Genomic DNA, 231005 nt, shown 5'->3' on the forward strand with positions numbered 1-231005 from the left:
CCTCTATCTCCCTCTCTCTCTGCCCCTCTCTCACTCTCTCTCTCTCTCTCAAAAATAAACTTAAAAAAAAATAGAACTGACCAACAGGAAATCACAGAAGGTGGTTTGAGGACATCCATCTGTCCTAAATGTGATGCTGGCAATGAGCAGGATGGCAGTGGGAGCTCAAGTTTGAAAAACACCTCGGGAGGCAACTGGGGGCCCACGGAGACAGGGACACGGTGGTCACAGCCACATCCTAGGAGGCTCATTCCAGGGTCGGGTGAAGGACAGACAGTAGCTGGGCAAGAGTGGCAGCCAGGAGACCCTTTGGCCACTACAGCCATGTCCCCATGCACAAGGGCTGGTTTACAGTCCGGGTGGTGGTAGAGATGGGTGATAAAGTTGGGGGTTAGATCTTCCTTCACCCAGGCAACTTCTCTTTGTCTTTAGCTGTCAACTGACTTGCGTTAAGTATTTGATGGCAGCCACAGAGTGAGGTCTCCAGAGGCAGGGGCAAAGTGTCAGATTTATGGCCCACTTATTTATGAGCTGCCTGGCAAGCATTTGTCTAAATGAATGAAGGAATGGCCTGTGGTGGGGTGAGGTGAAGAGGGGACAGGAGGGGTCCTGGAAGGGGAGCCTGAAGAGCACTACAGCCCAGCTGAGGAGTCTGAACATGGTCCTGGGGGAAGGATGCATTTAGATTTGCACAGAGGTGGCAGGATTTCCCTGGGCATCAGTGCTCTCTGCCTCCAGCTGGGCTGCTGGCTGTTTCTAGACAGGGGCAGGGGTGGGGGTTGGCAGGCTAAAGGGACGCCAGCACCGAGCTTCAGCAGGGCCGCTGATCTGAGCTCAGCAAGGCTAGGCCTGGTCTATGTCCTCTTGCTGGGCACAGCCATGGCCTATTTGTCCTGGTCAGTGGTGCCAGGTGGTCCCATACTGGTGGTGTGCGTGCATTTCTGGTGGCGAGTTTGCATGCGTGTACATGCACACACACACACACACACACACACACACACACACACATTCACTCCAGTCTCCATCAGGATGTATCTTCAGGCTGTGGCTTCGGGATGTTTGACATTTTCTGCTTCCTCCTGCTCTTCCCTGAATAAGCCTGGACACTCTCCAAAGGAAGCTCTTTTTTATTCAGAGTTTTGTGGGCAATTTACAAAAAAACAAAAAAAAACCCCCAAAAATAGGTTATTTATTGCCACAGTTGTGTTGAGTCACCCTTGAATTCTGGAATAAACCGTACAATGTTGGATTCAGTTAGCATCTCTGAAAAGGGCACATAATCTTGATCTTTTTCCAGTTTTCGAATCAAGATTATACCAACCTCCTAAATTGAGTTGGGTGGTTTGAAAATTTTGGATAAGATAGGGTTTTTCTGTTTTTGTGGAAGTTTAGTAAAAATCGACCTGTAAGACTGATTGGTCCTGGAGGGATTTAGGGGTGTAGGGGTGGGCTTTGGTTGCCATTTCCCTTTCTCTGATGATTACTGGTCCATTGGAGATTTCTGGAGGCCATCCAGAGCATACTTGTCCAGCCTCAGACCCTGTCTGGGCACACACTGGTGTGGGAACTCATGCAGTCTTCCTGCCTACGTTTCCCCAACTTTACAATGGAGAAAATAATATTGACCTCACAGGAACTGTTGAGATTAAATAAATTCATGTGTATGATGTACTTAGTGTTATCGTTGTTTTTTTCTCTCTTAACAATTTTTTTTTTAATTTTTACTCTTGAGAAAGAGAGAGAGAGAGAGAGAGAGAGAGAGAGAGAGCAAGTGGGGGAGGGGCAGAGAGAGAGGGAGACACAGAATCCAGGTTCTGAGCTGTCAGTACAGAGTCCGACGTGGGCTCTAACTCATGAACTGAGAGATCACGACCTGAGCCAAAGTCAGACGCTTAACTGACTGAGCCACCCAGGTGTCCCCATAGTGTTACCATTCTTGAGACAATTTCAATCCCTTCTATTTCTATGGAAAATGGTCTGCTTCTCTTCACCACAAGCATTAGAACGTTGTAAATATTACTTCTACTGGATCCTGGCTGGATATACCAGGAAAAGACTTTGGGGATACTGGGGAAACCCCAAGGCCTAGGTATTAGGCCAGATGAGAACTTATGGATGTGGATGGTTGGAGATCGGTAAAGGAGGAATGCAGGTTATAAAAAGCACATATGGCATGACTTCATTTGGGCAAAAAAACCAAAACCAAAAAAAAAAAAGTCCTCCAAACAAAAAAGAAAACCATCTAGATGTTCACATGTCCATAGAAAACCATGTGAAAAATACACAAATAAGGTTATTAACAGTGGTCATCTCTGAATGGGGGAATATGGTAGTTTCTCATTCTTTTTTCTTGTTAAGTTTATTTATTTATTTTGAGAGAGAGAGAGAAAGTACATGCTTGGGGGAGGGGCAGAGAGAGAGGATCCCAAGCAGGCTCCACGCTGTCAGTGCAGAGCCTGACTCAGGGCTCAAACGCATGAATCGTGATATCATGACTTGAGCCAAAACCAAGAGGCGGACACTTAACTGACTGAGCCACACAGGTGCTTCCTAAGTTTCTCATTCTTGATTGTATTTTCTAACATATGTATACATGGAATATACATATTTTGAATTAAAAAAATTTTTTAATGTTTATTTTTGAGACAGAGAGAAGCAGAGCACGAATGGGGGAGGGGCAGAGAGAGGTGGAGACACAGAATCAGAAGCAGGCTCCAGGCTTTGAGCTGTCAGCACAGAGCCCGACACAGGGCTCGAACTCATGAACCACGAGATCGTGACCTGAGCCAAAGTCGGATGCTTAACTGACTGAGCCACCCAGGAGCCCCTTTGCATTTTTTGAAATAGGGAGCAGATGGGAGGAGAGGAGGTGAAGAAAGGGAATATAGACTTCTAGTGCAAAGAGGAGCAATTGAGGGTGATATTAGGTGCTGAGCTCACTCTCTCTAACTTGGCTGAACTGAAGTTGGGATACGGAGGAGAGGGACAGAGAGATATCACACAGCACAGAGACTCCGGTAGGAGTGAGGGTTCTGCAGAGGGCTGGGTGCAGGAGCGGGTGAGGGCAGGGGGGCAGGCCGTGCTGGTCCCTAGCACTTCCCCTAGCCACCACCACTGAGAAGATGTGAGAATAAACACGTACAGGTGAGTGTTGCTGCTCAAATATTTATTTCTTATAGCTTCTTTTTTTAAAATTTATGTTTATGTATTTTTGAGAGAGAGAGAACATGAACAGGGGAGAGGCAGAGAGGGAAGGAGGCAGACGATCAAGACAGAGGATCTGAATGAAGCGGGCTCTATATGGACGGCAGAGAGCCTGATGCGGGCTTGAACCCACGATCCATGAGATCATGACCCGAGCAGAAGTCAGACACTTCCAGGCACCCCATCTTATAGCTTCTTTGGTCTGTCAACTGACTGCTTGAAAGTACTGAAGAGATCTACTTTGAAACAGAGAGCTGTCCAAATGTACCTCTGAGGGTCTGTATGGAGCTCTAGGCTGGATTAAAATCAGATGAAAACGAAGTAGCATGAATATTTTTAGTTGAAAAGGAAAGCAAACAGGCGAAGCCTCAGAAGAGGTTACTCAAGGTGCTAAACCTCTGAGGTCACACACACACACACGGCTTGAGCCTGGCTCTGCCCCACGAGAATGCTGTCATCAGCAGGCCCCTGCGGAATCACGGTTACAGACTTCCAAACACACCCTGCCTTCATTCACCCGGAAACAAAATAAGGCCACCACATGCTACCACCCTGCTCCCCTCCCCAATTCACTTAACTGGGGACATGGGGACAACTGGCTGTGTTTTCTAAGTGGCCACAGGACATCAAGAATGTAGATATAGAAGGGGAAGCTGGCACTCACCGCCCAAGAGAAAACAAAAGAATGAATTCGGAGCACCAGCACGTGGTGACAAACTGATTTCTCTTCTTGAAACGTGACTAGGAAGTAGATCAGAGTGTGCTGCCAAAGTGCCTTCGTGATTTTGGTGTGGGTCCAAGACCCTTCTTCCTGACCTCGTGGCAAGATAAGACTCCACATGGGCTGCACGACGTTGCCGTTGAGGCCCTCCTCCCCCAGAAGGTGACAAAACACTGGCCATGTGGGTCCCTCTCTGTGACTGCTGGGGTCTGCCCTTGGGCTCTGTCCTGCTGCTCAAGGCTGTTAATCACCACTTGGATGAATTTTCAGAAGACCCGCTCGTGCTCATAAAACTGACAGAGGTCACAAGCTAGCAGAGAGAACCCTTATGAAGAATGACAGACCCTGGATTAAGTGCAATGTCACAAAGCCCGGCGGTTCTGATGGACTACAGGTGTTGGGTGTAACTGGCTGTTAAAGCTAAGGCCAGTTAATGTGCTAATTAGCTGGGGAGGCCCTGGATGCAGAGCACGCCCCTCGGGCTGCATCTGGAATATTACACGTTCCCTTCGGGGCCCATATTTGCAGGGTGAGCCAAGGTGGTGAGGCTCTGGGGGCTTTTTCATGTGAGAGAGACGTGGATGACCTTTGGGTTCAAGCTGGAGAAAGGAAGATGTGGAGCTTACTCTTTCGACTAACGTAGTCAATCCTGTCTCATGGGATGGATCACACCCCCTCTGTTTCACCCAAGGGGAGGGCCTGGGGTCCAGCGGTGGAAGCTTGGGAGTCAGGGTGTGGTTCTGATTAAAGAAGAACTTTCTAATGGTCAAAACTACAAAAAACTCCATGGGAAGGGGGCCCTTCCCTTCACTAAAGCCATGTGAGCACAGGCTTGGCGGCCATCTCTGGTGGATTCCGGCCGTGAACGAGGTGTTGACTGGAGGGCCTCTCCATCCATCGTCATGTTTTATGAAAGCCAAGTGAATGAATGAAATGAAGTTTAAAGCATGCTTATAAAGATTGTAAGAAGGTCACAGGGATGCTTTAGGAGAATGGGAGAAAATATTACTGGAGAATCAACAATTTAAAGTAGGGATTTCAGGGGCGTCTGGGTGGCTCAGTCGGTTGAGTGTCTGACTTTAGCTCAGGTCAGGATCTCACGGTTTGTGAGTTTGAGTCCTGCATCGGGCTCGCTGCTGTCAGCAAGAAGCCTGCTTTGGATTCTCTGTCTCCCTCTCTCTCTGCCCCTCCCCCGCTCACACACTGTCTCTCAAAAATAAACATTAAAAAAATAAAGTAGGGATTGAAGCGCAAGTTCAGTTTATCTCAAAGCTCAGCATGAACTTCTTTAAAATGAAGAGTTGGATTTCATTTTATCCGCATCTCCACAAAGTCTGTATAAGCTTGTAGCTCCTTTCAATCTTGCACCTAAATTCCACATGGAAGGAATTGAAATGACCCATTTCACTGGACCTGGACCCTTATATTCTCTTTTTGACACCAAATAAGCCCTACTGAGTAGTGCTGGGGCTCAGAGTGAAGATATCCCTGGTTATGTCCCACGTCACCCCACGTGCAAGTGTCAGGGCCAGTAAGAGCAAAACAGGCTTCTACAGTCTCTGCTTCCCTCGATGGACACAAAGCATCTAGAAGCTGCTCCGGGGATGGGAGCTTTTAACACGGTTACCTACCAGGGGCAGTACCCCTCGGAAAGTGTGGGAGAATTTTGTGCTCATGGCATTTTTCTTGGGAGAGGGGCCCTGTCTGCTTCAGACCACCAAAGGGGCTTATGAATAAAAGAAGCCTGAGCTCTGCACCTGCAGGAACATAAGGCAGTGCGTAGAGGCTCTGCACTCTCTCTTGACTCCGCCAGGGCTACAGCCTTGGGGTTGTGCGGGGCTGGGACTGTGTTAGAGAACTTCCTTCCCACTTTAAAGTGCCAGCAGAGGAGGTGCCTGAGCGTTAAGCATCTGACTCTTGATTTCGGCTCAGGTCATGATCTGATGATTTGTGGGCTGAAGCCCCACATCAGGCTCTGCACTGACAGTACCGAGCCTGCTTGGGATTCTCTCTCTCCCTCTCTTTCTGCCCCTCCCCTGCTCATGTACTCTTTTTTTTTTTTTTTTTTTTTTTTTTTTTTGGTCTCTTTCTCTCAAAATAAATAAATAAACTTAAAAAAAAAAAAAAAGCGCCAGCAGAGAAAGGGTAGTGGCAAACACTCTTGCTCACAAGAACCCTAGGCCCCCAAAACCTTGGTCTTTCCAACTGTGAAGGAGCGTGTGGCCAAAGGCCTTGAGGACTCGGTTAATGAATAGTTCCCAATGGCCATGATGGGCACGTCCCTTCTAAATCCTGGTCACATGGTCTCAGCAATACGTGACTGGCCACTCTGTCTGTTTGTTACCAGTTCTCCTGATTAAAAACAAAATATTGAGTAACTGCCTTATTGCCAAAGGTAACCTTATGCTTAAATTCATATAAGGCACCATAGCATCTTTAGGACATTAGGTTGTTTTGAACGATTACCCTCCCCCCTACCAAAAAGCCCCACCCCAATACAGTCACCATTCCATTCAATAACTAAAAAGTATTTTAGTACCATCTGTACTGAAGGGGGTATGCTACAGAAATGGAACCCAGACCTATATGAGGGACATGTGTTCCTTCTTTACAGAACTTTAAAAATAAGACTGATGAACTCATCTATCTGGAATGATTCTAGCCCTTTTATTATCTGTATTATTTTTTATTTTAAAAATCTTTTTCTGTTTATTTTTTTGAGAGAAAGAAAGAGAGAGCAAGCAGGGGAGGGGCAGACAGAGAGACAGAAAGAATCCCAACCAGGCTCTGAGCTGTCTGTGCAGAGCCAGATGTGGGGCTTGAATTTACAAATACTGAGATCATGACCTGAGCAGAAACCAAGAGTTGGACGCTTAACCGATGGAGCCACCCAGGCACCCCTGATTCTAGCTAGCCCTCTTAAAAAGCAGAGAAAAGAAAGTGAGCTGTGAAGGACACTTCTAGTCCTGTGGTTTTTTTTTTTTTTTTTTTAACGTTTAGTTATTTTTTTGTGAGACAGAGCATGAACAGGGGAGGGTCAGAGAGAGAGGGAGACACAGAATCTGAAACAGGCTCCAGGCTCTGAGCTGTCAGCACAGAGCCCGACGCGGGTCTCGAACTCACGGACCGTGGGATCATGACCTGAGCCAAAGTCAGACGCTTAACCGACTGAGCCACCCAGGCCCCCCTAGTCCTGTGGTTTTTAAGTCCTGAACATCTTAAAGTGTCTCCGAAACAGAAGCAAAGTCAAGGTGGCTCATCCCGTGCACAAACCCACAAGCACACAGGCACCATTAATGATTTAGGATTTTATGTAATATGAGGAAAGACTGATGAGCCATGCCTTGTGAGAAAAACAATTACACCAATACTGGGAATACTCAATTTTGTACTTGCCTAGTTTTGAAAACCGAGATTCAGAAATTTGCAAAATATTTTCAGGGAGAGAAGTCCAAGACATGTTTTGACTTTCAATTAAAAATATCTGTTAATATTGCTGGAAATGATGACACTCCGACATTGACCGTGTTCACGTTAAATCTGTAATCGGAGATGGTGACGTAGAAATATAGTCAATTGTCACTTAAAAACACACAAAAATTGGACATGCTATACACTTGTCTTTTAAAATGTATCTATATTATTTTCACCAATCAAAACACACAGAATATATTTTATTATAAAACATTAGGCAATGTTACTTTTGAGATATGCAGTCTGAAAGGTCACACCTGTATTTACTACCAGTATGAAACACCAGTGGAGTACATTAGAAATCAACCAGACAAACTCGTACATCATTACCATGACTCACACGGTATCGAATCTGGATTAAACCGGGATCCCATCCAGGGATGTCAGCAAGGGGCCCCGCTAAGAGTTTTTTCCTTTCAGCACTGAGGCTCTGAGTTCTGTGTCCCGAAGAGAAAAATAGAGCCCCACTTCCGTTTCCACGACCACAACTGATCAATATTGAGCAGTCTGTGTTTCCACAATGTTCTCCTACTCTGATAGACTCTACCTGCTCTTGAGGTCAAGACCCGACGTAGGGGGAGGCAGTCATTTCCTTTTTGACCAAAAAATAAGCCAACAAATAAAATAAACCTAGTCCAAATTCCAGGCTAATAATAAATTACCTGGTTTATAAAAATATGTGTCCAAAATAGTTACTTCCAGGGTTGTGTACAATATAAATTACAAAAATAAAATAGAAAAGATGAAAAAGTTGAGCACGTTTTAGTTCTTTATCTAACGTCAGCATTCACCCATGGAGAGCGGTTTGAAACCATCTGCATTGCACCAGGACTCTGGTGCATCTCGGCTCAGGAGGGAGGACCCTGAAGTGGGGTGAGGTATTTCTGCGGAGCTCTGCTGTCTGCAGCCCTGTGGCCTGTCTTCGGTGCCCTCGCTGCTACCTGGTAGAAGGTGGGCTCGGCAGGAAACCCATCTGCACCAATACAGGCTCCCCCCATGAACGCACGGAGGAATGAGTAAGCAGGAAGCCAGTCTGCGGGGGCACCCAGCTCCGCTTACAAATGGTGCCCAGCGAGGAGCTGAATGTGCCCACGGCATCCCCGTGCTGGGTTCACGTAAGCCTAGGGCAGATAAAGCATTTGAAAGATTCTCCTCTTTCTTTGCTTTTCTTTTTAAAGATAGATTTAGTAAAGTCTTTTTGAAGAATGCGTATTAGTGAGAAGGCTATTGTAAATGTTTGTATGTGTATGATGATAACTCTCTTCACTATACCATCAGGCCTCCGAAACCAGAACCACCCTAAGCCATCTAATAGGTGTTTCTGCTTCAGTCCAAGTTAGTATTTCCATCTTGTACTTGAATGTGTCTAAACCTCACAATATAAAACTATTTCTTACTTCAGTATGATTTTTTTTCATCAAGGGTTCCAGTTTCCAGTGATAAGACCAACCAATAAGATACGCAACTGGTACAGACAGAATTGTATATTTTAGGTAATATTTGTGATAGACTTTCTTATCAAAGTTCCTCTTCAGAACACATTCTATAGAATGTTAACCCAGTCGATAGCTTCTGCAACAGTGAAACACAAGATATGAATCTGTAACACAATAAGCTCAAGGGACAAGCATCAAGAGCACAGGTGGCCAAAATGTGACCATTGTAACTCCATTTCTGCAGTGATGCTTCAATACTCAGTATGTTAGTGAACTCTGAATGATTTCCATATCAGAAAGTCTGAAAGCATCAATTTCAGGTGAGCAGTTTTAAATCAGAAAAGACTCAATAGTTAATCACTACTCTTGAGGGTGCTTCCTCCATATCCCCGTGAGGAGTTTTTCCCAGAAAATTCATGGGTTTCCCTCAGGAAAAGGAAATGCTCCATAAGTGGAAAACACCACCACCACACAGGCCTTCCAAATCACCTTGCTTCCTAAAACAGACCCAAGGGAGGGGGGGCATTTAATGTGGTTTCTTTCAGCAAAGAAAGAAAATCGAATATGAACGAACGTTAGATTAGAAACCGGAAACGCTGCCTTGGGAGATGGTGCGTCTCACCTTGAATGAGGGAAGGTAAGAGAGGACCCTGAGCAGTCTCGGGCAAAGCAAGCACTTGGAAAGTGACTGCGGTCGCCTTCAGTGACCATTTCACAAAATTCTACCCTTGCCGCTGATGGATTCAAGAATCTGTCGGCCATCATGTCATTGATGTGGAGTGTTAGGTGCCTGATAAAGAAGGTGAAGTTTTAGGTAGCATTTTAAACTAATACGTCCAGAAGACCAGGAAAACAGAGCAAGGGTAGATAGGATTTTAAAGGTATATATGGCCTAAGCAGCACAAAACTTAAAATTTTATCATGCATTAAAGCTGAATGCACAGTCATCCCAGACTAAGACAATTTAGAGGAAATAAAGTGTCCCTATAAGTGTCTTGGTTTTAGCAGTGATAATTCTCAGCCCAAAACATGACAAATTTAAGAAAAGTTGTATTTTTTATTTATTAAATAGATTTAATTATATTCTTTCTGAAATACAAAAGATAGAATAAATCATACCATAAAAGAAGGTAAGATATGATAATATGATGGTGGCCAATTAATACACATAAATCTATTTTTTCTGGACAGACACCAAATCACTTCAGAGGATTAAGAGATCATTCTAGAAGCAGCACTACCTGGAAGATTATTTGGCATTTAGATACTGATTTCCAAAGTGCTAGATGGCAAGAGCAAGCACATGTGGTCACATGCATAGAAGTCCCAACAGTTACTGAGGATGAGAAATTGTCACCACTATTACCGTACAACTTAAAAAAAAAATCACCTATTCTAATTGCTCACCTGAAATGACCTTGAACATAATCTCTAAGAGTGTGGCTTGCACTTGTTTCCTTCAGACATGATCTGCTTCATTTTATAATCTAGGCAGGCAATCCTATTAGAACTGAGTAGGGGCAAGGCATTGTGTTTCTTACATGCAGAACATGGAGTTTTTTCTATTTGGTTCCATCAACCCCCCCAAGCATTTCAGGCCCATGGAAGCGAGAATTCCTTCACTGATGACAAGCTCTGCTGCTCATAACTTATCATCGACAACCTTCCAGGGGTCCCGTCGAGGCATCGAGGCTGCTGTCTGTGTCTGAGGCCAACGTCTGCTCGGTTGACATGGATGAGATGTCGTTGATGGAGGACGACTCGGAAGGAGTGGCGTTGCTACTTACTGGTGCATCTGTGCTAAGAAAACCAAATATAATAAAATCTGAGGCACGACATTGCTGCAGGTTCGGGCAGTGAGACTTTAGGCCATCCCTCAGCTCCGTGCTCGTGCGGTTCCCTGGCCCACCTGCAACATTCTTCTTTTCTTCCTAGTGGCAAAACGTCACATATGTGCATGTATATAATCATCTTAAAAAATACCTGCTGCTTTAGGGGTGCCTGGGTGGCTCATTTGGTTAGGCGTCCGACTTTGGCTCAGGTCATGATCTCACGGTTCGTGAGTTTAAGCCCATGTTGGGCTCTGTGCTGACAGCTCAGAGCCTGGAGCCTCTGCTTCGGATTCTGTGTCTCCCTTTCTCTCTGCCCCTCCCTGCTCACGCTCTGTCTCTGTCTCTCAAAAATAAACATTAAAAAAAAAGTAAAAAAAAAAAAACCTGCTGCTTTAAAAAAGATTTTTAATAGAAAAACTACTGAACCTGTCCTACAACGATCAGTGTCACAAAAAGGCTGAAGCCCAAATAGAGTTCAGGTGTCCATCAACACTTTGTCCAAGGAGAAAAGCAGTAATCTTTGAAGAATTCTTTTCTAATAAAAACACCTGCTAGCAGAAACAAAGACTGTATACAAACAAAACAACAAAAAAAAAAAAAAAAAAAAAAGGAAAAAATTTAGCGGCCTCTTGTTCATTTTATTTTATACATCCCCAAAACTGACATTTTGAATTTTTAAGGTATGTGAAACTATCCTATTTCCTACCGTCCATATTTTAGTCTGGTTTGAGCAAAAATAAAACATCCAAGCTCTCAGAGGTCAGTGCTTGCAGTCTGAAATTTGTGCTTAGTTAACCACAAGCACCTAAAGTGTGGAAGTTATATAATCTCTAGATGCTTGACACATAGATCATGCTGAATACAAAATTCAAGAAAAGTAAGCAGTGCAATCTGCACTTCTCTGTGTGTGTGCACGTGTGCTTTTGGGGAGGGGGGTGTGAGGTGAGGAAGTAAATATAACTTGCAGGATTTCATTTAGGAAGCAGGTGGGATCCTACGGACCTAAATTAACACCACATATGTCTCTAGCAGTCATACAATGAATCTACCACTAGGTAGATCAAATAGAAATATGGGAGAATTATATGAACAGTTTTTCTCAAAGAAAACCAAATTCCATTTTTCTTAGATTTGCACTGATTTTCTTTTTAAACTGGGTGGGGCCAATATGAAGAGGGTCATGCACATAAGAAATGTTTAAAAAAATTTTTTTTTAATATTTAGTAATTTTTAAGAGACAGAGAGAGAGAGCGAGCGAGCAGGGGAGTGGCAGAGAGAGAGGGAGACACATAATCTGAAGCAGGCTCCAGGTTCTGAGCCATCAGCACACAGCCTGACCCGGGGCTCGAACTCGTCAACCGTGAGATCATGACCTGAGCAGAAGTTGGACGCTTAACTGACTGAGCCACCCAGGCACTCATTAAATTAAAACATTGGAAGTGTTTTAAATTCAACTCCCTCGTCTGTAAATGGAGCTGATGGCAGCAGTTGCAAGCATGAGACGAGACTGTCTATAATGCAGTTAGCTTAGTGCCTGGCCTGTCAGTAATATGTTAGTTGTCACAGCCAAGACAAACCCAAACAGGAAGACTACCTCACACAAGGAGCTTCCAGATCCAGGGCCGGTCGAGCTGGCATTTAATGCATCACTGCCATTTGGATAAGTTGTACAGGGAAAAGGAAAACATCAACTATTAAAGCAATCACTAACCTGAAGGCTGATCTTTCACAACACCATTCTTGCTTCTTTCTTCCCAGTCCAGTACTTCTTTGTAAATCAGCTCTTCAAACAGAAATGCAAGTTAAAAGGCTCCATCAGTTTCTCTGCATCTCTGAACCCTGCTTCCAAATCAACTGAAACCCCTCCAAGGGCACTGTGGTGTCTTATTTTTAATTGTGATATACAGTTAATTCAATAATATCTTTTGCCTAGATCACAACATCCACACTTTGTTGATCCATTACATCTTTCAGCCCAATTGTTAAGGCAGCCAAAAATGCAGGCAGTTGTAAATTTACATGTGGGTTTTACGAGGGGCAGGGGACTAGTAAAGTGACTCTCACAGAACATTTTAAAGGATTGGATGCTTTTGTACTGTTTGCACATGTTTCTCTCCATCGTTACTTGGGATTCTCCAAATGGAACCAGTATCCATATGTCGGCCAGAAGCCCCTCCAGAGTGGCCAGAAATTAATCCAAATTCCTCAGTCATTTCTTGGCTTCAACTTCACTTTCTTCCATCCTCCCTGGTGAGAAAAGCTAACAACCTACTAAAGATGCATTAGGGGTTTCTACAATTTTGGTGTTTGTGAACCAGGATGAGCACCTTGCAAACATTTCCTGAGGCTCACAAGGCCGCTCTTGGCCAGAGTGTGGCCATGTGTGTCACCCTGTTGAGTGTTCATGAAGGTCACGGCATCCCCGATACCCTGGGGAAAGCAGACATAATCTGCTTGGGCAAGACCTGTTGCCACTTCTGACCTGCACTGACCAGGGTTCTTTCTCAATGACCCCTGATTCTTCTTTTTAATGAAAAATTATTAGTTCAACCTCCTGATTACTGGCTGAATTTGCAGTGGGTTTTTGGTCAATCTTACAATCTTTGGAAGCAAATGGTATGCAGTTCCAATGTGCTCCTCTCTAATTCTGTTATCTTCAAGTTCCTTCTCTACCAGGGAGGGGCAAGAGATGGGCCAAGAGAGACTCTGCCCCTTCCCTAGGAAGGCTACTGCAACAAGTGAAAAGCCGCCCCTTTACAGAACTTGAAGAAGTGCCATGAGTAAGGGGCAAAATCAGCCCTTACCTTTCCACTCCTCGATTGCATGCTCTCTTTCTTCCAACTGGGCATCATAAATCTGAGGTGGTGGCTGAAAATTAAATCACAGTTAAAGTCAACGGTTAAAACAGGAATGAGGCATGAATAAGACCATAACATCACTGTGAAGATTCTAATCTATTTGTCATGTGGCTTTCATGCAATATATGGCTTCTTAGAGATTTCCTCCTAAGTGTGATATTACATCAGTTTTGGAATCAAAATAATTAGGGAAAAAATTAACCAAAAAAATATGGTCCTCTTAACAATCACATGACCTCCACTCTAATGACATCTGCCCAACTGGAACTAAAAAAGTGGTAATCAAAGGCTGTTTTCTGGAGACCCGCCCCAGACAAGGGAAGGGCTAGGAAATCCAGAAGGTACAGAATAGAGCTCAGGTTTGCAGTGCTTCATGGTAGAGCCCCCAAACCCAATCCTCAACTCAAATGGGCTGTTCCCAAAACCTGCTTAAAAATCACATGCTTATAACTAGGATTCCTTGCACACAAAACAGTGTTTCATGTGATGGTTAAATCCATAGGCCAAGTCATAAAAATGTGTTCTACGGTGGCATAAAGTGAGCCTGCCACTATGTGGTTACTTTGCTCGTAGTCAGAGGTTATCCACACCAGTGCCACTAAGGAAAAATGCACCTGGGCACCAAACTCGGAAGCGGGACTCCCCTGGCAGGTGCCTCGAGGGAAGGATAAATAAACCTGTGATTTTCAGCGAGTTTCTTAGCCTCTCTGATGGGGTGGCCTGAAGAAGGTGTTCTAAGCAAGGCGCACATGGCACAGTGCCAGGCAAACAATGGAAGCTTAGCAAATGGCAATGTTAGTACAATCACACATGAGCATCTGCGTAAAGGAATAGTATCTCCACCGCAGAAGCATGTTCCCTCCCGAGCTACACTGAGCTGCAGCCCCCGCAGCAAGTGTCCCCAAAGGGAACCAGGTCCCAGACGACTGTAGGCCCCTTTGTATTCAGGGGTCCTTTGAAATCTAGAACTTACTATCCTTATGTGGCCACTCTGGACTAACAGACGGAAGACCCGAGGGAATGTTGAGCCCTGCCTTTACACACAAGCCTTGGAAAACAGGTGCTTACCGCTTCTGCTTCAGCAGGGTCATACCAAACAGTAATGTAAGGGTGACGCAGAGCCTCGTCTACAGAGATGCGCTTGTCAGGGTCTATCACTAACATGTTCGATAACAGATCTCTGGCTTGATTTGCTGGGGTGAAAACAAACATTAGATTAATAAACTAATGCTCAGACACAGGAAATTGTATAAAGACAACATGACAGTACAGAGAGAACAAAGATGTGTGATCTTTGAGAAATTTGTGACAGGTTCCTGATCAATCGAGCCTTTTTCTTTAAGAATGAGCCGAGCAGCCACTTTCACTACACATCACTACACTACACTTTCACTACACAGATTTTCAAATGTGGTTTCTTGCCTCTGGATCTGGGAGGAGAGGAGGGGTGGCAGGGCCTGGGGAAAGGGTACCAGGTGGACACAGGCCAACCGGAGGCTGAAGGGGGGGTCCGGGGGGGGGGGTAGAACCCACCAGGGAAGGCACAGGATGCAGCTAAGGGCGGCACTGCCCGAAGTGCAGGCATAAAACACGGGCAGGCTTTTTTTCCTGCCTGATGTCCATCAAAATGAAATTAGAGCAGACCTTTTAAGCCATACAAATAATCTCACGTTTGCACACTAGACAACACTTCGCAGATATCTCTGCTATGCTGACCTGTATAGAATGTTGGCAACAGACACTTGAAAAAAAATCTAGAGATCAGTTGTTAGGAAAAAACCCAACAAGTTCAATAACTCAGTCAAATATAAGGCTCACCTAGGTTTCAGCAATTAAAGCTCACATGGGTGGGCAAAGGACAGATGGGGTTTTTCTGACTGAGGCACAGTTTTGCCCTGATGTGGAGAGAAATCTGTTCTTTGCCTTAAATCACATTTTTAGAGGTGGGCACAGGTGGAAGGGAGGAGAAACTTTTTAAATTGAACTGTAATACAGTTTCTGACTCTTCAATTGGGCGAGAATCGTAATTCAAGTATTCCTTATTCCTTATGCCTGAAAACTGTGTGAATTCCAATTGCTGTAATTAACATCAGAGTCTTTCAGACTGACGTGAACCTTTTTATTTGGACCAAAGGCTCAGTGAGGCCATTTTATCTAGGATAGAACTTTTAGGTCTTTTAGGCTTTCTCTCCACCAAGCCTTCATTCTAGTAAATAACTTTGAGACTTTCAACTATGTTATCTCCTAACGTTCGTAGCTGTCAGAATGCAAACCTGAAAAGGTGAAAGCGGCCCCTGGATTGAGAAAACCGATATGGGGGGGGGGGGGGGAAGGGGAAGGGCATCTTACTTTTTATTTTGTCTCGTTCAGATTCTGATGGGAATATCCAATCTGGGAAGAGTTCTTCAAATTTGATTCCAGGGTACTTTGGTCTGTTTTCTACATAATTTCTCACGGTCGGCTGAAGTTTCTTCATAAAATCCGCAGACGGCGTTCCTAGCTGCTCAATGACTTTATTCCACTGATCAATATCTAAGGAGTCTCTTGAGGAAAATACAACTGAAGGGGCTTACAGTCACGTTACACGGAGTAGCATTATTCAAAGAAACACTTAAATCCTATTTTCACCTACTGACAGGTAATTAACTAGGCTGTCCCACTGGGGCAGCCGAGGTATTCTAAAATAATATTCACATGGTGGTTGGGGTCTCCAAAGTTGACACTACTTTTAAAAACTCTGCTCCTTTATAAACTCTGATCATGGTTTATTAAACCAACACACTGAGGAACGTATGCCTTCCCTTCTAGATCAAAATACAGTTAATCTTGTAACTGAAGAATACTTATGACAGAAGTGATTAAAGATGAAATTAGATATTACTTAGGCAGACTGAAGTCAATTTTCACATCAAAGTTACTTAGATTGGAAAGCTCCTTAAAGTGGACAGATCTGAGTCCTCGGTCTAAGGTGGGGTGCGGCACGTGAGCTGGGGCTTTCTGAGCCTTGTCCTCTCTCACAGGACCACATGCCTTCCTGTAACTGGGCTTAGACAGCTTTGGGAGGTCATTGTGTTTTACTTGGCACTGACCATGCCCATCACTGCAGTACCTTGGAGCACATTTTATCTCCTTTCAAAGTACATGACCCGGGTTCCAGACTCCACTGTGCACTAGACATGCATCAGGTGCCGGGCAGTCAGTCTCCCTTGGGTCTCAACTCCCTCGTTTGTAAAACGCAGAAAATACCAGCTTTGGCTGTTTCACAGGGGGCTTGGAATAATGAGGTGGAGAGGGATTCTGAAACTGTTAACAATTATATGAGAGAACGTAGGACAGAAAAAAATCATGTAGGCAGCAATGTTTAAAAAGCAGTTTTTAAAAGTTTTTAGAAAAATCTAATAGAGGTTTGTTTCAGAAAAATCCAATTACATCATTATGGAAGAACCCAGGCGGCAGAAATGCTCTTAGAAGAACAAAGAAGACAACTCCGTTCTTCCAGAATGTTGGCCATCTGCAGTCCTGCTTGGGAGAGGAGTCCTGGCCATTCGAGTCACTAGTGTATTCTCTTCCCTCACTCTTTTGTTCCTATGTGATGCCGAAGCAGAATTGTGCGGCATTCAAGCCCTTCTCACCGAACAACTGAAACAGCCCCTCATCTCCCTGCTTCTGCTCATGCCCTTGACAGTCTGGCTTCGGCTCAGCAGCTGCAACAACTGTTCCCAATGTGAGTCAGACAGGAGCCTAGAAATGGGTGGGCGCTCAATAAATGTCTAGCGTGTTCATGATAAAGGGTCGTTTTTGTAGACTAAAGGGTGGTGGGAAAGGAAAAGACCATCCCAAGAAGCCTGGCTGATCTTCCAGGTGTGTTCGTGCATTACCGTCCCTTAGCTACCATGGGCTTCTCATTATACCCAAGAGGAACCAAGGCTCAGAGAGGCCCTGACTCATCCAGCATGCACAGCCACCGTGTGCACCCAAGGTGGTCTGGCTGAGGCTGTCTTTTCCTTGTGGGCTACTGTGGGGACAGACATTCCTGTTCTATCCCAGATCACACATCTGAAAGCAAATCTCAGAGAACTGCAGTCTGCTTTCCAGAATCTTTTTCCATGCTTACAATTTTTAATCTAATGTTTGAAGGTGTGGGCAAAACTGTCTTTGGAGAATGACGTTAATCTCGGTGTGTATTTTGAGAATGACATTAGGTGGCCTTATATATAAAACTATTAATTATTGACACTGCAAGATGGTAATATGTAAAGTAGGAATTTTAAATTACTTAATAATGCTCCAAAAAGTATTCACAGTTTTCTTTTTTGTACTTTCTGAAGAAAACATTCAATTAAAAAAGGAAAGGCATAAAATGAATAAGAATTGAGACAAACGAGATGTTAAATAGATACTTCTAAATTATTTATCTTTAGAATTTATCAAGTTTTCCTTTTTAAACTGAGTCTGTTTGCAGACTTATTTATAGTTTGGAACAAGCAAATCAAAGGAAAGGCTATGGAAAACTGCTGGAAAATTTATTAGAACAAAATAAAATGTTGTATTTAACTCCACATAAAATCTGTGATGTGAAAAATGTCAAGGAAGGCAAATAAAATGACAGAACAAAATCTTTTCATTCCATGTTTGTGTTGTAAAGAATTTATATTACAAGAAAATCACCCTTATAAAATTATAAAAAATGAAAGCAACTTTAATAAAATACATACAAAACACTGACTACACAGCTTGGTTTCCTTTAAAATTAACCATCAATCTGCCAATGGACAGAGACCACTTTAAGCTTTCATAACGAAAAAACAAAATCAAAGACTAATGAAAATAGTAAGTGGAACACAAATGAAAAAGGGAATATGTGAAGAACCATGTTAGAGTAAAAAATATTAATGATGGAGGAATATGAGGAAAGAAAGCTATTATAAGTATTACATTATCTCTTCTCTTTTATGGTTGATGTCATTAATGTGATTTGCTAACCACAGTATAAATTAATCTTTTGCATTTTATATTTATTAAGACTTCTCCAGGTGTGTCACAAAAGAACCTTCTAGATGGATCTTTTAAAAATTTCTACAAAATGTCAGCAGAGTAATAGGCAAGAAAATTAACATATCCTGTTCCTCACAAACTTTTCCTTTTATTCTCTTTTACTTTGGTCTTATGTAGTGTGCTTCAGTTCTTACTTTGGGGGCAAAATATTTTAATCCATACTGGTAACTAACAAAATGGTATGCTAATTAAATGACACAAGGGTATTGGCTTATTAAATTTAGATAGGAACTTTCCTTGTTAAATTAACTGAATGGTCTAATAAATGGTATTTTCACTTAAATATCAGAATACATCTGTCAAAGAGTAAATTTCTAAGCTATTTTTGATAAAATTAAAAACTAATATAATTGGTTTAATAAAACCATTACAGGTAGTCAAGTAAAAAAGAAAACGTAAAGTTGAACCACTTGGTTTGTGACACTACTTTAACAAACATAATATAGACCCCCTTAGAACACAGTCTAGAATTATAACATTTTCCTTTTGAGCTCCTGCTGCCTTTGGCATTTATGGAAAGCATGGCCGGGAAGGTCCCGGGAAGGATACGATCAGTGCCTTGGAATATCACACAACCTTTCACCAGCTCTCCCATGATGCACCCCACTGACCAGATATCAACTGAAAACAAAATGAAATGACAAAATTATGAAGTGCCATGAACAAAACAAAGGTGAGGAAAAGGAATTCTAACAGTGTACTAAACACACAAATATGGAAAAATAAATTGCTGGCTAAGGGTGAACTTTTTACACAATGCGAATGAGTGCTGGCCTCTCCTCTGGCTTTCAGTAAGCGGCAATCTGGGCTTTAGCGCCAAAGATTCCCGGACTTCCCAGCTTGAGAAGCAAACAAAACCCCAGAAAGGAGAGGTGGCTGTCCCCGCAAAGCTGTGTGGCCATGTGCCCACCCCCATCGCTACCCCCACCCCCGTGGCCAGTGCTGGGTCTCTCCCTGTGAAGGATACAGTCTCTTCCTGGGAACAGGACTTTATGGAGGACCATTTCTGCCATGATGCACCCGACAGACCAGATGTCCACTACCAAACACCAGGTGATTAAAACCAGCCGGAGACCCCCACACATCTTTCTCAAACCCCCTCCCAACAGAGACAGACCCAGCTTGTCAATGGGAACTTTTGTAACATATGGACATGACACCCGCCGAACGGTCCTCGCTAAACTGCCGTGTCGGTGGGAACTCACAGAGGCAGATTGCTCGTGTGGGCTCCAGGTGAGGACCCGCCAGAGGTGCCCTGACTTCCGGCCTTTCCCCCTCTTCCATGGGGCCCAGCTGAACCCCAGGCCTCAGCCAGGCAGAGGGCTATTTACTGCAGGTGGGGGTGGGGCGGGAGGAGCCAGCAGGGAGCCATAGGGCTATGTCCCTCATCTGTCAGAGTCAGAACACTGCTTACAGAGCATCTAAAACTTGAAGCACAGCTCATTCCCCGATGACTTGTGCAAACTTTCAGACTCTTAGCAAGGAAATGTGATTGAGTTCTTTTCGACAAATTTGTCAAGGTCTAAGTTACAAAGAGCTCTGATATTGCTAGAGTAAGTTAAGTTTGGGTGTTAAAAAACCCATTTTACACAAAAGAGAACATGTATTATTCCATTTATACCAAGTTCACCAATAAGTAAAAGTAAGCTTTGGTGCTGGAAATTAGGATAGTGGCTTCCTTTGGGGGTTGAGACCCAGAGGTGGGCTGGGGAGGTCTTGGGTACCACTGCTGTTATAGATTTGCATACTTCTCTATAATAAATATGTTATACTTTGATAGATGTTCACAGATACTCATTTTGGAAGTGAATTTGTAACAGTGGGTGATTTCTGCCAGTAGAGATGGGCCACAATGACTTGTGTATAACGCAGCCCCCACATTGTGCTTCCTTTGGCTCACGGGACAAGGCTGGTGGTGACCAGCAGCCATGTGTCACCCACACTCACCATTCTCTTTGTAGCCCATGCCCAGGATGACTTCGGGTGCCCGGTAATACCGCGTCACCACGTACGGGGTCATCATGAAGTTGGTGCATGCTGTCCGGGCCAGGCCAAAGTCAAGGATCTTAAGCGTGCAGTCTGATTTTACTACAATGTTGCTAGGTTTCAAATCCTAGGGCAGAAATGGTTTAAATGAACACAATGAACAGGAGTGGACAACACTGTGTGGGTAGGGATTTGTGAAGCTGGGGGTTGCTGATGTACCTGAGTCCTGGGGGAAATGGGGGGGGGGGGAGCGGGCAGAGTTAGAACTGAACACTAGGATTTTGGAAAATGTTTCTCTCTTAAGTTGAAACGAATACAGATCAGCCTAAAGGAGTCAGATGGTCACCCTCAGGCCCATGTGGGAAGCTTCGTGACATCCTTTTGCTTAAAACCTCCTCAGTACTTCCCTAGAGCCCACCCATCCCTCCTCCTGTTCATCCCGCTGCCCACAGAAATATAATGTAAGCCACATACTGAACTTACATTTGCTAGTAGCCACACCAGGAAGAATGAACACAAATGGGTGGAATGAATTTTAATACTCTACCTTATTTAACCCAATATATCCACAATATTATCATGTTATTTTTGTTTTGTTTTTGTTTTATTTTAGAAAGAAAGAGAGAGAGCATGAGCGGGGTTGAGGGACAGAAGCACAGAAGCACAGAGAATCTCAAGCAGGCTCCACACTCAGCATGGAGCCCAATGTGGAGTGCACAAGTGAGATCATGACCTGAGCCGAAATCAAGAGTCAGATGCTCATCCAATGGAGCCACCCAGGCGCCCCCATAGTGTTATCATTTTAAAATGTAAGCAATATATACAAATTACTAATGACATACTTTACATTCTGTTTTTGGTACTGTCTTTGACATCTGTGTATTTACAATAACAGCCACATTCTGAGCGCTCAACAACCTTATGTGGCTAGTGGCCGCCATGCTGCACAGCACAGAGCTAGAATTCTCTGACTCTGCAACCTTCGGATGGCTCTTTCTTCTTTCAGAAAAAGAATTCCACAATCACTTCCTTATCTCCAAAAAGAAAGCCCACCCCACCCTTGAGGCATCTTAGTCTTCCCCTGCCAGCACCAGTTCTGTGACAGGAGATGCAGGACCCAGGTTGACGTAGCAGAAGCTCAGAAAATGCTTGCTGTGTGAACACACAGGTCACACTCGCCTATACCCCATACCCTGAACACATGAACACAATTTCTGCAGTTTCTTCCCCCACAACCCCAGGCCTTTTTTCATGGTGACCCCACCTTCCACCCCCGATCCCAGAACCTTCCTCAGGCCACAGGAATCCAACTTCTGCCTGAGACAGCAGCCTGAAAACTCACCCTAGACACTGCCTTCCAAACTATCCCCATCTATTCTTTTCCCAAGTCACATCACACAGGAGGACCTGGGAGGGCTTTAGGTGTGAGGTTTCAGGCCCAGTACCTACCTGACTAATGCTTTCCAAGTGATGTGTCACAGATGAGCACACACAGGTGTGTGTGATGGCTACAATGCATTAGCAGGATAAGCAGGAAACCACTTAAAAATAACATCAGCTGAAATTATGTTCCATTACTGTTAAATGTTCTCCTTCCAAACTTCCTGGATTTGGTTTAAATATCTAATGTGTGAAAATTGCAATGAAAATTCCGACCAATTCCCATGCAGATGCTCTGGCCCCTCATCGGCCCCAGAGCACCATGTGACCACCTTCTCCGTGTGTCTTGATGTGGGAAAGACTTGGGGGAGCACCACCACCCCACACCCACAATTCTGCAGGCACTGAATCAGCCCCTCACGCAAACCAGTGACTCTTCCCTGTGAGGAGGCAGTAATACGCTAAGGCAAAATAAACCAACCTGTTCCTAGTTTCTTTTTTTTAAACCCAAAGACTGTGGCAAGAAGAGGCAACTGAGAATACAAATTGCTAACAAACGAAATAATGCTCAACTTTGTGAAAAAAAAATTATTATTATTATAATTTTTTTAAATTTCCAAATGACAAGGAGTTATTTTTGGTCTCTCCCGTGGCAATGAGGAAAATCATGATAATATCCAGGGCTGGCAGGAGAAGCCAACACAGAACCTTCCTTACACTGTTGGTGGGGATGTCAATAGGTGCTTTCTTTTTAGGAGGCTGATTTTTGAAAAATTTGTAATGTCTATACTTTGCCACCCAGCAGCCCCTGAAATACACTCTGGCCTTGGATCTAAAGCACAGCCACAGGGAGAAGGGTTACTACAGCTGCACCACTGGCCAGTTCAATGAACTGCAGAGTGACTTAGAAAACATGCCCACACTCAGCACCCAAAAACAGTCCAGTGAATAAATGGGCAGAAGATGTGAATAGACACTTCTCCAAAGGAGACATCCAGATGGCCAACAGGCCCATGAAAAGATGCTCAACATCACTCGTTAGGGAAATACAAATCAAAACCACAATGAGATATCATCTCACACCAGTCAGAATGGCTAAAATTAACAACTCAGGACACAATAGATATTGGTGAGGATGTGGAGAAAGGGGAACACTTTTGCACTGTTGGTGGGAATGCAAACTGGTGCAGCCACTCTGGAAAACAGTGTGGAGGTTCCTCAAAAATTAAAAATAGAACTACCCTACAACCAAGAAATTGCACTACTAGGTATTTATCCATAGGATACAAAAATTCTGATTTGCAGGGGCACATGCACCCCAATGTTTATAGCAGTGCTATTACAATAGCCAAATTATGGAAAGAGTCCAAATGTCCATTGACTGATGAATGGATAAAGAAGATATGGTGTATATACACAATGGAATACTACTTGGTGATGAAAAAGAATGAAATCTTGCCATTTGCAACTACGTAGCTGGAACTAGAGGGTATTATGCTAAGTGAAATCAGTCAGTTAGAGAAAGACAGATACCATATGATTTCACTCATATGTGGAATTTACGAAACTCAATGGATGAATATAGGGGAAAGGAAGGAAAAATAAGATAAAAATAAAGAGGGAGACAGACCATAAGAGACTCTTAAATACAGAGAACAAACTGAGGGTTGCTGGAGGGGAGGTGGGTAGGGGGATGGGTTAAATGGGTGATGGACATTAAGGAGGGCACTTGTTGGGATGAGTACTGGGTGTCATATGTAAGAGATGAAATCACTGGGTCCTACTCCTGAAGCCAAGACTACATTGTATGTTAACTAACCTGAATTTAAATTTGGAAAAAAGAAAGAAAAGAAAACATGCCCCTTTCACCTGTCAGAAAATTCTTGTCGGCTACTGATTTGGTTGGAACATACTTTACTGCCATCTGCTGGAAAACTGATAATAAAATGCAAATCAGGCTGTCCGGTGTAGACAGTGGTCTTGGCAGGCTTTGGGGAAAGTGGCCAACCTCTGGATGCCTGCTAATGGGAGGCTCCCCACTTCTGTGCCGCTCACTCATCAGCCTTCACACAAAACCAGGTGCAGCTTTCCAAAACCAACTGGACTTAGAGCTTCAAGGCAGCAGAGTCAAGATAGTTCTGTCCCTTTAAATCTTGAAAACCACCCCAAACAAGGAAAATAAGAAACACACATTAAAATAGGAAGGACACCTGAACTTGGGGCTTGACCCACAGGGTGTGGGGATAGTGAACAGAGTGAGGCATCCCTGGGACAGCCAACAAGAGTGCACAAAGCATGTGTAACCGAAGAAGGGCGAGGGCAGCAGAAGAGGAGGAGGCCGAGGGCATCACCCCACAAAGCACCACAAGGCCTGGTCACTTCTCAGATCAGAACCCACTGACTGAAGGGGTATCCTAGGAAGGAGGACTCTGCACATGGGGACAAACATCCACTGCCTTGATATCCCCAATTCTTCCCCACAGGTACCATAGCCACTCGCCTGGGTGACCGAACCTTGGCATGGGAGGCTAAGCAGTTATCTGGAGGACTACTGGACAAAAGCTCTGCATGGACCTTGCAACTCGAAGACCCACTTAGAAGGGGGTTGGGAGGCCGGGTAAAACATGGAGACTGGTCCAGACCTCTTCCAGCTATGTTATGATCCTCTTTTCCAATCCGTGTAGATGAATGCATTTGTGCAATCAATGGCTTCACGCCGTCCCTGGGGCCTTATTAATCGTTCCAGCAACTCTACCACATCGTGCACAGTAGCTGCAACCAGGACTATGAGCTGGTTATGTCGCAGAGGTCTACACTCTCTAGGACCACCTAGTTTCTTCCGGGCTGGACTAGTGAGTCAAACTGAGATATGACAGAACCGCTATCCCCGCATTCCTTAAGTTGCAATGGTGGCGCTAATCTCCTCTATCCCTCCCAACCCCCCGAGATCAATATTTTTGACTTGAGGGGACAGTCTCATGTTTCCACTTGGCCTTCCCCATCGTGATACTTCTTACCTCACAGGCTAAGGAACCAATGCAGAGGTCACTCCAACTGCCAAGTGTATCCTTTCCAATCATACCCTTGCAGGGCTGGGGAGGTGACTGCCGGGTGGATCCACGGACCCAGTGGCCCACCGTGAGCCACCAGAGTCAGACCCCTCAGATCTGAAGGTTTGGGTCACATGTAGGCAAGCCATAGTGACCTGCCAAGGTGGTGGCTGAAGGTAGGGAGAATGGAGAAGGGAGAGAATGAACATCTGTTGGGGCCCAGAGAGCAGCTGCAATGACAGGAGCTATAGTTTGTCCCAGTGGCCTACCTCCTCTCAGTTCCCCTCAGGAAGAGAAGCCCATGGGGAGCATCGGGGAGCTTCTCTTGACCTGTGTGGCTCTTGACCAGTGACTGTGCGTGGCAGAAGCCCCTTCTTGTGAGACACCAGACTTCCCTGGCGGGTGGCTCATGGACTCCAGGGCGGGCAAAGCTTTCTGAGAGCTGTTCTGCAGCTCTGCCCTCAACCCCTCCAAAGGGTCAGGCCTGTGCTGCCTCCTTCTGGCCTCTCCACCTGCTCCAGCTGCTCCAGCCCACTCCCCAGTTCTTCCTCACAGGCCTTCTCCCAAAATGTATCCTGCAGATCCAAGCCTATCCTGGCATGCCAATGCTGTCAGTGAAAAACCCCATGCGCTCTATGGGGACAAAGAGCAGCAGAGGGGCAGGAAATGACTTGACTGAGTACAGCACATTCCAACCTCAGTGAGTGGCCCAAGCAAGACAAGGGGGACCACAAATCCAGGAGACACTCAGGAAGTGAACGACAGGTGTTCTAGAAGGCAGCGTGCAGCAGGGATGGGACACTGAGGGAGGTTTTGGAAAGATCTGTATAAAGGTAATGGTAGACCTTCCAGATCCCCCCAGCTTCACCCCAGAAGAGAGGCCTGGGCTCCTTCTTCACTCGTACTGGCCCATAATTGAGAAAAACTGAAATCAAATTTCCAGACTAGGGCCTCAGGCATAATACCAACAGATGTGCTGGTATGTGGCCCAGGGAGGGCATGGGTGAGGGGTGCAAGCCTGAAGACAGGGCTCTGTGGTGGAGGCCTGCATCCCACCTGGTGAGAACCTGGCCCCACCCCAATTCTCACTGCTCTATGGCATGGCCTTCCAGACTGAAGGGGCCACAAAGTGCCCACCACAATTAAAAATTTCCACATCAAGGCATATCATCATAACATTTTAGAATGCAAGAAATAAAAGAATATTTTTAGAAGATTCCAGAGATGTAACCCAACAGGGCACTTGCAAAAGATCAGGAAGAAGAATGGTATTAGAAAGCTCAAAAGCCAAATCATACCACACTACAACGGGGTGCTGCATTTACAACCTGGAGGGCGACTGATGTGTAGCGGAGAATTCTATGTCCAACCATACTATGACTCATGTGGCAGGGCAGAGTAAAGAGTTTCAGGCATATGAGGCCTCAGAAAATTTACCTCCCATGCACCACTTCTGGGGAAGCTACTGGAGGATGTGTTCCACCGAAACAAGGGAGTAATCCGAGAATGATGGGACAGGGGTCCAGAAGCAGGGGGTCCAACACCAGGAAAAGGCAAAGAGAACCACCAGGAAAAGGCGAAGAGAACCACCAGGAAAATGCTGGGCCAGGTCCAGGACAATCCCTCCGCATCAGGTATGGGGGCAGCCCATCCATCTGGGAGCAGCACTGAAGCTCCAAGAGCGATATCTCACAGGTGATGCAACAGCATATCATCTGGGTGAACTGAGAGAAAACCTAGATGCCCCGCAGAAGGCTTAGCGTTAACTTAGCAAGTAGAGAATAGAAAACCACCCCATCCTTGAAAAACAAAACAATGAAAACAGAAATGCAAACAAATCAAAAAACAAGTACTGTTAACTTCAGGGACAAAATGTTGAAAGGAAAAGAAATACAATCATGGTATAAATAGGAGGCTGTGCAGCGGAGAGCATGTAGGGGGTCACGATGATGTAAAACACACTATCGATACTGGCCCAAACTTGAGATTTACAGGTTTACAATTCACAACAGTGTAAATACCTGGGAAAGCAGGGGACAGGAAAGGTGGCAGGGAGTGGGTCTGGGTGGGTAAAATGGAGCTAAATTGGTACCTTACGTCCCCAACTGAAAAAAGGCCAATGGATAGAGATCCACTATTATTTCAATATACAGACAGAAACACCAATGTGACAGCTAAAAGAACAGGGTTTGCTTCTGGGGAGTGAGAAATGAGAAGGAGAGAGTGGGGACCCTCTTTTCAAATAAATATTAGAACTATTTGATCCTTAATTAAAATAAGGAACAAATCAACCGACTTGCTCAGCAAATTGCAGAACAATTACATAAAAGTTGATCCCCTTTCTGAAAAATATAAATTCAAAAGGACATAAGTACATGCGGATATTTTGGTATCAGCACAAATAAGGAGAGAGTGTCACTGTAAAGTTAGTAAGGAAACACACCTAACTGCTATCACTGGCCACCTCCAGGCAGCAACGGAGAGCTGGGGGCCTTTTACCTCTTTTAAATTTTGAATCATAGAAGTGATTCTAAAAAGTGGTAGGACCGTGGGTGTTTTATTTTTCAAATAATTAAATTTTACGTGTAGTATGAAAGCACTTTAATAAGCCAAACCGAAAGCGTGTATCTTGTGTATGGATCTGTGTATAGGAGAAAGGACTGGAGAGGCTCACGGACAACTGTTAACCCACTAAAGGACTCTTGCAGTTCACCTCTTGGGTCTTGGAGGGGTCCCAACAGGGCCTCTCACTCTTTGCTTTCTCTCTCATTCCCACAACGAACATACATGACTTTTCATGAGCAAACATAAAGCCTGGCAGGCACACAAATGTGTGAACAGATACAAGAATGGCAAGGCCTGTGGGGTGGTGACAGGATGGAGAAGTGGTCCGTGGAATCATTTGCTCAGGTGTCCTCAGGTTTCAAAACATTGTGCTGGGCAATGCAGACACCTCTTTGGACTTTGGACTCTTTTTGACTTTGTGGTCAGCAGGAGTGGGACCAACCTTCAGGGATGGAACATTCTGTAACATGGGCATGTGTGTGCCTCAGCCCTGAAAAGGTCCCCAGGAATGTGAAGGTATTGCTTCCCCATGAATCTCCTGCTCCAAGAAGGGAGAAACAAGTGAGGCAAAGCATTTCCCTTTACAAAACTGATAAGGCTGAACATTACGAGGCCTAGTAATAATAAGGCTGGAAATTTATTCTAAAACGTGAATTTAACACAAAATGTGTTCAAGAGTGTCTTCGTTTATATAAAGGCCTATGAAAATTTTAGGAAGAGAAATAGAATGGTATGTTGGGAAGTCTTTATTTTTAATTAAAAAATTAATATTACTTATAATGTTAAGTGAAAGAAGGCAGAGACAAACACCATATTTCACTCATATGTGGAATTTAAGAAACAAAACAAACAAACAAAAAAAAGCAAAGGGATAAAAAAGAGAGAGAGAGAGAGAGAGAGAGAGAGAGAGAGACAGGCAAACCAAGAAACAGACGCTTAACTCTAGAGAACAAACTGATGGTTACCAGAGGGGAAGTGAGTAAGGAACGGGTTAAATAGGTGATGGGGATTAAGGAGGGCACATGTTGTGATGAGCACTGGGTGATGTATAGAACTGTTGAATCACTATACTGTACACCTGAGACTAATATTATACTATATGTCAACTAACTGGAATTTAAATAAAAACTTAAGGGGCGCCTGGGTGGCTCAGTCGGTTAAGCGTCCGACTTCAGCTCAGGTCACGATCTTGCGGTCCGTGAGTTCGAGCCCCGCGTCGGGCTCTGGGCTGATGGCTCAGAGCCTGGAGCCTGCTTCCGATTCTGTGTCTCCCTCTCTCTCTGCCCCTGCCCCGTTCATGCTCTCTCTGTCTCAAAAATAAAATTAAAAAAAAAAAATAATAAATAAATAAAAACTTAAAAAAGAGAAATAATGCTATTTTTAAACCAAATTTGTATTATTCGAACTGAACACTTGGTGGCAGCAAAGGCCACATTTTAAGAAACAGCACCCAGTCAGGAGGACGTCTCAGTGTGTGATGCGCCAGACAGGCCCTGGGAGGACCAGGTACGCTGCCCACGCATGCTGGCTTTGGGGTCACAGACCTGAGGCCCAGGACGAGGATGAGGGGCGAGGGCAGATTAGTCCTCTCAGAATGGGTGGGCTGTGCCACTGTGGCCAACATTTCCTGGCACCTAAATGATCTACTCTGCACCACTGAAAATCTCTCTATTCTTTTCTATGTGAATAGGCTTCATTGTTCCTGTCTCACTATCTTTCTCCCTGCACAGATTTTCGTTCAGAGAAATTACAACTTCTTGATGTTGGAAGGGAATATCTAACAACAGTCTGTCAACAAAATTAGTATGGTAATAACGTAGGGAATGCTAAGAATGTTTCCAACAAAATTATATTATCTCTGCCTATAGCCTCACACAACATTTTAGTTGTTAAAGAAAAATCTATCATGATGGTCTGCTTACACAGTGCTACAAGTCAAAAAATAAACAAGAACTCCTAAAACCAGCTTACAGAATTACACTGTATCTCACTGGTTTTTAAATATTACTTCCTGATAGTCCAGGCAGCTGTCGTTCAAATCCCAGGAGAGCCCAGTCAAGAGGCCCACCCAAGGCCATTCCCAGAGTTCCCAACAGTGGGGCTGGGATGCTGGAGTGGCAAAATTTTACAACATAAGAAATGGATATTTGGTCCATAATTTAGGTAAGATTTCTCAAGCAATGGTATAATTTACTACTTAGCCTCTAACCATTCCCAACCCCAAACCTAAATTCCTGGCTCTTTAAAAATGCCATTTCAAATATGGTGAATATATTAATAGATGAGTCTGGGTAAATAGTTTGGGATAATTTGGTAGTTCTCTGTCCTGTTCTTGTAATTTTTAAGTCACTTCAAAATTAAAGGTTAAAATTTCATTTTTTTCTTTTGCAGCATCAAATGGAGCAGCTCAAGCCTACATCCAGGGTGGCTCAAGCGGGCTGGGGAGAACCAGGCACTTCACAAAAACATCTTCTACTCTCAACAGGATTTGGAAACTCGACACGATCCCACGGTTTCTTTGGATTCTCAATGCTGACAACTTTTAAAAAAAATTGGGGTGCCTGGGTGGTCGGTTAAGTGTCCAACTTTGGCTCAGGTTAAGATCTCATGATTAGTGGGTTTGACTCCTGCATCAGGCTCTGTGCTGACAGCTTAGAGCCTGGAGCTTGCCTCGGATTCTGTGTCTCCCTCTCTCTGCCCCTCCCCTACTTGCCCTCTCTCTGTCTCTGTCTCTCTCTAAAATAAACAAATATCAAAGAATTTTTTTTTTGAAAATATTAAATTCTTTTGTACCTTGAGAATCATGGTAACAAAATGGTTGTGATTTTAAAAACAAAACTGACACGGCATCACTACTTACTCTATGAATTATACCAGCTGAATGCAGATGTTTAATACCACAGAGCATCTGGTAGAGAAGGTAGGACATTCTTTCATGGTCCAACTCCATATGAATAACCTGACATAAGTTAGCATCCATTAATTCCATGACCAAATACCTGAGGAAAAAAAAGATCAGCCATGTACACATAAAAATTACCCCAAATTCCTTCATGGTTACTAAACTGTATTTATAGGAAACAGTAATAACTTACTACCTAGTTATTGCACTGGCTAAAGCAAAAAAAGAAAAGAAAAGGAAAAGAAAATAAAAGAAAGATAACTTTCCTCCAAACATTTATAAGGTATCCTGTCAAGAAGTAAACATATAATGGAACTTAGTAGAAGCTTAGGAAAAAACTGCCACTGTGATGTATTTCAAGTTAAAGACAAAACAATTTTATATCATAGTAAATAGAATCTCAAAATTCAAATTCTCCTAAATCTTTATTTTTATTTATTTATTTATTTTTTGCTACTGGATCATACTTACCAGGATAGAAACCATGCTGTTACTTGCTTCACCTTAAGAAAATTTCTGACCTTGGGGCACCTGGGTAGCTCAGTCGGTTAAGGGTCCGAGTTCGGCTCAGGTCATGATCTCATGGTTCATGAGTTCGAGCCCCGTGTCAGGCTCTGTGCTGACAGCTTGGAGCCTGGAGTCTGCTTCAGATTCTGTGTCTCCCTCTCTCTCTGCCCCGACCCCACTCACACTGTCTCTCTCTCAAAAAATAAAGGTTAAAAAATTCTTTTTAAAAATTAAAAAAAAAAAAGAAAATTTCTGACCTTCTTCTCCCACCAGCTGTGCTCCATATTCTTATTCTGTCTGCAAGCAAAACTCCCCAAAGAGGTCTGTATACTTGGCATCTCCAATTCTTCTCCCATTTTCTTTTACTCCCATTTTGAGTAAGTGGGGCATAAGCCCCACCCCTCTGCTGACACTGTCCTCCTCAAGGCTCCTGATGACTTACTGCCGTGTCACAAAATGTCCCTGGCTGATCGTGCCCTGCTCCTTTCCCCAACTTCTTACCGTTGGGGCTGCCAACCCTTGGTCCTTGGCCTCCTCCTCTTCTCTATCACAAGTCTTGGTCATCTACTCTGATCTCTGATCTCAATGCTTTAAGTACCATTCACAGACCATCAACTCTCAAGTTCCTACCCTCCACCCAGGCCCCTCTCCCAAACGCCCAGTTCCCAGGCCGACTTGGGCATCCAAGAGATGTCTCGAGGCCCATGTCCAACACTGATCCCGGCTTCTACCTTGCCCTCCAGTCTGCTCAGCCTGCAGCCCACCTCATTTCAGCTGGGAGCACCTTTAACCTAGAAGGGGCTCGGGCCAGCGCCAGGCTCTGCTCTCGACTCCCCTACCCTCACACTGCAGTCCTCCACAGAGGAGTCCTCCACATTACAATCCTCACACTACCGTCCTCACACCACAATCCTCCACGGTGGAGTCCTCCACACTGCAGTCCTCCGCACCGCATTCCTCATACTGCAGTCCTCACACTGCGGTCCTCCATGGTGGAGTCCTCACACTGCAGTCCTCCATGCCACAGTCCTCCACACTGCAGTCCTGCACACTGCAGTCCTCCATGCCGCAGTGCTCACACTACAGTCCTCACACTATAGTCCTCCACACTGCAGTCCTCCACACTGCAGCCCTCACACTGCAGTCTTCCACACTGCAGTCCTCACACTACAGTCCTCCACACCGCAGTCCTCACGCCGCAGTCCTCACACCACAGTCCTCACACCACAGTCCTCCACACTGCAGTCCTCATACTGAAGTCCTCCACACCGCAGTCCTCACACTACAGTCCTCCACACTGCAGTCCTCACGCCGCAGTCCTCACACCACAGTCCTCACACCACAGTCCTCCACACTGCAGTCCTCATACTGAAGTCCTCCACACCGCAATCCTCACACTACAGTCCTCACACTACAGTTCTCCACGCCGCAGTCCTCCACACCACAGTCCTCATGCTACAGTCCTTCACACTGCAGTCCTCACACTGTAGTCCTCCACAGTGAGGTCCTCCACACCGCAGTCCTCACACTACAGTCCTCCACACCGCAGTCCTCACACTACAGTCCTCCACACTGTAGTCCTCCACACTGTAGTCCTCCACGCTGTAGTCCTCCACACTGCAGTCCTCACACCGCAGTCCTCCACACCGCAGTCCTCACACCGCAGTCCTCTATGCCACAGTCCTCACACTACAGTCCTCACACTACAGTTCTCCACGCCGCAGTCCTCACACTACAGTCCTCACACCACAATCCTCACACCACAATCCTCCATGGTGGAGTTCTCCACACCGCAGTCCTCCACACCACAGTCCTCATGCTACAGTCCTTCACACTGCAGTCCTCACACTGTAGTCCTCCACAGTGAGGTCTCCACACCGCAGTCCTCACACTACAGTCCTCCACACCGCAGTCCTCACACTACAGTCCTCCACACTGTAGTCCTCCACGCTGTAGTCCTCCACACCGCAGTCCTCACACCGCAGTTCTCACACTGCAGTCCTCACACCGCAGTCCTCTATGCCACAGTCCTCCATGCCGCAGTTCTCACACTGCAGTCCTCACACCACAGTCCTCCACACTGCAGTCCTCATACCGCAGTCCTCCACGCCGCAGTCCTCACACTACAGTCCTCACACCACAATCCTCACACTACAATCCTCACACCACAATCCTCCATGGTGGAGTCCTCCACACTGAAGTCCTCACATTGCAGTCGTCACATTGCAGTCCTCACATTGTAGTACTCACACCACAGTCCTCCATGCCACAGTCCTGCACACTGCAGTCCTTGCACCACAGTCCCCACACTGCAGTCCTCCACACCCCAGTCCTCCACACCGCAACCCAGAAACCAAAGTTATTCTTTGAAAATATAAATGTAAGTCAGAGAAGCTCATGCCTCTGCTCAAGCCTCACTGCCTTGTCTTAGAGTAGAAGGAAGTCCTTACAATAGCCCAGAGGCCTGGCAGTGTCTGGCCCCATCACTTCTCTGAGCGTCCCCCACTTCTCTCCTCTGCTGCCCAACTCCAGCCACACCGGCCACTTGCAACTCAGAGCCCACCAGGAATGGCCCCACTTCCACACCTTCTGCCGTTCCTTCTATCTTGATACCATCTTCCCTCAAATACCTGTAGGACTAACCCCTCACCTCTTTCAAGGCTTTCTTTAAATGTCACCAATCCAGTGATGTCTTTCTCCTACCACCCTGCTTACGATTGCAGCCTGACTCTTAACTGCCAGCACTACTGACCCCTACACCATGCCCCACTTCTTCCAGAGCACTTGCCACATTCTTATGATGGCATCATTGCCCTGCTTGTGCTGATTGCTTATCTTCTCTGGCCTCCTCAAAAGCTCTCAGAAGGACTATGACCACCCGCAATTTTTTTTTTTTTTTAAGTAGGCTCCAAGCCCAGCACAGAACCTAATATGGGGCTTGAACTCACAACTCTGATCAAGACCTGAGGGGAGATCAATCAAGAGTCAGATGCTTAAGGGGCACCTGGGTGGCTCAGTCGGTTAAGTGTCTGACTTTGGCTCAGGTCATGACCTCGTGGTTTGTGGGTTCAAGCTCTGGGTCGGGCTCTGTGCTGACAGCTCAGAGCCTGGAGAATTCTTTGGATTCTGTGTCTCCCTCTCTCTCTGCCCCTCCCCTGCTTGCGCTGTCTCTATCTCTCAAGAATAAATAAACATTAAAAAAAGAATTAAAAAAGAAAAGAGTCAGATGCTTAAGAAACTGAGCCACCCAGATGCCCCTCACCTGCAATTTTAAATAATAAAAGGGATTTTTGCCTGCTTTGGGTCACTAAAGTATGCCAGGTCCAAGAGAGTGCTTAGCACACAAATGGCAATCAAATATTTTTTCAATGAATACACCAGTAAATTTAGGATGAATTGGGCATTTCAATATGATAAATTAACATTTTATTCTAAGATAATTCTATTTCAGATTGTGGAAACATACAATATTTAACAACATAATAATTTCAAATAATAATTATAAACACTCAAACCCTACAATCCTGGGTTTTGGGGGAGTGGAGAAAAACATTTTGTATTTCAGCAAAGTGAATTGGCAGCATTAATGGTCACTGTCTCCTCTGAAGAATTATTTTCGGTCATCCTTTACCTGTTATGGAGATGATAATATCTAGGCACAAATACTGAATATTATTATCGATCTTTCTTAACATTTCTCCAGAGAAAAAAGTGTCTATCATTAAAACTATACTGCTACTTGGGGCGCCTGGTTGGCTCAGTCGATTAAACGTCCAACTCTGGATTTCGGCTCAGGTCACGATCTCAGTTTGAGGGATTGAGACCAGCGTTTGGCTCCATGCTGGCAGCGCAGAGCCTGCTTGGGATTCTCTCTCTCCCTCTCTCTGACCCTCCACTGCTCACATGTGCCCTCTCTCTCTCTCTCTCTCTCTTAAATAAATAAACAAACAAACAAATAAATAAATGTATAGCTACTACCTACATTTCCTAAGTAAAACAAGCAGTTATTTTTCTAAGTTTTCAGTCTTTGATACACAGTGCATCACTGAGTAAAAATGATACTTACACATCTTGAAATTCTTCTAGAGTCTTCTGTGGTGTAAACACATTTAACAAACTAATTATCTGAAAAGAAAATTTATTTTACCTCAGCATGTCATAACTTTAACTATAAAAATTAAGTTTAATGTTAAAATGTACTAAAACTGAAAAATCACAGCAGAACTCAGTATATATTATTGTTATTAGCTTTACCAAAAATATCCTATTACGTGGCATTTGAGAAAAGTAAAATGATTAGGGTTCTCACCTTGGAAATAAGATGTACTTTTAATCAAATCACATTTTATGTGTTTCTAGTAACTTATTATGACAGAATTTTAACATATAATGTCTTTCAGGCTCTGAACATAAAAGAATAGAAATTGTGGGTAGAAAAAGACTAAACAAAGCAATATGTTAACTGTGAAAACTTAAATACTATCTACAAATTTCTAAAGCTTTGAAATATGAAGGTGAAACTTGTATCTTTAGTATGACGAAGATGAACCCCTCACAGTGTTATGTATTTACTTAAAGAGGGTTCTAGAAAGGCCTCTACCACAGGCCTTGGTCCTGGCACCCCAACAGTTAAGTGATGAGTCCCACTGCTTGAGCATCAAACACACATCCTCAGTCATTTCAAATGACCAAGGGAAAGAGGAATGATTCAGTATATAGGACCGGGGTGGCTGGTTAACCGAGGGAAAAATAAAATCGGATCCATACTTCAATCTTCACATCAACTCCAAATGGAACAAAGATTTAAACGTAAATCATGAAATCATAAAACATTAAAACATGGATAAACATTTATGTAATTCTAATGTAGAAAAGCCTTTTTCTAAGCATGACAGGAAACCTACAAAATTTTACTACATTAAACCCAAACTGAGATTAAAAAAAAAAAAGCATGGCAAAAACAACTTAATTGGGGTCAAATGGAAAAGAAGTGAGAGTTGGTAGCTTTAGCATCCAAAGATCCTCTCTAAATGCATAAGAAAGACACCAACAGCCCAAGAGAAAAATGGACAAAGGCCACAGAAAACAAATTCTTTAAAAATAAATGGCTAATAGAAATATGGAAAAGAACTCAACTTCACAAGTAAGAATAAGATATCATTTGTCATCTCTTAGATTGGTAAAGTACAACAAAAATCTCAGATAGTCTTTTATAAATATACATATACACACACACACACACACGTATATGTATACATATGTATATGTGTGTATGTGTGTGTGTTTGTGTGTGTGTGTGTGTGTGTGTGTGTATAAATGTTTATTCATTTTTGAGAGGTGGGGAAGGGCAGGGAGAGAAGGAGACAGAAGCTCCGAAGCAGGCTCTGTGCTGACAGCAGTAAGCCTGATGCGGGGCTCAAACTCAGGAACCATGAGATCATGACCTGAGCTGAAGTTGGACACACAACCGACTGAGCCATCCAGGCACCCCATTCTCAGATACTCTTAATGGAAGTGTAAAATTGATGGTCTTTCTTGAGGTCAATGTGTCAGCATATATTAAAACCAGAAGTGCGCAGAGTACGCTTTGGCCAAGAAGTTGACCTGGACAAGCGTGCGAAGTACATGTTAAGGATGTTTGTGGCAGTATTGATTATAATAGCAAAAACTGGAAACAATCTAAATATCCAGGAACAGGTGACTAGTTAAATAAATACTGTGCATCTGTACCATTTAAAAAATGGTTTCCATGTATGTTCATTAATATACCTGAGGTCCAGAAACATTCCATGAGGGAAAAAGCAGTATTTACAATAACACAGAAGGTCGAGTTCATGTGTGTATGTACATACGTATGTAAGAATGCTCACCAAAATGTTAATGATAATGAACTGTGGGATTCAAGGATTTTTGCCCCTTTGTTTATATTGTTTGAATTAAAAAAATAATAACCATACTTTTGTATAATCTGAAAAAAATTTTTAAATATAAAAGTAAAATAAAGCATACACTGGAGAAGTTAAAAACAAACTCAAAAGAATAAACTTATCTTAGTTTTGTATGTGATGTCCCTATACCAGAAAGATCCAGCATTTATGCTAAAACAAAGGGAGCAGCATGAAATTGAGTGTAGTATTAAATACTCATCAACAAAAAAAGGGGTCACAAGGGGTGATCTCCAAAGACCCTTCCAGACATAACATGTGATGATTTTTTTTATAACAAGGCAAGGTTATCAAAATCATGCTTACAATAATGCTTAGAGACTAGTGGTGGACATCCAATGTGCCTGAGTACCTCATTTTCTGGAAACTTACAATTTCTCCTTAAAATTTACAGTGCTTTGATTTCTGTGGAGATGCCAAGTACAGCTATCTTGAATATCACACTATCTACTGACATATTTAAACCTGAAATGTCCACAGTACAAGGTAAAAAGCTACTTCTAGAACAATGTTTTTCTAAAAAGAATATGTAGTGTCTCAGTTTGTTAGGTTCATACTATTGCCATTTTGTAGAAATAGAAATACTGAAACTCAAATGGTTACAGGGTTAATTGATATTGCTAACCCTCTTCAGTGACCCAAACTGGACCATGCTGCTTCTGGCTGACTTCAATTTCCCCAAGGTTAATTAAGAATTTTATCAACAGGGGTGCCTGGGTGGCTCAGTCGGTTAAGCGTCTGACTCTCGGTTTCAGCTCAGGTCATGATCTCACGGTCTCATGGGTTCAAGCCCCACATGGGGCTCTGTGTTGACAATGCAGAGCCTGCTTGGGATTCTCTCTCTTCCTCTCCTTCTGGCCCTCCCCAGACTCATGCTGTCTCTCTCAAAACAAATAAACTTAAAAAAGTTATTTAAAAAAAGAATTTTATAAATAAAATATAATCATTTAAATGGTTACTGTTATTAGCAGTTTACCCTAAGTCTAAACCCAATATATATCCAAAGACCCAGAAGATTATCCCATTATGGACAACATTATATGGAGAAAACATAGACATAACTTACATTTTTATGATTGACACATTTTAAGAGGACGAGTTCACGATAAGCTCTCTTTGCATGGGTTTGATTCTGAAAAGGACGGCTTAGTTTCTTGACTGCAACATTTATCCCAAGAACTGTATCAAAAGCAGCACTATAATTAGGAAATATAATAAGGAGCCCATTAGGATGATTCTGGAAATACTGCAATGTAGAATGTACATTCAAGGCATTATCTTTTTAAATAAGTAACAAATAAGGAAATCTCTTTCTGCTTGTTTCTACTCAAGGTACTTCTACACGTCAAGACCAAGGTAAGTTGTCTGAGAATGTGGGACGGACTCACTGCTCTGCAGAGGTACAGACAGGGCAGCTACAGTTAGGATGGGATTCAACGATTCTTTGCACACTGACTTCTCATCATATTAGTTGATATCATTATATTCAGAACCAAGTAATTCAATACACAGGATGTAAGACTAGTCAAGAAACGAAGTCTTCAGTTTAAATATGCCAATAAGTTGGGGCGGGGGGGGGGTCACTGGTTATCACAGAATAAAATAGAAGTATATTCTGGAGTATAATGGTGGAGGAAATGGTTGAGATCATGAGAAGAATATAATAAATATAAGTTTGATTGTGTTTTTCCCAGACAAAAAAATCTAAAGAGAAAACAGAAGCCAAGATCTCAGCTCATGGTAAATCCTCAAGATACAAAACCGCTAACGTAAGCAATTACTATATATAAAATTCTACTAGAAATAACTCCTTGTACTGTTATAGTAAGAATAAAATCCTGCAGAGGCTGTGTTTCTGGCATCTCAAGTTCCCAGTTGAAATTTATAGTTCCTTTTCCTCCAGAAAATAGGGAGAATTGAGTAGCCTGATGGTACATTTTGTACAAATTAGTACTAATAGTACATCAGAGGTTAAAGGCTGCCAAAGACCACCTCAGAACTGAAGCACCATTTAAAACAGTTTCTATTTATTCTATTCAGTTTGTAACATTGTTTCCACTTATACACTTCTATTAATGTTGTTTGTTTTTTTTTTTTGTTTTTTTTTTTTTTGCCAACAGCCCTAACTTAATTGAATGGGTTTTAAATTGAAGGCTGTCCTGGTAGCATTTGGTTAATGATTAGAAACTTCACGTGGCTTTGTAATTGTTTCTCTTTTAATTCAGTTCACATTATGTGTACACGTATACACATACGTAAATCCACATGCCCATATGGAAATGCATCATTCATATGAATTATAAAATGTTAAAGATAAATCTATTGTGCAACAGATAATTAATGTACATATATACATGTGCATTTGTACCTACATATATTTTTCAGTGTTAAGAACTTGAAAACAGACACACCTTTCTTGATCTCAAAAGTTTTTGTCCCAAATGAGCCAAATGGACTAATTCTGAGCTTCTGAGCAGACACCTACTTCCCCACTAGTAGTTTGAACTGCAGGAGCAACCACCTTCGATTTTTCCTGGTTTTAATTCTTGTGGTCACTTCTCAACTCCAGATGAATATACTTTTATTACCGTTTCCTCATGTATCAACTTCAGAAATTGTCTGTCTACTCCGCCAAACTGAAGATTTAACTACTTACTTGAAACCCCCAACTCTTCCCAGCTTTTTGCTCTCACGTCATTTTGAACTTTTCCCTTGTTTACCTTTGTAACTTGAAACAACGTGCCTAAATTTCTTGTTCCATCAACCTTCAAGGGAGCCTCTGGACTCCCAGTATGTAAGATAAGACCATCACCTTCCATCTCTTTTGCCTTCAGGGCTCTACTCTCTTTCCCCTCCTCCAAACTTCTGTCTCGAATGGTCAAGCTAGAGAACGTATCTGTTCGGTCTCTACAACCACGTCTTCCGTGTGTCTTCTTTCGGATGTGTCTACAAGTTGAAAGCCAAGACACACAGAGTATGTATGCATGCACACGCAAATGTCTCTAACAGCAGAGCCAGGATGACAGTTCATTTTCCAAGGATCACATGACCCTTCTTGTCACTCACAAGGGAATGAGATTGTTTCTGGCATCAAAGTCAGATGGATTTTCTTTTCTTACATCCCATCAGTTGCTCAAACATCATGTCTTTTTAAAGCTGTTTGACACTTTAGGCCATGACTTCTTCTAGCTGTTCCACCATAAGATTCCAATAAGCATTTTTTCTTTTTTTAAAATATTTATTTATTTTTGAGAGAGAGAGAGATGGAGCATGAGAGGGGGAGGGGCAGAGAGAGAGGAAGACACAGAATCCGAAGCAGGTTCTAGGCTCTGAGCCATCAGTACAGAGCCCGACGTGGGGTTCGAACCCATGAACTATGAGATCATGACCTAAGCCCAAGTTGGATGCTTACCTGACTAAGCCACCCAGGCACCCCAGCATTTTTTCTTTTTAAGAGAAGAAAAATATCCTTTTCTAAAGTCTATCCCCCGTGCTTCCCACCTTCTCGCTCACATGAGCTATTGTTTAAAGTCTATTCCATTTTTTTGAAGATATGTTTTCTTGGAGTTTCTTTCACGGCCTGCTGTAAAGCCACCACCTTGGGACTTCTTTTCACTGGTCTCCATGCTTCTGGTCATATATGTTCCTGTATTCTCTTTCTTGGTGGAGTACATCCTCAAGGAATTGCTTCAGAAAGAGTCCATGGAAGATAAATGATCTTGTTCTGCCCTCAGCCTTGACTGATAGTTTGTCTTCTGACTTCAAAATCAGCTTTCTCTTGGAACTCCACGGATTTCCAACGTTGCTTGTCTGATTTTCATCCCTTTGCTTCTCTTCCTGTTCCTCAGTTCAATGATGTGTCACAAAGAATCATGTTTCTTCAGCATCCCCAAAGCCTCCCCTTACTAGTCACTATCCCTCCTGTCTCCAAAGATAACTAATTCTGATTTTCATGATCATCACCTCCTTGCTTTTACCAGCTAAACATGCATCTTCAAGCTCCCTCCCCCTCCCACCCCATGGCTTATTTTTGTCTGGTTTTTTAAACTGTGTCTGACTTCTTTCACTCAACATTACATCTGGGACACTCACCTATTGTTGTGTGTAGCTAGAATTCATTGTGTGTCATTGCTATAATATTCCTTTGCATGACTACATGATATAATGTTGATGTATACTTCAGTTATTTTCAGTTTGCTAGCAATTATAAGAAACATGGTCATAAACATTCTCACACATGGCTCTGGGTTCCTTATACACGCATTTCTGATGAGTAGATAGCTAAGAGTAGGAACACTGAAGCACTGTCAAAGTGTTTCCCTGTACCAATTTCTAGGCATTTGGTTTTTATGTATGCTGACCCTGTGTTCTATAAATGGGGCTAAGCATACTCATTAACAAATGGGAGATGGGGTCTAATCTAATCACAACAGACACCCCCCCTTTTTTAATGTTTATTTATCTTTGAGAGAGACCGAGATAGAGCATGAGTGGAGGAGGGGCAGAGAGAGAGGGAGACACAGAATCCGAAGCAGGCTCCAAGCTCCTAGCTGTCAGTGCATAGCCTGATGTGGGGCTCGAACTCACAAACCATGAGATCATGACCTTCACTGAAGTCAGATGCTAACCAAGCCATCCAGGTGTCCCACAACAGCTCTTTAGAAGCAGAGTTTGCTCTGGCTGGTGGGAAGAGGGGAAAGTCTGAGAGATTTTTATCCTGAGAAGGATTAGACGTGCCACTGCTGTCTTTAAGGTGGAGGGGGCCATGTGAGAAGGAATGCAGGAGTCCCTACGAGCACAATGGCCTTTGGCTGACAGACAGTGAGGGATGGGGACCTCAGACCTACGGCTGCAAGCAACTGGGTCCTGCGAATGTGCTTGGAAGCACATTCTTTCCTGGAGCCTCCAGATAAGAGCACAGTCCAGCCATCATCTTGATTTCAGCCTCATGAGATGTTGGGCAAGAACCCGGGCAAGCCCATGCAGATTTCTGACCTACGAGAAGTATGAAATCATAAATGAGTGTTGCTTTAAAACACCAAGTTTGCGGTAACTTATTATGCAGCCATAGAAAATGAAAACATCCTCTCTTCTGTATTTTTCTACCCTTTTGTCTCTCCAGGCTTCATTCTGAAATTTTTTTTAATGTTTATTTAGTTTTTTGGAGAGACAGGAGTGTGAGCCGGAGGAGGGGCAGAGAGAGAAGGAGACATAGAATCCAAAACAGGCTCAGCTCAGAGCCTGACGCAGGGCTTGAACTCATGAGCCATGAGATCACGACCTGAGCTGAAGTCGGACGCTCAACCAACTGAGCTACCCAGGTGCCCCACTGAATTTTTTTTTTTTTCCTGACCCACCTTTCAGATCACTAAATCTCTCTTTGGTTATATCTAATATGCCATCAAACCCATCCATTAACTTCATAATTTAATTTCTATATCTTACAGTTCTAGAATTTCAATTTAGTTTTTTTTTTTAAGTCTTCACTTTTCTACCAAAAATTTTTCATCTTGCCTTTTACCATCCTGAACACAACGCCATAGCTATTTAAAGTTTGGATCCAATAACACTAATATCCCCTGTGGATCTGTTTCTTTTCTGTTTGTGCTGGGTCACATGCATGTTGTCTATTCTCCTGTGTGACAAGTCATTTGTGATGGTGTGTGGGGCCTTGCACTTGCAGAACTGCTTGCTATCTAGAAATAGCTTGATATCTAGAATTTAAATTCACTTCTGCTGGGCACCTGGTGGGGGGCACTAGCAATTTGGGTTCACTTCAAGTTCAGCAAATGAGGTGATTTGAGGCTGAGTGGCAGTGCCTGCAAGGGTCCATTTCTTTCAGGTTCATTCTTTTTTTTTTTTTAATTTTTTTTTTTAACATTTATTCATTTTTGAGGGACAGAGAGAGACAGAGCGGGAGTGGGGGAGGGGCACAGAGAGAGGGAGACACAGAATCCGAAGCAGGCTCCAGGCTCTGAGCTGCCGGCACAGAGCCTGACGCAGGGCTCAAACCCACGAACTGTGAGATCATGACCTGAGCCAAAGCTGTCACCCAGGCGCCCCCCCCCCCACCCCGCTTTAAAAAAAATTTTTTTTTAACATTTTCTTTCGGGCTCATTTTTAACTTCTTGGGTGCAGTCTTTTTTTGGTCAAGGCAAAAAGTTCACCTGGCCCCTTATAGGACCCTGGGCTCCAATCTGCTGGTCACCCAAGGCAATCCAAAGTATTACTCAATCTCTCAGCTATGCACTCTAGAATTCTCAAATGTCCTCAGAGGAAAGAGCCACAAATTTGGGCTTCCCCTACTAGGATTCTGTCCATCCTCAGATCCTAGCCTAGTAATTCTTCACTCACCTACTTGCTCTCTAGGCGCAAATGCTGAGCACGGGGATGGCGGGCGGATGTGGGTAGCCAACTAGCACAACTGTTTCATAGACACACTTTTAATTAACACCCCTATTTCTGGGCACTTGTTTCACCTTCGTTTTCTGTCTCTGTCATCCCTACACCTACAGCCTCTTTGGGGTTTTACTCTAGATAGGTTCTCTTCCTCACTGCAAATGTCTCAGCTACTTATTCTCACTTCCCCTGCTCTGTTTATCTGCATCAAGTTTCCAATTACTTCTTACATTTCAGAAATGTGTTAAAAGCTCTCATCCCACTGACTACTGTCAGTGCCCTCCTGCTCTCTTTGTTGGGTATCTGATCAATCATTCTAATACAGAAGCTCTAAAACTGCTCACTTTAGAGGTGAGACTGTTAAGACATACAAAGACCCAAGGATTTGTCCAAGGTCACAAAGAACTACCAGTGTGTGGATCAGAGCCGGCCTTGGAGCTCAGTTTTCCTACATCACAGGCTTCCTGTGCTTTACACTATAAATCTTCTTTATCGCAGAAATTTTGTTACAGACATTATATGTTTATTTACTCATACTAGTGGAGAGAAAATAAAACAGTGTAAGAAGAGGCTGACATTCATGGGTGAACAGAGCTAGAAAGATAAAGGAGTAAAAGCCAGACTAACCATTTAATGCTCAGGTTGTAACTGTGACTTCTAGGGTCTGCCAGATCTAACATTAAACTTTTTTTTTTAAGTTAAAAACTTCATGCAAGTGTTCCATAAAACAGATAATTCTCACTATTTTGGCTGAACAACTTGAGATTTTAGGAGAAAGAAAAACTGAACAGATAAGAAAGAAATGTACACACTTTTCCCCCGCTACAGCTTCAACAAAATCTTGCAGTTACTTAATTTTACAAAATAATATAGTTGATATTTATGAATGATTCAAAGTGATAAAGATTTCAAAACTTACTTCCTAATTTATTTCATTAACATTTTTAAAATGTTTATTTATTTTGACAGAGAGAGAGAAAGCAGGGCAGGGGCAGAGAGACAGAGAGGGAAAGAGAGAATATACCAAGCAGGCTCTACGCTTGACAGTGTGGAGTCCAACGTGGGGCTCGATCTCATAAACTGTGAGATCACGACCCTAGCTGAAGTCAAGAGTCGGATGCTTAACCAACTGAGCCACCCAGGCACCCCTATTTCACTAACATTTTTAATGAACAAAAATATGGAAACAAGAGGCAATTGCAAAAGCTATTCAAAATTAAGAGGCAGAATATTTTCCTCTGGTCCCAGCTCTTCCACTTAATCCCAGACCAGTACCTGCACTTTGGTTTCGCTGCACCCTAGTCCCTAGGTCTTCATAAAGCTCTAGTTTACACAGATGATTAACAAGTTTTGTAAACCATGCACTATTGCTACTACATTTTATTTTCAAAAATGTAAGAACACATATGCCTCTGTTAGTTTCCTATTGCTGTTGTAACAAATTACCACAAATTTGATTTAAAACACAAATCTATTATCTTCTAGTTCTGAAGTGTGTGTGTGTGTGTGTGTGCGCGCGCGCGCACGCTCACGTGGTGTGCACATCAATGAAGCATTTGGTTCAATCAGAGAGGAGACTTTATTCTAAATGTGAGCTGAGATTAGCTGGGGATGTTTCATAGATGAGATTAGTCTTGAAAGACCAGTGACAGTGTCTTAAAGACTGGTGGGCTTCTGAGGACAATCCAATCCCCACATGCAGTGGGGACAAAAGTAATGGTCATGTTTGCAGGGAAAGAACGGCTGCAGAGAACCAGTTATCTAGAAGTTAGGGCTTGATGGTGGGGGACACTCGGGCCCTTCTGTCACTGGAGGAAAAAAAGGGGCCTGACTGGTACCGTTAGTAGTTTATAACTAACGGTAGTTAGTAGTTTCTAGGAGAGGGTGAAAGACCCTCTCCTTGCACCGCATACTGAACACTTTTCTTTTGAGGCCCTCAAAGCAGAATGCCAATACCCACGATGCTGTGCAAAACAGATCTGGGAAAAAATCCTCAGAAGATGGGGTGGAGCGGGTATCACAGGGGAAGTACTCTCTCATTCTGAGGATCACCATTGCTGTGGCTCAAGGGGACCCCAAAGCCTCAAGCCCACCGGCAAGGCGAGGAGCAGTCAGTCACCCACCCGCCTGGCCAACAGCAAGGCCACACAGACTCTGGGAGAAAGGAGCAATGACGTGATAACAGAAGGCAGGTCTCCAACTATATAGGCCCAGCTCCCAGAATAGCACTTCATCTGAAGGCCAACAGATGAAACATCCCAGAAGCCCAAGAAAGATTTTCACAGCTGTACACACATCTCTACCAGAAGACATCAGTCATCTGAATCAAGTTAACTAACCCCTTTTCCATGCATCCTGTGAAGTTAGCCCAACAGGCTTTGGTTTGGTAACAAGTAACTGGGTTACAAAGCTAAGTGAATAGTGACATCGAAGATTGTGAAATAAACTGTTAGCTGCGCATGGGCTCATCAAGTTTTAATTAATTAATTAAGCTTAATTAGTTCCAAGTAATGACTTCTCACTTGAGCAGAAAACAACAAAAACCCAGCCTTTGATCTTGCCTTAGAATCAAAACTCAGGCTAACGGAAATGGGGATTTGCAAGAGATGAGATTTAGAACAGCGTCAGGGTTTTAGCCCTCATGTACTTCTTTCTGCCTACCTTTCTGCATGTGGGATAAAAAGCTGCTCCCACAAGTATTAACAAAATTGTCATGAAATCATGTAAAGGAAAACATTAAGATTTAAGTGACTTTACTATTAAGATTCTGTCAATATAGAAGTCAAGCTACTACAGGGAAATGACAACATATTTTACACACTGTACAATGTAAAAATACCATTACATACAATACTTTAGTATCAGGAGTTAAATATCCAAATGACAAAATGATAAAATAGCCTTGCTGTAAGGCACCTTCTGGTTTGCTTTTTTTTTTTTAAAGTAGACTTCACGCCAATGTGGGGCTTGAACTCACAACGCTGAGATCAAGGCTGAGTGACCCAGGCATCCCTCCAGTTTGCTTTCTTTTTTTTAAAGAAAATATTTGAGGTGAGATTCACAGACACACAAAATTAACCAGTTGAAAATGAATGATTCAGTGGCGTTCAGTCTATTCATGATGTTGTGCGGACACCAGCTCTGTATCATTCCAAAAGATTTCCGTCAACACAAAGGGAAAGCCCATACCCTGTAAGCAGCTGTGTCCCATCCCCCCGTCCCCCCTGCCTCTGCTAACCACCAGTCTGCATTTGCCTCCAGGCACCCACCTACTCTAGACATCTCATATAAACGTCTGGCTTCTTTCACTTAGCGTGCTCTTGAGGATCATCCATGTTGTAGCACGTGTCAGGGCTTTGGTCCTTTTATGAATCAAACCCTATGTGTGCACAGAACACAATTTGTGCATCTATTCATCATCTCCTGATGGACATTTGGGCTACCTTCTGGCTATTGCGAATACTGCTGCTACAAGCATCTGTGTACACCTTTGTTACAGTGTACAAAGCATCTGTGTAAGTTTTTGTTGGTACGATGGCTTTTAATTCTTTGGGGTATATACCTAGGAGTAGTTACTGGGTCACGTGGTAATTCTGCGTTGAGGATCCGTCAAACTGTTCTCCACAAGAGGCCGCAGCATCTTACATTCTCACCAGCGATGCATGAGGCTTCTAACTTCTTCACATCCTTGCCAACATTTTTTATTTTCTGTTGTGTTGATCATGGCCATTCTAGTGGGTATGAAGTTGTAACTCACTGTGGTTTTGATTTCATTTCCCAAATGACTAATGATGAGCACCTCTGCATGTGCTTATTATCTATTTATATATCCCCTCTGGGGAAATTCTATTCAAGTCCTTCGGCTGTGTTTTGTTTTTTTTTTTTTTTTTTTTTTTTTTTTTTTTTTTTTTTTTTAATTGGGTTGTCTTTTTAAAGTTGTAAGAGTTCTTTATACATTCCGGATACTAGACGCTTACCAGATATATGATTTGCAAACATTTCCCCATTTTGTGGGTGGTTTCTTCACTCTGTTGACAGTGTCCTTTGATGCACCAAAGTTTTAAATTTTGATGGAGTCCAATTTGTTCTTTTGTTGCTCATGTTTTTGGTGTCATTTCTAAGAATCCAAAGTCATGAAGCTTCCCTGGTTTTCTTTTAGGAGTTTATGCTTCCAGCACTTACATTTAGGTCAATGATTTATTTTGAGTTAACCTTTTACACAATGTGAAGCAAGGGTCCAACACATGACGTGCCTTCTGCATGTGGACATACACTTGCCCCAGCACTATCTGTTGAAGAGACTGCTCTTTCCCCAATGGATGACTGTGGCGAACTTTTCCAAAATCAACTGGCCATAAATGTATGGGTTTATTTCTGGGCTCTGAGTTAAAAAAATTTTTTTTTAATTCAGAACTTTCCATACTATAATTCTGCCACTGCTTTTCTCAGATGAGGTTTAGCTTATGATGGCATATTAGGAACTTTTGTTTAAAAACTAAAAAATTTTTAATAAAAAATACACATCTGTGATGAATAATTTCATTATTAAACATGTCTGTAAAAATTAAAGATGAAAAGTAGCGTATACAACCTGGAAGTCAAAACCAATCTCTGCAAAATGGTATTTTATAAAGTAACATGTGATTTTACTGTTATTTACATGCTGCAATGAAGTCATTAATTTTAACTGCCTCCCATTTACAAAACCTTCCATTTTGCAATTACTTATGAACTTTTTTTACTCATGAACTTTATTTAGAATTACTTATGAACCATATTGAGAGGTTGACTCTCAATGTGGTTATTACATTAAATGTTGTTAATATCAGCCTTGCCAAATTACCTGTATCAAACTACTGTGCAATTCCAAGTAAGAGATGGATTATAAATCAAAAGAATGTTTTATTGTCTAGAACTTTTTATACATTTCAAAGTGTCCTCACTTGAACCATCCAATGACTTTAAAACTTCTCTTGGCACAATGGATTTAAATAGCAATACAGTGTGTTATCTTTTGGAAATTAAGATCACCCTTATTTTAGACCCAGACTGGGCATTCCTCCCAAACAGCCCCTTCTCCTACATTAGTTTTTCTGTGAAGTTCTGAATGTCATTTCCTCTTAGCTCCCAGGGCTCCAACCACCTAGGCTAAAGGGAACAACGGGAAGGATTTCCCGGATCTCAGGTCTCCATAACCGAGGATCAGTTACAAAGCGCTGGGTCTCTAGACTCAAAATCTCTAATGACAACATTAAGCCCCCCTACCAGAACATCTGGAAGAGTTAGTTCTCTTTTATCTTGAATCCCCTCTGCCTACAAGTTGTAAACAGTGGATATTTAGCTCCATCACAGTTTATTTTAGATGCAAAGACAACCTTGTTTTTATTGACCCAAAAAAGAAAAAAGAAAAAAAAAAAAAAAAAAGAAAAGAAAAGAAAAGAAAAGAAAAGCCCTGCCCAGAAAACTATGGGTTGAAAAGTTTGGGAAGCGCTGATAACTGTAGTCTAGAAAACACGTGAAAGACTTTACCTTTAGCTGGCCGGTGATGTCGCGGCAGCTGACTGTCTTACCATGCAAGAGACTAAGGTTCAGGGTCAGACCAACGGTTCTGACGGGCTGGACACATGGTTGAAGTGAGACACCAAGGAAGAGACGGCCAGCCCAACCCCTCACACAGCAGCCCTTCCTGGTTAATCCATGGGGTGATAATGACACTGACTGGCCTCATCCTGCCAATGAAGGGCAAGGCACTGCAGTGACGGCGCCTAGAAATGAATAGGAGTGATTGGGGATAAAAGGGGGAGAGGGGAAAGGTGGCCAGGATGAAGAAATGAATAAAACTCCAAATTTCTGTTACAACTCACTGTCATACCTATTAGTCTAGTATCTAATGACAGGGAAATGGAAAAAAAAAAAAAAAAAAGAAAAGAAAAGAAAAAAAAACAAAGGGAAAAAAAGAAAAATCGCAAACTATAAATTTATGCAGCATTCTAAGAATTGAGGTCTGTATCCTACAATATGACTACATATAACTAGAGCAAGAGCTTGATCTGATATAGTTCAAAAACCTATTGCAAAGAAAAGAGTATTTTTTTAATCATCAGCGTTTCTAAGTTCTGACAACTTCATTTTATTGGGTTTTTATTATGACAAAAACTCAGTCCATGCTATTGAAACAGAGCATACTTACCAAACAATCCCTTGGGCTCCAGAGCCAATTGGTTTCAACTGCTGGTAACGTTTCAGGACAGTGAAAGTTGAGTCTGCCACTTGCACACTGTAAAACTGACTATCACATTTACTGTCACTCATGATGTAGTATCATAGAATATTCCAAAGAGCTGGTACAGTGGTCAGGTTCCTTAAAAGAGAAACAGAATGAACATGCACTCTTTCTGAGATGATACAGGCACAGCTCACTTCATAGGGTTGCAAGTTTATTGGCATGTAAGACAACGTGGCTGTAAGTTGATAAAGTTGGTTGGACCAAGTTCTGAACTTAAGCAAAGTGCAAAACAAACAAAAAAATGCAATGACATTTCAGAGGCACAAGACCATCATGAAAGGAAGGAACATTGAGGCCCCACATGACCATGTTTTAAGGGAGCAGACTAGAAACTAACAGCCCTTCTTTTATTTGTCCATTTTTGCTAGCCATGACAGGATTATGTCACTGAGTGATTCTCATCAGTTCGCCTCCTTTGGAACTAGCTTATGCCGGGCTGCCTCAACCAGGGATGAAGGCACTGGGGAGAGGTTTCCAAGGGATTCTGTCTACAGTTCCTGCAGAAAACACAAGTGGACCAGTCTTCTTCTAAGTCCACAAATTCAGGTGAAATGATGGAGCAGAAAGCAAGTCCTACTACATATCTAGATTGTAAAAGGAGGAAGTGATGGAACATTGGGGTGCTGGGCCTGGAGACATGGGTGTGTGGGCCCACTGGGCACGTTGAGGCCCCACATTCCCCAAACCCCACATCACTGGTGGGCTCAATACAGACAGTTGTAGATAGAGAACCATTGTAACCTATAGTCATTAACATGGATGCTCTGACAATTATTCATGATAAACTAGTATAAACTGGTGGTTTAGGCAGCCACCTTTTGGTGGCTTAGGCAGTAGGCTGAGATCCCCGCCATGCAAGAGCCTATGTGATTTATATAGAAAACAACCAAACACAAATCAGCAGTTACACTGATTTGGATCCCTGGCTCTTTTCTGAAGATGTTTATTTAGAAGTCATAAACTATTTCTTTTGCTCTTTTTAAAAAAATTAAAAAGCCAACAATAAAATCATAGGAGTAAACATTATATACTATTTAAAAACATGGAATTTAAATTTTATTCTACAGCTTCAGCAAATTCCTGTTTGTTCTACCATCTAATATTTAATGCCTACCTGCTAAGTTCTCTGGAGTGATGATTTGTATTTCAATACAGTGATGCCTAGAATTTCCATTAAACATGGAAATAAATTCATGAATAACAAGCTTAAACAAAGAATTTAAATCAAATGAATAGCTTCTCCCACTGACCACTGCTTCACCCCCGCTCCCCCCCTCATCTTTTTAAAGTTTATTTTTATTAATTTTGGGAAAGATACAGAGAGCAAGTAAGGGAGGGGCAGAGAGAGAGAGAATCCCAAGCAGGCTCCATGCTCAGCATGGAGCTCGACTAGGGGCTCAAACCCATGAACCCACAAGATCATGACCTGAGCCAAAATCAAGAGTCGGATGCCCAACTGACTGAGCCATCCAGGCGCCCCTCCCCCTCTTTTAACCATTCTCAGGGCAGTGGCTGAGGCACAGCTCTTAGTACCACCAGCGACTGTGACTGAATGTGCTGTACACAGGCTGGGGAGTGCCTCCGGGAGGCCAGCACTGCATTAGATGAACCAACACACTGCTCATGACAACCTACAGTGGGATGATCAGCCCCTGCTACACTGTGAGCTAAACAGCCTGGCTGAGCCACGCTGCAGTGAGGAGGGGGCCCTAAGCTCCAGGGCGGTGAGGGCAGGTCTGTGTTGCTTACTGTGGCATCTCACACTGCTGGGGACAGGACCACAATAGAAGCATTCAATAAACTTTTGCCGCTCTGACCCATAATTCAGTACCTAATGATTCCCTGAGGAGGCTGCTTCATTTTACTGACATCTGAAGGAATATCTATTTCTAGAGATGATTTTTTTTTACAGTTTTTATGGGGCTGAGACAATTCAACTCAACGTTTATGGGGTGCTTTTGTATAAGAAGTGGTAAGTAACATAGGTGATAAAGCAAGATCAGGTCGTCTTAAAGCAGCTAGTTGGGGGAATACTGTAACACAAGTTGTAACACAAGTTATAATAACATAAGGGCATAAGCAAAAAGTAAACCAAGGCAAAAGAGGCCCTACCCTTTGGCAGGGGTGCAGAAGACAAGGAGAGCTTCATGGAGGAGGTTGCATCTGATCTGCCAGAGACAGACAGCAGAGGTACAGAGCTCGAGCTGACTGTGCTCAGACATGGTGAATTGCTCAAACTGGCTCTTGGGGTACAAGTGCAAAGGTTCAGAGATGGACTAGGTGAAAAGGCAGGTAGCCACTACAACCTGCTGTTTCTTTGCCTTACTGGAATACACCTGCACTGCCAGTCATTCAAAAAGCACTTCCTGACACCACTGTGGACAAAGTCCTGTGCAGGAACAGCCAGTGTGCCTGCCCTTGGTGAGCTCACAGAGAGTGCATACTGCGGGCACGTTCAGGAAGAGCCCCGATGCAAGGAGACCCCTAAACCAAGAAGGACAGAGAAGGCTCTGAGCTGTGGGGAAGAGAGAGAGCATGTGCAGAGAGGTGGAGGTGCGTTCTGAGTGTGAGAAGTCATTTAAGAGTTAGTTTTGCTGGGCAGTGGGGGAAAGAAGCTGGAGAGAGGAAACCAGGCCAGATCACCATGGGCCCTGGAAGCTGCTGGGAGCCATCTGGACCTGGGCCCGAGGGCTGTGGAGCCATCAAAGCAGAGAGGCATGTGCTCTGGCTTGCTTTGCTGAGGGGTCATTCAGGAAGCTGTGAAAGGGATGGACTGGGGTGGGCAGGACTGAAGGCAGGGAGGCCCAGCAAAACACGGCAGGGTTGTGGCAGATGGGGAAAAGAAGTAAATGCACGGCATGGAGGAAGAATGTGCATGACCTGTGCTGCCCAGGAGAAGATGAGGAGGAACGCGGGTGAAGCAGCTGGAGGTGGGCAGGAGACGCATGCAGTCTGCAAATCTGGCTTCAGACAGGTAAGTCTGCAGTGCCTGAGAGACAGGCAGCATGACAGCCACAGGCTGCTGACATCCTCCAGATCCTCCCTCCTTTGTTTCAGGAACAGAAGCCTCCCTATGCGAGCTGGACAAATGGCTGCCCAACTAGAGAGGACATCTGGCTGCTTTTTGGCAGCCAGGTGTGGCCAGATGACCAACTTTTGGCTGATGAGATGTAAGCAGAGTGATGTGTGCCATTTCAACATCCATCCATCCATCCATCCATCCACCCATCCATCCATCTTGTTATCTTCCTTCCTTCCTTCCTTCCTTCCTTCCTTCCTTCCTTCCTTCCTTCCTCTCTCTCTCTTTCAAAAGCTGCTTGCTGTCCAACTTATCTTTCTCCCTTGCTGCTGGCTGGGGGAACAGCTGTCACAGACCCAGAGACGGCAGTCACATGTTGAAGCTGGTAGAGCTGCCCACTGGCCAGAGTCCTGAATGACCTTGTGGCCCAGAGCTGCCCCCCATTCTGGTCCACCTGCCCACACTCAGGCTGGTACAAACTAATCTCAACCTTGTTGAGCAACTCTGGAACTCTCTCTGCTACAGCTGTTGTAACCTGTACTTTGACTGGCACACGATTAGGTTAGCTTTTGTGAATTTGGGGAGAATGTCACATCATTAGGTTAGAGAATTAACATATTTTCATCTCAAGATTTAAAGTAATTTTTATTTAATTTTTTTAAAGTTTATTTATTTATTTTGAGAGAGAGAGAGAGAGAGAGAGAGAGAGAGAAGAGAAGACAAGAGAGAGGCAGAGGGAGAGACAGGGAATCCCAAGTAGGCTCTGCACTGTCAGTGAGGAGCCTGATGTGGGGCTCAAACTCACCAACCGTGAGATCATGACCTGAGCCAAAGTCAGACTCTTAACCGACTGAGCCACCCAGGCGCCCCTAAAGTAATTTTTAAATTAAAATAAGTTGCCCTTAGTAGGCAGAAAAAGCTACCTAAGTGAGAAGCTGTCAAAGCCATCTTCTCTGTCAAACTTGGGCTTTGTGAACATGAGAAAGCACGCAAGAAAGCCAAGTAATTTAGCTATTAATGAAATCAACTGTTGAGATTATATTTCAACAGAATGGATGTCAGCTGGGTTTTAGAAAACAGTTTACAAATTGGGAAGTCCTATATAAGAATTCTTCGTACAACCACATCATCAACACACTGAGGTGCAGGCACTGCCTTCACTTCCCTCACCAGTGGGTGCTGGTTCCGCACCTCGGCTCCGAGCAGTGGGACCCTGTCTCCACCCACGCTGCTTCTGTGCTGTGCAGCCCCTGTCAGGCTGTGCTGTTACTCAGTTTCTGCAGGTCTGCCCATGTCTCCCTCCCCCAAGGCTGGTAGCACCTCAAAGGCAGGGAGGGGCTTTCTTCCCTCTCACATGTCGATAAACTTAAGGAAATGTCCAATGCCCACCAATGATCCACTGAGAAAGCTTCTAGGGGGACACACTCTGCTCCTTGGGTTCTTCAGATCTGAGGGTGGTGGGCAGAGCCCAGGGGGAAGGAGTCAGCACAGCCTTTGATGAAGCCATCTGGCTCAAGTCCATACCCTTCCCACTTTACCATGCTGCTTCAATGAATCCTGGTTGAATGAAAGGCTCTAATCTAAAATCCCTATTTGTCTGGGGGTACCTGGGTAGCTCAGTTGGTTGAATATTCAGCTTTTGGTTCCTGTTTAGGTCATGATCTCATGGTTCCTGAGTTTGAGCCCCGCATTGGGCTTTGTGCTGACAGCATGGAGCCTGCTTGGGATTTTCTCTCTCCCTCTCTCCTTGCATCTCCCTCTCTCTCTCTCAAAATAAATAAAAATTTTAAAAAACTTACTAAAATCCCTATTTGTCTAAGACTGAAGACCCTTATAGAATCCCCTCCAGGATTCTAGAGTAAAATCTACCCACTCTACAGATAAACATTGGGTAGGAGGGATGTTCCTACTTTGTTTGGAGTTTAGAATAAGAAATGCCTTTAAAAAAAATTCTCTAGGGGTGCCTGGCTGGCTCAGTCAGTAGAGCACGTGACTCTTGATCTCAGGGTGGTTTAAGCCCCACATTGGGCATGGAGCCAACTTAAAATAAAAAAATAAATAAAAATTTCAAAACAGCTTTATATTAAAAAAATTCTCTAACTCTAGAATCCTTTAAATATAAGCAGTTCAACTACTGTAAATATACTATTTACGTCCAAGTCTTGTGGGGACATCGGCTACCATTCACTGAGATCTCCCAATATCTCATGAGGGCCTCCTACGCACCAAGCACAAGGTAGGGATTGTTGAGAGAGCACTAACTAGACAGTCCATTCCCTCAAACCGTCAAGAGCATACTGGGAAGTGTGTCGTAGGGGCAGACGTAGAAGTGGGCCCAAGGGCGGTGTGGGGATAGCAGCCAGTGAGCGAGCAGAGGGAGTGTGTGAGTGGGACATGGATATAAAGGAAGGTTTCCAGGACGAGTCAAGACCTGAGTGCAAGTTTGTGCACAGTATCAACCCAGGTGTGAGGGAACAGGCATTCTCATACATGCTGGTGAGCCCTGTAAGTTGGCAAAACATTTCTAGGGAGGAAAATATGTAACATCTAATGAAAATTTTAAATGCACATGACTCCTAACCTGGCCACTACAATTCTATAAATGTACCTGATAAATATATATGTACAAATGTTCAAAGACATTTGTGCAAGAATGTTTGTAGCACTTTTTATAACAGGCCAAAACAAACAAACAAAAAAAACAAAAAAAAAACCCAAAAAAACCAAGAAATAACCTAAAACATACACTTGGAATGAGTAAACTATGGCATAAAAGCACAAAAAAGCCATTAAAAATAATGCAGGGACTTTGTGTACTGATGAGGAATGATGTTTAAGATGAAACAAAGGAAATGAAGCAAGTTAAAGAGTGTGTATGGTAGGGGCACCTGGGTGGCTCAGTCGGTTAAGGGTCTGACTTTGGCTCAGGTCATGATCTCATGGTTCATGAGTTTGAGCCCTGCATCAGGCTCTGTGCTGACAGCTCGGAGCCTGGATGGAGCCTACTTCCAATTCTTTGTCTCCCTCTCTCTGCCCCTCCCATGCTTGAGCTCTGCCTCTCTCTTGCTCTCTTAAAAAATAAACATTAAAAAAAATTTTTTTAAATTAAAAAAGTGCCTGTAGTGAATGTGAATATTCACAGCCCCACACACATGCACACACACACACGAGTATACTAGCAAGTACAGAGACACAGTGGGAAATGAGACTTTGACTCTTCCCATTACAACTTTCTGTTGTTTTTTATTTTTATTTTTTTTAGTCACACACACATTTCACATTAAAAAAAAAAATAATAAATGAAACCTTTGAAATGGAAAGCCAAGACCTAAAAGTCGGGAAGGTTGGGGGCAGACGAGACTGGAGGCAGAAGAGTAGGCCAGACTCTGAGCTCCACAGTTATAAACATCCCCCTAACAGCCTGTCAGGTGAGCAGTGCTGTCCCCCCTCTGCAGACAAGGAAGAGAGCTAGAAGACAGTGAGGAAGTTGCCCAAATTCCCAGCTGGGAAGTGGCGCAGCCTGGATCTGAATTTAGGTGTGTCTGACTACAATCTTCTTGTTCTTCCCAATACTCCATTCTAATTAACATCCCTAACTGCATTTAGAAACTGAAGTGATGTGTCCAAGGGCTGGTCAGGACCAGGCCAGGAGAAAACACAGGACTGGATGCTTCATCCTGCTGGCTTTACTCCACCAAGACAATTTTTCTTCTGATAATGTATCAGTCATCCACAGCCTCAAGACAATCTTTAACTACACTAATGGTACAGAATATCCAGGACATGCAATAGTTAAATTAATTGACTGCTCTGGTTAAAAGCAGAGTTTCACAATCCTTCTCTTAGCTTCAATACTTGTTGAAATTTTTAATCAAATTGTTCTTTTTCCTTGCCTTTTTTTTTTTTTTTTGAGATAGAGATAGGGTGAATGAGCTTGTGAGTATGGGAGGGGCAGAGGAGAAGAGGAAGAGAGAGGATCCTATGCAGGCTCCACACTCAGTGCAGAGCCTGACACAGGGCTTGATCTTATGACCCTGAGATCACGACCTGAGCTGAAATCAAGAGTCGGACGCTCAACAAACAGAGCAATCCAGGCGCCTCCCCCCTTCTTTAGTTCTTAATAAAAATGGCAGAGCGCCGCAACTCAATCTTTCTTTGATAATGAAGAACCTTACAACATCTCAGAGCCATCCTTCTGAACATCAGTCCTTCAACTACACTGCTTACTATGATAAAGAACAGCCACTAGTGTTTGGTAATCACATCATCCATGGGTGGATCCTAAGGAAGGATCTGTCGAGGATTCCAACCCATGGGCCCCTTGGAGGCACTGGGCCTGTCTGTTCCTCCTCCCCAGCCCCGACTCCCAGTGCTCTGGTTGGGGTGTTCTAAGTGTTCCCTTGATGGGGCAACCGCCCAAGTGTTCTCCCAGCCTCCATTCCTGCTACCTCCAAACCACTATTCACACGGCATTTCCCCAGGAAAACCTTTACATGAATGCTCACAGCAGTGACATTTTCTACAGTTCAAAACTGGAAACAATCCAGGTGTCCTTCAGTGGGTTAGCAGTTAGGCAAAGTGCTGTACATCCATACCATGGAATACGGGGCAGTAGTAGAAATGAACCAACTACTGATACATGCAACAGCTTGGGTGGATCTTCAGGGCATTATCCTTAAGTAAAAAAGCCAATCTCAAAGGGTCCATACAGTATAATTCCATTCACACAACATTCTTTTTTTTTTTTTTTCAGTTTATTTATTTTGAGAGAGAGCGAGAGTGCGTGAGTGCTTGTGTGCATGCATGCTTGAGAGGGGGAGGGGCAGAGAGATGGAGAGAGAGAATCCCAAGCAGGCTCCGCACTGTCAGCGCAGAGCCTGACGCAGGACTTGAGCCCAAAGACCGTGAGATCATGACCTGAGCCGAAACCAGGAGTCAGACACTTATGCAACTAAGCCACCCAGGCGCCCATACACAACATTTTTGAAATGACAAAATTATAGAGCTGTGGAACAGATTAGTGGTTGCCAGGGTTTATGAATGGTGGGCAGTGGGGGCGGGGTGTGGTTATAAAGGGTAGCACAAGGGAGAACTTTGGGACAATGAAATAGTTCTGTATCTTGACTGTGGTAGTGGTGTTTGTACAAATCTCTCCATGTGATAAAAGGACACAGATTTGTACCCATACGCTGCACCAATGCCACTTCCCTGGCTTTGATACTATACTGTGGGTATGTAAATGACAACCAATGGGGGAAACTGGGTGAAGGGTGCATGGGACCTCTCTGTACTATTTTTACAATTTCTTATGAATGGAGAATTATTTCCAAATAAGGAATTAAAAAAGAGATTTGTTGAACATATGCAGTGATCATACTGCTCTTCTGTTTAAATTCCTTGGATAGTGACCAACTGCTTTGAGAGTAAAACTCTGATCTTTAGCAGGCAGAGGGGTTCACAGGACTTCTGGCCCACTCTTGGGCAATACTGAATCACCTGACACCAGCTGACACACCAGATACTGCCTCTTCTACGCCTCTTCCCGAGCTGTCCCATCTGCCTGAAATGACTTTCCTCCCCATTTTGTTCTCCTGGCCAACCTTCATCTTCCTTCAAAATCTAGTGCATGCACCTGCTTCTCTTGAAAGTTTTCCTCTACAGGAAACTTCAAGCTGTGCTGGGCATGCCCCCGTTTTTGGCACCACAACCTATATTCGTTTTATTGCAAGTCTACCTCTACTTCTACTCTGTGAGGTCCCTGAGGGCAGAAAATGCGTCTGATTCATTTCCTAATCCTCTACTAATTACATAGTGGGTGCCCAGTAAATATTTGTTATAGGCAAAACTAAGCAGAAGAATAAATGTAGGGCAGTGTGGTACAGTGGTTAGCATGAGGACTCTCAAGTGGGAGGGCAGGCTCCTGGGCAGACTCCATCAAAAATTGTTAGAATAAACAAATTCATAATGGTTCAGGATACAAACTTAATGCACAAAAATATTTTGTGTTTCTATATGCTGATGAACTGTCAGAGAAATTAAATGATGTTCTCACAATTGTATCAAAAAGAATAAACTACTCAGGAATAAATTTAAACATGGAGGTAAAAGACCTTTACATTGAAAACCAAAAGACGTTAATGAAAAAAGTTAAAGACGCAAATAAATGGAAAGATATTCTGTGTTCATGGATTGGAAAAATCAATATTGTTAAAACGTCCACACTACCTAAGGCAATTTAAAGATTCAATGCAATCCCTATCAAAATTCCAGTGGCATTTTTCACCGAAATAGAACAAATAATTCTAAAACTTGTGTGCAACTACAGAAGACTCTGAATGGCCAAAGCAATTTTAAGAAAGAACACAGCTGGAGGCATCATGCTTCCTGATCTCAAAGGTATAGTAATTAAGTATTACAAAGCTATAGTAATTAAGACACTATGGTATTGGCATAAAAACAGACATACAGAGGCACCTGGGTGGCTCAGTCAGCTGGGTGACCAACTTCGGCTCAGGTCACAATCTCACAGTTTGTAAGTTTGAGCCCCGCGTCGGGCTCTGTGCTGACAGCTTGGAGCCTGGAGCCTGCTTCAGATTCTGTGTCTCCCTCTCTCTCTGCCCCTCCCCTGCTTGCGTTCTGTCTCTCTCTCTCTCAAAAAAAAATAAACATTAAAAAAAATATTTTTTAAAGAATATTAAAAAAAACAGACATATAGATCAATGGAACAGAACAGAGGGCCCAGAATAAACCCACATATATATGGTTGATTAATTTGTGACAAAGGAGCCAATAATATACAATGGGGAAAGGACAGTCTCTTCCATAAATGGTGTGGGAAAGCTGGACAGCCAAATGCAAAAGAATAAAACTCAACCACTCTTACACTATACACAAAAACTAAGTTAAAACGGATTAAAGACTTGAACATAAGACTTGAAACCACAAAACTCCTAGAATGAAGCATTGGTGGTAAGTTTCTTGACATAGGTCTTGACGAGGATTTTTGTAATCTGGCACCAAAAGTAAAAGCAACAAAAACAAAAATACAAAAAGCAACAAAAGCAAAAAAACAAGAGGGGCTACATCAAAGTAGAAAGCTTCTGCACAGCAAAGGAAACCATTAACAAAATAAAAGGCAAACTATGGAATTGGAAAAAAATATTTGCAAATCAGGTATCTGATAAGGGACTAATATCCAAAATATGTAAGAAACTCATACAGCTCAATGGCAAAAGAAACAAACAATCTGATATTAAAAAATGGGCAGAAGATCTGAATAGACAGTTTTCCAAAGAAGACATACAGATGGCCAGCAGGTACATAAGATGTTCAGTATCATTAATCATTAGGGAAACACAAATCAAAGCCACAAGATTATCACCTCACGCCTGTTACAATGGCTAAAATCAAAAAGGCAAGAGATAGCAAGTGTTGGTGAGGATGTGGAGAAAGGGGCACTTGGGCACTGTCAGTGGGAATGCAAACTGATGCAGCTACTAAGGAAAACAGTATGGAGGTTCCTCAGAAAGTTAAAAACAGAACTACCATATGGTCCAGTAATTCCACTTCTGGATATTTATCCAAAGCAAACAAAAACTAACTTGAAAAGATAGTTGCACCCGCATGCTCACTGCAGGATTAGTTACAGTAGCTAAGACGTGGAAACAACCTAAGTGTCCATCAGTGGGTGAGTGGATAAAGAAGAGGTGGTCTACATACACAATGGAATATTAATCAGCCTAAAAGAGAAGGAAATCTTACCATCTGTGACAATATGGACAGACCTCAAGGGTGTTATGCTAAGTGAAGTAAGTCGGATAGAGAAAGACAAATATCGTGTGATCTCTCTTATATGTGGGATATAAAAAACAAAACAAAATGAAACTGCCAACCTTATAAATCCAGAGAACAGATTAGTGGTTGCCAAAGGTGGGATTAGGTGTAGGAAAGAAATGGATGAAGGAAGCGAAAAGGAAAAAGAAAAAAATGTGTATTACTCTCTTCTAAATTACAGTATACAGACTTAAGATTCAGAGTGTATATTTTTACAAGAATTGTCAAAATAGCTGTCTAGATTAGGATTTCTGTATTTTCTTTTTAGATATTTAATTGTGACACATAATAGCATAGTAAAAGATATCTGTTTTAAAAAAACACAGATTAGGACTCTGGGGTCAGAGGGCAAAGAGCCTACCACTTATCTGGATGATCTCAGACCAGCGATTACACACATCTGTAAAACAGGGATAAGCATAGAATCACCCTCAGGGGACAGTGAGCACAGTGCCCAGCACAGGGCAAGGTCTCAATGTCAGGTGACATTAGGACAGGTATTACCACACCCATTCTGTTTCCTGCTCCCCCAAATAAACGTTTGCATTCTGAAAGTGTGAACTAAAATCTGGGAAATGCAAAAGTTGATGACATGGCCAATGGTGGGTGAGCATCTCGGTCAAACTGCACAGAATTTACTTTTCATTTTAGGCTGTGACCGGCAGATGATGTTTCAGGACATTTTTTGAAGACATCTGCTTCATAGGATGTGTGTGCTATGTTTCTGAGAGCATAGTTAAGAGTTGATGAAACAGAATCAGAGCTTGTGGATTTATTACGTGGGCTGCATGTTCAGGCCTAGATATGCTAAAATCAAACTAGTGACAGCATTGGTTAAGATATACAAATACTTAAATAGTCTAACAAATTAAATCACAGTTCTGTACAACTATACATATACACACACACTGACATAATTTTTAAAGGAAGTTATTTTAAAAGCCAGTCATTCTTCCTCAATTATTCTTTCTCTTAGCATCACTGTGGGGGAGGGGAGATAAAAATATTTTTTAAACAAATCCCCAAGTTTCTCCTATCCTGGCCTATGGAAAGACAAACTTTTGGCATACCACTAAAATGTGTTCACACTGTCCATTCTCCTAATAGCCAAAAAATTCACTTATAAAAATACTTCAAATTCTAATTTCAGAATAGGCAAGAACCTATTTAACATAAAGGGAATTAATATTAATGCCTCATTTTTAAGAAAGAAATAACAACTATCCTGTTTGTAACTACATATCTTTAGAATCTAGTTTTACTATTTCTGAAAAGTTTCAGAGTATATAGTCCTTGCTGTCTTTTACTTTAATGTAAAGTTAGCTGGGGGCAGGGAGGGAGAGCACACTATTTTATGAGACCAAAAAACAAACAAACAAAAAAACAACAAACAAAAAAGCCCAAATGAATTAAATAAAATCGAATTTGTTGAATTTCACCTTCAAATGTTGAGCAAACTTCCTTAGTTATGGGAAAGTCCTATGTTAAAACACTGACTACTCTTGCTCATTATTTTTATATCTATTAATTTATACACCAACGTTTTCCAAAGAGGATTTGAGGTGTCAATTAAAAATATTTTAACTGGCAATTCAAAGGCCAATATAAGGGGCACCTGGGTCGCTCAGGCTGTTAAGCGTGGACTTCAGCTCAGGTTGATCTCACGGTTCATTATTTTGAGCCCCAAATCCAGCCTAGCACTGATAGGGCGAAGCCTTCTTCGGATCTTCTGTCTCCCTCTCTCTGTCCCTCCCCTGCTCGCCTGCTCTCGCTCTCTCTCCAAAATAAATAAACATTAAAAAAATAATAAACCACAAATGCCTAAAAAAAATGAGCTCTTGTTGTGCAAAGGATATATAAACTTGCCTCCCAAATAATAGAACCCCTAATGAATCAATGGGTCTAGACACTGAGCCTCAATAGCTGCTAACATTGCAGCATGAGCCAGCCAGCTTTAACTGCTTCTAGATGGAAGATGGGGGTGTCTGGGTGGCTCAGGTCATGATCACGTGGTTTGTGAATTCGAGCCCTGAGTTGGGCTCTGTGCTGACAGCTAGGAGCCTGGAGCCTGGAGCCTGCTTTGGATTCTGTGTCTCTCTCTCTGCCCCTTCTTCTCTCACTCTCTCTTTCTCAAAAATGAATAGTAAACAGTAAAAATAAAATTTTTTTTAATGAGATGGAAGACAGTACCCCACCCAGGGCATTCTGATTCTAGGGCATTAAGCCTCATCTTAATCCCACTGTGAATTTTCAGGAGATACAGAGAAACACATTAAATTACACTGCAGAGATGCAGCCAGTAAAATCCCAACTATGGAAATGGTATAGAACAACCAACTGCTTCAACAAATACACTACAAGGAAGACAAAAGAAGAGAAATAAAGGGGGAATCTATAGATTAAAAGAAACTTAAAAGATGTATCAACCAATCATAATGTATGGAACTTATCTAGATCCTGATTCCTATAAACAAACTGTTAAAGAACTATAAAACTTATAGGACGTCTGGAAATTTGAATATTGACTGTTATTTGATTATACTGAGGAATTATTGCATTTCCAAGTTTAAAAGAGTCCTTATCTTTTAGATATATATATCGAAATATTCATGGATTGAATGACATGACATTTAGGATTTGCTTGAAAATAACATGGGTGGGGGGTGTGAGGGTGTAAGTAGATGAAGTTGGGGTGAAACAAGATGGGCCAGGAGCTGATAACTGTGGAAGCTGGATACTATTGTTTAATTTTGCATATGTTTGAAAGTTTTCATAATAAACAGTAAAAATAAAGACTGACCTTGAAACTAGCTCAATCACAAAAGGTCAAGTATGAGTTTAATTATTCTTAAAGAAAATTATGTTAAAAAGTCACCTTTTTTTATACATTAAAAAAAATTTATTTTAATGTTTAGTTATTTTTGAGAGAGAGTCAGGGTGCGAGTGGGGGAGGTGCAGAGAGGAGACAGAGAATCCGAAGCAGGTTCCAGGCTCTGAGCTGTCAGCACAGAGCCTGATGCAGGGCTTGAACTCACGAACCATGAGATCATGACCTGAGCCGAAGACGGATGCTTAACTGACTGAGTCACCCAGGCACCCCAAAAATGTCACATTCTTAACTAGTAGTGAAGTATAGCTACATATGTATATAACAAATATGTGTCCTGCTGCCAAATGTGGTTTCTGTTTTACCTTATGCATCACAAAAACGACTGCTTTACTGTTAATTGCTTCATCTGGCCTTTGTCTTTATCCATAAAATTAAGAACCCTTTATTTAAAAAAATTTTTTTTAATGTTTTTATTTTTGAGAAAGAGAGAGAGAGAGAGAGGGACAGAGCATGAGTGGGGAGGAGCAGAGAGAGAGAGAGAGAGAGAGAGAGAGAGAGACAGAGCATGAGTGGGGAGGGGCAGAGCGAGAGAGGGAAACACAGAACCTGAAGCAGGCTCCAGGCTCAGAGCTTGAACCCACAGACCGTGAGGTCATGACCTGAGCTGAAGTTGGACGCTCAACTAACTGACTGAGCCACCCAGGGCACCCCAAGAACTCTTTATTTTAAATCGACAAATTGAATATGCCCTCTAACACTTATTTGAAACACATTTTCATCTGTCCTGGCATCCCCAAAATTAAATCCTTAGGAAAATCAAAGCTCTCCAGAGAAGACTATGCCACAATAGGATTCTTTTTAACCCCACAGGATCCTTTTGAAAGAAAAAAAAAGGGTTAAGTGAAGGAAAACTTCTAGATTGGATGTTTTGCTTTCAGAACAAATTAAAAGCCAAAAGAGAACCATCAGAGTTGAGGCACCCAGGAAAGGACACTTAGCTGGGGGAAACCTGGGTTCAAATTTCACTTTCCAGCTACCTGCCTTGAAGCTGATTGCTGGAACTCTGTGAGTCTCCATGTACTCCTCTGAAGAAACGGGTGTCACAGCTGCCACTTACAGGACTCCAGCGAAAATTAAGTGGAACTACATGGACAAACAGGGCCTACCTTCGCTGGCCTGGGGCTACCTTTCCAGCTTACTGCGGCTGTTGCCTCCTATGTAACCTGCCCTGGAGATCGACAATCCTGCAACCGAACTAAATGAATTTTACATGGTTCAGAGCATTAGTTATTACAGCTAATAATTAATTGCCAGCATTTAAAAATCAGGAGAGCAGAAATGCAATGTAGAGTTCTGACCTCGTTTTTAAAATTGCTGGGTGAGGTTTGGTTTTCCAAGGTCCCCACCACTCCATGCTCTTTTACACCTGGTCCTGCAGGCTGATTCCTGACCCCACACTGGGCTGATGTCCTTCCTTCACCCTGCCCTTTCCCTTTCGGTGCCTCTCCCTGCCTGGCAAATTTCTCACAACCCTTCTTGGCCCAACTCCAGCGCCACCTGTCACCTCCACCTTTCCATGCCATGGCACAGCACCTCCACTACAACAAGCATCATCACACTGTCCTGGCACTAACCTGTCTGCATGTCTGCCTCCTCTACTGGGACTCTCAGGAGGAAGGGACCCTGTTGCTATTGCCTTTGTGTCCCCAAGGCCGAGCAGAAAGCCTGACCTAGATAATGTAGAATTCAGCAAATGCCTCCTGAATGTGTGGAAGGAAATGAGAGCTAAAATATTACAAAAATGTCAAAATTTATATTACAGCTTGTTCTGACAGTTACCAAATAAAGGGGTCAAGGACTTTTAAATGAGAACAAGCTTCCATCTGCTTACAGGTTTCACAAGTTAGTTAGAAGTCATTAAATAAACTGACAAAACAGAAGGAACAGCAGGTAGGGTCATTCATTCATTCATTGAACTGATATCACTGAGTACTTACTGTGTGCTTTCTAAGTACTGGGGACGAAGCAGTGGACAAATCCAACAACTACCTGTTTTCATAAAGCTACTTCCTTGTAGAGGAAACAAAGTAAACATAAATAGAATCGTTTCAAACCAGAGTGAACACTAAGAAGAAAATTAAATTAATGAGATAGAATGACTAAGGGGAGAAAGAGAGTAGTCAAGGAAGGCCTTGTTGAAAAAGACACATCTGACCAGAGGAAAGACCAGAAGGAGCCAGCTGTGCAAAGCCGCTGGAGACAGCTCCAAGCATTGGAAACGAAAGTGCAAAGGTCCTGAGGCAAACGGGGCTGCGCGGTGAGAAGATGGGTGGGACAGGAGAGCAGAGCTCTGGGTGGTGGGAGTGGTAGGGGAGGTGGGCAGGGCCGCTCTGGCACTGCTAGGCACTGAATGTGCAATGACTAGGCACTGGAGAAGCATGGGGATGGGGGTCTCTGCGTTGATGGGGAGGGGGTTCGTGCCCTACTCACATCAGCATGGGCAGTATCCCGCCCAATTTTCCACCTATCAGCCTGGGCTCGTGCCCAGGCACTTTCACACACATTCACATAGCCTGACAACAATCCTGTCCAAAAGGGTAGACATTTCCCCACTTTCCCTGGGGGAAAACAGAGGGTCAGTGCCTTGGCCAAGGTCGCGGAAACCAGACTCCGGGATCCTTAACATCCCGACGCGGGTATGCAACTGCGTGCCCCCCAATCTGGGGGGTGGCGTCCACAGATCCCCCACGACACGTCTGCCAGGGCCAGGCCAGGGAGCGGGGCCCGCAAGCCCCTGGCGGCTGACAGCCGGGCAGGAGGAGGCGACTGCGGCAGCCCGGAGGGCAGGGGCGGCGGCCGGGGCCGTCTGCGCCCCACAGAGTCCGGCCCACTCCGTAGCCCCCAGCCCGGCGACCCCGCGCCCCCTGGCCCTGCAGACCGCGGCCGCGCGGCCCTCCTGCCGCCCCTCCCCGGCGGGGCCCCGCTCGAGCAGCCCCCGCCAGGCCTCGCCCGCCCGCCCGCCCTGCTCACCTCGCCTCCCAGCCGCCGCGCCAGGGGGAGAGGGCGGGCGGGCGGACTGGCGGCGCTGCGCACTGGCGGCTCGCGGCTCCGTTGCCCCGGGCTCGGCCGGCCGCCCCGCCCCACTCCGCTCCGCCCCGCCGCCGCCGCTGCAGTGGGTGTGAGGGGCGCCGGGGCGCTTCGACCCTTCCGGTCCGGCTCCCTTCTCCTCCTCCGCCGCCGCCACCGCCGCCGCGGCGCCCGGCCTGAACGACCTTCGCGCCGACCAATCAGCGTCCGGAGAGCCGGGCAGGCGCGGCCAATCGCGCCGGGGGGCGGGTCGTGACGGGCGGGGCGGGCGGAGCCGGGATAACCGTGCGGGGTTCGATGGGGCTCGGTGTCCCTCAGCAGCCCAGCTCCTCCGGCTTGTGCGGAGCATGCCCGGGGCTGGGGACGCAGGTCCGGCTCAGTACGCGCGCTGATCCTCCATCCCCCCACGGGGACCTCGAAGCAGAGGCCCGACGCGGAGCCAGGAAGCTGTGGAGAGGGCCGACCGGCGGGGAGAGCCGGGCCCTCTGGGCTGCAGGTGCAAGGTGGCAGCGGCGAGGCGGCCTGTAGGGGAACGGACCGGCCCGTCTTGGGGAGAGTCCCGGGCGAGGACGAGGGAAGACCGGGGTGTTGGCATCCGGCGTCCAGGAACCCGGCACGGTGTGGCCCCTGGAAGGACGAGGAGACCGACGCGGCAGGGGAGCGGGAAGGAGAGGCAGGGGTCTTGGACTCTGCGGCTTGCTAACGGCTAGAAATCGGGTGGTGGGGAGGGCGGAGTGCGAGGAGATGGCCACGTGCAGACTAGTGTCCCCGGCGGGTCCGTGACAGAAGGGAGGAGGGGAAAGGCTGGCGTATTCGGGCCAGGGGTCAAACCTCTGGCTCAGAGAAAGTCAAGGTCGTAAATGGGGAGAAGGGAATGCAGTGCTGAGGGTCCCCTAGGTCCTGGGGTCCCTTGACACCGACCTTCTTTTGAGCCAACTCCTGCAGCCCTCTGGCCCCTCGGTCGGGTTCCAGCAGGCCTGGGGTCATATGAAACGATGGGAGAGGCCAGGATATTTCGTGTTGCCAGATTTGCGTTTAAATAAGCAAAGCTGGAAGGGAGGGAGGGAGTCTGGACACACTGAAAAAAGGATAGGGATAGGGTGGGGGGAGGTGCACACTTTGAGGACAGGGAGAGGGGGGACTGTGGAGGAGGAGCAGCTTTCGCAGGATGCAGGAGCCCAGCATGCCAGAGCCCAGCGAGTGATCAGGGCAGGGGCCAAATTGGGAGGAAGGAGCAGGATCCTAACGAGGAGGAGGTCAAGGGGCTGGGAGGCATGGAGGGTGGTGGCAGAATTTGGGGAGGATGGAAAGCCAGTGATGCAGGGCCAGCTGAGGGCACCAGGGCCTCAGAGGAGGAGGGTAGAGGAAGGGATCCAGGCATGGTGTCCTTCCTTAGGCCACCCCCTACCTTGGCCACCAGAGGGAGTTTTCTAAAATTGAGTATGGCCCATCCTTGCTTGAAATTGTAGCTCCTGAATGTGATCTGCGTTGAGGAGGGCCCCCTGGTGGGTTCCTGCCCATACTGGTCCTCACATCAGCCTCATCTGCCACCTGCTCCAGGTGCACAGGAGAAAACGGAGCCAAAAATGGCCATCATCAAGGATTATGGGAGGCTAGTAAAGCCTGGCTGTCAGAGCTGTAGCTTCACTAAGGAGCACTAGTGGGTGCTTCCCCTTGGATTAGGAAGGGGCACCCATTCCTGCACTCTCCAGTCAAGTTTACAACACTCATCCCATGAAAAGTGAGTACCAAAAAATCACTGTGCACACATACACACCTATACATATTTCGTGCTGAGTTTTCTAAAAGGATTCTGCCTTTTCTGGTTTATGAAATAACAGCGAACACTTACAGACACAAAGCTGAGGTGACAAGGTAGGGAAGGGTCTAGTCCATGCTTTGAAGAGTGCACAGAATTTTGGTGGAGACCAAGGGAGATGAGAAGCGGGGGCATGTGGGGGGGGGGGTATACACATGAGCATGACTGACAGCTGACCTAGCCTGCTAGCTGGAGAGGAATAGTTGAGGAAGACCTCTGGATAAGAGGAAGCCTGAGCCGAGGCTATAAGGCTAGCAAGAATGTGTTAGGCCAATGGTTTAGGCAGAAAGGGCACTGGGACCCAAAGATTCAGAAGTCAGGACCTGCATGCTGTGTTCAGGAAACCAAGGGTCACCTGGTCTTGTTGGCGATGGGGAAATATGGCCTTGAGGTGGATGGGTACTGCTGACCACAGTCCCATGGACTTGCTTCAAGTCACTGATACGCTTGTTTAGCCCAGTATGGCTTTTTTTTTTTTTTAAATTAGTTGACAACATTTGAAAATTGGGAGCTTTCACTTGAAAAATCTCAACTGGCAGTTTCTCTTGGATAGTTAGAAGCTCTGACAACATGGGGTCTGCATTCCCAGAAGGTAGTGGTCAGCTGGAGCTGAGTGGCAGCTGCCCCTTTAGGGGAGGCCCTTACATCACCACATCCCCTACCACTCCCTATCACCCCACTCTGGCCATGACTTCACCATCCCTTACCTGCTGGCCCTTGAGGCATTGCAGGGTAGGGGCTCCATCTCTGGAGGTCAAGGGCAGCTGCTGAGGGGTGTTAAGAAAGGAAGTGAATGATGCGATTAGGTATTTATTTTGGAAGGATCACTAGAGCACATGAAGTTTCTAGGATGAGGGGCTTATATTCACAAGACCGGTTAGGGAGCTGTTGCAAAGGCCTGTGTAGGAGAAGGTGAGGCCTGGCCTGGGGCCAGGTGTAAGGAAAGAACTGATTTTAAAACTGCTTCAAGACTTGAGGGAAATGAAAATTAAAGTCACAGTGAGCTAGCACTACACACCCATTGTGATAAAAAAGACGGACAATATCAAGTGGTGATGACTGATGTGGAGCAGTCAGAACCCTCATCCACCGCTGGCGGAAAAACAAAATGGCTTGTCCACTTTGGAAGACAGTTTGGCAATTTCTGGTAACATTAAACATACACCTGTCGTATCACCCATCAATCCTATTCCTGGATATGGAACTGAGAAAAATAAAGACATGTCCACACAAAGAGCTGTACGTAAATGTTTATGGCAACTTTATTCAAAACCGTCAAAAACTAGAAGCAGCCTATGTCTGTAGATAATCCAGCAGATGGGTAAATAAACTGAGGTACATCCATACAGTGGGATATTACCTGGCACCAAAAAGGACTGACTGACAAACGCACAACATAGATAAATACAAAAACATCATGCTTGGCCTTTGGGTGGCTCAGTCAGTTAAGTGTCTGACTTCCACTCAGGTCATGACCTCACGGTTCGTGAGTTCAAGCCCTGCATCAGGCTCTCCGCTTTCACCACAGAGCCCACTTCAGATCCTCTGACCCCCTCTCTCTCTGTCCCTCTTCTGCTTTTGCTCTCTCTCAAAAATAAATAGACATTAAAAAAAAATCATGCTAAGTGAAAGAAGCTAAACAAGGCTACATCCTCTATGATTCTGTTTACAGGACATTCTGGAAGAAGCAAAATCAGATCAGTGGTTGCCAAAGTCAAGTGGAGGAAGTGGGGAATGATAACCAGGGGCCAGGAGGGAATATTTTGAGATGATGGGTATACTCTATTTTAATTATGGCGGTGGTCATATCACTATATGTTTATCAAATTTCAGAACTGAGCACCTAAAAGAAGGTGACTTTTCATGTATGTAATTTATACTAAAAAACTTGATGTAAGGAAAAGATGTCCATTTAAGAGACAGAATTGTCCTGGGGCGCCTGGGTGGCTCAGATGGTTAAGCATCCGACTTCGGGTTAGGTCATGATTTCACAGTTCATGAGTTCGAGCCCCGCATTGGGCTTCGTGCTGACAGCTCAGAGCCTGGAGCCTGCTTTGGATTCTGTGTCTCTCTTTCCCTCTGTGCCTCCCCTGCTCATGCTCTCTCTCTCTCTCTCTCTCAAAAATAAATAAACATTAAAAAAAAAGAGGCAGAATTGTCCATCCTAGAGGTAGGATGTAGGGATGAGTCAGGAGGAGGAGTCAGGGAGGTTCCTGACTTGATTTTTGGGGTGGGGACCTCTGGCCTTGGCCTGCTCACCCACCTGTGGAGAGGAAGGACTTATTGAATGTGCATCCCAGCTGCCCACCTGCTTTCTATCACCTCCCCCTTTCCTGTCACCTTTAACCTTGCAGCTCTGGCTATGTGCCCTCTGAGATGAAGGCCACTGGCCATTCCTTTTTCCTGAGACCTCACTGCTCCCTGCTCCTCCCTTCCCTGCCTTGCACTTGGTTCCTTGATGGCACAGCTGATACCACCCATCTGGCAGACACTGTCCACTTCCCTGCCCCACAGGGGAGAAGAGAACACAGGAGGGAAGGAAGAGCTCAAGCTCCACTCCCTGGCCTGAGGCTGGCCCAGGGGTCACAGTGCTGACAGATTTCCTTGGCTCCAATCTCATCATCCACTCTTGACTTGCCTTGACTGGGTTCCGACTGGGCTTTCCACTTTGTTGTGCTCTTGTGGGCAGGAGGTTGCTTCTCTGAAGCTCAGTTCCATGGGGAGTGGGCATGGGTGGTGACCCCCACCTGATGGGGCTGCTGTGAGGTCTCAGGGAGAGAAGTACCAAGCTCGGGGAATAGACTGCACACAGGGACAATGAGTGTCTTCGTGCTGGCCTCCTCTGCTCCCCTCTCCCCCGACCTTGACTGCTCTCCTCCCACTTCCCCATTCCCTCCCCACCTCCTCCCCACCCCTGACCAGGACCCGATGTGCCAGGGGATGCAAGCCAGGACTGTTCAGGTTGTGTGTTCAAGAAAGCCAAGCCGCACTGAACCCAATGGGGACAACTATTGGGAGGTTCCTGCATTGTTGCACCTGGGAGATCAATGGGTGGAGCCGGCCCTGGGACCACAGCCTAGGAACCTGGCCAGAGCCTTGGAAGCTATGGGCAAACGCTTCATCACATTCCTTTCTCCTCTGTGTCAGCTTCCTCCTCCCCATATCAGCTGCTACTCTTCCACCACCCAAGGAGGGGCAGGCCCTCTGTGCCACATTAAGTTTGAAAATCCCCAGAAGAGGAGTCTGATGGGCTCCTCGGGCAGGGCTTGCATCTGTGGGCTGGGCGGTCAGACTCATGTGAAGACATGGCAGGAGAAAGGGCAGAAACAGCTGGGAAAGGCAGAAGCCAGGGGATAAGAAAGGGGGCGTAGGTGTCGTATAACTGAATGCTGAATAGACTAGATCTCGTCCCCTTTTTCCAGGCATCTCCCAGAGCACCAGCAGTCCCTTGACAGCAAGGGACTGGAAAACTCTTCTCAGAAGTCTGACCAGCCCTAAAACATAAAACAAACCCTCCAGATTGCCCAGCAGTCGATCTCGGCATCAACAAGCGCCACCATGTACTCAAGAAATTTCCCACCACCTTGAATCTGCCTGGACAGCCCAAGGTCATGTGGCAAAGTCAAAACAGAAACCAATGAAGATAACCAAACAAAACTATCTTGAAAGAAACAGAGACTATGTGAAAAAGGAAATTCTGAAAGGAATAATATATTGCCGGCTTCAGACAGAATGAAAAAATATTGCATCCTTGAAGTCATCAAAAACATATTTAGCACACCTATATGTCCTTACTCTCTCAGCTGAGATGGCCTAGAACCAATGACACCACAGCAGCCAAAGCACACCCAGAACCCAGGAACTGTTTTCTGATGCCATTCTCCAACAGAAGAAACCAGGGGTCCTAAATCAACATTAGCTGATTCTCAGGCTGGGGCAGGAGATGTACAAGATGAGTCTGGAGCATCTTGTGGTACAAGAAAGTAAGGAAGGGGCACCTGGGTGACTCAGTCGGTTGAGCATCTGACATCGGCTCAGGTCATGATCTCACAGTTTGTGGGTTCGAGCCCCGCATCAGGCTCTGTGCTGACAGCTTGCTCAGAGCCTGCAGCCGGCTTCAGATTCTGTGTCTCCTTCTCTCTCTCTGCCCCTCCCCGCTCATGCTCTGTCTCCTTCTGTCTCTCAAAAATAAATAATGTTAAAAAAAATTTAAAAAAAAAGAAAGTAAGGAAGTGCTTACAAAGTACACACACACACACACACACACACACACACACACACAGAGGGGTATGTCGAAGGGACACAAGAGCCAACAGAAAGAGCTCCCAATGGCCACAGCTGGGACAATCTGAGCAATAAACGAAATAACAGTATTGTATTATAACCCAGCATAAAATACATATCCATGAGCCTATACTAATGGATATAAATGATTTAATAAATGAAAAAATAAATGGGGGAGAACAAACCTGTACTGAACCCCAAATAATTTATGTAAATAATCCCCTCTCAAGGAAGTGATGCATAACTTCTATCTATCATCTATCTATCTATCTTTATCAAGACAGCACAAGTGAGGAAGGGGCAGAGGGAGAGAGAGAATCCCAAGCAAGCTCCACACTGTCAGTGCAGAGCCTGACGCAGGGCTTGAACTTATGGACCGTGAGATCATGACCCCAGCTGAAATCAAGTGTCAGATGGTTAACTGACTGAGCCACCCGGGCACCACATCTCCCCACTGTTTTAAGTGTGGGGCGGGTATAATGACTTCCTTCCAAAGAGTTCAGTATGGAAAGGGAGAAAAATTAGAGTACGTGACAAGCACTACCTGAGGTAGGTGACCAAACTGACATGACAGTAACAAGACATGTTGATAGCACGTGCCCCCTCTGCATTATGAAGTAATGAGAATGGCACTTTACTCCTGGGGCTTCCTCCCTGAAACACATTACCCCAGTCTAACCATGCAAAAAGCATCAGACAAGCCCAATTGAGGAATATTCTCGAAAATACCCAATGACTGGTATTTGACAAAAATGTCAAGATCATACAAAAAAAAGGAAAATCTGAGAAACAGTCACAGCCAAGAGAAGCCTAAGGAGACGTGTCATGTGATGTCAGGAAAAGGGCAGCAGAAAAAGAACATTAGATAAAAACTAAGAAATATGAATAAAGTATGGGCTGTAGTTGATTTTAAAAATATGTATTAAAAGTATATATGTCCAAAGCAAAAGATAAATAAAAGAACTTTTGGAAATTAAATTGTATTGGCAGAAATGAAAACTCTTAGTAGTAAACAGGTTGGGAGAATAAATTAAATCTCCTATTTAGTAAGAGCAAAAAAGATAAGATGCCCAATAAAAAACATAAGAAAGGAGAGGCTAGTCTAGTAGCTCCAACCTCTGAAATAAGAGAGGCCAGACACACAGAAAGAAATCCACCAAAAAGTAATTCAAGGAAAGTTCCCAGAATGGAGGGGCAGGAGGTACAAGCCTGCAGTCAACACTAAGTAGGAAGATACCCAAGACCCCTTGCTGTGATATTTCAGAACACAGGGGGAGACAAAGAAGGAAATAAAAAGGTCCCCTGTATCAGAGTGACTTTGAAGTTCTTAAACTGTGAACAAGATAACAGAGCATCACGTTTACAATTCTGACGAAAACATTTTTTTGGTGACCTAGAATTCTATGTGTAACTAAACCCCCAGTCACATGTGAGGAATAATGTCATTTATTTCTCAACGTCTCAAAAGTTTACCTCCCAGGCTCCTTTACTCAAGAAGGATGTATTCCACCAAAATGAAAAAAGGAAACTAAGAAGGAAGACATGAGATATGGGAAGCAAGAGGACAAGGGAATCCCTCGGAGGATGATGGAATGATCCCGGGACAGCAGCTCTGCTCCAGATGTGGAGGGCAGCTGAGCTGTCCTGCCTCAGTGTGACCTGAGAGGCAGACAGCTGGTCATCACGAAGACTCCCCCCACCACTTCCATTGGACCATTCTCCTAACCCAAGGACAGATCACCCAGGAGAGCTTGGCCCAGATTCTCACCAGGACTTGGCTTGTTGTGACCGTGTGCTGCTGAGGGTATCTCCCCTCATGCTCTGCTGAAGACACACATATCACTCCCGGAAGTTCTCAGCTTTTCCCTGAGAGCCAGAGGGCCATGGTGGGCTCGGAAGTGGAAAGTACAGGGCAGCCCATTCCTTCTGACCATACTTCTGTTGGGTACCCGGTGCACACCTCAGCCTTGCCAGGCGCCCAGCTGTGGAGAGCCCTGTGTTTCCCCAGAGTCACTTGTGAGCTTGCTTGCCACTTCCCCAGAAGGGGCCTTGTTAGCTCCCAGTGAAGGGGAAGTCAGCCCCCGGACCCGGGAGAGTGCTCTCCTCACCTCACTCCTGGAGCTTCTGTCCAGCGGGGGCAGTGATGCTCTCTCCTTGCATAGCTCCTGTGTGCTTGCCTTCTGTTTTTGAGACTAGGTGGTATATGACTTGGGGAGAGATACACAGGTAGAACTATAATGAAAAGCAAGAGACTGATTTGTACAAAAGTCAGAATGGTCATTGCCTCTTGGGTGTAAAAATGAAATGCGTCTCTCTAGGTCTTGTCCAGATAAAAATGTTCTGGCTAGTTCATAAAGTCTCCTAACCCCTGAAATTGTAATGACCACAGTCTGGTTAAAAAGGCAGAAACCAACACTAGTAGTATTTCCAGCAGGACTTATGCCCTGGTTAATCTGTGGGAAGGGCTGGTGGATGTGGGTTGGAGAATGCCGCTGTGGCTCCTGGGCTCCTGCCAGCTCTTCAGAAGCGGGATTCTGGGGGCGCCTGGGTGGCTTAGTCGGTTAAGCATTCAACTTCCCCTGAGGTCATGATCTCATGATTCGTGGGTTCGAGCCCCACGTCAGGCTCTGTACTGACAGCTCAGAGCCTGGAGCCTGCTTCAGATTCTGTTCTTCAGATTCTGTTCTACAGATTCTCCTTCTCTCTCTGCCCCTCCCCTGCTCTGCTCTGTCTCTGTCTCTCAAGAATAAACATTGAAAAAAAATTTTTTTAAAAAGCAGGATGCTGCTGTAGTTGCAGGAAGCCTCTGCTGGTGGCCCCCACTGTGGGGTAGGTGAGTTTTAGGCAATATTGCCATGGCGAGTGCTTTGGGGCTAAGGGCCATGGCAGGACCTCCTATCTGCTGAAGTCACACTTCTGTCTGCTTCTGCCAGGGGAGAAATAAACAACATGATTTCTCAAAAACAATATGACTTCTAAAGTATCTTCCAAATCTTCCATGATGCTTCTTACTGGTGGAATTTAACCTGGAAATGTAATTCCCAGGTTTCCAAGTCTTGTGATACAGGGGACAGCATAGAAGAGGATGGAAAAGTTAACGAGTAGCCCACAGATAATTCTGAACAAAGGTCTGATGCTATACTAGAGCTACTCAAACTGACCAGTGGTCATGAGGACATAGCGGTCATGAGGACAAGCCTCTGGGAGAGCCACTTTCATTGGGAGCCTAAAGTCAGACCCCACAAGCCTTCAGAACCCTATCTCTAGCTTCTGATCTTCCTGCCTGATTATATCAATAAAATCGGTGACCAAGATAGACTCATGGAAATAAAAAAGTATACATTAGAGAGTTTCACATGCCTGCATGATGCTTTCAGGTTCTAGGAAGCCATCTGAAACAGCATCACGTGGTCCAGCCCCTTCCAACAGCTCTTCAGTGGACTCAACGAAGAGTCTCAAACATCCTGCATTTTGTTTCATCGTGTAAAATAAACAGTCTTCATTTTCATACAAGAAGGACGCAGGTCACAAGTGTGGGCACAGAGCCACGGGCTACCAAGAAACAGGGCTTGGGGCGCCTGGGTGGCTGAGTCGTTTAAGTGTCTGACTTTGGCCCAGGTTGTGGTCTCATGGTTCGTGGGTTCGAGCCCTAAATCGGGCTCTGCACTGACAGTGCAGAGCCTGCTTGAGATTCTCTCTCTCTCCTCTCTCTCTGCCCCTCCCCCACTCATGCTTTCTCTTTTTCTCAAAATAAATAAACTTCAAAAGAAAGAAAGAAAGAAAGAAAGAAGGAAAGAAAGAAAGAAAGAAAGAAAGAAAGAAAGAAAGAAAGAAACGGGGCTCACTCCCACCAGACACTGCTGAGTTCCTGTTTTGAGAAACCCTCACAATCCAAGTACACAAAAAGAATGAGAATAACAAAAATCCAAATGCACAAGCCAAAAAAGAATTGTACTGTCTTTATTGTCTTAAAATTGCATAGTATCTTGATTGTGCACGCTTTTAAACAGAGGGCAAGATAGCCCACTTGAAAACTACTTTCTTGCACGGGATATTTCAAGCTGTTTTACTATAGGTAGAAGCAGGGACCAAAAATGCTGCCTGGGCTTAAAAAGAACCATGATCAAATTTAACAGAAGTTGGAGAGTCAGAGGGATTTATAGGAGAAGAATCTGTCAAAGGACATTGAGATTTTGAAAGGATTTACAGGAGGCACAGGGAAATGGTGGGAGGGCTTCCCTGACGTCAGGGGACTGGGATTCAGGGGCAGCCAAGAGAGGACAGGAGAGGAGAGAGGAGTGCAGGGAGGCAATGCCTTGTGCTCAAATCTGAGATGAATGCCCTCTGCCAGGAGGCTGGGGTGCATGGTCTGGGCTACGTTGGCTACAGAAAGCCACATACTAGAAAAATAACTTAAAAGCTATACAGTCATCATTATAAATATTTTGTCTTTCAAAACTAACTAGCGTTGGTTACAAAAAGGTTCACAGTTACTCTGAAGAGAGCTGTGTCTCTATTGCACAGTAGTGGAAAAGTCCGCTCTGATCCCCATGTGTAAACAATGATTCCCTTCTCCTCTGGCGACTTCAGGACACAGAGAAACAGTATCTGCTGTGAGCAAAGCACTTGGGTACAAGGCACGTGAAAGCTTGTCAAGTTCTACTGGGATCTACTTGGAACACACAGAACGCCTGCTGTTCTTCTCACTTGATGTCACCGGGACAGGCCTTGAACCACACTGCAGGTGGCAGTGGCCTTCTCGGGCTCTTGTTCTCTATTCCACTGTTACAGACTTGGCCAGATTTCTGGGGAAGTCGACCTGCAACGATACATAGAAAGGAGCTGCTCAGGACCCCACAGATCCCAGCAACATGCTGTATTACAAAGCCTATTATCGGGGTACTTGAAGATGAGGTGATGGGTGTTCCCGGTCACCTTTGACCATGAGCCCCTGGAGATCTGCATCTTGGAAGCGTTCCTTACTCCAGGAACTTCACTCAACTATAGAAGGTTTAGTTTGTTCAATATACATTTATTGTGCACCTGACATGTGTCATGCTGTGTTAACCCTATTAAAAGGATATGATGCATGCTATTAAAACACTAACTCAGCTTGTCCTGTTCACGTTTCTTGGAAGGAGACACACTAAATCCATGAGGCTCATTAGTTCAGGGTGGAGGCTGGAAGGAAAATGTGACGGGAGATGGTTGATATGGTAGGCTTCAACTTTATCTGCAGTGTCTTATATTGCTTAGTTATTTTAATTTTAATTTTTTTAATGTTTATTTCATTTTGAGAGACAGAGAGACAGAGAGAGACAGAGAGACAGAGAGAGAGAAAGAACACGAGTGAGGGAGGGGCAGAAAGAAAGGGAGACACAGAATCCGAAGCAGGCTCCAGGCTCTGAGCTGTCAGCACAGAGCCTGACGCGGGGCTCAAACCCATGAACCGTGAGATCATGACCTGAGCCGAAGTGGGATGCTTAACCGACTGAGCCACCTAGGCACCCCTTATTTGGCTCTTGTTTTTAAAAGAGAAACAAATAGGACAAAATGTTAGCCGTGGCAGTTCTGGATTTGTATACCACCAGGTACTTGTTACATTGTTTTCTGTAAGGTTATGTATCTTCAAAAGCTTCTCAAAATACAATTGTAATAAAACTTCTATTTCTATATGCAGTGAATTGTAGGTTCTTCCATACTTGTTGGTGGTTCTTTTCTGGAACATAAATTGATGATATATGTTTGGAGTCTCAAGGGGCACCTGGGTGGCTCAGTCGGTTAAGCATCTGACTTCGGCTCAGGTCATGATCTCATGGTCTGTGAGTTCGAGCCCTGCGTTGGGCTCTGTGCTGACAGCTTAGAGCCTGGAGCCTGCTTCAGATTCTATGTCTCCCTCTCTCTCTCTGCCCCTCCCTGGATTGCACTCTCTCTTTCTCTCTTTCAAAAAGAAACATTAAAAAAAAATTTAAAAAAGGAGTCTCAAAATGTTGAATCATTTGCTAGACTGAGGAGATATCTTAAATGTGGGAGGAAGATGTACATGCAAAGATGTTCACTGCAATTGTGATTTATGCAGATATTCTCCCAAATCAGCAACAGTTTAAATAATAGAAGACCGGCTAAGTCATAGTTATAATCCATGTTATAAGACTATGTTGGGATATTGTGCAATGATTAAATGTTGCTTACATGAAACTCAAGATGTAAGAAAATACTTGTAAATACACTCAAAAGGAAAGTGTAAAATGTCATCCTTGATATACTGTCAAAAATGTTAAAAAATCCACATGCACAAGGAAAAGACTGGAATAAATGATTAAATTTGCTAATTAACATTGCGTCTCTGAGTGATGAGTTTAATGATATGGTCTTCGTAATCTTGCAGTCCCAAATTGTTTCCAAGGGATAGAAGTTACTTTAAAAACAGAGTTGTTTTAAATGAAATTACCTTTCCTATGAATATTTACACCAAATAAGCATTTAAGAACAAAATCAGGAGCGCCTGGGTGGCTCAGGTGGTTAAGGGTCTGACTGTTGATTTTGGCTCAGGTCAGGATCTCACAGCCCCATGTCAGGCTTTGCGGAGCCGGCTTGGGATCCCCTGTCCCTCTCTCAAAATAAGTAAATAAACTTAAAAAAAAAAAGAACAAAGTCAGACTCTGGGGTTATGCTTTTCCCCTCTGGGGGATTCAGTGCGATTTTAGACATACGTCATATCCTCGGAGAACAGCCAGGTGGAAGGACAGGAGCTGCAGTGGAATCACACTCAGGATACCCTGGAGGCAGTCCACTGTGTGGGGCAGCTCGATCGTTTTATACGCAAACTTGGAACTCTCAGTGTCGTCCCTGGAGCACAGTATGATCGGCCGACCCTAGAGCGGGAAAATAGGATCACAATGTGCAGGTGGTCTCTGAAAGCAGCAACCCCCCTCACATACCAGCAGTTTCTGAGGTCAGTCTTATTGAGGGGATAACAGTCCTCTTTTGCTTTTGTGGAATTATGTGTGAGGTGATGTGCACGACCAGTGTGAGGGGCAAGGTGTTTGATGCTGTTTGGTGAGTTCCTCTCCCTTCCGTGGTAGGATGACTGCCATTCTGAGCCATTCATCCAGCACCCATTTGTTGAGTGGCTTCAATGTGCCTTGCCAAGGGCAGGGCATGCCCACTCCTCACTCTGAGGGGGCTCATAGCTGAGTGGTAGAAAATAAAAATGTAAACAAGCCACCCAATGAGTAACGATGAATTCCAGATGAATGCCAGAAAGTCAATAAAACATGGTAATGTGATTGGGAGATGCTGGTGAGGTCTGGGAAGCCCTCTCTTAAAAGGGGATGTTTGGACTAAGACGTGAATAACCACAGGCCAATTCTCTGAAAGTGGTGGGAAGCACATTCAGGTCAGAGGGAATAGCCAGAGCAGAGGTTCAGAGGCAGAAATCAGCTGGGCTCCTTCAGCTTGGGACACAGAAGGAAGGGGCCACATAATACCGGCTTGTGGTCACTCTTGTTTTATGGGAAGCCACCGGGAGGTTTTAAGCAAGGCAGTGAAGTGATTTGTGTTTTATACCTTCTCTCTGGCCACTGTGCCGAGCCAGGCATGGCGGCCACTGGCTCAAGGGCATTGTTGGACTTCACCTCCCTATAACTTCATGAGCCCTCCCAGGATGGATCTGTGGGGGCTTTGCACTCCCATCTCAGGGCAGCTCCACGCCTGGAATCTGGGGCAGCTCGGGGCAGTCTGGGTCACAAGGTCTCACTGAAGAGCCATTGTGCACGTGGCCACAGGCTGGCCAGTCATTTCTGAATGTGTGTGCCCCTCAGGAGGGGGCGCCTAGGAGAGAGCACGTGATCGCACCTGCTCAGTGGTAGGGCTGCTCATAACCAGTGCTGGCCGACAGTGGGTGAGGTGGGCTTGTGTGGGAGAGGACAGGAGAGAAGGGGACCCTGGCCCAGCTGAGAGCTCTCACCTGGCGGGCTGTGACCTGCTGCAGGGCATTCTGGCATTTGGCAAAGCAAGGGTCCTTCATGATGACCATGATGACGGGCATCTGCTTGTCAATCAGTGCCAAGGGTCCGTGCTTCAGCTCCCCCGCCAGGATGCCTTCTGAGTGCATGTAGGTTATCTCTTTAATTTTCTAGGGAAACACAAGGCGGGGTCAGTGTGACACTGGACAGACAGGGGGCTGGAGGAGATCAGTCAGAGAGGGGAGGAAGGGGAGCTGTGGGAGGGATGAATCCAGAAGGCAGGGAGCTGAGGGCTGCAAGGTGGATGAATGCATTAGGTGGTCAACAGCACTGAGGGCTGCTGGCAATGCCAGGCCCAAGGGAGAGGGCTGGCTGCTGTCCAGAGCACGCACAAGGCCCAGCACGCAGCCTGTGTCCCCCAGACCAGCCCCCCAGCACAGCCACCACCCTTGGATAGACAAGTCAATGTCGATCTGGCCCTCCCTTCTGCTGTGTGACTAACCCGTGGCCTCCCCACATTTATAAATTGTAATGATGGCACTGTATTCTATCTAGAAATACCTTTCTTCAATTATCCGATAGATCATCCCCCCGAATCTAGACCATTAATAACTTCCAAAGGGATGCTCCAATTTACTTATGAGGCAAAATAACACGCATCAGGACGTTACTACAACTTCCCCCTATGTTCAGGAGATCCATTTCTATTCAGTTCCCATTAACCCTACGTCACTGAACTGGTGAGTGTCTAGTAAAATATTTCTCAGCTCCCCTAGAACTATTTATTTGGGGGGGGGCAGGACACTGTCAGGAGTGTGGGTGACTCCGCCCCGAATGCCACAGACAGCTGGAGTGCTGGCCCCCAGGAGACCACAGAGGGACCATTGATGTGTGCCAGGAGCAGCGTCAAAGCTTCTTTCTTTCCCCCCAGGACTGACTGGGAGCTGCAGTTGAATACGCATCTTTCAGCAGTGCGCTGGGGACACTGCAGATGAGCCCCCCCGGCCCCCTGCACCAGGCGGCAGAGGCATGGGGGGAGTTGAAAGTGTACTCCACCCAGCCCCCTGCAGCGACCTGCTCCCTACTAAGAGGAGGGGAGCCAAGCTGGGTCAGGAAGGATGCCCTTGCCCGGGTACCAATGGCTGCCTCACCTGTGACCCTGTCTCCCGTTTTCTTTGGTTGGGCAGTCCCATCCACAAGCAGCAAGCAGACAGTGAGTGTAGGCTCAGCCCCCTGGACAGCACTGTCTCACCCTCTCTGTGGTCCTGGAACCTGCCCCTTACCCAGCTCTCTTACTCAGGTTTGGCTCTTTACTGCCGCAGTGGGACAAAACAGCCAGTTAAAAGTTTAACAAAAGCAGGGCCTTCGGAGCTCACTCCTTCAGGATCTCTGCATCCCCTTGGAAGTTTGAGGGGTAACAGGGAAACTCCACAGAGAGCCTGCCCCGCAATTCTCATCGGCCTGAATCCTCCCGCACAGTCTGCTTGTGGTCGTGGAAATAACCCAAGGCCACATGGACCTGAGTTTGAATCTCAGACCAATCACTCCCTCCTGAGCAAGATGAACCTTTGGGGGTCCAGTTCCCTCCTAGGTGAAATGTGGACAATAACTGCCAGCCTCTCAGAAGACGCTCATGAGGAACGAATGGACCATCCCAGATGGAGCCTGGTGCAGGTTGACACCTCAGGGGCTCACCCAAGGGTGCCCTGCCCCTTTCTCCTCAGGAGATTGGCAGCGTCCACCTCAGGATCCCCAGGGCCCGAACAGGTCATGAGCTGGTGCTTGATGCAGCCTCACACAGGTGGCAGCAAGTCCCCAAGCGCTCCCCTCCCCTAGCCCAGCGCCCTTCCCCCCTTCCCGCTGGTGTCTCGGGGTGTCTCCCATGTCTGCCCTCATGCCCAGGCTGGTGGAGGTTGGGGGTGGGCAAAGGAGGCTCACCAGGGCTCCTTCCAGGCATGTGGCATAGTTATAGCCCCGTCCCATGACCAGGAGTGACCTCTGGGTGTAGAGCTCCAGGGCCAGGTCATGAATCTTCTCGTCCAGCGACAGCACTTCCTTAATCAGCCCTAAGCCGCAAACACAGTGAGGGGTTGTGAGTCACACAGATTTTACAGCAAGATTCACAAAGAAAAATCATGGTGTATAAGACATAGTTTTGGAATTCACACCACTTAATACACTTGGCTTCCTTGCCTTGGTTTAAAAAGGATTTTAAATGTAAGAGCACCTGGGTGGCTCAGTCGGTTAAGCATCTGACTTCAGCTCAGGTCATGATCTCACAGTTCGTGGGTTCAAGCCCCATGTTGGGCTCTGTGTTGATGAGCCTGGAGCCTGCTTAGGATTCTGTCTCTCTCTGCTTCTCCCCCACTCTGTCTCCCTCTCTCTCTTTCTCTCAAAAATAAACATTAAAAAAAGTTAAATGTAGATTGTGGGCAGTAACTTGCAGGATTTGCCTGGGTTTTGTTGGATGGCAATTCATATTTATGTTCATACTTTCTTGAGCATGTAAGATAAGCAGTGAGGTGTTATTTCTAGCTCCATTTTACAGGTAAGGCAACTGAGGCTCAGAGAGGCTAAGTCACCAGGTGGAAAGCCACAGAGCTGACACTCCAAATTAATGCCCCCCCCCCCAATCCAGGCCACATGCTAAATCTAGAGACAATGCCCAGTGTAAGATGGACCAGTGTTTCCCAGACTTTTTGTTCTCAGGACTTCTTTACTCTTAAAAATTACTGTGAATCCTTAAGAGCCATTATTTTTGTTGGTTCTGTCTCTCAATGTTTACCAGATTAGAAACTGAGAAAAGTAAAGATATTTGTATTCATTCATTTAAAAGTAACAATAAACCTATTATACATTTTTAAAAATTAGTGAGAATAGTAGTTTTAAATTTTTGGAGATTTTTTAAATGTCTGACTTTTTAACAAAGACAGATTCTCATATCTGTTTCCTCATTCAAACTCTCATGATACATTTTTTTTGGTTGAAGTATAGGAAGAAAATCCAGCCTCACAGAGATTTGTAGTTGGAGAAGGGAGGAGTATTTAAATAACTTTTTCAAAAAATTGTGAATGTTCTTCTCTGATATTACATGAAACTCAAGAAATGGTCATTTCTTTTTTTTTTTTTAATTAGTTAATTAAGTAATCTCTGCAGGCTTAAACACATGACCCCGAGATCAAGAGTCACATACTCTAGTGACTGAATCAGCCAGTCTGGAGAAACAGTAATTTCTTAAAAGAGTAGTTGCAAATGTAGAATTTGAAATCATCTCAATAAGCTTTTCCTACCTTGTTACATTAAAACTTTTATTTTTTTTAAGTTTATTTACTGTGAGAGAGAGGAGAGACAGACAGAATCCCAAGCAGGCTCCACACTGTCAGTGCGGAGCCCAAAATGGGGCTTGAACTCACCAACTGTGAGATCATGACCTGAGCCAAGATCAAGAGTCTGACACTTAACCGACCGAGCCACCCAGGCACCCCTATTGCATCTATTTAATTTTTTTTAATGTTTTATTTTTGAGAGAGAGAGAGAGACAGAGCATGACTGGGGAGGGACAAGCAGAGAGGGAGACACAGAATCAGAAGCAGGCTCCAGGCTCTGAGCCATCAGCACAGAGCCCAACATAGGGCTTGAATTCACAAACCACAAGATCACGACCTGAGCCGAAGTCAGATGCTTAACCGGCTGAGCCACCCAGTGCCCCAATCTTGCATCTATTTAAATGGATGTTTTACATGGTGTATAATTTTGTCACATCATGCATTGACCATCTGGAAAACATAGGTTGACTGAGTTATGCAAATCTTCTAAAAATGGACACACTTCATCATAAAATATTTTTTAGAAATCACATATGCTAAAGTCACCATGGCTTCATCAGAGTTATGTTTAAGTGTGGGAAGTGGTCGAGCTCATGCTGGCAGCTACAAGTTTTCCCAAATCCTAAATTTCACTGGAGAGCTTGAAGTTTATCACTGGCAACAAATACTGTCAGTTTTTCTTCTTTAGAGTGGCGGGCTAACTTTGTTCATTTTTGAGAAAACATCTGCCAAGTACTCTAATCAGCTTGTTACTCAAACAATCCCAGGATGCTTTTCTTGGAAACAGAATACTAAAGAGTGTTGCGATTTACTAAGACTAATGCATTTTACTGCCTCGTGAAGAAGTCCTTGAGTGAAGTGGGGTGTGTGGAGGCATGTGCTAAGGTGCCAGCGGTAGCCACCGCTGCCTTTGCAAATGTCCACACGGCAAAAAAGGCAAACACATCTTATTTGTTATAAATAGCGTGTTTACTGTGAAAATAGTAATAAGACCTGCAGACCACATCTTGAGAACGGCTGACTTAGACATCAGGATAGAGTCCTGTTTTCGCACTGTTGGTACCTGGCTGAAGGTGAAGACCAGTTTTTTGTCAGTAAATTTTCAGCATGTTGTGTGGGCCAGATTCAGATCTCTAGGCTTTGTATGATTAGATGGTGGCTTTCTCTCACTGCCTTCTCTGGGGTTTGCCCCTGGCTCCCAGGATGGACCCAGTGCCTACCCCATCTCTGGAAGGGGCTGTCCCACAGCCTTGTGACCATCCTGCCCCCGGCATTTCATGTCAGCCAAGGGGTGAGGTCTGTTTCATTTTGCAATCTCAGGGCTGCACAAAGAAAACCCAATAGGTCTCTCTCCTTCCCTGGAGAGCAAGTGTCTGAAGGAAAGGAGCTGTTATCTCCTTGGCCCTCAGGATGGCACACGGGACAGGGCACACCAGTGGGCGAATGATGGAAACCATTATCCCCCCCAAAGCTTGAGATTCAGTATGATAAACACTGCATCTCACCGACTACAATAGATGGGAGGGACCCAGCCAAAGAGGGAAGTTTGGGGAGACTGAAGGAGCACTCTGGTTCAGGAAAAGGCTCAGGGCCATCTGCTCCTTCTCAGATATTTCCTGAGCACCTACTCCATGCCTGCCCTGGCTGGATATCAGCAGTGACCCTGACAGTTAGGGTTATATGCTCACTGGGCTGACATACTCATTGGGAGACAAGCCAGCACACTGGAGGACAGGTAATTTCATACCATGGCACACGCTATAAAGAAAAGAAATGGGCTAACATTTCACAGCTGGGGCAGGGGGTTAGTTAGGATAGCAAGGAAGGGTTCCAGGAGGTGACATCTGAACTGAGACTTGAATAATGAGAAGCCATCAGTTGTATGGAGAGCTGGAGGAAGAGGGCTCCTATAAAGGAAAGGGTCAGTGCAAACGTCCTGTGGTAGACAGCTTGGTATTGCTGAGGATCAGAAGGTCAATGAAGGAGCCCAGGGAGGGGAAGGAGAGTGGGATGAGGTCAGAGGTGGCAGGGGTCCAGTGTGCAGTGTTCAAGGACCCGGTGAGGAGTGAGGACTTTAATCTTGGCCCAGTGGGAGCTTCTGGAGGCATTTAGTGGTGAGTAGGAAGTTTTGAAGAGGAGGAAGTGATTAACAGCATTGTTTATGGGAAATAGTCAAAAGAGAAAGCAACTAAGGACAGTCTACTGGATTTCAAAATAAGGAAAGTTTCATTCTGAAACATACCAGGTAAAGACTGTAAACCATGGATAATCTCTCGCCTTCTGTTTTGCAGTGAAATGCGGTCTTCCGACATCATCAAACCAAACATCACCAGGGAGATGAACTGACTGGTATAAGCCTGTGGACAAAACGGTGACTCTGGCAGAGCAGGGGCGAATGTGCGCATGTGAACCACGCAGGAGGAGACAGATTGTTGGGAGCGCCCCCTCCCCAACCCGCAGCCTCCTGTCCACCCATCTGGCCGAAGCCCTCCCTCAGGACACATGCATGAGGTGACTACCTTGGTGCTGGCCACGCCGATCTCTGGCCCTGCGTTGATGTGGACACCGCAGTCGGTCTCTCGGGAGATGGAACTGCCCACGGTGTTGGTGACGCCCACGGTCAGGGCCCCACGGTCCTTACAGTAGCGCAATGCCAGGAGGGTATCTGCGGTCTCACCTGCCACACGGGCCCCACCTTTCAGCCATGTGTTCTCAGGAGCGTGGCTCTGCCAGCTCGAACCCCCTGTCCCCCAACTCATTTACTCTTTTATGCAGAAATCAGAGCCCACAGGCAGCCGGCGTGTGCTCAGAAAGGAAAATGCACTCTCAACCATGTTTCCGGTGGATTCTTGGATTCAAGGTTCGGCTGCTATTTATGTGGGAAGCACTTTCTCATCCGCTATGTCATGGAACTCTCCTGGCAACCCCATGGGGCCATTGACCCCATTCTCCCCGTGAGGATGAGATCCCCAGAGATGGAAGAAACCAAAGCCTTGCTCCTTCAGGGCCACGCAGCTGTGGGCGACAGACTGGTGCCAACCCAGGTGAGCCAGGTGCCCAGCATCCTTTCTAGGACTTTAAGCTGCCTTCTTCAGAATGTGCTGAGATTTAACATTTAAAAAGCAAGAATGTGAGGCGCTTGGCTGGCTGAGTCGGTTGAACGGTTGAGCATCCAACTTCAGCTCAGGTCATGATCTCATGGTTCATGATCTCATGGTTTGTGAGTTCAAGCCTTGCATGAGGCTTGCTGCTATCAGCACAGAGCCCACTTCAGACTCTCTGCCTCTCTCTCTCTGTCCCTCCCCTGCTTGTGCTTGCTCTCTCTCAAAAATGAATAAATATTTAAAATAAATAAATAAATACGAATAAAAAGCAAGAATGCAAGGCGCCTGGCTGGCTCAGTCAGAAGAGCATGTGACTCTTGGTCTCGGGGTGATGAGTTCCAGCCCCACACTGGGTATAGAGACTAAGTAAATAAATAAAATTGAAAAAAAGCAAGAATGCCACTAAATGGCATTTCTCCAATAGATCTAACATTGCTTTAAAGCAAAACACTTCTGCAGCCTGCCAGTGTGAACTCAAAATTATTTTTATAACTAAGCTACTTAAATAGATTCACAAATAAGCCAGCACAAGCACCCTGTATTTGTAAGCCTTGAAACCTCGAACTAAATTAAATACGGTCCGATCATAAAATTAAACCCATCAAGGGGTTCCTGGGTGGCTCAGTTGGTTAAGCGTCTGACTCTTCATTTCAGCTCAGGTCATGATCTCATTGGTTCATGGGCTCGAGCCCCATTTCGGGGTCTGCGCCTGTTGGGATTCTCCCTCTCTCCCTCTCTCTCTGCCCCTCCCCCACTTGTGCATGCATGGGCTCCCTCTCTCTCAAAATAAATAAACAAACAAACAAACAAAATGAAGTCACACAGCAGCACATGGCTACAGGTTGTCAGCCGGAGGGTGAGTGTGTCTGTATTCGTTTTTCTTAGTTTGTCATGGAAATGGAAATGGGTCTTCAAAATTCAAACCGGAAGCAATATTCGAAGTCCCAGTGGATATTAGAGCATTGCTGTTAATGTTTTAATTGTGATAATGACATAATGGTTATGTTTTTTTTTTTTTTCTTTTACCATTTAGAGATCCATTCTGAAGTATTTGTGGAGCAACATGATGTCTGGGATTGACTTCAAAATAACCCAGGGGAGGGGACAGGTTAATGTGGATCTGGATGACACAAACTCTGCTCAGCTGATCGTTGCTGAGAATAGGCAGTTCCTTATGTAAATCTCTCTACTTTTACAGAGATTTGGAATTTTCCATAATTAAAATGTTTTAAAAATCCTTCTGGAGGTCATAGAAAGTCCAAGCATGTGGCCATGAATCACCTCCCTGACTCTCTGCCCAGCCTGACTGGAGCAGGTGCCCACGTTTAGAGTTAGGATGGCACCCAGGCAGGGTTTACTGAGGGTGTGCTGGGCCTACACCTGAGCAATGTCTCTCAATGCATCCCCTGCTGGACAGCATGGGAACTGCAAAGCATCCACATAGTTCTTGAAGTGACACTCAACCAGCAGAATTTTGAAGAACTTTCTCTCTTTGAAATAAACCTAGCACCTATGTATAAGCACTTTGGTGAGTGGTCCCTTAAGTTCTGGACTTGGAATGGCAGGAGGAGGGAGAATTCTTGGTCGCATGGCTCCCCCCTAAAATGAGACAGTGACTGATGGTTCTGAGGGTCAACTGAGAAGAGAGTTTGGCACATGCTCAGTGTGCAGAGAACTCTACTGGATGAAGGAGGGAAGGAGATACATGGTGTGTTACCAAGAGGACAGAGCCCTGAGATGAACTCACGTGAACCCGTATTCCTTACCTGACTGGCTTATGAAAAAGCAAACATCATCCCTGAACACAGGTGTGTTCCTGTCCAGAAAATCACTGGCGAGTTCAACCATCACAGGGAGCTCAGTCAGTTCCTCCAAAACTTGCCGTGTCTGAAGCCAACAAGAATGGGGACCAAAGTCAGTCACAGACACTACAGAGACACAGGCAGCTGGGCTTCTGGGGACAGTTTTATGAAGTGGCACCTCTGGGTCCTGGTGGTGAAGGGAATTTCAGACATGCACAGGCCACACTGCAGGAGAAAGGCTCTCATGTTGGCTTGTGGGCACCAAATTTGGGAGGTCAAACACATGATGGCATTTAAGACACATCTTGTCCTGGGCTGCTGCTCCCTCCCCAGCGCTATCGAGGGCCCAGCGCCTTGGACTTACAGCCACTGCGGCGTGGTAACTGGTTCCACAGCCAATCACGATGAGCCGTCGGCATCGTCGAATCTCCTTCAGGTGATCCTTCAAGCCGCCCAGGAGCACTGTGGGGCACATGCAGGGGGCATTAGTGCTAACCCCACACGGGGACGCGCCTCGACCTAGGGCATGGATGGGGGATTACCTGTGTTGGTCTCAAAATTCACCCGACCTCTCATAGTATTGAAAACTGATTCTGGCTGTTCGAAGATCTCCTTCTGCATAAATGCACTGAAGTTACCTGGTCAAATAAACACCAAAAAAGCAGGTCAATTTTAATTCAGTTGTTTTACCACTGCTTAACTTCCAATCAAGATGGAAAGCTGATATGCAGTTTAGTGTCAGTGACACATGGGAAGGCCACTGCACATTACCAAGGGCGTCCCAGGGGCCGTCCCACCTGATTCTCCCGGTAACAAGTGAGAGGCAAACAGGTCAGATAAGATTACTATCTCCAGTGTGCGTATCAGACCCTGCAGCTTGAAGGAGCAAAAGAAGTAAGCAACAAATATGTGGCTGGTCTTTCTGGGGCAATACTCCTCTCAGCAGGGGCAGAGGAAAGGAAAATGCTTCACTTCCAAAAACCAACCTACTTAGGGAAGTACAAAAGAAGTAAGCCCTGAGAAATAGGCAATTTTATTTTATTTTTTTAATTTTTTTAAACATTTATTTTTGAGAGAGAGACAGAGTGTGAGAGGGGGAGGGGCAGAGAGAGAGGGAGCCACAGAATCTGACGCAGGTTCTAGGCTCCAAGCTGTCAGCACAGAACCTGACGTGGGGCTCGAACCCACAAACTGCGAGACCATGACCTGAGCCGAAGTCGGACGCTTCACCGACTGAACAACCCAGGTGCCCTGGCAATCTTCTTTTCAACAGATGCCCTCCGAGCTTCTGTATTAAATAAAAACCTTTTCAGCCAACACATGCATTTCCAGGGCTCTGATTTGAATGGAACTGGATGACATCAAAGGGATGATCTGGCCGCAATGGGTTAAGGCCCCTGACAGGTGTTGTGCCTCAAGCTTTGGAAGTATTCACAGACAGGGTGGGAATGTTCCAAACACTGCAGTGTTTCCTGTCTGCCACCTTTAGCTGGGGACTTGATAGAGGGTGCCATAAAGCAAACAAGACAAGTGAGGAGGGTCAGGGAAGAGCTCTCTGACTGGGCGATGATCAAGGTAGAATGACCAAAAGTAGTCAGTCAAGTACAATGACCCTCAGGTGAGTAAGCACTTGGCCTGCCTAAGTAACAGTGAGGTGGTTGGAGAGGGGGCAGGGCATAGTGGGAAAAGGGTAGAGTGAGGTGGGGCCAGGTTGGGCATGGGGTATTGTGGGCTGTGGCAGGAAGTGTGGATTTTATTCTCAGAACAGTGGGTGGCCATTGGAGGGCTTTAAGCAGCTGGATAAAAAGGTCTGATTCACATTCCTAAATGTTTACCCAGGCTGCCCTGTGGAGAAGGGGGTGTAGGGAGACAGGCTCTCCTCGCAAGGAGGAAATAGTCCACAGACCCCTGTTATTGCAGGCCTCTGACCCAGAGAAGAAATGTCTGGGTAGAAGAATGTGTCCCAGAGAGTTAGTAAAGGGAGGCAGTTGATGGACTGGTCAGATCAAGCAGGGAGACCTAGTGCCTTTATATAGTCAGGAACTCCTGCTGGGGGAGCAGGACAAGGCTCCCCGCATCCCCTGGGCTGGGCAAGCCACAGAGCACCTGCAACGCCACCCTAATGGCCATGGCAGGTAGGAGGGCTGTGGCACCTATTCAGGGTAGGACAGAGAGTCTCAGGAGCTCCCCCATCGAGCACCTGCCCCCCCCCCAAGGCCGCTGCACACGGACCCTCAGAGGACACCTGCCTTTCATGATTTGCTGCAGTTCCATCTGCAAGGTCTGGATGGCTCGAGATGGGTCATCACTAGCTGAACGCTTGACCCGGTGAATAGAGAGCTTCCCATCAGCCACTGCGGCGATGTCGTCATCCTCGAGGAAGATGACTCGGTTGGTGTGTTCTATGATAGCACTGGAGCAAGGGAAACACGGGCATCACAGACGGGGCCTGCACGTGCTTGACAGCTACAAGGCAGTCACTCACTTGCCTCCCCAGTATGGGTCCCCATCAGTAGCATCAGATGGCATTTTAGGAGGGACAGGGACACTACACTATACACATCAATTCACACCTTCCTCCTTCCCCCCAGAATTGTTTTGAATCCAGTCTCAGACATCACATCATTTCATCTGTAAACATTTTACCTTCTATCTCTAAAAGAGAAGGAAAAATTTTAAACCCACAATACCATTATCACATCTAAAATTAGTAGTTATTCTTTCATATCATCAAATATCCAGTATGTTCAGATTTCCCCAGTAATCTCACAGATGGCCTTTTATGACCGCTTTCTTCAAATCATAATCCAGACAGTGTCACCTTTGGAGAATGCTTGGGAACCAACACATTACTCTAAATCGGAACAGGAAAGAATGAAACATTTATCTTGCTTTTTAAACTAATCTGATCTTTCAGAATAACCACATTGTTCATGAAGGCAAATTTATGGATGGACTACAGCTAATAAATAAGGAATGACAGCATCAGAATAGTCAATTTATGGACTTCTAATTACTAATAGTTCTAAGTAAGGACCATGAAGTGCTCTGCTGAAACCAAGAGGTGAAAAGCAGAGAGCAGCTTTACAATGGATGGGTGAGGCTGTCTGGCGCGTGAACCCCCTGATCAATCTTAACAGCATAAAAAGACAGACAATAAACATATATGCTTCCTGATAGAAGGACACACCACCATCTATGAAGCCGTCTTGCCAAAAAATCAAACCAGAAGGAGATCAAGTTTGTAGACACCTGTGAACGCCAGTGCGCGGGAAATGCAGTGGGCAGGGGAACGTGTTAAATGACACCATGGGGGGTTCTCTCAGCAAAATCCAGACAGTGGGAAAGTCATGAGGACAAATGACTCAGTTTCATAACACACACACACACACACACACACACACACACACACTCCCTGCAAGGAAAAAGGGATAGTTTAAAAGCAAAGTAAAAAATACGTCCACCAATGAAATGTGGAGTCATTATGCTTATTTATTTTTTTTTTTGAGAGAGAGAGAGAGAGTGCAGGAGGAGGGCAGGGGCAAAGAAAGAGGGAGAAAGAGAGAATCCCAAGCAGGCTGCGTGCTGTCAGCATAGAGCCCAAGGCAGGACTGGAACTCATGAACTGTGAGATCATGACCTGAGCTGAAATAAAGAGTTGGATGCTTAACTGACTAAGCCACCCAGGTGCCCCATTGTGCTTATTTTTATAATAACTTTGTATGGAAAGTAATGATAATTTTTGTCTTGCAAAATGGCAATACAAAGTTTCTTTTAAAAATAAATGGCGTTAGAAAAGTTGGTAGGTGAAAAAGCAAACTAATCAATAGCACAAGTGGTACATAGTTATGGTCAAAAATGAAAAACAAATAAAAAACAAAACCATGAAGGTGGCACTTGTAAGACCATGGGAGAAAAAAATCCTCATTCCACCAAGTGCCACACCCACACCTGCCCTGTGCCAAAAAATGAACATTTATAATTCCTGATGTAAAGTTAAAGAAAGAAGTGGCCACATTCCATGGCCCTAAGAAAGGTGTCTCTAAACAGATGCTCAGGAAGACAGACTTCTAAAGAAGGATGGGAAACCACCGCACTGGAAAAAAATACTTTGAACAGTATACATGCATTGTTTAAACAGTAGAAAACACAGAATAATAAGAGGAAGAAAATGGCCTGATCCCATCTCCAAGAGAGAAACACCACTTATATTGTATTGCTCTCCAGGCAGTGCTAAATACACGTGTGTTTGCATTTACGTGTGCGTGTGTGTCTGCACGTTAATTTATTTATTTTTTATTTTTTAAAATATTTTATTTATTTTTGAGAGAGAGACTGAGAATGAGTGGGGGAGGGGCATCGAGAGAGGGAGACACAGAATCTGAAGCAGGCTCCAGGCTCCAAACTATCAGCACAGATCCCCGTGTGGGGCTCGAACCCACAAACCATGAGATCATGACCTCAGCTGAAGTTGGATGCTTAGCTGACTGAGCTACTCAGGCGCCCCTGCACATTTAAATATAATTATTTTTATTTACAAAATGGATGGTGGTATAATCCATCATTAAGACTACTGGCCCAGAGGTGCCTGGGTGGCTCAGTCGGTTAAACATCCAACGCCGGCTCAGGTCATGATCTCACAATTCCTGGGTTTGAGCCCTGCGTTGGGCTCTGTGCTGACAGCTCAGAGTCTGGAGGCTGCTTCTGATTCTGTGTCTCCCTCCCCCTCTGCCCCTCCCCTGCTCACACTCTGTCTGTCTGTCTCTCTCTCTCTCAAAAATAAATGTAAAAAAAAAAAAAAGAAAAAAAAAAAAAGACTACTGGCCCAGGAGTTAGACAGACCCAATATGGTATCCTTATTTCTGTCTGTTACCAGCATTGTGCCCTCAAGCAGCCCAGATATGACCCCTCTGAGCCCCTATGTCAAATTCCTCATTTGTAAAATGGGAGATGATCACTGTGCCTTCACTAGAAGTTTGTTGTGTTTGCTTTTTTTCATGCTTATTTATTTTGAGAGAGAGAGAAAGAGAGAGTGTACAGGAGAGGCAGAGGGAGACAGAGAAAATCCCAAGCAGGCTCTGTGCTGACAGTGTCTGACTCGGGGCTCAAACCCACGAACTGCGAGATTATGACCTGAACCGAAATCAACAGTCAGACGCTTAACCAGTTGAGTCACACAGGTGCCCTGGTTGTGTTTATTAAATGAGACCATCCTGGCAAAGCCCTCAGCACTGGCTACTGTTGCCCTGCGGGTTCTACAGTGTGCCTCCGTATCTGGGAGGGTCACCCATATCTGGTCTACACACCATACACTGTAAAATCATCTTTCCAAGTTCCAAATCCTAAATAAGCAAAGAAATCGTGAGGATTTTTAATTATAGCATCAAATTTGCAGATTAAGGAGAGTCAGTTATCTTTAAAAAACAATTTTTAATTATTAAAATAACTTTAAACCAATTAGTTTTTTTTTTAATAATATTAAGCCTTTTTACCAAGGAGTGTGGACTCTCTCCCTTTATTCAAATCTGGTCTTGTTTCTCATCGCTGACTTTTGTAGTCTTCTCTGGAGAGACTCTGGACTATTTTTATTAAGATTTATCTTAAGGGATTAAAATAGTTTTTCTAGCTCGGGTAAATAGATTACTTTTTTTTTTTTTTTGGTTTTTGTTCAAGAAAGGCTTGCTGAGGGTTTACTGTGCCAGTCATGTGAGGAAGCACAAGAGCAAACGGGGTGGATATGGTTCTGCAGCCTTGTTCAGCTGATAGCCGAACTGCTGGGATGTCTGATTTCCACATCTTCATTCTCTGACTAGCCTCTAGGATTAGTTCTAACAGGCTTTCAGTTGGATTTAAAAAAATTTTTTTTAAATGTTTATTTGTTTTTGAGAGAGAGAGAGAGAGAGAGAGAGAGAGCCCAAGCGGGGAGGGGCAGAGAGGGAGTGAGAGAGAGAATCCAAGCAGGCCCCAAGCAGCCAGTGCAGAACCCAATGCAGGGCTCGAACTCACAAACCGTGAGATCGTGACCTGAGCCCAAATCAAGAGTCAGACGCTTAACTGACTGAGCCACCCAGGCACCCTTATGGTAGTGTTTTCTATTTCAACTACCAGGAAAGTGTTTTGGTCTTTTCTGAGTATGTGTATATGGATGTGTATAAATTTTTTGTACTAAAATGGATATGAAGCAGACTTCCTCAAATTTCAGAAGTATTGTCTGTTAATGAGAACATGGACTTAGAAATGACTTGGACCACACTCCTAGGTCTTGGCCCTCTCATCATGAGTGCTCAGACTCAGGCAGAGTCAGGTGGGGTGAGAGAAGGACCAAAGGTCTGAAGACACCTGCCTCAGCTAGTTAAAGGGAGCATAGCCTTTGAGTGGCCCCAGACATCCTGGGCCAGAGGGAGCACAACCCAGGGTGCTCAGATCTGCTGATTTTCCAGAGAAGCTAGAAACCCAGAATTTTATGTGAAATCTCCCCCCTTTTAAAATGTTGGCAAATAATTCAATTATTCTGTGCAGGCCCCAAAACATTGTGGAGGTCAGTGAATCCTGCCCTTGGTCATGAGGTGCTCTCAGTGGTTCTCTGAGGTTCTTGGAGAAGGGTCACAGAGAACTGAAATCTGCCATCATCCCTGCCCCTTGCTGTAAGAAAACAGCTGAAAATCGGGGATAAATGAAAAATGGTGGTGTCTGGCCAGTCATTTTTGGTTACATAATCCTAGCAAAGAAAGGAAACAAGCTTTAGCTACCTTGCGTCAGAAGCAAAGAAGAATTCCACTGCTTTATCGCCCACGGCATGAAGGCAGGTTGAGCTGTCCAGCCTCTTCATTCTTGTTTTGCAGATCTTCTTTACGTTCTCGAAATTGCCTGGTGAAGGAAGGATTGCAAGTGACATTAAACTATTTTGTTTGAATAACATGAAGCAAGGCGCCAGCTTCCCCTTTGAATATGTGTGGGAGAAATCTGCAATTTTTAGCTTTGGCTGCGTCAGCCAAATCGTGAAAATGATCCCCAAATAGCACGGTGCCACTGCAAGAGCTTTTTGAATGGCTGTGAACAAAACAAAGCAAATCAACACTCATACCAGAGCGTGGATGCCTTTATGTAATGGAGCTGCATGCCTTCCCCTGGACTTGTGTATGTGTTTGAAAATATCTATAATAAAAAGCTTTTGCAAAAAGGGACCCAAGTCTCAGTTGCATGAAAGCCTTTTTGACCTGGAGCCGTATGCGGACCGGCCCCGGAAGACAGAAGACATCTGCCTGCACGAGAGCCCCCTGCCCTGTTCAAGGCCTTCTCGAAAAACTTACGTGTCCTGTACAAGATGGGGATCTGTTCCGTGGAAAGCTTGTATTTGCTGCGCACTCCAATGAGCAGGGGGCTACCTCTCCTGTAGAGACAACAGGGAGTCGAGTTGCTCATTGTCTCAACACCCCAGGCAGGGCTGGATGGCCTCTTAGCACTGAGGAGGGGTCCCCGCATCTAGCCCTTCCAACAGGGGAAAGTGTCCTGTTGAGATCCTACAGGACAGACTCCTGAGCCACAGGAAGATGCTCCCAGGGCTTGGGGCAGGGACCAACCGACTGGCAGAATTCTGGCTTGCTTTCATGGTGCCACCCACCTGCCCAGTGAATCCCCACATGGTTAGATCACTGTGGCTGAGGCATCAGTAGGCCCTCACTTCGTGGCTCCAGCTTGCTGCTATTTACTGCCATCTTTAAAGCAGGAGCCCTGGACGCCCATGACCTGCCCGAAGACTCTCTTCCCTCCCCCTTCCCCGCCCCTTTTGCTTAGCTCGGCTGTTCTCCAGCTTTGGGGGGGCATTCTGATGACTGGCTTTGGATCTGCTCAACTTTGTGGGCCACTTAACACACTTTCAAGGGTGGTTTTGTCTCTGAGTGTCACCTCCTGGGAGAAGTTTCAATTCCTTGACCTGCACGAGCTGGACTCCGTCACAGAGGGGACAGTGATGTTTCCTCTGTGGGAGTTCCTGCAGCCTCAAACTCAGGTTTCCTCTCCCAGCCCCGCATCCGACTTCCCCAAGTGGGGGGACAAAGTACGTGGCTTTGAAGAAAGTGCTGTGAGCACCTTGAATAATCTGGACCATCTTTTATCATATCTGAAGCAGAGGAGACACGGCTCTGGTACAATGGAGAGCCAGCTCGAATGGCCTTTATAACATTGACAATGAGAAAGTACTGTGGTTACCTAATTTTCTTGGCAAACGTCTCCCCCAGATTTTATTGTTGTAGATAGAGCTCTATGATTTCTCTGAACTTCGCCTCAGATAATGCTCCCGAGGCATCCCAAAGATTGCCCAGGAGGTTACAGAGCCGGCAGGTTATGGACAATTTAGAAATATAAAGCTTTATTGCTTCTTCACGTGGCCTTCTTTTGCATTCATTTAAAATAGTAATACCATGATAGTATCAAGTTTTAAAAGGGGTTTCTAATTTTTTTTAATGTTTATTTATATTTGAGAGAGAGAGGGAGACACAGAATCTGAAGCAGGCTCCAGCCTCTGACCTGTCAGCACAGAATCTGATGCGGGGCTCGAACTCATGAACCGTGAGGTCATGACCTGAGCTGAAGTCGGCTGCTTAACTGACTGAGCCACCCAAGTGCCCCAGGGTTTCTAAATTTAATAGGGACAAGCGGTCTGTTATAATTCTATGATTGAAGAAATTGAATGCCAAGCGGTAAATTCCTTCCTATCCTGAACAAAAATTAAATCATGATACATTCCCATCATTTCCTGCCTAGAGAATATGACTGTCTGTGAGGGACTGCCTCGTTCTCTCTGTGTCTTCCAGACCACAGGTGCATTCTCCATGGCTCCTCAGAGGCTTCAGAATGAAACTTTCAGTCCACAGTGCACCTGAGACCCTGCAGAGCAGGGCTTCTGCCAACATCCTCACTCCCCACCAGCCCTTGGAGCTAGAGGGGCAGAGTGTACACGACCTTGCTCACTGCTGTCTCCAATGCCTGGTACACAGCAGGTGTCAGTCTGTCTTTCTGAAAGAGCAGAAAGTCCCCCATGACTGCTACCATGAGGAACGAGCTTACAAAGTGTCTTGGAAATAGCCACTGCTTTCATTATAGAATCTGGGCCACATTCCAGGGGCTCCTTTGAAGAGCAAGGGTTGGCGTGTCCCTGGTGACCCCATCTGTGCCCTCAACCAGGGTCTTTTCTATTTTTTTTCTGAAGGGGACTCAAGCTGCTCTGGGTCAGATCCCCAAATGCTGAGCTCACTCTAGGCCCCTTCCTTTTGCTCACACTGGTGCTTCTGGCTACCTCCCAAAGGCTGACATTTGAAGCCCCTCAGGCTCCCCAATGCATTGCCTCCCAGCCCCCAACACGGAGTATCAACACCCTCTGCCCTGCTCTGTCCTCCTGCACAAATGTCCAGTCCTTAAAGACAGGACTAGGTCAGGTGTTAATAGATCCCTAGGACCCAGTATAGACTAAGTGCTCAACAAATATCAGTTGGATGGATGGAGGGAGGGAAGGACAGATGGACAGGTAGATGTGTAGATGGATGGTCAGACTGATGGCAGATGGACAGATGGATAATCAGTTCATCTGAATATAAAATAACAGGATGGCACTCATGCTCCCACTTGTGTGAATCCACACATCACTGGGGGCCATGTGGCTCTGTCCAACAGAGGGACATGTCGGCTGGCCCTCTAGGACCTCTGGTGTGTAGGTGATGAAGCTTGAGCGTGGGGCCTTCAAGGCCTCTTCTTACTGGATTCAAATTAATGTTCACTTGTTCCTAGTTTCACGTTCATAATTTTGCAAGCTTTTTCCAGAAGGCATCTCCAAAACTGACCTGCAACCTGGATCTGCCCCTTGCTATACAGTTTTATTTTTACTTTGAATTTGTTGTCAACTTCTGAAAATCTGGAGATTTCAAATAAAAAATCAACTTTTTGCTTTCTCTTTTAAAAATCCGAAGCCCAGCCACAGAGATGGTAGGGTGCATAAGCCACGGTCTCACTTCTCCCCTGTTGTCTCAAGCTAAGCAATCTTATTTTATTTATTTGTTCTTGAAATGTCAATGTGTTTTGCCTCACCTGGTGGCAACAGCTTCTCCCGGGTAGTGGATGCTCTTGAAAACCAACGCGAATGCACCTTCCTGTAAACACAGCAAATAAGAGTGAGCCACATGTGCTCTGGCCCCACCTGAGCTGCCAGGGCTGTTGCAGCCTGGTCCACCACCCCACAGGGGGGTCACTCTTCACGGTGGGTGGTCCTGGGGTTCCTTCCTCAGGGTGCTGAATGCAGGACAGCTCTTTCAGGGTGATGTCAGGAGAAGAAAGTGACACAGTCTGTACCACGAGGAAAAACCAAAGACCAGAACTTGTGGATTTCATGGTGCGCAGCAGAACCCACCCCTGCTCAGGGCCACAAGGAGCGATTCCCCGCTCTGTGATGATCTGGGTGGATGGGGGCAGTTAGAGCCTCAGGAAATGAGAACTGTGGCCAGGGGTCCTGCCCTGGAACTGTGAGAATGAAAGGGATTACTCCATGACACACAGTAGAGCCTAGGTTCAAACCCTGTCTCCACCCCTTAATCGAGCAATTGCCTAGTTTGTGCCTCGTGGTGAATGGAAACGAGAATAGTTCTACCTTGCATGGCTTCTGTGAGCTCATGTACTTTTGTTGCTCATTTTTGAGAGAGAGTGTGTGAGCAGGGAGGGGCAGAGAGAGAAGAGGACAGAGGACCTAAAGTGGGCTTTGTGCTGACAGCGGTGAGCCTGAGTTGGGGCTTGAACTCACCAACGTGAGATCATGACCTGAGCCCAAGTCAGACGCTCAACCAACTGAGCCACCCAGGTGCCCCATGTGAGCTCATGCACTTTAAGTGCTCTGAACAGTGGCCTGCCATATGAAAAACCCAACAGTGGCATGGGTTGTTATTAATGTTTCTATTATTTCTTTAGCAATGACTGTCATTCACCCTCTGTTGCGTTGTGCAAACCAGAACAAACCTAGTTCTCCTAACTCAAGACTCCAAATGTTCTATTTAAATCCCTGGTGCAAAATTCTCTCCTACATTCTGACCACCCTGTACTAATTTTACCATGCCCCTAGTAGACTGGGGTTATGTATAACCAGCTAGAAGTCTGGATTTTCATGTGAAATGCCCCATGTTTTGGAATCCTGCGCAGACCCAAGGCCCCACGCAGCCTTGGCCAGTTTGCCAACTCAGTCACACAGCCAGAGGGACCCAGAGTCAGCATCCCCAGGCCTCTAGGGGCCTTTCAAACTGCCCAGAAGCCTGATGTTTACCCTGCCAGTTCTGTAAACAATAACGTGGTACTGAACAGAAAAACACTTCCCAGTCCCAAAGAGCCCCAAAGAGCCCCTCATTGCTTCAGCTAAGAGAAATCACTGAAATTTACACCTGTCATCACTGGGGAGGCATTTCTAAAATTTAAAATTACAAATGGAAATGAGAAGACACTGTGCAGCAAAACCAAACTGGTTTACTGTAAATTACATAGTAATTATACTATGTATTACGTATAGGACAGGCTCTTGTCTATAAATGTCTTCTAAATTATGACTTCCAAAAATGGGAGCAAAGTGTTTGACAGTAGACTTATTTATGAAAAAGGCTCTGAAAATACCAGAGGGTGATATATTTTAAACCATAGTGTTGTACCCTCTGACCCTGGATATTCCAGATTCCTGGCCCCAAATGCTGTCTCCAGGCTGCCCCTGTGTTGGAGGAGCTCCTGGATGGCAGGGATGCCCAGGAGGATGGACTCTGGGAAATCTGGAGACCATTCCTCCTCCCCCTACCATCTCATACACGGCCTGAGTCTGTTGTGTCTCATCCTTGTGGACAACTCCCTCTCTACCCCGCCCTTGCCCCAGCATGTGCCCCTTCTTGGGGCTTAGTTTTGTGGGTCCAGCCCTCTGGGACATCACCAATCTCTCTCTCTCTTCCTGGATAAGCACACAAACCTGATCTGGTATCTCCTATCACAAAAAACAGTCTTCCCTCAGAACTGCAAGCCTCTCCCACCACCACTGGGCCATTTCCTGACACTCTTTTTCTAGAATCAAACTTCTCAAAAGTTCACACCTGCTTTTACTTCCTTTTCCTTCCAACTCTGCTCAGTAAGGATATGTGGGTATTTCTGCCCCTTGATGAACAATCACTTCACTGAAACTGGAGGAAAAACTACAATTCTGAGTCTCCAACATCAGTTCAATGCACCCTGGGTATGTAACTAATGGCACACACAGTGGACAAGATGACAAAGGTCCCGCATGCAGTGCGCCATCATGAGGAACCAATGATGGGAAGTTCTGATCACGGACTCAGAGGGGTTAAGATGGAACAAGCCACTTCTTACTCGATATTTACTACCAAAACCTCAGGATTTCTCTCAGTTCTCCATGATGTAACATCTTAAGGCCAGACATCGTAGACTTTTTTTGTTTTTAGTAACTTCACGCCCAGCACAGAGCCCAATGCGAGGCTGAACTCATGACCCTGAGATTAAGACCTGAGCTAATAAAAACTGAGAATAAACTGAGGGTTGATGGGGGGTGGGAGGGAGGGCAGGGTGGGTGATGGGTATTGAGGAGGGAACCTTTTGGGATGAGCACTGGGTGTTGTATGGAAACCAATTTGACAGTAAATTTCATATATTAAAAAATTAAAAAAAAAAAAAAAAAAAAAAGACCTGAGCTAAAATCAAGAGTCAGATACTTAGCCAACTAAGCCATCCAGGCACCACTGTAGTCAAGCCATCTTTAATCCTCAGGTACTTTGCACAAATTCGGCTCATAAATGCTACTGAAAAGTGAAGGAATGAAAGGGCGATTTATGTACACAGGTGGGCCTGGTAACTCACCAGCTGCTGAATGACTCTTTCGACCAGTGTTGAAAACGTAATGTCCTCAGTTTCTCTGTTGTCAAACACGTATTTAATCAGCTTGGCGATGGTCTCTGTGTCTGTTTCTGACTCAAACTCATAGCCTTTGCTTTCCTGGAATATTTCGTTGGACAGAGTGTTAGATAACGGTCATTGCATAATGTTGCCCGGCCAGCTCCCTCTCCTCCCTTATGATCCACCCTCACAGTGACTTAAGATAAGAACAAGGAAAACGGGGGGTAAGAAATGTCGGCCAGAATCACATAGCAAGCTGAGTCATTCCAGTATTCCCTGAGATCATCCTGCCTCAGAAGCCTGTCCTCGCCATTAATCTGGACATTGCAAAATAACAGCAGTCAAAATGATCAAATATGTTGAGTCAAACCCACCCACATCCCAACCAACACCGCAATCTTTTCATATGTGAGACAAACACTGTCTGTCTTCTCACCCCACATTCCATGTGGTGTATGAGTCGATATGTTAGGCAGTGCAGATACTTTAATAAAAGGAAGTTCATGTTCTTTTGATTATGTGAATCTGCGGTGGTCCCTGAGGGACATGCAAATGCCCTGCTATCTTCTCCTGCAAGATCTGGAAAGGTGGCGGAGCCAGGATGAGGTTTATGTCCAATGTGGTGACATGGGTCTTACTCAGCTCCTGCTTTTGCTTCCAGAGGGAAATGAGCTGGTTGGAAAGTTCTGGGGAAGATAGACACCATCTGACTTACATGTTAACCCAGGGGAAGTAGCTTACCAGAAATTTCCTTAGGTCTTTGTAATTTGTGATGATCCCATTATGGATGACAACGAATTCTGGAAGAAAAGTTTGGTGAAGAGAGAAATGCCATGAAAAGGTGAAGTTCAATTCGGAAGTGAAGGACAACGATTTGACAGTCTGAAACTCTCTACAAGCTTTCCTCCCACAGAGACTCCTGTGAGCAAACATCACTTAGCGGTGATGAGAGTGGACGTGTTACCATCTACTACAAGTTATTTTTTATTTATTTAATTTTTTTAAACTATTTTTTTAAACATTTATTTTTGATTGAAAGAGAGAGAGCACGTGCACGCAAGTGGGGGAGGGGCAGACAGAGAGGGAGACACAGAATGCAAAGCAGGCTCCAGGCTCCGAGCTGTCAGCACAGAGCCCGATGCGGGGCTTGAACTCACGAACCGTAAGATCATGACCTGAGCCGAAGTCGGACACTTAACTGACTGAGCCACCCAGGTGCCCCTATGACTACAATTTAAACCTGAGGAAATACACTGCTCTCTTTGGGTTAAAAGCACCTACCAACCTGACTACGCACAGACCTCTGACCTGTGGCCTACAGTATCGTCAAATGTGTTTTGGCATCCAGAAACTAGTTCAGGCATTCTGAAATGGCTTTAGGCTCAATGAGGCCACAAGCTAGCAATCCACACGTGTTCCATTTGATCCACACCACATTGTGAAAAGAGTGAAGTTTGAAATTTTGAATCCTGATTTTCAGGTGCCTGCGTGGCTCCATCAGTTAAGGGTCTGACTTCAGCTCAGGTCATGATCTCACGGTTCGTGAGTTTGAGCCCCAGGTCGGGCACTCTGTTGTCAGTGCAGAGCCTGCTTGGGATCCTCTCTCTCTGCCCCTCCCCCATTCTCTCTCTCTAAATAAATAAACTTAAAAATTTCTGGGTGACCCCAGAAATTCTGGCATCTTTGGGCTCACCCCCATTCCTGTATGGCCATGAGCATTTCTCTCTACAGGGTCTGCCTGCTGTGGCTCCTCCCTGCTCTCTGAGCACCAGTAGGGTTCCTTGCCCCCAGCTGGCGGGGGGAGGGGACCCCCTGGCCAACCCTGGAAGAGGGATATGCCTCAGTCACCACTGCATTTCCTCAATAAATAGCTGATGGATAACATGAAGGTCTAAAAGCAGCCTGAGAGTTTTTCTGGGTAAGGAATTCCCTTTCCTCCTGAGCCTAGATGATAGACCCTTTATCATCCTTGGCATTCAGTAATTCCACCAGGATGCATCTAGAAGGTGGGTGTTCTTCATAAAGATTACTGTTCAGTGAAACTCTGGATCTCTAATTCAGTTTTTGGTCAGTACAGGCTAGTCCTTTACTGTTTTTCTTTGTTTTTATCATAATTTCCTCTCTCTCTCTCTCTCCCTCTTTTTTACAGCCTATTGTTATACTTGTGAAGTCACACACAGACTGGAAGGGCTTGAATAGAAAAGCCATTTTCGACAAGTGTGCTGGGCACAGCTGAACTCATTTACGGCTTTACCTATTATTATTATTTTATTTTATCTTATTTTATTTTTACCATTTCACTTGTGTTGTTCTCTTCTTAGGGGACACCAGTAACTCACCTATTGGATCTCTATTCACTGTCTCCATATTCATCCACCTCTCCAATAGTTTTCATATTGACTGTGACACAGTTGCTTTATTTTCTTAACCTTGTCCCATTTTTTCATTTAATTGTCTTCTCATCGGTAGTTGGCTTCCTAGAATCTGTGTTTTCTTTACGAATGCTTCTTTGTGTAATTTTCTTGTGCAACGCTGTTCCTGGGTGTAAGTGTTCCTCAAAAATGTGCTCTTCGGTTATCCCTGATGAGTTGCTAAAGAAATTCTACGAATCTCTGCTTACTTCTCGTGTTTTTCTTTTCAATTACTCACCCTGAGTCAGGGCAGGCATTTTCAAGTTTGGGTGTGGGGCAGGGGGATCTGCTTGGAGCCTCCCTGCTTTGGGGACACAGAATCCCCGACTACACTGAAGTGAGGCTTCACTTTATCACCTAGGGTGGCAACCTCTCAGGGTACATGGTCTTGGTACAGTTTTTCCCACCAGCCCCACTGCTCCAGGGGTCAACCTCTGTATCTGGCTTGGGATTTGGCTGGAATAACATTCTAGGTCCTCAGCACCATGGGGTCTGCTGTCCCCCTCCTGGATGTGGGGCACTGACCCCGGAAGTGGGATGCCCTATGGTTCAAGGCATGGACTAGATCCAAGGATCTGTCCTCACTACCCAAGACCCCGACCACGTGGATGCACGTGTAGCCCAGCCCCCAGGGTTCTCTCCAGCTGTTCTGCCAAGCAGGAGGTATGGGGCTCTCCTTCCATTCTCCAGAGGAGTCCTTCCCTTCCAAATTGGGCAGGATGAGCCAGTGTTCCCAGGAGTAAGGGACATTGAGCAGAGAGGTACCAGTCTCTCCTATGGCCCAACTTCCACGACGATGAACTGCAGTGACTCTTGCCAAGTGTTTAGCTAAAGTTTCCTGCCAATAAGCACTCCTCAACGACTCTGGTGGATCTGATTTCTACTTTACTATGGGGCTTGGTAAAAACTGACACTATGCCAGGGAATGTCTTGGGGTGGGGGGCCCAAGGGACTCCAGAGGTCATTCTCTCTGCCGGTCACCCTCCCCCATCATGCCCAGGGGTGGGTCACTGGGGGCTTCTGACCTAATCAGGCCTAACCTAGAACGGAGACCCACTGGAATCTCCAGACCTACCAGCCCTTCTCTGATGAGAGGGCCTGGGGGTGTCACTGAAGAGAACTATCCTGTGGGCCCGGGCATGGGACATGGACCCACGAGCTGGGGCATTTGGGAGAACCAGGGATCCTGCAGCTCACCAAAGAGGGCCTGGTATCCCCGTGACTGCCCTGAGCAGTCACCATGTCCCCACTCTCTGTGGGGTCACTCTCTGTGACCCTAGACCACTGCTTTTTCAGTGGAACTCCAAGGTACTGTGAGCCCAGTTACCATATCTTCTAGTTTTTCAAGGAATAACAAAAGTCTGGACTTTCAGGTTTGGTAATTCTCATATTTAAAAAACATGACACAAGCCAAGCAGAGGGCTCTGCTGCTTGGAGGGAGGCCCTGGGCTGCCTGCTACAGTCTCTGCTTCTCCAAACCTCAAGCCTTTGGCAGCTGAGGCCTCATGGCAGGGCCCAGGATTGGAGCAGGCACTTCAGACATTAACCGAGATCAGCACTACCCTGGCTCAAGACCACTCTCCTCTGGGGAAATGAAACCCATCCCTCCCTCGGGCACCCAGCCCTCCAGAACAACACAGTCCCTTGCAGAACAGTGCCCGACTCTTAGACCTCTCATGCTGCCAAGTCGCACTCAGGCTGGGTCTCAGAAGCTGGGAGCAGTCATGGGAAGTCGCCACTGTTTTCCTGTAGAGGCCTGGGTAGGGGTCAGCCCTGCCCAGGAGCCAGGCTGAGTTCACCTCCTGTCTAAGGCCCAGTGCTATCTGTTTGGATCCTCGGGGAAGATGAGGCAGGGAGAGAAGCATGCCAGTTGGCAGTGGGTGTGGATCCACAGTGGCACAGGTCAAAGCCAGGCAGAACCTTCAGGAAGGGGACGCAGGGCCACGCTACATACCGTTGCCTTTGTCTGAGCGCTGTGGATGGCTGTTGACAGCATTGGGGACCCCATGGGTAGCCCAGCGCGTGTGGGCAATGCCAAAGTGGGTCTCAAACTCCACCTTCAAGTCCATGCTGTCTTGTTCTAGAAGCAAGAAAAATAATCATTGACACATTACTGTTATGGTGAGGTGGCATGATTACATGGACACACCTCAGCCACGTCAAAAGCACATCCCACCTTGGACTGCAAAGGCCCTACCCTGGGGATTTCTGCCAGATCCCTGCTGTAGTTTACTTAGTGCTTATCAGTAACCTAAGTCACCAGCCAAAATGAGCTTACTTTAAAAAGAATATTATAGATCATAACTATAAATGGAAAAATAGTATCATTTGCCAGAAAAATTAAAATAAATACATACGTACTAAATATTAAAAAAAATCCTCATGCACCACCTCCTAGAAAAACAAAAAACCCCAGAAAACCAACCTTCCCCCAAACAAAACAAAAACAAAAACAAATCCCACACTCTGAGAAACACAGTTTTACGATGTAGGCTTAACTCTCCTTCTATTTATCCATGCTTGGATAAGTGAATATTTTTAGTCTCGAATGCTATTGGAATAAAAGACTTTAAACTGACCCATGCTGCTTTGAATGGGCATGTGTCCCACTTACTGTAAAGTTCTTCATCAAGAGCCTTGACATTTCCTCTTTTCTTGACCAGCTGGATATGTCTTTCTTTGACTTCGTTATTATTTCCATCGATTGCCACACCTGTGGGACACACATGATTTTTTTTCCTTTTTTTTTTGCATTGGGATTTGTTTGGTCTCCTGCACTTTGTTACAGAGTACAACCCAGGGTGAGGGCTGCACAGTGCTGTGGATTTGTCCGTTCCCGTTGGCCAGGCTTGCAGCCTGGAAGAGAACTACACAGCGTTCAGGATGTTGATTCAGCAAGATTATGATGTGGCAGCAAACAGGGGAGGCGCACCTGGGACCTGGGCTGTGGCCGCCTCACCTGGCTTTGAACCAGGGTGCATCCCCGGGAGCCTGCCTGTGAGGGAGGTTCCTCCACGCCCACCACTGAAGGTGGCGGGCTCGCTTGAGGGCACTGATGGTGCCATGCCCTGTGCTGACATCCCTACTGCATTAGTGTTCCTAAGATCCTTCATCTGACATGCTTTCCGTTAAGAATGAACAGGGAGGGGAGCCTGGGTGGTTCAGTCGGTTAAGCATCTGACTCTTGGTTTTGACTCAGGTCGTGATCTCTCAGTTAGTGAGTTCCAACCCTGAGCAGGGCTCTGTGCTGACAGGGTGGAACCTGCTCTGGATTCTGTCTTCCTCCCTCTCTGCTCCTCCCCCACTCGTGCTGTTTCTGTGTCTCTCCAGATAAACTATACAAAAAAAAAAAAAAAAAAAAAAGAATTAACAGGGATATGAAAATATCTGGCTCCCCCTTTCTCCTAAGGCTGCTTAATTAAAAATGGGAAGTGGACTAAATATCCACCAGTCAGATGGATGAAGAGGTAAGCTCTGAGATAGTCACCCAGGGGAGGATTATACAGCCACTGAGCAAGATCCTTAGGAAGAGTTTAGGGTAACGGGAGATGTGGGAGATAAATGAAAACAGGACATAAAATTATAATTCTATAGTTACGATCAGGTTAAAAACAAAAAGTAGCTACGTGTGACACCCCCACATCCCCATACCACCCCAACATACGCACAGCAGTGACCAGAGGAGGGACACAAAGATATTAATGCGAGAGCTTTGGTAGAGATTTTTTTTTTTACCGTTATTTCTTCTTTCTCCTGTTCTCTAGTTTCCTTATTTTTTAAAAAAACTTTTAATGTTTTTTAATGTATTTTTGACAGACAGAAATGGAGCATGAGTGGGGGAAGGGCAGAAAGAGAGGGAGACAGAATTCAAAGCAGGTTCCAGGCTCCAAGCTGTCAGCACAGAGCCCAACGTGGGGTTTGAACTCACCAACCATGAGATCATGACCTGAGCCGAAGTTGGGCACTTAACCCACTGAGCCACCCAGGCGCCCCTCCTTTTCTCTAGTTCTCAAGTGACAGGAACAAGCGTTGTATCTATGAGGGCAGTCTGCGGGGCCTACCTGCCGAGTCATAGCCTCTGTACTCAAGCCTCTGCAGGCCCTTGATGAGGGTTTCGAAAATCTCCTTCCTTGTCCGGGGGACTCTGTAGTTCATGTAGGCGAAGATTCCTGTTGACAGAGGGGGAACCAACATGTTTGTAAATCACTCGGTTGGTGTTGAGGGAAAAAAAATGCTTCTGGGGACGCCCACCCAGCTGGCATCCCGGGAGGCCTTGCCGGCTGCGTGCGTGGCCTTCCCCTGACATAGCCGAAGAACGATGTGCTCCCCTCTGCTTCCGGAAGGACAGCCCAGCAAGCAGCCCAGCCAGGGACGAGAAGTCTCGCGTAGCATGTGAAGAACGAATAGGTATGCCTTGGCCTTGCGATTTCACCGCAGAGAATTTATCCTACGGACGCAGTCACGTGACCTGGCTTTCACCATGGCAACATTTATAACAGCAAAGATCAGCTAAACCACCCAACCACCTAGGGACATCTCGAGGTCCCAACCCATGTGGATTCCTTGATTTGCACAGAATATGCCCGGGAAGGGTCCTAAGGAGGTCACAGCAGGTGAAGGAGGCTGCAGCAGGTGAAGACAGGGGCTGAGGCCTTTACTCCTTCCTGCTCAGCCCTGTTGCCTGGAGCTTTAGCGTCAATAAATGCTACTTTCGCAACAGCAAAACCAAAATCATCTCTTGGCCCCTGGAGAATCCCTACCTTCAAGGGAGGCCTGCACTCCAAGATTTTATTTGGCTTTATTCTCCATATTTGTATTTCGAAATAACATTTTCCTAAATAGGAAGTAACAGCCGTCACACTGGCTCTCTCTAAGCTGCTCCACTCCCTCCCTGATTAAGACTATGGACCCTTGGTCTGTCTCTGTCCTGCCCTGCGAGTTCCCTACCCTGACGTCCCTCTGTCCTTCTGTCCTCCCTGCTCCACTTGGGAAAACCTGCCGTCCTCAAAGCTCAGCTCTGATCCCGCCCCCCCCCCCCCCCAGCAGGCTTGTTCAGGCCCCAGCCTCCCCGGTTTTGGGCCACCCCAGTGCTCTTGCATCCTGAGACATCTACATCCGCCGACAAGGACACAGGCTGGCACTTCTATTTTTTCATTTCTCACTGTGTCTTGGCATACCGTCCTTATTCAATAAATGCATGTGGAATAGAACGACTGTAAATCTGCATTAATCAGGGAAGCAAGAGTATGGATCATGAACAATACTGGCCTTCAGGAATATTTATAACTCATCTTCTTTTTTTTTAAGTTTATTTATTTTGAGAGAGAGAGAGTGAGATGGAGGGGGTAGGAGAGAGAGAGAGAGAGAGAGAGAGAGAGAGGGAGAGATCCTAAGCAGGCTTTGCACTATCACCACAGAGCCCGACATGGGGCTCGAACCCATGAACTGTGAGATCATGACCTGAGCCAAAACCAAGAGTCAGACGCTTAACCAACTGAGCCACCCAGGGTACCCCATAGTAACCCATCTTATTGAGAACTCACTATGTGCCAGGCACTGGGCCAACCATTCCCATACAGGTGTCAATCAAAGTTCAGAGGCTGTATTTACCATTACCTCCCTTTACTTTCTAGAAGAGAAGCTTGGGAGGCTGTGACTGAGAACCAAGGAGACCTGACCTTAGGACTTAAATGCTCCTAACCACCAGGCAGGGCTTCCTCAGGGATGAATGGAGTTAAAAGGTTTATTTTCCAAATTTTAATGATTTGATTAAAAAAAATTTTTTTTAATGTTATTTTTGAGAGAGAGAGAGCACAAGCAGGGGAGGGACAGAGGGCGAGGGAGACACAGAAACTGAAATAGGCTCCAGGCTATGAGCTTTCATCACAGAGCCTGGACGCGGGGCTCAAACTCACGAACTGTGACATCATGACCTGAGCTAAAGTTGGACGCTTAACTGACTGAGTCACTCAGGCACCCAATGATTTGATTTTTTAATTTTCCTACTGTTTTTCTGGGATGCTGGAAAGGTCTGACCAGGATTAAAAATTTGCCAGATATCTGCACCCCCACGTTCATTGCAGCATTATTTACAATAACCAACACGTAGAAACAACCCAAGTGTCCATCCACAGATGGATGGATAAATATTTACAATGGAATATCATTTGGCCATAAAAAAGAAGAAAATCTGCCATTTGCAACAACATGGATGGCACTTGAGGGCATTATGCTGCATGAAATAAATCAGACAGAAGAAAGACAAATACTGTATGATCTCATATGTGGAATCTGAAAAAAACCAAACTCATTGATACAGAGATCAGATTGGTGGCTGCCAGAAGTGGAGGAGTAGGAGATGGGAGAATTAGGCAAAGATGGTCAAAAGGTATAAACTTCCAGTTATAAAATAAGTAAGTCCTGAGGATGTAATGTACAACATGCTGACTATAGTTAACAATACTGTATTGTACATCTGAAAGATGCAAAAAGAGTAGCTCCTTAAAGTTCTCATCAGGAGGGGGGCATCTAGGTAGCTCAGTGTTGGTTAAGTGTCCGACTTGGGCTCAGGTCATGATCTCACGGTTCATGAGTTTGAGCCCCGCATGGGGCTCTGTGCTGACAGTGTGGAGCCTGCTTGGGATTTCCTCTCTCCCTCTCTGCCCCTTCCGTGCTCTCTCTCTCTCTCTCTCTCTCTCTCTCTCTCTCAAATATAAATAAATAAACTTAAAAAAAAAGTTCTCATCAGGAGGAGAAAATGTTAACTGTGTGAAGTGATGGTTGTTTAACCTTATTGTGGTGATCATTTCACAATATATACATATAGCAAAGCATTGAGTACACCTAAAACTTTTACAGTGTTACATGTCAATTATATCTCAATAAAACTGGGGGAGGGGGGAAGGGGGAAATGCCAAAGATGAACCACAGAGAGGACAACCTGCCTGAGGGCTGACCACAATTATACACAAAACCTCCCGTAATATCTCCAGTCATTAAGAAGATTAGGTTCAAATCAGTATAGTGTATCTGAATGAATGACAAAGTGTCCATTAAAGGAATGTTGTATCCCTAAGCAGTGAGTGGGGTCACATTATATGAACATTTAATTTGCTAAAATTCATTCTTCTAGACGTAGACAAAAGAGAGGCGATGAAATTCAGAGGTGCTAAAAATGGTAATTTGAGGGGCACCTGGCTGGCTCAGTTGGTTAAGCATCTGACTTCAGCTCAGGTCGTGATCTCATGGTTCAGGAGTTCGAGCCCCGCGTCGGGCTCTGTGCTAACAGCTCAGAGCCTGGAGCCTGCTTCAGATTCCGTGTCTCCCTCTCTCTCTGCCCCTCCCCTGTTCACGCTCTGTCTCTCTTTCCTTCAAAAATAAATGAACATTAAAAAAAAAATTTAATGCTATTTTTCATTCTTACGTCCTGTGCGTTACCATACACAGTATATATTTGCACACAAGTATTAAAGTGCAGAATTTCTATATAATTTCTTTTATTATTTATTTTTGAGAGAGAGAGAGACAGAGCACAGTGGGGTAGGGGCAGAGAGAGACAGAGACACAGAATCCAAAGCAGGCTCCAGGCTCCGAGCTGTCAGCACAGAGCCCAATGCGGGTCTCCAACCCGTGAATTGCAAGATCATGACCTGAGCCAAAGTCGGACGCTTAACTGACTAAGCCACCCACGTGCTCCCAGAATTTCTCTATAAAAAACATGAACACTGTGCTTTCTGAGCAGTTACAGATGCTTTCTTTTTAAAATGGCTAAAGGTAATTTTGGTGGTCAGCTATTTTTGTCTTCCTGGCTGACACTAGATCAGGTGAGAGGCGTTGAGTGTAAGGCCTTGTGTATAGTTGGGGCACCTCCCCAGCGAAGGCGCCTGTCCCCACAGGGCTGCTGAGCGTTTGGGTCACAGGAGTTCACACTTTACCCTACACTTCAGACCTCAACACATCTGGGCAGATGATGTATTTTTGTCACCTTGCTCATTAAAAAAAAACAACCGAATAGTTACCTTCTAATGGAAATACTATAAAATTTTGAACAGTTCTATTCAGATATAAGTCACATGCCTTAATATTCTCCCATTTCAAGTGTACAGTTCAGTGGTTTTCAGTACAGTTGATCATTGAACAACACGGTTTGAAGTGCTCGGGTGGACTTTTTTTGATAACTTCAGTACTGTACTGTAAATATCTTTTTCTCTTCCTTATGCTTTTCTTCATAACGTTTTCTTTTCCCTAGCTCACTTTATTGTAAGAACACAGTATAGACTCCATAGAACATACAAAATATGTGTTACTGCTTATTGGTGAGGCTTCCGATCAACAGTAGGTTATTAGTAGCTGGGTTTGGGGGGAGTCAAAAGTTATCTGGAGATTTTCGACTGTGTGGAGTGTTGGTGCCCCTAACTCCCCAATTGTTCGAGGGTCAACTCTGTGTTCATAGAGTTGTTCAACCATCACTACAATCTATGTTCAGGTGAAACTTTTCTTTCTTTCTTTTTTTTTTTTTTTTGCTGTTTATTTATTTTTTGAGAGGGGGAGGGGCAGAGAGAGAGACAGAGACAGAGATAGAGACAGAGGATCCAAAGCAGGGCTCTGTGCTGACAGCAGTGAGCCCGACGCAGGGCTTGAACTCATGAACTGTGACATCATGACCTGAGCCGAAGTCAGACGCTCAACCAACTAAGCCACCCAGGTGTCCCCAGGTGAGACTTTTCATAACATTAATTTTTATAATCTCTGTGTGGGTGAAACTTTTCATAATATTAATTATTCTGCAAAATATCAAAGTTCTCGGGGCGGGGGGGGAGGGGAGGGGAACGTGGTCAAATTCCAGTCACCGTAAAGACCACAGAGCTACGTGAGACAATTCTGTCTGATCATTTTTGGAGTCTTCCCTGGCATCCCGGGAATCCTTCTAGAATTACAGCTGCGCCTCACGAAGGGGAGCTGACAGGCATTGCAGATGACTTGAAGGCCCCTGTACAAACTCTGGAAAGGTTTTAAATCTGAGATACTTTCATGAGAGTGCTCTAGGGCCTCTGTTGTCCACCTGTCTCCTGCGACTCCCCTTCTCCAGGCCGGCCAGCAGTCTGAACTCCTGTCAGGCATGTATGTTCTTCGAGTGTGTCTCTGGCTCTCAGATCCAGAGTAGCCTTCTTGGTGGGAATGTGGGGGTGCTGCTGCCAGAGCCCCAGCGGCGGCTGGGCTGGTTAAAGCGCCCTTGTCCTGAGGACCACCAGCTGTGTCCACACCCAGCCACTCGGGCACAGTTTGGGAGAATATTCTGGGGGGGCGGGGGGCGGGGGAGCAGCTGCCAGGAGTGGTTTCCGAGGTCTTTGCGCAAGAAGGCATAAATCTAATTTCAACATAAAATCTCTTGCATGCTGACATCTATTCAATAAGCTCTTTCATTAAACTAAGCACCATCTCTCTCCCCTTGCAGCTCTCCCTCTTGGCAGGCTTCTCCCTGCACTCTACTGAGATGAAGTAAATAAAACGGCCCAGACACCATGCTCTTACTATTTTAAAAAAATTTGGGGCGCCTGGGTGGTGGCTCAGTTGGTCAAGCGTCTGACTTCGGCTCAGGTCATGATCTCACAGTTCGTGAGTTCAAGCCCCGCGTCAGGCTCTGTGCTGACAGCTCGGAGCCTGGAGCCTGCTTTGGATTCTGTGTCTCCCTCTCTCTCTCTGCCCCCCCCCCGCACCCCCCCCCTCGCCCCGGCTTGTGCTCTGTCTCTTTCTCTCAAAAATAAATAAACATCAAAAAAAGATTTTTTTAAATGTTTATTGATTTTTGAAGGAGAGAGAGACAGGGTGTGAATGGGGGAGGGGCAGAGAGTGAGGGAGACACAGAATCCGAAATAGGCGCCAGGCCCTGAGCTATCAGCACAGAGCCTGATGTGGGGCTCCAACTCACAAACCGCGAGATCATGACCTGAGCCGAAGTCGGACGCTCAACCGACCAAGCCACCCAGGCGCCCAAAAGATTTTTTTTTTTTTAATTTAAGAAATGGAATAAAGCTGCTTTTCTCAGGCATTTCTTTTGCCATGCACGTCAGAATTCCTGTCTGGAATCCCTTGCATCTGTAAAAAGAACAGCAGTGAGGATCCATTTTTCACCTATGAGATCAGCAAAGATCCAAGAGTTTGACAAGAAGCAAGAGTTTAAATTTGTGCACCCTTTTTGGGAGGCAATTTGGCAATCTTTCAAAATTAAAAATGTACACATCTGTTGGCCAGAGCTGTTGCTAGGAACGTATCCAACAGATAACTCCGCAGTGGGGTATGTGTGAGTGCAGGAGGATGGTCGCTCAGTGCTGGAGACTGGGGACAGCCTGCTGCGTGGCAGGGACCAGGGAAGTGGCAGCACAGCCATGTGGTGGGGCCCCTATGGGACCATAGGCAAGTGGCCTTCCCTAGAGAATGAAGTGAAGCTCGGTGTTTTCCTGGAAAACTAGCTACATCTCCAAGATGTGTCAGGGGAGAAAGCAGCTCATAGAACAGGAGTAAATTATGCAAGGAGGGGTGGGGAGACACGTATTTCTGGAAGGGCACCCGAGACCTGGGTGGGGGTGGGGGCCGTGGTTGCCCCTGAGGAGGGGACTGGATGTAGGGCAGAAACTTCCTTTCCACTCCACATGTGCTCTTTGTAAGGTTACAATATTTCGCCACGTGCCCATATATTCTATTTTACCATGTGCGGCTCTATGAATGAGATATTGGGAGGTATGGGATTGTCATCCAGCCCAGTCTGACTTTGCAGACTTCTCCATGACTCCCCAGTCCCGCTCAACCAGAAGAACGATGGCCACAAGGAGGGGAAACTGCCTGAGCACACCTTCCCATGTATAAAAGGGCGGGCTCAGGGTCACCCAGGGGTGTTCCCACTTCTGGGTAGTGTGAGGTGCCCATGTAGAAAATGCGGGGGATGCACAGGAAGCCAATACTTTCAGAACCTTATCTTGTCTGATCCTCATGACGTCCTGTGCCAAGGCTGTGGTTCCCATGGACAGACAGAGTACCTCTGGCTCTTGTAGTGAGTCATAGCCGGGTCTATCTGAGTGACTGCAGGTTGTCTCCCTGGTGCTCCCCACAAATCAGCATAAGCCCTGTCTTACGGTCCTACCCCAAGGAGTGAGAAATAGCTCCCATAGAGGTGACTTGGTTTTTGGGGGGAGATGCCCACCCTGATGAAAAAACCTCTGAGCTCCCCTGGTGGGGTCCAGGCCATGCTGCCATGCCCTCTCTCGATCCCTGGGAGACTCCTTCTTGGCCCCCACCAGACATTCCTGCTTCTGACTCCACTTTCTCTGCCCCTCCGGGTCACGGCAACTACAGCAAGTCTGGCTCCTCCTGTGTCCCTCCCTCCCTTGCACAGCCAAGACGGTAAGATCCCTCCTGAGGTGGCTTAAAGAAATGCCTAGCCCTGGGACAGAGGCCACTCTGGCCCAACCATCCCAGCTCAGCACCTGCCCCGTGCCCACACCCCACTCTGGCATCCAGAGCTTCCAAACAGCTTCCCAGGGCCCTACTCTTAAATCACATGGGGAAAGTGAGTGAAAGGGAGAAAAGCCAAATTAAACCCCAGGAAAAGCTCCAGATGAAGGCAGGATGGAGACTAGTGGCCCCTCTGCCTGGCTCACCTTGAGGTCTTGGGGGATCCAACACAACCTCTGCAAACAGCATGAAAGATCATACTGGAACTCAGGATGAAAGGCACCACAATGAGGTCCTTCCATGCAGGCAGGGGACTCTCAGCCTTGGAGTGACAGATGATGACAATGATCAAATCGGGAGGCCAAGTCCCCTGGACACATAGCCAAAACTGAGAGCACCAAACTCCTAGAATCTTCTTTATAACCCTTGGAATGCCTGGGGTGGCGGAGAGGAGCAGGGGCTATTTGAGGCCTGGAGGATGAGGGAAGAGGTCAAATTCACAGTGGGCAGGCTGGAGTCTGTATTATGAATCTGTGACTACAGTTTTGGAAAATCTTTCCTTCCCTCTAGGCATTAGCTTCCCAATGAAAGGCCTGCCCTCACTGTAAGTGAGGGTGGACGGTTCAAGGCAGAGATCCAGCCTGCATCCCCCAAGGGTTAGGGGCTCACTCCATGGGTGCACATTACCACCCAGCCGGGCTGGGCACCCCCCCGCCCCCCCCCAGGACTGAGGGTGCTTTCTCCACCACCATCCCATGCTTCTCCGCACTGAAGGGGCTGACCTTCTTAGTCCATGAGCCTAGTATAGATTAGATACTAGTCCAGTTCTCAAGTCGGCTTACTCTCCACCCAGGCAGAAGACATGCCGGTTGGATTTCTTTCTCACAAAATTCCTGAGCATGTGTGTTTGTGAGAGTGTGTGTATACATGTGAGTGTCTGAGTATCAGGGTGTGTATGTGTGTGAGTGAGCGTGTTGGGGTGTGTGAGTATATATGAGTGGATGCGAATGTGTGTTTGAGTGTTGGGTGTGTGTGAGAGTATGAGTGTGCATGTGTATGTGTGAATTTGTATTTGAGTGTTGGGTGTGAGTGTGCATGAGTATGAGCATGTGTGGGTGTGAATGTGGGTTTGAGTGTTGGGTGTCTGTGGGTGTGTATGAGTATGAGCATGTATAGGTGTGAGTATAGGTTGAGTGTTAGGTATGTGTGTGTGGGTTTGGCTGTTGTGTGTGTGAGTGTATGGGTGTGAGTGTGGGCTTGAGTGTTGGGTGGGTGTGGATATGAGTGTGGGTTTGAGCGTTGGGTGGGTGTGTGTATGGGTGTGAGTGTGAGTTTGAGTGTTAGGTGTGTGTGTATGGGTGTGAGTGTGGGTTTGAGTGTTGGGTGTGTGTGTGTATGGGTGTGAGTGTGGGTTTGAGTGTGGAGTGAGTGTGAGTGTGTGTGGGTGTGAGTGTGTGTTTGAATGTTGGGTGTGTATAGGTGTGAGTGTGTGTTTGAGTGTTGGGTGGATGTGGATATGAGTGTGGGTTTGAGTGTTGGGTGGGTGTGAGTGTGTATGGGTGTGAGTGTGGGTTTGAGTGTGGAATGAGTGTGAGTGTGTATAGGTGTGAGTGTGGGTTTGAGTGTTGGGTGGGTGTGTGTATGGGTGTGAGTGTGAGTTTGAGTGTTGGGGGTGTGTGTGTATGGGTGTGAGTGTGGGTTTGAGTGTGGAGTGAGTGTGAGTGTGTGTGGGTGTGAGTGTGAGTTTGAGTGTTGGGGGTGTGTGTGTATGGGTGTGAGTGTGGGTTTGAGTGTGGAGTGAGTGTGAGTGTGTGTGAGTGTGAGTGTTGGGGGTGTGTGTGTGTATGGGTGTGAGTGTGGGTTTGAGTGTGGAGTGAGTGTGAGTGTGTGTGGGTGTGAGTATGTGTTTGAATGTTGGGTGTGTATAGGTGTGAGTGTGTGTTTGAGTGTTGGGTGGGTGTGGATATGAGTGTGTGTTTGAGTGTTGGGTGGGTGTGAGTATGTATGGGTGTGAGTGTGGGTTTGAGTGTGGAATGAGTGTGAGTGTGTATAGGTGTGAGTGTGGGTTTGAGTGTTGGGTGGGTGTGGGTTTGAGTGTTGGGTGTGTGTGAGTGCATGTGGCTGTGAGTGTGGGTTTGACTGTTGGGTATTTGTATGTGGTGTGCTAGTTATGGAGCAGGTCTACTCTCCTGGGTGAGGCCCCCAGGTCAGAGAGGCCACTGGGCCAACCAAGAGGACCACAGTGGAGGCTGTGACCTCTCTGGGCAGCACCATATTGATGCGTGGGGACTACAATTCCTGCTGCCTCCTCGCAGAAACAAGACCAAAGGCAGAGGTGCCAAGAGGACGAGAGGTCCCACGGCAATGTTCTCACACAAAGACACAGGGACCCCAAAGCCTGGCTCAAGGTCAGGAGGGAACTGGATCTTCTGAGGACGGCCTCACCCTGCCTCTGGCTTCTCTGGGACCCCATGGGTTAAAGTTTACCACACCACTGGAATCCCTGTGATAACAGGAGACTCCACTTCCTGCAGTAAATGTGGGCAAGGCATTTCTATTTTTAAGAAAAAAGTTCTTGTTGTCCTTGTCATTTCAGGATTTCACAAAGAGCAAAGGGAGAAACAACATATACTCTAAATTGTACTAAAACATGCTTTCAAGAAAGTGTGAAGTCTTGTTTAAACTGCCAAAATTTGGCCGTAAAAATAAAGTCAAACTTTTTTTGGTGAAATATTCCCTTGGAAAACGAAAGAGGCAGCCGATCAGATCAACTTGCTTCTTTTTGCATCAATCTCCAGAACTTTCTCCCAAGGGTGTTTGTAACCTCCAGTCCATCTCCCTTTACGAGCAAATTTCACTAAATATGAAAATAATCCTTCAATGTAAAAGCACTGTCTGCTAATGTTACATCACCGAATTTCCAGAAGGTTCCTGTGAACTTGGGAAACCCCCAGTGAATAAGACCAACTGATGGAGGAATGGCGTGATGAAGGGGAGGAGGAGGTGGGAAGATCACTTCCAGCCCTGAGCCCCTCCCCAGATGGTTTCTGGGAAGCCGTCTGTCTGAGAGTGCATGCAGTGGTCTTGTGGGCAGGATGCCAGCAGGGTTCGGGAACTTCTGGACTGGCTTCCGTGAGCCAACCATATGCACCTCTTCTCAACTCCACCATGAGGGACTTCACATTGATGACCTGAAATTAGCCATGGTGAGCCAGTGGTCAAACATTTAGCAGCACATCCCTGAGCAGGGGCTCTGTTTGGCGAGGCTCTTGTGGCTTGGGGACATAGCAAGGCAAGCAATCTGACCCCAGAGTCTGTTCCCCAAGAACTCCAGTCCAGCCCCTTCTGAGGTACCCTTCCATGAACTGAACCATTACAGGGAGGAAAGGAGTGTGTTAGATATGACGGGGTTCCCAGAGCCAGAAGAAGTCTGAGCTCTCCCCTGTGTCTTGTAAACTCCCTGGAACTTTGTTTCCTCAGCTGAAATGAGAGACAACCTCCCTAAGCACATGACAAGCTCTCCTAAAGACTGCTGTGTAAGCAGATTGTGTGTGTGTGTGTGTGTGTGTGTGTGTGTGTGTGTGTGTGTGTGTATGTGTGTGTCCTGGCCCCTTTTGATTCTGGGGAATGAAACCACACCTGCTTCTCACAGGGAAGAGATGAGTAGGAAGAATATCTACATGCATGGAGGCCAAATGGAGTGAGTGCCATATTTACAGGACACAAGCCCTGACTTCTAGAAAAATTGGAAACTATTTGGTCAAACGGGGTATGTAGCACCATGCCAGTGAAGGATGGGGTCTTTAACTGATGCCTACATTCACCTTCTGACTATGGTGGGTCTAGTCTGCAAGTTCTGGGACCAGGGCACTTCCATGTGTGTGTCAGACATAGAGGGGAGACTGGTAGCCTCTGGCCAACATCCCTGTGGCCATGACTTGACCATCTGAGATTAGCAACACTGGACTATTCTTGGGGAAGGCACCTAAAAGCCAGAGCCCAAATAATAATGGATAAATTATTGGATAATGGATAGGGGAAGCTGGGTGTCTCAGTCGGTAAAGCGTCTGCCTTCAGCTCAGGTCATGATCTCACAGTTCATGAGTTCAAGCCTTCAAGCCCTGGGTCAGGCTCTGTGCTGACAGCTCAGAGCCTGGAGCCTGCTTTGGATTCTGTGTCTACCTCTCTCTCTTCCCTTCCCCTGATCACATACTCTCTCTCTCTCTTGAAATAAATAAACATTAAAAATGTTTTTAAAAATTATTGGATAATGGATAAATAAACAATGGCCCTCAAAGATATCGGGTCCTAATCCCTGGAAGCTATAAAAATATCTTGATGCAAAAAGGTCTTTGGAGATATGATTAAATTAAAGATCTTGAGATGGGAGACTTTCCTGGATTATCCAGTTGGGCCCTAAATGCAATCACAAGTATTGTTATGAAAGGGAGGCAGAGGGACATTTGACATGGAAGAGAAGGTGAGGTGACCACAGAGGCACAGACTGGAATCAAGAGATGCAAGCCGAGGGATGCTGGCAGCCACCAAAGCTGGAAGAGGCAAGGGACAGATTCTTTCCTAGAGTGTCCAGAGGGAGTGGGGCCCTGCTGACACCTTGATTTTAGTCCCATAAAACTGAGTTTTGGACTTCTAGCCTCCGAAACTGTGAGAAAATAAATTTAGGTTGTTTTAAAGCAACAAGTTTGTGGTAATTTGTTACAGCAGCCAGCGGAAACTAATATACCAACTAAGACAAAAGGTAACGGCTTCAAAGTCTTTTTACCTTCTAGCAAAATCTAAGAATTTGCTAATTTTCCATGGCCAAGTTTTTTTCCACCCCTCTCATAAATTACTAAATGCAGGAGTAAAGGATAGGGCAGATTTAAGAATTCATGGATGGGGGTGCAACTGGGTGGCTCACTTGGTTGAGCGTCTGACTTGACATAAGCTCAGCTAATGATCTCATGGTTTGTGAGTTCAAGTCCCACATTGGGGTCCCTGTTGTCAGTGCAGAGCCTGCTCCGGATTCTCTGCCCCCCTCTTTCTGCCCCTCCCCTCCTTGCATGCTCTCTCTCTCTCTCTCTCTCTCTCTCTCAAAAATAAATAAAACATTAAAAAAAAAAAGAATTCATGGATGGTAAGTGCAATCCTTTTTGCCAAACTTTCATGCGTGCGTGGTCCACACCGCCATACCCTTGAACATGCTGTGCCCTCAGCCTGGCACACCTGTCACCCTCTTCTCTCTATGGAGCTCATACTTGAGGTCAGGCTCTTGCAGCACTGTTCCTGGGAAGGTTAGTGCTCCCTGCCTCTGCAGTGCTGGGGTCTCAACTAAGACTGCGTGTGGGCCATCAGGTAACATCAGTGAGTGAGGCAGCTGGGCAGGAGGACTGGTGAGCTAGCACCCATCATCCTAGGGGCCACTGTGCAATATTCAGACATATATAACTCAAGGCTGCTCATCTTCAGATTTTTTCAAGAGAACTTGAAAATCCTCCCTACTTATGTGAAATCTCCCAATTTTGTAATGGAAGACTTTAAAACATAAAGTTTAAGCCCTGTGTACCACACAGAAAGATGTCTGCCGACTGGTTTGGCACAGAGTTACCAGGCTGTGGCTTGTGTCAGATGTCTTCTCTCTGTGGCAGCTTTTACCTAGTGAGCTACCCCATCCCTGCTTGGTGACCACCTGCCTCTCCAACTCCTTGCCCCTTCTCTGAGGGGAGGCTCGTGCCCATGTGGCCCCAGGGCCTGGAAAACACAGGACCTCTCCAGGAGCAGCACTTCACTAATGGCTGAGCAAAGAAGGAAGGAGAGGAGGAATGGGAAGATAGTAACCTTTCTATTGGCAGACAGCAACATGCCAGCGTCTCTCAGATGTCAACAAAACCTACCTGTCCCTCAGCTAAACTCTCAGTGCACTGAAGCTCTGAGGGGCATCTTCTCAGTGTGTGCAGGGTCAGCTAGCACTGGGTCCAGGTTTCTGCGGGAGAAGTGGAGTAGACAACGGGGAGTAAGAGCCAACCTAAGCCTGGTCATTAGCAGCTGAAGGGAAGGCTCTCAGCTCAACCCCTGCTGACCATGGACGGAACAGCCCTGAAGATGTGACCACATCACAGGTGGCATTCGAGGTGGCAGATCACAGCAGGGCCACAGCCAGCCCAGAGAGAAGACCTAAGACTGCTCCTGCTCAGACAGAGGCATGAGCAGACCCCTTCGGCTTCCAGTTCCCCAAATGGAAAGTTGATGAGGGTAAGCGACTTATTCCAGGAGCTTCTTCACAATTTCTGCCCTGTCCTTGTACCAAGTACGCAATCATTGCCTTAACATTTTTCTATAAAATTGACCAAGTGTTTGAAAACTGACATAAATGCTCTACAAAAGAACACAACCATAAAAAGGAAAACCAGTATCACTTGTCATGCACACACAGGCCATTATCCAGAAACAAACAAACAAACAAAAAACGAGAACAACGTGTTTCATTCTCGACAGCAGCTGTTGTCAGGTTTGACTTGGGACAGCCTTCTCCATGCAAGGGGTGCTCAGCCAGTGGGGCGGGGGGGAGAGGGGCTCTGTAAATGACACATTAGCACCCAGGTGAAAAGAAATAACTTTCCCACGTTGGATATCACTCCCTGACTTAACCAAGGGCTGCAAGGTGGGTGGGATAGGCTGGGGTGGGGGGGCTTGATGTAAGGATATAGGTAGTCACAGGGCCAAAGCTCATCCTTTCCTTAGGGGACAAGACATGTGCAGCCCTTTAAGAGAGCAGAACTGGACCCCAGATTTGGAGAGTCTGAGCCCATCTCTCTTTGCAGAGATGGGCTCAGAGAGACAACAGAGAAAGCTAGATGCAAGTTGGAAGCAGGAAGGCAGGCTGGGGGAGAGGCGGGCCCAGAAGGGCACCTGAAAGGAGAAAGGAGGGAAATTGCCAGTGCTGGAGAGGCAGAGCAAGGGTCTTGGTCAGTGCACTAGTCTGGCTCTAAGGCCACCAGTTGGCCAAGGGCCTTGAATGCCACACTGAAGGGTTTAGAACCCAAAGGGCTTCTGGCAAAACTGCCACCTTTGCTTCTTCTTCTTCTTCTTCTTCTTCTTCTCTCTCTCTCTCTCTCTCTCTCTCTCTCTCAACATCCAAGGCAGCCCTATACATTGTTAACGATGCCCTGTAGCCCGGAGATTTTGGCTGAAAGTTCAGGAATTTAAATTGATGCCCGCTTGGCCTGGGGGAGTCTGCATCCCAAAGCGAGCTGTGGGCTCCTTGGTCAGTGGTTCTTTTACACTTTCAGGAGCCGTTGGCCTCAGAAACAAGGCCTGTACAGATCTTGGCCCAGGGCTCACCGCTGGCACATCCCGCCCCACAGCCCTGGGCGAAGTCAGACAGAGGCCTTTCATGGCTTCAAAAGTTCCACCAGGTCCTCCAGCCACAGGAGGCTGGAATGGGTAACTGAATCCTACTCAGGGAAAAAAAAAATTAAAAAGGCACAGTGACCTTTTGTCCCAGCACAAGTTCCCGGCCCTCTCCCCAGCCAGCGGAGGCGGCCCAGCCAGGAGAGTAAGGAATTGCAGATGTGCGCGCAGGGCCGCAGCAGCCCTCGCCATGGCCCAGCAGTCTCCCGGGACAGCGCCGAGGCGCCGCGGTGTTCAGGACGCTGGAGCCCAGCCCCACTCCTCGTCCCGGACTCCTTCTCCCAGCTTTGCCTCGAGGCTCGGCGGTCCATGCTGCCTTTCCCCCCAAGCCTCGCCGAGAGCTCTTTCAGCAAAGAGGCGGCAACATGGAATCGACCCTTCTAGGGACAAGAGGTTCATTTTGGCACGCGAGGAGAACGCACAGGCCCTTCCCGAGCGCACGAGGGCAGCTCCCGACGCCACGGGGCGAGCCCGGCCGGCTGCCGGGAGGTTGCAGGTGGGGTCGCCTCTCCTGGGTGGGCGCGGTGGGCTGAGAGCAGTGCTGGGCACCCCGCGCCCCGGATGCGTGAGCTTGCGCGTGGCCGCCTTTGTGGGCGACTTGGGGTGCTTTTCTCACTGGACATGGGGGGAGGGAGGGAGGATACCTCTGTGTTGTGAGGGTCCAGGCCCGGGACAGGATCAATTTCGTCCCCTCCGTGGGCGGCCGGGCCGGGTCGCCCTCATCAAGTCCGACACCAGGGTTGGGCACCCTTCTCCCCCACCCCTCCCTGGGACACCCACTCGGAGACAAGAGGCAGAAGGAGGCAGGCCCGGCCGGTGAAAGCCCCTTCTCGGACCTGGACAGATCGATGCCCCCCTCCCGCACCACCTCCGGGTCCCCGGCGCCCGGCTCTCGGGCCCAGGCGCCGAGAGACTGGGGAGCCGGAACCCGCGGCCACCACACTCACCGCACATCGTGGCTGCTGCTTGCGCCCTTCGCGGCTCTGGGATTCTGCGCGCTCTGGACACTCGGAATTCCGTGCGCGCCTGGCGCTCCGCGGGCCTGGACTCCCGCCGCTCGGCCTCAGGACCTTATAGCTCGGAGCCCTCCGCCAGAGGCGGGGCCAGGGCGGGGCCTCCTCCTGCCTGCCTGCTCCCCATTGGTCCCCGGTTGTCGTGACAACGGTGGGGACTGGGCCCCCAGGAGTCAGGGAACTGGGCGAGGGGCGGCTCCCAGGCGCAAGTTCGGTCTGTAACTCCTGGGTGTCGGGTCCTGAAGATGGACCGGGGGGGTGGAGACCGTCTGAGTTCAGACCCAGACTCAGGCTCGGTCTAGGCGTGGGACCTTGGACAGGGGACTGAATCGCTTTGTGCTTCAGTTTCCCAGTCTGTAAAATGGGATGACAATGGAACCTACCTGCCTGGTCCTGATGAGGATTAAGACGCAGAGCACAATGGCGGGCGTGACGCACGTGTTCCCCTGTGCGCCCTTCTGTTTGCCGGGCTTCTCCGAGGGCACCAGAATCGCTGCACACTGTAGGTGTTCAAGCCTGGTCCCCTCTCTGTAAGGAGAGAACTCTAGAGCCTGATTGATAAATGAGAAAACTGAGGCCCCCTCCGAGGTGGAAAGGGACTTTGCCAAAATAGGGCAGCCGGAATTGACAAATTCCGGCAGTGGCAGAATTCGAACCCGGGATTTCCTGGAGAGCCGGAGCTTCAAGATGAGGATTCCCCCCAGGTCGTGAGCCAAGCAGGGGCGACCCAGGGAACCACCCCCTCCCGGAGCAGCGCTGGCGGACCTGTCCTCAGCGCACTGGCCTGCACAAGCCAGGGGCTTCTCCGCCCACCCGCCTGGAGCCCGAATGGGGCCCAGCTGTGAGTCACTGAGACTTGAGTTCCTCCGCCCTGGTTCCCGGCCGTCTCCTCCCCTCCCCACTGCGCTCCGGGCCTCGGTCTCCCGAGGAAGGTCACGAGAACTGGCCCAACACTGGCGTACTTTGAAGCCATCTGGTGTTTTTTATTTTACTTAAAAAAAAAAAATCTTGATATTCTAAACAGATCCTCCCCAGTCGTGTTAGAGCACAAAACGAAACTTTCTGCGTCTTGTCTCTGGCATTTTTCCTGATGTAATTAATCTCTGTAGCTTCACCAGGGCTCTGCAGGTCCTACGGGGGAGAAGGTGTTTGGTTTACCCACTTGCCCGTTGAGGAAACTGAGGCTCAGCCACAGTAAGGAAGGGGTTTGGTTGAGTCATCCTGCTGGGAAATAGTGGAACCGGTTCTGGAGCAGCTGTGTTTGCCTTTCACCCTTCACTCTGCAGGGTCACTTTCATTTCGTTCATCCATTCATTCCCTCATTCCTAAGCAGCTGCTTCATACCTGTCCTGATGCTTAATGGGACTTAATGATGAGTGGAAATAGTCCATTCCAGGGACTCATGTGGCACTTACGGAGTGGTGGGAGGCAGACATTAATCCAGTGACACCAGGAGAACAAGAAAATTCCAGGTTGGGATTGGGAGACAGGGAGGGGGCAGGGCAGGTTGGTGGGGAGGGGGCCAGACTCTGCCTGGGACTGGGCTGGGGCTGGAGTTGGTACAGGTCAGTGTAGACCCAGGGCAGCTTGCCAGAGGAAGTTAACAGACTGGAGAAGGGAAGTTCAGGCATGTGCAAAGGTCCCACTGCTGACGATGATAGCTGGAGTTTGGAGTCTGGAGATGAGGCTGTTTTGCCCCAGCCCAGAGATGGGAACTCGAGTCCCACCCTATGTAACTGAGGTGGGAACAGCATGGTGTCATCAGGCCCTCTGCAAGCACCAAGACACCAGGAGCCCTGGGATCCTAGCAGCTTCCAGATCTATCTCCCATCCAGCTCCCCAGTGAGGAGTGGCATGGATGCTAGGACCCCTGTGGAGGTATCTGCATCTGCTAGCCCATTATCCCTCCTGCTTTGGGACTAGTTATGTGACCTGGACCACATAGCCACTAGGTCCCCCTGGCCCTGGCATTGGTTCAGGAATCAGCATGTGGCTCATGCTGAGCTCTTGACAGCCTGCTCAGGGACATGGGAGAGATCAGAAAAGATGAGCTTCTTCCCTGTCTGATGGCACAGCTGTCTGGAAGGTAGACTGGTGATGCTGGGGACCGTCTTGTCAACTTTGGGGTGGGGTGGGGAGAAGCTGTCCAAGAGTGAGGCAATCCAGAGCAAAACAGATCTCTAGGATGGAGACAGGTGCACATTTGTTTTTTGAGAGAGAGAGAGAGAGAGAGAGAGAGAGAGAGAGAGACAGCACGAGCAGGGGAAAGGAACAGAGGGAAAGAGGGAAAGAGAGAAAGGGAGAGAGACACAGAGAATCTTAAGCAGGCTCCACACTGAACATAGAGCCTGACAACGGAGCTTGATCCCATGACCCCGAGATCATCACCTGAGCTGAAATCTAGAATCAGGACACTCAACTAACTGGGCCATCAGGAGCCCTGAAGATGCACATTTTTTTGGAGCCCCTGGGTTTAGCTGGGGCTGAAGCCAGATTTATTCCTGGAATTCTTGGTATCAAGGCTCAATAAGTTCCCATCTTCACTGGAGGCACTTCAAAGTGACTTCTGTCATTCGCAACCAAATTGAGTCCTGATTGCTTCAACCTCCTGGAACTGTGATCTGAGGTTCAGGGAAGCAGTTACGCAGCTGGTGGCCCCAACCTATAAGGTGCTGCCCCTTCCTGCCCTCAACCTGGTCAGGGACCTGTCTTGTTACAACCCAGGAGGCCCCTGGGATTTAGTAAGATTAAACAATCTGCCCCAAGTCACACAGCCAGGAAGTAGGGGGCTGGTCTGGATCAGGAGGCCCAGGCGTGGCCCCTCTCAGAAGAAGGATACAAGACCATGGGTAGATGCCTTGCCTAGCCTGGCTCCATACCTGTGCTCCCAGGAGAATTCTGTGCCTGAGAATTGAGCTGGAGCCAGAAACCCACAGGGCCTGGCTGATCACCATGGATGGCTCTGGCCTCACTTTCCAGGAGTGACCTTGACCATTCTGGCCAACAGAATAAGACCACATGCTGGATTAGGTAAGAGCAACCACAGATGTGGTTTCTTCACCTGCCCATTTTTTTCAGATCTCAAGTCAACTTTTATATAACTGGGGGAATTTGTTCACTGACTGGTTTCTCCCAAAAAACCCAGAAATCTACTTCCTTCTCCTCTTTCCACATAGTCCACTAAGTCCCACGGCTGTCCTGGTAGACACGGAATGTGCTTGCTAGCCTTGGGCCACAGCGTCTGTTCAGATGCTTTTTTTTTCCTTTAACGTTTCCACTGGGTCCTGGAGTGGGTTATAGGGTTCCAGGTATGATGAGGGCTGCCCTCTAACTCCTGTGGGATTCCTAGCTGGGCTTTCAACAGCTCCCATGCTGTCATCGGGGCCCTCACCACCAGTCTCCACTTATCCCAGCTGGGCTGTGGCCACTGGGTGGCCCAGGGTAGTCACTGGTTCCTCCTGATCTTCTTGTTCCCCTCTGAAAGCAGAAATGCCAGGCAGACCTCGATGTCAGCTCCTGAAGGTCCCAGGGACCCAGCCCTGCCAAGAGCCATGGGGCGCAGGCCTTCCCAAGCTTCAGCAGAGGGTCCAGGGAGCTGGGGGGGGGGTGCAGGGTGCTGAGGTGTGTAGCTGGAGCTCTGCATCGGATCACTCCCTCCAGGGGTTGGGGCACGAGATTCTTAGGGAACCTGGAATAGTGCCCATGGCAGACAAGGTTCAGGGAACCCAGGCCAGAGACTACCTGGGTAGAGTTCCTTGCCTCAGGGTGGCTCATCCTCAGCTGAGATCTGTGGTGGGGAGCACAAGCAGAGCGAGGTATGAGGCCAGACCTGGGCTTGGGGCAGGAAGCCACGTCCCCCAGACTCCTCCCTTTTCTCTTCTATGGGGTTGGGTCTGGTGGAGTGGATAGGGGTGGGGTGGGGTGCAGAGGCGCAAGGCTAGGGAGGGTTTTAACGACTGGCCCCAGGACCAGGGTTCGAGGACAGCCAGCAATGGAGATCTGGATCGGAAACTGAGGCAGGAATTCTGCCCTGAGTGTAGGCCTGGAGGGAGTAAGGCCTCAGGAGGTTGGCAGGGGCGTGGGAGAGGGGAAGCATTGTCCGGCTCATTTTGGGTCACCAGATGGCTGCCCCCACTCTCCCACCCCCAAGGCCAGCATTGAGGCAAGAGAAGCCCTCCCTTCCCTTTCAGCTCAGCACGGAGGTGACCTTCCTAAAGAGTTCCTTGGAGCCACGGACTTTTTCCAACTTCTTTCTCTCTTCTGCAGGGACTGAGGAGGAGTTCTGTCACAAGCCTGAGCTCCCATATTCTTTTATGACTGGAAATTAATTTAACAAAATAACAAAGTTAATTATAAATCTGTATAACTTTGTTCTTCCAGGAAAGATACACATTCATTTTAGGAAGGAAATAAAAAAGAATCTTGTAAGGGTTAATCCTGTCAAGTTTTTTTACGACTGCCCCAAAACAATATTCTTTGCATTGGTAGTCATTATTTAAACAATAATATGGTTATACCGCAAATACTGTTTTGTAGCCAGAGTTTGATCTTTGGATTAGAAAGAATTGTGGGGGCGCCTGGGTGGCTTGGTCAGTTAGGCATCTGACTCTTGATTTCAGCTCAGGTTATGATCTCACAAGCAGTTCGTGAGTTTGAGCCCCACATCCACCTCTGCAGACAGCATGGAGCCTGCTTGGGATTCTCTCTCAAAATAAATATATAAAAACTTAAAAATAAATTTTTTAATGTTTATTTATTTTAGAGAAAGAAAGACAGACAGACAGAGGCATGAGCAGAGAAGAGGGCAGAGAGAGAGGGAGACACAGAATCCGAAGCAGGCTCCAGGCTCTGAGCTTGCAGCACAGAGCAGCAAGGCCATGACCTGAGCTGAAGTTTGACACCCAACCGACTGAGCCACCCAGGCTCCCCTAGATATATAAAAATTAAAAAGAAAGAAGAAAGAAAGAAAGAAAGAAAGAAAGAAAGAAAGAAAGAAAGAAAGAAAGAAAGAAAAAGAGAGAGAGAAAGAAAGAAAGAGGGACAGAAAGAAAGAAAAAGAGAAAGAAAGAATTGTGCTGTGAAGAAGCCCGGATGTGGCCCAGAAATGCCAGCACTGTCAACGCACTTCCGGTGCCATTGCACCCAGGCAGAGCTGGGCCTCTGGTCTGCCCAGCCAGGAGACAGTGGGGGTCTGTCCTTGCGGGCGAGCAGAAATCTAGGATTGCACACATTGGCTGTTGGCATTGGTGAACGGAGAGCAGCAGCTGACCCCAGGAGGTGCGGGCCCTGGGGACACAGGAGCTGGTGATAGTAACACCTGCACAGCAGAAGCTCAGCCTACTCCGAGCAGTGAATTCTTTCTGGCCCCATCACTTTAGGCAAGCATCTCCTCTGGGACAAAAGGGCACCAGATCCATTTCTTTACCCCTCCCCCGCTCTGTGCCCTGGGAGGCTGACCTTCCCAGGGGTCCCAGGCCCTCTGGCTTCTGGTTGGTTCTGGCCAGCAGGAGGTCTGGAGAAGGAGGGGGTGAGGTCAGGATAGAAATCTTCTCCCTAAGGCCTCAGCTTGGGTCTGGCGGCCTCTCCCACACTGCGCTCTCTGGATCCTGCCCCTTGAGGTCTCAGAATGGTAATGTTCTGGCTGGGCACCTCTGAGGCTGACCCAGCCCTCCCCACTCCCTTTAGGAAATGCTCTGTCATCCTGTCTGAGGGTGTAACCCAAGGTGACTAGTTGTCTGAGTTTCACTGGGACCGTCCTGGGGTTAGTACTGAAGTTCCCACACCCCAGGGAACCCCTCAGTCCTGGGCGAGCCAGGCGGGGGTGGCAATTGGTCACTCTAGGGCCACTAATGTCGACTCTGATGCTGCATTCCTGCTTTCTTAACTTTTTGTCTACTAAGACGAGACTAAGAAGGGCCCAGGGGGTGTCCTGGGCTTCCAGTTTCTCGTCACCAATCAGATGAGCTAGCAATTCTGGTGATGGTTTCCCAGTGCTTGAGTGTGGCTGTGTCCTGAGAGGGGCTTGCCTTCCATGTCCTCCCTGTGCTTCCCTCCAGGCTGGGTGCTGGCTGTCCTTTTAGCCTTGATTTCCTGCCTGGCCCCATGGGCAGCTGAACTGACTATTCCATACACTGCTGATGTCCTGTAGATTCTGGGAGTGGGTAGAGGAGGGGCTCTTTGAGTGTGGTGGCTAATGTCACCTCCATGTTGTCCAGTCTAGCAGCGGCATTTGGCTATGATTTTTAGAGCCTGGGGCAGGGACAGAGGGTGAAGGTTTGGGGTCCAGGACTCTTCTGGCATCCCTCTCCACTCTCTGATGGAGAGGAGCATTTCCGGGTGGGCCATGCAGATAGGGCAGTGAAAACCATCCTATACAAGGGTCCATCCAGCTCCATGAGGCCGCGTCTGGGCCCCAGAGCAGACCCAGAGCCATTCTTATGTCATGTGTGTCCTGGTTTCCATGTTTGTTAAGGCAGTGGGGACGCAAGAACCTCCTGGCCCCTTCTAGCTTCAGGGAGGGTCTGCCTGGGCATTTACTTGGCACGTAGGCAGTGGAGCGACTTCTGGAGCGACTGATGGGCAGTGGGGGAGTTCGGGCCTGTTTTCCTTCCCTCTGGGATCAACACCCTGGATTCCTCTGTGGAACTATCCCTTCTCTCCTCTTAGCCTCTTGGATCCCAGGGGGCTGCCTTCCCTCCTGGCTGCTGTGGTGGGCACATGGCCCAGGTCTGGACAATGAGGGCACCACTGGGAACATAGGGATGGAGTCTGGACTGGACCTGGGCTGATAACAACCAGTGAGTGTCATCCCGGAGGAGTTTGGCCGGAACCATCAGAAAAAAGTTTTCTTCCAGTCCCTCAGGTATTAGGGTATAGGACGGGGGTGTTGCCTGTGTCAGCTTCACCCCAGTGGGGAGAATCCAAGAGTGTAGATAAAACAGGAAAGGAGATCTGTGTTGGCTCCAGCCCTGCCTGAAGGCAGGTGTGCCTGAACCACTCACACATTTTGTCCTTGAGTGGGTGGGGGCCCTGGCTCACCTGGGGAGGTTGACCCTTGTGCATGCTTGCCCTCTCCCTGGTCCCTGTCACTCTGCTCTCGGCTGTGTCTGGGGGCTCCCAGGTGGCCCACCCAGTCACTGAGACTGCATTCATTACTTTCACGTGCCGTGCACCGTGGAGGCGTATCCTTCCTGGGATGTGGTCCTCCAAGAACTGATCTTTGTGAACTGCCTGAGCTTCCTCCTGGGATGTGGGTGGTACCACCGCCTGTTTCTAGAACCTGACAGCCAACAGTCACCCTCACTTTGACTTTCAGTGGAGTGTGGGAGGTAAGGGGGGATCTACCAGCTCACAGGGCTTCTCCACTCTGCCAGCACGTCCAGGTCTTGCACACTTTCTGGAATGACTCGACCTGTCTCCAAAAACCGTCTTTCTTTTCTTGTAAATGGAAACCAGAGGGTGCAGTTTTTAACCTTAGCAATATTATCTTCAGAAAATATTTTGGGTCTCGGCAAATATGTATCCCCACGCAATGACATACACGTCCACATGTGCTTTTTTGTTCTGAAAAATTTCAAAAATAGTCGAATGAACCCCTTCATACTCATTCCCCAGAGTCAACAATTATTGATGTGTAACTGATTTTGTCTTAACTCTCTTTCCAGTTTTTGTTTTATTGGAACACATCCTGCTATGATTTGATTCATTAATAATTCATTATGTGTAAAGCTCTTAAGACTGTAATAGCAGTATCACACCACACAAAATTAATAGCAATGTATTAATATTATCTAACACTCACCTCATCTTTAATATTGATACGTATTGGAGTATATTCAATATTCCTCGATTGTCTCAAAAGCGTCTTTTTATAGCTTGTTGGTTTAAATCAGGATACCAACACCATTTACCCATTGCCTTTGGTTGGTATGTCTTGAAGACTTTTTTTTTTTTGAACAAAAGTTTTTTTAATGTTTAGTTTTGAGAGAGAGAGAGAGAGAGAGACTGAGCGTGAGCAGGGGAAGGGCAGAGAGAGAGACAGGGAGACACAGAATCCGAAACTGGCTCCAGGCTCTGAGCTGTCAGCACAGAGCCCGACATGGGGCTCGAACTCTGAATGGCAAGATCATGACCTGAGCCGAAGTCGGACACTTAACAGACTGAGTCACCCAGGCGCCCCGACTTTTAAATTTATAATCTGTAACAGCATATACAACCTCCCTCCCCCACATGTGATGGTCTGATATTAGCAAGTGTTTTTTGGTTTGTTTTGTTTTTTAAAAATGTTTACTTATTTTTGAGAGAGAGCAAGTGAAAGAGGGGCAGAGAGAGAGGGAAAAAGAGGAACCGAAGAGGGCTCTGCACTGACAGCAGAGAGTCCAACATGGGGGCTCGAACCCATAAGCCGTGAGATCATGACTTGAGCCAAAGGTGTGCGCTTCACTGACTGAGCCACCCAGGCGCCCCTCCAGACACAGACAGATGTACAGACCACAGACTTCTGGTAAAACAACAACCCCAGGGCCCAGAGGGGGCAGATGTGGACACCAGGGAGCAGACCTCCGGCCCAGAGCCGGACTAAGCAGGTTTGCACTCCGGCTCTGTGCTGCCTTGTTAGGTATGGCCTTGAGCAAAACAGCATCCCTTCCATAAAATGGAGGATAGCAGCTTATCGGACACACTAAGAAAGTGTCAGTTAGTACAGCCTTCCAGAGACCAATTTGGCAATATGTATCAACAGAGGCCTGGTTTCATGAAGAGTGTGGAACATTTCATTCCACCATGAAATGCTGTGCAACTCTGAGAATCAGGTGAGCACAGGCTGTGTGATTCGGGAGGAAACAAGGGCTACAAAGATACTATGTAGTGTCTACTCCTCACTGCATTTGGTTGTATTGATAACGATAACGGCTTTGTTGGCATATAATCCAATGACACGCAGCGTAAAATGGTTTTGTATATTCTCAGAACTGTGCAACCATCACTGCAATCCATTGGAGAATATTTTCATCATCTTCCCGTAAAGAAGAAATCAAAAGCTTTCAAGCCTGGCAGGAAAGGCTTCTTGTCCAAAGGGCCTCCTGCTCCTGGGAAGCAGACAGCCCCACCCCAGCCCAGGAAGAACAGTGCGGGCCTCCTGTCATGCCTGCAAAGTGACCAGTTGCAGGCCTGTGACTTAGGCCCCGGCCAGCCCTGTGAGGCCAAAGGCTGTGGAGGCACACGCGGGGCTGGCCTCTTGGCACAGCCCGCCTGGCTGACCTGCTCTGTGGCGGAGAAGCCAGGGCAGGGAGAACAAGGCTGTCTGTGTCCTCCAGGGATGCAAATTGTCCCATGTCACGAGGCTGACCAATTTCAGTCTATGGAGCGAAATAGTTTGGATCTTCTCGTGGGTCTGCAGATGTTGGTGAGCAAAAATAACTGAAAATAGGCCAACATCCAGACTCTTAGCCCTCCAGCCTGGCATGCCGATGTGCACAGATGGAATCATGGCAGAGATACTGCTAACAAGCAAGCACAGAAAAGCCTTTCCCAGAAGGAAAGCCCTGCCTTGGCTCCCACCAACCCTACACACACACAGGCAGGTCACCGTGATTGCCCATTTCAGGGATGCTGGCTGACCATGGGACTTCATACCAGGTGCTTTTCTTTTATTATTATTTTTTAATGTTTATTTATTTTTGAGAGCGCGTGTGAGTGTGAGCGGGGGAGGGGCAGAGAAAGAGGGAGACGCGGAATCTGACACAGACTCCAGGCTCCAAGCTGTCAGCACAGAACTCACTTGGGGCTCAAAATTACAAACTGTGAGATCATGACTTGAGCTGAAGTTGGGCACTTAACCGACTGAGCCACCCAGGTGCCCTTACCAGTCTTTCACACCTGGCACAATGAAGATACTGGGGGATGTGACTCTGTGTTCTCTCATTTGCCATCAAAAAATCCCTGTAATCCTGTGACTGGGGCCACTCAATGGCTCCATTTTGATGGGACTTCCAAGATCTCCACTGAGCACAGGACTTTGGCGGGCCGTCTTCTGCCTTCTGTCCCCTGAAACCCTAAATCAGCCACGAGGCTGGCCTGGAGTCCCACACAGTTCTGACCTCAGGCCTCTGTTCAGTTCTTGGACCAAGAACGCACCTCAAACTGGCCATTTGACTGAATGTCTTCATCCCTTCAAAATTCCTGTGTTGAAACCCTAACTCCCAGTGTAATGGTGTTTGGAGGTGGGGACTTAGATTTAGATGAGGTGATTAGATTTAGATGAGGTCATGAGGGTGGGGGACCCGCTCGGTGGGATTTGAGTCCTTACAAGAGATTGCTCTCTCTCCACGCACGGGCCACCAAGGAAAGGCCACGGGAAGACACGGCAAGAAGGCTCGGTCTACGTTCCAGGAATAGGACCCTCACCAAGAACTAAAAGAATTGAATCTGCTGGCACTTTAATCTTGACTTCCTGGCCTCCAGAGCTGTGAAAAATAAATGTCTGCTGTTTGAATCACCTGGCTATTTTATTACGGCAGCCTGACTGACTAAGACATCAACTTGAACAAAAAAGAACGAAATGGTCTATTCCCAAAAAGTAGATCCAGGGGCTCAAATAGCATCTTCATGGTGCTGTCTCCCTCTCACCCCACCTCCTGTGGTCTCTCAGGTAGGTGCCCAGGCCTAGTGGCCAGGTCTATACAATGCACCACCCTGGTGAGGTTAGACACATGAGCTCACTTCCCCACTCAGGGACCAGTCCTGGGAGCTGAGGACGGGGGTTCACTCTGGAACCACCTAGAATGAGAGGTGAAGGGAGGGTCCTCAGATGGGAAAAAGGGAAGACGCTGGGTGGTCCAACACTACATCCATCCATCACACTCACTGAGTGTCTGAAGGTCACAGGTGGGCTCAGTCTGAGAGAGCCTGCAGAAGCAGTGAGAACCTTCCTTTCTCATTACTTCTCTTTCCCAAAAGTAGGAATCTTATCTCTTTCCTGAGGCGATCAAGAGGGAATGCAGTAACACCAAAAGCAAGGATGGGGATCCGCTCAGAAAATATCCCTCATGGCTTCCTCTCCCCCAGGGGACAGAATTCCTTTACCCCTTGGATCCCTCCTAGGCTGACCATGCACGGGCCTCATGCTGGCAGTGAAGGATGATGATGAGTCAGGCTCCATCCTTGCCCTTGACAGCTCACGGTGAAGCTGGGTGGCAGATGTGAATCCTCACTGAGCTGCAAAGAACAACAGATAAATGGGAACAAGTGAAGGAAGCCACCCACTCTTCCTAGAACTGATCTGGATGGTGTGTAACTGGGAGGAAAAAAAAATGCAAACCAGTGCAAGTCATAAAGGGACTTCGCTGGTTCACGTAACTCAAAATTACAGGGGTAGGTTCAGGTATTACCTGATCCAGGTGCTTGGATCCTGTGTGCAGTCCCTCAGCTCTGCTTTGGCTTCAGGTCAGCTTCCCTTACTTGCTGGCCCCTGGCAGTCCCAAGCTTATGTGTTACTGACAGCAACCCCAGTGGGCAGCAGTACCCCTCCCCAGAGATCCCAGCAGAAGTCCTGGGGACATCCCTCAGATTGTCCAGGGATTCTTGCATTCCCAAACTAATTGTTGTATACACCACCATAGGTCTGGGTTACATACCCACCATGGGGGTGCAGGTGAACATTCGCCAAGGAAAGTCTGAGGTGCTGTTACCAGACTAAGGGCATGGCGAACGGGTTGCAAAACCTTCTGTCTATCACAAGTGGGTAGGACAGGGATCGGACAGAAGAGAAGCATGTGGGGAGCCCACCTAGCCAGAACCAGAGCTCTGTGGTTGGAGGCGCAGTGATTGCCCCTAAGCGGAAGTGACTTGGTGGGCTTTTCACTTTAGAAAATGTCTGGGGCAGGAGGAGGCTGGGTGGCTGGGCTTGGGTGCATGCCTGGCAACAGGAGGGAGGTGCAGGAGGCTGCACAGGCAGAGTTCTAGAGCTATCAGTTAGGGGCAGTGGGGAGGAAGAGAGCCATGGCATGGCCCTCAGTATCCAGCTCTGGGGGCAGCAAGAGAGCCATTTGCTTTTCCTTGGAGCACAAGAGGGTAGCAGGCTGAGGGGGTTAGGGCCCTGTTGGATACCTATCCCTTCCACAGATGGGAGTCTGGAGCCCAGAGAGGGACTGTCCTGGATGCAGGGTTTAGAGCTGAGGAGCTGAGGTGGAGGGTGCATTTCATTGGGGGAACAGGAATACTGAGGAATCCCCTCTGTCTGGCCTGTGACCCTGAAAGCCCCTTTGCCTCCCTGAGCCTCAGTTTTCTCTTCTGTGAAATGGGGCTGAGAAAGCCCAGCTCCCCGGCAAGTATGAGAACGGATGAGGATGGCCTCTACAAACCACCAAGCACAGGACAGGTGCTTACAGGACAGCAGAGAAGTGGGTGAGGCAAGGGGAGGCTACAGAGGATCTGAGAACCGCAGCCCAGGGATTGACGGTGCCCTGTTATCTGAGGTAAAGTGACCATGGCCGGGACCAGCAAGTGGGACTCCAGCCAGGGTAAGAGAGCTTAATCAGAGGGGGCTCTGCCGCAGGGTCACCACCAAGGACAGCCACAGAGCCACCCACTTGACAGCATTTGGAGTCTTAATTATTTACTCCTAAAAACACAGCTGGAAAGTGAATGATCACTGGCCTTAGGGACGGGTGTTGCCCAGATGGCCTTTCTGTCACCCCTCCCAACGTAACAGGATTTTTCAAGATTGTCTTGTCATCAGCAGATGAAGAAAATGAACTGTGTGTTACTTGTTTGCAGAGTGAGTCAGACTGTGCCGGACTGCGGAGAGTCTGGGGCCTTCTGGGCCGATCCGCCCATTGAACAGATCAGGAGAGGGGCCGGAGAGGCCGGGTGCATCATGCATTCATCTGGCAGGGCCAGGACCCTCGAGCAGCCACCAGCTGGTGCTGACACTGGACCTGCAGGTGGGGTGAACTCCCAGGGTTGGTACATGCTCCATTATCCCCAAAACCTACCCATGGCCATGTTGGTTCAGGATGTTATCAGAATGACCCAGCATGTTCTGGGCAGGTGTGTGTGTACATTTGTACACATGCGTGTGAACAAAGAGCAAAGGCCAGAAGATAGTGTGAAAGACCTCAGGGCCATTCTCAGAGGTATGAGCTCCATTCTCTAGTGAGCACAGGTCATTCGTCCCCTGTTCCAGGCCCTCGCTGTTCCCTCAGCTGGGAAGCCTCCTTCCAGTCCCAAAATGCCACACAGTCTGACTCATGTCACCTATCAGGAAAGGTCACCCCTGAGGGTGCCTGCGTGGCTCAGTTGGTTAGGCATCTGACTTCAGCTCAGGTCATGATCTCGCAGTTCGTGAGTTCGAGCCCCGTGTCGGGCTCTGTGCTGTCAGCTGGGAGCCTGGAGCTTGTTTCAGATTCTGTCTCCCTCTCTTTCTGTCCCTCTTCCGCTTGTGCTCTGTCTCTCTCTGTCTCTCAAAAATAAATAAAAACTTCAAAAAAAAAAGATTTAAAAAAAAAAGAAAAGCTCACCCCCAGGCACCTGGGTGGCCCAGTCAGTTGGGCATCTGACTTTGGCTCAGATCACGATCTTGTGGTTCATGAGTTTGAGCCATGCATCAGGCTTGCTGCTGTCAGCCTGTCAGTGCAAAGCCCACTTAGGATCCTCTGTCCCCCTCTCTCTGCCCCTCCCCTGCTTGCACTCTCCCCACAATAGATAAGTATTAAATAAAAAAAGAAAGAAAAGCTCCCCCCAACACTGGTTCTATCGAAAGTGGCCACCTAATGGTCCTGGCTTCTTACCTGACACCCACCACTTGCCCTGTACTCCTTGGCTTTGGTCACTCCAATGCCTTTGGGACAACAGGCCATAGATTGCCTCCCTGCCAGCATACTTTTCCCTCTGCTGCACTGGAAGGAGGGTCAAGCATGGCCCGGGATGCTGCTGGGATCTGAGGGGTGGCTTCTCAGCCTGAGAGAGAGACTGTGCATCCCTAACCAGACAGTCTCATCCCTCTGCTGTCATCCACTGAGAAGAAGCAAGGTTCAGGACAGGGCTGACAACAGCTGCCCAGAAAGCTGTTTTGTGGAGAGCCTGTTCTCTCAGGACAGGGAAGTGGGTGCTCTCCCAGCCTTTCGGGTTAGGCTGGGATCCCCACTCTGTCCTTAGGACCCTTAACTGCTGGCCCTTTCTGAACTTCTGTTTTCTCATATGTGAAGTGGGACTGGTATACTGCTGCATGAGCTGCTATAAGGACTAAATAAGAGAAGGTGTCAGGAACATACGTACATACAGTAAAAGCATATTAAAAAAAAGTCTTGAACACAAGAAGCAAAATCCTTCTAAATAATCCTAGAGAAGAAGAGGGATTCGAACTGAAACTGGGTTGCTCTGTTGGTGGGGATGCAAACTGGTGCAGCCACTCTGGAGAACAGTGTGGAGGTTCCTCAAGAAACTAAAAATAGAACTACCCTACATACCAGCAATTGCACTCTTAGGTATTTACCCAAAAGATACAAAAATACAGATTCCAAGGGGTACATGCACCCCGATATTTATAGCAGCATTATCAACAATAGTTAAACTATGGAGAGAGCCAAATGTTCATTGATGAATGGATAAAGAAGATGTGGTATATATATACAATGGAATATTACCCAGCCATCAAAAAGAGTGAAATCTTACCATTTGTAACAACATGGATGGAGCTAGAAGGTATTATGCTAAGTGAAATAAGTCAATCAGAGAAAGGCAGATACCATATGATTTTACTCATATGTGTAATTTAAGAAACAAAACATGAACATATGGGAAGCGGGGGTGGCGGGGTGGGGGGAAGAAGAGAGGGAAATGAACCATAAGAGACACTTGAGGATAGAGAACAAACTGAAGGTTGATGGAGGGAGGTGAATGGGGGATGGGCTATATGGATGATGGGTATTAAGGAGGGCACTTGTTGGGATGAGCACTGGGTGTTCCATGTAAGTGATGAATCACTGAATTCTACTCCTCAAACCAATATTGCATGGTATGTTAACTAATTAAAATTTAAATATTAAAAAAGAAAAAAAAGAGCAAAGAACTAAAGCTGGGTAAGAACATCCACATGAAAACCTGAGGAGTGCATACAAAGCGGTATTCAGAGGAAACCTCATAGCCATGAAAACATCATTTAGAATAATAGAAAGAAGAAAAAGTACTTGCAAGCAGGACCTTTTCCCCCCCTTCCTGTTTTGTTCACTGATAAGTCCCAAAGGCCTAGAACAGGAGGCAGAAGAAACTAAGAGAAAGAGAACAGGGAAGGCTCTGTGCTCAGGAGAGAGGAGGAGGATGCCACTGGAGTCTTCAAGGATTAACATCTCAGGACCATACTAGATAAGGCAGAGTGTGGTTGATGCCAGCTGGAGAGTCTAGACAAAGAATAAGATCATCCTCTAGGCAGACCCAGCATATTCTATACAGGGTCACCACATCACTTACTGTCTAACCCGGGGCTCCGAGAGTGAAAGGAGACACTATTAATAATGATCCTGAGACAGCAGGTGTCAACTGGGAGTCTCCCCCACAAGTCAGTCATAGGGTCACTCTACTTAGAACCCCAGAGAAGGCAGGGGCAGGTGTCTGTGATGCAGGCGAGTGTGAAACCTTGAATTAACAGAGTTTACCAGAAATCTACTAAAGTTAAACCCAATCCTGGTGGATTCAGTTATAGAAAAAAAATAAGCCAAGTTATGCTTTGTACCAGTCAGGCTTCCTGCGGGATATGATGACACCTTCAAATCATGGTAGTTTGGGAAGATTTTCATAAAAGGACATTTCGTGAAGGTGTGGAGAGGATGGAGGGAATATAGCAGCAGTGAACCATTAGTGTGCCAAGGCCCGAAGGGGCAAGAGGAGGGAGAAGCTTCTGGAACTCTGACATTCCTGGAAGGGCCATGTGGAGAGGGCTGTCCAGCAGAAGCTGTGACTTTTGGCTATGGGAGGCTGACCCTGCAGGAAAGATCTCACTCTCCTTTCTGCCTCCAATCTCCTGCTAAAGGCCTGTTGCTGGAAGTCAGAGGAAAAGAGAGCCCTTGAGGTGGCTAAACAGATAGAGAACAGGGTGGGTGCAGAGTGGGTCTAGAGGGGCAAATGGAAGATATCCTAAACATCCCGCCCCTTTCTGCCCTCCACATCCTTTCATTCAGGGAAAACTTTGTGTCCCCACAAGGGGCCCAATGATTCCCAACAGTAATAGCAGGGCTTGGACAACCCTCTCTTTCTTTTCTTAATTGAGATATAATTGACATATAACATTATACAAGTTTCAGGTGTACAATACGATGATATTCGCTATGTCACTATTATGAAATAATCATCACAACAAATCTAGTTACTATCTGTCACCATGTATAGTTAGAAATTTTTTTCTCATGATTAAAAGTTTTAAGATCTCCTCTCTTAGCAAATTTCAAATATACAATACAGTATCATTAACTATAGTCGCCATGCTGTGCAATGTATTCCCAGAACTTATTTATTTTATAACTGGAAGTTTCTACCTTTTGACCCCCTTCACCCATTTCTCCCACCCCACCCCCTACCTCTGGCAACCAGCTACCTGTGCTGTGCATCTGGGAGTTTGGTTTTTTTTGTTTTTGTTTTTAGAGTCCACATATAAGTGAGTTCATACTATATTTTCTTTCCCTGTCTGACTTATTTCACTTAGCATAATGCCCTCAAGGTGCATCCATGTTGTTGCAAATGGCAAGATTTCCTTCTTTTTAATGGCTAATATTCCATTGTATATATCTACACCAAGTTTATATTCATTCATCCATCGATGGACACTTTGTTTCCATATCTTGTCAATTGTAAATAATGCTGCAGTGAACACTGGGTGCATATACCTTTTGGAGTTAGTGTTTTCATTTCCTTTGCATAATTACCCAGAAGTGGGTTTGCTGCACATGGTAGTTCTGTTTTTAACGTTTTGAGGAATCTCTGTGCTGTTTTCAATTGTGGCTGCACCAGTTTATATTCCCACCAACAGTACACAAGAGTTCCTTTTTTCTCCGCATCATTCCCAGCTCAATGTTTTCTGTAAAAGATCAGATAATAAATATGTGAGCTTTGTGAGCCATACTGTCCTTGATGTAATTTGACTTCACTGCAATAGCCATGGATGATACACAAACAATGAATGTGACCATGCCCCACTGAAACCTTATTTACAAAAACAGGTGGCATTAGGGGTTTGGTCCATGGGCCTCAGCTATAGCCTTATTATGGGATGGATGTGCTTCCTTAGTTGGTCCCATTGGGAGTCTAAAATGCTTACCACCAAATATGTTTTTCACGTGTGATAACAGGAAAAAAGTGTGTGATGGGACAGTGGAGAAAAATCTGATGACATACCCGCCCAAGTCCTTGCTTTGTGATGCTCAGGAGACCTGAGTTGACAATCAGGGCTCCTTCTTCCACTGCCCATTCTGCATCCCCCTTGCCCTCTGCCAGTACCTTGACCAGGTAAGGTTCTTTCTCAGATGATTCTTTTCCAAATCTTTACTCCTTCTGCATCTAAGTCCTTTCTTAGTGGGCCTATCTTTGTTGGGTTATAACATTGACTAGTACTCTTAGGTCAGGGGTACTAGGAGGCACCCCTAGGGAATCCCCTAGATTCATACGGGGTCCTTCTTCCTCCTACTGCATACAACAATCCAATTTCTTTCTCGTAATTGGGATCAATTCCCTGCCTGGTACAATGACCCCTTCTATCTGCCTGTTAGTTCAGTGAGTGGAGAGCCCACGTGGCAGGGAACACACTCTTAGCGTCCAGTAATGGAAACCATACTTGCACTCCTTCCTGGATGCTAGGACCTGTAGGCTCCCAGAGGGTCTAAGGTGACTGGGAGGGAATGCAAGACTTCTGTAGGAAGGTGTCAGTGGAGTGGCGGACACGTCAGGTGTCTGCTGCTGGTTCTCAAACCTGTGAATTCTGCACAGCGGGGAGATGGCACCATATTTGGTCATCAGTTTGATGCCTGTAACACACTTTGCAGGCCAGCACTCCAGCCTCAAAAGGTATTGTCCTCCAGATGGTGTCCTAAAGGAGCCTTCCGGCAGGCTCCTCCATGACTCCCACAGGCCAGCTGCTTCTTGGTGAGGGGACATATGAGAGCCCACTGGCACATCCTTTGTTGCAAAATGCATGCATTGGTTGGAGGCAATGTTGTGGGGAGACCATGCAGTAGGTAAGGTGGTCTCTGAGTCTATCAATGGTGGTGCTGCAGAAGTTCCATAGACAGGAAGGCAAGGATGCATTTGGAACATGCAACATTCTGGTGAGGACAATGCAATTCTTCCGTGACGGCGGGGGTTCAATGTAATGAACTTGCCAAGAAATGCCCAGCTGATCCCTCCAGGGAAGGTGCCATGCAGGGGGCTTGGCACTGGCCCCTGCTGTTGGCACGTTGGTCACTCAGGAGTGGTGGTAGCCAGGTCAGTCTTGATGCAGCAAAGTCTGTGCTGTTGAGCCTTTACTTACCACAGTCACGTTCACATGGCTTTTATCCCCATCACCACAGCCACATTGTACATGGCCTCCATCCCTGTCACCATGGCCCCTTCATACCCAACCACCATCCCTGCCACCATGGCCACCTTACACGCAGCCCTTTAAGGAAGCACGTGGTGGTGGGAGAGAAGCTGGCTGACAGCCACAGGTGGGTTAACTTGCCTGTTTGATTACTGAGCATGTCCTTCACTGTGGATGCCCTTAGGGAGGTGTTCACACAGAATGCAGATGTCATCACAGTCTGTGCGCATCTCAAATGACCCAGACCACCTGGCCCCCAAATTTCCAATCTTGTTCTTTCCAGGCCCTGACCAGCCAGCCAATCTGTTAGCCACCACTCATGAATCCCAGTGTTTCTGTCTCCGCCATACTTCCTTCCACAGAGAGCAGGTAACCGGTTGAGTTGCCTGAAGTTCTGTCCATGGGGAAGATTTCTCTTCACCATGTTCTTTTTCTGTCAGCTGGGTGAGGGTCTACAGGGGGCTGCCAGCTACTTGTGGTGCTGGCTTACTATGGTACCCATGCATGAAACAGGGACTTTAACTCTGTTAACTGGTCATGGACCACCTCATCTGGTACTCTGTACCTTCCAGACCTTCTAGACCTGCTTGCTTACTATTTCTATTTTAAGATGGAAAGCTATTCTGGGGGCACCTGGGTGGCTCAGTCAGTTGAGCATCTGACTCTTGATTCCAGCTCAGGTCATGATCTCATGGTTCATGGGATCGAGCCCCACATTGGGCTCTGTGCTGGCAGTGTGGAACCTGCTTGGGATTCTCTCTCCCTCTGCTTATGCTCACTCACTCTCTCTCTCAAAAATAAATAAATAAACTTAGGGAAAAAATGGAAGGCCGTTATGCACATACAATTCTGCCCAGTTCCTGATGAGTGTTTTGGGTCATGCCCTACAACCTGCCCCCTCTGAGGTAAATATGCATGCTGCCTCCCAAGACCCAGCTGTAAGTTAGGAGCCTGTTTTCAGGTGGAGAATTGTGCTGGTAGAAGAGGGCATGACTTTCCTCTGGGACCCTGGCATCTGTGCCTGGGAAGCCTCTTTTCTGTTCCAGGCCCCTCTCACAACCACTGGCTACCCAGGAAGTGGTTGGAGCAGGCATACATTGGCTTCAAAATCCAATGGTTTTGCTTCTTTTTTCCTGGCAGGTGGCCTAAGGTGTAGCAACTTATCTCTTACTTTAGAGGGATCAGCCAACATCACTGGATCTTTAGAAATCTTGCTGATGTGGGGGTCCCAGAATTTCCTATGATTTCCCTCCTCTTTTCTGGCAGGAATGTGTCTCACTAGGGCTCTCCCCTCTGACCTCAGACCCTGCACCTCTCTGAATGGTTTTAGGGAGCTATGACTCACCATGGGCCCCATGGTCCTGAGGGACACAGGTGTGCCCAAGCCTAGTCAAAGAGAGGCTTTTGTGCAGGGGAGTCTACCTCCCAGGCTGGGCTGTCTCTGGTATCAAGGGAAATTTGGGGTCATTTGAGGATTCAGAGTTCAGTCTCATTTGTGTCTGTCTGATGTCCCTGTTTTATGTCTCCCTCTCAAAAATAAATAAACATTAAAAACAATTTTTAAAAAGGGGTGCCTGGGTGGCTCAGTCAGTTAAGAGTCCGACTTCGTCTCAGGTCATGATCTCACGGTTTGTCTGTTCGGGCTCCGTGTTGGGCTTTGTGCTGACAGGTCAGAGCCTGGAGCCCACTTCGAATTCTGTGTCTCCCTCTCTCTCTGCCCCTCCACCACTGTCTCTCTGTCTCTCAAAAACAAATAAACATTAAAAATTTAAAAAAAAATAATTACAACAAACAGCATAGGAAAAACTATTAAAACAACTAAAGCTGTATATTTCACTGAAAGTGTATATAGATGAACAATTATAAAGAATCATAATTACATTAATAACTTTTTTGTCATTTTGCAACTGTAAATAAACCAAAAGAAGTCCACTGATGATTCCCATGTTTGAAGTTTTAATGGACTGGCTTCTTGCTTGTTAATTTATTAGATAAATTGAATTGACCAGTGCTACTAAATTTAGTAATTTTCATGGTTGTGAAATTAGTCTCACACAGAGGTATGTTGACAGAAACGAAATGTAGAAATTTCAAAGTGTGAGCCTCAAGGTTTTCATTTTAAACTTCTGTGTACAACGGAGCAAATGTTCTTAAAAAAATGCTTTTAAAAAATGCATCTTCAGGGGCGCGTGGGTGGCTCAGTCAGTTAAGTGTCTGACTTTGGCTCAGGTCATGATCTCGCAGTTCACGAGTTCGAGTCCCGTGTCGGGCTCTGTGCTGCCAGCTCAGAGCCTGGAGTCTGCTTCGGATTCTGTGTCTCCCTCTCTCTGCCCCTCCCCTGCTCACACTCCCTCTCTCTCTCTCTCGCTCTCCCTCCTCACCCCCTCCCCCCCCAAAAAGACTGGAATCCTAAAATCTCACACCAGGTGACCAGGTGACACAGTCCTGCTACACACACCCAGGACATTCTTGCAGCACGTGCGGCTGACCATGTAACTCTGACAGTACCCACATAGATCCTTCTGCCTTGTGCAGTAACACTGGCCATACTCAAGGATGTACTTGGATGTCATAGCTGGACCAAAATGCTACAAAGGTTTCCGAATTTCTGTACTTCTTTCATCTCTGATCAGCAACAAGCAGTCAGTCGGTGGCACCAGTTTGTGGACTGGGTCACATTTTCACAAATGATGCTCCAGGGTCATTACTATTCCCTGGGCCATGGTTGCTATAGCAACTGAGTGTCGCAGCCACTTGATGCTCCAATGCCTTACCCTCCACCTATGCTTCTCTCATGCCACTACTGGCTCTCCTTTGGGGAATCACGATGCCACCGCATGCCAGATGTCCCATGTCCCCTTTTCTCCTGGCTGGGGGTGGGATGTTCCCCAAATAGGTGAATAACAGGATCCCAGAGACCATTCCAAGGAAAGGCTTTCTGAATGAAGCACATTCAAATAGGATAAATGTAATAAAGGAGCTCAGTGGAGGTGGGTAGGAGATATAGGAAAATCATGAGGGAGAGTACAGTCCATCTGGTAATAGCCAGGTGCTGCTACCACCCTCTGCCCTTAGGAGCAGGGGCAGTGCCATTATCAGAAACCTGGGAAGAAAGGGGCTGTATGGAGGGGCCACCAACAGGAACTGTGATCTCTGGCAAAGGAACATAGCCAGCCCTAGAGGATCTTGCGGGGAGGGGACATTGGGAAGAAATGACCTCCTCGCCTGTTGGTTTATGATTTACCTTACAGGTTAGGCACCTGGGGCACAAAACAGGGCACAGAATGGCTCTTCAGGGAAAACTGAAGTCACTGGCATTCATTGCTTGCCCTTCTGAGTTCACGGCTGGAGAGTCGGGTTTCCTATGACTTGCACCTGGCAAGCTTCTGAGCCCGAAACCTCCCTAGGGACTCGCTGCCCTACCCCATTCCATCACAGAGACCCTGTCTTCACCCCCACCCAAGCTTGTGGAGCCACTGGGACTTGGGGACACGAGTATGCCCATGGGGTCATTCCTTTGCATGCTCCCTGTGTCTTAAAAAATTCAAGTCAGACTCATGCATGCACATGATTCAAAAACCATGCCAAGCAAAACCAACCTGTAACTAAACATTGGTGTACTTCACTCTATACCCAAACATCTGAAAAACCCCAGTATAAAACTGGACTTATTCCTGGCCTGTCCATCGTCCAAGGAAGAAGCTCATACCAATTTAAATCATTCATTCCCAGGGGGCCCCTCTGCAGTCAAGCCCGGGTCCCATCTTGGCTGCTGTGCCCCTTCCTTGGGGTTCCCCCCAAACCCTGCCTACCCCGGCAAGGGCACTGCTTGCCTAGATGTAGGTTGTGTGGAATGGGGCCATGCTGACCGCAGGGGTACAGGAACAAGGAGTGGCAGTGTGAGAGAGACTCCCTCTGATGCTGATGACCTTGATGCCCCCTCTGACATTAGCACTATTTTATGGTTTTAGACACAAAGAAGAGGCCATGGGCTCAGACAGCTGGGTGGGCGGCAGGGCAGGACGTGAGAGTGTGGCAACAGTCTGCTTTTCCTTGAATTTATTTTCATGGTTACTTTCTACATATGGAAAATGAATTTCTTTTTATATTTAACTTAGTGATCTAATGTTGCATTTTTATTTTCATTATTTTTAATTAAAAAAAATTTTTTTTGAGAGAGACAGAGTGTAAGTGTGAGAGGTATAGAGAGAGAGGGAGACACAGAATCTGAAGCAGTCTCCAGGCTCTGAGCTGTCAGCACAGAGCCCGAGGTGGGGCTTGAATGTGGCAAGATTGTGACCTGAGTTTCAGTCAGATGCTTAAATGAATGAGCCACCCAGGCGCCCCTAATGTTGCATTTTAAATGAGTTTATTGATGTTAAAACAAAGTGAGACATTAAGAGAACACCCAGGTGCTGAGTGAACATGGCAAACCCTGCGTATAGTCTGGTCCGATGGGCTTGGGTGTCACTGGGTGTCTGTGTCATAGAGTGACCTCCACACTGGTCTCCCCACATCGGCTCCTTGCAATGGTGGATGCATTTCCTGTGGCTGCCATAACAAATCACTACTGAGTGGGTGACTTAACATAGCCTCACACGGTTCTAGAGCCAGACGCCTGAAATCGGCTTCACTGGGCCAAAATCAAGGAGTCGGCTGGGCCATGTTCTCTGCAGGGCCCTTTGGGCAGGATCCTTCTTTGCCTCTTCCAGCACCTGGTGGCTCTGATTACCTGGCTGGTGTCTGCATGGCTCCCATCTCTGCCTCCCAGTTCACATGGGCTTCTCCTCTGTGTCGATGCCTCCCCTCTGTGTGTCTTTTATAAGGACACTTGTGATTGGATTGAGGCCCCACCTGGATATCCAGGATGCTCTCATCTGGAGATCCTCAATTCATCACATGGACAAAGACCCGCTTCCAAATAAGATGGCCTTCGCAGATTCTGGGACGTGGACATTCGTTTTGATGGAACCTGTTCCGAGTGAGTCCTGTCCTTCCTCTGCTCAGAGTCACCACCTTAGCCCCTTCCTCCACTTTCTGCCACCCCCCTCCCTCATCCCTTCAGTGCAGCCACACAGAATGGTCAGCTCTCTGAATGTTTCTGGAACATTCTGTTCCCTCTGCATGGCACTCTCCTCCCTCAAAATCCTGCATTCTCCTCTCTCACTTCTTCAGACCTTTGCTTTCCTGTCACTTTCTCAATGAACTTTTTCCTGAACATCATGTTTACTAATGCAGCGCCCCTGCCCATGTCCTGGCAAGGTCTCCTTCCCTTCTTCCCGGCTCGCACTGTCTTCAGAAGAGAGCGCTTATCAGCAGGCAACACCCTGGGTGTGTATCCCTGGTACATCCCCCTCATAAAGACATCCACTCCATGAGGGATCGGATTTTTTTCTGTTTTGTCCCCTACTGCAGCCCCAGATTCTAGAACGGTCCCTGACATGTAGTACCTGCTCAATAAATATGTTGACTGAACAGTGTGTGCTGATAGGATGGAGGATGGGGTGAAGACAGGGGGCCCCCAGGGCCCACCCAAGCTCTACATAAATGGGTGGAGACTCAAGCCCAGGACCTTCAGAATCTGCTCGACTGCCAAGTCTAACTGCTCCTGTCTCTGGGTCTGTCTGTAACAGGCTCCCTGTCCATCTTTTTCTCAAGAACTGCATCTTGGGGCACCTGGGCGGCACCTTAAGTGTCCAAGTCTTGATTTCTGCTCAGGTCATGATCTCACATTTCATGGGTTCGAGCCCCTCATCAGGCTCCTCACTAACAGCTCAGAACCTGCTTGGATTCTCTCTCTCTCTCTCTCTCTCTCTCTCTCTCTGCCTCTCCCCCACTCACATACACTCTCTCTTTCAAACTAAATAAAGTTAAAAAAAAAAAAAGAACTGAGGGGCGCTTGGGTGGCTCAGTCAGCTAAGTGTCCTACTTCGGCTCAGGTCATGATCTCGCGGTTTGTGAGTTTGAGCCTTGCGTCAGGCTCTGTGCTGACAGCTCAGAGTCTGGAGCCTGCTTCCCATTCTGTGTCTCCCTCTCTCTCTGGCCCTCTGTGCTCATGCTCTGTCCGTCTCTCTCTCAAAAACAAATAAACACTAAAAAATCTTTTCTTTAAGAAAATAACTATTTTGTATTTATGTTTTATGAAAGCATGATTCACTGCTTCAATTAAAGCAATTAATTCAATTAAAGCAATACAAAAAAAACAATAAAGAAGAAATTCACCAAGTACTTTAAGAAGCTCTTTTTGGGAGGAATGCTAGTGAGTGTTCCTGCTTCCTGTGTTTCGTCCTCAGGGCAATATCTGTGAGCAAGGGAAGTAGCTCTGAGGACCCTGAAACCATCTTGGTAACATGTGTGAGGCCTCCTGTCCTGGAAACCTGACGCCAGTCCTGGCCAAAAATTCTAAGATGAACCTAGAGACTAGTTTGAAACTTGGAACTCCGAGTCCTTGAAAAGGAGAAGCCCCACATCTGAGGATGCTGTGATCTTCTTTTCCGGTTGAGAATTTGGCTGGGCCAAACCCCTCCCAGCATGGGTGAGGAACCCAAGGTCTGGCCTTCGCTCTTCTTGTGGAGGAAGAAAAGAAACTCTGTTCAGCCAAGTTCGCCCACCTGCTCCTTTCAACTGTGAGTCCACATCTCGTGCCCGTGAACTTGAACAGGAAGGCACTGGGAAAGGTCTGCCTCTGGGGGACTGGAACAAGATGCTGCCAAGAATGTGCTGGAGAAAGCGGCCAGCACCCTGGGGGGGGTGGGGGGGATGGCGTACAGGGGGGGTGGGAGGGAGTGGGGCTTTCAGATCCTGGGATAAAGGTGTCCACATTGCAGTCCTGCAGGCTGGTGTCCTCACTCCCAGGTTCTCAGAGGAGGCTCTGCGGGAACACACCTGCAATGCTCCCCTGCTCCCCCCTTCACTCCCAGGACCGGGGGGGGGGGTGGGGGGCAGAGGAGCCTGAGGCCTTGGCTGGGGCGTCCTGCCTCTGGAGGCCCCAACTTGTGATCTTGCCCAAGTGACCTCGCTTCCTAGTCACCTCCCTTCTGTAGAATGGGCTAACAGCACCCCAGGTGGTGGTGACACTTCAGAAGGAAGCCCTGGGTACAAGGGCACCTGCCTCAGGCTGGTCCTCCAGCGGTGAGGCCAGAGTCTCCCTCCCGCCCCATCCCTACATATTCTTTTGCACACAAGCTCACTCTGGCAACCAGAACATTTGGGTTTCTTGTACAACAGGAAAGTTCAAGGGATGCTGTTTCTCAGGGCAGTAAGAGGGTATGGGATGTGCCCCTGACCCCAGCCTCCGTGGGCCAGGCATATTCCTCCATTGGTCCCTTCTTGGCCTGGCCCTCTGCGTCCCACCCCTGCTGACCTCTCTGCTCCATCCTCTCAGTGGGCCCTTGCCCCCAGGGCCTCAGTATCAAAATGGCCAGAGGAGGGTTTCAGGAAGGCATGCTCCAGTCATGCTCAGGTCCCCCTGGGGATGCCCCCCGACCTCTTTGAGTTTTCACCCTCCTTGGTGAGGGGAGGATGGCTGTGCCTACCATGCAGAGCTGTGGCCATGTGACCTGTGGGTGTCCTCATCGAGGCCTTCCCTACGCCCACCCCCGCAGAGACTGGCCCAGGCCTCTTTATTCCCCACAAGGATGCCCACATCCCCCAGATCTGCATGTCATTCCATACCCCCCTCCCTCCCCATCTTGGCCCAGGACTGGGGACCCTTTCATGATTCCCACCCCCAGCTCTGTTTGCTTTCCCAGCTGGGTGCAGACAGCAGGAGGGCCCCACTCTCCACTAATGACTTCCAGACTGGTGTACAGCTGAGTAGCCTGACCAGGCAGGGCGGTGGGACCCCCGGCTGGCTGGCCGGGGTGGGGGTGGGGTGGTGGAGAGACTGGACACTTGGGAGGGTGGAAAATGCTGCCGGAAGGACCACGTGGTCAGGACACAGCTTCTTGACACTGAGAAAGATCCAGATGTGTCCACTGGAGCTGGGGCCATGCCCTGAGGCCTGCCCTGTGCACTCTACCCCTGCGACACTACTAATTATTTCATATGTGGCCCTTGGATGGACCCAGCAGCTTTGTCTCTGCAGCTGTCCCTGTCCCTGCATCCCTCCTTTTCAGGTCATGTCTTCTGTGGGAAACACTATCCCTCACCCCTCCTTCAAGGCCTACTCTGGGATGCCCTCAGTGTCCATGACCATCAGGCCCACAAGTACTCCCCTCACAGAAACTTCCACGGCCTCCTTTCCTGGCCTGGGGCTCCTTTGGGCCAATTTGGCCACAGGCTGGAGCCTTCAGGGGAAGCTTGTGAGTGGGATCCTCACCCCTCCAGTGTGGGTCCTACCCACGCATGCCATGGGGCGCCATGTCCCCAAGGCCTTCCCACCTTTGCTACCTTCAGACTTCTGGCCCCAGGTCAGCCAGGGAGCAAGAGTGAGCACCTGGGTTCTGGAGTGGGGACAGTGGCTGAGTACGCTTAGTGGCCAGATGTCTTGCTCTTCTCTGTTTGCAAGGTCAGCAAAGGAAAGCCAGGATGACTTTCACCCCAAGGAAGGTGCCATTGAGACTATCTCATCGAGTCACCAGGGCAAATGCAATGTGAGCTGTTTGCTGAGATTTCTTGGAGTGCAACCCTTCCTCTTGATTGTGGAACCTCTAGAAGAGACCTCTGCAGGGAAAGTATATGAGTGTAGAGCTGGCAAAGCTGTTTTGTTAACATGAGAGCAGAGTCTGGAGGATCCAGGGTTGTCTAAAGGATGCAATCACCATGGAAGGAAGAGCAGAGATAGAAGAGTTGGGTTCTTGGTGATATTCTCTGCGAGGCTAGAGCAAGCCTCACCTGAAGTCCACTCCTGGACTTTTCAGGTACATGATCCACTACATTCCCTTTGCTACTGTAGGCAGTTTGACATGATTTTATGTCATGTGCATCCCAAATGTCCCTGAGAGAATCCTGCCCTCCCAAACTGGGAGACAAATGTGAGCCACAGTGGGAGGTCGGGTGTGCAGGAAGCTGGATGGAGGAGAAGCTCTTACTAGAAGTAGAAGGCAGGGCCCGTGCTGCTGGGAAACACCAGATAAGGGAGAAGACACCTTTTTGGTGAGAATCAGTGTCCCCACAGGAAAGGGATAGTGTCTCTGTGAGAGTGGAGACTGGGACACATTCCCAGCCAACAGTGTCTCTGAGCATCTGGGGTTGGAAAAGAATGTAGAAGCGCCAGACCTTCCGACTTTGGGGGAAAAGTGCCTGGTGGTTCTGAACAAATGCTAGACATTAGGAAATCTGAAGAGCTTACACGAGGCAGTCCCTGTTCTAACATGTGCTGAGCTCAGGCAGGGCTTCTGACCCTGGGTAACTGTTCCCTGGTGGAGATAGCAGCCTCTTTGCAATAAAGCCCAGCTTTGCAGGAGGGAGGTGCTCACTGGTCTTGGCCAAGGGGCTAGTGAGCATGGATATGAACATAGGGGAGTGGGGTCTTGATGGATTTGAAGACATCCGTTGCTTTTTGGTCCCAAGAAGGCTGGGTTTGGGGACTGTCTGGGGAAACCCCCAAAGATTACTGCGTATAGTGGACAGCCTGGGGGCTCCCAGAACAACAGGCTGATGCCTCCTGTATCCTCATGTGGGCTACATGGCTGGATAACACAGGTGCAGGATTCCTCTGCAGCCCCCTCCTGCTTTCCTCAGGGTTAACCCGTGGCAGGTGGGAGGAACTGGGTATGGGGCTTATTGCCACACTTTTATTCTTGCAGTAAGGTGATCTGACTCTTTTGTTACTTCCCTCAGCTGAGAAAGGAAAGGACAGTGGCTTAAACAAGGCAGAAACACATTTCTGTCTCATGTAAAAGTAGTCTGGGCCTATGCAGGCTATGGTTGGAGTGGTGGCTCCATGGTGTCACCAGGACCAGTTTCCTTCCATCTTCCTGCTCTACCATTCTCAACATGTAGCATTCATCCCCAAGGTCACAAGATGGCTGTTGGGCCTCCAGCCATTACATCCAGTTTCTAGATAGAAAGAAGGGGGAGGAAAGGTAAGCAACAGAAGTATGAAAGGGCAGGCTTTCTCCAAAGACCCACATAGACTTCTATCTACAACTCACTGGCCTTCTCCATCAGCAAGGGAGGCGGGGAAATGTAGCTTCTCATCTGGGCACAGTAGGTAGTGGAGCTGGTATTTAAATTCAGCAAGGCTGGCTCCTGGGTCTGTGCTCTAACCACTATGCTGTATAGCCTCCCAAAGGCAATGGTATATAAAGAGAATTTAATTTATACTTCTATTTTCTTTCTACTTTATTTTTATGATTATAATTAGTTTATGGCAAGTTGATAGAAAATTGAAACCAGTATCTATCTATCTATCTATCTATCTATATCTATCTATATCATCTATATCTATATCTGTATCTATATCTATATTGTGTGATCAAATAAGGCTTATTCTAGATGAAAAGTTATTCAGGGTCAGAGTCAGAGAACATTTACATAAAGGTGAAAAATCATGTGGCTCTATTAACAAGGCATTTAATACAATTTAGCAGTCATTCTTTTTTTTTAATTACTATTTTTTATTTTTTATTTTTGAGAGAGAGTGTGTGTGCAAGTGCACACACATCTGGGAGAGGAGCAGAGAGAGAGTGAGTGAGAGAGAGAGAGAGAGAGAGAGAGAGAGAATCTTAAGCAGGTTCCATGCTGAGCCTGGAGCCAACCCAGGGCTCGATTTCTGGACCATGAGATCATGACCTGAGCCGAAATCAAGAGTCAGGTGCTTAACTGATTGAGCCACTCAGCTGCCCATCAGCAATCATTCCTAATAAATATGCCAAATAAAATAAGAATAGAAGAAAAAAGAGTTAACTAAGACAAATATTTATCAAAATCAAAGGTAAATATCATACTAATTACTGAGGCTGAAACCATTTTTCATTAAAATTACCAGCAAAAGTACATGTCTGCCATCACCATTAAACCGAAGACTATTTTAGAGGCTCTTGCTGAAGAAATAGTGCAAGAAAATAATTGGTTAATTGGTTATATTGGGGAAAAAAAGACAGAATTATCTTTGTTTGCAAATAAAATTACTGTTATACAGAAAAGCCAACACAGTTTTGGAAATAGGCTACCAGGATCGATAAGAGAATTTAGGCAGCTGAAAATATGATATATAAGAAATATCTGTTTTTCTCTAAAATAGCTAGAAAGGAAAAACAAGAAGAATGCATTCACAATAACTATAAAATCTTAAAAATGATTAAAATTATTTTTCAATGTTTATTTATTTTTTGAGAGACAGAGAGACAGAGATGAGCAGGGGAGGGCCAGAGAGAGAGGGAGACACAGAATCTGAAGCAGGCTCCAGGCTCCGAGCTGTCAGCATAGAGCCCAATGTGGGGCTCGAACCCACAAACCGCGAGATCATGACCTGATCCGAAGTCGGTTGCTCAACCGACTGAGCCATCCAGGTGCCCCAGAAATGATTTTTAAAAGAAACATACAGGGGCACCTGGGTGGCTCAGTCAGTTAGGCATCCGACTTCAGCTCAGGTCATGATCTCACACTCCGTGAGTTGGAGCCCCGCGTTGGGCTCTGTGCTGACAGCTCGGAGCCTGGAGCCTGCTTCAGATTCTGTGTCTCCCTCTCTCTGACCCTCCCCCATTCATGCTCTGTCTCTCTCTGTCTCAAAAATAAATAAACATTAAAAAAATAAAAAAAGAAATATACAGAACCTGTATGAGAAATCCTATGAAATTGAATAGAAAGTGTCAAACGTGTAACAGAGAGAATTTAAATTCTTGAATGGGAAAATGTAATACCATAAAAATGTAACCTCTGCCTAGTTAGAATATAAGTTTAATATGTTTTGGCTTTGGAGGAATGGGGGGACAGAGATAGGACAATAGATAGGGAGCCGGACAAAGTATTTAAAAGATTATAGTGAAGACTAAGTATACAAGGAAATTATTAAAATAAAAATGGTTAGGGGGAATTGACCTACCAGATGTTAAATCTCATTTTAAAATCCCTTTAACTAAAACAACATGTTGGGAATGGCTTGTATTTAGAGTCTGGCACAGCAAGATGAGTAAGCTTCCCATGGCCACTGGATCTCTGGAAGGCAGCTGGCTTTGAGTTGCCAAGACCCAAGATGGTGTCTTCAGAGTGAACTTCCAGATCAGGAGCAGAGGAAGGGTCCTTCACAGAGGACGAAGGAAGCACTGCCAGTGTAAGGAAACTGCCAGTCAGAGGTTCCCTGTCAGTGGTGGCTGAGGGAATCCCAGAAGCACTCAACCAGGGAAAGAATTAGCATCTGGATATATGCCACATCTAGAAGAAATCAACACCAAGTTAAACCAGTACCTCTCCTCTCTCCCCAACCCTGTAGGGGCTGGAAGAACACGGCACAGGACAGCAAAGGAACTGGCCAAGCCCCCCCCCCCCATTTCCACTACAGGAATCTTTCAGCATGAGGCTGGCCCCATTGAAGTTTGAGGACAGTTCCGCAAGATGGAGGGAAAGGTGTGGAGTGACGGCAAGGTGCTTCTGCCTGCATCCTCTGGTGTTTCAATCGACCAGGTATTCTAGCTATAACCATCCATCAGTTTAGGGTTGCCTATTACATTTCTCTGTGCTGGTTTCCTAGGGCTGTGGTAACAAACTACTGCAACCTGGATGACTTACAAGAACAGATTTATTCTCTCATGGTTCTGGAAGCCAGGAGTCTGAAATTGAGGTGTCAGCATGGGTCCTTTCGGTGACTGGGAGGGAGAATCCATCTCATGCCTCTTCCAGTTTCTGGTAGCTGTGGGCAATACTTGGTGTTGTTTGGCCTATAGGTGCATCACTCCACTCCCTGCCTCCATCTTCCCATGGCTTTCTCCCCTTTGTGTCTCTCTGGGTCTCTTCTCTTTTTCTGTCTTTTGTAAGGATGCCTGCCATTGGATTTAGGGTCCACCCTAATCCAAGATGATGTCATCTCAAGAATTTTATCTTAATTACATATGCAAAGGCTCTTATTTCAATTAAGGCCACATTCTGAAGTTCCAGGAGGGCTTATCTTTTGGAGGTGGCAGGTTGGCAGCACCAACCCCCTACAGAATTGTGGCATGTCAATAATAGAAGCTGCCACACACCATCCTTCCTTCCATGAAAAAACATTGCATCTGAAGTTTTCCGTTCAGGGGAGGAGTATGTTGTGCTTGGTAGTGGGATCAGGTTGGTCCTCAGATTCAAAGGAGATTACACTTAGGAAGCTTGTGGTTTTGAATGGGCCAATCAGACTGGCTCCTTTCAAAAGTTGCATTGAAAACATGTACACCATAGTTGGGAGAGAGAGGAACCTGTGACAACTGCCATTACAAAGAGACCGAAGTGGTATAAAAATCTTACATACAATAGAATAAAACATTTTAATTTTAATGAGAGATGTACATGATTTCTATACTACAAACTACAAACCATCACTGAAGGAAATTAATAAAAAACTAAATAATGGGGAGATATACCATATTGATGGATTGATAACTCTCAGTGTGGTTAAGATGTCAATTCTCATTAAATTGATCTATAAGCTCAAGCTATTCACATAAAAATTCCAGCAAGCTCTTTTTGTAGAGATCCACACGCTGATTCTCAAATGTGTATGGAAACATAAAAACCCAAGAGAAACCTGGATGGAGGATTTCACCGGGTGAAATTCCACAATAGGGACAGACACACAGATCAGTGGAAATACGGAGTCCAGAAATAGATTCACACAGGGGCGCCTGGGTGGTTCAGCTGGGTAAGTGGTTGACTCTTGGTTTTGACTCAGGTCATGATCTTGAGGTTTTGTGAGTTTAAGCCCCGAATCTGCTCTGTCAGCTCTCTCTCTCTCTCCCTCTTTGACCCTCCCCCACTCACACTGTTTCTGTCTCTCAAAATAAATTAAAAAAAAATAGATTCACACACATATGTTCACATAATTTTCCAGAAAGTCTCCAGTGCAATTCAGTGGAGAAAGGAAGATCTTTTCAATAAATGGAGCTGAAGCAACTGAAGATCCATATAAAACAGGGAACCTTGATCCCTTACCTTGCACCATACAGAAAAATTATCTTGAAATGAATCCTAGACCTAAATGTCATAAAACGGTAAGGTTTCCAGAAGAAAACAGGAAAATATCTTCATGATCTCATGTACACAAAGCTTTTAAAAAACTGGATGTAAAAGCACTAATAATATGAGAAAAAAAAGATCAATTTGATTTCAATAAAATTGAAAACTTTTGCTTACCCCCAAAACCCATCAAGAAAACAAAAAGGCAAGCTACAGACTGGGAGAAAATATTCATACTACAAATATCTGGCAAAGAAAGATACAGAATATCTAGAACATATAAAGAAATACTACTCATCAAAAAGGAAAATGATAAAACACACCAAAAAAAAACCCTGTAAAAAGTCAAAAGGCACGTCATAAAAGAGGATATCCAAGTGATCAATAAGCATAGGAAAAGGTGCTTAGCTCGACTAGTCATCAGAAAAACACAAACTAAAATCACAATGAAATACTAGCACCGACCCCCTGTGTTGGCAAAATTTGGAAAACTGACAATACTAAGTGTTGACAGAGAGAAAGGGGCAAGTGGAATTCATGAGCATCTCTGGTAGGAGTGCAAAATGACCCCACTGCTTTTGAGCCGCTTGAAAGTTTCTGATAAAGTTGAACATCCTACTACCCTGTGATCCAGCAGTCTTACTGTCAGGCACTTACCCAAGAGAAACCAAACCATAAGTTCACACAGACTTGTATAGGAATGTTTGCATAGTGTGATTCAATTTATATGAAGTTCCAGGACAGCTGAAATTAATGCATAGTGATAGAAGTCAGAACAGTGGCTGTCTCTGGGGAGCTGTGCATTTAACTGACTGGGATGGGGTACAAGGGGACTTTTTAGGGTGATGAAAATATTCTTTATATTGATCTGGGTGGAGGTTATGCGGGTGTAGGCACAGATAAAAACTCACCATCTGTGTACTTAAGATTTATGCATTTTACTGTATGCAAACTCTACCTCTATAAGGAAAAAATGAGAAAACAGGAGACAGAGGATAGCTAGACCCTGCCCCCCACCCCCGGCCCACCCATGCTATCTTTATAATAAATTCCTTGTTTTTCAGCATGGCTTGACATAGTGTCTGGCCCTTGCAGACAAAAGAATTTGCTCGCAAGTTGTGAGGACCTGTCAGGCTTCTTGTCAGTTACCACAAAGCAACTGTGCCAAATGGGACAGAGTGTGTGTACGTGTGTGCATATGTCTGTGTGTGTGTGTGTGTGTGTGTGTGTATGTTTAAGCTTCCATTTTGGCCAGCAAAGTGTTTTGTTTTGTTTTGTTTTAAATAGAAACATCACTTTTTTTAATGTTTATTTATTTTTGAGAGAGAGAGAGACAGAGCGAGAGCTGGGGAAGTGGCAGAGAGAGGGAGGGAGACACAGAATCCGGAGCAGGCTCCAGGCTCTGAGCTGTCAGCACAGACCCTGATAAGGGGCTCGAACAGCTGAACTGTGAGATCATGACCTGAGCCAAAGTGGGAGGCCCAACCAACTGAGCCACCCAGGTGCCCCAAGAAAGATCACTTTTAGAGGCACCTGGGTGACTCAGTCAGTTGGGCCTCCCACTTCAGCTCAGGTCATGATCTCATGGTTCGTGAGTTGGAGCCCCATATCCAGCTGTCTGCTGTCAATGCAGAGCCCACTTCAGATCCTCTGTCCTTCCCCCCTTGCGCTCTCTCAAAATTAAATAAATATTTATAAGAGAAAAAGGAAGAAAGAAGAAAGAAAGAAAGAAAGAAAGAAAGAAAGAAAGAAAGGGCGCTTTATTGGCAATTTAGGACCACAATGGTCACCTTCCAGAGCAGAAATGAGACGGTTATAAGACAGCAGAGTGTCAGATTGTAGCAGACAGGCTATTACTCTTCACCCTCATCCTCTCCCTCAGCACCATCCGCTCCAGTCTCCTCATAGTCCTTCTCAAGGGCAGCCACGTCCTCACAGGCCTCAAAAAACTCTCCTCCCCTCATGCACTCACCCATATACCAGTAGCCAAAGGCACGTTTGGCATACATCAGGTCAAACTTGTGTTTTAACCTTTATGAATGTGAATGCCTTTGGGTAGGGCAGGCACTCTCCAGTCGGTGAAGTCTGTGTGTGTCTTCAGTATCTGGTCCCTGAGGGCATTTTGCCTCAGGGACCAGTATTTGGGGGATGGAGTGAAATTGAGGGTCCCTCCTATTCGCAACAGAAACTCCAGGGTTGGTTTGCTCCCCCTCCTCCCTGGTGCTGGCCCATGTGGGGCCCTCTTTCCCTCCTTCTTTCTGAGGCCCTTAGGACTGCTCCCTAGTCCCCCTTACTTGGGACCCTATATCTGGGCCTTGCATGTTCTTTTCTGGGAGATCCAGAGGCAGAAAGGCAGGATAAGGCACAGAGCTGGCCATCCCCTTCTGTGTCCCTGTTGTCATTCCCTTCCAGGAGCTTCCAGCTGGGGCCCCAGCTCTGCCTGCTCCGTGCTGCTCACAGAGATGCCAAGCTGCCCCTGGGGCACCTCACAGCCCATGTCCTGTGCCAACCCCGGGTAGACAGCTGCCGGGAAGGTCTGTCACCTCCAGGTCAAAGTGCTTCCCTGATGCTCATTATCCAAACTGCAGACAAATAGCTGTGACCCCTTCATCCCTGCTGAAATGGGCTGCTGCAGGAGTGACAGTGTGTGATGCCAGAGAATAAGTCAGAGGCTGGCTGAGTAGGGAAAGTGCTGTGTGGCCCAGCAGAGAGGAAATGACGGGCGCCGTGTCAGAGCCTCATAAACAAGCATGACTTCACACTCGTCCCGAACACACCCCTCTGAAGTCATGCAGACTCCTCCCGTCCCCAGGGCCTGCTGCGCATAGGCCCTGACGCCATGGGGCACGCGCTTCTGGGGTGGGCCTATGGCTTGCGCAAGGGCCATAGGCACATGGACCGCTTGGAGAGGACACGCTGGCCCTGCCCCATGAACCATGGAAGCACCAGGCACCTCTCTATGCCAGGCCTTGGCCTGGGTACTAGGGACACAGAAGATGGCCCTCGGTCCCAGCTTTCAGGGACTGCTGGGGAACATGGTCGTGTGACTCTCCCATCATAATACAGAGTGCCTGGCCAGTGGGATAATGGAGCAGCGTCCAAGGCCCTGAGGACACCAAGCAGAAAGAGGAATTTCTTCCGCTGTGGGTCAGAAAAAGCTTCTGGGAGGAGGAAGCTTTGCAACTGTGTCTTGATGTAACTCTCCAAAGAAAGCTAAGGAAAAGGACTCCAGGCAGGGAGGCCAGAAAGGGCTGCCCAGGGGAGGAAGGCGACGTGCAGGGACCACAGGACTATTGACCCACCTGCCCCTGGTTTCCTGCATTCTGCCTCCCAGAGCCCCCGCAGGAGCCACATGGATTCCAAGCAGCCTGGCAGTCCTGGTTCCTTGCCTCCAGCCCCCTAGAGCAAGGAGAACACGTGGGGATGGCAGGAATGGTTTTCTGTGATGGGACCCCCCTCCATCCCAGGGACACCCCACCTACCTACCCCAGGCAGATGCTTCTCAGTTACAAAGGCCGGCCTGCATGGCCAGACCACCCTGGGGGTCCTGGCCTGTACCTGAAGGAGGAGGTGGAGCACCAGTTAGGACAGCCCCCACTCTGGGTGTCTGCGGTCACCCGCGCCCTCCCCCCCCCCCCGCCCCCCCAAGTCATCCTGTTCAGTCCGCAGCTGGCTGGCGGGAAGAGGGCCTTTCCCGTGCAGGACTGGGGACAATACCTGGGACACAGCAGAGCTGGTTCCGGAGCTGAGAACCCATGCCGGGGACGCCTCATCTGCCGGGGTGTGCCCCGCACTTTCAGGCAGCGTCACCCGGAGGCCTGTGCCATGAAGCTGGCAGGCCCAGACCCGGCTGTCTGCCTGGAGGAACAAGTAGCTGGGCCCATGGCCAATGGGAGAGGTGGAGGAGGCCCTTGTAGGAAGGCTGGGCTACTTCCCGGCTGCTGTTGGGGGGGCTGTGGGTCACGTGTGGTCAGACCACAGCCCCTTCCCATTTTCAAAGAGGAGCTGCAAATTCAGATTTTCGGCCACCCGTCTTCGGATGTTAAAATGTCGGCAACGAGCTGGAAATGTTAAGATGATCCGTGAGGATCAGATCACATACATCTGGTCTGGGTGTGGGCTGGCACAGCCAATCTCTGAATCACGTGACCTTTCACTACACTGTTGTGCCCAACAGAGGCTACTGAGATCCGGAGACTGGCTCCATCGCAGTGGCCTCTCACAGGGGGCGAAGCCAGGTGGGAATCTGGCGCGGAGAGCCAGGTCAATGCAATCGCCACCACCCCCTGCACCTCTCCCCGGGCTGGCTGCCTCACTGAAGGCGTGATGGTGGCCCAAACCAGTACGGTCAGCCCCTGTTCCATGCCTGATGCAGAGGACCTTGTCCGAGTTTTGCCGCCAGTAGAGGCTTTTGAAGCTCAGGCCTGGGCCTGGGAACAATCCGTAGACCCTGGGCATTGACTTCTCTTTTGTGCAGACGAGGACATGCTGCCTGGGGTCCAGGCTTCTCCAGGCCCAGATGCTACATATGTAGGCTGAGCTTAACCTCCAACCTCTGCCCCACAGATCCCATCAGAGGCTGGCATGCCAGAGATGCGACCCACAGCCTGGGCTGTCTCCAGGAGGCTGCCAGCATCACCTTTCCAGGACTTTCCCATCTGTGGCTCCCCTGGGGGGAGGTGGCGAGCAAAGGCCTGGGTCCCCCAGGCTGAGCTTTGATAGCCCCCTTTGGAATAAAAGGGGTTCAGTTGTCTCCTGGGGCGCCTGGGTGGCTCAGTTGGTTAAGTGTCTAACTCTCGGTTTCAGCTCAGGTCATGAGGTCCTGGTTTAGTGGGTTTGGGCCCTGCGTTGGGCTCTGTGCTGGCAGCTCAGAGCCTGCTTGGGATTCTCTCTCTCCCTTTCTCTCTCTCTCTCTGCCCCTCCTCAACTCATACTATCTCTGTCTCTCAAAAAAAAAAAAAAAAAAAACTTAAAAAAATTTTTTTTTATAAGTTTATCTTGGGTCACCTGGGTGGCTCAGTTGGTTAATTGTCCGACATCCACTCAGGTCATGATCTCATGGTTCATGAGTTCCAGCCCCGCATCAGGCTCTGTGCCCACAGCTCAGAGCCTGGAGCCTGCTTTAGATTCTGTGTCTCCCTCTCTCTGCCCCTCCCCCGCTCTCACTCTGTGTGTGTGTGTGTGTGTGTGTGTGTGTGTGTGTCTCAAAAATAAGTAAACATTAAAAAAAAATTTAATTAAAAATTAAAAAGTGTGTCTCTTGCCAGTTTCCCCAGAGCTATTTTTGCACTTCTGGCTGGAATTAAGTGAGCCATTCTACCTTGTCACCACCACAGAGATCCCAAGAGTGCATATCTATGCATCATTCACAGCACTCTGTGAGCCATGCTAAGCACCCTTCTGCTGCGCTATTTCACGCATTCCTAGGAACAGTCCTCCGAGACTATTATTTTATTTTTCTTATATGGGTGAAATTGCTTGTGGCAATACTGGAATTTAGTGGCAGAGCCAACCAACACTGGCAGGGAGTGGGGGATGTTGGGACGTGCCCCTGGGTGGCTTAGTAAATTGAACGTTGGACTTCAACTCAGGTCATAATCTCTGGATTCATGAGTTCAAGCCCAGAGTTGGGATCTTGCTGACAGCTTGGAGCCTGGAGCCTGCTTCAGATTCTGTGTCTCCCTCTCTCTCTCTGTGCCTCTCCTGCTCACACTCTGTCTCTCTCTCAAAAATAAATAAACATTAAAAAAAACACAACACACTGGAACACTGGCCCATCACGTCTTGGAGTCCTTGCTTTTAGTCCGTGTGTGCCTTCCCACCTCTACAGTCCTGGGTTCAAGTCCCTGCCCCAACCTGTTACTTTGTATTCCTGAGCCTCAGTTTCTTCACCTGTTAGAATGCCCTTGCACAAGCTCCTTATGAGGCTATGAGGAAAGAATTAACACAGTAGGTCCGGTTCCCCAATCCTTGTATGTTCTCTGGGGAACCTGGAACCAAGACTGAAGCCTGGCAATCCCTGGGAATGTGACCCCCGGAATCTTTTTGCTCCTGACTGTTGATGTTGCATATGCCCAGATCAATGGGGTATTGCTGAGAAGTGGTGGCTTCTCAGGGCCTGTCAGAATTGTTTCCTGCACACATCAAGACAGCTGATACACCCGGTTTCACCCTTGGGATCCTGAGATTTGGTTGCCATAGCAGGATGTGCCTATGTGACCAGCTCTCTGTAAGACCCTGAGATCCTGGGGCATTTGAATGGCTCAGTTGGGTGAGTGTCTGACTTCGGCTCAGGTCATGATATCATTTTTCGTGAGTTTAAGCCCCATATCCGGTTTCAGATCCTCTGTCCCCCTCTCTCTCTGCACCCCCTCCCCCACTTGTGCTCTCTCTCAAAAATAAATAAACATTAAAAAAAAAAGGACCCTGAGATCCTGAGACTTCAGTAGACTTCCCTAGATGAACATTTCACATGTGTCCCTATAGTTCTCTGCTGCAGAGAAAAGTGTATCCTGGGTGGCCCTATGAGGGAAGGACTTTGAAGTCTGTGCCTGACCTTTCTGGACCTCACTCAACGCATATCTTTTTCCTGCTTTTGCTCTGTGTCCTTTCCTGTAATAAACCTTAGCCATGGATATAACCTGGCATTGAGTGTTCTGAATTCTAGTGAATCATTAAACTTGAGGTTGGTCTTAAGACACCATCCCCCCACCCACAACCAAACAGCAGCTTAGAGGGAAGTTATATAAAGCTTCTGCCCATGGCTGGCACATGAAGTAGGCGTCAGCGGTGGTGGTCAGAATTCAGCCTGTTTCTGGCTTTCTCCATAGACCTCATCCTCTGCTCTGACCTGTGGTGGGGTTTGACATTGGCCTTCAGTTCTGCTCTTTACCTCCCTAACTGGATTTAGCATTCATTAACCCATGGCTTCTTCAGAACTGCCCTCCTCCTAGAGCATCCCCGATCAGGCTGGGCCCTGTCTCTGGCTGGGGACACAGAGTAAAGGGGCTGACTCATGACCTGATGGGCGAGTTGAGTCAATTGTACGGTCCAGCCCATGCCTGAGAGGTGATAAGGTGTATTCTGTGGACAGCAGCACAGACCTGCAATCTGGCTCAGCTGCAGTCATACTTCTCAACTTCCCGGCAGGGGCGCCTGGGTGGCTCAATTGATTGGGCGCCCAACTCTCGGTTCTGGCTCAGGTCATGATCTCGGGATTCATGAGATCCAGCCCCATGTCAGGCTCTGCACTGATAGCATGGAGCCTGCTTGGGATTCTCTCTCTCCCTCTCTCGCTCTGCCTCTTCCCCACTCACTCACTCTCTCTTAACATAAATAAACTTAAAAATGAAAACAATGCAAAAAAATCCCTGGCAGTTAGAGCCATTCTAACTGCAGCACCATCAGACGAATGAAGAAGCCGTCCCAGACATCTGGCCCCAGCAGATGTCACATGGCACAGACATGAGTCATTCACTGTGCTCTGCCTGAAGTGCTGGCCCTCTTCACCTCTACCTGCCTTTAATGAAGACATGGAAACAAAATTTTTCTGTATCTTAACATCCTCTTAACTTTCTCTTACCCTACCATGAGAAATGAGGAAATGCAGTGATAAGTTGCTGCTGACACTTGGTCTCAGAAATGGGGACAGAGGGGCATATGAGTGGCTCAGTGTTTGACTTCAGCTCAGGTCATGATCTCGAGGTTCATGGGTTTCAGCCCCAATTCAGGCTCTGTGTTGACAGCTCAGAGCCTAGAACCTGCTTCAGTTTCTCTCTCTCTCTCTCTCTCTCTCTCTCTCTCTCTCTCTCTGTCGTTCCTCCACTCTCACTCTGTCTCTCTCTCTCGAAAATAAATAAAACATTACAAAAATTAAAAGTTTTGGAGACACACATAAAACCCTTATTCAACAAGTTTAAAATAAAAAACAGATATCATTTAGAAAAAAATACACACTTACATACCAGGATTCAGCTCCATTTCCAATATATGGAGAGTGGGTGTTTTCCCCACCACAGAGCTATTGTCCAAAACCAGCTGAATGTCCTACAATTCAACTCAATTCTGACACTATGTACTTGGAGACAGCATCAGATCCCACAGGTTGAGGGCTTGGTCCTATAAAACTGCTTTCTGCTTCAGATACCAATCCCAAGTCCAGGGATTCTGTACTTCTGACTGACTGGCATAAATCAGAGATTCCCACCACCCAGTCCTTGGGTTCAATCCATTTGCTAGAGCAGTCACAGAACCCAGGAAACCCATTTACCCACCAGATCACTGTTTTATGACAAAGGATAAGAGGAGGTGGGTCAACAGCCAGACGAAGAGATATGTAGGGGGCAATCCCCAACAAAGGTGCTTCTATTCCCATGGATCTTGGGCCCAGCATGGTGACACATGGAGGGTCTGGTTCACCAACCTAGATGTTCTCTGAACCCCTCACCTTCTGTTTTTTTATGGAGGCTTCATTTCATGTGCATGATCGATGAAATCATTGACCACTGGTGACCCATTCAACCTCCAGCCCCTCTCTCCTCTGTGGACATCAGGGGGTGGGACTGAAAGTTCCAACCTTCTACTCATGGTTGGTTCCCTTGGCAGCCAGCCCCCACCCTTAGGGACTTTCCAAAAGTCACCTCATTGACATAAAACCCAGTTGTGTGGAAAGGAGCTTGTCATGAAAAGCAAGGCACCCATTTCACCTTTATGGCAGTGAAGCGCTTTCAGGAACTGAGGACAGGTGACCCAATATAACAAAATATGTTCCAATTATCTTATCACTCAAAAGATTTTAAGGGTTTTGGTTGCTGTGAGCTGGGGACCATGGACAAATATATTTTGGTCATCAGAATGGCCAAATATATATTTCTTTCTTTTAAGCTTTTTATTTTGATTCCAGTATAGTTAACATAAACTGTTATATTATAGTTGCAGTTGTATGATACAGTGATTCAACAGTTCTATGCATTACACAGGGCTCATCATGGTAAGTGTACTCTCTAATTCCCTATCATCTCTTTTACCCCCCCGCCACGTCCCCTCTGGTAACCCTCAGTTTGTTCTCTATAGTTTATATTTCTTATAGATTACAGTATTGCACAAATGAAGTCAGTTGGACTCGACTGACCTCATCCAATCAATACAATTAAGGCAACAACAAATACCAATGTGTGGCATAGTGTAGGCACTCTACCAGTGTTGTGTCAATTAATCTGTTTCTCCAGCCAAATCAGTTAATTGGTCTAGGCAATTTGGGTTGGGAGGTTGGGTTTGCCTGGAGGAGACTGACTGAATCATTTGGTTGGGGTTTGCCAACTAGTGTGTGATTTCAGTATTTTTTTAAATGTCTATTTATTTTTGAGAGAGAGAGAGACAGAGTGTGGGGTCGGGAGGGGCAGAGAGAGAGGGAGACACAGAATTCGAAGCAGGCTCCAGACTTTGAGCTGTCAGCACAGAGCCTGACATGGGGCTTGAACTCACAAACTGTGACATCATGACCTGAGCTGAAGTTAGACACTTAACTGACTGAACCAGCCAGGCACCCCTGTTTCAGTGTTTTGAGTAATCCATATAAACTGTGATCATACAGGAATTAATTTATACTTGCTTTGGAACATATCCTGAAGGAAATCCCCCTTGGGGGGTAACAGTGGTGATCTTTGGATGATGGGATTGTGGTAATTATATTTTACTTTTTAATATTTGTCTAGATACTACTTTGTTTCTAATTTTTGCTCTCACCTTCCTGTGAGACATCTTTACCCATTGCCTGTGATACTGTAGGGCCTCCCCCTGAGAAGAATATGCCACCTTCCTCCACTGCCATTGCACTTGGCCATTGACTTGCTCAGCCAATGCTATATGGGCAGAAGTGAAATGTACAATGTCGGAGCAGAAGCTTTATAAACCATTGTATGGTTCAGCCAGTTCTGTTTTCCTTGCTACGAGAACAGCATATCCTAATGGGACTGATTCTGCAGCCTGTTTCTTGGAATGGAGACACAGAACAGAGCCTAGCAGACCCACGGCCAGGATAGAGCACAAGGGAGAAATAAACCTTTGTTGCCATAAGCCACTAAGATTTGGGGGATCATTTGTAGCATATCTCAATGAAAGCTGACTAATACTCTTTTTTATTTTCCAAGTTTGCTACACTATACATGAGTTTGACAATCAGTTTCTAAAAGTTTTTAACATACATATTACTCTCTAGGTATTTAATGTGTTACTTTGAATCTTTTTTCCTGTCCAGAGTCTGTTATAAAAACAAGACTTAAATAATCTCACTAAATTAGATTTTGATGGACCACAGGGGTCTAAAAGTTACTTGAGAGTAATTTAAATAAAATCAGAGTTGTTCTGGGCCCCTTTGCCAGCCTGACCCTGCAGACAATGCTCAGAAGTAGTCTGCTGGTCCTGGGCGGAGGGTCAAGATGCATCACCCGGGGATTCCGGGGATTACCGGTCAGCATTAACTCCACTTGCCTGGCACCCATCTCCCCTGCTGGTATTAGCACACTGATATCCCTCCAGGGAAGCAGACCTCTTCCACAGCCAGCAAGGGAAGTTTGAAGGGCTGACCCACTCCACCAACGTTAGGGATGAGCGTGTGGCCCAGGCCTGTCCAATTAGAGCAGTGAGAACTTCTGGCCTTAGAGATTAGCCCAGAGAGTCATAAAACCCACAGCAAGCTACAATACTACAATTTTACAAGGCACCTCATTCTCCTCCTGCACCAGCTCTGGCCAGTGGAATATGGGCAGCAGTGGTGAATGTCACTTTCAGGTTTGCAACTTATCTTCTTTTGTTTTTTTAAGTTTGTTTGTTTGTTTATTGAGAGAGAGAGAGATAGAGAGAGATGGGGGGAGGGGCAGAGAGAGACAGAGAAAGAATCCTAAGTAAGCTCCACACTGTCAGTACAGAGCCCGATGTGGGGTTCGAACTCATGAACCCTGAGATCATGACCTGAGCTGAAATCAAGAGTCAGACACTTAACCAACTAAGCCACCTAGGTGCCCCAATGTATGTTCCATGTGGAATATTCTCTTTCCTTTCCCTGATAACCGTGAGGCTTCGCATTGAAGACAGTCACAAAATGGGGGGGAGCCTGGACACCTTAGTGACTAATTGGCACAAGGCCTCCATGTCCCAAACACATTGGACTGTGATGTGAGTAAGCAGTAAGAGATTTCAGGATTTACATGTTACCATGGCAAAGTCTAGCCTACTCTGACAAATATATGACCCAAACCTAGGCCAGACTAGTTACAGTTATCCCCAAGGACTTAGATTTGGAAAGAGCTACTCTCTTTTTCCTAGAATTGCTAAGCTAACAGGATGTAAACCTGGAGTGCTAAACCCGTTGTTTGTTTATTCATTCATTCATTCCACAAGTATTTGTTGAACCCTAACAATATTCCTAGCACTGGCCTAGGCTCGTGGGCCAGGGCTGTGTAGTGGGGAGCACGCAGTCCAAGAATGAGACTAACAGAGGAATGCTAAACTGAGAAACAGAGCATTGGGTTAGACTGCTGGATCCAACCATACCTGAAACCATTAGTACTCTATTTTGTAAACCATTTGAATTGAGTTTCTGACACTTGTGTACAAGTCATAAATGATTCAAGGGTAAGACTGAAATGAGAACGAAGTCCTAGGTTTGTGTTGTCATTCAGATGGGCTGATTAGAGATAGGGTGCAGACAGAGCTTGCCTCTCAGAGTTAGCTCAGACAGAGCTTGCCAGAGCAGAGTAAGTGGACACAAATTATAGTGTGCAGGATTGGGCATGTTCTGGTCATTAGGACACAGCCCTAAGAACAGGGGAATGAAGAGCAGCTATGACACCAAACCTAGCACAGAAGTTTGCTCTGACACCTACCCAGACTGTGCTGTGACCGCTCAGATCAACTCCACCAGCAGCAACCTCATTCCTGACCTCAGGCATTCAAGCTCCCCTGTCCTGGGCTATGTCTGGCTATGGGCTTGTATTTGACAAAAAGCTACAAGTCAAAACTTGGAGGGTTGCCTGGGTGGCTCAGTTGGTTGAGTGTCTGACTTTGGCTCAGGTCATGATCTCAAGGTTCGCCTTGGGCTCTCTGCTGTCAGCCCAGATCCTCTGTCTCCTTCTCTCTCTGCATCTCCCCCACTTGAGCTCTCTCTCTCAAAAATAAACATAAAAAAAAACTAGGAGTAACAAAAATGAATGTCGATTTAATTGTATTCAAGGCACGTTTATAATGCTCCTACTGTGTTCCATTTTCAGTGCTGTTTAGAGAAACTGTCTTGAACACTTTCTGCACACCAAGAACTTTATCCTTCCTCCCTCCTTCCCTTCCTTCTTTCCTTTCCTCCTCCCTCCCTCTCTTCCTTCTTTCCACCCTTCCTTCCTTTTAGTCGGTAGTAACTGAACATAATCCCAGCCAGGCCCTGTGTTGGGCAGTGATCCCTGAAAAATCAATGGAATGAGGGGTTCTTTGGACTCACAGAAAGTGTGCTAGTCATTAATGCTGTTTGCTAAATAGTTTTAGCTCTCTCCTCATGACCTCCTTGTTTGGGTGGGTTTGAATGACTAATGAATCACACAAATGAGTTGGTGTCTTTTAATCGCCCATGCAAGTCTCTGTCCCTCTGCCAATGGTGACTATAGTGTTTCAAATGGTGGCTGCTGCTTCAGCCTGGGTCGTGAAGATAGAAAATATGGAGCAGAACCCATGCATAATCCATTATAAACATGTAACATGAGGAAGAAGTAAACCTTTATGGTTATAGTTCAGAGAGTTCGGGGCTCTTTGTTATTACAGCATGGCCTCTGCTGTGCTAACTGATGCACCCATTTGCCAAAGGCTGTAACACTGAGTAGCATTCCCAACAGAGATGCTTTGCTATGGTAGCTCCACAGGCATCACAAGAATCCCTACTCAGAGGACCATGGATTCCTCTCTGGTTATAAGTCTTTGCCTAGGGCTTCTGCCTGCACACATCATACTGTACCTGACTTTTCATCGGTCTGCCTGAGGTCTTGCTTCTGGCCTGAGCTGCTCTGGGCAGGTGACCTGCCAGCTGTCTAGCTTCTCTGAAGCCATATGAGTTTCTGGGGGCTGCTGTAACAAATTGCCACAATCTGGGTGGCTTCACATGAGAGAAACTTAGTCTCTCCAGTTCTAGAGGCCAAAAGTCCAAAACAAAGGCATGGAAGGGTGGAGCGTGGGCCACAGGCCCTCCTGAGGAGGAGAATCTACCCTTCGCCTCTTCTAACTTTTGGTGACTACTGTCTTCTTGGATTCAGGCCACACCACTCCCATATCTCCCTTCATGTTTATGTCACCTTCTCCTTTGACTCTGTCTCCTCTTCTTTGTATCTCTTATAAGGCCACTTGTCATTGGATTTAGGGACCATGCAGATAATCCAGAATGTGTTCTGGATTCTTAATGTAATTACATCTGCAAAGACTCTTTTTTCCAAATGAGGTAACATTCACAGGTTCCAGAAACCCTGGGCACACCTTTTTTTTTTTTAATTAATTTATTTATTTTGAGAGAGTGAGAGAGTGAGAGTGAGGGAGGGGCAGAGAGAGAGGGAGAGAGAGAATCCCAAGCAGGCTCTGTGCTGTCAGCATGGACGCCAATGTGGGGCTCAAGTTCATGAACCGCCAGATCATGACCTGAGCTGAAATCAAGAGTTGATGCTCAACTGACTGAACCATCCAGGTGCCCCTAGGCCTCCTTTTTGTGGGTCACACCAATCAGGTACTATGTGTGACCCCAGGGTCAAGGAGTGGGATGAGGGTTCAAGACTCCTCAGAACAATAACACCATCTCTCTCTCTCTCTTTTTAAAATGTTTATTTATTTGTGTGTGTGTGTGAGAGAGAGAGAGAGCATGCAGCAGAGTGGGGGGGGGGGGGTGGAGGAGCATGGAAGATAGAAAGTGGGCTCTGCACTGACAGAGATATGGGGCCTGAACTCACGAACCGTGAGATCATGACAAGAACTGAAGTCGGATGCTTAATCGACTGAGCCACCCAAGTGCCCCATAATATCTCTTTTGTTTGGCTTTTACATTTTTTTTATAACAGAATGTTTAGGCAATATAAAATAGACAGTGAAAAATAAAATAAAGTCCCAGTGCCCTGTTGCTTGAAAGAGTGGGGGCCAGCATCTGCTGGTTCCCTCTTCTTCCCACCTGAGCAGACGTGGTATCCGGGGCTGAAATGAGAATGTTCACATTGTTTAGAGGTTATCTTTCCCCCAAGCAGCACTTTGTGTGGGCTCTCCATCTGTCCAAATAGCCCATGACATATGCCCTCAAAATTATTCTGACCACTAAAGGTGAGTTTATCATGCCTGCGGTTTTTTGGAGATTGTTTAACGATTTCTTTTTCTAATGATATAAGTAATGTGCATTAGACAAAAGTTGGAAGTGACCAAAAAGTGAATAAGAGCCCTTCCCAAATTGTCCTACCCAGAAATAACTGGTAAGATTTTGTTAAATATCCTCTTGGTGTTATCTTCAATCATATATGTATTGTATTTTGTCCGAAGGATAGAGTTCCTATCTCTCCCTCTAAATGCAGTGAAGACCCCTGGACAGAATGTGTGGAACAGCTATCTGAGGCCTCTAAAAAATAAATGAGATGTCCAGTTTCCAGTCTGGCAGATAAGGAGCTGGGAAGTCACCGCTCCACTGTAACGATAAGAAAAAGGCTAAACAAACTAAAAAAACAACACCCGGGATGCCTGGGTGACTCAGTTAAACACCCAACTCTTGGTTTCAGCTCAGGTCATGATCTCACGATTCGTGGGTTTGAGCCCCACATCAGGCTCCATGCTGATGGTGCAGAGCCTGCTTGGGATTCTCTCTCTCTCTCTCTCTCTCTCTCTCTCTCTCTCTCTCTCTTTCTCTGCTCCTCCCCTGCTTGCTTCTCTCTCTCAAATAGATAAATAAACTTTAAAAAACGTTTAAAAATCAACACCTCTTCTTAGATCTTTCAGAGAAGTGACTTAACAGGGCAAATTGCTATTCCCCAAGTTGGACACACAGATGAATACAGAGAATCACAATTTAATGGAGGAGAAACCAGGGAACAGAAACCTGCCCAGGAACCAGTGCCAGAGTAGGAAAACCTGAATTGCAATTCACCAATTGGAAGCTTGGTGTGGACAGTTCTGAGAGTTAAAAACCCCAGAGGGACCCAGGCAGGGGGCCCCCCACACTCTCATGAGTGAGTTCTACCTCGAAGACCTCCACCGGATCCTCACAGTGAACATCAGAGATAATCTCCTTGTGCTGCCTGTAGAGACACGGAAATAACCTTTCTGATATACACCAGAGAACACTGTGCTCTGAAAGTCCTGTCTTGGGAGCACCTGGGTGACTCAGTCAGCTAGGCGCCCAATTCTTGATTTCTGCTCAGGTCATGATCTCACGGTCTTGAGATCAAGCTCTGCATTGCGCTCCATGCTGGGTGTGGAGCCTGCTTAAGATTCTCTCTCTCCCTCTCCCTCTGCCCCTTCCCTGAGTGCACATGCTCTCTGTCTCTCTCTGTCTCTCTCTCTCTCTCACGTCTACCCCCCCCACCCCAATAAACAAACAAACAAACAAATAAATAAATGTACTGTCCTCAAGAGAAAATGTTTTTCAAAAAATGTTTTATTATGTTTATTTATTTTGAGGGAGAGACAGAGCACATGCAGGGGAGGGACAGAGAGAGAGGGAGACACAGAATCAGAAGCAGGCTCCAGGCTATCAGTGCAGAGTCCAACATGGGGCTCAAACCCTCAAGCTGTGAGATCATGACCTGAGCTGAAGTTGGGACGCTTAACTGACTGAGCCACCCAGGCACCCCTCTCAAGAGAAACTGTTTTACCAAAACCTAACCCATTGGAATTTTAGCAGAGTTGACTAACCCCGGGGAAGGAAAATATCTGTTGCCAGCCCCCACTAGCTATGTACCTGGAGGAAGGGAAATACCCAACTCTAGCCCCTCTATCCATCCTGTCCCACCTAACAGGGTGAGAAACTGAGGAGCACTTATGTAGTTTACAGTCCAGGGTACAAGCTCACTAACAGACTGGGACCTAGTCATAAGTCTGTTGAGCACTTCTCCCCTCACACCTTACTAACAGATCACTAAAGGCCCATTTGCTGGAGCTCCCTTTACACAGCACATCGTACCTGGCTTTCAACAAAAAATTACAAACTATACTTAAAGGCAAAAAGCAAGCAAGCAAACAAACAAAAAAAAACCCTACATTTTGAAGATACAGAGCAATCATCAGACCCAGACTCAAATACGGCAGGGATATTGGAAATATCAGGCTGAGAATTTAGAACAATTATGATTAGTATGCTGAGGACTCTAAACAGTAAAAATACACAACATGCAATAGATAGGCAACATAAGCAGAGAGATGGAAATCCCAAAAAAGAATTAAAAAGAAATGCCAGAGGGACACCTGGGTGGCTCAGTCAGTTGAGCATTTGACTCGATTTCAGCTCAGGTCATGATCTCATAGTTTGTGAGATCGAACCCCACACTGGGCTCTGTGCTGACAGCACGGAGCCTGCTTGGGATTCTCTCTGTCTCTCTCTCTTTCTGCCCCTCCCCTGCCCTCTCTCTCACTACCAAAATAAACATTTAAAAAAAGAAATTCCAGAGATGAAAGTCTCTGTAACAAAAATGAAAAATGCCTTGATGAGCTCATTAGTAGATTTGACATGACTGAAGAAAGAACCTCTCTCTGAGCTTGAGGATATGTCAAAAGAAACTTCCAAAACTGAAAAACAAAGAGAAAAAAAAAGAGTAAAAAAAAAAGTCACATGAAATCCCAGAACTGTGATACAACTATAAAAGGTGTGACATATGTATATCAGGAATACCAGAAGGAAAGGAAAGAGAAAACAGAAGAAATATTTGAAGCAATAGTGACTGTGAATCCACCCAAATTAATGTCAGAACCAACCACAGATGCAGGAAGTTCAGGGAACACTAAGCAGGAATAATGCCAAACAAAAAACTACAAATATGATGTTCAGACTGCAGAAGATCAAAGCTAAGACAAGGTGCCTGGGTGGCTCAGTTGCTTCAGCGTCCACCCTGATTTCGGCTCAGGTCACGATCTGACAGTCATGAGATCCAGCCCCATATTGGGCTCTCCACTGAGCACAGAGCCTGCTTGGGATTCTCTTTCCCTCTGCTCCTCCCCCACTCACACGTGCTCTGCCCCTCCAAAAAAAAAACATGAAGAAAAAATATTGAAAGAAACAAGACGGGGGCGAGGAATACTTTACTTATAGAGGAGCAAAGATAAGACTAACACTTGACTTCTCAGAAATCACACAAAGCAAGAAGAGTGGAGTGAAATATTTACAGTGTTGAGGTAAAACTGCCCCTCCCACAAATATAAAATTTTATATTCTGCAAGATAATCTTCCAAAAGTGAAAGTGAAATACTTCCTCGGACGAAGAAAAATTGGGAGAAATTGTTGCCAAGGAAATGCCTTGCAAGAAATTCCACGGCTGAGGCCTCAGGGTCCTGGCACCTGCAAGCACCCAAAGTGCAGCAGCATGAGGCTGAGCTTGGAGAGAGGACTTGACTGGCACTTGTCCCACTCCACTCTGAGCCTCCTTGTCACCTGATGTTAGATGGCGTCTACAATGATGGATGGCAAGAAGAAAGAGGACCATTCTGCCATCAATGAGGTAGTGACCAGAGAATATACCATCAACATTCACAAGCACATCCATGGAGTGGGTTTCAAGAAGCGTGTCCCTTGGGCACTCAAAGAGATCTGAAAGTTTGCCATGAAGGATAAGGGAACACCAGATGTTCACATTGACACCAGGCTCAGCAAAGCTGTCAGGGACAAAGGAATAAGAAATGTCCCATTCAATATCCATGGGCTGTTGTTTAGAAAAAGTAATGAGGATGAAAACTCACCAAACAAGCTCTATACGTTGGTTACTTAAGTACTTGTCATTGCTTTCAAAAATACACAGACAAGGGCCCCTGGGCGGTTCAGTTGGTTAAGCTTCCAACTCTTGGTTTTGGCTCTGGTCAAGATCTCCTGGTTCATGAGATAGAGTCCCGCATCCAGCTCTGCACTGACAGTGTGGCGCTTGCTTGGGATTCTCCCTCCCTCTCTCTCTCTCTCTCTCTCTGCCCCTCCTCCATTCACTCTCTCTCTCACAAAATAAATAAATAAGCATTTTAAAAAATCCATAGATAGTTACTACAGAGGGGAACTAAACATTCTGTGTCAAATTAAGGTATAAAACCACCAAAAAATCCCCAAAACAAAATGTTAAAATAAATGCTTCAGAGAAAAGGAGAATCATAGAGGTCAGAAACTGAGATCTACATAAAGAAAAGAAGATCATCAGAAGAAAAATAAGTGAAGATAAAATAAAAACTCTTACTTGTCTTATTTTTAGTTGATCTAAGAGATAATAATTTGCTCAAAATAAGAATAGCAGTAGTATATTCAAGGATCATATATAAGTGAAATGAATGTCAGCAATAATTCAAGGGATCAGAGGGAGGAATTAGGAATATTTTATTTTTGTTAGGTACTTACGCTATCCATGAACAGGCATAGTGCTATTCAAAGGTGAAATTAGGTAGTTGTAAATGTATAATGCCAACTTTACTGAAAAGTGAAAAAAAAGAAGTATCATATCAATAGATGCAGGAAAATGATATGACAGACCACCCATTCATGATAAAAACTCTCGGCAAACTAGGACTAGAGGGGAACTTCCTCAACTTGATAAAGAACATATACAAAAAACCTACAGCTAACATCATACTTTATGGTGAGGAATCCAAAGCTTTTCCATTAAGATCAGGAATAAGGCAAGGATGTCCCCTCTCAACACTGCCTTTCAACATCATAATGCAAGTCCTAGCTAATGCAATAAGACAAGAAAAGGAAATAAAATGTACACAGATTGAGGAGGAAAAAATAAAATTGTCTTTTTTCACAGATGACATGATCATGTTATGCAGAAAATCCAAAAGAATTGACAAAACCCTCCTGGAACTGATAAGTAATTAAAGGAAGATTGTATAATATACCAGGTTAACATATAAAAGTCAATCATTTCCTTAAATGCCAGTAATGAACAAGTGGAATCTGAAATTAAACACACAATACCACTCACCAACAATGAAGCGACAGACAGAGAAATCAAGGAATCAATCCCACTTACAGTTGCACAAAAAAACCATAAAATACCTAGAAATAAATCTAACCAAATCTATACACTGAAAACTATAGAAAGCTTATGAAAGAAATTGAAGAAGACACCAAAAAATGGAAAAAGACTCCATGCTCCTGGATAGGAAGAACAAATATTGTTAAAATATCAATACTACCCAAAGCAATCTACATATTCAATGCGATCCTTATCTAAGTAACACCAGCATTCTTCACAGAGCTAGAACAAACAATCCTATAATTTGTATGGAACCAGAAAAGACCCCGAATAGCCAAAGCAATCTTGAAAAAGAAAACCAAAGCAGGAGGCATCACAATCCCAGACTTCAAGCTATACTACAAAGCTGTAATCATCAAGACAGTATGGTACTGGCACAAGAACAGATACTCAGATCAATGGAACAGAATAGAGAGCCCAGAAATGGACCCACAAATGGATGGCCAACTAATCTTTGACAAAGCAGGAAAGAATATCCAATGGAATAAAGATAGTCTCTTCAGCAAGTGGTGCTGGGAAAACTGGACAGTGACATGCAGAAGAATGAACCTGGACCACTTTCTTACACCATACACAAAATAAACTCAAAATGGATGAAAGACCTCAATGTAAGACAGGAAGCCATCAAAATCCTCAAGGAGAAAGCAGGCAAAAACCTCTTTGATCTTGCCCGCAGCAACTTCTTAGTCAACACATCTCCAGAGGCAAGGGAAACCAAAGCAAAAATGAACTACTGGGACCTCATCAAAATAAAAATCTTCTGCACAGTGAAAGAAACAATCAGCAAAACTAAAAGGCAACCAACGGAATGGGAGAAGATATTTGCAAATGACATATCAGATAAAGGGTTAGTATCCAAAATCTATAAAGAACTTCTCAAACTTAACACCCAAAAAACAAATAATCCAGTGAAGAAATGGGCAAAAGACATGAATAGACACTTCTCCAAAGAAGACATCCAGATGGCCAACTGACACATGAAAAAATGCTCAACATCACTCATCATCAGGGAAACACAAATCAAAACCACAGTGAGATACCACCTCACACTTGTCAGAATGGCTAACATTAACAACTCAGGCAACAACAGATGTTGGCAAGGATGTGGAGAAAGAGGATCTCTTTTGCATTTTTGGTGGGAATGCAGGCTGGTGCAGCCACTCTGGAAAACAGTATGGAGGTGCCTCAAAAAACTAAAAATAGAACTACCCTACAACCCAGCAATTGCACTGCTAGGCATTTATCCATGGGATACAGATGTGATGTTTCAAAGAGACACATACACCCCCATGCTTATAGCAGCACTATCCACAATAGCCAAAGTATGGAAAGAGCTCAAATGTCCAATGATGGATGGATGGATAAAGAAGATATGGTATATATATATATATATATATATATATATATATATATACACACACACACACAATGGAGTATTACTCAGCAGTCAAAAAGAATGAAATCTTGCCATTTACAACTACATGGATGGAACTGGAGTGTATTATGCTAAGTGAAATTAGTCAGAGAAAGACAAATATCATATGAGTTCACTCATATGAGGACTTTAAGAGACAAAACAGATGAACATAAGGGAAGGGAAACAGAAATAATATAAAACAGGGAGGGGGACAAAACAGAAGAGACTCTTAAATATGGAGAACAAACTGAGGGTTACTGGAGGGGTTGTGGGGGGGGATGAGCTAAATGGGTAAGGGGCATTAAGGAATCTACTCCTGAAATCATTGTTGCACTATATGCTAACTATATGCTAATTTGGATGTAAATTTTAAAAAAATAAAAAAGAAAATCAAAAAAAAGAAAAAGAAAAGAGGAAAAAACCCCCCACAATACCACTTACATTAACACCTCCCCCAAATGAAATGCTTAGGTATAATCTAACAAAATATGTACAAGATCTCTATGAAGAAAACTACAAAACTCTGATGAAATAAATCAAATAACTAAATAAGTGGAAAGATATCCCATGTTAGTGGATAGGAAGACAATATTTTCAAAATTTCAGTTCTTCCCATCTTGATCTGTAGATTCAATGCATCCCAATCAAAATCCCAGCAAGTTACTTTGTGCATGTCAACAAGATGATTCTAAAATTTATATGAGAAGCAAGAAGACCCAGGATACCCAACATTAAATCAGAAGAGGAAAACACGTGGCTCTGTCTGTTAAGCGTCCAAATTCAGCTCAGGTCATGATGTCGAGGACCATGAGTTCGAGCCCTGTGTCAGGCTCTGTGCTGACAGCTCAGAGCCTGGAGCCTCCTTTGGATTCTGTGTCTCCCTCTCTATCTGCCCCTCCCCCACTTTCTCCGTCTCTCAAAAAATGAATAAACATTTTTCAAAATTAAAAAAAAAGAAAATTAACAACACAATTTTAAAAATAGTCAAAATACCTGAACACAGGGTACCTGGCTGGCTCAGTCACTGGAACATGTGACTCATTATCTTGGGGTTGGAGTTCGAGTTGGAGATAGACTTTACTTAAAAAAAAAAAAACCTTTGGGGCACTTGGATGGCTCAGTCAGTTAAGTTTCCAACTCTTGTTTTCAGTTCAGTTCATGATCTCACTGTTATAAGATCAAGTCCCACATCAGGCTCTGCTCTGGGCATGGAGTTTGCTTAAGATTCTCTCTCCCTCTCCCTCTGTACCTCCCCCACTCTCTCTCTCTCTCTATCTCTCAAAAAATAAAATAAATAAACCTTAAAAAAATGCCTGAATAGACACTTCACCAAAGAAGATATACAGATGGCAAAGAAACATTTGAAAAGATGCTCCACATCACATGTCATCAGGGAAATGCAAATTAAAACAACAATGAGATACCACTGGACCCATGTTTGAATGGCCCAAATCCAAAACACCGCTAACACCAAATACTGGTCAGGATGTGGAACAGCAGGGACCTCATTCATTGGTGGTAGGAATGTAAAATGGTACAGCCACTCTGGAAAACAATTTAGCAATTTCTAACAAAACTAAACATGGTCTTACACAATCCAGCAATCATGCTTCTTGTTTTTACTCAAAGGAGTTGAAAACTTATACAAAAACCTGCACGTGGGCATTTATAGCAGCTTTATTCATAATTTGAAAATTTGGAAGTGACCAACATGTCCTTTAGTAAGTGAATGAGTACATGTATGGAATACAATGGAATATTATTCGGTGCTCAAAAGAAATGAGTTATCAAGCCATGAAAGCCATAGAGCAACTTTAATTCATATTACTCAGAAAAAGCAAAGCCAATCTGAGAAGACTGTGTACTGTATGATTTCAACTACGTGACATTCTGGAAAAGGCAAGACTATGGAGATGGTACAGAGATTAGTGGTAGCTAGGAATCTGGGAGAGGGGAGATAGAGTGGGGGTAAGGAAGGATGAATAGGAGGATCACAGAAAAATTTTAGGGCAGCAAAATTATTATATATGATACTATAATGATGGGTACATATTACACACTTGTCAAAAAAAAGCCCTTAAGTGTACAACGATTCAAGAATGAATCTTAATGTAAACTACGGACTTTGGGTGATAATGACATGCCAGTGCAGGTTAACTGACATAACAAATGTTCGCTCTGGTATCGACTGTTGATAATGGAGAGGCTGTGGTGTTGGGGAGGTAGGGAATATATGGGCACTCTCCGTACTTTCCCTTCAGTTTTGCTGTGAATCTAAAACTGCTCAAAAAAAAAATTCTATTTTTTTAAAATTAGAGCAAATGAATTGGGAATGAGAACAGATCTCTATATACAACTGAACCACCGTGAGTTTCCCATTTTTCTCCTTTGGTATTACCCAGCCTAGACTCAAGTCAGACCAAAACCCAGATGTATGCACTGTTGTGAATAAAAAGAGCTCTAAGAGAAACCCCCAATTCAAAGAATGGGAGAGAAGTGTAATAGAGAGTGGAAGAAATCTATTTTCTTCCTGTCTCGCTCACACCCCTACCCCAGACAATCCCCCCGAAGTAGAGCGGAAGTGGCTGCTGGGAAGGCACCTAAAACTCTGAAGTAGGAAAACCCTTTCTGCCTAAAGGAACTGTGGGCTCAAGAGTGTAAGGATAATACCCATGGCTTTTGTTTTCTCGATCCTCTCACTGCTTGGTCCTAGAGGCAGACACAGTTCCAGAAAGTATGTGCCAGAGCAGGAAAACTAAAGTCCTAGTGTTCTAATTAGAAACCCAGGTAGTGTGCAGGGTGCGAGTGGAAGCAGGAAAGCATTGGGGAGATTTCCTAGACGAAAAAGCTCAAAATAAAATTGGCTGTAAATTCCTGGACTATTAACCTCTGAGCTGTGTCTGTGCATGCATGGATCTGGCCGTAAGCAGCAAATCAGTGCCTTTGAGATCTGAACTATGGGATGGATCACCATCCAGGTCCCAAATTAGCCACCGGTGTGGTGCATACACAGGGCATATATAAATACCATTGCAAAGGCTTTGGAAACAGAACTGAGATTAGAATGCAAACCCTCAGGGATACCTGGATGGCTCAGGCAATGGAGCATGCGACTTTTGACCTCAGGGTTGTGAGTGTGAGCCCCACGGTGGGTGTAGAGATTACTCAAAAATAAAATCTTAGGGGCACCTGGGTGGCTCAGTTGGTTAAGCATCGGACTTCAGCTCAGGTCATGATCTTACCATTTGTGGGTTCGAGCCCTGTGTCGGGCTCTCTGCTATAAGCATAGAGCCTGCCTTGGATCCTCTGTCCTTCTCTCTTTCTGTCCCTTCCCTGTTTGTGCGCTCTCTCTCTCTCTCTCTCTCTCTCTCTCTCTCTCAGAAGTAAACATTCAAAGGCCAGGAGCCTAGAGTCCTGCCTTTAAGAATAATAATAATAATAATAATAATAAATAAATAAATAAAATAAACAAATCTTAAAAAAAAAGAACCAAAACCTTCAGAAATTGGGTTGCTTACTAAAACACACAAAAAATTTTAAAACCTAACATTCTGTGCAGGACTTAAACAAGATCTAGAGTCCCAAAATGTAATATTCAGAATTTCCAGGAGAAGAAACAAAATTGCTTGACATATGAAGAAGAAAACACTGACATCACCATCCAAGTGAAAAGACAATCAACAGATGCCAACCCAGAGATGACATGGGTGTTATTCTGAGAAGACTTTGATGCAACTGTTACATTCATGTCCCAGGAAATAAAGGCAAACAGCTCTTGAGATGGAAGGAAAGATAGAAAGTCTCAGGAAGTAAATAGAAGATACTAAACAGAACCAAATGGAAGTTTTAGATTTGGAAAATACAATAACCAAAATAAATAAATTTCCTGAGTAAAAAAGGAGTCACTGAACCTCCAGATAGTTCAATAAAATTTATCCAAAATGAACAACAGATGGAAAGGAGGTGAGGGAGAGGGAAAGTGGGTGATGGGCATTGAGGAGGGAACCTGTTGGGATGAGCACTGGGTGTTATATGGAAACCAAGTTGACAATAAATTACATTTAATATAAAAAATGAACAACAGAGAGGATAAAAGTGTAGAAAAAAATGAACAGAGCCTCAGGAATTTGTGGGATAACAGAAAGGTCAACATTCAACCCATCGGAGTCTTGAAAGTAGAGGAGAAAGAATAAAAAAAAAAAGGTATGGAAAAAATATTTGAGAAATAATTGCTGAAAACTCCCCAAGTTTTCTCCCCTCCAACAAAACAAAACAAAACAAAACAAAACAAAACAAAAACCCTTAAATTTACAGATTCAAGAAACATACAAGTCTCAAACAGGATAAACTCAAAGAAATCCATGCCCAGACACATCATAATCAAACTGATGAAATCTGAAGATAAAGAAACATAGATCTTCCTCAACTTATGATGGGGTTATGTTCCAATAAACCCACTGTAAGCTGAAGATAGCATTAAGTGGAAAATGCTTTTAATACTCCTAACCTACTGAGCATCATGGCTTAGCCTAGCTCTACCTTAAGCATTCTCAGAACACTTAGACTAGCCTTGAGTTGGGCAAAATCATGTAACACAAAGCCTATTTTATTATTTATTTATTTATTTTTAAACTTTTATTTATTTATTTTGAGAGAGAGATAATGGGTGAGGGACAGAGAGAGAAGGAGAGAGAGAATCCCAACCCACAAACCGTGAGATCATGATCTGAGCTGAAACCAAGAGTCGGACTCTCAACTGAAGCCACCCAGGTGCCCCCAAATCCTGTTTTAATAATAAAGTGTTGAATATCTCGTCTAATTTATTGAAAATTGTATTGAAAGTATAAAACAGAATTGTTGTATGGGTACAGTGTAGCTATAAGTGCATTGGTTGTTTTCTTTCTTTCTTTCGAGAGACAGTGTGAATGAGGGAGGGGCAGAGAGAGGGTGCGAGAGAGAGAATCCCAAGCACGTTCCATGCTTTCAGCACAGAGCCTGGTGTGGGGCTCGAACCCATGAAACCGTGAGATCATGACTTGAGCCAAAACCAGGAGTCAGATGCTCAACCAACTGAGCCACCCAGGCTCCCTGGTAATTTGCTTTTACAATCATATTGGTGACTGGGAGCTGGAGCTTGCTGTTGCTGTCCAGCATCAAGAGAGGGTATTGGACTGTACATCACTAGCCTGGGAAAAGACCAAAATTCAGACTTCAAAGTATGGTTTCTACTGACTGTGTATCATTTCTGCACCATTGTAAACTTGAAAAATTGTAAGTTGAATCACTGTAAGTTGGGGACTATTTGTATACCTTAAAAGCAACCAGAGAAAAATGACACACCATATATAGGGAAATATCAATTCAAATGACTACAGATATTACATTGGAAACCGTAGAACCCAAAAGGCAATGGAATAATATTTTTATTTATTTATTTATTTATTTATTTATTTATTTTATTTATTTTATTTTATTTTTTTTCAATATATGAAATTTACTGTCAAATTGTTTTCCATACAACACCCAGTGCTCATCCCAAAAGGTGCCCTCCTCAATACCCATCACCCACCCTCCCCTCCCTCCCACCCCCATCAACCCTCAGTTTGTTCTCAGTTTTTAAGAGTCTCTTATGCTTTGGTTCTCTCCCACTCTAACCTCTTTTTTTTTTCTTTTTTTTTTTCCTTTTTCTTCCCCTTCCCCATGGGTTTCTGTTAAAACTGTTGGAAGAACACAGAATTTCAGATCCAATAAAAATATCTTTCAGAAATGATTTGAAGTAAAGACCTTCTCAGAGGAAGGGAAACTAAGATAATTTGTTGTTAGCACCAAAAGAATTGCTAGAATTTTTTCAGACAGAAGAGGAAACTTGGAAAAACTGGAATAAAGGAAGAACAACAGAAATGGTCAATATTGGGGCGCCTGGATGGCTCTGTTAGTTGAACATCTGATTTTGATTTTGGCTCAGGTCATGATCCCAGGGTCATGGAATCAAGACTTGCATTGGGCTCCACACTGAACATGGAGCCTGCTTAGGATTCTCTCTCTCTCTCTCTCTCTCTCTCTCTTTCTCCCTCTACCCCTCTTCCTCGCTTGTGCACTCTCTCTCTAAAATTAAAATAATTTTTAATTAATAAAAGAAATGATAAATATCTCAGTAAATATAATAATATATTCTCCTCAAGATAAAAACTTCTGCCCAGCGAAGGAAAAAATCAGCAAAACTAAAAGGCAACTGACAGAATGGGAGGAGATATTTGCAAATGACACATCAGATAAAGGATTAGTATCCAAAATCTATGAAGAGATTATCAAACTCAACAACCAAAAAAACAAATAATCCAGTGAAGAAATGGGCAAAAGACATGAACAAACACTTTTCCAAAGAAGATATCCAGGGGCTCCTGGGTGGCTCAGTTGGTTGAATGTCAGACTTCGGCTCAGGTCATAATCTCATGGTTCATGGGTTTGAGCCCTGCATCAGGCTCTATGCTGACAGCTCAGAGCTTGGAGCCTGTCTTGGATTCTTGGAGTGTTTCCCTGTCTCTCTCTGCCCTTCCCCTGCTTGTTCTCTCTCTCTCTCTCTCTCTTTAAAAAAAGAAGAAGGATGAGGTGGAGAGGATTGAGGAGGAGGAGGAGGAGGAGGAGAAGAAGAACAAGAAGAAGAAGAAGAAGAAGAAGAAGAAGAAGAAGAAGAAGAAGACATCCAGATGGCTAACAGACACATGGAAGTGTTCAGCATCACTTATCATCAGGGAAATACAAATCAAAACCTCTATGAGATACCACCTCACACCTGTCAAAATGGCTAAAATTAACAACTCAGGTCAAAACAGATGTTGGTGAGGATGCAGAGAAAAGAAAACATTTTTTCTCTGCTGATGGAGTGCAAACTGGTGCAGCCACTCTGGAAAACAGTATAGAGGTTCTTCAAAACGTTAAAAATAGAACTACCCTATGACCCAGCAATTACACTACTAGGTATTTATCCAAAGGATACAGAAATGCTGATTCAAAGGGGCACATGAACCCCACTGTTTATAGCAGCACTATAGACAATAGCCAAAGTATGGAAAGATCCCAAATGTGCATCTACCAATGAATGGATAAAGAAGATTTGTTGTATATTCAATGGAGTATTACTTGGAGATGAAAAAGAATGAAATCTTGCCATTTGCAACAATGTGGTTAGAACTAGAATGCATTATGCTAAGTGAAATAACTCAGTCAGAGAAAGACAAGTATCATATGATTTCACTCACATGTGGAATTTGAGATACAAAATGGATGAACATAAAGGAAGGAAAGCAAAGGTGATATGAAAACAGAGAGGGAGAAAACCATAAGAGACTCCTAAATACAGAGAACACACTGAGGGTCGTTGGCAGGGTGTTGGGTGGAAGAAGGGCTCAAAGGGTGAGGAGCATTAAGGAGGACACTTGTTGGGATAAGCACTGGGTGTTACACGTAAGTGATGAATCATTAAATTCTATTCTGAAAAAATATATATTTTTTGATTTAAAAAAAGACATGGCAAATATCTCAGTAAATATAATAAGATATTCTCATCTTAAATTCTTTAAAACATGTTTGATGTTATAAGCAAAGATTATGGTATGTAGATATAATACATAAGACAACTACAGTATAAAGGAAAAAGTTATGGTGAAGGTGTCTACATTGTATTGGATTGATTTTTAGTAGACTGAGAAATCATCATAACATACCATATCATATCATAATGCCTAGAATGACCACTAAAAAGTTTATGCAGACATACATACATAAATCATATAAATTAATTAAAATGGAATACTAAAAAATTTTCAAATAATCCAAAAGATGGAATCTTTAGGCTAGTACCACACTGTCTTTATTGTCATAGCTTTAGAATAAATCCTGAAATAAGGTAAGGTTAACTCATCAACTTTGTTCCAAAGTTGTTTTGGCTATTCTAGATCCTTTGCATTTCCATGTGAATTTTAGAATCATCTTGTCAATTTCCACAAAAAGCCCTCCTGCAATTATGACTGAGATTGTACTGAATCTCTAGACCAATTGTGGGAGAACTGACATCTTAACAATGTAAAGTTTTCCAACCGATGAACAAAGTTTATCTCTCTATTTATTTTGTTTAGATATTCTTTAATTTCTTAGGAATGTTTTGTAGTGTCAATATACAACTTTTTTTCAGCTCTTTATAATGCTGTTGTCAATGATATTTATTTTTAATATCTGATTTTTTCAATTCTAACATGTAGAAATAGAACTGATTTTTGTATATTTATTTTGAATTTAGAACCTTGTTAAACTCATGGGTTCTAGTAGCTGTTTTTATAGATTTCATCAGATTTTCTCCGTAAAAGATTGTGTAATCTGTAAATAAAGTCAGTTTTTCTCCTTCTATCCCAATCTGAATGACTTTTTTTTTTCTTTTTCATGCCTGATTGCACTGGCTAAAACTTCAGTACAATCCTGAGTGAAGTGATGAGGGTGAACATCCTTGTCATGTTCCTGATCACAGGGGAAAGCCCTCAATCTTTCACTATTCATGCTGTTAGCTGGAAATTGTTTGTTTGTTTGTTTTAATCTATGCTCTTTATTGGATTGAGGAAGTTCCCTCTCCATTCCTAATTTGCTGAGATTTTTTTTTAAATGTTTATTTATTTTTGAGAGAGAGAGAGAGAGAGACAGAGCAGAGGAGGGGCAAAGAGAGGGAGACACAGAATCAGAAGCAGGCTCCAGGCTTTGAGCGTCAGCACAGAGCCCAACATGGGGTTGAATTTGCTAATCGTGAGATTGCATCCTGAGCTGATGTCAGACACTTAACCAACTGAACCACCCAGGTGCCCCGAGATGGTTTTTATGAGGAATGGATGTCAGATTTTGTCAAGTGGTTTTTCCTCATTTATTGAGATGATCATACGGGTTTTGGTGTTAGTTACTTAGCATGGTCTACTAGTTTTTTAGGGTTTCTGTAACAAATTACCACTAACTTTGTGGCTTAAAAACAGAAATTTATTCTCTCACAGTTACAGAGGCTAGAAGTCTGAAAACAAGGTGTCAGAAGAGCCATGCTCCCTCTAAAGGCTCTAAGGGAGAATCCTTCCTTGTGTCTTCTAGTGGCCCCAGGCATTCCTTGAGTAGTGGCCAGATAACTCCAGTCTCTGCCTGCCTTCTCTGCCTACCTTCTCTCCAGTCTTCCTCATGTTTGTATTTGTGACTTCCCCTCTTCTTATAAGGACACCAGTCATTGGGTTTAGGGCCCATCCTAAACCTATGATGATTTTATCTCAAAATCTTTAGACATCTGCAAAGACTATTTCCAGATAAGGTCATATTCTGAAGTTCTGGGTAGACATGAATGCAGGTGGGAGAAACACTATTCAACCTACTACCTATACTGAGTTCCACTGTGATTTTTCAATGTTCAATCAACCCTACCTTCTTGGAATAAACCCTTATTGGTCATGACGTATGAATCTTTTTACATATTGTTGAATTTGGTTTGCTAAGCTTTTGTTTAAATTTTTTCATCTAAATTCCATCTAAAATAGAAATTTTAGTCTTAGAATGTCTTTGCTTGGTTTTGGTACCAGGGTAATGCTGGCCTCATGAAAGTAGTTGGGAAATATTGCCTCCACTTCAATGTTATGGAAGAACTTGTATAGAATTGTTACTATTTCCTCCTTAAATGTTTGGTGAATTCCCTGGTGAAACCATTTGGGCCTGGAGTTTTCTTTGTAACTACAAAATTAATTTCTTTAATGAATACAATGATATGTATCTATTTTGTCTTGAGTTGGCCTCAGTAGTTTGTGGCTTTCAAGGAAATTTATGCATTTCATCCAGGTTTTCATATTTATACAGAGTTTTTCTGAATATTCTTCTATGATTTTTAAATATCTTTAGAAATCTGTAGTAATGGAACCTCTCTCATTTCTATTATTGGTAATTCGTATGCTCTCAAATTTCAGTGTGGCTAAACATCTATCAGTTTTATTGGTCTCTCTATTGTCCTTTTTGTTTTTGTTTTTCTACTTTATTGATTTCCTCTTTGATCTTTATTATGTCCTTTCTTCTGCTTATTTTAGCTTTAATTTGCTCTCCTTTTTTAAAATGTTTCCTTTTGTACAGCTTTACCTGAATTCCATAAGCTCTGATAGGCTTGCTTTCATTTTCATTCCATTCAAAATACTTTCTAATTTTCTTTTTGCTTTATTCTTTCACCGTGGGTTATTTGGAATTGTATTATTGAGTGTCCAAATACTTGGATATTTCCCAGATATCTTTCTTTTGTGGGTTTCTAATTTAATTCCAGTGTGGTCACAGAACATGATTTGTATGACTTCAATCCTTTCAAATTTATTGAGACAAGGATCTCAAAGACATTATGCTAAATGAAGAAGTCAGACTCTAGAGTTTCATACTTCCATGATTTCATTTATATGACATCCTGAAAATAGCAAAAACAATAGGAAGGAAGAACAGATCAGTGGTGGCCAAGAGATACATATAGGGACTGGGTTTCTACAAAGGAGTGACATGGGGGAATTCTTTGGGGAAGATGAACCCATGCTGTATTCTTTTTTTTTTCAATTTTTTAAATGTTTATTTATATTTTTTGAGAGAGAGAGAAACAGAGTGTAAGCAGGGGAGGGGCAGAGAGAGAGGGAGGGGCCCGGGTTTGCTCTTCCCTCTAACTTTGCAGCTCCATTTCGTCCCCAGCCTTCCAGAGGCCCAGGAGCACCCTTTTCAAGCTGGGTCCCAGGGTCCTGAGCATGACTTGGGAGGGAAGAGCCTCTTGGTCATACCTGGGTCTGTTCTGACTGAGGTAGGGATGGCAGCCCATCTGGAGGGGCTTTGGATCTGGGGGAGTGACTGCAGATGGAGCCTGGATGACTATAGACTACCTATGGCAGCTGATGCACTAAAATGCCCCGCCCAAGGTCAGTCTCACCTCCAGAACTCTCCACATCGCAGGTGGGCCAGGGATCCATTCTCAGTATACACTCAACCAGAGTCTTGACCCTCAGGTCCCCTGTTGGTCCCTCCCCCATCCTCAGGAGGAAACCAGGGAGACAACAGCCCCTGCCACCTTGAAGGAGGGCCTGCTGCAGGCCTGGCTGGATGATGGGAGGCTGGCATGTTGCATCCCCCAGTGCCTGGGGTGGTAGCCAGGGGCTGGGCCTCAGGGAGCTGTCCATCTTGCCTCACCCCAAGCCTGGAGTGTCCCCAGCCTTGGCAGCCTCCAGGCTGAGATAACAGCCATTGCCACAAAGTCTCTGAGCAGCTTTCTTTCTACTTATACTGTTCAATTAATTTTAAATATTCAAGTAACAGGTGAACACATTTTTCTTATACCAATGGAATTATTTCAATAAAGCCAAGGATTCCTTGACCACTTGCCCTTCGGTGAATCTCAGGCCCAGGTAAACATTATTTGGATTTGCTGACTCTTTGTGCATTTACAGACACAAGTGCCCGCCTCTAGTGCATATAAGCATCTGTATGTCGTTATAAACAGCATAATCTGTCCATATTGTTCTACAGCTTGATTTTCTTACCATCAACTGTCTTGTTAAGTGGAACATACATCCATGCGTGGCCCTATGTCATTCTCGTAATGTGTTCCCCAGGATGACTAGACTGGCCCACATAGTCTCACTCCTACTGTTGGATATTTGGGGTCTAGTAAGATTTTGCACGTCCCTTCCTTATGTTAGATGATTTTTCCTCCATTATTATGGGGCATCTCCAAGGCCATCTGCCCCCTTTACTCCTCACGTGCTCTATGGCTGTCTCCTCCACTGCCTTGCCTCAGCTTAAAAAAATTTTTTTTTAATGTTTTATTTATTTTTGAGACCACAGACAAAGTACAAGTGGGGGAGGGAGGGGCAGAGAGAGATGGAAACACAGAATCCACAAAGCAGGCTCCAGGCTCCGAGCTGTCAGCACAGAGTCCCACACGGGGCTCAAACTTGTGAACCTCGAGATCATGACCTGAGCCAAAGTCAGACACTTAACCAGCTGAGCCACCTAAGCACCCTGTCTCAGCTTTTATCTCTTGCCAATGTTCCACATCTCCATCTCCAGGGCAAACCTCATCCGGCCACCCTGATGGACAGCTTGCAGGCACAGCCACCAACAAACTGACCTCTATGTTCCACAAGAGCAGAGACTGTGGCCAATAAACATTTGTTGAGCTAGACAGTGTTGGTCATAGAAGCCTTAGGTGGGCATGCTTACACAGTGACCATTTCCTCAATTACCACCGCTTGAAGGCAGCCAATGCCAAGGCCAGCTGTGATCCATGACCCATCCTGAACTGCAAGGAGGAGCCTGGCAGAAGGCAAGAAACCTGGGCTCACATCCTGCCCTGCCACTTCCTGGCTCTGAGTCCTTAGGCCAGTCAAGACCACATCTCAACCTTGATGGCATCAATCAATGCCTAAAATGTTGATGGGGCATTTACTTTGCAGAGACCAATGTTGGAGTCACTAAGAGAGGAGCATCCACATGTCCTGTGCCTCCAAATGGGGATATGCTAGGAAGCCCCCAGCCCGAACTCTGAGGTTTCTTTCAAAAAACTGAGCCTCAGGGGCACCTGGGTGGCTCAGACAGTTGAACGTCTGACTTCAGCTCAGGTCATGATCTCGTGGTTCGTGCGTTTGAGCCCTGCGTCGGGCTCTGTGCTGACAGCTCAGAGCCTGGAGCCCATTTCAGATTCTGTGTGTCCCTCTCTCTGCCCTTCCCCCCCCTTCTCTCTCTCTCTCCCTCTCTTTTTATCTCTCTCTCTCTCAAAAAAAAATAGATAAACATTGGAGAAAAATTAAAAAAAAAAACACCTGAGCCTGAGTCTAGGGAACACTTTATTTTTTTAATATGAAATTTATTGTCAAATTGGTTTCCATACACCACCCAGTGCTCATCTCAACAGGTGCCCTCCTCAATACCCATTACCCACCCTCCCCTCCCTCCCACCCCCCATCAACCCTCAGTTTGTTCTCAGTTTTTAGGAGTCTCTTATGGTTTGGCTCCCTCTCTCTCTAACTTTTTTTTTTTTCTCCTTCCCCTCCCCCATGGTCTTCTGTTAAGTTTCTCAGGATCCACAAAAGAGTGAAAACATATGGTATCTGTCTTTCTCTGTATGACTTATTTCACTTATCATAACACTCTCCAGTTCCATCCATGTTGCTACAAAAGGCCATATTTCATTCTTTCTCATTGCCAAGTAGTATTCCATTCTGTATATAAACCACAATTTCTTTATCCATTCGTCAGTTGATGGACATTTAGGCTCTTTCCATAATTTGGCTATTGTTGAAAGTGCTGCTATAAACATTGGGGTACAAGTGCCCCTATGCATCAGCACTCCTGTATCCCTTGGGTAAATTCCTAGCAGTGCTATTGCTGGGTCATAGGATAGATCTATTTTTAATTTTTTGAGGAAACTCCATACTGTTTTCCAGAGCAGCTGCACCAGTTTGCATTCCTGCCAACAGTGCAAATGGGTTTAGGGAACACTTTAAAACTGACTTCCAGGTTAGAGGAGGAAGAGAAGATAGAGGGTCCGGTTAAAGGACCCTGTAGGGCAGCCTAGGCAAACTGGGGAGGAGGGCAACTTGACAGCATGACTGACCTGGTTCATGCAGCGAGTCAGTGGCAAGAAAGGCAAGGTGGGTGGCATTCTAGATTAAAAGAGAACTAAGAAACATAACATCCACATATCATCCATTCATTGTTTGGAGCCTATTTGAACAAGATAAGTGAGAAGAGACTTTATTTTATTTTTAAAGATTTTATTTTTATAATTAAAAAGTTTTTTTTCAATTTTTTAGAGAGAGACAGAGTGAGAGAAAATCTTAAGCAGGCTCCACACTCCACACAGAGCCCCACATGGGGCTCAATCCCATGACCCTGGGATCAAGACCAGAGCTGAAATCAAGTCAGACCTTCAACCAACGGAGCCACCCAGGAGCTTTGAGACTTTATTTTTGAGGCAATGGGGGAAATGTGACTGTGGACTATACATTTGATAACACCAAAGACTTCTTGATCATTAGTGTCATAATGAGAAATGTAGGGACAAAATAGGATTTGCTTTTTAAGTAAAGCTCTGATGATGGCCAACCAAAAATTGAGTTATTTTGTGAAAGATGTCTGATTACCAGTGACCTCCCCGTTTGTCTATAGTCTAAGAATCTTATGACAGGCAAACTGTATTTCTAAAAATGGAAGACTAAAGCTATTTGCAAAAGTTTTGAAAAGTTAAGGATAAGAACCAATGCCAATAACACTGTAGCGAAACCAGTATATTCATTTATTGATAGTGACAGTATACAAACATCAGAAGATAATTTGGCAATAAGCAGCAAAAACCCTAAAAATGTTTGTTCATCTTCTCCTGCCCAATCATCTCACTGCTGGGAATTTGCTCTGATGAAATAATCCACAAGAGGGGGGAAACTCTCACAGCAAGGGCCTGGCTCTTTGACTTACATATTTTGGCTTGTTAGCTTGGAAGGCAAAGCGTGAGAGCTGTCGCAACTTAGAGACCCAGGCAGTGCATTGTGGACAGCACTGTGATTATAGGCACTGTGATTACAGGGAGTCATGTGTGCCTGGGCCCAGGCCCACAGCAGGCCTGGGGAAGTGAGCTCTGAGTTCAGCCACATCTGGCGTAGGCACAGCTAGGCTGGCCAGGAAGTGGGGGGAAGGGCTGTTTCCAAGCTGGTACCATGCTGTCTTGGCCACAAATACAACTTCCTTGGGAATGGACTGTGAGCCCAGAGTGGACTGTGTTCATTCACCCAGTGAGAATCGAGTACTCCAGCTTTCGGTCCTGGAAAGACCTTGTCCTCGCCAAATTTCTCCCAGGAGTCCCTCTCTCCAGTCTTGAGATTCTGTGTTCATACACAGACAGGCTTCTCCCACTAGGGTGGGATTGTCAAGCTCTTTCCTGAAATCTTGTGTGGAGAAGGGGTGAGGTCATGAAGGCAGAGTATCTAGGGAGAAGGGTGAGCCTGTGAAGGGGAGAGGGAACAGGGTGAAGAAAACTCATTGGTTCTAGGTCCTTGGCACACATTATCATGCTGCGTCAAAACCTTGTTGGAATAAGGCACAGTATAAAATCTCTTATCACTGTTTCTTCCCCATAGTCCACAGTAGATATTATTGTCCCCATTTCACAGATGAGGAAACTGAGGCTCTGAGGGTTTGGTAATTTCACTAAGGCTTTAGGTGTAAAGTGGAGATGCCAGTCTGGATGCTAAGAAGGTTGTCTCTCTCTACGGTAACCCCTGTGACTTCTTAGGAAACCAAGGCTGACATTTAGAGGCTTACACAGGGGAGCTCACTGTCAGTCTCCTTGATTCTGACCCCAGGATCTGATTTCAACCCCCTCCCCCAAGGAGCTGAGCCCTCAAGTCCCACCTAAGTATGGCCTTAAGGCTGACCAACTTTCTGCCAATCCCACGGGACCCAGAGAGGAGACTCAGAGGTAGGACATGCCCAGGGTCTCTCTCCAGGAAGTTGAGGAACCAGGACTTGAGCCCAGACCATTGGAATGGCTGCACTGTATGGTAGATATGCATTTTACCATTTTTTCTTATTATGGTAAAATACACATGATGGAATTTACTATTTGAATTTGAATCATTTTAATGCATACAATTCAGTGACAGCAAGTACATTTATATTGCTGTTCAACCATTACCACTATCTAGTTCCAGAACACTCTTACCAACTCAAATGAAAACCCCAGACCCATTAACAGTCACTCCCCATTCCTCCCTTCCCCCAACCTCTGGCAACCACTAATCTGCTCTCTTTCTATAGATCTGCCTATTCTGGATGCTTCATATCAATGGAATCTCATGATACGTGTGCTTTGTGTCCGGCTTCTTTCACTGAGAGGGTTTCCCCATTCCTCCAAGTTCTGGCGTGTATCATCAAGCCATTCCTTTATTTTTTAGCCAAATGATATTTGATTATACAGTTGACCTTTAAACAACTCAGGGGTTAGGGGCCCTAATTCCCCATGCAGTCAAAAATTTGTGTATAACTTTTGACTCCTCAAACATTTAACTACTGATAGCTTATTGTTGACCAAACACCTCACCAATAACATAAAGAGTTGATTAACACATATTTTGTATATGTTATATGTATTATATACTGTATTCTTACAATAAGGTAAGCTAGAGAAAAGAAAATGTTATTAAGAAAATCACAAGGAAGAGAAAATGCAGTTAGTACTGTCCTGTAACAAACCCACACATAAATGGACCCTCAGAGTTCAAACCTGTGTTGTTTAAGGGTCAACTGTATTCATAGACCACCTTTTGTTTATCCATTCATCCACTGATGGAAATTTGGATTGTTTACACACTCGGGCTATTATGAATAATGCTGCTATAAACATTTGTGTACAGGTATTTATTCAAGTACCTGTTTTCTTTTTTTTAAAATATAATTTATTGTCAAGTTGGCTAACATATACAGTGTATACAGTGTGTTCTTGGTTTTTCGAGTACCTGCTTTCAATTCTTTCAGGTTTGTTCCTAGGAGTGGAATTGCTGGGTCATATAGTAATTCTATGTTGAACTTACCCAGAAACAACCAAACTTTTCCACGGTGATGGCAATGTTTTACATTCCCACCTGCAGTCTGCAAGGGAGCCAACTCTACATCCTTGACAACACTTGTTATTTTCTGTTGTTATTGCCAGCCCTCTGGGTATGACGTGGTATCTCATTGTGATTTTGATTTGCGTTTCCCTGATGATCAGTGATAAGGAGTATATTTTCATGTGTGTGTTGGCCATTTGTATGTCTTCCTCGGAGAAATGTTTAATTCAAGTCTTTACCCATTTTGTAATTGGACTGTCTTTTTTGTTGTTGAGTTGTGAGAGTACTTTATACATTCTGGATACTAGGCCCTTATCAAATGTATGATTTGTAAATATTTTCTCCCATTCTGTCAGTTGTCTTTTTACTCTCTTTTAAACACTTAGTTAATTTTTAAATTGAGGTATATTTGACAATTAAGAATTTTCTATATTTAGGATAATAAATTTAACTACAACTTGATTCTTTGATATATGTTGCAAAATAATCACCACATTCAAGCTAATTAACATATCCATCTCTTTAGATAGCTATCACTTTGGGGGGCGGGTGGGGAGAACACTTATGATCTACTGTCTTAGAGGGGGTACCAGGCTGGTTCAGTTGGAAGAGCGTGCAACTCTTGATCTCGGGATTGTAAGTTTGAGCCCCATGTTGGGTGTAGAGATTACTTAAAAATAAAAATCTTAGGGGAAACTGGGTGGCTCAGTCAGTTAAGCATCTGACTTCGGTGCAGGTCATGATCTCACAGTCTGTGAACTTGAGTCCCGCATTGGGCTCTGTGCTGACAGCTCAGAGCCTGGAGCCTGCTTCAGATTCCGTGTCTCCCTCTCTCTCTCTCTCTCTCTCTGCTTCTCCCCCACTCACTCTCTGTCTCTGTGTCTCTCTCTCTCAAAAATAAATAAACTTTAAAAAAAATAAAAATCTTAAAAAAAAAGATCTACCCTCTTAGCAAATTTCAAGTATACAATCAAGTATTGTTAACTATAGTCACATTGTTGTGTCTTAGATCTCCAGTACTTACACATTGTGCATGACTAAAACTTTGTACTTCTTTTTTTTTTTTTTTTTTTTTTTAAATTTTTTTTTTTTAATGTTTATTTATTTTTGAGAGAGACAGAGACAGAATGCGAGTGGGTTGGGACAGAGAGAAGAGGGAGACACAGAATCTGAAACAGGCTCCAGGCTCTGGGCTGTCTGCACAGAGCCCGACGCGGGGCTCGAACTCACGAGCTGCGAGATCATGACCTGAGCTGAAGTCGGACGCTCAACCGACTGAGCCACCCAGGCGCCCCAAAACTTTGTACTTCTTGACATCTCTCCATTTCCCCCTCCACCCAGCCCCTGGTAACTACCATTCTACTTTCTGTTTCTATGAATTCAAGTATGTTAGATTCTACATATAAGTGAGATCATACAATATGTGTCTTTCTGTCTGACTTGTTTCATTCAGCATAATGTCCTTCAGAGTCATCCATATTGTCACAATGGCATTCAAGATTCTGTCTCTGTCTTTCCACAGTTTAATTATAATGTGTGTCAGTGCAGATTTCTGAGTTTATCCCACTCAGAAATTGTTGAGCTTCCTGGATATGTACATTCATGTATTTTTTCAAATTTGGTAAGTTTCTGACAATTATTTCTTCAAATATTCTTTTTGCTCCTGTCTCTTTAAACAATTTTTTTAAGTTTATTTATTTTTGAGAGACAGAGCGTGAGCGGGGAAGGGAAAGGAGAGAGGGAGACACAGAAACGGAAGCAGGCTCCAGGCTCTGAGCCATCCGAAGCAGGGCCAGAACTCATGAACCACGAGATCATGGCCTGAGCTGAAGTCTGACACTCAACCAACAGAACTGCCCAGGTGCCCCCCTTCTCTCTCTTTTTCTGGGACTTCCAATGTTGGCATGCTCAGTGATGTCCCATGGATCTCTTAGACTGTGTTAATTTTTCTTCATTCTTTTTTCTTCCTACTCATGAGACTGGATAATTTCATTTGACCTATTTTTTAAATTCTCTGATTATTCTTCTGCCGGTTCAGGTTTGCTTTGGTCCATGCTAGTGAATTTTTCATTTTAGGTATTGGACTTTTCATCTCTTTCCTAGTGCATTAGGGCCTCAGTGACAGAATACCACAGGCTGGGTGGCTTATAAACAAGATAAATTTGTTTCTCACAGTTTATAGAGCCTACATGTTTGAGATCAAGGTGTTGACAGATTTGGTGTCTGGTGAAAACCCAACTTTCTTTTAAAAAAAATTTTTTTTAATGTTTATTCATTTTTGAGAGAGAGAAAGAGAGAGACAGAGCATGAATGGGAGAGGGGCAGAGAGAGAGATGGAGACACAGAATCCAAAGCAGGCTGCAGACTCTGAACCTAACACAGAGGCCTGATGCAGGGCTCAAACCCACGAGCCATGACCTGAGCCAAAGTCAGATGCTTAACTGACTGAGTTACCCAGGTACATTGAGAGCCCAACTTTCTGGTTCATAGACCATCATCTTTTCACTGTAACCTTACATATGGTTATATGTAAGGTTATATAACCTTATCAAACTATATAGCAGAAGGGGCAAGCAAATTCTCTGAGGTTTCTTTTTATAAAGACACTAATCTCTTTCATGAAGGCCCTCCTCCTCCAAACAGTTTCCTTAAAGGCCCACCTTCCAAATATCATCATTTTGGGGATTTGATTTCAGAGTATGTATTGGGCGACGGGGCACAAACATTCAGCCTATAGTGATCTTCAAATTTTCCGTTTGGCTCCTCTTTACAGTTTCTATTTCTTTATTGGTATTCTCTATTTGTTGAGATATCCTTCTTCTGGTTTCCTTTCATCCTTTGTTCATGGTTCACTTTTTTTTCCTTTGAGTATAGTTAAGAAAGTTAAGTTAAAGTTTTTTTCTGGTAATTCCGATGTCTGGGACACTTTCTATTATTTTTTTTCCTGTAAATAGGTCATATTTTTTTTTCATTGCATGCTTAATATTTTTTCACTTGTTAAACCGTGGGCATTTAAAATATTATGCTGTTGTAAATGACATATCAGATAAAGGGTTAGTATCCAAAATCTATTAAGAATTTATCAAACTCAACACCCAAAAAACAAATAACCCAGTGAACAAATTGGGTAAAAGACATGAATAGACACTTCTCCAAAGAAGACATCCAGATGGCCAACCGACACATGAAAAAATGCTCAACATCACTCATCATCAGGGAAACACAAATCAAAACCACAGTGAGATACCACCTCACACCTGTCAGAATGGCTAACATTAACAACTCAGGCAACAACAGATGTTGGCGAGGATGCGGAGAAAGGGGATCTCTTTTGCATTTTTGGTGGGAATGCAGGCTGGTGCAGCCACTCTGGAAAACAGTATGGAGGTTCTTCAAAGAACTAAAAATAGAACTACCCTACAATCCAGAAATTTCACTATTAGGTATTTATCCAAGGGATACAGGTGTGCTGTTTCAAAGGGACATATGCACCCCAATGTTTCTAGCAGCACTGTTGACAATAGCCAAAGTATGGAAAGAGCCCAAATGTCCATCTATGGATGAATGGATAAAGAAGATGTGGTACACACACACACACACACACACACATAGGAGTATTACTCGGCAATCAAAAAGAATGAAATCTTGCCATTTGCAACTACATGGAGGGAACTGGAGGGTATTATGCTAAGTGAAATTAGTCAGTTAGAGAAAGACAAAAATCATATGACTTTACTCATATGAGGACTTTAAGAGACAAAACAGATGAACATAAGGGAAGAGAAACAAAAATAATATAAAAACAGGGAGGGGGACAAAACAGAAGAGACTCATAAATATAGAGAACAAACTGAAGTTTACAGGAGGGGTTTTGGGAGGAGGGATGGGCTAAATGGGTAAGGGGCATTAAGAAATCTACTTCTGAAATCATTGTTGCACTATATGCTAACTAACTTGGATATAACTCAAAAAAATAAATTAAATTTTAAAAGATAAAATATTTATAAAATAAAATAAAATAAAATAAAATAAAATAAAATAAAATATTATGCTGTTGTAACCTGGAAATCAGATTCTGTCATCTCAGAGCTTGTTATTGCTTACTGTGAGTTGCAATTGTTTGCTTAGTGACTTTTATTATTTTATTTTATTTTATTTTATTTTATTTTATTTTATTTTTGGGAGAGAGAGAGACAGAGAGACAGAGAGACAGAGAGAGAGACAGAGAGAGAGCATGTGTAAGTGGGAGGGGGAAAGAGAGAATCTTAAGCAGGCTCCTCACCCAGCACAGAGCCTGGGTGAGGGGTGGCGGCTCTACCTCATGACCATGAGATCATGACCTGAGCCAAAATCAAGAGTCAGATGCTTAACCGACTGAGCCACCCAAGCACCCCAGTTTAGTGACTTTTAAAGACCACTTTTATAAAGACTATACTTTGGTATGTGTGGCTCCTAAGCATCTGTTCCTTTAGCTTAGTCATCAGTGAAAGTTTGATAAGGATTTCTTGACATACCTGGAGCCATGAGAGAGAGAGAGACACAGAGAAAAAAAAAAAAAAAACCAGGAAAAAAGGATCAAAATACTCTGCAGGTGTTTGAGGGTTGCTTCTGTTTTGGGACACACCTTTTGTTTTATCTATTCACATTTAATATTTTTGTTGCCATTAAAAATTCTAGTTTTAAAATTTCAGGGTTTTTTTGTGGAACTTCTAGCCAGCTCAATGAGGCAAGAAAAAAGAAATGAAATCAACCCAGATTGGAAAAGATTGGAACTCTTTATTCATAGACCACATGATGGTGTATGTAAAAATCTAGTGGAGTCTACCAAAAGCTACTGGAACTAATAAATGAATTTAACAAGATTTCGGGATACAAGATCAAAGTACAAAAGTCAATTTTATTTGTGTGTATTAGCAATGAATTATTGCAAATTAACATAGTAATTCTCCTCAAGTTAAACTATAGATTCAATACAATCCCAATTAAATTCCAACAGGCTTTTTGTAGAAATTGAGAAGCTGTTTCTAAAATTCACATACCAGGAATAGCCAAAATAATTTTGAAAAAAAAAGAAACAAAATTAGAAGATTAACACTACCTGATTTTAATACTTCTTATGAAGCTGTATGATCAAAATTATGTGATATTCACATAATAGAGAAATAGATTAATGGAACAAAATAGTTGAGAAATTAGACTTACATATATGAAGAACTAATTTTTGACAAGTATGTGAAGACAATTCAGTGAAAAGTGGATAATTCTTTTAACAATGTTGCTGGAGGGGCACCTGGGTGTCTCAGCTGGTTAAGCATCCAATTCTTGATTTTGGCTCAAGTCATGATATCACAGTTCATCAGTGTGCCGATAGCATGGAGCTTGCCTCAGATTCTCTGTCTGCCCCTCCCCTCCGTCTCTCTCTCTCTCTCTCTCTCTCTCTCTCTCTCCCTCTCTCAAAAATAAATAAATAAACATTAAAGAAAAAAAATAAATGTTGCTGGAAAAATTGGACGTACATATGGGAAAGCAAAAACATCAACATATACCTTACAACTTACACATAAATTAACAAAAAACGCATCAGAGACATAAGTGTAAAATGCAAAACTATAAACCTTCTAGAAGTAATGTTTGTGACCTTGAGTTAGGCCTAAGGCTGAGTAATTAGGTATTTCCCAGTTTTGTATATAAACAATTCTGAGTTTTTAGTTAAAGATGGTGGATTGAACACACACAATGGACCTCTTCTCCAAACAGACATCTCACTACATGTAAAATAACTACGCTTTTAAAAATGCAAAGATTAGCAAATTAAACGCGAATAAAATAGAAGGAAGGAAATTATACTGATAAGAGCAAAAACGAGTGAACGTAAAAGAAACATACACATAGTGAGAATTTGCAAACTCGAAATAGAGCTATTTGAAGACTATGGCATTGATAAACCTCCAATGAAATTAAGGAAAAAAAGGGAAGAGACACAAATAACCAGCAACAAAAAAGAGAATGTCACTACATATTCTTATTTTGAAATACAAATTGTGTATGCTTAAGGTAAACAATATGACATCTTTATATACATGTATATAGTGAAATGATTATTACAGTCAAGCTCATTAATATATGCATCTCCTTGCATGGCTACCAGTGTGGGGTGTGTGTGTGTGTGTGTGTGTGTGTGTGGTGAAAGTACCTGAAATCTATTCTTGGCAATATTAACTATAATCACCATGCTGTACATTAGACCTCTAGACTCATTCATCATACATAACTTTGTACCTTTTAACTAATGTCTTCTCATTTTCCCCCATTTCCTTGTCTCTGGTAACCACCATTCTACTTGCTGCTTCCATGTATTCAACTTTTTTAGATTCCACATATCAGTGAGATCCTGCTGTATTTTTCTTTCTGCGTCTGGCTTATTTCACTTAGCATAATGTCCTCCAATTCATCCACATTGTCACAAATAGCAGGATCTCATATTCTTTAAAAAATTTTTTTTTAACGTTGACTTATTTTTGAGACAGAGACAGAGCATGAACAGGGGAGGGGCAGAGAGAGGGAGAGGGAGACACAGAATCTGAAACAGGATCCAGGCTCCGAGCTGTCAGCACAGAGCCCGACACGGGGCTCGAACTCACGGACCGCGTGATCATGCCCTGAGCCGAAGTCGGATGCTTAACTGTCTGTGCCACCCAGGCACCCCTCATATTCTTTAGACATTAAAAATATCATAAGATGTGGGGCGCCTGGGTGGCTCAGTCGATTAAGCGTCCGGCTTTGGCTCAGGTCATGATTTCGTGATTCGTGAGTTGGAACCCCACATCGGGCTCTGTGCTGACAGCTCAGAGCCTGGAGCCTGCTTTGTATTCTGTGTCTCCCTCTCTCTCCCTACTCATCCCCCACCCCCATGCACTCTGTCTCTCTGTCTCTCTCTCTCAAAAATAAATAAGCATCAAGAAAAATTTTTAAATGTCATAAGATGTTATATAAAAGTTCATGACAATAAATTTGAAAAATGAAGACAAAATAGATTCCTGGAAAACCACACATACAACCCAGCAAAATAGAAAAAGGAAGATCTAGAAAATTTGAAGACTTTAAATATTAAAGAAATTTCACTCATAATTTAAGACCTTTCTACAAAACACTCTAGGCCGATGGTTTTGCTGGTGAATTGTCCCATTTAAGGAAGACATTGCAACCATCTCTCTTCCAGAGAATACAAAAAGAGGGAACACTTTCATGAGAAAAAATAACAGCAGGTGGCGCTGGAGTGGCTCAATCGGTTAAACCTACTACTCTTGATTTTGGCTCTGGTCATAATCTCAAGAGATTATGGGTCCAGCCATTGGGTTCTGTGCTGACAGTGCAGAGCCTGCTTGGGATTCTCTCTCTCCCTCTGTCTCTGCCACTCCCACAAATGCACGTATGCTCGCTCTCTCTCTCTCTCTCAAAATAAATAAACTTAAAAAAAAAAGATGGGGCACCTGGGTGGCTCAGTTGGTTAAGCATCCGACTTCTGCTCAGGTCATGATCTAGCTGTTCGTGAGTTCAAGCCCGGTGTCAGGTTCTGTGCTGACAGCTCAGAGCCTGAAGCTTGCTTTGAATTCTGTCTCCCTGTCTCTCTGCCCCTCCCCCACTCATGCTCCGACTCTCTCCCTCTCTCAAAAATAAGTAAATATTAAAAATTTTTTTAAAAAAAGAGAGAAAGAAAGAAAGAAAGAAAAGAAAAGGTAACAGCAGGCCTGGACCCTTTCTTCACAGAAGTAAGCCTGACTGGAAAAACGACCTGGAGTTTCCTTCCTTAGAGCAGTGTTTCCTTGGAAGATGTGGAGTCAAGATACAAGTGAAATGCCATTCATGAACAATTGTTGATGAACCCTGTTTACAGTGAACCCCCCCCCTGTCTGTGTGACTGTGCCTGGACCCAGAGAGCTGTGAATTGGCATGGGGGGGCCAGGACCACAAGTGCCTGGAGGAAAACCAAGGTGGTGGCTTCTCTGTGTTGAAGTGTGGTGGATTTGCATCCCATCAAGTTAGCTGAGCTAGAATTGCTTCCCAGAATTCCCATCCCCGTGAAGTTCCAGGTCCGTGTGGGCTACAGAGACATTTCACCAGAGATCATGGAAGTGGAAGTGAAACAGCAGCCATATTCTTTTTTTTTTTTAAGTTTTTAAGGTTTATTCATTTTTCAGAAACAGAGAAAGACAGAGCATGGGAGGGGCAGGGGAGAGCAGAGAGAGGAGATACAGAATCTGAAGCAGATTTCAGGTTCTGAGCTGTCAACACAGAGCCTGATGAAGGGCTTGAACTCACAGACTATGAGATCATGACCTGAGCTGAAGTCAGATGCTTAACCAACTGAGCCATCCAGGCGTCCCAGCAACCATATTCTTTGATGCAATGCCCTGTTGTGGCCCTCACAGCATGCTTATCTGCTGGCACACTTGGTTGGTATAGGCAGCTGTTCCAAGCACACAGCTCTTCTAGCTCCTGCCAGAATCTCCTTTGGCTTCTCAGGCTCTGGGCCAGGTACATGTATAGCTCCACGATGAAGGGTGCCAGGAGGTCACTTTCCTCATCTAAGCTGGAGGCTTCATGACAGAGATAGATGGACATGGGTTCCAGTCCATTCTCATAGGCTCTGATCCATGCCTACAGGTCTTAGCTTGTCCTTATTTCCCCCTCTTCACATTCAAATCTCTTCTGATTGCCTGGTCTGCTGACTTCAGGTTCTAGCACCAGACACAGAAGCAAGAGTTGACCCATTGTTCAACCAGCTCCCATGCTGCGTGAGGTGCAACTCCTCTAACAAATCCCTATAAGCACCTGCACGTTCTGCTTCTCTGATCAGATCCTGACAAATACACAGTCACCTTGATGTAGTCTGTGGCAACCATAAATTCTTCCCTGTGAGTGTGGGGTGGACAAGAAGCTGCATACACAATGGGCGCCTGGGTGGCTCAGTTGGTTAAGCGTCCAACTTCGGCTCAGGTCATGTTCTCATGGTTCATGAGTTCAAGCCCTGCGTCGGGCTCTGTGCTGACAGCTCAGAGCCTGGAGCCTGCTTCAGATTCTGTGTATCCCTCTCTCTCTGCCCCTCTCCCGCTTATGCTCTGTCTCTCAAAAACAAATTAAAAAGTGTTTAAAAAAAGAAGAAGAAGCTGCATGCATGAATAGTTGCCGAGTCCTTCCCCCCAGTGCATCCTACCAGGAGGTACATGCTGTTGATGTGTCTCATCACTGCTAACATCAGCCTTGGTCACTTGCTTAAGGTGGTGAATGCCATTTTCCTCCACAATAAAGTTACTATTTTCACCTTTGTAATTAATAAGCACCCTGTTGGGGGAGACTTCTAGATTACTAATGTTTAGCTGCCGGCATGGTTCCTTGCTGGCAACAATTTTTACAGCGGTGCTTGCCAAGTAGTGATTTGCTATTTCCATCATTACTTCTACATTGATGAATTAGAATGCTGTTATAAGAAAGGGCTTCCCCTTCTCCCCTATTTAATTATATTTTTAAATACTTATTTATATCAGATTGATGGATATTGATTTTATCATGTGGGTTATAACCCATTATTTATTTTGTTCCTCAAATGTTCCCACATTTGGCCATTGGGACCCCTTCAAGCTGACTCCTCTGTCAAAAGACCATCTTCTGATTTGTGTATTTCCTCTATTGTTTATATATTTGCTGTTTTATTTGCTTCTAGGCAAGTGATGAGTTCCTTTTCCTTCTAATTTATTGCTCTTTTTCCCTAAATTTGCAGGCAGAAACTCAACAAAGTTGACTTTAAATTTTCACTCTTGTACAATATAAACATCTAAAGTGTTGGGGAGCATATGTGGAATTTGAGAAACTTAACAGAAGACCATTGGGAAGGGAAGGGGGAAAATAGTTTCAAACATAGAGGGAGGCACACCATAAGAGACTCTTAAATACAGAGAACAAACTGAGGGTTGATGGGGGGGCAGGAGAGAGGGGGAAATAGGTGATGGGCATTGAGGAGGGCACTTTTTGGGATGAGCACTAGGTGTTGTGTGTAAATGATGAATCATGGGAATCTACTCCCAAAGCCAAGAGCACACTATACACTGTATGTTAGCTAACTTGACAATAAATTATATTTAAAAAAAAAGAACTGGATCTTGAAAAAAAATAAAGCACTGGGGACCAAGCATTCTTGTCCCCTCAAAGGTCCTTCTGGCTGGACTGAGAAACAAATTGTTACGAGATAGACTAACAGGAGAAAAACAAATTTAATAAGCATATGAATGGGGAATCCATATAGACATGGAAATTCCAAAACAGTCAGGCAAAATGAGGTATATATATATCATTCTGAACTAAGAAGAGAGTAGGGGTCTGGGACTTCAGAAGAAAGGAATACACTTCACAGGATGATAAGAAGATCAGGGGTTTGATAATTAGATGTTTGCCCTGCCATACAGATGGGCCACTCAGATAAAACTTCTCTCTGTTAATAACCTTTATTCTGGGAAAGACCTCCAATTTAGATTCTTCTGTGTGATTAAGAAGGATAAAAGTTTCTCTTAAGCCTGAAGGATCTCACGTGCCTTTAGCTCAAAATAATACACACGCCAAAGTGGCATATTTGGGAGGAAGGGGATCTGTCCTGAATCCCTATGAAAGCTATAAATTTCTCTCTAAGCTCTACATTAGCTGCATTTCACAAATATTGCTATTTTGTTTTTTGTTTTTTCCCTAGCTTTCAGTTTAAATACGTTCTAATTTTCCACAGCATTCTTTCTTTGACCCATTCATTATTTGAAAGTGTGCTGATCAATTTAACATATTTAAGAGTTATCCAGATTGTTTTTTGTCTTTGATTTCTAATTTAGTTCCACTGTGGTCAGAGAACATGTGCTGTATGATTTCAATCATTTTGCATTTAGTAAGATTTGTTTTCTTGACCAAAAAGTGGTCTAGTTTGATGAATGCTACATGTACACTTGAAAAAAGTTTATATTCCAAGGTTGTTCAGTGTACCGTTTTACATATATCAAATTAAATTGGATGATAGTAGTGTTAAAACTATTCATTTCTTACTGATTTTTTTTTTTTGTCTACTTTGGCTTATATCAATTACTGAGGGACAGTGTAAAAATTCCTACCTATAATTGATGATTTGTCTAATTCTCCATTAGATTAGTCAGTTTTTGCCTCCTGAATGTTAAAAGTTCTTCTGTTGAGTGTACACTTATAAGTATTATATCTTCCTGATGAACTGAACCTTTTATCATCATGAAATGTCTCTATCTATGGTAATAGCCCTTATCCTGAAATTTACTTTGTCTAGACACTCCAGCTTCTTCCTAGTTTCTTTATTTTTTTATGACAACTGACAGTTTCAAGAAAATAAGGAAAACCATGAAATGTGGGGTTTACAACATATATTAACATAATAACAATATTATAAAGTATATAAGAGAGTAAAAGGGACTATACTATTTTAAGTTTCTTAAATTATATATAAAAAGTATAATAATAAATCAAGGTGGCTTGTAAAAAATTGAAGTTGAATATTGTAATCCTCAGAAAGCAACAAAAAGTTTAAAATACACACAGCTAAAAATCCAATAGAAGAGATAAAATGGAACTTTAAATTGGCCTCTAGGAAGGTAGGAAAGGAAGAAAAAGGAAACAAAGACTACATGGGACAAATGGAAAGCAAACAGAAAGATGCTTGACAATAAACTCATTATATCAATGATTAACAGAATGTAAATGAACTAAACACTTCAATGAAAGGCAGGGCTGGTCAAACTGAATAATGCAAGATCCAACTATGTGTTTTAAATATATGGTCGTTGAATATACAGAAGGAAAAAATGTGAGTTTTTTTTTAAAAACTGGTTTTTAAAAAACATGAAAGATTAAATGTATGATACCATTTACATTTGGAATATTAAAAAGCCCAAACTTACAGACACCAAGAACAGATTGGTAGTTGCCAGAACTGGAGGGTAGAGGGTAGGCAAAATGGGTGAAAATGGTCAAAAGATATGAACTTCCAGTTATAAGACAAATATGTCCTGGGGATGTGATGTACAGCCTGGTGACTAACGTTAACAAGACTGTATTGTGTATTTGAAAGTTACTAAGAGAGTAAATCTTAAAAGTTCTCATAATGAGGAAAAAGTTGTAACTATGTAGGGTGATGGATACTAACTAAACTTCTGTGGTGACCATCAGATAGTACACCTGAAGCTAATATAATGTTATATGTATATTATAGATCAATAAAACTGGGAAAAATTAGAAAAAAATTTGGCCATTATTCCTTCAAATACTTTTTCTGCCCAAATATCACTCTTTGAAAACTCTAATTACATATATCTTAAGAGTGCTTGATATTACCCCCTCCCCCCAGGTCACTAGAGCTCTATTCTTTTTGTTTTTCTCTGTGTACTTTAGTTGGGGTAGTTTTTATTGACCTACCTTCATATTTACTAATCCTTTTTTCTGTACTGTTCATTTTACTATTTAGCCCATTCTGTGAATTTTTAACTTCAAGTATTGCTTTTTTTTAGTTCTAGAATTTTAATTTTTCCCTTTTTTCATGTTTTCATTTCTGTGCTGGACCCCCATCTTTTCCTTGAATTTCTTGTGATAGCTGATTTGAAACTCAGTCTACTAATTCCAGAATCTCTGTCACCTTTGAGTTGGTTTCTATTGACTTTTCCCCATCTTTTTATGGGCTTCTTATGCTTAGTAAATTTTGATAGTATGTTGGACATTGTTATGCTACATTATTGTGGGACTAGATTATGTAGTTTTCCTTTAAAGAGCATTGTGTTTTATTTACCTTTGTGGTTTTCCATCTGATTGCCTGACATTCAGCAAGTTCTTTTTCTTTTAGCTGTTTGAAATTGCAATTCTTTCCAATACTGTATGATCTTAGGAATCTCAATTCAGCTCAGTTTCCTAATCATTGTTCTCAGAGTGGCCTCACAAAGACTTACCCTCAGGATGCCAGCTCAGTGTTTGGCTGAGGACTCAAAGGGACCACCATAAAGATTTCTATGTGTCTTCTCTTCCCAGGTCCCTCCTCTCTGTTATTCTACCTCACAGATTCCAGCTACTGTAGCAGCTCTAAACTCAAATCCTCATTTCATCCACCTAATAAAACCAATGCCCCTATTTCAGCAACAATCTGTGGTGCTATTAGGAGGAAAGCTGGGATAGGTGTGGGACTTCCCATGCTTCCCTTTTTTTGAAGGTCACTTCATATTTCTTCCACAGTGTGATAGTTGTCTAGGAGAGGAAGATAAATGTAATACTTGTTTGTTGTGGCTGAAACTGAAAATCCTCCATTCTACTTTCCCCCATTTTAGATGTGAGTGGATAGTCAAGGATTACCATACATGTGAGTAAATTTTCCTATATCAAGTCAGGATACCAACACTAATAAGCAAACAAACAAATAACTTGAAGGAGGCAGAAACCATGCATGGAAAGAAAAACTTAAAAATATGATTCCACTCGGACTTCAAGCTGTGTTACAAAGCTGTAATCATCAAGACAGTATGGTACTGGCACAAGAACAGACACTCAGATCAATGGAACAGAATAGAGAACCCAGAAATGGACCCACAAATGGATGGCCAACTAATCTTTGACAAAGTAGGAAAGAATATCCAATGGAATAAAGACAGTCTTTTCAGCAAGTGGTGCTGAGAAAACCGGACAGCGACATGCAGAAGAATGAACCTGGGGGCGCCTGGGTGGCGCAGTCGGTTAAGCGTCCGACTTCAGCCAGGTCACGATCTCGCGGTCTGTGAGTTCGAGCCCCGCGTCAGGCTCTGGGCTGATGGCTCGGAGCCTGGAGCCTGTTTCCAATTCTGTGTGTCTCCCTCTCTCTCTGCCCCTCCCCCGTTCATGCTCTGTCTCTCTCTGTCCCAAAAATAAATAACAAACGTTGAAAAAAAAAAAAAAAAAAAGAATGAACCTGGGCCACTTTCTTACGCCATACACAAAAATAAAATGGATGAAAGACCTAAATGTAAAACAGGAAGCCATCAAAATCCTCAAGGAGAAAGCAGGCAAAACCTCTTTGACCTAGGCTGCAGCAACTTCTTACTCAATACATCTCCAGAGGCAAGGGAAACCAAAGCAAAAATGAACTATTGGGACCTCATCAAAATAAAAAGCTTTTGCTCAGCAAAGGAAACAATCAGCAAAACTAAAAGGCAACCAACAGAATGGGAGAAGATATTTACAAATGACATATCAGATAAAGGGTTAGTATTCAAAATCTATAAAGAACTTATCAAACTCAACACCCAAAAAACAAATAACCCAGTGAAGAAATGGGCAAAAGACATGAATAGACACATCTCCAAGGAAGATATCCAGATGGCCAACTGACACATGAAAAAATGCTCAACATCACTCATCATCAGGGAAACACAAATCAAAACCACAATGAAATACCACCTCACACCTGTCAGAATGGCTCACATAACAACTCAGGCAACAACAGATGTTGGTGAGGATGCAGAGAGACAGGATTTCTTTTGCACTGTTGGTAGGAATGCAAGCTGGTGCAGCCACTCTGGAAAACAGTATGGAGGTTCCTCAAAAAACTAAAAATAGAACTACCCTATGACCCAGCAATTGCACTACTAGGTATTTATCCAAGGGATACAGGTATGCTGTTTCAAATGGGCACATGCACCCCAATGTTTCTAGCAGCACTATCCACAATAGCCAATGTATGGAAAGAGCCCAAATGTCCATCAATGGATGGATGGATAAAGAAGATGTGGTATATATATACAATGGAGTATTACTCGGCATCAAAAAGAATGAAATCTTGCCATTTCCAACTATGTGGATGGAACTAGCGGGTATTATGCAAGCAAAATTAGTCAGACAGAGAAAGATAAATATCATATGACTTCATGCATATGAGTACTTTAAGATACTAAACAGATGAACATAAGGGAAGGGAAGCAAAAATAATATAAAAACAGGGAAGGGGTCAAAACATAAGAGACTCTTAAATATGGAGAACAAACAGAGGGTTACTGGAAGGTTGTGGGAGGGGGGATGGGCTAAATGGGTATGGGGCATTAAGGAATCTACTCCGGAAATCATTGTTGCATTATATGCTAACTAATTTGGATATAAATTAAAAAAAATAAATTAAAAAAAAACAGGATTAAAAAATATGATCCCAGAAATATAAAGTTCAGAAGACAGATGGAAAATATAAGGAAAAAATTTTAGATACATAATCCAGCCCAAGAAGTCTAATGTTTGGATAACAGGAATTTCAGAAAGAAGAAACAGGAAACAGAGAGACCAAAGGAATAATTCAAGAAATTATTGACACAAGTCTCCCAAAAAAGAGCACACCTTCCTCAACAAGTTCTCTGCACAATTTATGAAAATACACCAAACCAAAATACATCACAATAGAATTCTAGCATACTGAATAAAAAGTACATATTTTATAAGATCCTAGACAAGAAGAAAAACAAAAAACCAGATTTCATTTAAAAAAAAAACAACAATCAATTAGAATGGCTTCAGATGTCTCGATAACTACTCTGGGAAGCAGCACACACCACCACAATAATGGGAGAAAATATACCCCTGGTTAGATATCTATATCCAACAAAGCTGTCAGTTATGTATAAGAGTAAATTAAAGACATTTTCAGACATGCAGGTCCTCAAAAGCATTACCTCCCATGCTTTTGGTTTCTAGAAGCTGTTAGAGAATGTGCTGATAGCACAAGGAAAAAGAACAACACAGGATCTAAGACAGGAGGTTCCAGCCCCTGTCCAGACTGAAGAGGACCAGGAGGCCCCGGGAAAGAGTTCCTCAAGAGGTTCAAGGTGCAAAGACATCTAACATGATTTTACACAGTCAAAAGGAGATTGCCTAAGTAGAAAAAAAGTTTAGGGATGAAATTCGTGATGAGTACATAGAGAAATAGATGGCAGTCATTACCTCTAGTGCAAACAAAAGGCTGTTCTAGGAAAGGAGAAGTAATTATGGCACCACATGTTCAGCTGTGAATAGCATTTACATAAACATAATGATACAGTGCCTGAATAGCAATCTAGCTAAAATGACAATAAAACTGCACATATTGGGAGATGAGGGATTTAAAGTCGAGATGGGCGCAAGAAGGAAGGGACGTGAGCGAAATTTTCATCTTACATTGTAGAAATGCAATAAATAAAGCTTAAAATGAAACAATCCAGAAGTAGCAATATAAGCATGCTATTTAGACGTATGAAAGTTAATGCCTAAAGAACCAACTAGAAAACCTGACCAGGACATGAAGGGGCTGCTGTTCTTGGTATAATTTTTGCACAATTTCTTATGTCTTTACTTTGCATGCATGCATAACTTCAATGACCAATAATAAATTTAAAACAAATAACAGTGTGATAAGCCATTCTAGGCAGAAATTTATTTATTTGTTTGTTTGTTTATAATTAAGTAGGTTCCACACCCAGCGTGGGCTTGAACTCACAACTCTGAGATCAAGCATGTCACATGCTCTACTGACTGAGCCAGCCAGGTGCCCCTCTTTATTTTTATTTAAATTTTATTTAGTTGGGGGCGCCTGGGTGGCTCAGTTGGTTAAGCGTCGGACTTCAGCTGAGGTCATGGTCTTGAGCCATGACCATGGGTTTGAGCCCCACATGGGGCTCTGTGTTGACAGCTCAGAGCCTGGAGCCTGCTTCGGATTCTGTCCCTCCCTCTCTCTCTCTGCCCCTCCCCCGCTCATGCTCTGTCTCTCTCACTCTCAAAAATGAACAAATGTTAAAAAAATTTTTAAATTTTATTTAGTTAATATACAGTGCAATATTGGTTTGAAGAGTAGAATTCAGTGACTCATCAGTTACATACAACACCCAGTGCTCATCACAAGTGCCCTCCTTAATACCCATCACCCATCTCGCCCATCCCCCACTCACCTCCCTGAGTTTGCTATCATTAAGAGTCTCTTGTGATTTGCTTCCTTTTCTTCTCTCCGCCTGTCCCATATGTTGATTTATTTTTATTTTTAAAGATTATTTCCAAAGAGCAGATTCCTAGAAGTATTAGGGCAATGGTGTACTAGTTTTGAAGTTCTTGCCACATTTTGCCAGATTCTTCTCTAAAAGGCTGGACCAGCTCCATTCCAAGAGACATCTCCGCTGATTTGGACTTGCTTGGCGCTTCCTGAATGTTGCACTGGGCTCTGGGTGACACCAAGTATTGAGCATCTCTGCCCCAAATACCTGCCATTCGACTACTGAGCTGTGGGTGACAGGACTGCTGGGGAAGGAGAGGCTGTTGAGGTGGGTTTCTTAGAGAAGGTGACACGGAAACTGGATCTAAAAGAATAAAGAAGAGTTTCACATGTGAGAAAGTCAGGGAAGGACAGAAGAGAAAGATGTTTCATGGTTTGTTTGTTTTTTTTACACGATGGTCAGTCAGGGGTGACCCCAGAGGAGTCCCAAAAGAGGCTCAGGAAAATAAAGTTGATTATTCTCACTGGTTCTAGAGACAGGAGGCAGGGTACACTGTGCAGAACCACATGGGAAAGAGACCAGCATGCTCAGGAGGCAGAAGACAAGAGTGAGGTGGGAAATCTGGGCCAGAGTCTTTCTTGGGGTTTCCTCGGGAAAGACAAGGCAGAGCAAGGTGGACAGTTTAGGATGGGCTGGTTTGGCTTTAAGCTACAGGGGTGGTCCCCAGTAGTGGGTCACCAGGCCTGGGATGATTAAGGCAGAGGAACACTGTCTCCTGGGCTTTAGGGACCAGGTAGAGAAGCTCTGGCTCTGGAACAGTTGGTTTGTAGTTTGCATATCAAAGGCATGCTCTCTGGGTTGGGCCCTTTGCCATTTCGGAGAATTGGCCTGCCCCAGGAGGAATAGTCTCCCTGGCCAGAAAGGTTTTTTGTTGTTGTTTTGTTTTTTTAAAGATGCCAAAGCCTTGTAATAAACAGAAAATAAAAAATATAGGGGCGTCTGGGTGGCTCAGTTGGTTAAGCATCTGACTTTAACTCAGGTCATGATTTCATGATTCATGGGGTTCTAGCCCTGCATCGGGCTCTGTGTGTCACAGCTCATATATATCATATATCATATATATATGTCTCATATATATCATATATGATATATATATCATATATATCATATGTATATAACAACATATATATCATATGTATATAACAACACAGAAGCCAGATCAAATTAGGAAGGGCAGAGGAAAGGGGTCTTTAGGAAAATTGGAATCATGAGGGGAATCGGCCATCCCCTTTCCCCCTTTCCTCCATCAGTTTCTGAGCATGTGTTGGCTTTGTTCATGCAGACAGCTTCTCCCCTGGGTGGAGACATGGCAGCCTCTGTTCTAGGACTGGAGGGAAAGCCATGTCTCTCTGCTCCACATGAAAGGAGCTCCCATTGACCTGGCTTGGGTGGAAAGTCCTGTCCCCCTCTCCCACCCCCAGCATGTACACAGGGATGGGTACCATAACTGAACCAGCAGGTGTCAAGGGCCTAATTCTGTGGCTGATGGTGGTAGTACGGGGCTTGCGGGTGACCCAAAGGCATAGCTAAGAACGGACCCACTTCTAGGCCTTGCTCTTGGCCTCCTTCTGCCTGGAAGGCTCTTCTCCAGATAGAATGGCTCCCTCTCTTGCTTTCCCTCCGTATCTGCTCAAATGTCCCCTTCTCGATGGAAACTTTTCCTGTCTTCTCTCCTGCAACTGCTGCTCACGGTCCTGGCCTTTTGTTTCTCCACCACCTGGCTCCTGTGTCTGTCCCCATGTGCTTGTTTTTGTCCTGTCTCTCCCTTCCCACCCTAGAATATAAGCTCCCTGGAGCAGTGTCTTTGTCTGGGTCCTTCACTGCTATATATCTAGTGCCAAGAACAGTGCCTGGTGTGTGGCAGCTGGTCAGCAGATCTGCAGATCATGTGCCAGAACGAAGCAGTGCGTATAGCAGAATTTTCTTAAAAGAAAGAGGAATAGCACAAACACGGTGTTGTGGAAGAATGGAGGTGCCCTGAGTGGTGTCTCTTGTGGCTGAGGTCCAGAAACACCACATCCCTGAGCTGGTAGAGTCTCCTCTGGCTTCATGGCCTGTGCCCTATTGGGAAGTCTCCTTCCACTTACTGTCTCCCCTGCCCAGGACAGAAGCTAGCATGGGGAATGGGGAAGAGAGTGAGCAATAAAGGGAAGGGTGATGATGGTGCCCATGGAAACAATGGATACCCACTTGGTTGGCCCCTTGCAGGAGTCAGAGGTAAAGCCACATAAACTCCTGGACACCTGTCCCGTCTGAGACATTCCTCTCTCATGTACAGGAAGCTGACTTGTGACCAGTTGTGGATGAGGTCACGGTGAGGAGGGTGATATTGTGTTAGGACTCAAGAGTGCTGCTGACAAACCCCTGAGCACTTGGGAGCAGACTCCAGCCTGGAAAAGGGAGGGCAAGTAGAAATGGAAGTTAATGAGGGATAGCCCTCCAGGTCTTCTGCCCTGCTTGGTCCTTGTCGTGAGGTGGGCTTTCATCCCTGTTGCTCCAATGAAGACGCAGAGGAGCTCAGTCCTAAACACCCACCCCCAAGAGTCTAGCTCCAGGGGGCCACAGATCTGCCCCCTTTGTTTGCAGAGGTGTGTCCCACACATGTGGCATGGGGTGGACACTTCACTGATATTCATGGGGCCATGGGGAGCATCTGGGCTTTGTAAGCAACCAAACTGAAGAGACAGTTGAGTATCCTTTGGGGTGACACCCAGGCCAAAACGTGGCCAATGTGTTCTCTTTTCAGAAGACCACTTCCCAGCAACAGGGCTGCCCAGGATGGGAGAAGCCACCCTGACAGTGGTCAGACCCTGTCTCTGGGGGTATAGTGGAGATCTTTCCACCTCAATTGGCTTGTCTCTGATGAGGTCTGAGGGCTCTGTGCTTGGGGACACTTCTGTAAAAATGTGGACATTGATGCTCACCTGACACTGGGGAGGGTCTGTTAGACTCACCCTGTCCCCCAAAGCTCACAGGACCCCCCGTGTTCCTGGTTGGCAGAGGTGAGGGAGAAATCTCTGAACACAGGCAGCCCCCAAGACAATGGTCCTCAGGGGAGCCCTACGCTCATCAGTAGAGGTAGTCCTCTGACTTCACTAGCACCTCAGCCCCTGAGAGCTTGTGAAAGATCTGGATTCCTGGGCCTGGGAGTCTGCATCCCTAACAACCAGCCCATGGCACTGGGAGAGTGAGGGTCATGTTCTTCAAGGCTCTGCATCAAGTACTTTCAGCCACACACCAGGAAACTACTCAGCCTGGAATTGCTGCTGCCTGGTTTGTCATGCTGCAGGGTCTCTCAGGCAGCCTGTGGGGTGGAGGCCTTGGTCACCCCCAACTGGAGGGTGGGTGTGTCCCTGGGAGCTACCTCCTCCCAGAAGCCCATTCTATTTTTTTTAATTAAAAACAATTTTTTAACGTTTATTTATTTTTGAGAGAGAGAGACAGAGGGCAAGCAGGGGAAGGGCAGAGAGAGAGGGAGACACAGAATCCAAAGCAGGCTCCAGGCTCTGAGCTGTCAACACAGAGCCCCATGTGGGGCTCAAACCCACGAACCTCAAGACCATGACCTGAGCCAAAGTTGGACATTTAACAACCTGAGCCACCCAGGTGCCCCTCAGGAACCCATTCTTTAATGCCCATTGTGCTGAGCAACCCTCCAGCTCCAGGACCAGGGGTCTCCACACAGAGGGGAGGGTGGTAGGCTGAGTAATAGCCCCCAAAGATACCCATATCCTCATCCCTAGAACCTATTAACATTTCCTTATGTGGAAAGAGTCTTGGCAGCTGTGATTCAATTAAAGGTCTTAAAATGGAGACATTGTCTTGGATCATCTGGGCAGGCCCTAAATGCAACCACAAGTGACCTCATAAAGAGGAAGGGCAGATGGAGATTAGACATAGAAGAGGAAAAGGTGATGTGACCACTGACCAGAGATCAGAGTGATGCAGTCACAAGCTAAGGGATGCCTGTAGCCACCAGAAGCTGGGACAGGCTAGGAACAGATTCTCCCTTGGCACACCCAGAGGGACCCAGGCCTGCTGACTCCTTGACTTCAGCCCAGTGAAACTGATTTCAGACTTCTGGCCACCAAAACCATGAGAGACTAAACTGGCATTGTTTTAAGTCACCAGTTTGTGATAATTTGTCACAGCAGCGATGGGGCATCTCTTCCAGGAAGCTGTGACCTGGTGTCCTGGCTGTTCTGCTGGCTGGTGGAGAGGACCAGGAGGGGCCTAGGGAGGAGTCCTCTGGGGGTTGAACCCAAAGCCAGCAGCCCCTGAAGACCTCTGCTCCCCCTCAGGCTGTTGTTTTCGGTTATCTAACAAGCCAGGGGCCTCCTAGACCCGCCCCAGATCAGACGTCAGCATGTTGGCACAGCTGGTTACCAAGGCCATCTGCAGCCCAGTTCCTCATGTCCCTGGGCCAGGTGGGTGAGGCCCCGGGCAACCTGGTCTGGCCTGAAGGATTGCCAGCTGGAGAGGGCGTGGGAGTCACAGCTTGTGCTCAGCTCCTCCCCAGATCCTGAGTGGGCCACGACCACCAGCTCTGGAGCCCAGGGTCCCTCTGCTGCTCCCCTGGCTCCGGGCCCATCTGACCATTTCACATATCAGGGCCCGCACATCTGCCTTTAGACTGGGCCTCCTTGAGATTAGAGACTGTCCCTTCTGCAGCAGAATGGTAGAAATTGGTGCTCATTGTGGGACTGCTGGCCCCTGCAGGGGCCTGGGCTAAGCAGGCCTTGCTGCCTGGGGACACAGGAGTGCTGGGCACCTGACATGAGGGCCAGACCCACCTCCTCTTCCCATTCTAGACCTGAAATGCAGGGTTAGGTCTGATCCGACTCCTGCATCCACTACCTTCCAGGGATGGGGTGAGTCGGAGTCTTCGCTGAATGAGCAGTCCTATAGACCCTGAGAAAGCTGATTTATTCAGGAAAGCATCAGGGCCATGTTCCCAGTCTCATTCTGCACCTTGCTGCCTCCCTCCTGCAGGCCCCTCTCCTGCCCACTCCTAGTGGCAGATCTGCGCATTGGCAGGAGAGGGAGACCCTGGTACCTAACTCTGTGAAGACTCCCTAGACTTCTCCAGCATCCTGCTTAGGACTTCTGGTTCCATCAGAAAATTCCTTCATTTCTTGGCTCAAGTCCTGACTCTCCCTCCCCCTCCCCCTTGTGCATGTGCTCACACACACGCACTTCGAGGCCACCTTTCTGTCCACTCGGCCTCCACCTAGAACTTCCCTTGTGAATTCCCATAACTATAGGACATCTAAGCTCTGGCTTCAGCCCACTGGGCTCTGAGCCTTGCTGGACTCTTCTGGGCAGGGGCACAGACTTGACCCAAGATAAAAGACATTGCCTGGTTAGTGGTTGATACCCTATCCCCAGGCTTGTGCCTCTGCTCCCCATCCCACCCTCTCCCAGCTCTGCCCTGGCTTCACACTCAAGCAGTCCCCAGTGCTTCATGTGCCCTCCTTAACAAATCCACAGGAAAAAGTCCCTACAAAAGTCCCTGAGTGGTGGGACTTTTCATCTGGGGTTGAATTTCTGCCCACCTCAGAAGCAATAACTTTGGCAGGGAATGGAATTCTCTGAGTCAGCCTTTGGGCCTGGGCCCTGTGCCCGCGGGTGCTGGAAAAGGCGATCTCAATAGAACCACATGTCCCCAGAGTAGGACAGGGGAGATCCCTGAGGGAAACATACCATAAGAGGGAGTGGATGCTGGGTGGGCAGAGAGAGCAAATTCTTCACCAAAAGATGCCCACGTTGGCTACAACCTCCTTTGGCACTGCCCCCCCCCCCCCCACCGCATTCCCACTGCCAACAGATTGCCCAGATCTGTTTACGGAGCTGCACCTGGCCACCGGGTGGGCCATTTGGGTTACAGGGCCTCTCCAGCACCTGCCTCAGCCCCAGCCCAATGTCTTTGTTCCTTTGTAGGGATCAGACTGAGCCAACCAAGTCCTGCCACAGGACCTTCCTCACCTTCCCCAGCTGAAAAAGGCAATGGGGGGCAGAAGGACAGGGAGACATGCCTGTTACTCGAGACTGGAGAATTCGGTCTCAATCTCTCTGATCTCAAAACGAGTAATTCCTGTTTACTCGCCTGCACTAGGGTTAGGACAGCTATGAAAGGATGCTTTGCGGGCTAAATGCACTGTTGAAATATAAGTTGGCCAACGGGTCTCCCAGGCGGTTCCCCTAAAGTGACATGGAGTTTGGAGAAGGTGCCTGGGCCAGGGTGTGATCCCTAGATCTGCAGCTCCAGGCCCGATTGGTCCCTGCAAACCAAACTCCCACCGGTTCATTTTCAGTGCGATATACGCCGGTCCATGAGAGGCCGCCGGCAGAGGGCGCTTTGGAGCCTCTCTGTCCTGCCTCTTGCCCCTTGGCTTTGCGGCTGATCAACCTCTCTCTCAGGCTTCAAACTTCTGTATTTCAGGCTTAATCCACTCCCAGGGGAGCAAGACTGGAGGGTCGAGAGTTCCCAAATGATTCCCTCAGCCCCGCGTAGGCCAACGTGGCTGCTCACGAGTGTCCCTGATCCGTTCCTGAGAGCAGGAGACCCTGGAGAGGTGTAGTGGGTGGGGAAGGGGCTCATGGCAGCCGCTAAGCACTGAGTACTTGGTAAGGTGCAAAGGCGAGACCCCACACCCCACAAAGCACCGAATCACTGAAAGAAATTCTGTGTAAGGCCCCATGTTATCCATTGCAGGTGCTGCTTTCAGTGGAGCACCATCCTCAGGAGGAGAGAGCCCTGGGGGTTGGGGTCATCAGGGACGCTTTCCAGAGGACAGAACTGGGCCTGGGGGTGAGACAGTGGGGAGCAGCTGAGGGTGCTTGTGGGCAAGGCCAGGGTGGTGTAGGGAAGGCAGGGCGCACCGCGTGGGCTGGAGCCAACGATGATCTTGGAATTCCCCAGGGCTTTCCAGGGTGGAGTGGGTTGTCCCTCCTATCTTGCTCCTTCAGCACCAGCCACAGCTGGGAAGCTCTGGGCGGTGCCCACAGCCAACTGGCACATTCTGCCTTTCCTGGAGATTGGAGGTGGCCTGAGACGAGTAAGAGAGGTGTCTGGGGCCCCACACTCAAGATAAGAATGGACACAGCTAAGGGGAAAGGGTGACGAAGGCGGCCACACCCCACCAGCTGTTGTGCAAGAAGAAAGGTGTGTCTCTGGTGAAATTTCAGGGCCAGTGGAAACCATTTTCTGGTCACAGGTCAGCCCCAGCAGGTCTTCTCCCTACTGGCCTAGAAGATTTGAAGTGGGGAAGGTGGAGGAAGCATTTTGCACTGATTGCCGGAGAGGAGACGCCCTCACCCCGGTTTACAGACAAGAAAACTGGAGGATCCCTGGCAGGCGGGAGCTAGCTGGGAGTAGCCTAGGGTGGGTGGAGGAAGGGCCAGATGGGCCCCAGATGGGAAAGGGCAAACCTTGGGGGTAAGTGTAATTACTGATCTGGAAAATGGGAGGTCTGACAAAGTCTGACAGCAGTCAGGGAAGAGAAGCCGATGTGGGCTCAGATAGGGGCGCAGCAGGTCAGGAAGGGCAGAGTCTGGTTGTGGACTGGACTGGAGGGAAAGGTTGGTCAGGAGGCAAGGCCTCAGGGCCAGAGCAGGTGGTTTAGGAGTACCGCCTAGATCCTGCTCAGAGGCCTCTGGGGATTTCTGGGCCCGGCCCCATCACCCTTGCTTAGTGTTCATTTCCCAGACCCGCCTCCAGGCATTCTCTATGACTCCCATTTGGACCTGTCAGTCTCTCCCCTCTCCATAAGTACATTCCAGTTTCATCTCACAGTTGACTCTGCCTACGAGTCTCTACTTACAAACTACAGCTTACCCAAACCCAGAGCTTTGCCCCTCTTCCAGCTTTATCTCAGGAAGGCCATCTAGGAAGTGTCTCCTGAATTTCTCTGGACTTCCTGGAACTCAATACCAGCAGTAACACAAGTTCATGGTAGGCACCCACTGCCCTCACTATGTGGAACTGATAGTTGTGGGGGAAGACAGACAATAATCAGGGGGAAGGAGCAGACACACCGTGGTGACTTTGAGATCTGGGATGAAGGAAAGGCTCTATGCATTAAATACAGAGCTAAGAGGCAAGGCGTCTCTGAGCTGGGGACTCAGGGAAGGAGCCTGTTGTGATCTGCAGTCCTCCCCCAGTAGACCTGGGATGTGAAGGAAGGCGTGAGTCTGTCAGAGGACACAGTGGGGAGTACCCAGACAGAGTGTGACAGGTTACTGGGCCCTGCATCTCATACACTGAGAGCCTGGTGGCAGGTTTGGCTTTGTTCTTGGAGCCTCAGGATCCCACCAGTAGGTTCCTAGCAGAGGTGTGTGCTAACTGATTTGCTTTTGAGAAACTTGCTCTGGCTGTTATGGGCAGAGTGGATTGGAGAGGTCACCATGGCAGCCCAGGATACCACTTTGGGGTCATGGAAGTCATCTAGTTTAACATATGTTCTTGGACCAGGGCAAGGAATGCTGAGAATAAAATGTGGATGGATTTGGGGAGCAGAATTCACAGGTCTTGGGGGGTGAGGATGGGGAATGCCCAGGTACAGCCTGCATCCACTGAGGGAAAGCTGAGACAGCAGCCTCAGGGAGCAGGGGGAAGAAAGCCCCAAGTTCTGTGGAATAGATGGGGCAAAACAGGCGTGAGATGCCAGTCAAGGTATGGGTGGAGATGGCAAGTAGATAAGTTGTCACGAGGACTTGGCTACTCAGAGGAGGGGCCCTGGACAGATGGCAGGAGCCCGAGAGTCCCTGTGGCACCAAGGACGCTGGTCTGAACCACAGGCAAGTCCTGGCTCTCATCAGAGTCAGAAGGGCTGAGTTCAAGTCCACTCCATCACATATTGGCTGGGCCACCCAGACACCCTCACTGCCACCCACCCTCCCTGAGGGATTTCATCTGTACTTGGGACTTGAGTCATCACAGGGGTGCTCCTGGCTCCTACACCTGCACCTCCCACCCCCAGGCTCAGGCACATGCCCAGCTCCTCGCAGATAGTGCACCTGGATGTCCTTAGGAAACCCCAAATCCCAGGGGCCCAAATGAAACACAGTCTCTCCCACCACCTGCCCTGCTCCTGTTCCTCCTGTGTCCTCTATCAGGGGTGTTGTCAAAACAGCCAGAAACCTAGTCAGCACTCTGGACCAGGGCTAGTACCTTTGGACTTTAAGGTACATACAAATCATCTGGAGGTCTTGTTAAAATGTGGTTTTGACTCAGCAGGCTTGGGAAGCCTGAGATTTTGCATTTCTGACAAGCCCCCAGGTGCTGGGGAAGAACGCAGTTGGAAGAGTGCAGCTTTTCTAGGCTTTTCTCTCCTCTCTTACTTCCCCCTTTGTATCCTGCATACTTCCTGAATCTGTCCCCAGTGTTCTCCTCCTACCAGGTCCCATCATCTCTAACCTAGATTGTTATAGCCACCTCCTCAACCAATGTTCCTTTGGTTCCTGTTGTTGATGGGCGTTCCCCAGAGAAACCAAATGTTCCATGATCAGTATGACTTATCCAGTCGTCTTGGCCAAAGTCGACAACAGGGGGAGGGTGGGTCCAGGCCTCCACCCACTGGCCAAGGGCAGGCTGCAGGGTCCAAGGCTCTCCTCACCATGGATCCTGTGCGTGGGGCTGGGGGATGCCCATAGAGCAGATTCTGGATGGACTGCCAAGATCCAAGCTGGGAAATGGACCCTAAAAGGGTCATCCCATCAGTCCCAGAGAGCATGTCCAAAGGTCCTGGGCCAAAGCAAGGGAGAGCCAAGGGTGAGGCCCCACTCCAGGGGGAGGGAGGGAGGGAGGCCTGGTCCCCCTTACCCAGTGCTCTAAATCAGTGGTCTTAGAGTTTCACAGTGTGGACTAAAATCCTAGCTTCCACCTCAGAGATTCAGATTCTGCCGGCCTGGGGAAGCCATTATTTTAAAATTAAAAACAACAAACAAAACCGGCTCAGGAGCTGCAGAGGCCCACCCAAGTTTTAATGCTGCCGCTCTGGATCACTGATGCCAATGGCCCCACCTGGTGGCCTTCGGGTGAGTTACATGGCGTTCCTAAAGGAAGGCTCCCAATGTGTTCCCTCCTTAGCCTTAGGATCATCGGCTTGCTACACACAATATCTCTTCTGATATCTCCAACAACCCTTTGTGCGAGGGATCCAAATCCCCATGTCACTGATGGTGAAACAGAGACTCAGAGAGTGGAGGTGATGGCTCCCAAATCACACACCTGGAGGGTAGAGGAATCAGGGTTAGATTCCAGGTCTGTCTGAACCCCAGTGCTGTCATCCGTGCCAATGGCTTATAAATCTGCCTGGTAGGCAAAATCACCCAGGGAGCATTTTCAAACCAGAGGTGAGGAATCAGCCATGTGCACGTGGTTACTCTCCCTTCTGTGACACACACAGAATGTCAAAGGCAAGACAACCATGGCCACCCAGGGTAGAGGCTGGCCCTGGAGCTAGAGTGGGCTCTGGAGACCCCTCCCTGCTAAACCAGGCCTTACCCCATCAGTTTCTGGATCATTAGGGGTGCCTGGGGGGTCTCAGGGAAGAGGTGAGGTCTGTGGGGAACACTTGGAGGCTCAAGGCACCAACCAGAGTTGGGGGGGGTCAAGTCAGCATTTTAACAACTGGTACACACGCACACACACACAGGCATACACATACACACACACACACATACACAAATGTACAAGCATGCGGAGAAGAGCAGTAATACCATTTCAAAAGCTGGAAGGCAGGCACTTGAGTGGTAACTGACCCAGCAGAGTGCATTGGCTGGGTATCTACTGTTTTCCCAAGACACTGTTAACATGAGAGTAAAGGAATAAAGGCCCTATGAGCCCCCAATACAAAGAAAAGGGGCGGGGGTTGTCAACAGCTAAAGATTTCTGCAGAAGAATAGGGAGTAGGTGAATTGAGCTGCAGCAGCATTCTCTGGGGACCCCAAGGCCGTCCAGCCGAGAGGGGGTTCGGGTGCCTAGGCCAGGTGCAGATGCTTTCTGCAACCCTGTGCTCCAGGGACAGAGTCAATCCCGTAGTGATGGCTGTCAGCCAGCAAACTCTGCCCCCAATATCCTGGTCGTTTCTTCCCCTGTATGTGAACGGAAGAACGAGAGCTACTGGACACGTGAGGAAAGCCAGCTTCCCGAAAGGGAGAGATGGAGAAACAGAGGCCTACATGGACTCCCAGAGACGCAAAGATGATTCTGGGAGTGGGCAAGGGGTCAGAAAGGAAAACGCTAATTAGAATCCCCAGAGAGGGGACACCTGGGTGGCTCAGTCGGTTAAGTGTCTGATGTTGGCTGAGGTCATGATCTCACAGCTTGTAAGTTTGAGCCCCACCTGGGGGGCGGGGAGGCTGCTTTGTATCCTCTGTCTCCCACTGTGCCCCTCCCCTGCTGGTTCTCTCTCTCTGTCTCTCTCTGAATACTTAAAGAAAAAAAAATGAGAAGAATCCTCAGAGAGGTTACAGACAATAATGTATATTCTATTTTCCCCCCGAAAGATTTCTGTGACTCACTTTTTCCTCCTAGTGTTATTTTTGAGATTTATTCATCATATGTAAATAAACCAAGTAGTTAATTTTTTCAAAGTGCCTTTGTATGCCTATTCCACAATTTATTGAATGACATTTAGGTTGATTCTGTTTTGCCTTGTTTTGGTTTTTCAGTTACAAATGATGCTTAATTGCTCTGTAATTTTGGAGAGTTACTTTGAACCTCTCTAGGCTTCTGTTTACAGGCACTTTCTCAGTTTACAGATACTTCTCTGTAAAAAAATTTTTAATATTCATTTATTTTTGAGAGAGAGAGAGAGAGAGAGCGTGAGCAGGGTTGGGGCAGAGAAAGAGGGAGACACAGAATCCGAAGCAGGTCCCAGGCTGTCAGCACAGAGCCCAACACAGGGCTCAAACTCATGAACCGCGAGATCATGACCTGAGCTGAAGCTGGACGCTAAACTGACTGAGCCACCCAAGGCACCCTGATACTTCTCTGTAAAGAGAGGAACTGTAGAACTTACCACATAGGTTTGTAATGAGGATTAAATGCATTCATAAATGTAAACCAGCAGTGGGTCTCAATCAAGGGTAATTTTGCAATTTTGTACCCAGGGGACATTTGACAATGTCTGGAGACATTTTTGGTCTTCCTTGGGGAAGGAGACCACAGCTATTACTCGCAACTGGTGGGCAGAGCATAGGGATCTGCTAAACATATCCTACACTGCACAGGATAGCTTTCCACCCAAAGAAATCACCCAGCTCAAAGTGTTAGTAGTGTCAAAGTTGAAAAACCCTGAAATAGTGCATGGCACAAAATAAGCAGTCAGTAAATATTAGTTATTTTCTTAAGAGTTGCAATGAAAATTCTTTTTCTAGGGGGCACCTGGGTGGATCAGTCAGTTTAGTGCCCTACTTTGGTTCAGGTCCTGATCTCACAGTTCGTGAGTTCGAGCCCCAAACTGAGCTCTGTGCTGACAGCTCAGAGCCTACTGTGGATCCTGTCTCCCTCCCTCTTTCTGCTCCCTCCCCTGCTCAAGCGTCCACTTTCTCTCTCTCAAAAACAAACATTTTTTTAAAGTAAAAATTAAAAGTAAAATTGTATTTCAGAGTGGTGTATGGGTGGCTCAGTCTGTTAAGCATCCGACTTCGGTTCAGGTCATGATCTCACAGGTCATGAGTTCGAGCCCTGGGTCAGGCTCTGTGCTGACAGGCTGCAGCCTGCTTTGGATTCTGTGTCTCCATCTCTCTCTGCCCCTCCCCCACTTGTGCTCTGTCTCTCTCTCTCTCTCTCTCTCTCTCAAAAATAAATAAAACATTAAAAAACAGCAGAAAATTCTTTTTATCTTCCATATATAATCATAGAATCTCTCACAGAAATGTTCACGGCCTTCAAATACTTGTGGAACATTTACCAAACTTGTTTTATTCAGCCATAAAGAACACCTCAGTAAATTTTAAAATGTAGAAATTATACAGAGCATTTTCTTACCATGAAGAAATAATTGAGAAATTAAATTTTTTTTAACATTTATTTATTTTTGAGAGAAAGAGACAGAGTGTGAGCCAGAAAGTGGCAGAGAGAGAATCCGAAGCAAGCACAGAATCTGAAGCACACTCCAGGATCTGAGCTGTCAGCACAGAGCCTGATGCGGGGCTTGAACCCACGAGCCATGAGATCATGACCTGAGCTGATGTTGGATGCTCAACCTACTGAGCCACCCAGGTGCCCCTAACTGAGAAATTAACTACAAAAGGAGAGCTTCTTCCTGTTTCATCCCATCCTCCCACACCTACCAGAATTCCAGAGCCATCTAGAATTTTTTAAATTTCATAAGTAACTATTTTTAAGGAAGAAACATAGAATAAAATATTAATTTATAAAGTGATATCAATGATAATATCATATATTAAAAGCCATTGCATGTAGCCAAAGGAAAATTTACAGAAAACAAAAAGCAGAGTCTTAGGAAACTTTATCAAATAAAAAAAAAAAAGAAAAGAAAAACATGAAATAAGCAGTCATTTCTAGAAAGAAAATGATTAATAAATACCAACAGAGTAGGAGGAGGAAATTAGTGAACTTAAAGAAATTAATGAAATAAGAAACAAAAGTAGCCCTGATAAGTATTTTCTAAATACCAATAAAATAGACAAAACTCTGACAAGTATGCCTTCAAGAGGGGGAAAAAGCTGGAAACAAGGGACCCCTGGGTGGCTCAGTCGAGTAAGCATAGGACCCTTGGTTTTGGCTCAGGTCATGATCTTGCTGTTTGTGGGTTTGAGCCCCACATTGGGCTCTGTGCTGACAGTGTGGAGCCTGCTTGGGATCCTCTCTCTCTCTTTCCCTCTCTCTCTGCTCCTCCTCCCTCTCTCTATCCTTGCATGCACTCTCTGTCTCTCAAAATAAATAAACAAACTTAAAAAAGAGCTAGAAACAGAAATAGGTAAATTTAGGAATGACGAAAAAGATAAGTAAGACCATATGTATGTAGAAGATAAAACATTGTAAGAAAGACAGCTGTGCGGACAGCTCAGAGCCTAGAGCCTGCTTTGGATTCTGTGTCTCCCTCTGTCTCTACCCCTCCCCCACTCATGCTTTGTCTCTCTCTGTCCCAAAGATAAATAAACATCAAAAACAAAAACAAAAACCTCAGAATCTAGCCCTGGCACCACAACCCCGGCCAGTGGATCCATGGGCAGGAGCAGAGCTACAAAGTCCCCAGCCAGCCCAGTCTCACTCCACAACCAGGGCACTGGGATGGTGCTCTATACCTGCAGTGGCAATGGCAGTGGTAAAGCCCTGGGGTGTTCTGGACCCCACTCCACAACCAGGGATTTGCGAGTCCCCTGAAATGGGACAGCAAAGCAGCTATGTCTCCCTGCCCTCTACCCAGTGGCATTAGGAGACCCAGGTCCAGTGGCTTCGGTTCACCCCCATCCCCTGCAAACAAGTCACCCAGGAACAGCAGTCAAACCCAGGAAGTTCCTCCTGACCCCAAAAGGGTAGCTGGCACTGAGCAGGGGCCCAGAAGCACCAGAAGGACAAAGCCAACGAGAACATGGTAAGGGTTCAGAAAACTAAAGCTGCCACCAGAACTAAAGACATAAGTAGACACAACTTACATACTAAACTTCGTGACTTCCTGCTGACATCGAAGATTCAAGGGGGATTAAGAGTCCTCTCACACACTAACCAAAATATGAAAGGCACTATAGAAAATCATTTGTCATTCCCAGAAGAAGGAAAATCACAATCCAATTGAGGGAAGACAATAGACCAAGGCCAACACTGAAATAAATCAGTTTCTGGGAATACCTGACAAAGATTTTAAAGTAGCCAGCATAAAAAACGATTCAACAATCAACTACAAGTCCTCCTGAAACAAATAAAAACTTGAAAGTCTCAGCAAAGAAAAAGAGGTTATCAAATAAAAAAGAAGAAGAAGAAGAAGAAGAATCAAATGAAAATTATGGAACTAAAAGATACTATACCCCAAATGAAAACTCACTGGATATACTTAGTAGAAGAGTGGAAATGAAAGAAGATAAAAGCAGTGAACTTGAACACTAACAGAGCTTACTCAATCTGAGCAACAGAGAAAAAAATAGACTGAAGAAATAATGAGCATAGCCTCAAGGACCTGTGAGTATGATAAAGGATTCATGTCGTAAAGCTCCCAAAAGATAAGAAGAGTGTGGAACTGAAAAGGTGTTCGTAGAAATAATGGCTGAAATTTTCCCAAATTTGAAGAAAGACATAAACCTACAGATTCAAGAACTGAAGAGAACCCCAAATATGAAAACCCAAAGAACTCCACACCAAGACACATCGTAATTAAACTTTTGAAAACCAAAAACAAAGAAAAATCTTAAAAACAGCTGAAGAGAAACAATGCACTACCCCACAAAGGAACAGTGATTCAATTGACAGTGGATTTCTCATCTGAAATTATGGGGGGCCAGAAGGAAGTGGCTCATTTTTCAAGTGCTGAAAGAAAATATCAACTCTGAAGGCTAAATCTAGTAAAAATTGTCCCTCAGAAATTTAGGGTGTATAAAGACATTCTCTGATGAGATAACAACTAAGAGAATTTGCTAGCAGACCTACCCTTAAAGAATGGCTATGGTGCCTGGCTGGCTCAGTATTCAGAGCGTGTGATTATTGATCTAAGGGTTGTGAGTTCAAGCCCCACGTTGGGTGTAGAGATTACTTAAAAAAACAAAATCTTTAGGGGTGCCTGGGTGGCTCAGTTGGTTAAGCATCTGACTTTGGCTCAGGTCATGATCTCATGGTTCCTGAGTTTGAGACCTGCGTAGGGCTCTCTGCTGTCAGCACAGAGCATGCTTCAGATCCTCTCTCCCTGCTCCCCGCCCCCACCCTTTCCCTGCACACGTGTTCGTGCACATGCTCTCTCTCTCAAAAATAATAAATAAATAAAATATGAAAAAAGAAAAAAGAATGGCTAAGGGACACTCCCCAGAAATGAAAAAAAAAAATGACAGAGGAAACCAGAGCCCTCAGAAAGGAGTGAAAAACAATGGAATTGGTAAACAAAATAGATTATCCTTCACCTCATCAGTTTCCTTAACCATAGTTTATGACTGAAGCAACAGTGATAGCACAATCTGCTGTAGTGCTCAATGTATGTAGAGAAAATACTTAAGAAAATTATATTTTAGGGACGCTTGAGTGACACAGTTGGTTAAGTGTCTGACTCTTGGTTTCAGCTCAGGTCATAATCTCATGGTTCATGAGTTTGAGCCCCACGTTGGGCTCTGTGTTGATAGCCTGGAGCCTGCTTGGGATTCTCTCTCTCTCTCTCTCTCTCTCTCTCTCTCTCTCTCCCTCTTCCCCACTTGCTCTGCCTGTCTCTCTCTGTCCCATGAACCATGAGATCGTGACCTGAGCTGAAACCAAGAGTCAGATGCTTAACTGACTGAGCCACCCAGGTGCCCCCAAAATACATAAAATTAAGAAAAAGAAAAGGAAATTATATTTTATAAATTGGAAAGATAAAGGAACCTAAGTGGAGGTAATTGTTCTATACTTTACACAAAATGGTAAAATGTTGACACCATCAGGCTATGATTAGCTTACATATGTGGACATATATGATAACACCTGGAGCAAATGACTAAAAAAATTATGCAGTGATACACTTAAAAGCTTTATCAATAAATCAAAGTGAAATTCTAAAAAAAAATGTTCAGGGCATTGAAACACAAAGCAAGGGGAAAAAACAGAGGAAGAAGGAGAAAGACAGAGAACAGACAGAAAAATAAAATGGCAGACTTAGCCCTAATGTATCAATAATTGCTTTAAATGTAAATAGTTGAAACATACCAATTAAAAGATTTGGAAGGGTGGCTTAAAAAATGATAACCCAACTATATATTGGGTATAAGAAATTCACCTCAAACATAATGACATAGATAGGTACAAAATAAAAGAATGGAAAAATAGTATCTCCAGGCCAAGATAGTTTCACTGGAGTATTTTACTGAACATTTAAACAATTAACACCAATTTTACACAGTCTATTTCAGAAAATAGGAGAGGAGGGACAGACACTCATGAACTCATTTTCTGAGCTGGTATTACTCTGATACAAAAACCAGACAAACATAACACAAAAAAGAAAACTACAGACCAATATCCCACATGAGCGTAGATGCAATCAGCCTCAAGAACATTTTAGTGAATTAAATCCAAGAACACGTGAAAAGGCTAATACGTCACAACCACGTGGGACTTATTTCAGGTATGTGAGGTTGCTTCAATATTTGAAAATCGTGAAGGAAAGATTGAATCAATTTACACTGGAAAAGCATTTTCTTGAACTCAACCACCAAACCATTCATGATAAAAAGTCTTAGTACACCGAATAAAGAAGGATTTCCTTAACTCCATTAAGAGCATCTACAAAGCCTATTATTGCCTACTTTCCCTCTAGGATGGAGAATAAGGCAAGGATGTCTGCTCTTACCAGTCTCATTCAGCATAGTACTAGAAGTTCTAACCACTGTGACAAAGCAAGAAAAAACAAAACAAAAAGCACACAGATTGGAAAGGAAGAAATAAAAATACCTCTACCTGCAGTAACATGATTGTCTACATAGAAAATTCCAAAGAATATACAAAAAATCACCTGGAACTAATTTGTGAGTTCAGTGATGGTAGAATACAAAATTGCCATGCAAAACTCAATCATACTTCTATATACTGACAATAAATAAGTAGAGATCAAAATTAAAAATACCATTTAAGATTGCTTCAAGGCAACAAAATACTTAGGCATAAATTTAACAAAACATGCACAAAATATTATCTGTAGGATGAAATTTACAAAATGATGATGAAAGAAATCAGTGAAGACCTAAATAATTAGAAAGACATACCATGTTCAGAAACATAGTAAAGATGCCAATTTTCCCAAATTCGTCTCAAAATTTCAGCAAGGTTTACTTTATAGATATAGAAATGCTTATTAAAAATATTTATTATTTAGGGGCACTTGGGTGGTTCAGTTGATTAAGTGACTCTTGGTAGCAGCTTAGGTCACAATCTCAGGGGGTGATATTGATCCCCACATCAGCAATGAGCCCCTGCTTGTCATTCTCTGCTTTTCTCTCTGCCCCTTCCCCGCACTCACTCTCTCTCTCTCATAACAAATAAACATTAAAACAAATACTTACAATTTATATGAAAAGGGCTCTACAATGGCCAAAACAATTTTTATTTTTATTTTTTTATTTAAAAAATTTTTTAAGGTTTATTTATTTTTGAGAGAGAGAGACAGAGTATGAGCAGGAGAGGGGCAGAGAGAGAGGGAGACACAGAATCTGAAGCAGGCCCCAGGCTCCGAGCTGTCAGCACAGAGCCTGATGCAGGGGCTCGAACTCATGAACCACAAGACCATGACCTGAGCCAAAGTAAGAGGCTTAACCAACTGAGCCACCGAGGTGCCCCATAGCCAAAACAATTTTTAAAAAGAGAAATAAAATTAAATGAGTGAGAATTAAATTAAATGAGTGAGAAATAAAATTAAAGTGAGAATAATCATTCTTCCAGATGTTAAGACTTTCCTATCAGCTACAGTAATCAAAGCACTGTGATATCAGCAAAGGGATAGTCACATAGATCAATGCAACAGATAGAGAATAAAAAAAAAGTAGACCCACACAAATGGTCTCAATTAATTTTTGACAAAGGAACAAAAGCAATTCAACAAGAGAGGGCAGCCTCTTCAGTAAATAGTGGTGGAGCAGTTGGGCATCCATAACTAAAACAAACAAATAAAACCCTTGAACGAAGCCATCCATTTTATACAAATTTTAACTCAAAATGGATCATGGACTTAAATGTAAGATGTAAAGCTATAAATCTTTCAGAAAAAAAAAATGAGAGAAGATATTCTGGATTCTGTATTTTGGCAAAATATAGTGGCAAAGAGTTGTTAAATTTGACACCAAGAGTGTGATCCATGAAAGGAATAATTGATTAATTGGACCTCATCAAATATTAAAGCTTTTGCTCAGCAGTAGACCCTGTTGAGAGTATGAAAACACACTGGGGCACCTGGGTGGCTCAGTAGTTTGAGTGTCTGACTTCGGGTCAGGTCATGATCTCACGGTTCCTGAGTCTGAGCCCTACGTCAGGCTTGCTGCTGTCAGTGCAGAGCCCGCTTTGGATCCTCTGTCCCCCTCTCTCTCTGCTCCTCTCACGTTCATGCTCTTTCTCTGAAAAATAAATAGAACATTTTTTTAAAAAGAGTATTAAAACACAAATACAGACTAGAAGAAAATATTTGCAAATCACATATCTGACAAGGTACTTGTACTTAGAATATATAATGAACTCTCAAAACCTGACATTAAAAAGACAAACAGTCCAATTAGAAAGTGGGCAAAAGACACACAGAGGCGTTTTATCAAAGAAGACATGTAGATGGCAAATAAGCAGATAGCAAATGGAAAGATGTTCAACATCATTAACTATTAGTAAAAGGCCAAATAAAATCACAATGACACATACCTATCAGAATGATCAAAATAAAAAATAGTGATAACACAAATGCTAGTGAAGATGGGGAGAAACTGGATCACTCATATGTTACTGGTGAGAATGTAAAATAATACAGTATAATATAATTTTTAAAAATTCTATCTTGGGGCACCTGGGTAGCTCAGTTGGTTAAGTGTCTGGCTCTTGATTTTGGCTTGAGTCATGATTTCAAGGTTGGTGAGATCGGGCCCCGAGTAGGACCCTGAGTTGGACTCCAGTTTCGGAGCTTAGGGTTCCATCTCACAAATCATGAGATTATGACCTGAGCCAAAATCAAGAGTCATTCGTTTATCTGACTGAGCCACCCAGGTGCCCCCCCCACCAGTTCCTTTTAAAACAAAAAATGTAGTTATCATATGAACCAGCAATTACACTCTTGAGCCTTTATCACAGAATAGTGAAAACTAATTTTCACACAGAAACTTGTACGTGAATGTTCTAGTAACCGTATGCATAATAGCCCCAAACTAGATATGATCTTAATGTCTTTCAACTGATGAATGGTTAGAGTGGTATGTCCATACCATGGAATACTACTCAGTGATAAAAATGACGGAACTATTGACACATGCAACAA

General features: G+C 45.4%; 2 protein-coding genes and 1 long non-coding RNA gene across 7 annotated transcripts; 1 reads left to right on the forward strand and 2 right to left on the reverse strand.

The window, feature by feature from the left end:
- Positions 1–7542: 7542 nt before the first annotated feature.
- MAPK9 (mitogen-activated protein kinase 9) lies at positions 7543–66538 on the reverse strand. 4 transcript variants are annotated; one of them, XM_019469700.2, is made up of 12 exons: positions 66313–66538; positions 49505–49675; positions 37982–38111; positions 35037–35095; positions 30422–30560; positions 20528–20693; positions 19548–19619; positions 15875–16057; positions 14594–14718; positions 13472–13535; positions 12379–12450; positions 7543–10630 (listed from the first exon to the last, which is right to left on the reverse strand). In XM_019469700.2, exons 2-12 carry the CDS (start codon positions 49624–49626, stop codon positions 10488–10490), a joined length of 1275 nt encoding a protein of 424 aa, XP_019325245.1. In that variant the 5' UTR covers positions 49627–49675; positions 66313–66538; the 3' UTR covers positions 7543–10487. The 4 variants fall into 4 exon arrangements, with proteins under 4 accessions (XP_019325245.1, XP_019325244.1, XP_019325247.1 ...); XM_019469699.2 differs by lacking the exon at positions 19548–19619 and adding an exon at positions 19130–19201 and having other exon boundaries at positions 66313–66536; XM_019469701.2 differs by lacking the exon at positions 19548–19619 and adding an exon at positions 19130–19201 and having other exon boundaries at positions 10493–10635.
- A 105-nt stretch (positions 66539–66643) lies between these two features.
- LOC109278975 (uncharacterized) lies at positions 66644–74319 on the forward strand. 2 transcript variants are annotated; one of them, XR_002085940.2, is made up of 3 exons: positions 66644–66872; positions 67839–68110; positions 71611–74319. It is a non-coding gene; the product is annotated as an uncharacterized LOC109278975 (long non-coding RNA). The 2 variants fall into 2 exon arrangements; XR_008423939.1 differs by lacking the exon at positions 66644–66872 and having other exon boundaries at positions 67589–68110.
- Positions 74320–76416: 2097 nt separating this feature from the next.
- Positions 76417–124592, reverse strand: GFPT2 (glutamine-fructose-6-phosphate transaminase 2). The gene is made up of 19 exons (XM_019469698.2): positions 123803–124592; positions 108059–108166; positions 106612–106710; positions 105952–106077; positions 102328–102386; positions 101551–101685; positions 98752–98813; positions 95982–96061; positions 95421–95538; positions 90921–91084; positions 89214–89309; positions 89036–89133; positions 88636–88756; positions 86285–86442; positions 86008–86122; positions 82378–82505; positions 80442–80609; positions 79186–79347; positions 76417–77291 (listed from the first exon to the last, which is right to left on the reverse strand). Exons 1-19 carry the CDS (start codon positions 123807–123809, stop codon positions 77247–77249), a joined length of 2049 nt encoding a protein of 682 aa, XP_019325243.1. The 5' UTR covers positions 123810–124592; the 3' UTR covers positions 76417–77246.
- Between the last annotated feature and the right edge of the window lie 106413 nt (positions 124593–231005).

The sequence above is a fragment of the Panthera pardus genome, unplaced genomic scaffold (assembly GCF_024362965.1).
Source record: "Panthera pardus isolate Hobbes unplaced genomic scaffold, ASM2436296v1 HiC_scaffold_2, whole genome shotgun sequence".
Classification (NCBI taxonomy): Eukaryota; Metazoa; Chordata; class Mammalia; order Carnivora; family Felidae; genus Panthera; species Panthera pardus.

Coding starts and splice junctions, on each gene's coding strand:
- MAPK9 (XM_019469700.2), bottom strand. CDS start 49,626: ATGAGTGACAGTAAATGTGATAGTCAGTTTTACAGTGTGCAAGTGGCA. Junction 19,620..20,527: donor CATGGGCTACAAAGAGAATG/GTGAGTGTGGGT, acceptor GGTGTTTGGTAG/TGGACATCTGGTCTGTCGGG. Junction 10,631..12,378: donor TGTGAAAGATCAGCCTTCAG/GTTAGTGATTGC, acceptor TTCTTAGCACAG/ATGCACCAGTAAGTAGCAAC.
- GFPT2 (XM_019469698.2), bottom strand. Junction 101,686..102,327: donor AAGACCTAAGGAAATTTCTG/GTAAGCTACTTC, acceptor GAAATATTCCAG/GAAAGCAAAGGCTATGAGTT. Junction 91,085..95,420: donor TTCTTTGCTTCTGACGCAAG/GTAGCTAAAGCT, acceptor CCCTTGCTCCAG/TGCTATCATAGAACACACCA.